Source organism: Helicoverpa zea, chromosome 2, assembly GCF_022581195.2.
Source record: "Helicoverpa zea isolate HzStark_Cry1AcR chromosome 2, ilHelZeax1.1, whole genome shotgun sequence".
Classification (NCBI taxonomy): domain Eukaryota; kingdom Metazoa; phylum Arthropoda; class Insecta; order Lepidoptera; family Noctuidae; genus Helicoverpa; species Helicoverpa zea.
The window spans coordinates 12,499,987-12,788,344 of NC_061453.1; the positions used below are offsets into that span (position 1 = coordinate 12,499,987).

At 37.8% G+C, this 288,358-nt stretch overlaps 12 protein-coding genes across 17 annotated transcripts; 7 read left to right on the forward strand and 5 right to left on the reverse strand.

Annotated features, from left to right (window-relative positions):
• Nucleotides 1–2,009: 2,009 nt before the first annotated feature.
• Nucleotides 2,010–180,218, reverse strand: LOC124640943 (diacylglycerol kinase eta). 2 transcript variants are annotated; one of them, XM_047178924.1, is made up of 22 exons: nt 179,970–180,218; nt 169,801–169,911; nt 64,799–64,879; nt 45,251–45,396; nt 41,145–41,343; nt 31,966–32,057; nt 15,891–16,096; nt 14,748–14,944; nt 14,194–14,339; nt 12,927–13,038; nt 12,433–12,608; nt 12,187–12,274; nt 11,862–11,969; nt 10,717–10,913; nt 9,205–10,635; nt 8,235–8,642; nt 7,831–8,005; nt 5,311–5,540; nt 4,806–4,953; nt 4,323–4,478; nt 3,100–3,231; nt 2,010–2,489 (listed from the first exon to the last, which is right to left on the reverse strand). In XM_047178924.1, the coding sequence occupies exons 1-22, from the start codon at nt 180,105–180,107 to the stop codon at nt 2,211–2,213; spliced, it is 4,956 nt and encodes a 1,651-aa protein (XP_047034880.1). In that variant the 5' UTR covers nt 180,108–180,218; the 3' UTR covers nt 2,010–2,210. The 2 variants fall into 2 exon arrangements, with proteins under 2 accessions (XP_047034880.1, XP_047034872.1); XM_047178916.1 differs by lacking the exons at nt 45,251–45,396; nt 64,799–64,879; nt 169,801–169,911; nt 179,970–180,218 and adding an exon at nt 44,951–45,031 and having other exon boundaries at nt 5,296–5,540.
• Nucleotides 48,336–56,078, forward strand: LOC124640952. The gene is made up of 2 exons (XM_047178937.1): nt 48,336–48,819; nt 54,696–56,078. Exons 1-2 carry the CDS (start codon nt 48,782–48,784, stop codon nt 56,053–56,055), a joined length of 1,398 nt encoding a protein of 465 aa, XP_047034893.1. The 5' UTR covers nt 48,336–48,781; the 3' UTR covers nt 56,056–56,078.
• A 470-nt stretch (nt 180,219–180,688) lies between the features above and the next one.
• LOC124640961 (tubulin beta-4B chain-like) lies at nt 180,689–182,267 on the forward strand. The gene is made up of 2 exons (XM_047178948.1): nt 180,689–180,880; nt 180,984–182,267. The coding sequence occupies exons 1-2, from the start codon at nt 180,824–180,826 to the stop codon at nt 182,265–182,267; spliced, it is 1,341 nt and encodes a 446-aa protein (XP_047034904.1). The 5' UTR covers nt 180,689–180,823.
• An 8,944-nt stretch (nt 182,268–191,211) lies between these two features.
• LOC124643705 (tubulin beta chain) lies at nt 191,212–195,847 on the forward strand. The gene is made up of 3 exons (XM_047182749.1): nt 191,212–191,290; nt 194,206–194,298; nt 194,456–195,847. The coding sequence occupies exons 2-3, from the start codon at nt 194,242–194,244 to the stop codon at nt 195,728–195,730; spliced, it is 1,332 nt and encodes a 443-aa protein (XP_047038705.1). The 5' UTR covers nt 191,212–191,290; nt 194,206–194,241; the 3' UTR covers nt 195,731–195,847.
• A 510-nt stretch (nt 195,848–196,357) lies between these two features.
• On the reverse strand, nt 196,358–198,126 carry LOC124643713 (tubulin beta chain-like). Its single transcript, XM_047182760.1, has 2 exons — nt 198,070–198,126; nt 196,358–197,647 (listed from the first exon to the last, which is right to left on the reverse strand). Exons 1-2 carry the CDS (start codon nt 198,124–198,126, stop codon nt 196,358–196,360), a joined length of 1,347 nt encoding a protein of 448 aa, XP_047038716.1.
• A 358-nt stretch (nt 198,127–198,484) lies between these two features.
• Nucleotides 198,485–206,955, reverse strand: LOC124640724 (alpha-1,2-mannosyltransferase ALG9). Of its 2 annotated transcripts, none has more exons than XM_047178628.1 (9): nt 206,736–206,955; nt 205,372–205,538; nt 204,884–205,070; nt 204,427–204,626; nt 203,800–204,077; nt 203,329–203,486; nt 202,334–202,518; nt 201,643–201,864; nt 198,485–200,399 (listed from the first exon to the last, which is right to left on the reverse strand). In XM_047178628.1, the coding sequence occupies exons 1-9, from the start codon at nt 206,828–206,830 to the stop codon at nt 200,113–200,115; spliced, it is 1,779 nt and encodes a 592-aa protein (XP_047034584.1). In that variant the 5' UTR covers nt 206,831–206,955; the 3' UTR covers nt 198,485–200,112. The 2 variants fall into 2 exon arrangements, with proteins under 2 accessions (XP_047034584.1, XP_047034592.1); XM_047178636.1 differs by lacking the exon at nt 198,485–200,399 and adding an exon at nt 200,777–201,561 and having other exon boundaries at nt 201,686–201,864.
• Nucleotides 206,956–207,415: 460 nt separating this feature from the next.
• On the reverse strand, nt 207,416–211,369 carry LOC124641898. Its single transcript, XM_047180158.1, has 4 exons — nt 211,150–211,369; nt 210,347–210,482; nt 209,776–209,912; nt 207,416–209,376 (listed from the first exon to the last, which is right to left on the reverse strand). The coding sequence occupies exons 1-4, from the start codon at nt 211,252–211,254 to the stop codon at nt 209,188–209,190; spliced, it is 567 nt and encodes a 188-aa protein (XP_047036114.1). The 5' UTR covers nt 211,255–211,369; the 3' UTR covers nt 207,416–209,187.
• A 247-nt stretch (nt 211,370–211,616) lies between these two features.
• Nucleotides 211,617–234,898, forward strand: LOC124638742 (DNA topoisomerase 2-binding protein 1). The gene is made up of 25 exons (XM_047175810.1): nt 211,617–211,869; nt 212,748–212,899; nt 213,202–213,334; nt 213,604–213,711; nt 213,898–214,157; nt 219,122–219,297; nt 219,661–219,758; nt 219,915–220,028; nt 220,410–220,634; nt 221,310–221,499; nt 222,392–222,520; nt 222,991–223,175; nt 224,014–224,183; nt 225,454–225,653; nt 226,687–226,893; nt 227,042–227,158; nt 227,463–227,612; nt 229,864–230,018; nt 230,370–230,471; nt 230,592–230,642; nt 230,781–230,949; nt 231,586–231,725; nt 232,197–232,397; nt 233,005–233,228; nt 233,822–234,898. The coding sequence occupies exons 1-25, from the start codon at nt 211,780–211,782 to the stop codon at nt 234,012–234,014; spliced, it is 3,939 nt and encodes a 1,312-aa protein (XP_047031766.1). The 5' UTR covers nt 211,617–211,779; the 3' UTR covers nt 234,015–234,898.
• Nucleotides 234,899–238,562: 3,664 nt separating this feature from the next.
• On the reverse strand, nt 238,563–251,461 carry LOC124638748. 4 transcript variants are annotated; one of them, XM_047175830.1, is made up of 6 exons: nt 251,327–251,410; nt 250,653–250,658; nt 249,560–249,739; nt 246,869–247,035; nt 246,201–246,367; nt 238,563–239,078 (listed from the first exon to the last, which is right to left on the reverse strand). In XM_047175830.1, the coding sequence occupies exons 3-6, from the start codon at nt 249,726–249,728 to the stop codon at nt 238,880–238,882; spliced, it is 702 nt and encodes a 233-aa protein (XP_047031786.1). In that variant the 5' UTR covers nt 249,729–249,739; nt 250,653–250,658; nt 251,327–251,410; the 3' UTR covers nt 238,563–238,879. The 4 variants fall into 4 exon arrangements, with proteins under 4 accessions (XP_047031786.1, XP_047031794.1, XP_047031776.1 ...); XM_047175838.1 differs by lacking the exon at nt 250,653–250,658 and having other exon boundaries at nt 249,560–249,736; nt 251,340–251,461; XM_047175820.1 differs by lacking the exons at nt 250,653–250,658; nt 251,327–251,410 and adding an exon at nt 250,898–251,049 and having other exon boundaries at nt 249,560–249,736.
• Nucleotides 251,462–256,587: 5,126 nt separating this feature from the next.
• Nucleotides 256,588–258,078, forward strand: LOC124643324 (cytochrome P450 6B5-like). The gene has a single exon (XM_047182267.1). It carries the CDS (start codon nt 256,588–256,590, stop codon nt 258,076–258,078), a length of 1,491 nt encoding a protein of 496 aa, XP_047038223.1.
• Nucleotides 258,079–259,223: 1,145 nt separating this feature from the next.
• On the forward strand, nt 259,224–261,117 carry LOC124643334 (probable cytochrome P450 6a13). The gene has a single exon (XM_047182278.1). The coding sequence runs from the start codon at nt 259,254–259,256 to the stop codon at nt 260,739–260,741; it is 1,488 nt and encodes a 495-aa protein (XP_047038234.1). The 5' UTR covers nt 259,224–259,253; the 3' UTR covers nt 260,742–261,117.
• A 2,523-nt stretch (nt 261,118–263,640) lies between these two features.
• On the forward strand, nt 263,641–265,862 carry LOC124642352. The gene is made up of 3 exons (XM_047180752.1): nt 263,641–263,686; nt 264,347–264,709; nt 264,861–265,862. Exons 1-3 carry the CDS (start codon nt 263,641–263,643, stop codon nt 265,826–265,828), a joined length of 1,377 nt encoding a protein of 458 aa, XP_047036708.1. The 3' UTR covers nt 265,829–265,862.
• Nucleotides 265,863–288,358: the final 22,496 nt, after the last annotated feature.

Below are 288,358 nucleotides of genomic sequence, written 5' to 3' on the forward strand. Positions count from 1 at the left end.
TGTACCTAAATGAATTTTTGAGCTCATTTTCAGCTCTATTCGTATTTCTTGTCACTTGATCGTGGTCATAGCCAGTGTCAATATAATTGACAACATTTATTTTAAATTATTTTGATAGTTATTTCACTCCATTTATATTATGCATTGGCAACATTTTATAAATAAATTATCTTGGAATTTTCCAAATAAGTTTGCTGCTTTCCGACAATTCACTCATCGTAAACATACATATTTTATTTCAATTTGATATTAAACAACATAAGTTTGACTAACAGTATTCCGTTCAGCTGAAAAGCTGCCATATGCATCGCAAACAACTCGATTGCGATCGCGTATCGAGTGTTATCGAGTTAATTACTGCGTCTATTCGAGAGTTCCGAGTGACACTGATCTCTCGATTCACGCTGTCATATCAAAAGGGGTGAAGCTCCACCTTTAAAATCGATGTTCTGATTTTTCTTTCACTTTAGAAAGCCACCATTTCAATCCTATACTATATCTAATTGGGTTCAAGTATAATATATTTTTGGGTTAATACATATTTTAAATATTATTTTATACTTTTATTATTATAGATTATTTAACTACGTATAGACGAAAATATATTTCATTTATTTGATTTTTGTTTAAGTATATATGTTATGGACCATGTGATTAATTCGGGCATTATTTATAATGCCCGAGCATTATGAATAATGTCTAGCTTTATCGGGCCAAGTGATTAATAACTATCTTAACTTCATTATTTATCACATTGCACGGGCATTATTATATTGCTACATGATAGTTGGGCAATTTGATAATAAAGCTATATTTTATGCGGTGCGAGGGTGGCAGTTGTTCTAATAAATAAATCCTGTTACTTGCTACATATTTTATGATTACTGTTTTAACTTATATGTTCTATTTTAATGGGAAATTATAAGTCTAGCCACAAAATTATTAATTGGACAATTGTCATCTAATTTACTAACTCGGCGTCGTTTTTCTTGATTTCATTTTTCTTGGCTCGTTTTTTTTTATGGTAGAATCTAATTTGGATTCAAAACATTGTATTAAAAACTGAACTTAGTGACGAAAACGAATCGCTGCAAAACCGACTCCACATAGTCTTGTCTGCCCTACCCCTAGGGTGCAATTAAAAACCGCGTAGGCGCGGAGGGGCGAGGCGGCCTGCGAGCTGAGGCGCAGGTAGTTGAAGCGCTCGCCGCCGCGGCTGAGGCTGGCCGGCAGAGCCGGTCAGCAAGCCGAAGCTGCGGTGGTGAGTGTGAAAACCATCTGCGACGATAAGCTCGCATGGGACCGCCGGAGCCCCGCAGCGCCGTAGCTGTGACAGAAGCCATGCTTGCTGCATGTTGCATGCTTACTTCCATGCTCTGTCAATTGATATGGGATGTGTTATATTTTAAACGTACTGAGTGAAAAAAATTGAAGCTAAATAAATATATTTTATGATGTCATTTAATAGTTTTTCAGAAGTTTACTTTAGTTTAGCATGCTACAAATTTAATTGTGGCTGACTTAGTAATTTAGAAGGCAACATAAATTTTTGGGGGCGAGTAATGATATTAAAAAGAAGCCTATTTAAATAGCACTCTATTTTAATTATATTTCTATGTGCTAATTATGCCAAATAATGAGTCTGATCGCTTAAACTTTAGTTTATTTTGTTTTATAATAATAAGTCATTCGTATAAAACAAAGATATGTTGTAAATTTTTTGTTTTAAATTTAATTATTTCTTATTTTATAATTTTAATATGACTTTCCTTAACTTTTAAATGCAAAAACTAGTGGATTTTTAAGGCAGAAGTCCGTCATAATTAATCCAAATCATGAGGCTGATTATTTAAGTGGTTTAATATTTAGTTTATTTTAAGTCAAATGTCAATAACAATAACAAAAATGAAATTAAATATGTTTGTATTACTTTGCCCAAAAGGTCACGGGCAATATGTATAGTGCCCGGTCAATTTGATTATTTGAATAATTATTATCAAATTGCACTCTCATATTGGGCATTATTCATAATGACCGGGCATTATGTATACTGCCCAATTTATCACTTGGTCCATAACATATATTTCTCATAGAGCTATTTAGAATAAGAATCTATAACTAGATTAAAAAAAAGTTTTTATATGGAAGAAAAATCAGATTCAATTTGTCAGTTAAGCAAGGCCATCCCCTTCGGAGCGGCCTCGCCGTCGTCACTGGAGTTCCTTGACGGCCTGGAGAATTCTCTTGACGTGGCCTACCTTCGTGACTCCAAGATCTTTGAGATCCCTCCTGGCTAGAGACAGGAGCTCCCTTCCCGTGACGTCATGCTTCGCGAAGGCGTCAGCATACTCGCTCAGTTGGAGCGACTCCAGCCAGCTCTGAACTTCCTTGACGCCCCAGCATCGGACCTGCGCGGCTGTGTAACTAGGCGTGGGTCCTTCGGAAACGCTTCGCCGTCCCCTCAGCCAGCGACTGCCCTTCTTTTGGACCTAAGGACCAGGTGAAAGGGACTAATGAAATGACTGGGGTTACAGTTACGAAGTGTAAGTGCGAGGTTCTGTGTTGGTTATAGATTTTGGTTGGCATGCGTTGTCCTATGAGATCTAGGGATATTTTTATAGTTGGATTATAGAACAGTTGATAATGAATTAAAGAAATTTTATTTGGGCTCTGTATTCATGAATTCTTATAGCCTTGATTTTTGCCCAATAACGCGTATATTTACGAACTAAAAATACGAGTACAGTCGGATTCCATCTAATGATAGTCTACGATACGGCTTAGGGATTCTAACGGGCGAACACTAGGGATATGGGCGTGAAATAAAGCACCGTTAGTTAATACGGCAAAATAACAATTTTTATAGCAAAATAAATAATTTAATGCCAATTTCTTTATGTTAAAATGATACTAAATAAGTTCTTTCGAAAGCCAATGAACCTGAAAAATGATTAAATAAATGGTTCTTAGGGATAAAAAAGTTTATTTCATTGGCCACCAAGACGTGCCATATGATAGTGTTTTCCAGTCTTAATAAAGCTATTTCTTAGTTCTTTAATAGTTTATATTCTATATTTCATGCAAAAGCAATGTATTTACCTCGTCTGTATGCAAGAATGCGTATCCGTCATGTAGCGTGGCGCGAGCGAGGTGCGCGCGCAGTGACGCGGCTGCGCCTGCGCCCGCTCCCGTTATACCTCCACTTTCTACGAGCTCGTGACAGCTTTCCACCTGCACAGGTATTCATTATTTAGAAATAGTACTATAAGATGAATTATCTTCCCGATATTTTGTCTTGCCTTTGTGCCTGCGCTAAACACACACAGGACAGTTTTTATAGTGGCCAAGGTAGACGTAGGCAGCTGTAAGTATACCCATCATGATTAGCCATCTTATCTGGACGAGTTCCTCTGTGGTTTAGAAGGCACGATTTTTTGAATCTCGGCCGCGTTATTGAAACATGTTTGGCAGCCTTAACGAGTAGCTCGACGTCAGAAAGTCTGACAACCGAACTTACCAAAGGGTTGGCCGGGTAGCTGGATGTAGGAGATCAGGTAGGTAGACGCAGCTGCATCTGTTAGATCGGTAGAACCCAATATAGTTTGGGCAAAGGCTAGGCAGATAACGATGGACATTACGACTCATCTCGAAAAACCACTAATAACACATTTATATTATGTACCAGTGTAGCTAGCAGCCTCCGTAGTTGAGGAGCAGGCAGCAGCTTGCCGTCTGCGTCTTGCAGCGTGTCAGCGTGCGCAGACATGCGGCGCGCGAGAGCCACGCCGTGCGACACGCCGCCCTACGCTGACGGTTATACAAGGCTAGGTAGATGTAATTACCAGTGTAGCCAGCGGCCTCCGTAGTTGAGGAGCAGGCAGCAGCTTGCCGTCTGCGTCTTGCAGCGCATCAGCGTGCGCAGACACGCGCCGCGCTAGAGCCACGCCGTGCGACTAGCCACCGCACGCTGACGCTTATACAAGGCTAGGTAGATATAATTACCAGTGTAGCCAGCAGTCTCCGTAGTTGAGGAGCAGGCAGCAGCTTGCCGTCTGCGTCTTGCAGCGTGTCAGCGTGCGCAGACACGCGGCGCGCGAGAGCCACGCCGTGCGACACGCCGCTCCACGCTGACGGTTATACAAGGCTAGGTAGATGTAATTACCAGTGTAGCCAGCAGCCTCCGTAGTTGAGGAGCAGGCAGCAGCTTGCCGTCTGCGTCTTGCAGCGCATCAGCGTGCGCAGACACGCGCCGCGCTAGAGCCACGCCGTGCGACTAGCCACCGCACGCTGACGCTTATACAAGGCTAGGTAGATATAATTACCAGTGTAGCCAGCAGTCTCCGTAATTGAGGAGCAGGCAGCAGCTTGCCGTCTGCGTCTTGCAGCGCGTCTGCGTGCGCAGACACGCGGCGCGCTAGAGCCACGCCGTGTGATACCCCGCCGCACGCTGACGTTTCGCTTATGCATGATAGTTTTACCTGGGTAAACAGTGATTGGATTACAGATAAAACAATTTAAGAAAAGTTATTTTTTAAACTATTTTACCGTTTGCAATTATGAAGTTAGCCATTTGATGCTTCACATATGCGCAGTATTGTTATGATTATAATTTTTCTGACTATGGAAAATCAATAGTGGCCTCCTTCGGAGAAGTAGGTAAAGCTTCTCGTGCTAAGTTTGGTATTTGGCGCGAAGTGTAGCTTTGTGGTCCTTTGATCCACATCACCGAACAAATACTGATTAAACGAAACTCTCGTGCTGTAGGAATGTTCACTTATTTTTTATTCCGTTCTTCATCTACTTACATGTTTAACAAGCGTATTGACATCGTCCAACAAAGCCAGCAGTTGAGCGCTCTCCGTAGGCGACAGCGCCACTCGCGGACTGCTGGGGCCGCCCGTACCGGACCCGGCCAACGCATGCGCTTTCAGTTGCTGCTTCTCGTCCCATGTTCTATACACATTGTTAGTTAGTAACGTCTTCAGAACTTCAAATGAGTATGCTTCAAACAACAATCATATTGAATTTAGAGCGTTACATATTCAACAACAAAATGCGAAGCCAATATGTTCAGACGCCAGCACGTAAAGCTAATGCAATCTGTCAAATTGATTTTCAATTTTATCTCTGAAGCATAAGGTTCAATATTGATTGGGAGAATAAATAGACTGGAGCAGCTTGATGTGCGTGTAGGTAATTAACCAATAAAGCTTGCAATTGAAAATTACTAATGTTTGAAAAATACTCACTACCTTCAACTACTTTATATCAAAAATATAAACGGTCAACACTAACCTAAACTTCACTAACCTAAGACTAGTTTCAAGCGCTCTGGACCGGCAGAGCATCTGTGCTCTGTTCTTATGTATGATCCTGACACACCCTGGCGGTTGGAGCCAGGCCTCGCCATCGACTTGGACTGGCACGCACTCTTCGCCAAGAATGTTGATCTGAACTGCACGACATTGGGCTATCCGATGCTTTTGTAAGTTGATGAGACGGGAGGCCGCCATTTGTGCGGAGCCAAAGACTGCTACCACCTGTGAGAAAAAGTTGGTCCCTTGATCTTTGTGCTGTTGATTTTGAAGAAGTATGTTCAAGGTATTCGTGGTAAAGAAATGTTCATGGGTCTGATTCTACTTGCTGCTGGGCTTATGAAAATGAAAAATGAAAAATATTTATTAGATATAACAAAGTGATCCATATACAAGAATTGTGTTTGGAGCCTCCTTTTAGACAAACAATGCCTGTGTTAGGAGACTCCGTTCTTCCATATCATAGATAAGGTTAATGTTACTTTGTATCTTTGTGGAACATTTCGGTATTGTGAAAAAGAAATAATAGTAATAATAAAAAAAAAACAGTAAGAATAAAATAAGAATTAGTACATACGTGTTTTGAAGAAACTTGATGTACTTTGTTTTGGTTTGTATGTATGGTATGTGTGTGAAATGTAGTGTGGTTCAATATGATAAGATAATGTGTGGTGTGACGAGTGGAGTGTTGTGATGTGGTGTGGAGAGTGGTGTGGTGTTATGTAGTGTGAAGAGGGGTGTGGTATTATGTGGTGTGAAGAGTGGTGTGGTGTGGAGTGCAATGGTGTAGAGAGTGATGTGGTATGGTGATTTGCATACCTAGCTATAGCGTGTGGTTACATTACTCATGAAAAACCAGAAGAGCTTCCGTATCCTCGTAAGAGAGAGACTTAATCCAGTTCACTATCATTTTTTTACAGACATAATAGTTGTGATTGTGTATGTAATTTTTTTTATTAATCCTGTTATATAGCTGAGCTGAGAGATAGTAATATTGTCTACTACTAAATATGGTTTGACATTGGGGAACTATTGCAATTTTATCTTTTCTCCTTTTAGGTTTCTTATTCGCATGTTAAGGGAGGGTTTTATGTTTTTTTAGAACTGTTTGGGTTATGTACAGTTTCCTGACTGAGAGTAAATTACTGATGACGTATAAGGATTTAGTGGAGTATCTTTTATTTTTAAAGTACATGACCTTTATAAGTGCTCGTTGTGCACGTTCCAAATCCATGAATCTAGTTTTGGCTGCCCCACCCCAAATGGGGATACAATACAATAGAACAGACTGTGCTAGGGCAAAGTAGATTTCGTTCAGAAGGTTTCTAGGCTGCTGACCACTCCTCAACAACTTAGTAGGAACCACATGCCTAAGTGTTCTGAAGATCCAGGTAAGCTTTCGAACTCTGGCAGTCACCTGTTCAAGATGAGGGTACCATGAGAGAAGCTGGTCAACCATCACGCCCAAATATTTGGTTTTAGTGACCCTAGTTAAGCATGGACAGTTACAGCTTGATCTGTTTATGTCTCCACATGTATGAACCTTCAAGTCGAGATCCTCATTAGGCTGTGTCCGCGAACTAACACTAAAACATATGTAATTGGTCTTGGAGGTATTTAATGTTAGTAAATTGGTTTTCAGCCATTTGTCTATACAAGCAGTCCCTACCTCTGCATTCATTTTAACGTCTTGCCAAGAACTACCAGAAAACATAACCGCAGTATCATCTGCGTATGTAAAGACCCTGGCATTAGTTAATTTAATATTGCATAAGTCATTAATGTACAGCAAAAATAGGGTAGGGCCTAAAACACTACCCTGAGGTACGCCGTATGTTATTTCTGCTTCATCACTCGTGTATAGCCCTATTTTTACTTTTTGTTTTCTATTGGAAAGGTAGTCCCTGAGCAAGTTGAGTGCAGTACCCCTAATTCCGGCACTATATAACTTGTTCACAACTTGTTATTCCTTAATATACAAAAGTAATAAAATATTCCTTAATAAGTTTGTAAATTGCACACACATGAAAATCATAAGCCCTTAAACATGACAAAACATTTATTCCGATATTATCTAAGACATGTTATATCTGGATGCGGTAATATTATATACGCTTATAATACAGATATGACGCGATGTTTAGACAGGCTGATTACGAAGCGTAAGAGACTCAACTGGATTTTCCGAGCTCCTTTGAGGAATCTTCGGCGTGAATTAATTTATGAGCACGTCATATAATGTAGTATCTAATTGGGAATGTCAAATGTAATTTAAGATGACATGGCGGTTTCATTAGCAGCTTCTATGACACATAGACACGCTGCGGTGGTACTTAAGGTAAATAAATAAGCGACATAAGATACCTGCTCAAAATATACATGAGGCTTGCGCCATTAAACCGACTACATATTATAGTCACAATTGGTTCTGCATCAATAAGTCATATTTTAATATTAACATGTCTTGAAATTGAAACCGAGAAAATGTAACAAGAAAATTGAGACTGCCACTGACCTCAAGTATCCGATCATCAAAAGAAGGTGCAAGGAAGATGTCATCAGCTCTGGTTCCTCCCCAGAAGTTGGTGCCTCCCATGAATGAAGGTATGTTCAGCACAACTATGCCTTGTAGCTCCGGTAAAGGTATCCTTTGGCCATCACATTCTAGCTGCACTCGCTGACCAAGATGCCTGAAAAATAATTCTGTTATAATAAAAGAGACGCAATATTTTTGTGTCAGCCAATATATAGAAAAATCCGAGATGCCGACTTGATTGCTTAAAGTAACTTTTCCATGGCTTTTGACTGATTTTCTTTAGGTAAACCAACTAACCTGCTACAACTAACTTGTTGTTGCGCGAAATATGTACTTGGCAACAAATGAATTTTGACAAGATAAAAAAGTTAATAACAACTTACCTATAAGTCCTATTCACCCACTCCTTAGACCCCAGCACTCCATACCACATATAATTCCGTGCCCTCGAGCGACACTTCTCTGGATGTTCCTCCCTCTTATTATGGAAGTCCAAAGTGATCTTCGCGTCAATCCCGATGCCAAAATAGTTGTTCATTACAGCTCTTTCATAGAAACCTTCTAGAAGAGTCTCGTCAGGGTCCATTAGAGGACTGACGGCTGCACATAGGGCATCAGCGTTGGCTAGAAGACATTGGCTGATGAAACCTTGAGTGACGTGGGGCCAGGCTGGCAGCTGTACCAAGGGGTTGATGATGGGCAGCTTCTTTGTAGTTTCATTACTCTCCTTGGTGCCAAGACTAGCTGAAGCGCCACCCTCTCCCCATATTGATGATACTGATGTTGATAGTCTAGAAATAAATGGAGTAGGTACTAAATATGGAAAAATATATATCTAATTTTAAAATGGAATAGCTGACATTATTTACGGCCACATTATAATAGAATATGCAAATGCTATCATCAAATATGCAAGACTCCCAATACGCGACGGCAAAAGCTCCAAAAAATATTTGGTTAAGTTAGAAGACAATGAAGCTAAATAAATACATAAATGTATGCAAAAATCATGAATGCCTTGTTCCCCGAGGCGAGCTCAAGAAAATACATGAAATGTTACGAAAACATTGTACTCTTTTAAAAGTTTCGGCAAAAGCCTCGCGGCTTTTACATACATTTTCTAGTTGAATACATAACAAAAATAACGCTTGTCTGTCTCTAATAATATTCAAGTTCGTTCGGAAAAATACCAGCGCATATCTTTTTGTATTGTGGCGGTAAAATATGGGTTCAATCGTTGTTTTATTTAAATGTAGAATATATATTTTTATCTAGGACACAAAACGTGACAGGAAAGAAATTCCCCATTGAACTAACTTATTAGAATACATAATTTAAATATTGATCACTTACTTATCTGGTTCTCCAGGCTTGAACAGACTTCCACAAGATATCCTCCTAGTAGCAGCGGGAGAACAACTCAGGAATTTCCCATATTCAGGGTCCGTTTGTCCCAAGAGCCTCGGATTATCTGACTGTCTTCGTTCTCTGGTACTGCCTATACTTGGCTCAGGAGAATTCACGCTTAGAGTATCAGTACCTTGATCAAAGATGTCACTAAGGACTGATGCCATACGGCTTGGGCAAGTCTTTAAACTCTTCTTGTCCTCACTATGTGATGGCGACGGAGGTTCCACAACAACGCTCACTTGTGGAAAAGCTCCCAATTCTGGAACACTGATCTGATCATCACAAATCAATCTTGGCGGTTCCATATAGTTAGGAGTCAAAGGTGTCTCAGCTCCTTTCATACTGAGCGTTTCTTCGTTAGTTTTTGGAAGCAAATGTATTAAACTCACGTCTTCAACGACGCGTTTCTTTAGACTTTTCCTCATCTGCTTCTTAAAAGACTTCCTCGCTATATCGTTACCTTCTTCGAAGTGCGCGAGACTACAATACTTAATTTGCTCCTCTACTTTCGTTGCGTTTTCGATGTAGAATACTCTGTTTTCAAAACCGAACTTCTCTGCATCTGGTTCCTTCGGTTTTTTAATTTTGGTCATGTATTTCAGTTTTGCTTCATTATTTTTCTCGAGACTTGGGTTTCGACTGTCCATTGCGATATCTGATACAGTGTCTGACGTGAAAAGAGTTGTATCATCTGTATACGTTTCGTTTTCACCATTTTTACCCATCATTGCCAATAAGACTTCTTGACCAAGCATTGAACTGATGTCGTCCATGATAGATTCTCCGTGTAAGGTTTCAGAATTTACATAAGTTGTTTCTGATACTTCAGGAGAGTCTATGTGCCCGATGCCAATGCCGCCTGCCTCTTCAAGGTCTTCTGGTTTAGCATCAATAATTTCCGATATTAAACTAAAGTCGTCGCTAATGTTGGACCCCTCGGAACTGCTCGCTTCAATCTCCAGGTCTACGCTCGAGAGCCGCCGGTCCGGCGTACACTCTCCGCTCGCCGGCGTCGCTCTCGCACTCACTTCGAAGTGTTCATCATCAGTATACGGTTTGTCAGTGTCTATAATAGTCAATTGGTCCGATTCATAAGTATCTCCCTGTAATATCGATTTCTTATCGCTATCGTCAGAGACAACTAGGTTAGGTATCGTAAGACTACTACTATTATATGTGCGCTCTAGTTCTGGCCTCAGGAGGTTCTTGCAGGAGCTAGTATCACAGGAGGAGAGGTTTGACAGCGAGAGCCGGTCCTGAGGCGAGGCGGAGCTTGTCTTGCTGCGCTCTGCTTTGTTATCCACGTCTAAGGTGAAGTTTTCCGGTGGGTTCGAACTTATTAATTTAACTATATCTTCATCTACGTCTGGAATGCTGCGAATGAAAATACCAAAGTTGTCATAACAGGATCATTTATGTGGATTAAGATTAAGATTTAAATCTGTAAGTCCTTACTTATCTGGATGCAGGGAAGCAGCAGAAATAGCGCTGGCAGCTGACGAGCGTCGGCTGTCAGCGAAAGCCTTGGGCACAGGCAGCGCCGCCATGTCAGGGGCGCTGGTGGCAGTGGGGAGCTCTGCTCCTTCCACCGCCGGACCTCCAGTGCTGGCACCCTCGCATGTGTCACAAGAATCTCCTTCTTGTGATACACCCTGTTTAAATATGAGGCTACATGAATGGAGGGGTCATCAAGCTTCTTTGGTTTAGTTTAGGCTGTGGGTTTGGTCCTGCAGTAGAAGGGAGTGTCAAAATTTAACAGACTTAAACCCAACTTTCTTCCTTCTGGAGCCGTTTGTGTACCAGGGCTGCGGTACCTCTTTTGAACCAAATCGTAGCTACGATTAAACCCTACTTAGTATTGTATTCAATCTAATAATTTCTAAAATTATTAAACTGGGTCAGGTAAAGTTTGATTCTAGGCCAAGTAACTTTAAAACAAATATTTGTGTAATCCATTTCCTTATATGTTTAGAAACTTTAAAAGCGGATAGACACGATACTTTATTTTGTTTCTCTATCGTTCCGAAGGTAGAGATGTATATCGGGTTCAATTTAGACCCGAGCCATGAATCGAACTATGTACGAGTTTTCTTTTAAAGATAAGAAGATATGTATCGGGATTTGACGTGTCAGGATAAGAACAAAAGTTAGTACATTATCTTGTTTTATATAAACATGTAAGCCAAGTTATTTTGGTGGTTTTTACGTATCGTAACTTGTATGTAATGTAATGTAGCGTACCGAAAACTTTTAGATGTTCAAGTAACTTACTAATTATGTAGGAGTATTCTAATTATTTATCTTAAATTTAATAACGTAAATCTACAAATATTGCTTTAATAAAACAGTTTCTTCCCCTTTCATCATCTCCCGAGCCTTTTCCCAACTATGCTGGGGTCGGCTTCGAGTCTAACCTAACGCGGCAGAGTACCAGTGTTTTACATGGAGCGACTGCCTATCTGACCTCCTCAATCAAGTTACCCGGGCTAATACCCAACCCCAAGGTTAGACTAGTGTCAGATTTACTATATAGCTTCTGACTATCCGTAACGATTGCCAAGGATGTTCAAAATCTTCTTTACGGGTTGTAAATTCGGTACCTGTGGGTAGATCTGCGTGAGCGTGCGCAGTAGCGAGCGCAGCGCGCGTCGCACGCTGTCCGCGCGACCCGCCAGCGCGCATCCGCGCACTGCCCAGTTTAGTTGCTCCTGGAGACAAAAGAATTGTTAAATGTGTCATTCTCTATCGAGGATCAGGTACCTAACAAGATGTGGGCACAAACAGAAAGTATGTAGACGCCAGCGTGCGCACTGCGAACGCAACTAGCATCTACATTCATTTCGAACCTTACTTATCTGCGCCCACCTCCACTCTGTTTGTGCCCTAGTAAGACGTGGTCAAACAAGAAAGTCCGTCGGGAGTTACCTTTTCAGTCTTTTCGATGCTGCCTTTCTCGGCAACTGGTTGTGCTTCAGGTTCACTGTCGCTCGTCGTCTCCACTGGCTCCCACGACCTGAATACATCGTTGTTTTAAATAAAACCCACTTCTAAATTGCACAATAGGTTACGGGTAATAAAAAAAATCGCTCTTGATTTTTGCTATCGTAGAGGAAATCCTTTGTCTTTTTAATTTTTTTACCTTGAGCTACTCTTATAGAAAGCAATACTCACTTGCACCTCGCATGGTCATGCGCAAGATGGGCCCTAGCGTGCAGTAAGAGCGACACAGCGCGACGCAAGCGATGCGCCGCTCGCGCCGCTCCGCCGCCTGTGCGCTCGCCCACCGCGGCCAGGCGAGAGCAACCCGCGCGGAGCGAAGTGCTGGCTGCACAGCTCATTTCACCTGCCTGTTTTGTTGAATAGGGAGAAAAAAGGTGCATTAAAAAGTAGGTTGTTGACGGTTGTTATACCTCAAAAAATATGGTGGTGTTAGCACTTAAAGATAACATAAAATGCAAATAAAGCTTTGGTTTATACAACTAGCGGCAGTGCTGTTGTTTTTGTTGAATTAGTTGGCAAATCAATTGAAGATAATTATCAAATTCTTGAATTGAGTTAAGACTTTGATCCAAACAGAATAAGTTTCACGTTTGGAGAGGTTCCAAAGAGCAACCATCTTTTGTTCGTCTACGTTACCACAATGAAGATCACTTGCAAGATCTTACCTGCATAATATCCTGCAAGTTCCTCAGCAGCGTGGTCTCCTCCAGTAAGTCAGGCGGCACGGGAGGCGGCGGCGGGGCTGTCAGCGCGCGCTCAAACGTCATTATTGACCACCTGGGCACAGAAGAATTAATTTTAGGCTTAGATTTATTTTACAAGACAGAAAAAATAATTCGTTGCAAAAATTAGGTTGGGTTGCACTATGTAACTGTAAATGTTAATAAAACCAGAATCAGCTGCCAAAGTGTTGCTCATTTATCTAAACACGGATTTGATGGCTGGTTATTATGAAACTGGTTATCATTATAATATGTACCTACATGGTGCAGCCCACTCTTTAATATAGCCACGTGAAGACACGGTCATAAAGACTTCAAGTATTCTAATTAGTAAAGAACCACATTGCAGCTCACACTTTGCCAATTAAATATAGCTTTTTTCCGTAAAAAAAGTGCGTGAACCAGAAGCCTCATTTACATGATCCACTTCTATGTACTTTTGAACATTAATAAAACAGGATTTGGCCTCTGAAAAAACTTTAACATAAAAACGTCAAAAAGTTCGGAACAAACCTAAAGAAAGAACATTGATTAAATTGGCATATGGCTACGAAAGTTTCCATAGAGCCTGAATATTCAAGCCAATTTGGCAAGATTCCAGGATGTATCAAAAATTGGCTCATTAAATATTACAGAGCTCGTCGACATCCAATTTTTGGTCTTGATATTTCCTTAGTACTAACATGAATATTTTTGATTTAATTTTAATAGAATCCTGACTTGGAAGTAAGGAAATTATAATATGGAATACGTTCTCTGCCATCTAGAAAATGCCTGCTCTGGAGATGTGATTTATTTTTGTATAAAACCCGATCTTGATCCATACCACAAAATGTGCGACCATGCGTTATTTCTCATGGGACGTAAGACTCCCATAAAACTACATATCACTACATAGTATAAAACAAAGTCGCTTTTTCTGTCCCGTTGTACGCTTAAAGCTTCAAAACCACGCAATCGATTTTCATGCGGTTTTTTTAATACATAGAGTGATTAATTAGTGGGGAAATACTGTTAGAATCATCGGCAAGGATATTAAGCCCTGATCTTCACCTGCGCAGAAGTGATTTATTGGTTTATTGCCATAAGTGTACAGTGCGCAAAGCGATCCCCACTCTTCCGCCGAGAGCTCATTATCCGTGCCGATAACTATATCCCGTGCGACGCCAGTGCGGGTAGCTTGTAATTATTTAAAAAGATTTATAAGTACCTGTCCAGCATCTTAGTGCTCGCTCGCTCGTATCGCTCGATGAGCACCTGCAGGTTGGCTGCGTCATCGCAGGAGGCTCCCCAGCCGAGGACACGAGCCAGGTCGTTGCCAGTCCCCAGGGGCAGTACTGCAGTCTGCACTTGACGCTGGAAGGAGTTTGTAGGTAAGAGGCGAGGAGTAGGTAATGAGGTTCATATAAGAGGCTCTTTAAAACATTTCAGTTTTTGTGATAAGGATATAAAGACCTATTTGTAAGGCCTGTTTGTGAGTTTATGGCCAAAATATTAGAAATTTTAAAAGCGTACTTCAAAAAACGTACTAATTTTGAAAATTATATTATTTAATAGCACAGTCGTTATATTATTGGCTTTTCTGTTTGAAATAAAAGGAGTTATAGTCGTGTAAAAAAGAAAAACAAACGTAGAAAAAGCTGATACCTTTTGAATCTCCATAATTTAATATTAAATTAACACACTCGAGCAGCTCCAATTATTCCAAACTTTCGATGACAATTTCCAAACCATTATTCTTTCTAAGAAAATTCCAAAACTCACGTGCATATCCAACTTATCAACTTCCTGGAGCACCCAGCCAACGGAGCCATCCCCTGAACACACCAACACCCTGAGGGGGGCGAAGTGCCTGAACAGCCGGAGCCCTAAGCGAGGACCCGCCCCGCTCAGCTCGAACACTTGAGCCGGATTCAGAAGCTGCTTGAAGCGACGGAGGAATTTCACGCCTTGGTTATCACCTGGGCAAAAGGAATAAACATCGTCAGATTATTTCAGACAAGCTTCCGCCAACGGCCCAGTTTCTACAAAATACATGAAGTAGTAAAAGACGAATAAGCATCTAAGTATACAAAAAAACTTTCGCGTTAATATCCGTATTATTAGTAGGATACTATCTACACTGTTACTTAAAGGCCTACCATCAAAAATGCCAGATAAAGATGTAAAATCATCATCAGTAAGTACGTCTTCATATTTCGCCTTGAAACGAAGAAATGTTTTGGAAAATTTCAATTCATTTTTATATTTTCAACATTTTCGCATCTTCATTAGTGACTAGCCCTGTCAGATCACAGGAAAATTTAACGTTTTCCCAAAAAAATAAAAAATGTTCCTCAATTTATGCTAAACAAATTGACGAAAGGTTATCTTTTAAATAAGGATAATTAAAACTGGTTCACGACCAGAAAAAATATCGTTTTACATAAAATAACAAAAAAACAGCCGAATCGAGAACATTCGCTCGTTTTAGGGGTTGAAAATCTATCTGCATTTTTAGGGGTTAACCCTATTGATTATATTACCCATACATTTTGTTTCAACAAGAATAATAAAGGTACCGTTTAACTCTTTCTCAGAAAAAATAATAAACTCATATTAGAGTCGTAATCAGTTTTATTGCGATCCAGTTTTTCAAGCAGAGAGCATATTTATATTTATTTATTTTCATCTGCAATTCTTTTGAACGAATGTGCAATTTTTTTATTATCAAGATTCGAGTATCATGATCTGATACATGTAAATAAATTGTATGTGGTGGTGTGCATCTATAACTTCAATATTAACACATCATTTCTAACTACAAACATTTTGTTAAGTATACCTAAGTAGTTTTTTACACATTCAAGTAGATAAGGCTCACTCGCTTTCATGAGATAAAACATCCAAACAACATAATTTCCTCACCTGATCTAGAATTAACGAACACAATAAGAGGACTAGCATTGGGCGGCCTGTCTGGGACCCAGGCGTCGTCGGGCCCCACAGAGTGCAGGCGCGTGGGAGGCACGACGGACGCACGCGCGGGGCCCAGCGAGCACGACGCGCGCCACGTCGGCTTGCACGCGGCGTGCACGCAGCGCCGACACCAAACGCATCTGAAGTCTTGTAATCTGGGGACAAACAAATATCTATAATAAAAGTTTGAAAAGGGTAAGCGAATATAGAAAAAACGTTCTCTAATTTTGTACCTGTCACTGTATTTTACATAATTATAAAAGGAGAATGGGATGTTGGTCTATAGTCTATAACTTTCCCTCTATTAATGAGTCGTATATCATTTGAAAGGTCTTTTTAAGCGCAACATTTCGTAGTAAGATACTAGGTACTCACCAATTTTAAGTACTTTGGATGTTAAAAGTTTTTATCGATATGAGCTTTCAAGACAATATACCCCTCTAATAATATGAACCATATATTATTTAGTTTGAAAAATTCATTAGTTAATAAGAATAATTTGATTAATTTCTAAAACTGTAGATTTGTTTCTTCCGCTTCCAACCTATTGCTGAGACTTTATTGCTAAATGGCCAACTAGTAAATGTGTGAGAAAGTGTTTGTATTTAAATATATCTTCAAACTTAAGATAAAATATGCTTAGGTACCTATTTCCTACCTAGTTCTTATTCGTTTTAGTAAAATCTTACCGTTCAATACCAAATATAGTCCTTCATTTCAATACCGCTTTTTCATTTCATAAGAAATCATTCGTAAGGGACAGATCACGACCCCTCTTATAGCTCACTTCTCTATGGTCAAGGTTATTCAAATCTTTCGAACTATAGCGAACCGACCCCGGTTCTCGGAACGGTAAGGTTTAGTCACTCATTGTGACGTTTTATTCAAATAGCACAAGCCAATTACACCAACTGCCGGGTTTTGTGTTAAGAAACCTTGACACATGTGGCTAGATAAAATTCAATTGTGACAGTTGACTAACAAAATGTAAAGGAAATATCCGAGCGTTATTGTTTACAGTGTGGAAAAGTTGTTCCATAGGTGGTGATCGAGTGTCCATGTGTAGCCATTATTACTTACATTAATAAGCATCATTATTGCAGGTAATTTTGTTACTTAAACTATACGAATATTGAGTAGATTTAATTTAAAGGGTTAATATTCAATGTCCATAAACAAAACAGAAAATGGATTTAGGTAATGATAGTTTAGGAGTTCGCTATTGTTATTTCTTTGCCAATCATATTTGTAGAACAAATAAAATAAAATAAATATGTAATTTCGTAAATAGATTAGGTAGGTACGTGAAAAAAAAATTCTTTTGAAAATAAAATAAATAGACTTATGCATTATTTATACGTTGCAACTACATATACCTAAAACTATTTGAAATTCAGTGACAGCCAACTAGGGAAAACGTGTTAGATCAAACTCGATTCTCGATTCTATCTAGTGCTCCTATCGATACATCAATTCAATTTCGATTCAACGAACTCGATAAAGTGTATCTACAAGCATAGGAATATTGTGCACTATCATATTTGTACATAGAAGCAAATACTGTAACGTTTTAAAACCTTTTGAACATAAAAGGATAACAATATCTTAAAAATGTTGTACAGTGTTCAGTTTTCAAATTGAAATCGAGTACTTAAGTCATTCAATACCAATCAAATCGTAATTGTTACAAAAATAAACTATCCAATAAAAGTTTTGAAATGTAAAAAAAACAAATGTACCTAACAGTAATATGCAATACATATTTTCACATACTGACAAAAAAAAGAAAATAGTTTAATTTTCCCAAACCTTGTACTTTTGGGATAAAGACACAAATACAGATCGTAGTAGCTTGATGAGCTATCTTAACAAAACTGTAGGTAATTCTGTTATAAGCTCTCCAGTTAGTATTTATAGCCAATAAATATCTAGTCTATTTTCAGACAAAAGTTCCAGAGACATTCCTAGATTCAGCACACTCAAAACTTCTAACAACTCATACAGAAGTTTAACTAGATCATACACAAGTAACATTTATTACATCGGTCCCATTTCCTCTTGTTTGGCCACATCAGAACTTGCCTAACGTTGAAATCATTCGGTCTATTGACCGTAAATAGTTCTGCTTGATAAAGTCTTGTAAGGCTAAATTGTTGAGTGATCAGAGTCTGTCTGTTATAGAAATAGTCTGCTACTAAATTGTTACTTAGTCTAGCTTTTTTTTCCAACTATGTTGGGGTCGGTTTCCAGTCTAACCAGATGCTCCTGAGTAGGTACAATTTGTTTCACGTGGAGCGAAGGTTCATCTGATATAACGGTGGCCTCGTGGAATAGTCTACAAGAATTGACTAGCGTTAACATGGACAAAAAAAGAAATAATAAAATATAGAAATAAAATGTTTTATTATGGATTTGCAAATGGCATACTAATATGCAAACCACATACAGTAGAACACATTAAAAAATACACTATTGCATTCACTCGAATTTTACTTAAATCGCAATAATTTATCAATCTGAGCTTTTTGGATATTTATCACTCAAAAACATTTTTCCCTTCACCCTTTTCATACCACAATGTTTCAAAATGGCGCGCTAAGTGTGACGTCATTAGGCCCAGGTGCTAGCACCCTCAGCTTGAGAGGTTCAACAAGAACATCTTAGTATGTAATTACGTGTATAAAAGGAGTAGATATTTATATCATGTTGAGTTGGTTAATATTGGAATAGGCAAATAAATATATTTATTTTTTGGGCGACCTATTCAGGTTGGAGTCTACTGATGACAATGGGTTTGTAAGCCGTGTCACACATTCATATAATAATGTAATAATGTTTATTTCCAGTAAAAAAAAAGATTACATACGTTACAAGTGCAGTAATATGGTACAACAAAAATGTTCAAAGGTATTATCTCCTGGTTCCCAAACTAGGTTTATAGCCTGTGACTTGGGTACCAGTGATTCCACAATGTAAGCATTGGAGTTAAAAAGTTATACAAAAACTGTTTTCACCGGTAACTCATTGAACATAACAAAACAAAAATTATTTATATCAATTTAATGTAGGTAAGTAGAAAGTAATAAATGATAATAAATGTAGTGTGTGTGATTGAGTGAGAGTAAGTTTCGTGGTAGATGTTTAAGTGTAGTGTATGAGTAAGTAATGTGAAAGTACTGAGTGTGTATGACGAGGTGTGTGTTGGTGAGTGTGGTAGTGGTAGATGCGTGAAAGTGAGCAGTGTGTACGAATGTCCGGGTTTCTAGATACTCGAAATAAGAGGAGGCCTGCTTTAAGATTGTGGGAATAGAAGATTTTCGGTCTCATCATATGACTTCTCAAGTAACCATTCTTTAACTATGGTTTTACATTTGTGATAATTCAAACTGTGGATATGGAGAAATTTATTAATTTTATTGTACAGGACAGAGCTGCAGTAGGGGAATTGGTGTTTTGCGAAGGTGGTTTTATGTCTGACTGGTGGAACAGCGATGTCTGCGCGACGTTTAGTACTTTGTTTATACGGCAGCCGATGTTTCCTTAGTACACACTGCAGCACGTATAGTCCTCTCACTGTCAAGACTTTGCTTTCTCTATAAAGTTCGAAAGTGGGGTATCTGTAGGGCTTGCAGAACATTACTTTAAGGACTGCTCGCTGAGCTCTCTCTAATTTCAATAAGTGTGTTTTGCAGGTGCCACCCCAAGCTGGCAAACAATATAGAAGAAGAGACTGACAGAGTGCAAAATAAACCATCATAAGTGTTTGCGTGTCAGCTGAGCAACGGAGTTTCTTAAAGATAGAGATGAGCTTGCGTGTTCGGTTAACGAGATTATTTATGTGACCGTACCAGTTCAGGTGTTTATCAATTTGCACGCCTAAGTATTTTATGCATGAGGTAGAGGCCAGAGTCGGACAGGTACAGCTGGAGTTTGGAAAGCAACTATGTACTTTAACAATAGGTACTACGCTTGGCTGAGTTCTATTACTTAGGGAGAAAGAAATAAGCTTGCTTTTTTCTGCATTCAAAGTCAATAAGTTATTATTAAACCAGTTCATGACAATGTTTAGCACCATCTGAGCATATTTTTCTGTTTCACACCAATCATTCCCATGAACAAGTAAGGCTGTATCATCAGCATAAGTAAATATGAAACAGTTAGTTAAGGGAAGTGAACACAGGTCGTTAATGTAGATGAGGAATAGGGTTGGACCTAGAATGCTGCCTTGCGGCACCCCATATTCTATTCTAGTTTTAACGCTTGTTACCTCGTCTAATTTAACATGTTGGAAACGATTTTCCAGGTAACTTGAGAAGATGTCAAGTGCAAGACCGCGAATTCCCATGCGTTCCAGTTTCGACAGAAGTATGGGCGCAGAGACAGTGTCAAAAGCTTTCGAAATGTCTAGAAATAAGCCCATGCACCGCTGCTTATTATCCATGAGTTGAGTAACTTTTTCAGAAAGTGCAATAACCGCATCCTCTGTTGAAACTCCAGCTCTGAAGCCATATTGGTTTACGGAGAGTAGATGATGTGCATTTAGAAATTTAAGCAAACGATTGTTTAGTATCTTCTCCAGAATCTTCGAAATGGTTGGTAGAATGGATATAGGTCTATAGTTTTTGACACTGCCTCTATCCCCACCCTTATGAATAGGATGTACTAGAGCTATTTTGAAACAGTCTGGGAAGACAGCAGTAGTTATCGCTAGGTTGCAAATATGAGTGATATAGGGGATTAGAATATTGCGAGTTGACTTCAATATATGACCAGAAATTCCGTCAATCCCAGCCGCAGAACTTGATTTCAAGTTGACTATTAATCGTTCTACTTCGAGGTCATCGGTTTCCAGGATACACATTGAGTCACAAGTCGAAACTAAACTTGACGGGTAAACTGGTATATTCGCAACCTGTTGTATATTTGTAGCTAGGTCTTTGCCAACATTTACAAAGTAATGGTTGACTCTGTTTGCTGATGCTAGTTTGTCAGGTTCGAGTTGCTGCAATTCTTTCAGCGGAGGTGATGAAGATTTCGAGTACGTTAGAGTTTTAATTAGATCCCATGTAGCTTTGGAGTTGTTTTTTCTTTTCATAAATTCAGTTTTCTCATAGCGTATTTTCAGCTTCCGGAGCAAAGAATTACAGAAATTGCGATAGCGAGAATACGTTACTTTAAGTATAGGGTTATCCGGATGCGTTTTTAGAGTGAGATGCATTTTATCCCTGTTTCTTATGCAACGAAGTAAGCCCGGCGAGATCCAGGGCTTGATGTTACGGTTCTTACGAGAGACTTTGGAGATTCGGGTGTTCTTGTCAATAATTTGAGTCAATAAAGTTGTTAACATGTCAGCTGCTTCATTAGCGTCATTAGAAAAAAGAATTGGGGAAAAATCAGTACTCTCAATATCATTTTGAATGCTTGAGACATCAACAACTTTGGCCGTGTAGACGGGCTTGGGCTTAGGAACATCCAGGTTAATACTTAGGAATACAGGTAAATGGTCAGTAATAGGTGAGTCAATGACAATGCATGTTCCTGGTTGATTTGTTTTTAGAAGGATATGATCTAAACAGTTATTTACTCGTGTAGGATATAAATGTGCCGGCAGTAAACTATGAGAAGCAGTGAAAGTGAGGTATTCATACGAGTGTCTATCATTATTGTTGGGTTTGATATCAATGTTGATATCACCAACTAAAGCAATATGTTTGAATTTCGCTAGAGGTTTTAAGATAGAATCCAAGCTGTTAAGAAAATTATCCACGTGGACAAAGGAAGGCGATCTATATAATGCTAAGATGCCAACATTATTGTTAATTTTGCAAAGTAGACAATTTGCGTCAGCTATATCAGGTTCAGAAACGATGCAGTGCAATGAAGACCTTATATACATAACCACTCCATCATTCTGGTTTATTGTATTTTTTGAAAAGTGGACGTCGTAACCATTCATTTTGGGAATTACAGCGGACTTTAGCCAGCATTCTGTCAATACAAGGATATCACAATCAATTTTTAAGAGATGTAGGAATGCTATAAAGCTGTCGAAGTTCTTGTTTAAGCTGCGGATATTGAGCTGTAGTATGGATAAGTTTCTTTGTGTCTTGGGTATTTTAGTTATGCATTCATTTAATGGTAATTTATAAGATTTTGATACCTGGTAGTCATCTAATTCTGTATCGAGTGCATTAATGTGGTTAGCCATTTATAGAAAATAATTTATTCCAGATTAAAGAGATGCACATATTTAGGCATGGAAAAAGGCTCGAAGGATGATGATAGATGAAGTGGACATGTATCGTGTAGCGGTTATCACTGTTAACCGAAGCGCTCAAGTTAATATACTCTTTTATAATAATTGTGATATACACATGGGTATGATTTGTTATGAATGGTATTGAGAGCGAGAAATTGTGTATGAGTGAAGACTGTAATGAGAGTTTGAGTGTGAGTGGGTTTACGTGTTCGTATTTGGGAATGTGTGCATGTGGTGGGTGGTTGTAGTGGTGTATAGTTTTTAATACAAAAACAAGGCAAACAGTGTTACTAATAAAGAATATACGGGTAATACAACTCATAACAAAGTAGGAGTTAGCTATTGTGAAACATGTATAATAAAACAATAATGTATAGTAGGTTACTAGTCATTGATTAGTTTGTGCTAGATCATGTAGCGTCTGCTCGGATTTGACCCGTATTGGTCTGACTCCCTCTTTCTTCCGCAACAGTATGTTACCGTTTGCCGTCCAACAATATTTATATTCATTAAGTTTGGCAAATTCGCGTGCAGCAAAAAATAGTTTTCTTGAGCTGGCCGGGAGGTACTCACTAACATACAGCGGACGGTGGTCTCCAAGAACTCCTATGTTTGCAGTGCTGAGTCTGGACTCTTTTGGTTGCTTGTTGTTATAGCTGCGCACCGAACTTAACAATAGGTTCTTAGTTTCCACAGAGGTAAATTCATACACATAGACAATACTTACGTTTTTCTGTGCTACCCAATATGCAAAAACGATTATACTTGACACTAGACTACGGGCAATGGCATGTGCGTGGCGATATTTTGGGTCTATTTAAGTCAATTTATGAATATCTATATTTCTCGAGTTGCCAAGGAGAAGCTTTGTTTGAAGGTATTGTAGGGACAGAAATAATTTATAGTGTTATAAATCCCACAGAAACATAATAAACGCGAAAGTATACATGACCAATCTGTAAGATGCCTTGAAGTTTGAACTGAAGCATCGACGTCTGTAGTAGTAATACTTTATTATCGGAAGAAAGTGTTATTATCCCTTGACATTGTTTAGACTCAAAATAGTTTTATAACACAGCAGTAAACATCTAGTTTCATATAAACCCCGCTAAACCTTTCAACGGGACCGACAACGGGATCTGAAAACTATCCCGCGAAATCCTTCCGTTCAACGTTTGAGAAGTGGCTCAAACAGTGTTGTTTCAATTTCCCGGGGTTTTGCGCGGGATAATGGTCGAGCGTTGGTTATTTCCCGACAATCCCGGGGCTCCGGGACACTCGGTGGCTTAGTAATGGATAGCCATTATTTTTGCTTGTGTGCTCAGCTTGTGAATGCAAAGTTAGGGTGAAATTGATGGCAAATATATTTTTGGTGTTGAAATTTGCAAAAAAAAATATTTGAAGGGTTAATACTTTGAGCTATGCTTGTACTAGGTTACTCCGTTTTAAATATTGTTGCTAGTTTTCATTAAAATAGTTAAGTAGTTACGAACAGAAGCTAAAGGGAAAACGAAAGGTATTTATTCCCATCTGGACAAAATACAGAAGCTGCTTCTAAATTAAACAATACTCATTAGGATAGAGTAAAATATTTTCGAGCAACAAGTGTAAGATACGCTTTCTCTTATTCATTTTATTTGTTTTGAAGTACGTCATTCCTAACAGTTACGATGTCATCCATCGACAAATTGCTCAAACTACTTCGCGTCGCTGATGTGACGAATAAAAGTTTGTTGCTCAAATAAATGAGAAAGTTTGAGCTGGTGGTACTTTTTCTTGATGGCATGACTGATGGAAGATTTTTGAGTTCATTCGGAAAGTCATTTAGATGGAAAGTGTATAATGAAAGGCCAAAATATTAATAGCTCGTGGTAGAATCTCTAAGACAAATATTATGTACTAGCTTCTGCCAGCGACTTCGTCCGCGTTAGAGTCGGACTTTGTGCAAAGAGAGCAAGAAATAATAAACACCAGCCCCTCCAATTATCTAAATCTATGCGTACTTACTGCTACTTTAAGCAATAAAATGTAAACTATTAATAATTTGTAATTTGAACGAATATTTAAACACAAAAATAACTAATAGGTACCAACGTATTTTGTAAAATAACAACAAAAGAAAGTTAAAAATAAATTATTTAAAACCTAAAAGTCGCGCAATAAGGTTGAACGCTCTGAACGTCTATTCGCATCAATCGCACCAACAGCCAAAATTGGCTAGTTAAGAACAGAAGTGATCCAAGTAACATTTTTGACAAAATGGAGCAAAGTCGATTTTTGGGACTTTTGAGTGTGAAGTGAGGTTGTGCAAAAGTAATCCAAGTGCTATTCAGTACTTTTTCAAACAAACTCTTTTATGTTACGTTTCTGTATTTCAACAAATATTGCTATTTTCTACAATTAAATCAATATTTTTTATCAAAATTGCATTTACTAAAGAAAAACAGCTATGAAAGTTTGAGTTATGTTTATATCTATCAAATAACAAACATATTTTAAATCATGTGCTCAACATAATTATGATATTCATAAAAACGCATTTCTATGAATATCTCAACTTTTAAAAAATGTTACTTGGATTACTTCTGTTCTTACCTAGCCAATTGTATGAAGCTCGCGCAGCGACCGCGCCGCGAGTCGCGCCGAGCGCGGCGACCGTTGCACAAAAATGATCCTTATAGCGTGATTCAGTATTCACGCGCGATGGCTTATTACCGTTTTTCATGTATAACTTTGGTGTTTCTTTACCGATTTAAATCATTCTTTTTTTAATGAATAGGAAATACTGTTAACCATTTTTAATTAGTATGAGTGAGAGTGTTATAAACGAAATAGTAGACAAATATAATCAGAAAGCTCCGAACTGCTAGGCTACCGAGAGTTTTACGTGTTATTGTGAGTCAACCATAAAAGATAGACATATGCTGCCACGGGATATTTTTTACATAATTTTATGAAAAACATTTCCGTCGTACATAGTTTCTGTGTAGCTGTAACCATTAGGGCTGCACAAGCGACGGAAGCATAAAAAATGGAGTAACTTCTCCCGTTTTCCCAACATTTACCTTCATTGCTCTGCTCCTATTGATCGTAGCGTGCAAGCATAGCATGAAAAGTATCCTATAACCTGCCCAGGAGTATGAAGAATATTTGTGCCAAGTTTCATTAAAATCCGTCCAGCAGTTTTTGTTTCCATAACGAACATACAGACAGACAGACAGACAGACAGACAGACAAAAATTTTACTGATTGCATTTTTGGCATCAGTACCGATCACTAATCACCCCCCAATAGTTATTTTGGAAATATATTCAATGTACAGATTTGACCTCTCTACAGATTTATTATAAGTATAGATAGATTGTCACTTTGTTCAAAAACTCAATTTACGGTCTTTAAAGTTTGATGTTAAACCCAATTTTGGTCAGAAAATGGTTTTTAAATTGAGAAATGAGGGACTCAACGGTAAACCCAGTAGACCGTAATACCTCTACCTAGTTCCTTTCGGACGCGAGAAAAAAACTTTGAATTTATGTACCTACGTGTGTAACAGCTCTGAACATAACTTCCAAAATGATTGATCGGTCGGCAAAGTAACAAAACATGGCCATGTTCGTACTGAAGGCACATTTATCAATTAACTAGAACTACGTATTGGCACAATGCTAACAATACTATCGGTAATGGATTAATTGGAATCTCAGATGCAGATGATCTAGAATCTAGATTCTAGATAATTAAGCGTATCCGTAGTGTGGCTGTAGTGGTGGCCTAGTATACAACCTCTCAAGTTTAAATGTGTGGGTTCAATTCCAAGTTTGTATGTATTGCATGGAAACTCCATGGAAACTCTTTTAAAGTTTATCATGCTTAGGGCATAGGGTAAAGGCGGGATAGATGCCGCAGTGGGATAGATGCCCCATTTTTAAAAACCTAACTTCCCATGCTCGCCATTAAGAAAAAACCGTTTAACTAGAAGCCACAAGCACCCTGCACCTAAGTTAGCCACGCGCCGTCGAGGAGTGAGGTCGCGTTTCGCTCATGTGTAAATTCATCTCCGCGGCGAACTTAAAGCGAGGATAAATTTTTTAAAGGTGAGTATTTGCTGTTGTATAACTTTGTAAGAAGATATTAATTCCGCCTAATTTTTTATTACGTATGTATATTGTTTCATGAAGTATACATTTTGATGTAAATAGTTGCTCTTTTGTATTTATTTATTTTAAAAAATACTAGGGCATCTATCCCTGTCAAAAAGGATAGTTGCCCTGATTTTTTACGGTATAGGAGCTCCTAGAGGCATCTATTCCTCCATACACCACGTATACCCTCAATGTATTATAAGTGCTTTGAATATATATTTTTAAATATAATTTCGTATTTTTATATGTTTCTATTTTTTTTTATATTTTTCATGTGTTTATGTTTTACAATTTTTATTGATTACGAATGATTTACAGTTCAAACAGTGAAGATGAAGACAATTCACCTAAGAGCAAAGTTAAGGGAAAGAAAACTAAAGGTTTGCGGGTAAGCATAGAATGCTTTGAAAACGATGAACAAACAAAGTTTAAATCCGACTGGATTCAATGTATAATGTGTCAGTACTGGTTACATGAAAACTGTACACTTTTCAGAAATTTTTGCTCGAGATGTGGAAAACTTAAAGCACTGTCCGGTTAAATATTATGATGCTAAGTATATTGTGTTATTTAAGTTTTTAAGAAAGAATGGTTTTTATGATTTTGCATGTTGAAACTTAATATTAAATATTTTATAATAAGGGTTTAAAATTTACAATACATTATTTTTGTTGAACAAATACTTTTAGAATTTTACTGTGTTAATATTAATTAATCTGATAATGAATATAACAAGATTTTAAAAACTGAAAAATACTTTTCATTTCAAATAAATTAAAGTAAAAAAATATATAAATATTATTAATATAATATACTTATACAGTATGAAGGGCATCTATACCACACCGTAGGCATCTATTCTTGCTAGTATTTTCAAGGTGGGGCAACAATCCATAGGGGTAGGCATCTATCCCCAAAAATTGAGTTCTACAAAAAGATAAAATCTGCAAAACGTGTAGTATATAGGTCCAAAAAGACAAATCACAAATAAACATAAAGGATTAAACTAGTTGCATTCATAGGTGTTATTAATGTAGAACCAATATTTATTAAATTAGAAGCATATTTCAAAAAGTGGGGCATCTATCCCGCCTTTACCCTATTATAAGTTTGACGCGATGGAGATAATGTAGCTTCCCAACATTGAAAGAACATTTTCAAATTGGTTCAGAAGTTTTAGAGCATTTACAGACAAACATTTAAAAAATCTCTTTTTAATATTAAATAATATATGGAACATATGTATAAAATATGATATATATGTATATACAGGGTTACTGGTAAGTAGACCGCATCCTTTCAGGAGGTGATAGTATAGGTCAATACGGACAAATTTGACCATGGGATACACTGGACAAAAGTTAACCCGTTTCAAGATAATCGAATTACAAGATCAGTCGTCTAGGTACACGTATAAATTTTCATTTTTAGTCAAAAGTCTCGTTTTTGTGGATTTTTGTGTGTTTTTGGATAGAAGATGAATCACTTCATAGTAACAAACCATAAAACTGTACAAATCGCAGAGAAAATTATAGCGAACAGCAATTACTTTTTAGTAGCAATTTTCTCAAAAATATTACTCTTAATTTTTTTGTGCAGAATACTTAAAAAACATCTACATTTATCTAGCTATCCAAAAAGGCACAAAACACACAAAAATCCGCAAAACCGAGACTTTTAACTAATAATAAAAATTTATACGTGTACCTAGACGACTTGTAAAGAAAAGATCTTGAAATTCGATTATCTTCAAACGGGTTAACTTTTGCCCAGTGTATCCCATGGTCAAATTTGTCCGTATTGACCTATACAATCACCTCATGAAAGGATGCGGTCTACTTACCAGTAACCCTGTATATATGTATGATAATATATGTATAAAAATGTATGGTTTCAATAACCTCCACACAAAATATATTAGATCAATAGAACAAACATCACACTTGGTTTATTCGCAAACGGTATCAGATCGGTGCGTATCTAATCAAGCTTGAGTTCCTCCTACATCACAACGTTACATCTTCGTGTATGATCTTAAAATACACACATACGTTATTGAGTGTACTTGTGATATTAACGTATAGAGTAGGGAACTGCTGCGTATTGTTGAAGTTTGATTTTCGGGGTTAGAAATTGCTGATTTGTGGTAAAGTTTTACAATTTGAGTACCGAGGCTTCGATTCGAGCTTCGACCGAGACTCTTGATGTTCTCCTAGCCGATTATTGGCTACGGCGGCTGTTCTCGTGTAAGGAGATTAACCAACTGCGCAAGACATACCTACACATCCCAGGTGCATTTACTATTCCTTTACTCTTATAGCCCGATGGGACGGAAATAAATAAATGAATATAGGAAATATAGGAAATATATAAAAATAGGTATGTTTATATAAAACAGAGAAGATTTTGTGTAATTTTGCGCTTAAACGGCTGAGGTAATTGAGACGAAATTTACACGGAAATAAGTTTGATAATTCAACCTAATTTGAAGTTACTTATCTGTAGAGTTTTCAATAGATAATATGATACGTAGTATGGTTTCATTTCACAATAGGCATCCATAGTTAAACGTGAAAGCGCTAAGATATCCGCACGCCGGTAATACGCGAATACGCCGCGGATCAACCGGCGGATATGCGGATATAATTCACAGTTATACGGTCGGCTTTGAAAGCTTTGACAGGCATAATTAAAATAATGATTTCACGTCTTTGATGGTGGTGGTGTTATTTTATGAGATATCCTATGGCTTCTTAAAGTAGGTACGAAGAAAGTAGCTTTTAAGCTTATTAGGTTCCACCAGCAGTTCAACCGAATCCCGTGGGAACTACTCCCTGCACCCGGACAAGAAGCCTTCTTCGATAAATGACCTGTCTATGAAAGAAACTATTTTTCAAATTGAGCAAGAAACTTCTTAGTTTTTCAGTTGCTTAATCAAGTAAATTAAGAATATTATTTGTAGAACATATGAAATTACAAAAATTAAATTATAAATTTAAAAAAACCCCCGACCCAAAAAAGTACGCAATAATTATGACAAAAGGTTAAAAACGCTAAACCCTATAAAAAGCAAAAAATAACTTTTAACACTACGTAAACTAAATTTTTTCGTGTCGGGGGACCGCTCTAATTCATTACTTTAGATACGTGTTTTTTTTTTTTAACGAATGTTGTAATTATAGTTCGGCCATTCAGAGAATGCGTTCCTGACACGTCGCGATTGAACTGACGACGTAACTTTGCAATGGCGTTGCAGTTACGATAAAAATATTTTTGCTGGTTGTTTACCGTTTTAACAATTGAGGAGCATTAAAACAACATTATTATATCAATAATCAATGAATGTTATAATTCAGTCAGTTCAATCGCGACGTGTCAGGAACGCATTCTCTGAATGGCCGAACTATAGGTAGGTATCATTTGATTTTTGTAAGTATTTATGAAGGTAAAAAGCGGTCCCCCGACACGTCAAAATTTAGTTTACGTAGTGTTAAAAGTTATTTTTTGCTTTTTATAGGGTTTAGCGTTTTTAACCTTTTGTCATAATTATTGCGTACTTTTTTGGGTCGGGGGTTTTTTTAAATTTATAATTTAATTTTATTTCATGCTTTTTAAAGGAGCTCCTTAATTTTTCCTTCTTTCATTTAATTTATTTTATCTTAAGATGGGGTCGCTATATGCGATCTCGGCCAAAGGAAGTTGTTTAACAATCCTCATGACAAACTGGCTCTGGGAGAATTGCACAGATTGAGAAACATTTGGACATTCTAGATTTTCAGCAAAAATATAAATCGGTTTATCCGTTTCATTCCGGCATTTCAGGGTTTCATCCGCCACATCCCATTTCCAGCATCAGGTTCTCGTCAATCAGAAACATGAAGAGAACTTGTCAAGACAAATTCAACGAGCCCAAACTCGATGGGTTTACTAAAAGGCAGTTCAGGGTTACGTCTCCTACCTTCGTGCCCTAACAGCAGACCAGCTCAGTGATTCCAAAAGACATTAGTGTTTCAAATTTCAGATCCCACATATACTTGCAAGTAAACTGATCGTGTAACATTCCTATCACATCTAGCAAACGAGCTGATGACCTTGAAGACCTGAACCGATTTCCACCAAACATAGCTAAGAACACTCCCGACTGACATACCTTTTAAACAAAAAAAACCGCATTACAATCGGATCATCCGTTTGGGAGCTACGATGCCACATACACACACACACACACACACAGACATGTCAAACTTATAACACCCCGTCGTTTTTGCGTCGGGGGTTAAAAAGAAAATAAATATTCCTCTTAACTCTTTGAAATATAACTCTCATAGAAATAACAAAACAAGGACTATCTTCTCAATAAAGATAGACCGCATCTATCCTTTATAAACAAATTCAGCATATTTGCTAAAGCCCAGTTCACTTAGTTAAGGCTAAGTGCACATTCGGCTATCCCGGACTGGACGCCGCCGCCGCAATGCGGGAAACCGCGAACTACGGATACGCTAATGGCTAATACAAGTAACATACATTATATGAACATAAGCACTATATACACTATATACTTATGTATGTCGTGTGGATATGGGTGAATATCGCAGATACCCGGTTGTCTGTCTATTCATCCTTAATACAAATAAAACACATAGGAAGTGGTGAAGGGTTGGCGTTTTGGGGGCTGTCTTTTGCAAATTCCTGACGTTCAAAAAGTGCTGTCTTGTAGCCAAGTTCGTATACTTAATTTTTGATTTTGATTTTTAATAGGTGTCTAAGTATATATATGTGTAGATGTGATTGGCTAAATCTTACAGGTCTATGAGGTCTATTGATGAATAAGTTTTATATTAAACGCACATTTTGAAATATTGCTCCATTTTGTCACAGGTACTTAGTCGTTGTTTATTTATCGTATTTTAATATCTTTCTATAAAACAGGCTATTCAATTTATCTGCAGTATTTGGCAAATATATATTATTTGCCAAAGCGGATCAGGTATTGGATTCAGAGATCTCTCCTCATAGGAAGCTAAGGCATACAATGAAGTCTGGCTTCCTATATCAGAGGTATCAGAGGTAGGATTGACCTACATTGTACCTACACCAAATAAGATCAAATAAATCAGAGTAAAACAATGGACAATCTTATCGCCACCAGTCAGCCATTCGTGACGGACACACACTAATAATATACTAATATAATCAGTAGCTATAAGTTTAAAATACTCAATACATAGTTTGTCAGATAACCCAAACTGGACACTGTTAATAACAATTCTGCAGTAGTGCAGTTAAGTACCTATCAATACTGTTTAATTGAACATTATTTCCTATCTGTTCTTGGCAGTTTTACCCTCTACCCGAGGGAACTGCTTCTCGTAGCAGGTTATAATATAGCCACATAAACTCACAAATAACTTAGCTTTGCATTCATGCAAGAATTTTCAAAATCTATTTAATAGCTTCAGACATTACCAACTCATAAAACCTGTTCATAATATGAGTACCCCTATTATAGACGTAAACATTCTTAGTATTGTGCAATTCTTACAAAGTTGCCACCTCTCTTCCATATTATAATAGGTCTTAAACCCTGTACCGATAGTGTAACTGGTAGTAAGTCGCTCACCTGAGCACGGAGCCGCAGGTTTTGTCGCAGACGTCACACTTAGCGGCCACGGGAAGGTTGCCCTCCAACCACTGGTGAGGCATTATTATGTTCTGCAACAAAACAAAAATATCATTCAAATATTACTTATTCATTCAGTCAATTAAAATAATCGCAACAATTGGGCTAACCGATGCCAATTCGTTGTCAGACTTTCTGGCTTCTGACAGCTGAGGTTCACAATTTAAAGTGGCTTCCTAAACGCGGAGGAACTCGTCATGAAAAGATGATGATCCATGGACTGACCGTTATTCCACGAGCTTCCTAAAGTGCTGCTAAGAAAATCGACTTATCTTTAGCTAGGTACTTAAAAGATTAAAAAACGGAGTTTCACCTAAGTGTTAATTTAAATAAAGTAGTTTCACCTAACTTTTTTGTTCAGAATAGTGTAGATGCATTACAATTTCTCAGTGATATTGAAAGTTTTCTTCAGTAAAAGCGTTCTAGATAAGGGGATATAATCGTGACGGCTTAGTGGAGCGAGCTTAAGCTAACAGTCTCCACGACTTCGTGAGAACTTACATAAAATCGAAGGAATTTTTGTGCCATTTCTTAAGACTAAGTTATTTTTTTCTGTGATAATATTTAATGTCCTGAGTTAATATCACATTGCAGTGGTGGGATTAATACGCGGAAATGACTTTCCGAATGAATTAATCTTAATGATTAAAATTAAATTCTGATAAAAAATAAACTATTTAAAACATGTTGTGTAAAATTAGAAAAAAACATTTCTTTAAGGAGAGTTTCCGGTAATCAGTTTTACTGACAGTTATCATTCTAACCAAGTACACTAAAGAGTAAACAAGTAAAAATATACAAAGCTTCATTAAAACAAAAACCAATCCTCGAAAACTTAAAGCCAAATTCAACTTTCCTTTTTCAAAAAAGTAAAGTCACGATTCATCACGACTTCAAAAGGAACCCTGTCGTACGGAACCCTATTAAAAAAGTTTGAAACGTTCAGGATCTACTGAAGAAACGCAAATTCCTGAATAGCCGAAAATTAGTGGAATCCGACTTAGTTTTAAAATGGCTGCCGAAAAAGGAATACCTCCTTGGTAAAAAATAAAATACTTTTGTCAGAACTTCTTTTGGCTTTTAGAATGTTTTGAAATTGTTCAGGATTACGAAATTGTTTCTCTCTTTTTTTGGTTAAAGAAAGATGCAACTACGATACAAACGTTTCACTAATGGTGGGTATATTTTAAAAGTCCTCATAAAACCTTCTAGAAGTAAAATTACTAAACTAAAATTACTGAATTGAAACGGTTAAACTAAAACTATTTTATTTTGGTTGAACTAAAATTGACTTCCACGGTTAAACCGTTCAACGGTATGATGATGTATTTTAAATAAAGTAGGCTTGTGGATTCGGAAAATTTTCCCTGAAGACCACTGACCTCTATATTTACCACTGGAACGGCTGTTCCGTACGTTTGACAGCAATTTTTTTGTGCCCAATTGAAGCGCCAATATCGTCTAAGCGAGTGTCTACAGAACTAATTTTGACGTTTAATTTCAAATGGTTGTGAGAGAAGTGTTTGTTCATTGGTTCACTGTAAAATAATTTTAGTACCACGGACAATCGCTACGTCTAACAGCGCCAAAATGGCGATTATCAAACGAGCACAAAAGCACGTTGACAACAGCCTGTCCAGTGGTAAATATAGAGGTCAGTGCTGAGGACGCAAACCAAACTGCGCTAACCAGCTAGAACCAAAATAAAGCCCCAACTACTTCAACTTACTAGTTACTATTCACCACAAACTACATACATACTTATTTATCAAAATAGCCTCAAGCAATAAGTTCTCAAACAAAACCAACAAAAGGAGCAAATAACTTTAAATTAACTGAAATAACTCGAAGCTTATTCTTATTGTTACGAACGAAGTCTGTTTAGCTAAATAAGTTGAGCGAATCAACATTGTTGGACTGTTGGTACCAACATTGTTGTTTGACTGCATCTTGTATTTGATTGTTCAACAGTGGAGATTATTTTAGTAAGAGTTCAAATTGTATTTCGATAACCCTTTGCAGAAAACAATTGAAGATGAGTGTAGAACTATTAATATTTTTGTATGCTTTATTTGTTTAACTAATGAAATATCTGAAGTTAGATTCGGTGAGTAAGGGTCATGGGACATTATAGCGGTACCGCAACAGCACCGCTCCACACCAGCATTTAACTTGTCATTTTTAGAGCTTTAAATCGTGTATAGTATAATATATTTCATAATCAATATTAAAAAGGTTTAGTCTAAGAATGACTGATTCGTTGAAGAATCGGTCATTTATAGAATCGGTCTTTAAAAGAATCGGTCTTTTATAGAATCAGTCATTTGTAGAATCAGTCATTTAAAGAATTGTACATTTCAAGAATTGGTCAATTATAGACCATGTAGTCATTTTGCGAATCAGTCATTCTTAGACTAAACCATTAAAAAGCCAACGGCGGGCAGTCAGCGCGCTTGCCGCTACCACACAACTCGACTCGCAGCCCGCGTGCTGCAAGCGAGCGGACCTCATGCGTACAGCGTGCCGACGGCATGCTTATTACGCGCCGACTCCGAGTCGGCAGCGCAGCAAGTCCTAGGCGTGTTCATTAAAATAATATTGAGTTTGCGGTGACAGCAAGCTTACACCTCGTGGCCGGCGCGCGGACTGCGAGCCTGCAGTAGTTAGCGCGCTGGCAGCTAGCCGTAGTCTAAATTCAAGGCGACGCCGTGCTGCAGCTGTGCTGTTGCGGTGCTGGTATAATATGCCATGACCCTAAATAAATTATTTTGTATATCGTGCAGATTTCACTAGGATTCAATAAGAAGCCAATGAGAGGCCATTTCGTGGCTGGTTATGGTCTGGTTTTAAATATAGTTAAATGATGCAACCCACGTAATCCTTTTAAAATGTGGGTGTTAAACAATATCGCAGTAACTTATATTCATTTAAGTATTTTCGACAAAGGTCTCTTTTATACAAAAAAAATAATGCATTTCAGTACATATATTATGATTGAAAAGTAAAGGTTTCTTTAAGAATTAATTAATTTTGCACCTTTCAATACAAACTCGTTGTGACCTTTTGCTACAGGTGAACAAATCTATAGCAACCACGGAGAAAGGAAAGATGGCGGAGATGCCAAAAGGAAGGTAGGTCCGGTGCCTTCTTGTAGATTGAAGCAACGTATGGTTGATGATCAGTGACTAGAACTATTGAGGCGTGCGGGTTCCTTGTCAAAACCAATCTGCCTTTGTCATAGATGGGTCTTGATTGATTGGTGATTTTATTTTGAAAATAATGGGCGAGTTTCATAGAAGATGTGTAAGGGCGGAGCTAGTAACGTTCGTCATCCTCGGAACACCCGCATTATAGCGCGCTACTTTCTTAGGAGATTTTGCATTATGACATCTCGGAGGTGCTACAACGGAAAATCATAGCGCGCCAAAATGCGAGGAACGCTACTGCTTTAGCCATTTTACGCCTTCTTTACACTCGGCCATTTTTTGTAATAGCACTCGTAACTGATCGCTTTGGTCATACCCACCGCAAGAATTTGGCCTAAGGCCTCTGCCTCGAATTTTACGGGCAGCGGGGCGGCGGCGGCGGCGGCGCGGGAGCGGCAGGATCTTACGCGCATAATCAAATGGACCGGCCCTCGAATACAGCGGCGCGGGAGCGGCGCGGCGGCGGGCAACGAGCGGTGCGCTCCAGTCAAGCGGTGACCGCCCGCGTTGGGCGTCTGCATTGTAGGCATAGTGTTATACATTTTTTTTGTGACGTATCAAAATGTCTTCGGACGTGCAAAAGCTAATTATTTCGGCCATCTTTGAGAGGACACCCATATGGAACAGCAAACACAACAGAACACAACACTACACTGCTATAATGCCGCGCGATCTGCCCGCTAGTTTCGAGAACAGGTATGCGTTGCCCGCCCCGTTCCCGCGCCGCCGCCGCTGCCGCCCCGCTGCCCGCAAAATTTGAGGCCGAGGCCTAAAAGAAGGCGCCTAACCTACCTACATTTTGGGATCTCCGCTCACTCTCACTTACTCCATGGTTCTCCATGATATCAACTATGAGAATCATAGGTAGATATAATAATAGGTATGTAGAAGAGTATTGATCCCCGTTTTTTAATCAAAGATCGGTGGTATCACCCTTTTCATGCTGGTATTAAAACTCCGTTGAGATTAGTAGGGATCAAAATGTATTCAGGACTGAGGATTTTTTTGTTAGGTTAGGATCCTCGAGGTTTCACTGTTGGATACATTACTTTCGGTTTAAATATTTTTTTTTGGAGATAGATATTTTTTGTTTTGTGATAATATATCATAAGCTTTCTAGCTAAATCTATTACATGTACACCTAGTTATAGGAAAAAAACAAATGAAAACTTTATTTTCTTAGAATAAGGTGCATTTACTTAACCATAGCGATGGCCAAGCCATAACCAGCCGTAGTTTTGCCGTCCATTAATTATAATGTGTACTATACAATTTCATACCTTTCTTCAAAACCATAAATTATATGACAGATTCCTCATCTTAATCTATAAGCCCTTCGAATGGTAAAAATCAAAAGTCTTAACTTATACTGCTTAACCATGGGTTCTGGCTTCTAATTCCGTCAAACTAACTAAAACCATTAGGTTATTAATACTGTAACATCGTGATCAACCAGGGACGATCCCCCACTAAAGGAAATTAACCTCAAAACTTTGAGAACCTTCGTCAAATCATGTTCAATTTGCTTAACTTTACGAACACTTCTAGCCCGGTCAAAATAGACATAAAAGTAGTGGTCAAATAACAAAAATTCCCACACAGCTGATTTTTGGTGGAGAGCTAGATTTGATCATTACAAATAAAATACTAAAAGTCCCCATCGATCCCATGTGTGCGTCAAAAGTTATTCGAGGTCAAATGTCAAAATTTTTGTTTTTTTGTGTTTTTTTCGAAAACGGTAAGTTTTATCAAAAAAAGACACCAGACCAAAGTTGTAGATCTTTAAATTTTCTACAAGAATGGCATTAACAGTTTTCTCATAAATCTTACCATTCCTGAGATATCGCGATTCAAAGAGTCACACTACACATGATATGCACATACAAGCCACGTATGTACGACGGCTGCCTTTAAGTTTTGTCGTTTGAAATAAGTATAGACAATCTAATAGGTTAATACCATTTATTGTTTTTCAGAGAATTCTCCGCAATATTTAATGCACTTTTGCATGCATTAAACCCAGTTCTTGAAATATTTATTCCATTCTGAAGTGGGGGTAGTCAAATTGGCCGATTTGTATGAGTCAACAGCTTTTTCAGGTGTGCTGAAACGTTTACCACGAAGACTTTACTTAATTTTGGGGAATGTAAAACAATCGTAAAGCCCACGGATCCATGTCAAGGTATGTTACATGTTGGTCTGCGACAGTTAACTGCCGCATAGCCTCGATATTATCTTGGGTCGCTTGTCGCTAAGGCTAGATTGCCCACTTTTAAATCCTAAATATCAGCGTACTGCAGTCCTAAGGCATGGTTCTGCATTACTAAACACAGAACAAAATTTTTTCAACCGCTGAAGTCGCGCACAATCCGCTTTTACAGTGTAAAAAATTATCGCATGCTAATTTTCCTTCGACATTTCCATTTTTATCCAGAAGCCTTTTTTTGATACATAATATCTGGACCCTATTAAAACTTTACCCCCACCTGCTCCAGAAAAACTCCTGACATTATTTTTTGCAATTGCAAAAATGATTGTAGTATCAAATCATCCTCCGAGCCCTTTTCCCAACTATGTTTTAGGTCGGCTTCCAGTTTAACCGGATGTAGCTAAGTACCAGTCCTTTACAAGGAGCGACTGCCCTATCTGACCCCCTTAACCCAGTTACTCGGGCAACCCAATACCCCTTGGTTAGACTGGTGTCAGACTTACTGGCTTCTAACTACCCATAACGACTGCCAAGAATGTTCAATGACAGCCAGAACCTACAGTTTAACGTGCCATCAGAAACACAGTCATTGGTGTCCAAGATATGCTTAGAAAGTACATACAAACTTAGAAAAGTTGCATTGGTACTTGTCTGACCTGGAATCGAACCCACTCATACTAGAGAGGTTGGTTCTTTACCCACTAGGCCACCACGAGTTTTTGTATGAATCTGATAAATCTAAAACAATCACAATAATAGTTAACCCAATAGTTAATATCAATAATGACATCATATTAGAACTTGACGGCAATTATTCCCTTAAACTATCCTAAAATTGTCATGACAGTTAGTGGAGTAGGTCTACAGGGGAAACCACGATAAAAAAAACGCGCCGAGTATACTATCTCACAGGTGGCGTGGAAATGTGTGCATGTCATGTATGGAATATACTTTGAAGCGCGATATCTCAGGAATGGTAACATTTAGGAGAAAACTGTTAATGCCATTTTTGTATAAAATTTTATAATCTACAATTTTGGTCTGATGTATTTTTTTGATAAAACTTACCGTTTACGAAAAAAACACAAAAAAACAAAAATTTTGACATTTGACCTCGAATAACTTTTGACGCACACATGGGATCGATAGGGACTTTTAGTATTTTATTTATAATGATCAAATCTAGCTCTCCACCAAAAATCAGCTTTGTGGGAATTTTTGTTATTTCAAATGTCTATTTTGACCGGGCTATTCCCGTATTGAGGATGTTTGAGAACATACAAAAGGATGCATTGCTGAACATTTTGAGTAAGATTTGGGAAATTGTATGAAAATTAGATAACAGCGTAAGATAGATAATAGAAATGCCCAGATGAGAGGTTTTTGAAATGGATAAAATTAAATGTGACCATAAACAAACATAACAAAATTAAACAAAAAATAAGTTAAACAATGCTTGCTAATAAATACGGAAGTAACTCTGTCAGCCTGTGTACAGCTTCCACGCCAAGGCTACTACACAGACGGTTGCAGAAAGTGGTTTTCCCGGGACGAGGGTAAAACGGCGGGAACAGCTAGTTTCTTACCAACACTACTATGTCAAAATCTATAACAATGGCTACCTACTATCGACGAATAATATTTTATTCCGGTCTTGTATTTCTCATAAATACAAGTTTTCAATTTCAATATAAACAAAGAAACTGTTCTGTGGAAATACACTGGTACAAATTGAGAATACAAACGCGGAGTAAAATGAGCAACTTTCACTGCGTTATGAAAGCGAAAAGTTTTACAATGCAACCAACTTACTGAACCTACTAGTATGTATAAATAGTAGATTATACACAGAAAATGTAGGAAAATTATGCAGATATTTTTATTGTTACAACAGCTCACCATAATAATCTCACCATCATCATCTTGTTTTGATACCAATTTGATTTGGTAAAAGTATGCGTCGTACATACTCCTTAGGTATTACAAGGCTGAAGAGTTTGTTTACTTACGCGCTAATATGAGTATCTATTAAACCAATTTCATTTTTTTATGGCGAAGGAGGCTGCAGGCTAATGCATAAGCCCGGATAACCGGATGCACCGAAACGCAGTTGAATCCGCTTGCAGAAGCTGTCAACTTATATAATTCATGGCAAAATAACTGACTTGCCCCTTTATTGACTTTAGCAAAAACCTTTTGTTTACACCACTGGACACGAGAGAACGTAAAGTTACCTCATTAAACCACCCACTGAAGCGCGGGTTATTCATAAGCTGATTATGTGCTGTAGTTTGAAAGTAACCTTCACTTTTTATACGGTAACATCGGGTGCTAGAGGCTTATAAGTTGTAGATCACGTTTTTACTATAAAACTTCTACTTATCACAAATCCACATATTTAGATTTGATTGAATTTGGGAAAAGCACAAAAGAGATAATTTATATTGAGCGTTATATTTTATTTTATGGATTTCATAACTTTAGAATGCCTACTTGTAGGTACAAAGTAGCCAGCAAAGATCGACAGTATTTAAGTAAATGGTTATCACCAAAGACTGCTCGCGGGAGGACTTAATGAGCGCATCCGGCCGTGCTCTCGCTGTGGCGGAATATTGGGCTGACATAGTGTAGTCTCATATGACATGTCATCGACTCGAGAGAAGAAGAAGAAGAATCACCAAAGACTGTTCTTCATATGAAATCCATGTTTTCAGCTATGGACCGAAAACTGTTAGGCATAAATATCTACCGTCGTACCATAACAACTTCTAAACGTCTGTTGAACACTTGTCTAAAAAAATGGCAGATTATGACGTTGAAATAAGGTCCGTTTTTCAACCACAATTTTGTAAGACAATTGTTCAACAGATGTTTAAGTTTTTGTAGTAAGACCGCTAATGTTTACGATCTGTATATCCTACCGCTAAACCACTTTAACTTTTATAGAAGTACCTATAAAGTTTCCACCTTCTTCACATATCCAACATTCAAACTCAAAGCTACAAAGTGAGTATTACAAGTTTACTGCTGCTTTACTATGTAAACAAAAGCTCGTAGAAAACTATAAAGTTTGTAATCTCAGCCTCTATACACAGCGCCATTAAACGGTTTAACGGTGTGAGCCGTAAAATGTGTGTACACGCACGAATTGGTATACAAGTTCTGCATGCGGCGACGCTTGCGTTTAATTCGTACAATTGAATAGTGTTGTCTAATAGAAGATAATAGAAGTATTTATTATTATGCCTAGCTTTTGGTCAAATTCAAGTATTATAGTTGCTGCAAACTTTCAGGATGTAGTTGGTTACAGTTTTCTTTAAACTTTTATCGTCATGAAACGTGATGGCACGAGGTGGGAAAGTCACCTGCGCAGACTGAAGCCCGGAATTTAGCTGCGAAGTGCCTTTGAGTTTTGCGAGAACTATACGAGGGTTTAATACAGACCTATAGTATTTCACCGCCACAATCTGGGCTAGACGATACCTCTCAAAACGAGGTTTGGTTATGACCTCAATATAAACATAGACACACAATTACCACAATTGAGTCCTTTTGTTTTTAGTTTTATTTAAACAGAACTTCAATGCTAGTTATGATACTCTTAAGTATGTACGTATTTTTTTTAATGAACGTCGATTGTAATTATAACATGGGTTATCAAGTTAACCTTCGAAGATATTTAACAACAATTTTCGCACACTTACCCCATCAGCATCTTCAACGACATGTGGCCCCAGCGAAGCGAGCGTGCTCCATTTACAAGATGGCGGCGCTCGCGACGCGCATCGCTTGTGCGCTTTGAACTTGCACAGCTCACAGGCCAGCGCGTGCGCCGTGCCGAGCGCGCCTAATGGTTCCCGGCATACGTTGCAGAATGTCGGCCGAGCGTGGGTTGCTGCATACCTGGGGAAGAAGAAGATGGTTATAAAAAGATGATATTGACAATCAAAAGACCAGTGTTGCTTTAAGGTCTTGCTAAGTTTGCGGGATTTTTTGAAAGAGTTATCGAATCCCTGGAACTCCAGAAGGAACAACGTTTTAGACAGTAAAATTCTACCAATCTATCCTGCTGTATCCATAGCGGAAGGAGTCATAACGGAATATGTAAGCAAGGACATATGGGAGAATATAAGAGAAACATAAGGGGTACGTAAGGGCGAACCTACGAAGAAGAAATAAATGTTTCGTCAAGCTACCAAAAACGGTGTGATTAATACCAGATGCTGAACAATTCAGTAGTATAAAAGCAAGAACATCGCGTGACAGTTTTCCCAGTGTTCAGTGAGAAGGAATCATATCAAAGCATTCCTGAAATACAAAGCTTTCGTCTGACATGACATACCTCGTGCGAGAGTTTTCCGTTCGTTTGTTCAGTTTGAAAGTTGTTTAATTGGGCTGCCACGCTCGCTGGACTCTTTGTGTGTGAAATGGTTGCGTGGCTTCTTGACGCCGTTATATACTTTTGATTTAATGAATTACTTGTAAACGTGTAGCTTTTAAATCAATATGATATGGTTCGTCTTTCCCATGGTTTTAATCAAGCCAATTTAACCTATGTGTATGCTGCTTGACGGATTCGGTTATTTAAAAAGATGAAAAGTATGTGAGTTTGGGCGAGTGATAGTTAATCCTGTTCCAAACCACATGGTAACTCATTTCCAAACCTTCAATCCCCCACGTCCGTCACTAGCACAAAACCACGAAAACAATTAAAGTTTCCATTTCTAGGGATTAGCAAAGAGCACGAGGTCTGACGGGGTGCAGTGCGGAGAATAATTGCATTTCTACTGCACTCGCATAACGAATATAATTTGTGAGACCTCTGTAGTGTCGAGGGTAGTCCATGTAATATGCAAATTTTTCAATTCTAATTCATGAGTTTGAACCACGTTTGAATGATCGTGGTTTTTTATGTATGTCAAAAAAGCGATAAACTTGATTGGATAGTTTTTGTCTATTTATTTTTAGCCTTTACATGAAATCAGTACCCTGCTTCTCATATCACAGGTACCTATGTATTTTATTCGCATTGAATATGTAAAATAACCACGCTTTCATATGATCATATTGACAATATCATGATTAATCTATTTCTGTTGGTAAAGAAAGACTGATTTATTTAGGAATCCCAAAAAATAGTTTTACTTTTATCTTATTCTAAAAAAATCTTTAAATATAGACTACAAACACTCTACCTTCTCAGTCTACCGCCAAGATGAGTTATTTCATCAAAATGCGTGAAATTCCTCCGTGTTATATTGTAAGCCCCAAAGGAATGTACTGAACTGTCTCGTAAGTAAAACTGTTTCTATATACTAGGAGTGAAGTTTGGAGAAAATTTTGGCTCATACCACTCTCTTTGAGGAAAGACTACTTAGAGAATTTGTGTTAAGGAATAGTTGAAGTGTTACTAAAAGCTCTGACCTGCAGCTTCACCACAAGGAACTACTCCAAATGTAATCTATTGCTATCTATACTAATTTCAATCATATATCAAAGTATCTTCATACTAATTTCAATCTCAGTAGGTCGACCAATCATTCGTTAAGTTGCATTAAATGTGAACAATTTAACATCACTGAATATACCTCTACTATCTATCACCAGATCATATTACAACGTCCCTAAAAGCAAAATTTACATCTTAAGAGGTGTAATTAGTACTGCTTATTAATTGCATTTCCCCCACTTAAGCTTCAAAGCGATTTGAGACGTACAGAAATATCATCATTCAAAACATGTGCTTTATTTAATTTCAGTAGCCTTAAATAGTTAATTGAAAATCAAGAATAAAATTGTTTTTCATAACAAAAATTGTGATATCAACATCTGCCTTTTTCTACTACTTGTAGTAAGACTGTTTGTCAGATTTCCTGGCTTCTGAGTAACCGTAACGACTGTCAGTGATGTTCAAAAGACAGCCGGGACCAATTAAACATGCCTTCCGGATACGAGGGAACTCGTCAAAACAAAGTGGTTAACGTCCTCGACTTCTCTAAATAAATTATACATAAACATGGCATAAAGTAAATAAAAGTACTCTCAAATGATAACCAACAATGATATTTTACCTGTCAAACAGATAACCAAAGCAGAATTTTGATTTTACGGCGTCCATTAAAAAGGAAGATCAATCAAAGTAAAATAACCGTGAAACGTGATGGATTCCCACAGAGAAAAACCATCAATCAAACACAATATTATGGTCAATTTTATGAAACCGTATCGTGATAAGGAAAAAAAGTTTTGACACGGATGTTTTTGTGTCATATTGCCTTACATCATATTATATATTATTATATCATATTGCATCATCACCTGCATAGTCTTTTCCCAAAGTACATAGTCGGAATCCAGTTCAGCCACATACAGCTAAGTTTCAGTGTTTTACAATAATATAATAATAATAATGTCGGGACACCTTTTCACACACGGTCGGTTAGCCCCATGGAAAGTTATTAATTAACTTGTGTTATGGGTGCTAACACAACTGATAAACTACATATAGCTACACATATACATATTGTAACACCCAGACCACGACCAACAAGCATGCTCATCACACAAATGTCGACCGAACCATGAGCGTCAGCTTAACAAACCCCCTCGACCCGGGTCCCTGGGCAACTCGATACCTCTTGGTGAATCTGGTTGTCCGATATTCTGGCTTTTGATTACCCGTAACGATTGCCAAAGATGTTCAATTGACAGCCCAGACCCAGACAATTTATGGTACAGAAAAAGTATGCAATTCTACGCAATATCACAGAATTATAGAGAACAAAACGTGGTGCGTTTTCATGGCTTCGTTATGAAATTAATTAATTCTCCATAGCTATTAGTCTACGGATTCTCAGGATTATCCCTGATCCATAGTCCATCTATTTAATTACATAAATTAATTTAAGACGTAATTATAGATACGCATCTATTTACAGCATTCATTTTGATATCATCTACGTAAATCGTTGTCCAATTTTCCGAGTGAATTCACGTTTCCATTAAATAGCGAATCCATTTGGGTAAGTACGTTACTGCGTGCAACTTCATGATTTCATTTTAATGAATTGATAGGATGAATAAATCACCTCATCAACTTTTTGCATCATGTTTTCAATTTGCCAATTTGCGAAAATATCAAAGCAATAACTTAAATCGAAGCAATCTATACTTCTATTAAAGCTGAAGAGTTCAAGTTTGTTTGAACGAGCCAATCTTAAGAACTGCTGGACTGATCAAAAACGAACGAACTAGATAGCCCATTTATCGAAGTATGTTATAAGCTACTGTTCATCTGGATGCGCAGAGTTCCTACTTCGATTGGTACACAGATGGAACCGTTGGTGGAAACTAGTCTTACTAGTGATGGTCTCCAGAAGACAGTCTAGCAACTAGATCAGCGACATCAGCACCGCGATGCAAGGCGCCGCGCAGTGCTCCGGCCCACGACTCCATCTCGTTGCGGCTGTCGGCGCACAGGACCAGGCAGCGACTTGCTGTTATGGCTCACCAGTGATGGTCTCCAGAAGACAGTCTAGCAACCAGGTCAGCGACATCAGCACCGCGATGCAAGGCGCCGCGCAGTGCTCCAGCCCACGACTCCATCTCGTTGCGGCTGTCGGCGCACAGGACCAGGCAGCGACTTGCTGTTATGTCTCACCAGTGATGGTCTCCAGAGGACAGTCTAGCAACCAGGTCAGCGACATCAGCACCGCGATGCAAGGCGCTGCGCAGTGCTCCGGCCCACGACTCCATCTCGTTGCGGCTGACGGCGCACAGGACCAGGCAGCGACTTGCTGTTATGTCTCACCAGTGATGGTCTCCAGAAGACAGTCTAGCAACCAGGTCAGCGACATCAGCACCGCGATGCAAGGCGCCGCGCAGTGCTCCGGCCCACGACTCCATCTCGTTGCGGCTGTCGGCGCAGAGGACCAGGCAGCGACTTGCTGTTATGACCTGAAACAATAATTTTGATTAAGGTTGTTGTTTGTCTTACTTCATGTAAAATTGGGTAAAATTAATAACGAATATCATAAAATGGTAAATATCTCTTGTATTGAAAATAAATAGAGGATTTATTGTGTATGTGAAAAGGCGTCTAAACTACGGAATCGATTTGACAATTCTATTGAAAGTTGTTCCTGAGAATTGATAGTTGGGAGGCTACACCATCTTAGTTAAGGTATCAAAATGCATATTTTATCTGTGTACTTTCAGGACAAGTGAAACTGTGAGAAACAGCTAGTATTGTGTAACAATAATAAATAATATTGCATCACGTCAAACGCATACAAAGCACCTCTCATTTCAATACGAGAGAAAATTACAATAACGCCAGGCTGGACACTGGCATTCCTTAGTCCCCCTGTCACATACACTACCTGAATAGCCCTCAAAACGATCCCCTAAGCTTCTATAATAAGACTAATCGATAACCAGGACAAGGCTAGGCTCACTAAAACTATTTCCATGCAATAATACAAGTTCCAAGTAATAAAGTTTGTAAGGAATTTGTTGCTGAACTATTTGACAATGGTCTGTTGATTCCGTCGCTTTCAGTTTGGATGGCATACTTTTTGGAGTTAAGACATAGTTAGGACAAGATTAAGCTTTATAAATGTATAGTTATAGACTGACAACTTCCTTTGAGAAGAAGTTTGATCTATACAATTTTGGTTGAATGAATCTTTGTATGTTATAGTTCGGCCATTCAGAGAATGCGTTCCTGACACGTCGCGATTGAACTGACGACGTAACTACATTCATTGATTATTGATATAATAATGTTGTTTTAATGCTCCTCAATTGTTAAAACGGTAAACAACCAGCAAAAATATTTTTATCGTAACTGCAACGCCATTGCAAAGTTACGTCGTCAGTTCAATCGCGACGTGTCAGGAACGCATTCTCTGAATGGCCGAACTATAGTAGACTGATTTTATTTGAAACTAGCTTGGGTCAGCGATTTTGACCGCATCCTATGTGAACTTCTTCACGCATACGCAAACGCATACGAATAAAAAGTAGCCTATAGCCTTCTCAATAAATGGGCTATCTAACATTTTTTTAAGCGGTCCTGTAGTTTCCGCATGAGGTTGTCTTTATAATATTACCTACTACATAATTATGTACATAATCTATCCAAGAATTGACGATAGCACATTCCCTATCCTCCTATATTATCCTCATCTTTCTAGTTAAAATATTACATATCATAACACCAAATTAACATAACTCCACTAACACTAATCGCATTTACATATATCAACCAAATCAGCTAACATTCGAGCTCTTTCATCAAAACATATCAATGAATTTAAACATTAATTAGTCTACTAATGAATTGTTCGTTCAACCCTAATGAGGTTCGTTTGTAATTAGAACGTTGGCAGTTAAGGCGACGAATTGGTCAACTATAATTCCATAACCGGTACGCGCATCTAAGGCGCCAAAAGGGGTCGGAGCGTCTGAGCGGGGCGAGGATAACAATACGCGCGCTAGCTTATAACTAAAAGTCGTAAGCGACAAAATGGTTTTGTAATTTTATTATTTAGAAATGATAATTTGATAAAAATTCCTTCTACAATTTTAAAGAGTATGTATATACTCAACTACTAAAAAAGTTAAGAGGCTTAAATCGGTCCCGTTGGCCCATAATACGTGAATCTCTTTTTAAAAAGAGGTATGTTTGATATATTTTTCTCTGTTATAAAAGTTACCTAATCATGTTTGAAAATTGAGATCCTTGGCGCCAAAAATTCCAATTCGTCCTCTTAATCATATCGGAAGACCGCAGGCCCTCGCCGCACGCGGAAATCGTATCGAAACAATCGAATCATTGACAGCGTATTTTAGGTATGATATATTTAGATGGGTCGTGGTGGCCGAGTGGGCAAAGAACCAACCTCTCGAGTATGAGGGCGCGGGTTCGATTCCAGGTCAGGCAAGAACCAATGCAACTTTTCTAAGTTTGTATGTACTTTCTAAGTATATCTAAGACACAAATGACTGTGTTACGGATGGCACGTTAAACTGTAGGTCCCGGCTGTCATTGAACATCCTTGGCAGTCGTTACGGGTAGACAGAAGCCAGTAAGTCTGACACCAGTCTAACCAAGGGGTATCGGGTTGCCCGGATAACTGGGTTGAGGAGGTCAGATGGGCAGTCGCTTCTTGTAAAGCACTGGTACTCAGCTGAATCCGGTTAGACTGGAAGCCGACCCCAACATAGTTTGGGAAAAAGGCTCGGAGGATGATATTTAGATGGGTGTACCTACTATTTTATTTACTACTATAAATATGCTTAGAAATATATGTACTAGTTAATTAAAAATATTTGGTTTAGTATGTTTTCTACAGCATAATCAGTTTTTTAGTCAGCTGAATGGTTGTTGCGCTGTTTATTGCGGCGTTATGACTGCTCAATATTTTAAACGTTTCAGTAAACGTAAATAAACAAACATACAGTCGTATTTGTAACCAGTCAAGATGGTCCTTATTTTAATTTTTAATCAATGCATTTTATTTAAAAGGAATAAAAGATTTCTAAAACACATTGCCTTTATTAATATTTGTTTAAGCATACTTAATCAGCCAGAAGTAAAAACAAAAAATAAATCGATATTTTAACAACAAAATTAAACAATTAGCAGCACGTTTCAACGAGCACAAATCATGTCATTTTTAGTGAGTTTATTTTGAAACCACAACACGTGTATTGCAGGATCAAAACAATAATATTTTGGTACGCCAAATACATTCCGTCCGGTTACGCGCGTATCGAACTGTTATACCCTATTTTAATACTGCAACCCCATGTAGAGGGTGCTATGTCAGCAAATTATAATAATATAAATATACGTCGGATTCGCCCGCGCGGGCAGTCTGTTGTCATTCTCGACACATATCGATACTATTTCCAATTACCAATTCGTTACTATTCCTATTTCTAGTTCTACTATTTCTAAGTGTCCAAATATCCTTAAATACTGTCAATTGTGGTGAAAAACCAATATAATCATTTTTGTGTGTAAAATTAGTTTTTTTTAAAAACCGTGTTCGAGGATCCCGTATAACATTTGGTGGCAGCGGTGGGATACCGAAAGTTCAATATATACACAGATATATCCCGAATACGTCTCCAAAGGACAAACCTTACAAATTAAAGTGCCAGTGCTACGTTTTCTTCAATAATCAAAGGCAATAATAAACAACGTTCACCCAAATATGCCTTCAACATCCTAGTGCGCGTGTGTATTGTGTGCTAGTGAATCCTGTGGAATATAAAATAAGTGCTGTGTGGAGTTGTTCCTGAGCCTTGATTATAATCAGGCCTCATCATCATGCTGTGGCAGATCTTCATTGTCGTGACAATACTACAGTGAGTGACGATATACTATATACACTTGTCTCGCATAGAACTCAGAGTCTTCCAATTCCCTAATTGACATCTTGATAATTAATAAATTCTTAACTTACTATCTGTTTTACATAATATTAAGTCGCTACACAAAATTGTAATCCTTGCAACAGCGAGTGATTGTTATTGTAATGCATACCAGACATCACTGATAAGCTCTGAATCTCGAGCCGGCGAACACGGTGTGGAAACAGCTCCTTGTACTATTATACTTGTACTTGTATTTTATAATCTTTTGTGTACTTTCTAGGCTTAACTTTAATATTTTAGCGTTATATTTCTATATTCAATTATTTCAAAATGTCTAAAGACGATTTAAAAGAAGAGGTTCCCAGTGGCTCTAGAGGTGCACAACTCCGTTCTGAAAAGGTTGAAGAAAAGGTCGAACTAAATGTCTTACTAAAGTTTATCAAACCATTCGATGGGTCCCGAGACAAATTAAACCCTTTTATATCCAATTGCCAAAGTGCTTATAATATAGCCAATAAAACTCAAAAACCAATTCTATTCAGATACATATTAAGTCAACTCATAGATAGGGCGGAGACAATATGTAGTATTAAAGAATTTGAATCTTTTGAACAGCTTGTAGAGTTCTTAAAACAACAGTTCGGAGAACGAAAACACTATGCACACTTACTCTCCGAACTCCAAGATTGTAAACAAGGTCAAAATGAAACGGTTAATCAGTTCGCCCTTAAAATTGAAACCTGCTTAGCAAAATTACTTACCGAAATACAAGTATCTATACCTACTAAGAAAAAGTCGGAAATAGCTGGACGCGTAGCAGCCATGGAAGATCTAGCTCTCCATACATTTATTATCGGCCTTCACCCACGACTATCACAAATAGTTAGATGTCGTGATCCCGACTCGCTCAATGCTGCAGTAAACTTCGCAGTCGCGGAAGAAAAGATACTGTCGAATGCGTTTATGAAAAAGCCAACATATTTTCCTAATACAGACAAATCTAAATTTGTTCCAAAACGAGAACAACCCCAATACTATCGTCCTCAGATGCCAAATCAATACCGCGTATCGGATACTTCAAAGAAAGTTCACACAAGTGACCTCGTGTGTCGTTACTGCAAAAACGTAGGTCATACTTTAGAAAATTGTCGCAAACGACAATATAATAACAATAGATTTGCTAATAATTTCCAACCGTCAACATCCGGTCGCCAGACAAATTTCAATAATGAAGGACAGCCCCGATCCGTGCATTTAGTCCAAGATAACGACGGCGGTTATGATACGGTAGACTCGACCGATTTAAACGAATAAGATTTCCCGAGAGGTATCGTTCGGGAAATTACCCTCACCGAATCAAAATCGATGCCATACCTTCTGGCTCATCTACTAAATCGAATCCTCTGAATCCTCTGAATCCTCTGAATCCTCTGAATCCTCTGAATCCTCTGAATCCTCTGAATCCTCTGAATCCTCTGAATCCTCTGAATCCTCTGAATCCTCTGAATCCTCTGAATCCTCCGAATCCATTGAATCTTATAAAAACAAATTCACTGTCTCCTCCGAGTCCTTCGAATCAAACAAAATCAATTATTAAAAATAAAACTCAACCCACTGAATCCAATATATTAAAAATAAAAACTTACGCTGAATCCGTCAAAACCACTCAAAATAAATCGTTATTAGGTTCAAAGAAAATTACTAATTCTTCAATATCAAAAGTCCTAAGCCATTCAAATTCTACTAGTTCACGACCCACGATTGGGCAAACCACCTCTCCTACATCGCAGCACCTGGAAAATAAAAAAAATATTAAAATATATGAAGTAAATAATAATACTGAGAAAAGATACCTACCTCACGTCACTGTCCAAACTCCATTCGCAGATCATCCACTATCATTTCTAGTCGACTCCGGTTCATGTCTAAGTCTCCTAAAACTCGATTCTATGTCCAGAATCCCAAAACTAAGTAATGAGGTTATCACACTTAAAGGTATTGACCCCAACGACGCGGTAACGCCTACTATGGGAAGCCTTCAAATGCAACTATTTCCAAATTCTCCAAAACCTTGCACGCACGAATTTCATGTAGTAAAGAACATAAGTCTTAGCCATGATGGTATAATAGGAAATGACCTAATGCAAAAATTTAAATGCCAAATCGATTATTACAAGAACATACTACGTTTCGATGAAAACTCCATCACACTGCATTTCTCTGAACCTATATATAAAATACCACCTCGTACAGAAGCAGTCATTGAATGTACAGTTAGCAACCCTCTTATTAAAGAAGGCGTTATATTAGACCAACACTTATCTGATTCACTACTCATTGCAAATTGTATAGTCAAAGTAAAACCAAATAGACGAATCAATATCACAGTTGTTAATACATCCGAAGAAACAGTTGTACTCCATCCCAATCTAAATATTACCTTGCAAGCTCTAGACGAACAATCTATACCAGTTCTCACATCAGCAATTCCCTCTAACACTTATACTAGAACTAAAGAAGTCCTAAATCAATTAAGGACCTCCCATCTTAATGACGAAGAAAGGGATGCTCTACTACAAGTATGCTCACAATACTCTGACATTTTCCATCTCCCAAACGAACAATTAACATATACTACATCCACTGAACATAAAATTAGAACAAACTCCGATATACCTATCCAAACTAAATCATATCGTTTTCCCGAATGTCATAAAAAGGAAGTAGAAAACCAAATAAATAAAATGCTAGATCAAAAAATAATTATACCGTCAAACTCACCCTGGTCTTCGCCTATTTGGGTAGTCCCCAAAAAACTAGATGCTTCGGGGCAACGCAAATGGAGAGTCGTTATCGATTACAGAAAATTAAATGACATAACAATAGGGGAAACTTACCCCATTCCACAAATAACTGAAATACTAGATCAATTAGGCAAGAGTCAGTACTTTACAACATTAGACCTGGCTTCAGGATTTCATCAAATTCCTATTGCTGCTGAAGACGCACCCAAAACCGCATTTTCCGTACCCCAAGGACATTTTGAATTTACGAGAATGCCATTTGGCCTTAAAAATGCTCCTTCGACATTCCAAAAACTTATGAACACTTGCCTGTCTGGACTTCAAGGCTCTCGCTGCTTCGTGTATCTCGACGATATTGTCGTTTATTCCCCTGATTTAGCTAGTCACATTCAGAACTTATCCGCTGTATTCGAAAAACTTAGAACTTATAATCTTAAGCTTCAACCAGACAAATGCGAATTCTTATGCAAGGAGGTTGCATACCTAGGTCACTTAATAAATAACGATGGAGTGCAACCGAACCCCGAAAAAATAAAAGCTATCACTGAATTCCCAATACCGAAGTCCCCCAAAGACATAAAATCATTTCTGGGTCTTGTATCTTATTATAGACGATTTATTCCAGATTTTTCCAAACTCGCGAAACCCTTAACATCCCTTCTAAAAAAGGACGCATCTTTCAAATGGCATAACGAACAACAACTCGCTTTTGAAACATTACAAAACAAATTAACCACTTCACCGATATTAGCATATCCCGATTTTTCACAGCCCTTTCTATTAACATGTGACGCCTCTAACTTCGCCATATCCGCAATCCTTTCTCAGGGTCAGATCGGTAAGGATCGGCCTATTGCTTTTGCTTCCCGCACTCTTAACAAAGCTGAATGCAATTATAGCGTCACAGAAAAAGAATGTCTCGCTATTATTTTCGGCACGAAAGCCTTTCGACCATATCTCTATGGCCGTAAATTCACTATCGTAACAGACCACAAACCACTTCAATGGCTTTTTAACTGTAAAGACCCGGGATCTAGACTAGTTCGTTGGCGCCTAAAACTAGAGGAATTCGATTATAATATAATCCATAAGAAAGGAAAAATTAATACCAATGCTGACGCTCTGTCCCGATTCCCAATTAATCCAATAGATGTACCATCTCCCGACTCTTTACCTACAAGCCCTAATGATTTAATCGATAACCCTTTGGAAGACCCCCTCTTAGATCTACCCTCTTATATACCGTTCACATTCGATGATAATGAATTATTAAACAACGACACTAATCGTAAACAGGATACTATTCCCGAGTCTGATACTGCTCATGACGCTATCCCTACTCATACCGAAGACAGTTTACCAGAACTTATAGACCTAGGACCACTTGACCTTAGCCCACAGAGTATTGATATAAACCCCAATTTTGATAACATCGAAATACCTTCGCCAACAGAATCTAACACTAAATCAGAAGCAAACGACGAAGACTATTCCAAATTTTTGAAATCAATATCGCGTAAAGAATTTAAAACAAATACCATTATAACTGAACATAACGAAAACTTACTCAAATGCCCTTATAAAACTATATTAATACCCACTTCAATCGACTTAGACGAATCAAACCCGTACATCTCTGAAATACTCTCTAGTGATAAAGACAAAGACGAAATTCTTAACGCTGAAAAAGAGCTCCATTCCTTCCTGAAAATAAACTTAGAAAATAAAGATATTTACCTAATTTTTACTAAAGTTCACCATTTCGACGAATCATCTTATCCTGATATATACAACACCCTGAAACGAGCGAGAAATGACATCATACTAGACTCATCGATCACAGATATAGCTACCTCTGACTTCAAAAACCCTTTCGACCGACATTCCTACACTAAAATCTACAATATTTTGACTTACCTGTTTCACGACACTCCAATCCGCATACACGTTTACGTAAATAAAATAATTTATCCTACATTGAGTGAAATACCCAAAATACTAAGAGAAAACCACGATATTCCAATCGCCGGGCACTTAGGCTCATCACGAATGTATTCTAGGATTAAAGAACAATTTTATTGGAAGGGAATGAGAAGTGACATAGAAAACTATATCAAGAAATGCAAATCCTGTCAAGAAAATAAAGCCCTTAGGAAACTTAATCGCGCCCCTATGGAAATAACCACTACTTCCACTGCACCATTTCAAAGAATAGCATTAGACATAGTAGGACCCCTACCTGAATCTGGTACAGCAAAGCTGAAATATATACTCACCATACAGGATGATTTATCAAAATATTCTGTCGCTTATCCGCTACGCAGCACAACAGCTGAAGAATCAGCTGATTGTTTAATCCATTTCGTCTCTCTCTTCGGTATTCCTAAATCAATACTTACCGATCAAGGTACTAATTTTACCTCTGACCTTTTTAAAACCACTTGCCAATTCTTAAAGATAAAACTACTCTGGGCATCACCCTATCATCCACAAACGCAAGGAGCTCTCGAACGCAGCCACTCTACACTTAAAGAGTACTTAAAATCATTCATTAATAATAATCAAGACAATTGGCCTACCTACGTATATACCGCTATGCTTACCTACAATACGACAATTCATTCCACCACGAAATTTACACCTTACGAATTAGTCTTTGGCCATAAACCATTCATTCCAAACTCGATATACGAAACTACACCTAATACAACATATTCGGATTACATAAGAATGTTACAACACAAATTCAAATTTACTAGAGAAAAGGCAGTAGAAAATATTCTAAAATCTAAGGAACATTCAAAAGCTTACTACGACAATCACACTAAACCGCCGCCCAACTACAAGGTTGGCGACCTAGTTTATCTTAAGAATCATTTACGACTAAGGAAAGCCTTATCTCCCATTTGGAAAGGACCATATAAAATCATATCGGTTCATAATAATAACACTGTCACTCTTCTTATAAATCGACGTCATGTGACACACCATTTCGATGAAATAAAACCTGCTGAAGTTTCATCCGATGAGCAACACTAATTCATATTTCATTCTATCTTTCAGCATTCCAATCGATGCACGATCGGACTTTGTCAAGCCTTATCCTTCAAACGCTGGTATCTACTTCGATAGCCTGGGAAAACTTAAAATAATTAAGAGTAATTTAAACGTAATTAGTTATGTAGATATATCTTTCATAAAACCTCATCTTACTAATTTGAATGAAATCATAGGTACATTAAGGTTTAACTGTCAAAAATTTAACTTAACTTCTTGTGAAAACACGCTATCTCCTTTAACAGCTCGTTTTACAGACGTTCAACGAGAATATGATTCTATTTATCATCTTATTTCAAAGCGATACAAACGTAATGCATGGTTTGGCGGTATAGGTACAGTATTTAAGCACGTTTTCGGCACGCTTGATGAAGACGACGCTCTTAAATACGATTCTGCTATAGAATCTATACAAAATAATCAAAAGAAAATGGCAACATTAATAAAAGAAAATATCTTAGTTACTACTTCTACCTTAGAGTCCTATAAAAATATTATAAACAAATTAAAAACCAATCAAGAAATCATTAATGAATCATTAATATCATTCCTTAAACAAATAACAAATATCACAGAAATTACAAACAATTTAATCATAGAAACAAAAGTCCATTCCATACTTACCAACCTTGAAAGCTCTTTGCTTACATTATCGTTTCAACTCGAAGACTTGATAAACGCAATTATACTCAGTAGTCAAAACATCCTACATCCTAACATTGTAACGCCTGCCCAACTATACCGTGAACTCGCCGATAACGATAGGCACCTACCACGGGACACTGGGATTCCTATATCATTAAGCCTAGATAATATTCATTTAATTTTAAGTATATCTAATGTTGCATGTTATTATTTTAAGAATAAACTTGTATTTGTTTTGCAAGTGCCCCTCGTTACCAATGAGGAATTCAATTTATATCATACTTTGGCTCTGCCTACTCCTCATAGAGTGGATAACCCAAATAGTTATAGTTTAATCTCTCCTACTAGTTCGTATATTGCTATTTCTAATAGTAAACAATTATATTGTAATTTAGATAGTTTACGTAAGTGTAAGACCATATACTCTGAGTTCTTTTTATGCGAAGTACCGGTAATCTCGACGACAAGTGATAACCCGATATGCGAAAGTGAACTATTAACGAAAACTGTTAATGCTATTCCTAAACGGTGTGTTACCAAAACCATATTCGGCGAGCTAGACATTTGGCAACCACTAATAAACAATCGGTGGATTTTCGTGCAGTCTCGTCCGAATAAAGTGTCTATCGAGTGTGGTGTTTCAGAAATGCGTGAGATTATAGTGTCCGGTACGGGTATTTTAGATACCCCAAAACAGTGCACAATCTATACAAAAGTGTAAGACTGATAACTTCAGATGACTCTTATAATATAAGTATACCTAGCCCTATACTAGATTTTAATATTATCAATGACTCATGTTGTCAAATCAATTATAACTCGATTAATAATAATACGTCCCCTATTCTTTTCCAAAATATCGATTTAGACGATTTAACATCTAATGTAAACAAACATAAAGAAATATTCGCGGAATTAGATAAGATCATAGATGACAAACCATTTATTATTAAATACGGGACGCATTATTCAATACTTACCTTTATAATTTTGTTAATTGTAATTTCTTTTATAATATACATCTTAATTAAAATTATATTAAAATATAAGAATGCATTTGTTATCAATAGAAACAATGTAAACATTGATAACGATACTCACGTCGAGAACGACAACGCTTCGCTGCATTCTATCGCTTCTATCCCATTACCGCGACTTAGGGAAGTAGTATAACCTTTCCGAATTTCGGTAATTAACCCCAAATTTCGGTCTTATGCGGGGGGTTGTTATACCCTATTTTAATACTGCAACCCCATGTAGAGGGTGCTATGTCAGCAAATTATAATAATATAAATATACGTCGGATTCGCCCGCGCGGGCAGTCTGTTGTCATTCTCGACACATATCGATACTATTTCCAATTACCAATTCGTTACTATTCCTATTTCTAGTTCTACTATTTCTAAGTGTCCAAATATCCTTAAATACTGTCAATTGTGGTGAAAAACCAATATAATCATTTTTGTGTGTAAAATTAGTTTTTTTTAAAAACCGTGTTCGAGGATCCCGTATAACAGAACGTAAATGACGCACGGATGCGGTATGCAGTCGAATTGAGAGGTTTGTTTATTTTATTTTACTGTAGAATTTAATTGGTAAAATAATCTAGATGTGATGTGAGGTTTATTTACTACATAATACTCCAATTGGTATCCATTCGGTAGTGTAAATAAAGTAACCCAACACTCTGTGTTAGGCGATCAACACACGGCACCGCGCACCGCCACGGTAGGCGGTGAAGCGGATTTCATGTCGCATTGACCTGTATTAAATCCGTTGTTCCTAATACCTGACCGCCGTTCGAGCGGTGCTCTTTTGTTCGACCGCCACCGCCCTCCGTGGCGGTGCGCGGTACCGTGCGATAATCGCCTTAGTGGCGAATCTATTTTTTTCACAGTTCATCTTGTTATGCCAAGTTTCTCTGTTTATCGGGAGACACTTTAAATTGGTGGGTCTTAGTAGCCGTTTGAACATCTTCTGCAGTCATTACGGGTAGTCAGAAGCCAGGAAGACTGTCAACTCTTAATAAATGACATCGTGTTACCGAAGTAACTGGTTAGGGGAGTTTAGATAGGCAGTCCGCATCCAGTAAGACTAAAAGCCGACCTCACCACAGTTTGAATAAAACCCTAACAATTTTAACAGACATTTAATTTAAGATAGCATCCAAAAATTGTTTCAACTTTCCCACAACATCGCTTGCATACAATTCAATACGGTTATCACAACACAGTTTGAATTCCATACGGGTAACTGTCATACAATATCAGTATACGGGTCCGCACGCTATCTCTTTGTGAAATTGCAACAGAGTGTGAACTAAACGAATATAGAAACTATTGGACAACTGGTTTTGAATATAGAATCGGTTTTTTATAATGTGTGTATTTGTGTGTGACCGTACCAAAAAAGTTGGTTTAAGTATACATCAAATTTCATTAAACACTCATGCTTTATTTCTTCACTAGCTTCTTCCAGTGGCTTCACCCGACGTCCTGTGAGAAAAAATCCTCATTCAGGGGTAAAAAGTAGTCCATAGCTTTGCTCAATAAATGGACTTACACTTATATATTTTTTTAAATATGTGGAAACAGTAGTTCCTGAGATTAGCGCATGCAAACAAACAAGTTCTATAGCTTGTAACTAATACTAGTGTAGATTTTATTCCACCAAGTTTACAGCAATGAAACATGCAAATATACAAAAGGAAACTCCCCATGGGAAACTAACCTAACAAGGATAAAAAACCACTAAACTATTGGTCCTAAGAGACGGACGATGTTCCGTTAACTGGCGTATCTATTGCTTGCTTTGTATGTAAAAGCAATTTGTTTCACAGTAATAAACAGTCGATGGAGAGTGAATGAGTGTAAGTGCCGGCACTTAGCTTGATGTGAATGTGGTTATGTTGGGAAGTTTTACTAAGAATCGTTTAAAGTAGTTCAGGATTAAAGTGATTGATGGTCGGTTTTTGAGGATTAGAACGTTTTAAGGTCTGGTAAAGTATTAAGAGGGTTTTCTCTTGATGTGTTTAAAGGATACTTTAAAATAGGGTTCACGAGGAAGATATTTTAATGGAAGTTTGATAGTCTCAATAGCTTTTATGTACATTTAAGCATACATGCTAATTTAAATACTATATGAAGACGTCATCGTTGGGATGCTACTAATAGCAGTTGTTACTATTCTACGATACACTATTAGTTATGTCCTGTGCACCGGGCTGATCTCCTTAGAGATAACTTATGACATGGCCAACAATTGACCAGGACCTTATTACTTACAACAGAGGCCGTTTTAAGCGGATTTCAGAAAACTGACACTAAGGCTGCCTGTCCACCGGAGCGGAGCCAGGCTGCGGAGTGGAGAAACTAAGAAATATTAACCAATAGGATAGAGGAGCGGAGATTTTGTGCAATCCTATTGGTTAATATTTCTCAGTAGCCTAGCTCCGCTCCGGTGGACAAGCGGCCTAAGTCTTGCCATGTGATCAAACCTGCAGTTCACTTGACAAGACATAAATGTAAAAGAATAAATGAGCTTATTTAGTATAAAAACAGATTAACCTCATTTTACTTTAAAACATCTAACAAGTTCCATAATGTACTACTAAGAAATGTCGCAAAAAGGCGCGTTCTCATTAAAAGCCCCATTCAGTCCGTTCTACATCTCGTGCGGAGTACTCTTAAGAAAACTCTTTGCTAACGAGACCGGCTCGCGACGATTTGTTCCTTTGTCGAGTGAAACTTGACACTTGTTCCGTACATTTGTGGGGCAACCTGGCCAATTTAAGTTGGTGTTTACATGCTATTTAAGTTTGGCAGTTGTTTTGGAGATAAAACGTTGTTAGTTAGAGAAGAAGCTGCTTATAGCGGATAGTTGTTTTAACTTCATGTTAGGCAGAGAAAAAGGTAATATTTCCCATATTTTTTTAGGTGCAATGTGAAATATGCAGCATCTTGCTGTCAGTTATGCTGGAGTACAGATTTTAGGCTGGGAAAACATATTAAATAATAAAAAAATTGCCCAACCTTAAATTGGACCTGGGTCGTCATAAATTTAAGAAGCATAAAAAAAATTGATTAACGGCGAAGAAAAACATGCGTTCAATGACCAATCTGCCTTTAGTACGTAACGTAAGCGAGTACTCCCTTCATCAAAAGTGATATCTGATAAGATTTCAATTTAGAACAATGACAATGTTTACATTACTTCCAAAAAAGGTTTTTAAGTACCCCAATTATAAACAAAGCTTCTAATGTACTTTGACCTACATAGAGCCTTGTCCCTTAACCCAAGTGGCCCTTACTTCAGTATCAATTGATATTAAGGGCTCTGAAAAAGGCGCCATAATTTTGTTCCCCTTAATAATAATTTTGTGGTCGAAATAATTAATGTTTTTACAGGGCTTTTAAAATGAGGCCGCAGTTGATTGGGCCTCATTGAATGATTGGAAATTTGTTTTTTTTTATCGATGTTAATTAACAGGTTTTGTTTTTTATAAGAATAGAATTTGTGAACGTTCCACATCCAAACAAAATTGGCAATTAAACCATAAATCAATTAATATTAAAAAAAAGAACACTAGATAAACACGTTTTTATAAATGCACGTACAAATAAAACACAACTATGATACGATGTTCCATCATGAAGTTCCAGTGTATATCTTACGGCTCCATCATCAGATCAGTTTGACAGTAGGTACCATATTATAGTATTGTCATCAGAACTACATAGGTACAGCTGCCAATTTTCATGACGCTACAATCTTTGGGGGATGACCTATGTTAGATACCATTGCATAGTGACATACAGGTCAACCTAATAAAATAATGTTAAAAAGAAAACGTTTACGGTTTTGAAGTCAGTGAGCAAATAATTTCATTTTCCTAGAGATGAGAGTTTCTGAAAAACTTTTAATTGATGTTGACCGTGTTTCGAAAACAGTTGTTTTTATTGTAAGAAAGTTTCAGCCAGTTCACAATTGCAGTGCCGGTAACTGTGTTGAACGGCGTAATTAAATGAGAACTACATATTTGAAAGTTTAGTTTTAAATTTTTTATGCTGTGTTTATTTTGCTTTAGTATCTTATTTACATCTTTTGTGTTTGCTTCTTCTATATTTTAAAAGATTATATTTTTTTTTCGTTAGGCACAATTTAAATTACATAAATAATATACACAGTTCTTTACTTTTTTGCTTCACGGATTTAAGAATCAAGTAAAAAATTACTTGAAAAATAAATGTGAAGGTACAATCACTAGCTTGTCAGTCTTACCTATCCAATCTTAGTGAAATTAAATATTAAGGGAATGATGCCCAGATACCTCACGTACCTTCAAAATACCGCAAAATATTTCAATACCTTACGGACGCGGTACTAATTCACGTAGCCTCATTTTCTCGAATGTTCCAACTATGTTATGGTCTGTTTAAACTTGTCGCGTGAGCACTAGTGCTCACTAGAACTCACTCGACAAGGACGGAGTGATAAAATATTTATTATTGAATCATGAGATCGACAACTATTGATCTATTTAAATGTGCATTCTAATACCTACGTATGTGCATACGTATAATAATAATGGCCATTGAAGAATAAGTAACTCTTTGATAGGCGCCGTTTTCTTTTGATGGGCTTTTAGATCGACATGTTGCAAAATAAGCAACACCTTTTATTCTCCGATTGTTTTTCTCCTTATGTTTTGTCGAGTCTACAAAAAAATATGAGACGAAGTGTACATAAAGTGTACAAATATTTTATACCGGTTTGACGGTATAAAATATTTATACAATGAAGCCTTAAGACACAAACTTCATGCCAGTAATCTGAACGCAGCACAAAGCACTGTCTTACCTTACAAGCGAGTACTGAACAAGTTCCTCTCAAAGGTATTGTTTTACACTACTTAACGATCGAAGAAGCCGGTCCCGGGAGTATTTACTGATTAAATTATTAATTAGCTACGCTGATGCGGCTTATGGTGAATTATAGAATTATATAAGCGTTTATTGTATTCTGCACTGTATTGTTTACGCATCTGCTTTTTAGAAGTCAACCACACTTAACCCTCCAACCGTCTAATGTGCGGAAATGCGTGTCGTTTTCAACGTGTCTCGCCTAGCGTGACCTAGTGGGCGTGTTCGTGGCTGTTCGTGGAGAATTATAGTTTTAGTATATGGTAAGCGGAAGCGGTTACTGAAGTTTTAGGAATGTAACTGGGTATGTTTTTAAGGTCTTTGTTTTTAAATCGTTTTTAGGTTTTGCTTTGTTTTGTCGGCATAACTAAGGTTCTGTTAACCCACACTGGCGACGCGTATTCTGCTAACATGTAACAAAATTTCCCATTCGCGTATTCGTTTAGCCAACCGACTAATGTGCGGAAATGCGTGTTGCTTTCAACGTGTTTCGCCTAGCGTGACCTAGGCGTGTTCGTGGAAAATTGTAGCTTTGACAAATGGTAAGCGGTTAATTTTTTTAGGAATTGTAATTGGCTGTGTTTTTAAGGTGTTTGCGTATTTTTTTTGGATTTGCTTTGTTTTGTCCGCTATATCCAAGGTTACAAAACGATGTCACCGAAAATTGCAGCTTGTTTGAAATTAAAGAATATTTTATATGAGGCCAAATAATTTGTGAATGTTTTATTACAAAATTCTATTCTAAGTAACGTAAACAAACCCACCATAAAAACAAACTAATTAAATAAATTTTTCATATCACAACACGTAACAAAAAATGCTTAAAAACGAGCAAAACACATTCTTCCTCATTGCCGTGGACAGGTAAAAGACAGCGCTGAATTTAGCAAGCGTGTCACATTTACTCGTATCAAACAACATAGCCATATAAAATTAATTGCGTCATAAATGAAGCGTAAAGCGCTTTTTCGGCTCCATCGTAAAAGGGACGTGATGAAACCCCTCTTTGGGTCAGTATGTTTCGAGCTTAGAGCATTCAAATAACTGGAGGCGCCTTCCCGCCTGTCAAAAGATCTAGATCGCCGGTCATATTTGTAAGTATTTAAGGTGTGTGTGTCAAGTTTAATTGCTTATGTCTGACAATTGTTGTGTTCGTGCGAAACGATTTGTTGCGTCCGTTAAATGCTCCCCCCGTGTAAATTATTTATTTATGTTCTGTAATATGTTTCACTATTCTCAAAGAAGACTTAAGCCACAAACGTAGCTTAGCTTGTCTACAATGATGGACCAGGTAGGGCACAGTAACATAGTTTGAATTAATAACACGTACAACGAAAGAAACAGTTTTTTTTACAATTTGAATTAATAAATTAATGAACATTTCAATTTTATTAAACGGTTTTATTAACATTGAAACTACGCTACACAAATGGCAGTCTTTCTCATAGAGATTTCATAGCGCCTCCAGTTGGCTCAATGCTCTAAGTTCTCAAACAAAAGCCGGTGAAAAATTCAGTTGCTATTTGTTTTGGAACTCCTCGACCGCGGTCCGAAGGAATTTCGCTTCCTCATTGTATTGTAAAAAAGGCTTTTCGGGAGTGACGCAAATGACTGACGAAGTTAGCTGTTCTTGTTTCGAAACAATTCCGAGTTGAGAGATGACTTGTGTTTTAGTTTATTTCGTGTTTCATCTTAGAAACAGTGATTAAGTATTGAAGTAGGTACCTTCAGGTATTATTGGTGATACATTCCTGTTACATAATTATTTATTATTTTTTAAGAATTTGCCCATATGAAGTTCAAGGATTACATATAAATAAGAAAATTGATGTTTTGTAAAAACATCCAGAAAGTTTAAAAGCTTTTCTTTTTATATGGGCAATGTATCTAATATAGCTGTAATGTACGGAGTAAGAGCAAATGAGTACATGAAAATCAATTTATCTACGTCCAACCGCCTAACAAAACAAAAAACCAACCACCATTTTCCCCACCACACTAAATCTTTTAACCCTTTCACCGCCCCATTCATGGGCAATAACTTCATCCCTACGATTCTTTTATTGAGTCTTAGTACACGCTATTAGGGAGCTGCGAGTGACGTCGTGACCCATTTAAACGCGTGTTAAGCTCAGTTTTACGCGCGTGACACGCATACGAGGCTCAGAATGGCCGTGAGCGGCGGAGGGTTATTGTTCGCGGCGTTTTGTAATCAGGGTGTGTGGGGAAATGTGATTTTAGTGTTTTATGGTGTTTGAATCGTGTTGTTTTTAGGGGTTACGTCACGTTATTTCGTTTACCATATGAGAAGCAAAAAAAATTACAATACAGAATTATACTTAAATATGCCAAAACCAAGGAAAACATACATCTGCTTATTTGACGACCACGTAGGCGCAATGGTTATCATGTCGAACTGCCGAATTGATGGTCCCGAGTTCATTTCCCGGCACGGTCAACATTTGTGTGATCAGCATGCCTGATGGCTGTGGTCTGGGTGTTATAATGTGTATATATAAGTATACATATTATTTGTAAAGTATGTAGTTTCTCAGTTGTGTTAGCACGCATAATGTAAGCTAATAAATAGCTTACCATGGGACTAATTGACCGTGTGTGAAGGTGTCGCGATAGTATTATATTATTATCTACCAGCTACAAAAAAGTATGACCCAGATAGCCTGACACAAAAAGCAACAAGTCTATTGACCCCTATCGGGGTTTTGTTTAGCTTTCAGTAATATGAACCTATCGGATAAGTTACACCAAAGATGGTTTGAAGTGCTCCACACACTATTCTAGATTGTTCTATAGTACATAGCAAGTACTAGATATGGCATTGACCCTGTAAAAATGTGAGGTTTCGAATATCTTCTCATCTAGAGAAGTTATGAGTACCTAAATATATAAAGTAAAGGAAGGTTTTACCTACTGAAGTCGTAAAGTTTTGAAGGGACTTTCAATAAATGAACGATGATCTATACTAATATTATAAAGAGGAAAAGTTTGTTTGTAATGGATAAACTCAAAAAACTACTGGACCGATTTTAAATATTCTTTCACCATTAGAAAGCTATATTATCTGCGAGTAACATAGCATATATTTTATCCCGGTGCGGGCAGTAGCTCCCACGGGACGCGGGTAAAACCGCGAGAAAACGGCTATTTTCATATAAAAGTATGACTTATTGATATTTATATTCAGACCACTTATACCTATAAGGTGTATTACGTTACCTATAGAGTTACCGTTGCATAGGTACTAATATAATTAAGAGTTTATTGTGTGTAAATCTTTCACTGTTGGAAACCTACACTCTTCCTGAGTAACATAGGCTACATTTTACTTCGGTACTGTCCGTAGCTCTCACGAGACGCGGGTGAAACCGCGCGAAAACGACTGGTGATAATATATAGATTTAGACACTCGAGAATAATATTAAGCCTATCTACCAAAAATAAATATTGAAACAACCAATTTCTAAAGAAATATGAGCAATACAATTTAAACTCCTGTGCTCTTAATATAAGGTACAAGTTTACCTGAAAGCTGTTGTTGGCGTTGTTGATGCTGCACTCCGCGAAGGTGGCGTCCTCTAGCTCGTACTCGTCCCACAGTTGGCTCTATAACAATAGAAATTAATCTTTTAGTTCTTACTAAAGAAATTCATCATAAAATTATACTTAAAGATAAGAAACACCTCCTATATAACTTTTTAATAGAAACCAAGAATCCTAACCACTTTTTACGAATTTCTGTAACCTACGAGTACCCAACTAATGTAAAAATTCAATCTCTAATGCAACTCGAAAATGAACGGAAAGATCGGTGGTGGAAATCCACTGTTATCCAAAAGAAGACGACATTGAAATCGATCGATGACATAAACTTATGCAGATGCTTACGTCAAACTTTCTAAACCGACAAATATTAATGCATAAAACATTGTACCGAACTGATCTGACTAACAATAAGAAATGCGATTTCTTTCCAAATAAATCGGCATACAGACACAGACTGATGATTCAATAATATACATAAAGTGATCTTACTAAGAGTTGCAATCGTACTTATGTTAAGATCAAGGGTAAGATAATAATGCTCATCTTAAAGCTAACAGATATCAATCACAATTGAATAACAGACTCCAATATGAAGTAAATATTATTCATGAAATTACATTATTTGCAGCGAACGCCAAAGGTAAGTAAAGGTAAGGTAAGTACGAGTAAAGGTAAGATTTCTATCTTTACCTTTTGTTTTCTTTCGGCCCCGAAATGGAGAGAAATTTAATAAAGCATTGTTTGACAACGTTTGTCTTGCTTATTTCTGTCGTGTAAAATTAAATACCTGCGTAGTTAGAAACGGGCTGGTTTTCAGCTTGTTTTAATGTGAATTTTGTGAAATTATTTCAAAGAGCGTTTTCATGCGGACACTTTTTTCAGGCAACCTTTTCCCGAGAGATAAAAATGTGCCTACAAAATTGTTTCTGCTCCCCTGATATTAGGTATGACTTTATGAAAATGAAATTAAGCTACGTTTCATAATTTATAAAGTAGGTATCGATAATAATCGATAGTCACCAGGGGTTGAAAATATTCATGCGATACAAGTTTAATGACAGCTTTCATTACAGAAACAAGAAATACAAAAAATATAAATTCTCCTGTACGTATCCGTCCATACATTTTAAATGTGTTTTCATCCGGAAGAATATAATAAGAGTATTGTAAATCTCGAATGTATTGAGAATACAACTACTAGCTGTGCCCCGCGGGTTCAACTTCTCAGCTCTTTAGCACAACGCATTTTCCACTATGTACATGTGGGGTGTAATAAATAATAGACCACTATCTGTACGGGAGATTACGTTAAGCCGCTAAAAGTGCTTTTATAGTACTACATTTTTGATTTTACTTGATTGCAAAAGCTTTAATTTTTTGGTGGTATGTCGGCTAGGTATCAATAGTCGAAGTATGGAAATGTATAGCGCCGTGTCCGGGGTAACCGCCATACATACATTCTCATAATATATAAGTACGCATTATTGCGCGTCTGTGGTAATCGTAGGCGACACACAGGATTTCAGGTGCGGCCATAACGTGACTATATGAAACATTTCCCTAGAACTGGGTAATAAATGATTAAATAACATTACAAATCTAACCGGTATTTTTAACATACAAACTTTGCTTTATACATTAGTATAGATATAAATTGATTTATTTGCGAGCAATGTGAATCCTTTGTGGCGCTTAATGTAGCAAAACTTAGTTGGAATCTCGGTTGGCTCCGTTGCATGTAATGGCAGAGTTGTGTTTTATGTGCAACAGTACCTCAGTATATCTATGATGTTGGAGGTTTGATATTTCAAGATCATATGGAAGGTTAGCAAGATATATCTTGAGGGGTCATACTAGTACCGATAGAATTACTATCTACCATTATCATGGTAAAAAACTATAGCGCAAAATGTTGGAACATGTGTCTTTCTACCTATTTATATTACACACGTAGGAAGACGGATGAATGAAGTTAAATCTATGTTCTCGCTACTTGCTCATGTAAAATTGCACACTTACTTATCGAGTTCTAGATAGGATAGAAATATGTATATAGAACACGTAGGACCTTCAAAAACTACACCCGGTAGAGTCGACTAAGAACGTTTTTCAAAAATCTAGCATCTCTAAGGTTCACTTTTTTATCGGAGTATAAGGGGAAATTTATTTATTTATTTTATTTATTTATTCTAGGAAGGCTTACAGGCTAATAACACGACAAGATGGTAACAATAGTTTAACACATTGCTAATAACAAGCCCCCACATATAGGCTAGCTAACATACAATAAGACTCAATCGCATACAATAGATAATAACATAATATTTTACGCATCGAAAAAAGATTTGGCCAGTAAACGCCTTGCTGTGCCTGCACTTGTGCTAAACAGATCTATATTCAAATCTAGTGGTATTGCGTTAAAGCTCCGAGCTGCCCTTAGTAGAAAAGTGTTACGTCTGTAGTTTGTCGTTGCAAAACGTGCCTGTAACAGTGGTCGCTGACGGAGTCCACCCAGGTTTGTTTTCAACGACAAGTTCGCTAAAAGTTCAGGACAATCAACTGTACTATTAGCGATATTCAATAACATACATATGTCATTAATATAACGTCTAGTTTCCAACGGAAGAAAATGATACCTTTTACAGCGATGTGAGTAATTTTCAGACCATTGTTTTGCCTTGAAGTCCAGATATCGTAAGAATTTCTTTTGGATACCCTCAATACGAGACGTGTAGATCACGTATTGAGGGTTCCAAACCTGTGAGGCATACTCCAGGTGGCTGCGTACAAAGGAACAGTATAAGATCTTAACAGGTTTAAGAGTACGGAAGTCTGCTGTGTTTCTAATTATGAATCCTAGTGCTTTCGCCGCTTTCTTTACAATAACGTCTATATGTTGATCAAATAAGAGCTTGCTATCTTGTATTATTCCTAAATCTCTTATGCTGCTAACTTTATTAATATTTTGGTGGTAAAGTTTGAATCCCGCATTTACTATTGTTTTTCGCCGAGAGAAGGTTATATGAAAACATTTGGACACGTTAAGTTGTAACCTATTACGTTTACAGTATTCCTCAAATCGTTCAAGATCCGATTGAAGGCATTTGACATCTTCTAGGTCTCGCACAACTTTATGTATTTTCATGTCATCTGCGTACATTAGGACATAGGAGTGTCTGAAGCAGAGTTTAACGTCTGCAATGAATATTGTGAATAGAAGAGGTCCCAAAATGGATCCTTGTGGTACTCCTGAAGGTATAGCAACCCAATCTGAACTATAACCCCGAAGCACCACGGCTTGAGTGCGATTTTCTATATAAGAAGTGAACCAGCGGTATAAACTACCGTGTATACCGGCTCTCATTAGCTTATCCAGAAGTACCCTGTGATCTATGCGATCGAAGCACTTGCTAAAATCGGTATACATTACATCTACCTGTCCCTGCTGCTCCATGCCTTTAGTGATATATTCATGCGAAAGAATTAAGTTAGATGTAGTAGATCGATTTCTGATGAAGCCGTGCTGCTCTTCACCAAATTTGCATTTTAATGCAGTGTATACACTATTATGTACAATCCGCTCGAGCACTTTAGCAATCAAACATATTTTGGAAATAGGGCGATAGTTGGCAATATCTGTCTTGTCGCCTTTTTTAAACGGTTTTATTTAGCTTACCCCGTTTGTTTTATTCATTCTTGGGTCAAATTTAGTAATTCAAATTTCACCCTCTTCCTGTCAACCGATTAATCTGAAATTTTGTATACACCTTTAATTCCGATGACAATACAATATAGTAATATCAATAACATTGTAAATCCAATATGGCCGCCGGCACAAAATGGCGGATAACGTAGATTTTATCAATCCCATCAACATGGGTATCAAATGAAAGGACTCAACAAGTAGAATACAATTTACTATAAAAAATGAAATCCAAGATGGCGGCCGCTACAAAATGGCGGATAACGTAGGTTTTATCAATCCCATCAATATGGGTATCAAATGAAAGTTCTCAACCAGTAGAATACAATGTACTATATAAAATTAAAATCCAAGATGGCGGCCTCTACAAAATGGCGGATAACTTAAGTTTTATAAATCCCATCAACATGGGTATCAAATGAAAGGTCTCAACAAGTAGAATACAATTTACTATGCAAAATTGAAATCTAAGATGGCGGATAACGTAGGTTTTATCAATCCCATCAATATGGGTATCAAATGAAAGGGCTCAACAAACAGAATACAATATACTATAAAAAATTAAATCCAAGATGGCGGCCGCTATAAAATGGCGGATAACGTAGGTTTTATCAATCCCATCAACATGGGTATCAAATGAAAGGTCTCAACAAGTAGAATACAATTTACTATGCAAAATTGAAATCTAAGATGGCCGCCGCTACCAAATGGCTGATAACAATTTTTTATCCATCCCACCAATACGGGTATCAAATAAAAGGGCTTCACAAGTAGAAAACTGTCAGTAACTCCAGCGGGGCCCAACAGGGCCAAGGCCTGCCTGGGCTGCGAGATTGTTCGAAAGAGTTACCGCGGCCCTGGTACATAAAAGGCCTACGACGGAACAAAACGGTTTCTAGTCAAGAGTCTGACACTCCCTCACCGCTACTGATCCACAGCAGGAGAGGTCATGTGATGATTTTTGGGGTTGTTAAAAAAAAAAGTATCTGGAAGGGCTATGTATTGAGGAATTAGATTGTAATAAATTGTCAGGTAAGAGACCGTGTAATAATGATACACTAAATGAATTAGATAGAATGAGGAATATTCGGTACGCATTTTCATTAAATACTAAAAACTAGAAAATAAAAAATCGGTAAAAAAACTTTTAAGTTAAACGGTTTTATCTTATGTGCACTGAAAACTAGAAAATAAAAAAATAGTTACTTACCTGTCAACCTACGTAGGTGGTCCCGGTCGTATTAAACTAAAATAAAAACGTGGGGCCCCTGTGAAATCCTACCTATGGCAAAGCATATCTTTATACTTTGGTAGATCATGAGCTCGGCGTTCGCCGGTGAAGCTGCTACGGCTGATTATTGATTGTCAAAATCTCCAGTTACGATTATAGTAAGTCGATGCAATCCACACCTATTATACCTCTAGAAGAAAGTACTACAGCAATAGTTAATGGGCCCCACGTTTTTATTTTAGTTTAATATGACCGGGACCACCTACGTAGGTTGACAGGTAAGTAACTATTTTTTTATTTTCTAGTTTTCAGTGCACATAAGATAAAACCGTTTAACTTAAAAGTTTTTTAAAAACTGGTGTTACAAAGGCTGACTTCCATATATTAGGGACTATACCTTCCGCAAGCGATCGTTCGAATAGAATGCATATTGGGATGGTAATACTCTTTGCACAGTTTACAATAAAAATAGGAGATAACTGATCAGGCCCGCCCGCCTTGGATAGGTCCAGGGACTTCAGTAGCCTATAAACTTCAGAATTACTTATTTCAACAGTGCTTATGCATGCTGAATCATCATCTGTGGAGAAGTCAGAATGATCCACGGCTGTTAGTGGGTCTGGTTCTTGATAAGTAGAGCAAAAAAACGTAGCGAATAGATTACTAATGCCTTCTCCAGTAGATGCCGTCTCATCACCATACCGCATTACGTTAGGAAAAATGTTGTTATTCTTTTTACTCTTAATGTAAGACCAAAAAGTCTTAGGGTTTTTAATAATAGCTGACTCTATTCTGTCCATATATTTACTAAAGCAAGACCGTTCCAATTCGATTACTCGGTTACGCAATATAGAGAAGGAATGATAGTCTGATATATTTCCATATGTCTTGTATCTGCGGTGATAAATGATGGCTGTTTAGATAACCTAGCCTAAGAGTAAAATAGAACATGAAATCGAATTGCGATATTTTTGAAGTTACCAAAAAATACGTTAAACTAACTCGTGTATAATTTCATTCATATCCTTACCATGAAAATATTTTAAAAGTTACCTACTGATCATCATGGACTTAACAAACAAAAATTTTCATTTAAAACGCATACCTATATATCCCTTTTTCCAACTTCAGTACGTAAAATATTCATCAAAATGGTCCCTCTGTCCTTACTGTTGACTACGCAACAAGCATGTCGTTTGATTACACAACCTCGTATCGGTCTCACGCGTGTTGTAGTAGGCGGCGTACTGTGAACCGAATCTGTCGCCTTGAAAGTGGTCCCTAGAGTGTGTTTAAATATGTCGTAGTTAGGTAATATGTTTGGTTTAAACGATTTCGCTTTCGAATGCGGATTTCAATTTTGTATGACAACTAGTTACTGCTAGCGGCTTGAAAATACCAAGCGCAATGTAATAATGTAAGTTTTAATGCAATGTATCCCACCTGGATACAATTATTCATTTCTGCAGAAATTAGCTATCTAATACTAAACGATTTTTTCCAAACCAGTAGGTAGTTTTTGAGATTGGTGTTTCCAAACAAACAAACTCTTCAGCTTTAAAATATTAGCAAAAATAGGATAGCTGTTAAATAATATTGCAAAAAATTGTTTGTTTGTTAAGCTTTCTCGATAATGGCTGTAAAGATTGACATTTGAGTGTAACTATGGTGAAAAGTGGGGACTAACGTAGGCAAATTTTTATCCGAGTGCGCGAATTGGTCTTTCGAGACGCGGCTAAAATAACAACATTCATACAAATTGCTTTCAAAAACTTTTAGTGGGTATCGTTTACAAAATAATCGTAACATTTCAGTTGAATTTTCTAAAGTTTTGTAAAGTTACAGCGAGTAACTTTAACTAAAATTAAATTTTAATATTTTACATCTTAATAGGATATTTAAGACGTTTGCTTGTTTAAAAATTGTTCGTAATAGTGTAACTTTACTGTGCTTAATTCAAGTTTGGACCAAACAAATTGACATGGTCAATTCTACGAACAAAAATTACAAAAATTTTGGCCAAGCGTAGTTTAATTAATATCTTCTAACGTGTCAATGGCCACTTTAATTAACGAAAACTATATTATTCACGCTTTCTCCCTTTGTACTAAATTACAAAAATACTGTATTTTTCATATCAAAATCTAGCTTTTTGCTTCATAAATCAAAACTCCATTTTCAGTCAAATTATAAAAGCAGACGATATAATATTTTGCGTGTAATGAAACGTAATGGAATACGAGATAATAATATTTTGGTACTAATGGCGTGTTATTTTGTGTTGTGTTTATTTATATTTTAATTCTAGACAGGGGTATCCCGGGGTGCTCGTTATATGAACATCTGAATTTGGCAATGGTAGGAGAGGGTGAAACGGTTATGAATAAATAGAATATGGCCCAAAACAAGCAAACTTATATAGCGAAGTGATTTTAGCCAAATCATAGGTTTAAAGCCGTCAATGATGAGAAATAATAATGGAAATGTCTTTTTAATTGAAAGCCAACCAACAGATAAATAACGTCCCATTATATTCGTAAGTAAATAAGCCTCAAACCATGCGTCCTTTATTTAATTTGGTTACATAAATAATTTAAGCGTACAAATGCAATTTCAGTAGGATTATTCCTTTTATCTCGCTTAACAATTCGAAATAAACGCATACCTACCGATCACCAAACATTCAGAATATGAAGAGGTATTCTCGACTTTTTTAATCCAATTGTTTTTCAGTAGAATTCAATCGGATATTTTGGAATATTTCGCGTTTAATTTATTTAAATGGAGCGATTGTTAACGCGGAGAGCGTGTAAAGAGGAGATACTGGAATTGCACGTGCATTTTGCTCCGCAAATGCGATTATGAATTCAACAGCAGTATTTTTTATTCGATTGTTTTCAGTATTACGAAATGTTTTACATTAGTGACTCAATTCAGGTTTTAATTGAATGAGAAATGAAAATCTAGAACTTATCTGATGATGGAGAGGACCGAGTTGTGAAAACTCTCAACTGTATAAGGAACCTATACTTAGTCTGTTTTTTAATCTCGTAGACTAAATTGACACTTGCAAAATGTCAAACTTACAAATAATGTTGCTAGCTTTTTGTGCAGTGTTGTACTTACGATACCGGTTTGTTGAATCGTAACTTTTTATCTATAATAGACGAATTTAATATTCATTCAAAGTTTTATATTTACAATTCACGTACGTACACACGGCTGCACGACGTGCTACAAACTGCCAGGGATATCTGACCACGCAACGCCATGCGTAATCATCAAGAATAAGCCCATTATTTCAGGACGACTTATTGTAAAAAACGATACTTGATTTTATTAACGCTAAGTTTCGGTCGTGCCACATCACTATTTAAGAATTTGCAACAAACTGACAACACTCGTAATGTCAGTTTAGTCTACGAGATTAAAAAACAGACTATATCTTGAAGAAACCTCGAAACATCGATTTATAAACTATGTAAGCATTGCCTTTCACTTTTAAAACTTCGGAAGTCGGTTATAATTTTATATTTTATTTAGGGATTCTCTGCGGTTCCACTTCCCGCACCGGGACAAATTAGCCGATGTCCTTTAACCAATTCGTTCTATGCCTATTCACTTACAATTCTATACGCCTTACGTTTCCATACATTGATGGCTGGCACCCAATACATGGAATTGAAACAAAACTAACTAACGAACGAGCTACAGTTTCACAGTAACCATGTCCATATTTAAGACGTTAACGAGAACATCTCCATACCTGTACATTGTACAGATTGGACTGTTGGTGATTGGACCAAGATTCTGTATTGTTACGGTAGTTCAATTCAACAATATTGAGAAGTCGTAAAGAAAAGCATCTGAAACTATGTATTAAAATATCTTCAGATATATTTCTATACATAAATAACATCTAAATATTATTCGGTATTAACGTGAAAAATACTCAATACATGACAATTATCTTATGTGTCAAAATAGACAAGACAGTTCAAGATATTTTTTTGAGTCATGAATTCGGGATTCACAAAAGGCTAGAACAGGAGGCTTCGTGTCGTGTGACTTTATCGTGTGAAGTGCTTTCTATAAAACTTTGATACACAGTAGGTTTAACAATAAAGAAAATACATACACTTTCATACACTAAAATATTCCCAAGAACTTCCCAAATATATTCTAAAACTTCAATCTACATGCATACAAACAAGTCAACTATGTATTTCGAAACTTACACCAACTTGTGAGACCTCAAACTTTTTCCCTTGAGCATAAGAGCGCAACGTAAACCATCATAAGTGCAGAGGTGAAGGATGGGTACCATGGAGAACAAAATGACTAGCGGAGGTGCCATAACGGGAAGTCGCCTAAGAAAGTAGCGCGCCAAAATGCGGGTAAGCTGGGGACCAGGAACATTACTATTTTCACCGTAATTCGCCTTCTATGGACCCGACCATTTTTTGTAATACAAAAAATTGTTGACAGAATCAAACAACGTGAACGCCTCGTAACTGATCGTTTTGGTCATGCCTCCCGGACAAATTTGACCTAGAAGAAGGCGCCTGATCTGCATTATGGCAACTCCGCTAACTTTCCTTCATCTTTAAGGGGTACGTTGCAACTGGGGCGCGTTGAATCACTCTGGGACAAATTGTAAGGAAGTCGGTAAAGTTGGGTTTGGCATAACGCCAGAAAGATGAGACGTACAAAAGTGCACGTTTTAATTGTAAAAGGACTGTTTGTTGCAATGAAAAATTGTCTCTTTTTGAGAAAAATTAAATATATTTTTACTGAAAACGTTATATTTAACGCAAATAAAAGTTTGGATCTATTGATTTTGTAATTTTACTTTACAAATTGATTCATAATAATAGTAAAAATACCTGATGTTAAAATAAAACAGGTTGAGAAAAAAAAGCTTTATTATAGGATCATAACAAGTTAACGTGCAGAAATCAACCGCAAATAAATTTGCTTTAGGGCTGATGGATGATAACAATCTTAAGCCATATCCTAGTTGGTATATAAATATACTAGCTGTTGCCCGCGACTTCGTCTGCGTGCGCAATATAGAATTTCGTTTAGTTAATCATTCATTGCTCAACCCCCGTAGGTGATAGCGTGATAATATATAGTCTATGTGTTGAACCGGCCCCCAGGTAATAGTCATGCAAAATTTGATTTAAATCCATGCAGTACTTTTTGAGTTTATCCGGGACAAACATACAGACAAACAGACATACAGACAAAAATTCTAAAAACTACATATTTGGGTTCAGAATCGATTATGGATCACCCCCCAAGTATTCTTTAAAAAAAATATTCAATGTACAGTTTTGACTTTCCTATCATTTTATTATATGTATAGATATTGCTACATTCGCTTGATACATTACTGCAGAATGTTCTCATAAAAGGCTGGTGGCAAAAATGTAGCAATATAATAATATGGAAGTTATGGCAGCTGTGTATAACATAAGTAACGAAACTTTTACTGTCTCGACTTTTCGGTCATCAAGTTGGCATGACACGTCATCTCTGAATGAATTACTTATATGAAACTGGGGAAAGAACGGAAACTATATGGTTCAGAACATTTTCGCAGTGAAACAAACGACCTGTTTTAGGAAAAGGAATGGTGAAATGAAAATATAGAACCTAATCTCTAAAGTGAGTACATAAACAAATAATTAGTAACATTTCTCCTTAAAAAAATATCAATTGAACAAAATTCAGAACGCTTGTCAAACAAACAATAGCGCTACTAACAAGTCCAACTAACGTACAAACAAACTTTACCGTAACGACGACCGTTTCAGGTCACCTGCCACCAAAAAGGTGGAACCATCAATCATAGTTACGACTACCTGACGCCAGTAAACTGGAGCAAAGGAAACTGCATTCAGGTCACCATTACTCACGATTTTAGTCCTTGTAGCTTTAAATTAAGGTCGCTATACAAACAAGGTTTCTCTAATATATTATAATGTCAAACGTTTTTTTGGGGGAACAATGTAGTACATTTTTCAAGTCGGCAGCAAAAGGAAAATTTTTTTGGACCGATATTTGTTGTGTTTGCGCTAAAAGAAACTAAGAGAACTTGGATCGTATGTATAAAATTTAAGTGTAAATATTGTATGAATAATGAACTCTAAAACATTGCACTAAAGACTCAATGCACATTTCCAAATCAAATAATAATTATTATTTGTTATATCATTTTATAGGCTCCACTTTCAAGATTTACTGGCAGTCATTTAAATAAAGCTAACCAAATGCCTACTTAATTCCAAAACACTAAAGAAACATAGTAGTAAGGCCGCATCATCAATCTTTCGTAAAACACTATTCATCACTCGGGTACAGGATTTTCCAACATTTTCCAACTTCGCGAGCACTCGCATGACACATTTTTGAGACATATTCCATATTTCACCACGTCGTTTCTAGTTGAGTGGAATAATATGAAACTGACATACGTTTTATGTAAATTTTAACTGGATATGCCTGTAGTGTATAAGACTAGCTGTTTCCCGCTGTTTCACCCATGTTTCAAAGGACACTACTACCGGGACAGGGATAAAAAGTAGCCTACATTTTATTTGGATATGTAACCTTCATTACTGCCAAGTTTCGTCAAAATCCATCTAGTATTTTTGCTGGAAAGAGGAATCCATCCAAATATAATTATGTACATCATACAATTTTTTATAATATTTGTAATATTTGTATGACGACCTCTGTGGCGCAAAGGTCACCAAGCCGGACTGCCGAATCTGAGGTCCCGGGTTCGATTCCCGGTTCGATCGACATTTGTGTGATGAGCATGCTTGTTGGTCGTGGTCTGGGTGTTACAATATGTATTTATAAATATGTATATATGCAGCTATATGTAGTTTATCAGTTGTGTTAGCACCCATAACACAAGTTAATTAATAACTTAGCGTGGGGCTAACCGACCGTGTGTGAAAAGGTGTCCCGACATTATTTATTTATTATTTGTAGGATCTGTACCTAAGATATTAGGTACGCATGATTTTCTGACGAAACTTTTGTCGTAGAATATTAGGTCCTTACATACGGAGTTTCTCACGATGATACTTTTGTCACAGGATTATAGGACACGGCTGTCTGGTCTTGAAAAGCATGACCTATTATTTTCGAATCAGGTTCGATAAAAATTGCTCTGATATCCGAAAGGAATGCAGTAGAGCGTGACGATGATAAGGTTCTGTTCTTGTCAGCTAAAAAGTCGGTAATAACTTTGTGTCTTAGAAACATTATTGAAAATGTGACTTTTTTCTAAACTGTAATGAAAACGAAACGTTTTTTAAACATAAGTCGAACAGGTTAGTGAGAACATTTTGAAGGCCTGTCACGCAGACTAGGCGCTAGACGAGAAGGATGACTAAAAGTCGGGAAGTCAATCTCACTAGGAAAAATCAAAATTTTTCAAAATTAAATACCCATGGAAGCCAACTACAATCATACCGACGCCTGCCAAACCACAAATAAAGCAATTTGGACGTCAAACCATCCACGAACGTCAATAGCTGTCAGAGCATAGTTTTGAAACAATGAGAGTATTTCTCGCTTCTAACCTGTCACCAGTTCACTACGCTCGGTTAACCGTTGTAATAGCTTTTCTACCATGGAGAACAAATTGACTAGCGAAGGTGCCATAGCGGAAAACCTCCTAAGAAAGTAGCGCGCCAAAATGCTGCTGTGCGGGGGTCGAGGAATGTTACTGTCTTCGCCCACATACGCCTTATTTGGACACTATCAAAATTCATTAAGTTGTCACAAAGAACCCGAACGCCTCGTTAGTTCACTCGTCACTGATCGTTTAGGGTCATGCGTGACGTACGAATTTGACCTAAAAGGAGGCGTCTGATCTACCTGCATCATGGCATCTCCACTACCATTCCTTACTCCGTGTTTTCTACCCAACGAAGTACCGAAGTAGCTTACTTTATTCCTCTTGTTATTATTCCAAATCCTTTTATGTTTAACTGGCGCGGTGAAGGGTTAAATTTATGGCATAAATCTTTAGGTGTCTTGGCGTTTGCATGAGTAATAGTTGAGATTTTGGCTTCGAAAATATTTATGTAAGGAGTTTTGGTATGAGAGAATTTAATATCTGTTTGCTTGCTCCATTTATGGTGAATGAGTTTTTTATCTGCAATCGTTATTTTATGTTTGGTTTGATATTACAGTTGATTTATAAGAATCTCATTTTTGAACATTTTGAACGTATTTTTAATACACTTCAGCGAGTAACGAAAAGCTAGAAGTCAGGAAGTCTGACGACCATTCTTACCAAGATTATCGTGTTGGCTAGGTAAATAAGTTCAGGAGGTTAAATAGGCAGTCGCGCAATATAAAACACTGGTATGGCTGCTACCACTAAAAGTTGGGAAAAGGGTACACTGCAGCCTCGAATACTGTTGATCTATCTGCTAGGCAGATGATGAAAGATAGATCAAGCACTCTACATAATTTGAACCTTTAATTCACGAGCAAAAATTCTACTGAACATCATATTACAAAGGCCTTTACGAACTATTCTGAACTACTAGAACAAGCCAGCAGGCAAAGTTTGTAGGCACTAGTTGCTCGCCTCCATTCATTCGAGAAAATACTTCGCTCATTGCAGTAGAAATTAATTAATGAGGCCTCATAGTTGGCTGTAATCCTAACTAATATTCGAGATTGTAAAAGTAACTCCGTCTGTTCGTTTACACGCCATAACTGCCGAACCACTTTGAATAAAACGACAAATTAAACGATGTATAAAAAATATTACATATACAATTTTACTAATTTATTAATATTACATAGTATTAATAATATTATTTTATGAATATTACATAGCCCGAGAAAAGTTGTCGGTTAGTTTTTATCCGGGTGCGGAAAGTATGAGAACACTCACTTACTCAGGGCACGGTGGGAGTCATAGATAATAGTTTTCAGTTAGTCAGATTACAGTGTAGCTAGCAGTGTGAGTAAGAAGAGCTCTGAACCTGAAACTCTTTTGTCATAGTTGAGGACAAGATTTAAATAATGAAGTACAGGTCCGAAACAATAAAGTACTACATAGTCCTAATCACTTTTCTACAAGATCCTTAATTAAACCTGTTAATAATTAAACCCATAAACACTGATAGCCGTTCCCGGGTTGTTATCATAAACAATATCTTCTTGCTCAGATCTCGTCAAAATAATTGGTTGATCCACAAAGCGAGTGTCACAACAGGGTTTACCGGCCTACCCCATCTATGTACAAAATTGATTAAATGTAATTTTAGTAGCAGATTGTTCACCCTTCCTTGCGTTGCCGTTGTCTCTATTTCACAAAATATCGTTTAGTTGATTGCCATTGAAGAATGACTAATTCTGGCTTTCGCTAGTTGTTTTCAGAGTCTCTTGGGAATCACTCCACGCATCTGGATAAAAAAGTAGCTGATAAATAGACTATCTAACATTGAGAGAATTTTTCTAATCGATTCAGTATTTCCTCGAGTAGCGATAAAATCCGTAAAAGTAGTTTTATTTAATGTCTCATAATAATCGCGTAAGGTGAAGGAAAACATCTCGATGAAACCTGGACTTAGTCTGAAATCACCAACCTGCATTGACCAAGCGTGGTGATTAACACTCAATCCTTCTCCGTGTGAGAGGAGGCCTGCGCCCAGCAGTGGGACGATAAAAAAAAAGGTGTAACAGAACAGACAGAATCGCGTAAGTGTCAGAAATCAAAATATTTGTATGGATCTATTATGCCTATACCTATCACAAATAAATTATGAATATCACCTCTTTATCGTTACATTGACCCTTTCATAACTGTCAGACTAGACGAAGATTCTCATCATGATAATAGGATCGATTAATATCAATGTGAATTATTTCACGCGAGGGACTATCATACTTACTCATAGTTGTCCACTTGGACGATAATTCACTTACGACGACATTATTATTTACGACCAGTCTTTAGACGTCCCTACGTAGACGTTATTTGACCTTTGAATTCGATAGAGACATGTTATGTTTTCTATACTCAAGATATTGGTTGAACGCACTTACGCTACGCTCTTTTACGGAATAACAAACGATAGAATAGTCATTCTATCTTCACTCGCTATTTTTTTAGTGATGCACACACAGTTTCAGCTTTTATACTTACATATAATAACGAAACGCTCATCTTCTAGCTCTTAAAACATTTTCAAATCTAAGCACTTAACAAAAACCCTAGACAAAACACAATGAGTTCAAATACTAAGAAGAAGTAACATATTTGTAATTGATACTACTTCCTAGAATGACATAAAACACTGAATTCCTACCAAAAACACAGGCACGCAGACCAACATTCCTAGCTTCAAAATTAAAAAGGTATGCGTTACAATTAGACTTGTTTGGGCTTCAGACCATTAATTAAACGCCTCGTTTTATATAAAAAAGAAACATGTTACGTAAAGGAGAAGGTAGCAAAGGTACGGCGGACGTTGTTTTATCTTTTTTCAGCCGGCCGTTGCGTAAGGGTGTTTTCTAAATCGGGAGATTTTGTTTACGAATACCCATTCTTTTGAGAAGGTACCTATGTCAAACTGGCTTTTATTTTTTGACAAGTATGTATTCCATAGGCCTCCTTCTTAGATCTCCACAGATACCTGCTGGAGGCGACCACCATCCAGCGTCTTCTGGCGACCTTTATAAGGCCTATGTTGAGCAGTGGACGTCCTGTGGCTGAGATGATGATGATGATGATGAAGTATTCCATGAAAGCCTTTATTCCGTGACAAACTGAAAAACCATTGAACTGACTTTCATGCGTTTCAATACAATATTATACGGGAATTATAAGGAAGGAACGTGTGTAATATGTATAACCCATGCGAGTAGGGGCAGGGAGTAGGTATTTTAGTTTTAAAACTGAACTGAACTGTGCATGATATAAAATTAGAATCTGCAGTGATGATTGTTGATATTTAAAGAAATGCAATGATTATTTGCTTTAGCAACATAATATTTTTTTATAATGAGATTATAATTGGTCTATTTGGCAATGACCCAGCTCTCCTTTCAACCTCAAAGGTGACCTTTTATTTATTATAAATTGTACAAGTCAGTTTCATTCGTTATGCTTGAATAGGTATAATTTCTCTCGTAATTACAAGAATATTTTTGTTTTCATATTAACATTAATTACGCTGTAACTTCGTGGATTAAGTTCGGCGAAGATTTTAAAATAAATTAATGAGTAAGCAAAAGGTATATTATTACTGTTCATTTTTAATACAGCTCAACAATTCAAGTTTAATTTTGAAAAACTATTCAAGCTCTTAATTACATCAAATCGTATAAAAAACATTATTAAAAAAAAATACAAAAGAAGCTATTATTAAATTTATCAAATTAACCTAATAACATACACACAAAGAATAAAATATATAAAAAAAAACAACAGATTTTAAATTAATGGCGTCCGCGGGCGATACGTTTCAACTGCAAAACACTTCTGGCCGCGACAGTATCACAATTACATTGTATTGTCAAAATAATGAGCCCCAGGCTTCCACGTTTTTGTTTGTAGTTATTTCAGTAACATATAACATGTTTTAAATAACTATAAAGGTATAAATATTAAACAAATTTTACCTTAAAACCCTATAGGTAAAGTATACTTTTTAAAATCAGTGAGTGGGATTACAGAGGCAGCTTACAAAAGGGTTGAGTAAAATTTACTCCTACGCTTAATACAGCTTTGTTGGTAGAAAACCTTTGTATATTATACTTTTAAGTAAATCAAAAAACGACCACGTCATAGTCGAATAATAATATGCGTTTAAGTATATATAAGCATACCCGATACAAACATGTAGATAATACATATACAACATGTAACGTAATTAACGCACACCCTCAAACACCCTAATAAGAATATTATGTTATAATCATAATACATACACTGAATTTTTAATTTAACATGTATATGCATTGTTATTTACTAAATTAGTTATACCAATTCTTGGAGAACTTTTTGGTCATACTACTACGCACGCAAATATCGCGCCGCGCGCCGCTCGACTCGACACAACATAACGAAACTACGGAAAAAGCCGACAATACACGAAGTCTTATTACTTTGAGTTACGGTCTATTTGAATTTGTTTTGACTGTACAGGGTTAATATGACAATAATTTCCGTAATTTTAATTATTTTTGGGATAAAAAATTACCTATATTAAAAATGATATGAATCGATTCAGTAAACGATTCTGAACAAACTAATTTCAGGATGTGCGTTAATTAAGTTACATGTTGTATATGCTAGTTAATTTTGGGTGTGCAATCAAACGACCGTAAACCCAAACGAAGAATTTCTATAAGGAATTTTAGGTAAATACCTGATTTTAGTATGGAGCTTAAGATATACCTGTGTCGTTCACATCACGCTATATTAACCGTGAAAAGCTGGGTGTGTGGATGAATAGATGAATATGTCAAAGATTTTCTTCCTTTTATTACAGTAAACATTGCTTTAAATACATTAAAATAACATACTTATAGGTAAAGCTCACCATCCAGGCGCTGTAGGTAGCTCCTTCAAGATGCGAATTAAACTACGAGAAACAGAAACCACCTTTAATAAAAACGTGGTTTTACGAAGTACTTACCCGTTTTAGTAATAGGTTTAGTTCACTAAGGGTCAATCCCCACTGAAAGAGCAGCGGCCGGCAGCGGCCGTAAATGCAAGTGATTGAGCGCGAGCGCGGCGGGCCGCGCGACGCCGCGCTGGGCCGCGCCACGCCGCGCTCTTACATTGTCCGTGCTCTTACGGCCGCTGCCGGCCGCTGCTCTTTCAGTGGGAATTGACCCTAATTTTGTTCGGGACGGTGGTTTAAAGGTGGTACAAAAGCTGGTACCTTTTAAAACCACGTTTTATAATAAAGTGGACAGTGTTTACTTTATTTAATCTTTGTATTGAAGTCACAACTTCAAGTCAAGTCAAGTAAAGTTACTTTCAGTTTCTTTTATATTCATGACTCAAGAACTTTCAGTGGATTAGAACTAGAAGCACCTAGTCAATAAGAATACACCAAATACTAAATCACCAGTACTATTTAATCTTTAATGTTTATCAACATCATCATAATAGTAGGTATCCAACATTTTCACACAACGATTATTGTTTACATTCATTTAACACTAAAGACTGAACATTTCTCAGAAACAGTTCACGGATCCAAGACAGACGTGACTTGGCGTAAATTATATTTCTAAAGTTGAACCGTTGTGAAATCAGTATAAATAGCATTTGTTGTGATTCCAGTCAAATGTTGACTGAAACGTTTTCTGGAAACTCATTATAAGGATAGCTGTTTCTAAGTTAAAATTAAATGTCTCGTCTAGAAGATCTTATGGTTACAAGTACGACTGTAAAGTACCCGTCGTAACTTCGATGCCTGGAATTGACCAATATCTCTTTGTACGTTTAGAAACTTTCACAAAGCACTAACAAACGTTGTTAACATATTACGTCACAGGCCATTGAGCATAAATCCTGAACTCATACATTTTAACGTAAAGGAATAATGACAAAATCTCAAACACCCTTAATATTTTTGCTCCCTGAATCAACTGATAGACGCAAATCAAACTAAAAAGTCTTTCCGGATAGTTCCAGATCATAGATACATCATATTCCGAACTTGACGTTTTCGTTTCAAATCACTTTCAAACTATTTAACCCTATTTTCATTTCATAGTACTCAAACTTTCGTGTAAAACATGTTAACCGAGCCACTGCAGCCAACTTAGCCACGAACACCTGTAATAAGCCAAGTTTTCTAGTAACTTCCTCAGCTATATTTCATGTCGGACGTGGCTTGGTACAAAATATAACTTATGTAATCTAAACTTAGGCTAACTTTAATTGTATTTCAAATTGTGAAATACGACTTCTGGGTGTTTTTGTTTTGTTATGTTAAGTAAAGGGAGAAATGTAGATTTATTTATACTGTTCCTTTTTCTAAGTATAACTTAGACACCAATGGCTGATAAAAAGGTGAAGGAAAACATCTCGAGGAAACCTGGACTATATAGTCTGAAATCACCAACCCGCATTGAGCAAGCGTGGTGATTAATGTTCAATCCTTCTCCCTGTGAGAGGAGGCCTGTGCCCAGCAGTGGGGCGATATAAAGGCTGTAACAGTAACAGTAACAGTTCCTTTTTTAGTAATGAAGTGATTGTTTTTGAGTTGATTGCGAGCTGTGGTTGTGACATCATTGTTTGAGAAAGTTCATCAGAGGAGTCTGTCTAATCTAAAACACCGCACCCCACTACGGCATTTTGCATTCATACTGTAAAGCTTGCGCTATTTCTCGGTTATAAATGCTACAAATTCCTAGTAATCGTAAATAGCTTTCCCCCAATTATTTCGATTCCTCATCTTCTGATAAACCCGTCATTGTCATTCAACATCCCCTTGGACTACTGTCATGGCTATAGGGGCCTTTCAACTCCCGCTCACAGTTTCCACAAACAAAAGACCTGGCCCTTTATCACTCAAACTTGGTCCTTCTGTATAAACGCAATGCTCAACACTTCTCAACAATCAAAGTTTCAGTCAGAATGACGTCGCTGAAGGTTAGACATGAGATAAGGGCGAGCGCACACCGACCTGTCCCAAGCTCGTGTCTGTGCCTTAAGAAGCAAACTGTCAGTATAATTAAGGATTATTCAACTTAACAAAGTTTAGTTTTGAGTTCGTGCGCCGTTGTGTCTACGGCCGTGGAGTTCCAAGCTCTAGATACTTAATATGCGTATTCATGGTAATAAATTTGGTTAAGCGTGAGATGTATAATAAGTAGATAAACTTTTTGAGTGTCGCTGTGATCTATTTCTGTCCCTAATAATGATGATTTCTATAGACATAAGTAGAGTTATAGAGTCCTTTCACTATCCACAGACATCTTTTATTGTGTTTACAAAAGTGGTAAATCCGTTTTTCCCCAACGATATAATATCATTAACAATGGTGCACTTAACACAAACATACGAAAATCCTAACCCTTACATTATCTATGTATATCTCTACATTCTGGGACCATAAATATGGTGTAATCCAACCCTAAGCTTAGAGATAAAAGGACCCCGCATTCACGTCCATAATGTTCATTAAATCACTTTATAAGTAAAGATTTCAAGTGTTCTACCCTCATCCTGTACCCGGTCATTTCTCACTCCAGTTGTCACAAAGCCAACATTCAGAGGTAGTGTATTGTTTAAAACCATAAGGATGTTAACCTAAAGGATAGCGGTATTTCACGTAGACCAACAACTCGTGGTGGCCTGGGAGTTGAAGGACCTGCTTCTCAAATACGAGTGTGAGGGTTCAAATCCACATCAGGCTAAAAAGACCAATGTAACTTTTTTAAGATATTGTATGTACTTTTTAAGTGTACCTAATTTGGACATCAATGACAAGGTAAAATTAAAACCTCTTGGGAAAACCTGGACTTTAAACTTTGAAAATACGAATCCACCTTGAGTAAACATGAAGATTAACGCCTTCTCTGTACCCCAAGGGTAAAACGGAACCCTAAAAAAGGTTGAAGATGACGATCACGTAAGTCATAGGCTACATTTCGTAAAGCTTGTCCGATAAGTTGTAGCCACATGAACCTTTAATGAAATTTCTCGAACATTCCTTGCTTCTGGAAGACAAAAGATACCGCGCTTCAATAGAAAGGTGCCTCGCAGTGTCAAGTTAACCGAGTTTCCTTTACCTTTGCACTCAAATGACAAAAGGTAACATTTGCAGAACTATCACGGTCCATTTATTTTCTTTTGTTTCTGGTCCCAAGGCGTTTTGGTTTTGTGATCTAGTTTTGTAGCGCATCGTATATATATATCCGACCGATTTCGGCCATGGCGACCGCTTAAACTCCTAATTGGTATTTTGGCGCTCATGCGCCCGAAGATGGCTAATGTACCCTATCTTTGCGAGGAAAGTCCGAGCACATTGAGGGCAGGTGAGTTTGCCGTCTTGATAGTGATACGAAATAGCAGCAGGTGGACGGGCCTTTACCCGATCGCGTTTAGCGTCAAGGTCAACTTTACGTTGGTCCTCGAAATCCCGTACATGGTTGGTAACCACTCTGCGCCATTCTGACCTCTGTGCTGCCAAAAGCTCCCACTGTGAAGGCTCTATGTTGCATCTCTTCATATGCCGCTTTAGGACATCTTTGTACCGGAGGAGTTGTCCGCCCTGCTTACGCTTGCCCTCCTCCAGTTCAGAATAAAAGATGCGCTTCGCCACTCTCTCATCCGACATCCGCGATACGTGACCGCACCACCGAAGTTGCCGGCGCATTAAGTAGGCCTCAATGCCACCAACATTGGCTCTCCGCGAGACTTCGGTATTTCGTACTCTATCAGACCATCTGATCTTCATGATGGAACGGAGACATTTTAGGTGGAACCGATCTAGAGCACGTATGTGGCAACGATATAGACACCACGTCTCGGAAGAGTATAAAAGGTTTGGCAGCACAATTGCCATATAAACAGAAACCTTGGTGGCCAACTTAAGGTCATGTGTACTGAAGACCTTGGAACGCAACTTACCGAATGCTGCAGCTGCAGCACCGATCCTGCTGTTAATTTCAGAATCAAGGTCACACTTGGATGTTACAGTGCTCCCCAAGTAGCGAAATTTATCTACCTGCTTCAGCACATCCTGGCCAAGCTTTATGGTCAGTGACTCACGACCGTGAATGTCTACAGACATCACTTCTGTCTTATTGACACTGATCTTTAGGCCGAACTTACGGCAAGCTTGATGGAAACCGGACATCAGCTGCTGCAGGCCATCTGGGGATTCAGCCAAAAAGCACAGATCATCAGCATACATTATCTCGGAGATCAGTGCATGCGAAACCTTGGTACGAGCCTTAAGTCTAGCCAAGTTGAAAAGATTGCCGTCCGTGCGGAATCGAATGCGAACTCCCTGGGGAATTGTTTGTAAGACTTCTCTAACCACCACCGCAAAGTATAAAGCAAACAGAGTAGGTGCTAACACACATCCTTGCTTCACTCCACAGGTAACGGGGAAGAATTCTGTCTGTTCACCGTCTACGGCGACACAACATTGCATGTCATCATGCAGTAGTCTAAGAAGTCTTACAAACTTTTCCGTGCACCCGAGCCTTCCCAACACCACCCAAAGCGCTTCACGAGGCACACTGTCGAAAGCTTTCTCCAGGTCAACGAAGCAGAGGTACAGTTGACGACCTTGTTCTCTGCTCTTTTCCTGTACTTGCCGTACCGCGAAAATTGCTTCACATGTACCTCGGTCAGGTCGGAAGCCAAATTGAGTTTCTGGCAAAATCTTTTCCGATAAGGCCTTTAGGCGATTCAGAAGAATTCTGGCAAAGACCTTCCCAGGGGCCGAAAGGAGTGAAATACCACGGTAAGAGTTGCAGTCAGACCGGTTGCCCTTGTTCTTATACAGAGCACAAATTCGCGACACTTTAAAAGTATCAGGAACGCGCTCTTCCTCCCACATACGTTCAAAGAATCTCCATATTGACGTGTGCAACTCCTCTCCGCCGTACTTAATCAGCTCTCCCGGTATAAGATCAATGCCAGCCGCCCGGTTGTTTTGTTGCTGTCTGATGGCAGAAATAACCTCGTCACGCAGCAGGGGCTCATCCAGTTCAATGGCAGAAGAGAGTTGGGGCATCAAACTAATACTTTGCAGATCAGCTGATCGATCCACATTAAGCAAGGTATTAAAGTGCTCCGCCCAGCGTTTTAACACATCCTCCCTGCTTGTCAATAGGTGCCTACCATCAAGAGACCTTAAAGGAACCTTCGTATGGTAGGATGTGCCAATCAGCTTACGCACCTCACTGTAAAACTCCCCTAGCTGGTTTGTGTCATTGAGCCATTGCATGTGACAAGCCTTGTCCCGCCACCACTTATCTTTAATTTGTCGAGACAGCTTACACACTTCTTGGTCACTAGCTTTGACGTCCGCAACGCTTCCTCTTCGCCTTGTATGCTGTCGTAGAAGGTCCCGATGTTTGTCAAGTGCCGCCCGCAGAACTTCATCATTCTCATCAAACCAGTCTTCATTGCGACAGCATTTATTGCCCAGTGCAGTTGAAGCGGTTTCTAAGATATGAGATGCTAAAGTTCCCCAGGCAACATCAACATTATCTACTTCGGTAGCGGATGACAGCTTTCTTGACAACGAATCAGCATATTTCTCCCTCGCCTCGCGATCTTTCAGCTTTTCCACGTTTAAGTACGCAAGCTTTCTTATCTGAGACCGACGCGGGCGAAGGAGGCGGATTCGCAGCTTAGTGACAATAAGTCGGTGGTCGGACCAACAGTGCGCACCTCGCATAGCGCGGGTTATCTGCACTTGGCTGTAATCTCTTTGCCTCACAATAGCATAGTCGATCAAATGCCAGTGCTTGGATCTTGGGTGCATCCATGTCGTCTTGTACTTGGCGGCAAGTCTAAACATGGTGTTCGTAATTGCCAAGCCGTACTGAGCACAAAGACTAAGCAAAAGTTGACCATTGCTGTTCATGTTGCCAACACCGTGTCTACCCAAAACTCCAGGCCAGGCTTCATAGTCCCGGCCAACCCTGGCATTGAAATCGCCCAGCAAAAGTACCTGCTCTCTGGCGTTTATGCGATCAAGACAAAGAGACACTTCCTCGTAAAATTTGTCCTTGATGTCATCAGATTTGTCTAACGTAGGCGCATAGACACTGATGACATTAAGGTAATTGTCTTTGTCCAAATTAAGTTACATGTTGTATATGCTAGTTAATTTTGGGTGTGCAATCAAACGACCGTAAACCCAAACGAAGAATTTCTATAAGGAATTTTAGGTAAATACCTGATTTTAGTATGGAGCTTAAGATATACCTGTGTCGTTCACATCACGCTATATTAACCGTGAAAAGCTGGGTGTGTGGATGAATAGATGAATATGTCAAAGATTTTCTTCCTTTTATTACAGTAAACATTGCTTTAAATACATTAAAATAACATACTTATAGGTAAAGCTCACCATCCAGGCGCTGTAGGTAGCTCCTTCAAGATGCGAATTAAACTACGAGAAACAGAAACCACCTTTAATAAAAACGTGGTTTTACGAAGTACTTACCCGTTTTAGTAATAGGTTTAGTTCACTAAGGGTCAATCCCCACTGAAAGAGCAGCGGCCGGCAGCGGCCGTAAATGCAAGTGATTGAGCGCGAGCGCGGCGGGCCGCGCGACGCCGCGCTGGGCCGCGCCACGCCGCGCTCTTACATTGTCCGTGCTCTTACGGCCGCTGCCGGCCGCTGCTCTTTCAGTGGGAATTGACCCTAATTTTGTTCGGGACGGTGGTTTAAAGGTGGTACAAAAGCTGGTACCTTTTAAAACCACGTTTTATAATAAAGTGGACAGTGTTTACTTTATTTAATCTTTGTATTGAAGTCACAACTTCAAGTCAAGTCAAGTAAAGTTACTTTCAGTTTCTTTTATATTCATGACTCAAGAACTTTCAGTGGATTAGAACTAGAAGCACCTAGTCAATAAGAATACACCAAATACTAAATCACCAGTACTATTTAATCTTTAATGTTTATCAACATCATCATAATAGTAGGTATCCAACATTTTCACACAACGATTATTGTTTACATTCATTTAACACTAAAGACTGAACATTTCTCAGAAACAGTTCACGGATCCAAGACAGACGTGACTTGGCGTAAATTATATTTCTAAAGTTGAACCGTTGTGAAATCAGTATAAATAGCATTTGTTGTGATTCCAGTCAAATGTTGACTGAAACGTTTTCTGGAAACTCATTATAAGGATAGCTGTTTCTAAGTTAAAATTAAATGTCTCGTCTAGAAGATCTTATGGTTACAAGTACGACTGTAAAGTACCCGTCGTAACTTCGATGCCTGGAATTGACCAATATCTCTTTGTACGTTTAGAAACTTTCACAAAGCACTAACAAACGTTGTTAACATATTACGTCACAGGCCATTGAGCATAAATCCTGAACTCATACATTTTAACGTAAAGGAATAATGACAAAATCTCAAACACCCTTAATATTTTTGCTCCCTGAATCAACTGATAGACGCAAATCAAACTAAAAAGTCTTTCCGGATAGTTCCAGATCATAGATACATCATATTCCGAACTTGACGTTTTCGTTTCAAATCACTTTCAAACTATTTAACCCTATTTTCATTTCATAGTACTCAAACTTTCGTGTAAAACATGTTAACCGAGCCACTGCAGCCAACTTAGCCACGAACACCTGTAATAAGCCAAGTTTTCTAGTAACTTCCTCAGCTATATTTCATGTCGGACGTGGCTTGGTACAAAATATAACTTATGTAATCTAAACTTAGGCTAACTTTAATTGTATTTCAAATTGTGAAATACGACTTCTGGGTGTTTTTGTTTTGTTATGTTAAGTAAAGGGAGAAATGTAGATTTATTTATACTGTTCCTTTTTCTAAGTATAACTTAGACACCAATGGCTGATAAAAAGGTGAAGGAAAACATCTCGAGGAAACCTGGACTATATAGTCTGAAATCACCAACCCGCATTGAGCAAGCGTGGTGATTAATGTTCAATCCTTCTCCCTGTGAGAGGAGGCCTGTGCCCAGCAGTGGGGCGATATAAAGGCTGTAACAGTAACAGTAACAGTTCCTTTTTTAGTAATGAAGTGATTGTTTTTGAGTTGATTGCGAGCTGTGGTTGTGACATCATTGTTTGAGAAAGTTCATCAGAGGAGTCTGTCTAATCTAAAACACCGCACCCCACTACGGCATTTTGCATTCATACTGTAAAGCTTGCGCTATTTCTCGGTTATAAATGCTACAAATTCCTAGTAATCGTAAATAGCTTTCCCCCAATTATTTCGATTCCTCATCTTCTGATAAACCCGTCATTGTCATTCAACATCCCCTTGGACTACTGTCATGGCTATAGGGGCCTTTCAACTCCCGCTCACAGTTTCCACAAACAAAAGACCTGGCCCTTTATCACTCAAACTTGGTCCTTCTGTATAAACGCAATGCTCAACACTTCTCAACAATCAAAGTTTCAGTCAGAATGACGTCGCTGAAGGTTAGACATGAGATAAGGGCGAGCGCACACCGACCTGTCCCAAGCTCGTGTCTGTGCCTTAAGAAGCAAACTGTCAGTATAATTAAGGATTATTCAACTTAACAAAGTTTAGTTTTGAGTTCGTGCGCCGTTGTGTCTACGGCCGTGGAGTTCCAAGCTCTAGATACTTAATATGCGTATTCATGGTAATAAATTTGGTTAAGCGTGAGATGTATAATAAGTAGATAAACTTTTTGAGTGTCGCTGTGATCTATTTCTGTCCCTAATAATGATGATTTCTATAGACATAAGTAGAGTTATAGAGTCCTTTCACTATCCACAGACATCTTTTATTGTGTTTACAAAAGTGGTAAATCCGTTTTTCCCCAACGATATAATATCATTAACAATGGTGCACTTAACACAAACATACGAAAATCCTAACCCTTACATTATCTATGTATATCTCTACATTCTGGGACCATAAATATGGTGTAATCCAACCCTAAGCTTAGAGATAAAAGGACCCCGCATTCACGTCCATAATGTTCATTAAATCACTTTATAAGTAAAGATTTCAAGTGTTCTACCCTCATCCTGTACCCGGTCATTTCTCACTCCAGTTGTCACAAAGCCAACATTCAGAGGTAGTGTATTGTTTAAAACCATAAGGATGTTAACCTAAAGGATAGCGGTATTTCACGTAGACCAACAACTCGTGGTGGCCTGGGAGTTGAAGGACCTGCTTCTCAAATACGAGTGTGAGGGTTCAAATCCACATCAGGCTAAAAAGACCAATGTAACTTTTTTAAGATATTGTATGTACTTTTTAAGTGTACCTAATTTGGACATCAATGACAAGGTAAAATTAAAACCTCTTGGGAAAACCTGGACTTTAAACTTTGAAAATACGAATCCACCTTGAGTAAACATGAAGATTAACGCCTTCTCTGTACCCCAAGGGTAAAACGGAACCCTAAAAAAGGTTGAAGATGACGATCACGTAAGTCATAGGCTACATTTCGTAAAGCTTGTCCGATAAGTTGTAGCCACATGAACCTTTAATGAAATTTCTCGAACATTCCTTGCTTCTGGAAGACAAAAGATACCGCGCTTCAATAGAAAGGTGCCTCGCAGTGTCAAGTTAACCGAGTTTCCTTTACCTTTGCACTCAAATGACAAAAGGTAACATTTGCAGAACTATCACGGTCCATTTATTTTCTTTTGTTTCTGGTCCCAAGGCGTTTTGGTTTTGTGATCTAGTTTTGTAGCGCATCGTATAATGATATTGAAGGTGGGACAAAAGCGTTGAGAATCTACCTATATTAATATTATAAACTTGAAGAGTGTTTTTTATTTGAACGCGATAACCTCAAGAACTACTGGATCTATAATCTTTATTGTTAGATATAGCCCATTCATCGAGGGTGGCTATAAACTACTTTTTTCCTGGGTTCATGAAGTATTTCCCACGGGATATGAGTGTTTCGAATTAAGCTCCACTTCAGAAGATCGGATTATCTCATAAAAGGCACCCTGACTTATAAAATCTAGTACTCAAACTATCACAGAACTCTTCATAAATCTTCAAATCCCTCCACAACCCAAAAAAACTCTTTCGAACCAAACTCCACCAACATAGTGACAAAAACTCAATGAATCAAGTTCTTACTCCATACAATAGTAGTAAGTAGTAAAGTGTTCATTATTCTGTACATGTCACAAGGCCAGGATAGTGACCTTGGCATTACAGTGGTGACCTTGGCGCGCACCCAAGCCTCCAGCGGCGAGAGTTGTGACTCGGTTAAAAGGACCAGACTTGGTATAAGAGTTTCTTGCTATTTATTGAATTTAGACGCGCGGCTAGATTTTTGTTCAAGAACAAAATGTAGTGTAGTTTTTATTTTTCAGTACTTGATTGTTTGTAAATTTATAACAATGCGAGTAGAAAAGGCGTAGTTTCTTTTGCATAATGTTTCAGTTTCAGTTATTTTATATTTTTTTTAACTTGCATGGAGTTTAGGTATTTTCACTGAAAAATGAGTTAACAGTTTGTAAAAAAAACCGGCCAAGTGCGAGTCGGACTCGTGCACGAAGGGTTCCGTAAATTACAGTTAAATCAACCTATCTCAAAAACTATAAGAGATACTTTGATCAAACCAAAAATCGTTGAAAGAGTTAATTAGCATGCATCACCTCTATTTTTTTTAGAATTTTATACCCCGTAGTTATAAAAATAGAGGGGGGGGGACATACTTTTTACGACTTTGAGAGCTGATATCTCAAAAACCGTTCACTTTAAGAAAAATGTTTTTTAGAAAACTTTATATCATTTTAAAAGACCTTTCCATTGATACCCCACACGGGTATGTACATCGAAAAAAAAAATTTCATCCCTCAGTTACATGTATGGGGGGCCCCACCCCCAATTCTTTTTTTTACTATTTAGTGTCATATTTTTGTAGCGGTTCATACAACACATATTCCCATCAAATTTCATCACTGTAGTACTTATAGTTTCCGAGTAAATCGGCTGTGACAGACGGACAGACGGACAGACGGACAGACGGACATGACGAAACTATAAGGGTTCCGTTTTTGCCATTTTGGCTACGGAACCCTAAAAATACTACCATGAATGTTTATTAATTTCACGTCTCCAAAGATATCAAACTTTATTTATAACCGCTGTATCTACGATTTTAGTCGAAACAATATAGATGTCTATAATAAGACAGACTTGTAATAGAATACATAATATACATCGAATCAAACATGCAAACTACAAACATGCTTGTATCAATATACTTAGAGCATATTCCACAGAAATATTATTCACAGAAACGTACCTATTGATACACATACGTACACACACACACAGACATATTTATTGAAACACATTGTGCTGTTATCAAATATTCAGTTCATTCATATTTGCTCGTCGCTACATCTTATAAATTGTTCCATTGTACACACTTTAGGCAAACACCAGGAGTTTCATTTCTACTCCAATAAAGTCAAATTCTCACGAGAATTTACTGCGATATGGTCCTAAATAAATTATATTAAATATCAGCTGTACTGGTATATTACTTTGTATTATTTACCTTTGTTAGTGCAAATTCTCTAATTCTTCTAAATTAAATTCTTTAAGGTTGTCTGGAAGAAATTGCTGATTAGCGATAAGACCGCCATTTGTACTCTTCTTTGTGTATTGTGATGTCCTGTGTTGTAAATTTTCTTTTTACACGCTTTTTATTAGCTTCACCTGTATGTTTGTAGGTTTGTAACCGACTTCTTTGGGCGCGATTTTGACCCACTTTAAACGGCCAGATTTCGTTCAAACTTTGTAGATTTATTGAGGACCGATGACAATACACTAATTTGATAAAATTATTCCATTTTTAACCGACTTCCCAAAAAGGAGGAGGTTACACATACACATCGATTACTCTGAGGTTTATAGACCGATTTACGTGATTCTTTTTTTGTTCGACTCGGAATAGCTGGCAGTTGGTCCCATAGTCATCAGGTCAGGATCTGATGATGGAAACCCTGAGAAATCGAGGGCAACCTTCAAAAGTTGTAGGCATACACAGGGTAAAAACTTGACACTCAGGTGTACGCCTTAAAGCACTATTCAACTGTGAAGATTTGGAGCTGACCTGATGATGGAGACCAGAGAGGGTCGAGGGAACTCGACAACTGAATATGTAAACTACCTCGTGTTTGGGCTTAGATTATTCGTATTGACAAGACCTATGCAACAGTGAAGGTTTGGAGCTGACCTGATGATGGAGACCAGAGAAAGTCGAGGGAACTCAACAACTGAATATGTAAACTACCTCGTGTTTGGGCTTAGATTATTCGTATTGACAAGACCTATGCAACAGTGAAGGTTTGGAGCTGACCTGATGATGGAGACCAGAGAAAGTCGAGGGAACTCGACAACTGAATATGTAAACTACCTCGTGTTTGGGCTTAGATTATTCGTATTGACAAGACCTATGCAACAGTGAAAATTTGGAGCCGACCTGATGATGGAGACCAGAGAAAGTCGAGGGAACTCGACAACTGAACATGTAAAATACCTCGTTTGGACTTATATTCTTTGTATTGATGAGAACTTCCCACTTGTATGGATAGTGACAACTATTCGTATCACTGAAAAGCTTTAAATAAATAACCTTTTTACAAAAAAATTAAACCGACTTCCCAAAACACTAAAAAGCAAAAAAAAAACTAATTTTAGGTGCACCGGCCTAGAAGTCGGTGGCAAAATTAACTTAGTAACATCCATTAGACACCGACTTCTAGGCTTTTCAATTTGCAAAATATGATTTTTGTTAATTTATATAATTTTCATCTATAGTCGATATGGTAAGAAAATTAATTAAAATTTTCTATAATTTTTCTCTACAGTCGATAAGGCAGGACTCGATGTTAATTTTTATTTCCAATAATTATCTTTAGCCGTTTTCTCTAATATTGACAAATTTTTGTATACTAAAGAGAACTAGTAAAGAGTTCTAATTCTACAAAACAAATAATAGTTTTGAAACAAACTAAAAAGTAGAAAATAAATAATAGTTTAAAAAAAACTAAAAAACACGCTTTTTATAGAAAAACGAACTAAAAATTAGAAAATAAATTTTAATGGATTTAAATTAAGAAAACAGTGTTAAAAATTTCAATAAATATAAATTAATAATAGTGTGAATACAAAAAAAAATATTTAAAAAAAGCGTGGGGTGCTTTTTAAGATATTATCGAAATGAAAATCACTGTACTCATATCTGTCAATAAAATATTTAGAACTATTGACACCATGCACCCCACGCTTTTTTTTAAATATATTTTTTTTGTATTCACACTATTATTAATTTATATTCATTGAAATTTTTAACACTGTTTTCTTAATTTAAATCCATTAAAATTTATTTTCTAATTTTTAGTTCGTTTTTCTATAAAAAGCGTGTTTTTTAGTTTTTTTTAAACTATTATTTATTTCTTGGTGTACAATAAAGCATAATCTATCTATCTATCTATCTATTCTCTGGAGTACATAATACACTCGATCTTTTAAAGGTCAAAGTCATGATCAGATTATATTATTGGTACTAAGGTATCTATCTATCTACAGTATCATGAGGTTAGTCTTTTTATCCGGGTAACATGCAGGGAGATCACACCCGCGACTTTTCTTCGATCTTCGAACTCGGAACTTCTTCGGTCAGCCAAAATAAAAGGAACCTTCCTTAATGAATGCTCCTAAAACACTATGTCAGATTAGACCTTATTCTTGATATACGGCGCTCAACCAATTAAACGAACCTCATCTTTATAACATTAAGCATCTTTATTTTTATTTTTAACGACGTCAAAAATCATCAAATGACCCCTCCCGCTGTGGGTTAGCAGAGCAGCGGTGAGGGAGTGTCAGACTCTTGCTGACTAAAAACGGTCGTGTTCTGTCGTAGGCCTTTTATGTACCAGGGCTGCGGTAACTCTTTTAAACAATCCCGCAGCCCAGTTATTTTATACCTTCAGTTGCTATTTCGAACCTACATAAAAAAAAACAGTTGAAAATCCCACTAAAAAAATGTTTCAGGCACATTGCACCTTTGTTCCACCAGCACTATATTTAGAAGTAACAGTTTGCTGTTTTTAAACGCTCGTTACGTCACAGCCAGGTTACCAGGTTGAATTTAAACGAGGTCAGGTTAGCAAAGGGGTTATCGACACGGTTTTTCTGTTACAGAGATCGACCGTAATTAGTTTTTTTTTTGCTTTTTAGTGTTTTGGGAAGTCGGTTTAATTTTTTTGTAAAAAGGTTATTTATTTAAAGCTTTTCAGTGATACGAATAGTTGTCACTATCCATACAAGGAATATAAGTCCAAACGAGGTATTTTACATGTTCAGTTGTCGAGTTCCCTCGACTTTCTCTGGTCTCCATCATCAGGTCGGCTCCAAATTTTCACTGTTGCATAGGTCTTGTCAATACGAATAATCTAAGCCCAAACACGAGGTAGTTTACATATTCAGTTGTCGAGTTCCCTCGACTTTCTCTGGTCTCCATCATCAGGTCAGCTCCAAACCTTCACTGTTGCATAGGTCTTGTCAATACGAATAATCTAAGCCCAAACACGAGGTAGTTTACATATTCAGTTGTTGAGTTCCCTCGACTTTCTCTGGTCTCCATCATCAGGTCAGCTCCAAACCTTCACTGTTGCATAGGTCTTGTCAATACGAATAATCTAAGCCCAAACACGAGGTAGTTTACATATTCAGTTGTCGAGTTCCCTCGACCCTCTCTGGTCTCCATCATCAGGTCAGCTCCAAATCTTCACAGTTGAATAGTGCTTTAAGGCGTACACCTGAGTGTCAAGTTTTTACCCTGTGTATGCCTACAACTTTTGAAGGTTGCCCTCGATTTCTCAGGGTTTCCATCATCAGATCCTGACCTGATGACTATGGGACCAACTGCCAGCTATTCCGAGTCGAACAAAAAAAGAATCACGTAAATCGGTCTATAAACCTCAGAGTAATCGATGTGTATGTGTAACCTCCTCCTTTTTGGGAAGTCGGTTAAAAATGGAATAATTTTATCAAATTAGTGTATTGTCATCGGTCCTCAATAAATCTACAAAGTTTGAACGAAATCTGGCCGTTTAAAGTGGGTCAAAATCGCGCCCAAAGAAGTCGGTTACAAACCTACAAACATACAGGTGAAGCTAATAAAAAGCGTGTAAAAAGAAAATTTACAACACAGGACATCACAATACACAAAGAAGAGTACAAATGGCGGTCTTATCGCTAATCAGCAATTTCTTCCAGACAACCTTAAAGAATTTAATTTAGAAGAATTAGAGAATTTGCACTAACAAAGGTAAATAATACAAAGTAATATACCAGTACAGCTGATATTTAATATAATTTATTTAGGACCATATCGCAGTAAATTCTCGTGAGAATTTGACTTTATTGGAGTAGAAATGAAACTCCTGGTGTTTGCCTAAAGTGTGTACAATGGAACAATTTATAAGATGTAGCGACGAGCAAATATGAATGAACTGAATATTTGATAACAGCACAATGTGTTTCAATAAATATGTCTGTGTGTGTGTGTACGTATGTGTATCAATAGGTACGTTTCTGTGAATAATATTTCTGTGGAATATGCTCTAAGTATATTGATACAAGCATGTTTGTAGTTTGCATGTTTGATTCGATGTATATTATGTATTCTATTACAAGTCTGTCTTATTATAGACATCTATATTGTTTCGACTAAAATCGTAGATACAGCGGTTATAAATAAAGTTTGATATCTTTGGAGACGTGAAATTAATAAACATTCATGGTAGTATTTTTAGGGTTCCGTAGCCAAAATGGCAAAAACGGAACCCTTATAGTTTCGTCATGTCCGTCTGTCCGTCTGTCCGTCTGTCCGTCTGTCACAGCCGATTTACTCGGAAACTATAAGTACTACAGTGATGAAATTTGATGGGAATATGTGTTGTATGAACCGCTACAAAAATATGACACTAAATAGTAAAAAAAAGAATTGGGGGTGTGGCCCCCCATACATGTAACTGAGGGATGAAATTTTTTTTTTCGATGTACATACCCGTGTGGGGTATCAATGGAAAGGTCTTTTAAAATGATATAAAGTTTTCTAAAAAACATTTTTCTTAAAGTGAACGGTTTTTGAGATATCAGCTCTCAAAGTCGTAAAAAGTATGTCCCCCCCCCCTCTATTTTTATAACTACGGGGTATAAAATTCTAAAAAAAATAGAGGTGATGCATGCTAATTAACTCTTTCAACGATTTTTGGTTTGATCAAAGTATCTCTTATAGTTTTTGAGATAGGTTGATTTAACTGTAATTTACGGAACCCTTCGTGCACGAGTCCGACTCGCACTTGGCCGGTTTTTTTTACAAACTGTTAACTCATTTTTCAGTGAAAATACCTAAACTCCATGCAAGTTAAAAAAAATATAAAATAACTGAAACTGAAACATTATGCAAAAGAAACTACGCCTTTTCTACTCGCATTGTTATAAATTTACAAACAATCAAGTACTGAAAAATAAAAACTACACTACATTTTGTTCTTGAACAAAAATCTAGCCGCGCGTCTAAATTCAATAAATAGCAAGAAACTCTTATACCAAGTCTGGTCCTTTTAACCGAGTCACAACTCTCGCCGCTGGAGGCTTGGGTGCGCGCCAAGGTCACCACTGTAATGCCAAGGTCACTATCCTGGCCTTGTGACATGTACAGAATAATGAACACTTTACTACTTACTACTATTGTATGGAGTAAGAACTTGATTCATTGAGTTTTTGTCACAATGTTGGTGGAGTTTGGTTCGAAAGAGTTTTTTTGGGTTGTGGAGGGATTTGAAGATTTATGAAGAGTTCTGTGATAGTTTGAGTACTAGATTTTATAAGTCAGGGTGCCTTTTATGAGATAATCCGATCTTCTGAAGTGGAGCTTAATTCGAAACACTCATATCCCGTGGGAAATACTTCATGAACCCAGGAGAAAAGTAGTTTATAGCCACCCTCGATGAATGGGCTATATCTAACAATAAAGATTATAGATCCAGTAGTTCTTGAGGTTATCGCGTTCAAATAAAAAAGACTCTTCAGGTTTATAATATTAATATAGGTAGATTCTCAACGCTTTTGTCCCACCTTCAATATCATTATACGATGCGCTACAAAACTAGATCACAAAACCAAAACGCCTTGGGACCAGAAACAAAAGAAAATAAATGGACCGTGATAGTTCTGCAAATGTTACCTTTTGTCATTTGAGTGCAAAGGTAAAGGAAACTCGGTTAACTTGACACTGCGAGGCACCTTTCTATTGAAGCGCGGTATCTTTTGTCTTCCAGAAGCAAGGAATGTTCGAGAAATTTCATTAAAGGTTCATGTGGTTACAACTTATCGGACAAGCTTTACGAAATGTAGCCTATGACTTACGTGATCGTCATCTTCAACCTTTTTTAGGGTTCCGTTTTACCCTTGGGGTACAGAGAAGGCGTTAATCTTCATGTTTACTCAATTTCAAAGTTTAAAGTCCAGGTTTTCCCAAGAGGTTTTAATTTTACCTTGTCATTGATGTCCAAATTAGATACACTTGAAAAGTACATACAATATCTTAAAAAAGTTACATTGGTCTTTTTAGCCTGATGTGGATTTGAACCCTCACACTCGTCTTTGAGAAGCAGGTCCTTTAACTCCCAGGCCACCACGAGTTGTTGGTCTACGTGAAATACCGCTATCCTTTAGGTTAACATCCTTATGGTTTTAAACAATATACTACCTCTGAATGTTGGCTTTGTGACAACTGGAGTGAGAAATGACCGGGTACAGGATGAGGGTAGAACACTTGAAATCTTTACTTATAAAGTGATTTAATGAACATTATGGACGTGAATGCGGGGTCCTTTTATCTCTAAGCTTAGGGTTGGATTACACCATATTTATGGTCCCAGAATGTAGGGATATACATAGATAATGTAAGGGTTAGGATTTTCGTACGTTTGTGTTAAGTGCACCATTGTTAATGATATTATATCGTTGGGGAAAAACGGATTTACCACTTTTGTAAACACAATAAAAGATGTCTGTGGATACTGAAAGGACTCTATAACTCTACTTATGTCTATAGAAATCATCATTATTAGGGACAGAAATAGATCACAGCGACACTCAAAAAGTTTATCTACTTATTATACATCTCACGCTTAACCAAATTTATTATCATGAATACGCATATTAAGTATCTAGAGCTTGGAACTCCACGGCCGTAGACACAACGGCGCACGAACTCAAAACTAAACTTTGTTAAGTTGAATAATCCTTAATTATACTGTCAGTTTGCTTCTTAAGGCACAGACACGAGCTTGGGACAGGTCGGTGTGCGCTCGCCCTTATCTCATGTCTAACCTTCAGCGACGTCATTCTGACTGAAACTTTGATTGTTGAGAAGTGTTGAGCATTGCGTTTATACAGAAGGACCAAGTTTGAGTGATAAAGGGCCAGGTCTTTTGTTTGTGGAAACTGTGAGCGGGAGTTGAAAGGCCCCTATAGCCATGACAGTAGTCCAAGGGGATGTTGAATGACAATGACGGGTTTATCAAAAGACGGGGAAGGAATTTAAATAAATGGTTGAAGGCTATTTACGATTACTAGGAATTTGTAGCATTTATAACCGAGAAATACGCAATAATTGTTAGTACTATTTCAAAAATTATCTTTCTTCACACTTCCTTCATACGAACGTTTAGACATAGCAAGGTGTATCAATACTAGCCCACAATATCTGTCAAGCCCGTGCCGTGCAATTGGCAATTTGTGTCACAAACCATTTTGTCTGCGGTTCGGAGGCGAGCGACTATTTCGTTTGTCCCGTGTGTATGACGATTGAACCGTTTTCAAACCGGATTTGATTCGAATACTTTTATGTAGATTTTAAAATCGAAATGGCGATTTAAACGTTTTGGTGGAAAATTTGATGCGCTTTTGTTTTGGAAATGATTTATACCTCCCCACTCAGAGAGTGACGGAATGTCATACAAATCCTTCACTAAGGAATGGCTTAAGTAACCATTAACCCCCTTACTTATAAAATCTCTAATCACCTTCTAAGCAACATTTTAACTAATCACTACTTAAAGTCTTAAGTAGTGATTAAATGTTAGTTAAGACATGCTTAAGCAACGTTTATAAGTAGGAATTATCTTAAACAGCCCTTAAGTATTACTTATATATAATTCACGTTTATAAGTAAGGCTGTTAATGTCTCTGAGTGGGGAGGACAGACTTTAAAGTTGTTCTTATATTGGATGTTTGATTTGGTTGCGTAGTCATTATTTTGTAACAAACTAGATAAAAAACTTGACCATTTAAAGCTATCTGAACGGTTTAAAGTGTTTTATTATCGTTACAAGGACTTCATGGTGAAGAGTTTGATGGAAACATGAAACTTTCTGTAAATAACAATTTGAATAGCTAAATGCTTTAAACAGTGTTTGTAGATTTTTTGCTTCGCTAAAGTCAGGCTCTATTTAACTCCACTCATATTTCTAACTCAATGTTTAAATCTCATAATAAAACTCGCTTGTAGGCGTAAACTAGAAGGAAATCGTAGATGTCTCGTAGCGATTGTAGCAGCTCGACGCTACGGTATCCGATGCAATTTGCTACGTCGTAGCCGATGCGGTGAGCTACGAGAAACGTAGGCGATTAAATGTTTTACTCGGTGGAAATGCCTTGTTAGGCACCATTATTTGTAGCTCGTAGAATTTATGAAAGACGTATAATTTTTGAGGAATAATATTAAATTGAATGGTTTTAGAGAATACTTTTATTAATGTTCCGAGGTTTCTTTTCTTTAAAATTAAATACAGTGTCGTCCTTTTTTTCAAGCTTGCAACTAAAAAGGTTAAAAATAATGAAGTATTTTTATATTGAATTATAATTTATATTGATATCGAATTTATTTTATTTTTAACTAGCTGTTGCCCGCGACTTCGTCTGCGTGAGCAATATAGAATTTCCAATTTCGTTTATTTAATCATTTATTGCTCAACCCCCGTAGGTGACAGCGTGATAATATCGCACACCCAGAACAACACTGTATTATGTCGAAAAATCGCAAAACAGAGTTATCTATGTATTTGAATAGCCAAAAATTTGCTGCATATCCCACGAAGACAGGCATATTTATATTTACAAAAATACTTAAGAGGTGGCGTGCTAACTCTTTATTGGTGCCGACGCGTTGCCAGAATCATACCGCGAACACAAAACTATTTCCTGTTGCAACTTGTCCGCCTAGGGAACAGCACGCAGGTTCTCGACGCAACAGTAAATTAATTTGTGATAGTGAGGTGTTGTTGAATGTAGTGCTAAAACTACTCCGAGTTATTTCGTTTTAATTCAGTATTGGTGACTGTGTTTATACAACGTGTTTGACACTATTTCGAAATAATACCCTGTTGGTGATGAAGGTATGTTAATTTTTTTGTATTATTCGAAAATGGTTCAGTATTGTTCGTAAAAAGTGAAAATCAGTGAAATAATGCAGTATTGATGGTAGATTTAAATGATGACCTAATTTTGTTAAACAAATCATAATAAATATTTTATATACGCAGACTTGTTACTTATATAATAATTTAAAAGTAATATAATTCTAATTTGTTTTGTACCATATTTACAACTTGATAAAATACTTTTTTCGAAATAATGCACTGTTGTTGAATAAATCTAAATTGTCATTGTTATTTCGCAGATAATGAAGGAACGACGACTTTGACGAGGTGAATAGGAGAATTCAGTTGGGTTGGGCTGCATTTGGGAAGCTACGTCGAGTTCTAACATCATGACTTACGGAGCCGAAACGTGGACACTGATGGTACGGCTGGTCCACAAGTTTAAAGTCGCTCAGTGGGCTATGGAAAGAGCTATGCTCGGCATTTCTTTTAGGGATCGCATCAGAAATGAGGTAATCCGTCAGAGAACCAAGGTCATCGACATAGCCCACCGAATCAGCAAGCTGAAGTGGCAGTGGGCTGGCCATATTAGCCGAAGAACCGATAACCGTTGGGGTAAACGAGTCCTAGAGTGGAGACCACGCCTCGGCAAACGTAGTGTAGGACGTTCTCAGGCACGGTGGAGTGATGACTTGCGCAAGACGGCTGGCAGGAGCTGGATGCGAGAAGCCAAAAATCGATCTCAGTGGCGTGCACTTGGAGAGGCCTATGTCCAGCAGTGGACTGCGATAGGTTGATGATGAGATAATGAAGGGCCGATGTCTTTTATTATTGAAGAAGGCAATGGAAGTAACTACAGAAGAAACCACATCTTCTATTCAACAAGGCAGCGGGGAAAAAGAAACCGAAAATAAATCGTGTTCAGAATCGACTGCTGGTACCTACGTCAGCGGTGGCGGCATCAGTCGATGAAGTACACGATAGGGAGGTACCTGCTTCTTTTTTATCTGAACATAGCAAATGAAGAAGATTTTATAGACCTTGTGGTGACAAATGCAAGTTGAAATCATCATCATCATCATCATCTCAGCCATAGGACGTCCACTGCTGAACATAGGCCTCTCCCTTAGATCTCCACAGATACCTGTTGGAGGCGACCTGCATCCAACGTCTTCCGGCGACCTTTATAAGGTCGTCTGTCCACCTTGTTGATGGACGTCCTACGCTGCGCTTGCTAGTCCGTGGTCTCCACTCCAGCACTTTTCGACCCCATCGGCCATCCGCTCTGCGAGCAATATGGCCAGCCCATTGCCACTTCAACTTGCTAATCCGGTGGGCTATATCGGTGACTTTAGTTCGTCTACGGATCTCCTCATTTCGGATTCGATCACGTAGAGAAACACCGAGCATAGTAGAAATGCAAGACTAAAAGAGACAAGTTGGTACGACAAGACATTTTTAAACAGTTTTGGCAGTTGGGTAATTTAGAGAGGCAAAGAGTTTATTGATAATTACTGTCTTGTTTTAATATTTTATATGATTATTTCAGCGAAATTTGCCTTTTTTTTGTTTAATGATTATGAGAAGATTGTTCTGTTGTTTTTTATTTAAGTATTACATGTAACAAGTAATGGTTTATGTTTAAAATATATACCTACTGATTTTGTTAAAATTTCGTGTTTTATTTCATTTTTAATAGATCTTTTCCTGAAAACAAAACAAATATGCCTTTATTGTTCATTGAATCTTTACACAAAAACTGTAGAATAATAGTGCATTATTTCATAATTAATCAGTAAAAAAGACATAACTCGAAATAATACTTTTTCATTTCATTCTGTCAGTCCAAAACAGTGAAGTAAGTAAAAAAAGGCATTATTTTGGTTAATTAACGCATTTAGAATTTACTGCACTGTATAATCCTGACACCCATAGGATTCTTCACAGATAATGTGCAAGACATTCACAAAAACTGCGACGTAAAGTGAGATAACACTTTTTCGTCAATTCTGAAAAATAAGCTATTTTGACTTAGTGCAGTGTTGTTCTGGGCGTGCGATATATAGCCTATGTGTTGAACCGGCTCCCAGGTAATAGTCATGCAAAATTTTATTTAAATCCATGCAGTACTTTTTGAGTTTATCCGGGACAAACATACAGACAAACAGATAAACAGACATACAGACAAAAATTCTAAAAACTACATATTTGGGTTCAGAATTGATTATGGATCACCCCCCAAGTATTCTTTTAAAGAAATATTCAATGTACAGTTTTGACTTTCCTATTATTTTATTATATGTATAGATGTGCAAAAAGATATGCATTATTTTTTGATGTCTTTAAAGATAATACAAAACACTTAAACCTTCTTGGTATTCGAGTAAAAACTTCATCGTCTCAGATTGCCATGCGTTTAGTGTAGTGTAGTATGTAGTTTATATAGTACCTACACTCTTATATCAACAGGTAAACTTCTAAAATTTCCTTCAAAAGATCTTACAAATCTCACTTGCTTGATCCTTCCATTTATCCAGCTATTCTCCCCACGTTTCCTTTATCACATAATAATCTTAGCATTATATGTTCCCGAAACCATTTTACAAAGCCTTCGGCAAGTTCGGGGACTGTATATAACTTCATTTTACGGAAGAACTGGGAGGTCAGTGGATTTTTCTGATCTGGTCCTTTTTTGGTCGTTTAGCACGGCACTTTAATAAGTTATTGAGTATTATGGTGTTGGTTTCTTGAGTCATTTAATTGGCATATTTAATGAAATTTAGGTTTTACTAGATGTTTCCTATCGTTTCACCCACGTTCCGGGGAATCAGCTACTCGAACCCTTATATAGCCTATGTCACCAAGGGATAGTGTAGCTTCCAGACAAAGAAATATTTTTTCAAATGGATTCACTACTTTCGGAGTCTTGTATATCCAAAACTAAAATGAGACGTTTCCTTTTTTATTTTTTAACTTTTTTATGAATAAATATTAAAAACAATGGAAGAATAAAACCCCTTTTTTAAAATTTATGTGTATAATTTTGAGTGGTATTTTTATTTATTTTTTTTTGTATACGGTTCTTCAAACCATACAGACAGACATGTGTTGCTGGGGAGTTTGTTCCACCACTTCTTCTTCCCAGCAAAAACACATAGGAAGTGGTGAAGGGCGGGCGTTTTGGGGGCTGTCTTTTGTAGATTTGACGTTCAAAAAGTGCTGATTTTCCAGCCTACTTTGAATAAATGACTTTTGATTTTGATTTTGTACCTATTGCATTTTTCTTTAAGAAATTCGCTTACATAGTGACACTCATATATAATATTATTTAATTTATAACATGTTTGGACTTTAAAAGAGACTATGAGCCTTGAGTTTGTTTCGGCGTTTCTTCTCAGGGATCAGTCAGTTAGGAAATGCCGACCTCAGGGTTCTTAAAATGACGTGAAACGTCCAACTTGTGTGATGTAATGTCCAACTTGCAAAATAAACGATTTCTTTTCATTCCTCACACATGCATTTTGGCGCGCTACTTTCTTAGATTTTAAGTTATGGCATCTCCGCTGGTCATTTTGTTCTCCATGGAGCGCAGTCATTTATCAGGCGCGTCAAAACCACTGCGTAGAACGGAACGGGGCCGAGGCTGCTAAGTCAGCGGACGGGACGTCACTAGGCTGATATGATACTGGGAATTAAATAGCGTGAGTTGCAGAATGGTACAAAAAAAGTCATTGGTATGACGTAAGAGACAATTAAAAAAGTAGGGTTGGGTTTTTCGTGGGTGTTATTTATTATAGTCTGTTGACATGCTTTTTCGATTTACTGATTCTGTGTTAAAAACCATATGATACACAATGATGATTTTGTCATTTTCAATGAAAGGGTTGGTAATAAGTTCCTTGTCGCATGAATCACATCTGATACTCGCCGATTGTTTAATTATTGTGTCTGTCTGCATTGTCGATACTGAAGTGGTTAGATTCAGATAAACTCCTAAGTTCACCGACAGCATAAATGTCAGACACACAACTGTTTATTACGAATTTTCACGTTCCATTTTCAAAATAACAGCTGTTTTAAGAAAAACGCACGTTTATATAGATGCTAAAAATGGGCCCAACACTACTATTTATATTCATATTAAAAAAACTATATCTTCTACAAGCTTTAGTTATATTATTTACTCATCTCAAATAAACTACATATTTTCATAATCGTTTCCTTAATGGCCCACCGTGTCGTGTATACAATTTTAAGTGGCAGTGCCCGTCAATTTTCCGCAAAGTCGTTATAAATCACTTTGACGACCATTAGATGGCTTAGTATCAAGACGGTACATACATTTTAGTTTACATACAATATACGTCTTTTCTGAAAGATGAGGCGGGTAAAGAAAATACCCATTCTTATTAACTATCCTGAAATCCAGGATACGTGCTTACGAGACTGCCCACTTATGAATTGTCTCTAAAGAAGTATTTAGCAACCAACAATGCAATCAAATAAACCAAGAATATTCAGATGGTTCATCTTTAAACAATAATTTACTTATACCAAATATCAACAAAAAAAAATATTTTTCGTGCACAAAAACTACAAAAATCGTTATATTTTTTTCTAATGATTGTTTAAAATGTGTATGATGCATCATTTACTAATAAACACCAATTCAAGTCACCATTCAATATACGATAGTGAGTTAATACCCATTTAAATAAGTGTGATCTTCCAATGCTATCGACGTAAGCGGCTTAGCGTCTGCATCTGTCGTCAAACGCGCGATGGAATAGAGCCGCGCTTTCACGCGGCTTTCGATGTGACGGCGGAAAATCAATCCTCTTGAGATTGGAGAATTTATTTTCTTAAAGAAAAATGCAATAGGTACAAAATCAAAATCAAAAGTCATTTATTCAAAGTAGGCTGGAAAATCAGCACTTTTTGAACGTCAAATCTACAAAAGACAGCCCCCAAAACGCCCGCCCTTCACCACTTCCTATGTGTTTTTGCTGGGAAGAAGAAGTGGTGGAACAAACTCCCCAGCAACACATGTCTGTCTGTATGGTTTGAAGAACCGTATACAAAAAAAAATAAATAAAAATACCACTCAAAATTATACACATAAATTTTAAAAAAGGGGTTTTATTCTTCCATTGTTTTTAATATTTATTCATAAAAAAGTTAAAAAATAAAAAAGGAAACGTCTCATTTTAGTTTTGGATATACAAGACTCCGAAAGTAGTGAATCCATTTGAAAAAATATTTCTTTGTCTGGAAGCTACACTATCCCTTGGTGACATAGGCTATATAAGGGTTCGAGTAGCTGATTCCCCGGAACGTGGGTGAAACGATAGGAAACATCTAGTAAAACCTAAATTTCATTAAATATGCCAATTAAATGACTCAAGAAACCAACACCATAATACTCAATAACTTATTAAAGTGCCGTGCTAAATGACCAAAAAAGGACCAGATCAGAAAAATCCACTGACCTCCCAGTTCTTCCGTAAAATGAAGTTATATACAGTCCCCGAACTTGCCGGTGGCTTTGTAAAATGGTTTCGGGAACATATAACGCTAAGATTATTATGTGCTAAAGGAAACGTGGGTAGAATAGCTGGATAAATGGAAGGATCAAGCAAGTGAGGTTTGTAAGCTCTTTTGACGGAAATTTTAGAAGTTTACCCGTTGAATATGGGAGTGTAGACTACACCTAATACAGGAGGGTGAGCTTAGACGCCGAGCTTTTTACCCGACTGCCAAAAAAAGTTATGGCTTTTACGGAATATCGCTATATTTTTTACATTAAATATGTAATAATAATTCAATGTTTGTTTTAATTCCTTGTATTATTACAATATTTCTAACCTTATTAGTAACATCGGTATATGGCAAGCTTGAAAAAAAGGACGACAGTATTGAATTTATGTTTTGTTCAAAATAAATAAAAAAGAAACCTCGAAGCGAGATATTCAACTTTTTTCTAAAACCATTCAATTTAATTTTCTGCTATGAAAAATTCACAAGTATTGCATAAATTCTACAAGCTACAAATAATGGTGCCTAACAAGGCATTTCCACCGAGTAAAACATTTAATCGCCTACGTTTCTCGTAGCTCACCGCATCGGCTACGACGTAGCAAATTGCATCGGATACCGTAGCGTCGAGCTGCTACAATCGCTACGAGACATCTACGATTTCCTTCTAGTTTACGCCTACAAGCGAGTTTTATTATGAGATTTAAACATTGAGTTAGAAATATGAGTGGAGTTAAATAGAGCCTGACTTTAGCGAAGCAAAAAATCTACAAACACTGTTTAAAGCATTTAGCTATTCAAATTGTTATTTACAGAAAGTTTCATGTTTCCATCAAACTCTTCACCATGAAGTCATTGTAACGATAATCAAACACTTTAAACCGTTCAGATAGCTTTAAATGGTCAAGTTTTTTATCTTGTTTGTTACAAAATAATGACTACGCAACCAAATCAAACATCCAATATAAGAACAACTTTAAAGTCTGTCCTCCCCACTCGGAGACATTAACAGCCTTACTTATAAACGTGAATTATATATAAGTAATACTTAAGGGCTGTTTAAGATAATTCCTACTTATAAACGTTGCTTAAGCATGTCTTAACTAACATTTAATCACTACTTAAGACTTTAAGTAGTGATTAGTTAAAATGTTGCTTAGAAGGTGATTAGAGATTTTATAAGTAAGGGGGTTAATGGTTACTTAAGCCATTCCTTAGTGAAGGATTTGTATGACATTCCGTCACTCTCTGAGTGGGGAGGTATAAATCATTTCCAAAACAAAAGCGCATCAAATTTTCCACCAAAACGTTTAAATCGCCATTTCGATTTTAAAATCTACATAAAAGTATTCGAATCAAATCCGGTTTGAAAACGGTTCAATCGTCATACACACGGGACAAACGAAATAGTCGCTCGCCTCCGAACCGCAGACAAAATGGTTTGTGACACAAATTGCCAATTGCACGGCACGGGCTTGACAGATATTGTGGGCTAGTATTCATACACCTTGCTATGTCTAAACGTTCGTATGAAGGAAGTGTGAAGAAAGATAATTTTTGAAATAGTACTAACAATTATGAAATCTATATCACTGTGGGAATTAAATAGCATCTAAATAAATATTTTGTTTAAATGGCAGATTTTTTGTCAACCAATCTTGTAAGTCAGTGAAATGGAAGTTATTAGAAAGGGCCCTATTACACTATTCGAAGTTAACGAAATAAATAAATGCATCTAACACTGAATCCATTTTTCTAATCACACCTTGAGTAAATAAACATATTAACTTTTCTGTAAATTAATAAGGATTACTAATCACCTTAATGTTTATGTCTCTTCCGAAACTTTATAAATAACACTTATTTAATCTCTTTAATATTTTCTACTTAAAAAAATCACAACGCAGGTCATTGCCAGCAATTGTGCAATCAGCCATCACCACTCTCGACCATCATAAATACATTTGATGGCCACTAAATCTCTCTGAGGAACTATGACAACAATACCCAAGTACCTTCCACTAGAGCGGCGTTTATTGAAGCTTATAGTCGCCATGGTTTTATGGGGAATCAGTCGCCATAGCATTGATTGAATCGTTCATAGTGACGCTGTGAAGAGAACGAGGATTATTATTTTTGTGGTAAGTTTGGGAGCATTAAAGTGTGTTATATTGTTAGTGCAATTAAATGGAGCTAATCACAATTGTTTTGGCAATATTGTTAATTTAATAAATAAATAGAAAATACTTTTAATTTAATTTGTACTTATAAAAAAACTTTATATTTAATGATTTATTTTAAAAAATTGCCATACGAATGCAACTTGTTTATTTTATATTTGTGAAAACGATGCGGATCAAAGGACCACACGCAATGTTACTGTCAAAACCGAAATACTGAAAACCAATTTATTGAACGTATCACAAAACTGTATTCCATACTGAAGCAATTAAAATCCGATACCAAACACGAGTCACAAAAAACAGTGCGACAATTCTATGTAACTTCACAAAGCGTGCAAATTCATTGGTAAACAAAACCTATGTTTCGGCTATGGCTATTGGCTACTATGGGCGACTATTGGTGGCTATTGAACACAAATTTCCCGGACTGTTGGGCGCCAATCAATTCATGTTACTGAGTTACACGTGAAACTTTGTCGATGTTGAATTTTGTATGTGTTCGTCGGAATTTTGACTTTAGGATGCAAGAGATTATAGTTTAATTTTGAAAGGATAAATAAGCAAAAAAATAATCATAGTAATATTTAGCATAAATGTGAATAAAAACTTTTATAATTTTCGGAATAAAATACACAAGTATCACTTAACTAAAAAACAATAGCGTTTATAGCATCAATATCACCTAGCCTAGCCTTTTCCCAACTATGTTGGGGTTAGCTTCAAGTCTAACTGGATGCAGTTGAGTACCAGTCTTTTACAAGGAACAGCTGCCTATCCGAACTCCTCAGCCGAATTACCCAGGCAACCCAATACCACTAGGTAAGACTGGTTGTCAGATTAACTGGCTTCAAAACTACCTTACACTTCTGGTTGTGTCTCATGGGAAAACAAAATTATAAAATCGAAAACCCTTGTTACCAAAACTATATATGCTTAGGTACATGTAGGTACGTACAGAATAAAACAACAAAACCCTTAGAACATCGAAACTAATTTGCGAGCAATGGAAACACATGAATTTAGCCGGATAAGATCCCAGGTGGCCCCTATCCCGAACAACGTTGGTGTTTAAATACGAGAAACTTTAATTAACAAGGCTGCAGTATTTTCCAATGTTTAAGTTATAACTTTATGACATAACAGTATAAAATGTCAAACAATATAAAATGTAGGTATTGTTATTATCGATTTCTGTACATATTTTTTCCATAAAATTGTCTTCGAATTACTTTGTAAATTATTGTTTCGCTATTCCTTAAGATTAACTACCTTCTAATTTTGGTTTCTTTTTAACTTGTATCGATTAATTAAAAAAAACACATTTATTTAAATATATTTTAACATCTTAATTATATCCAGTATAAACGCTTGTGAACACAAATAAAAACTTAAATTAACAAGACTGCGACTGTTTCTCAATCTTTTCCTTTGCGTTAATTGAGTTTGAGAATAATACCTATCCTATTGGCACGTACAAGCTGAGGTTCTAGTTGGAACTACATCGTTTTTTCAGAACGCTATCACAACTGGGGTGAAAGTATTTTATTGATTTTTACAGTTAAGAGCTGCAGTTGAGAGGTATTTTTTAACTATCCCCGAGCAAACCAGTGAAAATACTGAATAATAATAGTGAGTTAACCCAAGCTGAAGTTCAGGATTCCATTAGTACCGAAACTAGTAGTAGCACCCTAAATATTCTTCACCAAAATATCGCGGGCTTGAGGAGTAAAAAGGAAATGTTAGAAACTACGATTGAAACTTTCCTGAATAAAAGGAAAACTGTAGACGTATTGTGTTTAACAGAAACGTTCATTAAATCAGGTGAGGAGAGTAGTGTATTATTAAATAATTACAAACTAGCGGACTGGTATTCAAGGAAAAATAAAAAGCGTGGTGGAGTTTGTATATTTTGCCTAAACCACATTGAATATAAAATATTAACTCAATTAAAGAAATATGCATCAGAAAATGACTTCGAATGCTGTGGCATTGAGCTCACACAGTATAATATTATTATAATAACCCTTTATCGTACACCAAACTCAAATCCCTTCGTTTTTATAAGGAATCTTGAGGTAATGTTGTGTAACCTCCGTAACAAATCGAAAAAAAAATTAGTTATACTAGGTGACATGAATATAAATATATTGAGCAACAAATACAGTAGAAATAACAAATGCAAGGAAGAATTATTAAGAACGGTGAACCAATTTGATCTAGAAATTCATATAAAACAACCAACAAGACGAAATGCATGCTTAGATCAAATAATAAGTAATTGTAAAAACTCAACATGCGAAGTTATACCACTAGGACTATCGGACCATGAAACAGCACAAATGATATTGATACCAATAGAAAATAAAAATCCGCCTGTACGTTTCCGCACCATTTACAGAAATGATTTCAGCGTAGAAAATAAAGATAAATTTTATGATTGCTTATCAAGTCTTTCGTGGTCAGAAATATATAATGACCAGGAAGCAAACAACGCCTTTAATAACTTTCACGAAACACTCGTATTGTTCTTTGATTTGTGTTTTCCAAAAATTGCGATTAAAATTAATCTCATAAAAAAGTATACGAAATGGATTTCTAGGGGTATTAAAACCTCAACAAGAACAAAGAGAGACTTACGCTTTAAATACTACACCAAACCTAATACAGATAATAAATTAAAATATTTAAAATATAATAAATTACTTAGGAAATGTCTACAAAAAGCTCAAAAACTACATTACACAAAATACATTAACAAAGCTAAAAATAAATGTAAAGCGTCATGGGATCTAATAAAATATAATACAAATAATAATAATCATACTAATGAATCGAATATTAAAGAAATTGAAACAGAAAGTGGACCTCTAAAAAACCCTACTGACATTGCAAATTATATAAATGACTACTTCATTAAAATTACAAACAATGACTTCGACCTAAACAATAACAGCTATAACATAAATTCAATGAATTCCAGTATGTTTCTAATGCCAACTAACTGTAATGAGGTACAAAAAGTAATAAAATCACTAAAGGATACTAATTCCACAGGCTATGATCAAATACCCACAAAAATCATAAAATTCATAAGCCCTATCATTGCGCCTATTCTTGAACACCTTATAAATTTGTCACTATATACGGGAGTGTTTCCTGATAAATTAAAGATATCAGTAATTAAGCCAATTTACAAAAAGGGAAGCAAAAAACTTGTTGATAATTATAGACCAATAGCTCTACTACCTATACTCGCGAAGATCTATGAAAAAATTATGCATTCTAGATTAACCAGTTTTATTGATAAATTCCAAATACTGAAAAAGGAACAAAACGGTTTTCAAAAAAATAAATCAACAACCTTAGCGGCATTTACATTAATGAACCTAGTTTCTCAAAATATTGACAATAAAATTCCAACAACAGTTATATTTTTTGATATGTCAAAGGCCTTTGATTTTGTTTCACATGATTTGCTCCTGAAAAAATGTGAAAAGTTTGGAATACGTGGCAAAGCAAATGCATGGTTAAAAAGCTATCTTACAAATAGATCACAATTTGTTGAAATCACTGTAAATAAAACAAAACAAAGTGAAATGGTATATAAGTCTAGCTTAGGTCACAGTCGCACCGGTGTTCCCCAGGGCAGTATATTAGGCCCCCTACTGTTCCTACTATATATAAATGACTTAATTGACGTTACAAACTATCCTTGCATACTTTTCGCAGATGACGTGTCGGTCATAATCCCAAAAATAAATGAAAATTACAACATAGAAATAAATAACACAGTCAACAAAATTATAAAATGGATGGAGAGTAATAACTTAAAACCTAATATAGGAAAAACTAAATACATTCAATTTACCAACAAGAACTGGAATAAAATAAAATTAAAAATAACCTATGAAGACAAAGTAATTGAAAAAACAGATAATATAACTTTCCTTGGCATAGTGATAGATGAAAAATGTTCCTGGAGTAACCATATTAATAAAGTATGCGAAAAACTTGCTAAGTTTGCTTATGCTCTCTGGCGCCTATCCAATCTTACAACTAAGCAAGCCACGTTACAGGCTTATCATGCGTATGTTGGCTCAGTATTACGCTATGGAATATTGGTATGGGGCAACTCGGTGCACATCGAAAAGGCTTTAATATCCCAAAAACGATGTGTGCGTGCCATATGTAATGTCGACCCACTCACATCCTGTAAGCCATTATTTAAGAAACTTAGGATTTTAACAGTAGCTTGTGTTTATATTGAAGAAATCTGTAAATTTACCAAATCTCACTCTGAGTTGTTTGAAAAAGTGGGAGATAACTGCAATTTTAAAACTAGATTTCCAAACAAATTAACTCTTCCAAAAATGAGAACGGAACTATACAAGCGAAGTTGTTTTCCCATGTGCATTCAAATTTATAATAAACTTCCTGTAAACATTCGGGAACTACCAATGATTCGGTTCAAGAAGGCATTACGTAGATGGCTAATTGATAATCCCTTCTATTCCATTAAAGAATTCCTACAGTATAAGTTCCCGAAATAATTGTATATTTAAGATAAAATGTTTTTTGCATGTCATTATATTATGACTGAATACTGAACTAATTGACATTTTGTAACACCTTGTATATAACTGTATTCATTTGCAAATAAATCCTTTGACTTTGACTTTGACTTTGACTTTTAAGTTTGAACGAGTTTGCATATCGACTTTTTTCAGTTGAACTTATTTAGATTTTTAATTAAAACGTTCCCGATACACAAACACCTATGTGGGAATCAAAGTGACCAATAATAAAAATAGCCAGCAAAATTGTGCTTTATCATGGAATAAGTTGCATTACAAAACGGTAAAACAGTGAAAGGGCGCGATACTTGAATTATTCAAAAAGTTACCCGAAGTTGCAGAAAGTAAATTAGTAGTTAAGCGAGAATTGAGTTTTAGTTTGACACCCCTTCCTGCCTCACCATTTAAAAAGGCGTTAAATTGTAGAGCAACGAATACAAAGAAGGTGCAATAAAAAGGTATTAACAACAAAAGCGTTATTATACTTACACTACATACAGGGGGAGGCAATTTTGGTGCGACCAGTTGTATCGATCGAACGAACCAGGTCACCTGGGCAGCTGCAGCTATCGATCGCTATTCTACAAGCTAATTTGGTACAATTGTGAATTCTATTAGGTCATGTAAAATTCTATTACCTTAAACTACATATCTGTAATAAATAAAAATGGTGAAATGGTCCTTTAGTTGTTTTCCTTATATTGGCTAGGAAACTGAACCTCTTGGAAAGCATCATGACGCCCAAATATTTGCAACAAAAATACTTTTGACCAAAAGTAAAAACACGAATAGGGTCAGAAATCTTGGGTCTAAGAAACATAGACTGAAGTAAATAGACATTAAGACCAAAACAAAAGCTGACCCACACATTTTCAATTTTCATCTTTAAATACGGATATAAATATAAAGCATACAATAAACGTGGTATATAAAGAGTACCACATTTACTATGCAAAACATTGAGAAACATTGAGAAAATTGCCAAAACATACTTTTCTTATTACCAAAACAAAATTGAAGGGCAATGCAAAACACCGTTTCCCCTAAACGAACATAATCACCCAAACACCGGAGTTCTCACATCCGTGTCCTCACATGTTCCCATCTCGTCCGATCTCGGCCGAAGTCGTCCGTATCCCCTGTTAATTTGCACGTTTAAACGATCAGCCGTTCGGTACAACTCGAGTCATTAGGCCGCTATTATCGGTTGTATCGGATAATTAAGGCCTGGTAGCGAGGGAATAATCTCGAATGTTTATGTAACACTGTCTTGGGGAATGGGGAACCCTGATTTTCATAAATTGGTCGTTAATCTCTGCGGTGTACGTGGTAATTAATAATTCTGTATTTTTGTGCGTGAGAAACGGTAATTACATAAATAATTTGGGGTATCAATAAAAAATGAAAGCGAAATATTCAGTTCATTCGGTATTTACATTTTCAGCGGATTTTGTTCGCGTGCAGTAAAACCGAGCGTGTACGAGCCACACATAACGAGAGGCAAAAATCTGTCGCTCAGTTTTAAACAGCATCTTTACATCATTAAACGAGCATGACATCCCGAACTGAGTGGTGTCGTTTGGAAAACCGAGCGGGAAAGTGCTATTAAAAGCTTTCAAATTTATTCTATTAAATTCTGAAATAAAGGTTATAAACCTATAAATATTCAACAAACAAATACAATTAACACCACAACTCAATCACCGAACGTGCTTATTTGCTCAACTACAACTCGCGATTTCAACGTAAACGCTGGTTTATCTGAATACAAACAATATCTAATTATAAGGCACGAAGGTCCATGCCCTGACTAAAATAGCCCTGCTCGACCACCGTGCGAGGTACCACGGACCAGTGCTGCCAATGTAAATATGACTGACAACTGTTGAATAAAGTATTAGGTTACTGTTTTATGTATGGGCTGAATAAAATGGAAGTGGGTGACCGCATTGTTCGGTCGGCTATTGTAGTTGACATTCGGTCGATTCGGGATCGGCGCTAATGTTTTGGTAATGCGAATGTGATGTGGTGATGGGGTAACATTTTGTGGCCGCGTTGTAAAATTTTACGTCGAAGTATTATTTATTTCATGTCTTTACAAACACTACAACTACAACTTTACACACCCTATCTTGATGTTTGTTGCAGGAATTTCATTTACAAAGACTTGCAACTTCCCTAGATCGCACTTTCAAATTAATTAGTGTAATTTGGCTACACTAAATACATAAGCAGATTGAGTAAACTTTAATAACTTCCCTGTTCCATGAGTCATATGTGATACACACCGATTGCTCAACAATTCTGTGTGCATCACAGACACTGAAGTGGTTTACATTAATTTTGAGCGGCGTAAACTGCGCAAACCACCACCGATTGTCTGTTCCCATAAAGTTCAATGAACGGGTAACTCAATACCTGCTGTTAACGACTAATGTGTTTCGTCTAGAGCGGTTCGAGATAATTTCCGCAACGATTTGAAAATAAGAAAGATTTTATTGAAAGGAAATTACTTTGATGTCAATGACATTGGGAAAGTATTCTGTTACATTTGAAAAACAACATGTTTTATTATAATGGGCCCTGAAATAGCCTAAGTTTTGTTCACGAATGATTTCTGTAATTGGTGTCAATTTACCGATGGAATTCACGAAAAATAATTATTAAGAGAATATCTATTGGTGTAAATAGTGCTATGAACTTCAACTGAAGAAACAATGTAATCATCTGATATCCATTAAAAAACACGTAACTTTAAGTACCGTCAATAAAAAAGTTATCTTGCAACAATACACACTAAAGCAAACCCACTTCAAAATCTATTATACCGAAAATCGAATAACCAGCCAATCATCCGCCACTCGTCAAAAAAAGTAAAAAAAAAAGTATTTTCCATTTCACTATGACTCGTTGTAGAAACGTCAAGTTGACGTCCAATAACTTCGTAAGATCCATCTAAGAGTGAAAAACATAGAGAACAAATTGACTAGCGGAGGTGCCATACCGGAAAATCGCCGAAGAAAGTAGCGCGCCAAAATGCGGGTAAGCGGGGGACGTGGAACGACTGTCTTAAGCCCTCCTTTCGATTCGATCATTTTTTGTAATACCAAAAATCGCTGACAGATGTCTCAAAAAACTGGAACACCTCATCAGTTCACTCGTAACTGATAATTTTGGTCATGCCCAACGTACGAATTTGACCTAGAAGAAGGCGCTTGACCTACCTGCATTATGGCATCTCCGCTACTCTTTCCTTACTCAGTGGTAAAGAGGAACGTTTCAAGCTCTCGGGATTAGGGGCCGATCAGAAACAAATTTATTTCCTCCATTAACGTCTCACCAACCGATACAGAAAAGGGATATTTTTCGCTTTCAACGTATTATGAAGGGGTAAGATGTGAAATATAAGTTTATGGTACTTACAACGATTTGGAAGTAGTTCTTTTATTCAAGAAGTCCTGCCTTGTAATTCTTTAATTAAATCATGCTCAAAATATCGTTTTAAATAATTCATTAAGATTGAAGCAAATGAAGAGAGCTTGCTGTGTGTATTTGATTGATGTAATTTTTATTGCGCACCAATTTATGAGACAAGGAAAATACTGCAGAAGTATTTGGTAAAATGACCGTCAAAAGCAATTAACTATATTATTTAAATATTCCAAACTGCTTGAAGTTGTCCTTAACAATTTTATTATATTTTGGATACTCATCATCATCATCATCATCTTCCTGCCCTGTTCCCAAGTCATTTGGGGTCGGCGCAACATGTCTTTTTCTTCCATTCCTCTCTGACAGACGTCATACTTACATTCACTCCCTTCTGCTTCATGTCCTCTTTCAGGCAATCAATCCATCTTTTCCTCGGTCTACATCTGCCTCTCCATCCTTCCACATTCATACTTAGCACACTCTTTGTAGCATGCGTTTCACACCGTCTCATCACATACCCATACCACGACAAACGCTGACCTCAATAGTCAAGAAAAGGGACTACAGTCAAATGTCTATCAAAAAAATCTTCTATCTGATTTGTAGCATGAATACTCTTTGGGACCCGATTTTCCTCTCTGACAGCGTACAAAATCTTCCATTCAGAAAAACGTTTATATGTTGACGTATTTGATCTATTAGCGTGCTTATTACCCACTGGTACAGAAAACACCAGCTGCGTACAGCTGTATCAAACCAAACAGTATGTATTTATGTCCATTACTAAGTATTTATAACTGACCAAACCTATTTCGGTCATCTGACTAGGCTTTTAAGAACATGGTCCCCCGGATTATTTTAAGGATTTAGAAGAGTTTAAGGCTTATTAAGGTATTCCCAAAAGTACGAACATCTAGCCGATGTCCGCCTACCCCAATAAAAATCTTATTTTTTACTCTAGTTATAATTTCACTCACCATGTTCAGGGCATAGAGATTATTTTAATCCAAGAAAGAAAAAAAGGTGGTAGTAGGATATTTACAAAAAAAGTCCCAAAACTCTTTGATGCACTTTTGCAAATCCTTTAAGGTTTGGAATATGCACATGTAACATAATAATGCACAGTCAAATAAACAAAACTAAATATTCAGTGATAGTAACTGTCATCAACCATCAGTTGCACAAAGCTCCATTAAAGCTAAAGCTTCTTTAAATCTATTGCTGACTCTTTCTTTGTCAACAAGATAAAAAGTGTTAGCACTAGATTTAATAAGCTTTAATGTTAATAGAACTTTGTTCAACTGACGGTCTGTTACAGCCTTTTTATCGTCCCACTGCTGGGCACAGGCCTCCTCTCACACGGAGAAGGATTGAGCATTAATCACCACGCTTGCTCAATGCGGGTCGGTGATTTCAGACTATATAGTCCAGGTTTCCTCAAGATGTTTTCCTTCACCTTTTTTATCAGCCATTGGTGTCTAAGATATACTTAGAAAGTACATACAAACTTAGAAAAGTTGCATTGGTACTTGCCTGAACTGGAATCGAACCCACACCCTCATACTCGAGAGGCTGGTTCTTTACCCACTAGGCCACCACGACTTTACTGACTGACGGTTAGTTACAAAAATCTAAAATACATTTATCTCAACGTATAGCGGATTAGTTATACCCAATTCCATTTTCAAATCCGGAACGGGAACAAATTTTTCCCAGTACTGTAATGGTGGCTATCTGTCTCGACCAATTAGAAATGCTCTGACATAGAGTGGGCGTACGGGATTGGTTAATGCACTTATCACGTGTCGGATTGGCTGGAAATAATATTAGATTTGGATTTGGATGGATTACATGGAACATTAGTTTTATATAGGTTTTAACGTTATCAGATTATAGGTAACGGTATTTTATCTATTTTTCACTCTTTTATTCTTTTTGTGACAGAATCTAAAAGAAAATAACGAATATTCAATTCGTGAATACGTAACTTAAGACTGAAGACAAACGACCCATTTTTGGAGGTCGAAGGTAGCCTAACAATGCAAATTCAAAAGTAACCACATAAGTTCCAGTTACATTCAGTCAGAAAAAAGACACACACACGTCTCAATTTAAACACATTACCTCATCTTTCTAATCTAATTACAGATCAAACTCCCAAAACCCATACGCAACACAAATACTACAATCACAGAAACACACACACACACACATTTACACATAGCCATCATTCATACAACCACATTTTGAATACAAGCTGATTAAACAGAGCAAAATTCCCGGTTCTAACCACAGGGTGCTTCATCAAACGTTGACATCGCTTCGGAAGACCGAGTCTCTAATCAATTTACTTCGAGTCACGACCAACCATCAATTGACGTCGTTACCTCCATTACAAGTCTTTGTGACGATGAAAAATTAGGGGAATTCGTTTCACTGGACATTTGAATTAGGTGGTATTTATTTTTGACTGGTTGAAGATGTTAGTTGTGTTTTAGGAAGAATATTTTGAGGACTGGAATAATAAGAAGTATTATGTGTGGTTGTGGGCTCGATTCCAGGTCAGGCAAGTACCCATGCAACTTTTCTAAGATTGTACGTACTTTCTAAGTATATCTTGGACACCGATGGCTGATAAAAAGGTGTAGGAAAACATCTTGAGGAAACCTGGACTATAAAGTCTGAAATCACCAACCCGCATTGAGCAAGCGTGGTGATTAATGCTCAATCCTTCTCCGTGTGAGAGGAGGCCTGTGCCCAGCAGTGGGACGATAAAAAGGCTGTTACATTATGTATGTTGTAAATACCGCTTCCACCTACCATTTTATCGTCATATATATATTCTTCAAACAAAGAGCTATTTACTTATTTATTATTCTATTGGATATTCAAGTAAATATACAAAAAAGAAAAGTCAAAACTCTGCAGCTTTATTATATTTGTATAAGGTTTTCAATACGGTCTCGGGACTATAGAGCATTTCATAAGCTTCAGCTATAATCCCTTATCCATCACCTTTTGACCTTTGAAGAATTTGCAGTTGTCTTACGAATCGGCATTACTTTCATGCAGGTATCCTAAATTAAAGATTCCTAGCAAAGGACCTCAGCAAAAATTCAATAAAAGGTCCAAACGCCAAGATATGAAATAAAACGCGCGAATAAAATTAAAGCAATGACCTCTAAAATCTCCAGCGAACAATTTTATCAATGCGTGACCAAAATGGTATGCGCACTACGAATTGAGGTTCATCATTTCCTATAGAAACGGAGATAGCAGAAGTTCTAGATAGCGTCGTCTTCATGGAGAACGAAATGACTAGCGGAGATGTCATAACGCAATATCTCCTAAGAAAGTAGCGCGCCACAATGCGGATGTTCGGGGGACGAGGAACGTTACTAGCCCCGCCTTTACACACCTTTTATGGAACCCGCAAATTATTATTAACAAGTAACCCGAACGCCTCGCTACTTCTAGGAATTGATCACCCCTAGTCCCCTAAACTACGTTACATTGACCTACAAGAAGGCCTGACCTACCTTCCTATTGCATATATTATCCGCTATCTTTCCTTCCTCCATGTTCGTCTTAGTTTTCCAGGGTTGGTTGGACCCTAACATTTAATAGCCTGGTTGGGGCCATATAAAAGGGAATATTTATAACTCGTATCTTTCCATTTGGGACGGCCATCAATACTAAAGGAGGTTGCCGTTGTTTTATTTAGTTCAGGTTTGGGACTGACCGCAATAAGTCCTGCTCAAGTTTTGAATAAACGTTTCTGCTGAATTATGGACGCGTTATTTTGATGTTACTGATTTTGGTGGTAGATTTAAGACTTTAACAGAATTATTTTTATCATATAGGTCTCTATATCTTATTAGAATTGACCTCGTAACTCTCTCCTTCACAGTTAGGCAATTATCGGCAACTGCATTAAGAGTTTTATTACTGGCAGTGGCTCGCCCCTATCTCCAGTATGAAAGAATAATTAATGACTTTAAACCGCTGCACTGTTAAAACTACTCGATAGCGAAAGCATTTGCATTTGGAAGGATTTTAATATTCTGGTAACAATCACATGAAAGTTAAAATAATTCTGTACTAAGTATCTACTATATAACATTTGACACGAGCTTTCCATGATAGGATAATTTCTGTGATTTATTTTCTTAAAGAAAATATTTCGCGCATCTATACAGCTAACCTATATTTACACTATACGAAGAGAAACCAAAAGAAAAAAACAAACGAACTGAACAAATACCTAATTAATCTTCTATCTATCGTAACTCAATACTCAAGTATATTTCCACCGTGAAACTGAGAAATTTCCAAACTTTGACTCAAAATAAAAAATGAGTTTTGAATATTTGAGACCACAATTAACTTGGAACCAACTTTTTCGTTGAACCGACTTTTGATATTACTTTTAGAAGGTTTTTTTCTCTGGTAAGATAAGTCGAAAAAGGGACTACATACTTTTTTACCAGGTCACATTTATAAATAGCACATACATAATATGTTTTGTGTATCTTTATTGTTTACATGTCTTTCATTACCCAACTGCGCCAGGAGGGTCCTGTTATTTACATGACAAGCATACAGACAGAGTTTGAGATCGAAAGATCTTTTTGTAATAGCAGATAGAAGTCTAAAATTCTATATCCAGAATGGCAAAATCCCCGTCATTATTGGCCTAACCTTTTCCCAACCATAATTTAGGTTCAGCTTCCTATGGAAGCCAAAGTAGCTGAGGCGGTAGCAAGCGACTACCAATCTAAAGAGGACATTAGTATTTATTTCCCGTGAAGACTGAACATTATTGTTAAAGAATTGCTACAAATAATTTCAAAAACGTACAAATCTAGGTCACCTAGCTACCACACCAATATTGTCTCTAGGGAGATCTAATAATGCTACATTACAGCGTTTAGCAGCAGATTCGATCAATCACCAACTTTCCCCAGATAATTCTAAAATAAAGGAAAAAAAAGACTTTGTTCCCAAGCTTCAAAATAGATCGACCTTCAGCATCAAAGAATAAAAAAAACAGATCAGACAATAAGTTTAAAGAATTTTATCTCTTCACAATGTACGATAAAACGAAACAATGCACATTAATTACAATATCAAAGACTAAGCTAACGGCAAACAGATGTGATGCTGCGGTTAACGTGTTCGACAAAATCAGGGTGTAAAATTTTTATGGACTGTTGGTAGAACAATATTTAAGGCTGGTCGTAATTATTTTTACCTACGTCGTAATTTTCAATTTAATCAGGCTTAGAATAGGGAATAGGTAGCAACCATAGGCATAGAATAGGGTTGCTCCATTTTGTCCTTGGATAAGAGAGCATCCTTTCGCTTTTCCGTATCTTAAATGGCTATGAAACGGTTGGTCAAGCACCCATTTGCGGATATTCGATACAACAAATAGTGAGAACATCTAAAAGTGGCCAATGCAGTGATATCGTGTTACCCAGCTCCAAATTGGATTGTGGGGTTTAGATTGCAATCGTTCACTGCAGGATATTATTTGGACCACAAATCGGGAGCTTTGTGCTGGTTTGAAGAGGTTGCCAATTTCAGCACTTCAAGTTTAATCCCTAAACGGCAAATAATTTCTCTTCCATCCAATCTTAGGTATCTGTTTCACGTTTGACTTTAAGCATTAATATCTGACATTTCAAATAACGCCACCTTTTCTAACATGATTCTATCTAATCAGGTTGCACAATTTAATATCAAAAGAATAAATGAAAACGCTGGATCAAGAACACCAGATACAAGTTCGTTTACGCAACCGATAGAACACGTTAAACCCGAAATAAAGTTACAAAAAACTATACAAACAACGCATTGTTTGATCTATAAAGAGATACGACATTGGAGTCAATACTAGTACTAGTTTGAACATTGATAATATCAAAACATGGCTGACAAGACGCAGACGTGAAACGTAAACTGAGATCAACAATAGCGCTGTGGGATTGTTCGAAAGAGTTAATGCGGCCCTAGTACATAAAGAGCTTCAGAAGGAACATGATGGGTTTTAGTCAGTATGAGTCTAACACTCCCTCACGCTGCACCCACAGCGGGAGGGGTCATTTGATAATTTCCCTTAAAAAAACAAGATTAACAATAGCGATGGAGTTGTTACTGAAGACACGTTAGAGGTAGAAGATGATGACGTCGTAGTTACAACTGCGTAAAACTAAGAAAGTTCAAGTCTAAGCGGAGTATAAACTTGGCAACTTATGGCGGAGTAGAAAATTTGTCACGCATTGGCGACTTAAACTTCTTAACCTATATTGATGATTTTTGAAATGTATGCAACATGAGCCATGAAATAGGATATCTGATAATCTTACCTATTTACAGTAGGATGAAGATCCCCGAATACAGCGTTTAAGGAGTTTTTAACTTATGTCACACAAGAACACAAGGTAAACACAAGGTCACACAAGAAAATGTCTACAAACAATACTGGCTGGCTGGAAGGCTGGCAGTACAATGGTGCTGATTAGCTGGAGAGCGCTTGAGTGGTATCAATCATTTAATACTGGTTACTGGTCATTCTGAAACACCGGAGGCTCCGGCGGCCTCTGGCAAGCCGCCTGATAAGTCTTTTCAAGTGACGAATTATTGTATAAAGAATTTCATTTTCATACAAAACCAAAGTAATTGATCTATAATGCTTAGCTAGCTACTGTAAAGCTGGTTGAATCCTATTAATAGGTTGTTCGAATGATTGACATTTAATAGTTTGAGGATAAACGGACAGTTAAAAGCTAGAAACCATACAACGGTGCGTTTAGTGCTCTTCCCAGTATTTATTGTTACAGTTCATAGGAGCTCACGTAGTTATGACTTCAGAAATAGAGTTTCTTAGTTACGATGCATTTCAAATGAGTAGAGTCATCTATAGAGGTTCTAAGCACTACTATACACTTCGGTTGCAAAAATGAGTTAGTGAAGTATACTCGTAGTTAATATTCGTAGGTATTCCTTTTTTTATTTGATGTGGGAAATCATCAGACCTCTTCCAGCTTTGGTTGCAGTGGAACTGAGTGTTAGACTTTTACTAACTGAAACCCACTTTTATAGGTTCAAGAATAAGGAGCTCTTTGTACTATAGACTTTGAAGATGTCTATCCTTGACCATAAGCCAAAATTTTATATATACTATTAAGTCATCATCCTCCGAGCCTTTTCCCAATCATGTTGGGGTCGGCTTCCAGTCTAACCGGATTCAGCTGAGTACCAGTGCTTTACAAGAAGCGACTGCCTATCTGACCTCCTCAACCCAGTTACCCGGGCAACCCGATACCCCTTGGTTAGACTGGTGTCAGACTTACTGGCTTCTGACTACCCGTAACGACTGCCAAGGATGTTCAATGACAGCCGGGACCTACAGTTTAACGTGCCATCTGAAACACAGTCAATGGTGTCTAAGACATACTTAGAAAGTGTGACTGGGATCGAAACCGCGCCCTCATACTTGAGAGGTTGGTCCTTTACCCACTAAGCCACCACGACTTTACTATTAAGTATTGGCATATTATAATACATATTAAGGAATATACAATTTCCATGAAAACAGGCCTAAATAATATTCCATATTAAAAAAAAAAGTGAAAAATAATCACTCAAACCTCCTCTGAATGAAACACGGCTACATTGAGACGTGATGAAGGACCTCCATCTTACGAGAACAATAGCCCACCATTACTCACCGCGAAACGTTCCTCAGTCTGATTCCAAATCAGATAAATGGATCTCTAGACGTGAATTATTTAGAAGAAAAGATGTTATTTAAAATTGGTGGTATTTTACTTTAATTAAAAATCTTACTAAAATTACCTATATGGATTGTGTGAAAGTCGATACAGTAAGGTGATCTTCACACTGCCCCGCATCACGCTGCATCTTGCGTGTCGACGCACCTACGCGCGTTCCTGCGGGAGTGCAGATCTGCATCATCGTGCGGGTTTTTCACGCACTCACGCGCGTAGGTGCGTTTTGTAAATTCACGCACAGCGAGTTCCATTTTCAAATATACACGTCACGCCCATTCAAAATCACGCGCGGCATTGCGGGATTCAGTGTGCCATACCTTGCGTCTCGCCCCGCACCTACGCGCGGGGGTGCGTGTTTCTCCGCATGTATGTGCGTGATCCGCATGAACGCGCGTGGATGCATTTTCAGTGTGTTGGACTATGCGTGTTTTCCATACAAACGGAGATATTTCCATACAACGGAAAAAAACGCATCCACGCACTACGCTGCATCATGCGGGGCAGTGTGATAATCGCCTTAGAAATAATGTTACATTTGAGATGCCGGCAGATAGAAGAAGAAAACATGCTGCGCCGATCCAAAATAAAATTGGGACAAGGGCAGGAGGATAATGATGATTACAAATGCAAAAGCAACCCTGTCTGTCAGTGAACACAATAGTACTGAGCCATTTGGCGTACAGGTATTCTACCTCTAAAGCCTGGGCAAGAACATAGGCTACATTTTACCCAGCTGCAGGAGGTATGCTGATTTACCTAAAGGCGTTTGTGTAACCGCGGTAAACAGCAAAGCCCTCATAATTCCACCAGATGATTTACCCGTCAAAAACAATACCCATATATGCGAAACACATCATCCCACTTTACTCACGCTTCGAGAAGTTTCGAAAGCGGCCAGCTGTGCTTCCATGCGAGTGATGCTATGATGAAGGTTTATGATGGCCAACAAGTCAGTGCAGTCATGTGGGTGGTATCTGTCGTTGGTACGTTTGATGATAACATCACCAAAAGCAGCGGTTGGTAATTAGTGATTTGTTCCAGTGTAAATGAGAGGTCATGTTACAAAATTTTGGTGTTGAACAATATTGCTAGATAAAAATTTTAATGTACTAGCTGTTCCCTACGGTTCCAACTATAAGTCCCGAAGGAAATACAGGCAGGCTCTAGAATATAAAAAATAATCTCAAGCTCTAGATTATTTGCGTACTCATTCGAAATCGGTTCAGTAGTTTGGGCCGAAAGCTCGACAGACAGACTGAGTTGCTTTCGTATTTTTTTTACGTTTTGAGAGATTAATAATAGTTTTGAATGTATCCATCCATTTACACAGCTTACGCTAAGGCACAGTGTTTTAAAAGGAGAAAAATATTTTTCTATAAATTATAAAAAAAAACCCCATTTATTATTCACCTGACGCAGAATCCCCCGACTGTGCTCTCCCGCCAATAAATCTTTGTTTACCACTAGAAAGTATTTTTTACCTTAAAAAGCAAACAAAACCTAGCACAAACACGACCCTAGCAAAATGTCAGCAATAAAATATAAAACAGAACATTGATTTTTCATCCCCCTCTAACCTTTAGCCTACGCGTACACTGAAGACTAAACAGTCGGACAACTGTTGGCACGGTGGTTGAAAAAAATAATAATAATCCTGAATTCAATCAAAGTTTTTAGTCGGTCTGTTACCGGACAAATAACTGATCGTTGTTTCGTCTGTCTTCATCATGCTTTATGAGCGCAAAGCAACTATATGCCGACTAAAAATTTGTAGTGTGTACTTAGTAAAAATAAGGGACAGGTCACTCATCCCTTTGGCTGAAGCCCAAGCTTAGGTCACAAACCCTGGTCGGGGTTATTATAGGTAATCGGATAAAAGATGCGCTTTTTAGGGATCATGATCTGCAATACTGATAGAGAGACATAAATTGAGATGCTTTTGGTGATATGGATGGCTAAAGTGATTATCTTCCGAAGAGAAGTCCTCTTGTAATTTTATTAAAAAAATGTCTGAACAAATTGATATGATATTTGGGATAGATGCCCTTTTTATCCGTGTGGGGGAAGAGGATAGGCGATTAAAGACGCGATATAGACATATACATTTTCGTAAGTAGTTGGCTTAAATTAGATTCTGAGCGCAGTAAATATGACTCAAAAAGAACAACATTATGACTGCTATTGCTATCTGACCTCCATAGTGCAAACGAAATATTCATAAGCACGGCTTCTGTCCAAATAATCTTCACAGTACACTTTAATTTACATAATATATTATTTAAATTAATCGCGAGGCTGAGAAATACAAAATAGGGTCCACAATTTTCGAATATACTTTTTGTGGGCTAGCCCTACATTAGTACAATCACCTTTTGATGTAAATAAATAAGAACCGCAACCCGTAGGTACAGTAGACTGCACATCAGTGGTATGCACCTTAACTCAATAGTAATAAGTATGATTTTCCTATAAAACTGTTACCACTAACCTGAAGTTGACTGTACATTAGAACCCGAATATGTTTTGTTGAATAATCTATTCATTCAATTATTTATATCTTTATTGCGTGGTTTATCACGTTAGATTATACATAGCCCTTCAGTTAGTACTTTATTTATTTCAATGACGGATTACTTATTAGTTTTTATGGTCAATTATAATGGTTTATGACTCTTGAGTGGCAGCTGTTTTAATTGTATGTAAATACGTTAGTGATAAAGGCTTTTGTGAAAGGAATATGTTTATTGAACATAATTTGTCTGCAAGGCAAATAATTATGACAAATGCGCAATCGGATACGTAATAATTGAATCCCAAGTTATAAGCGACTTAATATGAACCAGAATTTAAACTAAAGTCCTTTAACTAGTAACCTCTTAAGTTGCAGATATGAATGAGGTTCACAACCGTTTTTCCTTTTCAGCTAAACCATGTAATTGTTGAAAGCATTTCAGGACGCTGTCATATCACAGTTTAAAAGTGAAAAGCTACTAACATAATTACTCTTAAATCAACAAAACTTTTGTAATTTCATTTTATGAGTACGTAACTAATAACGTACTGGGTTTATTTTCAAAGAATTACCGCAAGCCGTACTCATTGTTTTAAGCGTAGGTAAATCTCATGAATGCTTTACCAGGAAACTATAATCAACAGGTGCTTGACTTTAACAAGTCTTGTATTTCTGAGCTAATTCTCACTTCATGTTAACAATAAGCATTTAGTCTAACTTATACAGTGTAATACCTATGAAGCTACATAGCTGCCTATGTAGGTATGTTACTAGCTGATCCGGGCTGTTCCACCCGCGGAACCCAGGGAACTATTTCCCGCGCTTGCATAAAAACAAGCCTTTTTCTAAAAAAATGTTGAGGAGTTTAGGCGTCAGAGCACGACAGACAGACAGAGTTATTTTCACGTTCATAATATTAGCTAGAATTAGAAAACTAGGTCCAAAAAGGCATAAAAAAAACAATTTCTGTCATGAAAGTAAAAACACCTACACAATATCAACGCCTGAAATTAAGACCAAGATCAACAGAAAGTTAATAAATATAACACAAAGAAAATTCCAACCCTTCGCATGTCATTAACCCTACACCACTCAACTCGAGGCCAAGGCTTTCCAGAGCATTCTTGCATATTTTAACCCTCAAAGGCTCGATGCAAGTTTAATAAATGCACCCATTTTCATTGAAGCATCGTCATTTTATTATTAATTCAGTGTTATGAATGTGGACTATTTTAATATGTGATTAATTGTCATGATAGTCAGAACCTTGAGAATATATTTTGCATTTTATTAGCTTTTGAAGGTCTCTCAGAACACGAGCATTGATCACTATGCTTACATGCGTTTTATTAACTAGCGGTTCCCTGCGGTTCCACCCGCGTCCCGTGGGAATTTCTTCAATCAGAAGTAGCCCGTGTCCTTTTTTAGGCTCTAATCTATCCGTATAGTGAATTACTCTTTAATCGGTTTTCAATAGACAATAATATTTCGTAAGGAATTTCTGGTTAACAAGAAAGATTTGTTACAAGAAGTTCAAATATCTCAAAAACACACTTATTCTTTACGAGAAACAGCAATTAAACAGGAGCAAAAATATTGTCAATCAATGCCCGTACTATTTCTGTCCTATAATAAAAACATCAATCTTCCGAATACCGTTTTCCACGATTGATTCATTTACCATCTTCATTTGTAGCACAGCCCTAGTCTCGTGTTTTCAGAATCAATTCAAAGCCCAGGGTTGTCAAGACGAATAATTATTTATTTACAATCCGAAAGAGGTTGGGAAGTGTTTGTATCAAAGTTATTTTGGGATTTATTTACTTACTTTTGTTGGCAACATTGAATTTTGGTATTTTGCTTCGTATGGATAAGATAATCTGATTTATGTGAGTATTAAAGACAGTTTATCTTTTGAAGAAACTGTCTTTTTGGATATGTTTTGTGTTTAATAGGGAAAAAGCTTTTAGATAACGTGGCAATCAAAGTCAATGTCAAAATCGTTTATTCAATGTAAGCTATTAGATTGGCACTTTTTTAACGTAAATATTTACAGTGGACCGCACCCCCAAAAACCCCCCTCTTACCACTTCCTAGTGTTACGGCTGCAAAGAAGAAGTGGTGATGACCAAACTTCCCAGCAACACAGCTGTCTATTTCAATTTAACATCGGAATTATTCATGTGGATGTGTCGTGGAATTTTCAGTGCCCTCCCAGTCACGGCGTTGCAAGATCGACAACTTTCAGACGCGGGGATGTTTCTTATACACGACCCTATTACTGCCGAGTGAACTTATATAAGCTATATTACCTACCTACTGATAAGTTTCGACAAAAGACATCTAGTGGTTTTTGCTTGAAAGAGGAACAAGCTTTCATGGATGGGATGCCCAGCAATAGATACCTACGTACAAACTTTCGCATTACATATTAAGTAGGAATTAGATAAAATGGCATGCACATTAATTATTTAAATCTTTGAGAGAAATGCAAGAGAGAGTAAGGTTCTATTTGCATCGGTTCAGACCTTAAATTAAATCGGTGCAGAATATTCTAATTCTGGCTGGGGTCCCTAAAATAGAAGCTCTCCGTGACGTCGGCGTCGGTTTAAAACCCCTCATTTCCATTTCTGTTTGTCACATGCATTATTAAATTCAAATATTGGGATAAAAATATATTTTATACTGGCTGCATGGTCCCCTGAGTTGAATTCTCGCCCCAAGGGATTAACTCGCCATACCTAAACTAAAAATAGCCCTTAGACTAGCCCGACCTACCTACCATATCTAATAATAATTATAACTAATCTCACCTTCATCGATTTATCTTTGTTATGGTGAAAGAGTAATAAACAAGTAAACGGACGCATAGTTAGTTTAAGGAATTTACCTTTAACCGACTTCCCAAAAAGGAAGAGGTCCTCAATTCGTCGGAATCTTTGTTTTTTAATGTATGTTCGCCCATTTCTCAAAGACCACTGGACCGATTAGCAAAATACTTTTTTTAGAATTACAAAATATAAAGTAGTTCCCTCTAAACGCGAGCAAAACCGCGTTACAACCAAATACTCTTATAAAGAATGTAGCAAGCCTCGGTTTTAATTTTCAAAGTAGGTCACACGGAGCCGTTTTGCGGTGTTTCAAATCGGAATCGCGGCTCTTATGGCCTGTTAGCTGCCCGTAACGCGACTATTGTATGAAACGTGGCAACTGGGGAAATGAGGCCGAATGTTATGATGCCAGTTTGGAAATATGTTCGTATGAATTTTGGTTTGAATTTAATTTTAATATTTAATAACGGAATATTGGTTCACTATGACTAGTTACAGCTTAAACAGAAGCTTCATAAGAATCACATTAGTTAAATATGAAAAAAAAAACGTAATTTTGTTAGAGAAGACTGGCCACATTAGTGTTATTGGATACCTTAAAAGAAAACTTTTTTCTCAAAAGAAAATGCTGAACGTTCACGATAACAATAGTAAGATAGACAGGCAAACGTTGTTTCAAGACTTTATTGTTTACCTTCATGATACGACAACAATAAAAACCTTTACTTCATAACTCCGTAAAACATTTCAGCAAAAACACCGGCAACAGAAGCGTGAAATTTAATTAATAGCACAATACCAACATTTGAACAATAACAGTACTTATTTAACAGACAAACATATCAAAATATTAAGTGCCAAAAGTTACGAAGCCGACATTTGCATCCAGGTCACAAAAGACGACGACAAAACTTTTTCCATTTTCAATTTGACAGACACAAACCTACAAACTTTGAGTTGAACAAACTCGAATCAACGGAACTCACGCACACAGGCAAAACTGCCTTTACATCAACAAAAGTTCCACTCACACACACTTTCTTACCTACATCTACATCATCTCATACATGAATCTATTAAAAGCCACACTCACACATCGAAGCTAAATTACGTTTTCTTCAAACGGTGCCTAAAAGTTGTTCACTAGGGTACTTTGATTGCCTTTTATTGATGTAAGGGTCCCGTCATTAGATAAGGAGCCCCGATATTGTTAACAGCCCAAAGTTGGGACTAAAGACAAAGGAGGTTCATAGACTTTCAAAGACAAACACAGGTGAATGGCTTGTGAGAGCTCTTAGCTCTTAATGGCCAGTTTTAGCATTAAGAATTTACTCTCAGAAAAAGCTTTTTTTGGGCATTAAAGGAGGCATCAGTTAAGTTAAAGTACAATAAATGAAAAAAACAAGATGTGACGTTGATTAAGTACCTACACTTTACCTAACTGGCAGTATGTAATAACATAAAAAATATTCATACGCAATTCATTCATATTTATTGGCATACATATCGCGAGCTCTGTAACATTTTTTTCCCGCGGAATATCTCTGAATGGCGCCGATTGTCACTGACAGCTGTCAAAGTCACATCGTCACAGTGACACGAATATCGGTAATACGGAAAGTTACAAAATACAGAATTGCGTTAGATTTTGTAGGTATTCGATTTATTGCCAATATTTATTTATCCATACATATAACAAAGCTGTAACGTTCGTTTGCTTGAACGCGCTATTTTCAGGAACTACGGGCCCGATTTGAAAAGTTATTTCGCCCATTTGTTGAGGTAGGCTGTAAGCTGAATTTCATCTGGGTACGTGAAGCATTTCCTGCGGGACACGGGTAAAAGCAGCAGAAGAAGCTAGTTTAAGATCTAAAAATACGAAGCTACATTTTTAAGCGCGGATATCTCTAGTAATTTTTATGTTCATGATATGAGTAATGAGAATTCATTTTCTATTTACTTACCTACCTATTGATATTCCCCCAGCCCTTTAAAAAGAATGCAGACTTACGTAACCTGGTATAATTTTAATTTGATGAAATTCTCTACAATTTAATATCCCTAGATATTAAAAAGTTAATCTTCGTAAGCGCTACAAAGACATCTGGTATTTAGGGTTAATAACCGCGGTGTATGCAGGTAACTATTTTAACCGCAATGCAATAACTCTCCTTTGGTTAACATGCTACCATATATGTTGTATTCTGGCTCTGAATTTAGATTTGCAAAATTGCAAATACTTGAAATACGCACTACTAATGCTAGACTAAAAGTAATTTCAAGAAAAAGGACCACCACGCAAGCTGCCAAAAACTATGGAGACGTATGAATTCTTCAGGCAGTTGAAATGTTACTTATCTTATGACTTCAGATAGAAAACCATAAAAGAAGAAATGTTGCACTGAACTCAACAAAAAATTAGGATAAGGATAGGGAGAAGCTGTGAGGTGGATAAGCACATACACACAAACAGATCTAAAACCGTGTTGAATGGCCAGCTTCGCATAAAATCAAGTAGAATTGTCATCACAATCTGAACATTTGCATATGTAAGGCAAGCCGAATATATCATGTAAATGGCCTAGTGTGAAACCCATTTAAGTTTCAAAGTTATGTTAAGCTGTGCCAACTTAAATGCGACTTGTGCACTTAGATTACCCAACTTAGAATGAACTGAAGTTAAACTTTAATACGGAGTAGATCTAAATGATTGGGATCGTTTATCTTTATTCTATGTTAGTTAAGTTGCAACTTAGATGTAAAGGCGTGGTTCCATCGGTATGCGGTACTCATCATCCTCCGAGCCTTTTTCCCAACTATGTTGGGGTCGGCTTCCAGCCTAACCGGATGTAGCTGAGTACCAGTGCTTTACAAGGAGCGACTGCCCTATCCTCCCTCAACCCAGTTACCGGTATGCCGTACTGTGACACACATAGATATTTATTCTGGTCTACTCGCTTTTGTTGGTCTAGTACAGAAGCTCAGGGTGTCATTCTACAGCAGAGCAGCCCTGAGTACCAACAAAATTGTGTCCTCTGTTTTTCATAACGTCCATCTAACCCGAGAGATGAAAGACTTTTATTAATTTTTAATTACATGTAGGTTAAGTTTTTATTTTTATTTCATTTTGTTATGTTATTTTATTAAGTATTATGTATTTCAAAGTTTAAGTCATGATGTTTGTGTTAGTGTGTCTGTATCTCGTGTATGCTATGGGTAATTACCTGAAATAAACAATATTTAATTTAATTTTAATTTAGCAAACAGTAACAGATTGCGTGCGAACATTATTATCTAAAATGCCCGCGAAATAGCTACCTTTGAGCAAGATCACACGCTAGCAGTGAATTACACTAACGTTACTACACATTTTTTTTTTGCTTAAGTGGAATCTCACCCCAAGAGCAATTTGTAAGAACTTTCTCGAAGAGTGTTGCAGAATAATGTTATATGAATGTGTGCGTCGTAAAAGCCTGAGTACCGATGGCTAAATAATGTAATTATCATGACTCTGCTCCAAATTATATTGTCGATGTAATATGCCTTGTTTTTGCTCCATTAGTATCTTCTAGAACTCATCTCATTATTTATTTATGGTGGGGTGTAATATCAATTAGGCTGACATAATAATCTGCTGAATTTAAGCACTAATTTAGCAGTAAATAAGTACGTGCAGTTATAACAAATATTAACAAACATATTAATTTAAAAAAAAATGTAAATCTTTTATTTTAACGCTGACAAAATACCAATCTTATTTTTAAATAGTATTAATATATTTTATAAATAATACCTATTCAACATCTCATTTCAAACTGCTCAGATACCGACAGAATAAACAAAACAGACACAACCCACATCTATCACAGATCTTCGAATCCGCTTTAATCTCGCAAATCTCGTTTTTGAGTTTCACCTCATTATGTCCAAAACCATTTTCCGGTCAAAAGAGAAACTACACGCCTTTGCCGACACAACTTCAGACAACCGGAGCAAGAAATTGTTTTGGACCTTGCGACTTCGAAGTGAATTTCATTTCGAAGTTCAAAGGACCAAATGGTACCGCTATTGACCGCAATAATAAGCTCCCTTTGTGCCCATTGATTCTTCTGTGAGTTTAAATTTGGAACAGGTGGGTAGCATCTGAAATGTTTAATCTTAGGAAGATTATAAGACGGGTGTAACTATCTGGAAACTCTTAATCTGTGGATTTATGCAGTAATGTTTGTTTACTTTTAGTAGGATAATATTTATATTGTAAATATTTAATACCGATGTAAAGTGAATTATCACGGACTCATTATTACCTTTTTTTTTCTTCTTTAGACCAAAGGAAAAAGGAGAGAAAATTGTGTACATAAAAAGCACGTAGGTAAATATAAATATTGAATATCAAGAAATTCTCACCTGTGTTTACAAATCTTATAAAGCTATAAACGCACGTGTGAATTCGAATCTCAAATACAAAATAAACATACGTTTTTGCAGAGTCTATTTGTCTCAGATATCGTAGTAGGTATCTTTCACATTGTCGTAAGCATAGTACTTTCTTTTTAGGGTTCCGTAAAACGGGACCCTATTGTTTTCGCTTCTCTGTCCGTCCATCAGTCCGTCCGTCCGTCTATCACCAGGCTGTATCTATTGATGTGCTATTGTTGCCACTATAACAACAAATACTGAAAACTAGAATTAAATAAATATTTTGGGGGGCTCCCATACAACAAACGTGATTTTTTGTCCGTTTTATAAATCGGTACGGAACCCTTCGTGCGCGAGTCCGACTCGCACTTGTTTCTTTTCTTGCAGGGAGAAAACCCCTAGTGGACTGTTCTCCACCTGGGGTACATGCAGTCAGATATAATGAGCATTTTAACAAGACTTTATTTATAAAAGAAGTAGGTAATTATAACATGACGATGTAAAAAATAATCAAAATTTCATTTCCTAACCTTGTAACTACCACAAGACAAAAGTTAGTCAATAATCTTACCCATCAAACTTCAGTGGTTACCATATCCTTACTCCCCAAATTCATATGAAACCGTGTAAGATGCAAAATAGATACCGGTCTGTTAGTTTGTAAGCCAAACACGTAGCTAAGGACCAGTTTGATAAGCAAAACTTTAAGGGGACGAAGTGAACAAGGTATGTACAAACAGACGCAAGAATATTGCTAAGTTAGTAGGTAATATACATGGAAGTGAATAATATTATGAATTGATGGAAATAGGTAAATACAAAGGCAATTGGAACTAAGTAACCATATTGAAGGGAGAATTAACAGAAACATTACAATTGATGGGAGAATACAAGAATGATAGCGCGTGACATGTGACGAAAGAAAGGTGCGTACATTATAAATTATAAGCGCCCGTTCATACTTCGTAAAGAAATAAACACCCTGTATTAAAAAACGTCTCATTATTTCAAATAAATGGAAGTAAACACAAGAGTAAAAAAATAATGAAACCATATAGAAAGCGGTGACAGAGTTTTATATACTTCTTAATAGAAGAACCAAGAGCGCATTGCTCATAGTTGCTGTCTCAAAGGACCAAAATTCCGAAACAATATTACGTACCGTTGGTATACATAAACTGAAGTTAGGTCATGAAAACGAAAACGTGCACCCAGCTAAATCCTTAACATTGCACGTGCCAACCAGGATAAACTTATACAGACAAGACACGTGTCCAAATCATTAAATTAAAAATAGTTGTTCAGAAGCACGTGCTCACAAGAGAGCCTTAATGACTGCGGGGCCTCATTAGCTTCGTAATGTGAAACCAAATCAGGTTAGTTCAGACCTTTACGTCTGCAGGAAGCCTGGGTCTAGAATAGACTCATTTAATATTATGGAAGTGAATTTATTTATAGGCTTGTTTAAAGCTATTTAGTGTTGTGAGTTTGTTTTGAACCTATTCAGGAGACTGTCAGTGTTATTTTAGAAATATTGATTTGATTGAGGTTTTTATACACTCGCCAGTTTCTTCATCAAAAGTAAAAAAAAGCCAAAGTAATGTCATAAAGTAAAACTAACGGTCAAATTAGTTTTTTCAAGGCTAAAGTAACAGCAAAAATAATAGATAAAATCGTGAAAAAACGAATTTGACCGTCACTTTTACTTTATGACGATACTTTGGCTGTAAGGGTTAATTATTGCACAATTTAAAGATAACTATAATCAGCCGCTCATTAGTCAAATCGACAATATTAGACTACAGAAAATGGCTCGGTTATCGATATAGTTAAATGACAATCTGGCCGAAAGTTTTATGTTAGATACTAGCTTTTGCCCGCAACTTCGTTCGCGTGGAATAGTGACTACCAGCAGATTTTTGATTTGACCAATAGATGGCGCTATATGTCCGGAATAATTTTATTTTTATTTTATTTTTTTTTTGTAATAAAAACTATCCTATGTCCTTTCTCAAGTTTCAAACTATGTCTGTACCAAATTTCACACAAATCGGTTCAGTAGTTTAGGCGTGAAGAAAAGACAGACAGACAGACAGAGTTACTTTCGCATTTATAATATTAGTTTGGATTTTATCATCTTTCAAGTTAAATAAGACGGAGTACTTGTTCTCTTCTCCTATGTCTGACTGATAACTACTTAAATACAAAATAATAAAATATGTATACGTCAATGGAAGGGTCGCAAATTAAACTTAAACATGTAAGTAAAGCAAATCCAACGATAGTATTGCACTTTCTTCTTCTATACTAATATTATAAAGAGGAAAACTTTGTTTGTTTGTATGTTTGGTTGTAATGAATAGGCTCAAAAACTATTGGACCGTTTTTTTTTAATTCTTTCACCATTCGAAAGCTACATTATCCACGAGTAACATAGGCTATATTCTATCCCGGTACGGGCAGTAGTTACCACGGGACGCGGGTGAAACCGCGGGAAAACGGCTAGTCGCCTATAAAATAAAGAACGAAAAAGAGTTCTATAAAAGAGAACTACATATTATAAAAATCCATTAAGGTCATAGTAGGTATATCGAATAACACTGCATATTTAGGTACGTATGTATAGTATGCGCGGGTCTCGGAGACACTTAATCACTTTGTACATACCGACGCCTTAGAGTGAAAACCTCGTAAGTGCAAGAGATAACTTTTCAGGATAAGGATTGGTATTCGATATTTTTTACGATTATCTTCCAAGAAATGCAATAAAAAAATATTGAGAAAAAATGCATTTTTCAGGATAAGGATTAGTATTCCATATTTTTTACGATTATCTTCCAAGAAATGCAATAAAAAAATATTGAGAAAAAATGCATTTCCGAGGTTTTCATTCTAAGACGACGATACGGAGACAACATCGTATCTTGGCACCTAACGCTACCTATAATAATAGCTAGACTTATAAGTGACGGCAAAATGTGAGGTATCTTGAACACTCACATAGTTGACATGATTAGAATTTTAGCTGAAGTATTAATATTACAATGCACTCAAATAAATAGTTTTTTAGACTGTGATCTCAAAATGATATTGATATTTTCAGTTGAGTAGCAAGGTAAGATGTTCGGACGTAGGACCAGTTAACAGTACCCACTTAAATTGGAATACCCACTGTTGCTTGCTGTCGTATAAAAGTACTAATTGGCTACCGAATCAATAAATTTTAATGTGCATTACAGCTGAGCAATGACCGTTTTTAAATACAATATACCAAGTAAAAACCAAACCTAATGGCGGCTAAGAAAAAGGCCCGAAATGCTGTGTAGAAAATACTTGTAATAATGGCGTCCACGGCCGATTTCGGCCACGGCGGCTATTCTCACTTAAGGAGATCAGCCAGCTGCGCAGGACATATTATAGTGCACGAGCACTTGCGCAGACACAGGTGCACTCACTATTCCTTCACTCTCATAACCCGATGGGACGGCAATCCGACACGACCGGAAAGAGATCAGCCGCAGGACCGACATTTACGTGCTCTCCGATGCACGGGTGAATCAATCACCAACTTCCAGACTACGGGCTGCTTTGTGAAAGTTTAAGAAAACCCATAAAGCGATTTCGGCCCGACCTGGGAATCGAACCCGAGACCTCGAGCATAGCAGCCGCGCTTGTGACCACTAGACCAACGAGGTAGAAAATATTTGTATTTACCATATCACGCTAGATAAATAAAGTGACATAACCAACTCCCAGAGAGTCAACAAGTCAACTTTTACAAATGTTATATAGGTTTAAATAAAATGCAAAAGCTGCACTTGGAAGTTTTCTTATTTGCATCGCGATCTGATATCAAAGTGTATCCGTAAGCTGTAGATTGAGCTTTACAAAAGTCTCTCAGAATCTACTTTATCGGAATCAGTGTAGCGAATATTTGCAATAATATTGTACATTTCTAAGCAAAAAACTGTATTATACTTGTTTTTTTTAGTTCTTGTGACAGGAGTGAAAAGCGTTTATGAAGTTGTTCGCAGTTAAACGGAACATAGTTATGACACTTTTATTATACCTATGCTAGTTTCTGTCACTGCAGTGGTTGTACATAAGTACCGTCGAAATTAGATCCTTCAGGCACCTGGATAAAAAATAGCACAATATAAATTAAGCCAAAAATAAGTAAAGTAGCCTCCCTCGGTAAATGGGCTGATCCTACTCTGAAATATTTTTTCAAGTCAAACCCGAGATTATCGAACTCAAACCAACAAATCAATTCAGATGTATAATCTTAGTAGCTATAGACATGAATTATTGTGTCCTAGCAGAAGTATCTTACTCCAACGCATAAACAAATGACTATTGTGACATTTCGCTTTGAAATTCGCTACATAATATACCTGCCTAGTTATGTAAAAAAAAATTGTACGCCAATTACAGGCAAAACATGTATGGTTCTAACCTACCTAATGTTAAAACCTCATGTTTAACAATACCTATGTTTTGTAAACATATACCCATGTTTTAACAAAATAAATTATCTTTTTGAAAGTTCTCACATATACTTGAATACTACTGCGTATATGTTTAAGTATAAATACTACAATCATCAATACTCTATTTATAAAGTAGCCCAGCACAATGCATTGTTATCGCGTTCTATATCACATTCATACTCCTACCTGTGAAGACACGTTGATAACTTTGTGAACTGCGCACTAACTTTATGTTATCTACACAATGATACATAACGGATATGTCGCCGAAACTCATTTAACTATACACTGGGAAACATCCTTAACCATACCTTATACTTAGGTATTACAAAGCTAAAGAGTTTGTGTGCTTAAACACGCTTAGCTCAGGAACCGATTTGGAAAATTCTTTCAGTGACAGATGCAACATTCCGTTTCTTGAAGACTTCCCTTTAATATTTTTCTAAAAATGATTTTGATAGGTGGAAAAAGAATGTGAGCATTCGCTTGTTTTGTCAAAGGTAACTCGGTACTTGCAATGATGGGGTGATACGACGTTACGGCCGTGCTATGGGGGGTTAAATTTACAACTGTTTACAACATTATGTTGGTATAAACAGGGGTAAAAAAGGGTGGTAAATTAAGTGGTTCTGCTGGTTATGGTTTAGCCGGAATATTTTGGTGGATTTCTAAAGACAATACGGTAGAGAAAAAGCGATATAACATCGCCTAGAAATACCATGCCGTAATAAATGGGAGCTCTGGTCTAGATTACATCGGACTTTCAATATTAGAAGTCCAAAAACTCCTAACAGCCCAGTACTAAACAAAAAGTTGAAAACTAAATCGTTCTATAAGTTTGGAACGTGATTTCAAACGATTCTGCCACCTCCCTTGGAAGTCTCTCATCTAACGACTGCCGACTAATTGTCACAATTACAGGCCACCTCTTGTCTTACAACCTTCTACCTCCCGTCTCTAATGAGGTAGGTAAGGTTCTTAGGTAACGAACCTCATTTGATGACGTTTTCAATAGTACATGTGGCATATTTGTTGTTTGACAGAAGTAGTGCCTGTTATATTTCTGTCCATCTGTCACCAGGCTCATGCACCGAGAAAAGTGTGTGGTTCAAAGTTGAAATTGCCGCAGATAAAATAAACAAATAAATATCGGGAGACAGTCAAACAAATCAAAATTAGCAGTCCCTCACATCAGACACCGAATGCACATCAAAGACCTGACGTTTCATGTTTCAGTTGCAGAAAAGAGACGTGACCGTTTCCCTAAGGCGGCGTTCAAACCAAACTGTCAGCCGCCGAACGTCAGCGTGTATGCATATTAGTAAGATGTGAACGAAAAAGTGAATAATTATGTATGGAAATACAATAAACTGCGTAGGTAACGTTTGCTCATATTCGGCGGCTGGCAGTTTGGTTTGAATGCAGCCTAAAGCTTCGTCTCGTTCTAACAGCGTAACAATTGTACTACGTCCACGTCACGCCTGGGGCCGTTTTCTGAGGTCGTCCTTATGCTCTTGACGCGGCTCCCAGCTCCGTCAACCGCGAAATTAATTTCATCAAAAGCCCCTAATCTAATGCGAGTTTTAGTGTTCTCTAAAGTGCTAGTCTAGTGAATTTTACGTGTTAGATTGTTTTAGTATTTTTCGGGGTTATATTTTAATTATTTTAGGGGTTTTTAATTAGAAAAATTAAACAAGAGAAAAATATAATTTATGTCATTAAAAAAAAATAACATACTTTTGTCACGTATATATAGATACAAAAAAATCCTACTTATATTATAAATGTGAAAGTTTGTGAGAATGTATGGATGTATGTTTGTTATTCAATCACGCAAAAACAGCTGGACCGATTTGATTGAAATTTGGTATGTAGATAGGTGATACCCTGGATTAACACATAGGCTACTTTTTATCAACACACCACGCGGGCGAAGCCGCTGGCGGAAGCTAGTATAAAATAAATTAAACATTTGTTCTAATTTTTCATAATAACACAACAAATCAAAGTTGAATAAAAAATAAAATATAATTTGTTTAGTCAAATACACATTTTCTTGAAGAAGTGAAAATATTCGTATTAAGAATAATTGATTCAGTGAAACTTGAAAGAGCAATGGAAAGGTACGTACTGTTTGCTGAACCAGCAAAGCGCTTCTATATTTCAAATCACAAAATTAATTAGAGTAAGCTTAAACAGGACATTCCAACTTCACCGACCTTGCCAATACGACCGGTTCTCACCGATCCAATTTTCGCCGAAGTCACAAGAAGCCATAATACGAACTGTCAGGAAAGTATGAACAGGGCGGAAAATAGACAGAAAGAGGTCACTTTTCCAGTTTTAGTTTTCTTCTAGCTCACACGTAATCTTAAATATGATTTTAATATCCTGCATTTTAAAATGAAGAATCTTAAAATTATTGGATTATTTCAGTTGGAATTAAAACTTAATTCTAACTTACCTACATTTTTAACTTAACAAAAAAATTAGTTTACCCCGCCATGTTAGTTAAAGACTAAATTAAAAACAAACACGCTTGACGATAGTCTTATCCATAATTAACTAGCGCCACTCGTACAAGTTCACAGAGCTGTTGGACTCAACAGGTGAGGCGAACGTTCTAGAATTATTACAAGCAGCGCCGCGGGGCGGGGTAGGTTACGGTAATTACTTCATTGACTTCTGTAAGACTGGTAGGAAGCAAAGGGGTGAGCAAAAATCCAGGTGTGTGTAGTTACAAACAGTCCATATTTGAATTAATCAGAGGTCTATTGCAGAAGGATCTATCACAGGTTCTTACGAAACGCCAATAGGATCTAAGGATTTTCTCTTATGGAAAAGAACGGGCCAGAACCTCCATAAGTTTTACAATTCTCCATAAGTGGTTCTGAATTAAGGATCACGTCAAATATAATAATACCACAGATTACTATAATAGTTACTATAATACGTAATGTATGTATTGTTCTGCATATTACAGAAAAGGATTACGGAAATAGGCTACTTCAGGCTTGTACCAAAAATGTGAAGATGTATATAATACCTATCAAATATTACGCAAACTGGAGCTCAATGCTGTAGTTTTCCACCAATATAATAACACGGTATAACCGAAAGTTTTACGAGGAAATTAAAAGAAAGCATATCGTGGATACGATCGTAAAACCGCCTTTATTAATAACATGGTAAAACGGCTCATCCATTAACAGTTAATTAAAAAGGCTATTTAATGTACACACTTATCAACATCGGCTTAATGGGATGATTTTAATTTTATACATTTATTTTATCATTATTGTCATCGATGTCAGCCTTTACAAATATTTAGTGTGAATATTGACGAGTTACGTTTCGTCCAAGTCAAAATGTTAAAGGGTGCATCTACACTAAACAAATAAACAACTAAAGCTAGCTAGAACAAGAGTACATCCTTTTGAAGCATTACCTGTAGCATTTTCTCCAAACAAATCATTTTCTTGTAAACAGGCGCAAAGCATTCTATTGATGTTCTCTTTTAAAGAATTCGACAGGTGGAGATAGAATGAGCATCGTTGATGTAGTTTACACGATGCATAAGATTTCTTGTTACATCGAAAAGTTACATATCCATTTGTGACAAATAGAGCTCTAGTCAAGCGTGGAAAAGACTTGGGGAATCAGATACTACTCATCCTCCGAGCCTTTTTCCCAAACTATGTTGGGGTCGGCTTCCAGTCTAACCGGATTCAGCTGAGTACCAGTGCTTTATAAAAAGCGACTGCCTATCTGACCTCCTCAACCCAGTTACCCGGGCAACCCGATACCCCTTGGTTAGACTGGTGTCAGACTTACTGGCTTCTGACTACCCGTAAAGACTGCCAACGATGTTCAATGACAGCCGGGACCTACAGTTTAACGTGCCATCCGAAACACAGTCATTGGTGTCTAAGACTGTGTTTCGGATGGGAATCAGATACTACTGTGATTTAGAAATAAAATCTCGTCCCAGTTGCGGTAGGACAATAAATTATACAATACCTAGTAAAATTAAAAGAAATGTCCATACTAAAACAGACGTTTTAAAACCAAAATAAAATTAATGGCAAAACTAAATTAAAGCCGTTTCAAAGGGCGGTATCTAAAGGGCCCGACGGTGACATCTCGACCGCCATTTAATTTTGCCGCCAAATGAATTTGCGCGCGAAATGATATTACCTCGTGAATATTACGTTCTACCTTTTGGTTTGAGCTGATTTTGGGATTACGTGCTTATTGAATTTTAAGTACTTGTCTGAATTAATAAAGGCTTAAGTTGTTACTTTTTCCCCGCAATTTCAGAGCTGTTCTGAGAAGTCTTGGAACGCTTTCTCAGTAGCGGATATTTGGCTCGGTTTTTCCTCGCAGCAGAGCTTGATCCGCATGTACACGAGAGACGCAATACATTTGTTTTTGACGCATCCGGGTAAAGAGTAGCTTATCTCATGTATTTAGTATATCTGTAAGCCACCTACCACCGATCTCCATACATAACTGCATCTATAACGGATAAGTATACGAAAAAAATTGTTGATAAATTAGAGAGAAACCTATATTTTAGCAAAGCTTTGAGATATACTCATACATCTATATTGATTAGCATAACGAAGCTGCATTACATTATTGAGCACACTTCACTATCGTATGCACACACTTCAACTACTTCATTCGAAATCCAACCCTAACCTCTTAAAAATAAGGTTGAATATTCCTCGACTGGATACGTACAGCTTTGAGTGATCCATATTCAATTAATCCATGTATTAGTGTACTGTTAATATGCAAATTGAATCTTGATTAATTGCACGGTAACCTCTGATCACGTAGCGAGTAACAACAGGTTAAATACACAGTATTATGTGCAAATACGTGTTCTGAACACCTATTAGGTAAGCAACTAGCAAAACTCAAGATAAATACACAGATTAACTAATTAAATAAATTATAGTTGCCAGATTTATACTTGGCCCAAATTCACCGTCATTTTCAATATAAACTGTTGTTTTAAGAAAAAGAACGCTTATGTTATGGGTGAACTTGGACCTCATTAAGCACTTTCTATTTCAGGGTAACCTTTTCGACTAGGCCCGCAGTCCTGTCAGGGGTTAGCAGAATCAATACTAAATTATATGATGTCCTCCTAGCCGATTATCGGCTACGGCGGCTGTTCTCATGTAAGGAGATTAGCCAACTGCGCAGGACATATTATAGTGCACGAGCATTTGCGCAGACACAGGTGCACTCCCTATTCCTTCACTCTCATAGCCCGATGGGACGGCAATCCGACACGACCGGAAAGAGATCAGGCGCAGGACCGACATTTACGTGCTCTCCGATGCACGGGTGAATCAATCACCAACTTCCAGGCTTCGGGCTGCTTTGTGAAAGTCTTCTAAAACCCACAAAGCGATTTCGGCCCGACTCGGGAATCGAACCCGAGACCTCGTGCTCAGCAGCCACACTTGCGACAGCTAGACCAACGAGGCAGTTTAAAGTTTAAGTCTAAATTATATAGATATATCGTCAATACTGAAATCAATCAAATATCTTTATAAGTATGCTAAAGATTTACACATACTCTATACGCAAGGTTGGTTCTATCTAGAATACTTGTTCCTGGCATCTATCAAAAGGAATTCCGTCTGTCAGATCGGACATGTCATTGCTAAGCCGCTGAATCGAAATTGATGAGGTATGGATTAATCACATATACTAAAGGATTAATCAGCTACTAACAACAGACGTATATATCTAACTAAAATCACGTATTAACGAAAATAACTATATGACAAATATAATAAATATTTCGGGATTGAGTAAATTAAAACCATTTAGAAGAAATTTTGCTGCTTGCCGGGAACTGTTACGTTAAATTATTTTATTTTTTTTAAGAAAAGCGAACTTCTGTATCGTCGGTAGAAATTGGCCTCAAAGTTGCGACAAAACCAATACCAACAAAAAATTCTCTCGCCTATCGCTGTAAGCCGAATCAAGAAAGTTTTCGTTTTTATATGGCCTTACAATATAATAATAATAATTTATTTATTAACCAAAAAATCATACATAGATACATGAAAGAGAACTCAATATACATGAATATGGAGCTTAATTCTAGGGTACATAGATCTATGTTCAGAGATTGAAACCCTGCCTCTTACACTAGGTCATCCTGTATTATAAGAGACAGTGATTCGGCCATTAATTATATATTCGTTTTATTTATGTAGACTAGGTCATAAGGCCCAGGACATTAGCGAGTTAAAATTTTATGTACGATAGTATGAGTATATGTGGGAGTATGAAAGAGTGTGTGTTTGTGTGTGTGTGTGTATTTATGTGTGTGTGTGTGTGTGTGTGTGCGTTCGTGTGGTTGTGTGTGTGTGGGTATTACCTCTACGCGATGTAAGTTAATAAAACTTCAGTGTTTGGGCAGTCCTGTTGTAAAAGCCAGCTTGTGAGCTTATATTTAAGTTGGTGACGGTTGAGATCTAGTATGTTGAGAGTTTTGTGGATTGCTTTATAAACGTATGAACTTAAGATGTAGTACTGGTGTTTGGCGAAGGAGGTCTTGTGTTGAGCACCAGAGGGGCGGTTAATGCGTTTATTGGGGTCAGATTTCGGCAGCGTTTGCTTCCTGATATAGTTGTGAACAACTTTTCAGCTCAAGACGAATTTAAACTGTAATTCGAAATGATGTTTATATGTATACGTACAGATATGCTGTAATATTGAGTCAGGGTCCCACAGGCCACAAAGGAAATTCCTTAAAAACAACAAAGAAATATAGGGTTTTGAAAAGTGAAGTAAATGGAATGAGACATTAAAGAGAATAAGGTTCCATTGTATGAAGCTTCAAACTGGTGATTTGGTAAGGATATCAAGATTTTCTTTTTTCAAATGCAACTTTCAAGACATGTTATGGTAAATTACCAAGGTAGTAGTAGCCTAGTCAATTCCTTTTATATACAGGTAGTATTCTTAAACTCATTTTCAGCGACACGATAAACGTAATTTTTTCTTAAAACTAATAATATTTACTTTGAATATTAAACGTGAAAATTCATAGTTAACAGTTGGTTTAAGTAAGCTGAGGTTTTTGTTGTCTGTGTACTTGGGCCTTAGCATTTTCATATTTTTTAAATGAAAAATCTATTATTTCCTTTAAAGTATCGCAACATGAATAGAACCAAAGTTCTTATAAACTACTAGGTACGAGATAAAAAGCTTAAAGTTGTAAATGAGAAACTGAACGTCGAAGTTTCTTAGGGTGCATTTACAACAACGACCAAAGAAATAGTACTAAATTAGGACACTTTCCCTGTAATTTTATTTTAATGTAAACAGACGTAGAACATTATTTCATTGTTATCTCTAAAATAATTTGAAAGGTGGACATAGAATGAAATTCACAGGAATATTCACACTAGTGGATTTTCCACGCGACAAGTTTGTAGCGCTCAGAATTTGTCGCGCGTAAATAAGCCGACCATGAAAGTCCACTAGTGTAATACCGCGGTTACAATTTAAACGCACCCTCAGAGGATCAAAGTAACTTTTTGCTTTCCTCTTTGCCGAGGTGTTAACAAAAAAGAACTTAGAACTTTCAACTATAAAAGAGGATTTGTTCAGACACACGGAGTAAGGAAACATGAGCGGAGATGCCATAATGCATGTAGGTCAGGCACCTTCTCATAGGTCATATACGTACGGTGGGCATGACCAAAACTATCGGTTACGAGTGAACTAATGAGGCATTCGGACTCCTTGAGACATCTTTCAACGATTTTTTGCTATTACAAAAAATGTTCGGGTCTAAAGAAGGCGTATAAGAGCGAAGACAGTAACATTCCTCGTTCACCGCACACTCGCATTTTGGCGCCTTATATTCTTAGGAGATTTTCCACTACGGCACCTCCGCTATTGATTTTGTTCTCTATGTTCAGAGCTGACTTCAACTGAAAGTTCTCTTGTAGTTTATATTAATTTACTTTAAATTCGCGTCAGCGGGGAAAATTATAAGTAACGTTTATTTTGTAAACTCAAAGAAAATGGAGCTATTATAACAAGTTTTGTGTTTTAAAATTTGCTTTACGACTTGTTACGGTAATTTACGAAAAATAAACGGGCTCTATAAATTGCATATTACTTAAGCTCAGTTATGAAAAACTGAGATATTTTTAGGTTTAATTTCTGTAATGGTAATGAAGTATGTCTATGCAAACTTGTTAGTTCTTCAAGCGGCAACGGCTGAACAGATTGTGATAAAACGTCACAGTATATAGCAACATGAAAATAAAATATTATCAGGCTTCTTTTATCCTATTGTATTTATCTTGACGCGGGTTGAACCGCGAACGGAAATTAGAAAATATACATTTTCTTTAAACAAAACATATATTAGGCTATACTAATCATATTTAAATCTCTCGAGATTATTCCGAGTTCGTTCTACGTCATTAAGTCGGAAATTATAAATTAATCCCTACATCTTGCTTAGCAGAACGTAATTAGAACAACAAAGTAAGGAAAATTATTTCAATTATAATTTTTCGTACAGTACAGGATAAAATGACCCAATGAAAAAGAAGTATATTATTATCTCTTACAGACGAACACGGTACCTATAAAAATATAAAATTGTTCCATTTAACAAAAACTATTTTATTGTAACAAAAAAGGTAAACAAACCTGTTTTCTTAAACACGTGTCAAACGTCTGTTTAACTTCAATGTCAAAACACCACTAGAGTCTTCACCGTTTTTTTTTACTAAAAATTCACCTTTTTATGTACAACCTTACCATGACAGGGGAATAATTATAATATAATCTATGTTAAAGAAAATATAATGAGCCTGTATTACCTATAGCTGGGTAAAACCAGAGCTGTGTTGCCCTCCGGCTAGACATGGATTTCCAAGCTTACAAACGGATTTCTGACAATACATGCCTATGTATAACCGGCCTATTTGAGGTAAAACCTCTTTTGTAATGGGATTTACTAACGTAAAGTACAATAGAAGGGTAAAATTATAATATAATTAATAACCATAGGATAATCTTAGGTTAGCTTTTGAATTGATTTGGATGTTAGTTTCAATCTAGCTAGACCGGAGAGAGATAAAGAAAGGGCCAACATTTACGTGCTTTCCGATACACTAATCCTACTTATATCCTACTTATATTATAAATGTGAAAGTTTGTGAGAATGTATGGATGTATGTTTGTTATTCAATCACGAAAAAACGGCTGGACCGATTTGATTGAAATTTGGTATGTAGATAGGTGATACCCTGGATTAACACATAGGCTACTTTTTATCAACACAACACGCGGGCGAAGCCGCTGGCGGAAGCTAGTTTACCTATAATTGGCGACTGTGTAAGTCCATGTAATAACAGAAATTGTACTCTAAGCTTTATCTACACAGAAGCTGTTGGTAAACCTCTTTAAATAAATAAATACACGGGTGCATCACCATCAACATACAGACTTCAGGATGATTCATGAATATTATTTTAAACCCACAAAGTGATTTCAGCCTTTCGTTTTTATGTACTTTTTTTTTGTTATCTTGTGTCTTTCGGCTTTTGTGAGAATAAACTGATTTCCTTTCTTTTTTTTTTTGGTGATCAACAAGACCAGTTTCACATTAAGCCATGTATTCACTGGGAAACAATGTTTCAGATACACAGTTTCTGAAATATCACGTAGATGTTTACAGCAACAATGTTTCGGAAACTCTGCCGTCCACATCGTCCACAGAAACAAAATTATATGTTTCTGAAACAAATAATTTTGTTTCAGAAACACGTAGATATTGTTTCTGAAACAGTGTTTATAAACAATTGTTTCTCAGTGAATACATGGCTTTATTCTCAACGCCCATAATTCTAGCAAAAAATCCGATCACCTAACTAATAGTCCTCAGATCGCTGATGCTATTACTTCGGCCAATTTACTCCGAAGTAGCCATTACGTGGCTCCCCAGTAATGGATGGCCTCTCAAACAGATTCTGTTGAGGAGCCAACCTATCCAGTTTGTGGCGGTCAATCATTCATCTTGGGACTTGGGACTTACAATAGGGTACGTAGGTACGAGGCCGAAGATTGGAGAAAAGGGTTTCTTGCAATTAATTTGGGAAAAAGTCTTGAAACATTTTCTGTGAGAATTGGAGTGGTCCGATTTCGAAAAATATATTAATTTAATTGGACCCAAAATATGGCAATCCTACTTATATTATAAATGAGAAAGTTTGTGAGAATGTATGGATGTATGTTTGTTATTCAATCACGCAAAAATGGCTGGACCGATTTGATTGAAATTTGGTATGTAGATAGGTGATACCCTGGATTAGCACATAGGCTACTTTTCATCAACACACCACGCGGGCGAAGCCACTGGCGGAAGCTAGTATAAAATATTACCTCCTTATATGCTTTTATCGTCCTATCGTGCCTATTAATTTTAGTTGACCCTGGCGAGAATGGATCCTGCAACACGCTACGCAGCAGCCTGACTGCTACCACTACGTCTTATAACGCCATTTTTCAATTCGGAAAAATTCTATAATAATAAATTTTCAGTAGAAGTCGCAAAACTATGTACAATGTTTACCTACTACATACATCTTCACTTTACTTCATTATTCTGTGTTGGTTTAGATTAAGTTACTTACTTACATCAATTCATTTACAAGAACTATATTTACTAAACCAAATTACGGAAAAGAACAACCACAATTCAGAAGCTCCAATATAAAACCAATATTCATTAATTTAATGTTTGTTCCATCAAAACTTTCTATCAAAAACAACCAGTCCTCTAAAAGTGCCAGTTAAGCTATACCACCATTTTAATCAACATTACGGTGACATCTAACATTTTGGAACACGCCTTCAAAAACAAACTTAATTTGCACACCTCATCAAAAAAATTACATTCAAAATTGAACCTTATGTTCTTAAAATTAGGGGTGACCTGATTATTATTTGGGTGTACTATAAATGGGGCAGCATTTGGGCGTTATGGAAGAGATTTCAGGTGGATTATGGAGGTGCGCTTTCAGTAACTTTCCGTACATTATATTAATAAATAGTTGAGCTGTTTGTCAAAAGGGCTGGACTTATAAAGCTTTCTTATAAAAGAAAGTATCATTAAGTAGCTGTAAGTATGTACCCACCCAAAACAAAAATGTGAAAGACTGCCAAGTTCGATAATATGGGAATGCTTCGCCTATAAAAGAAGTGAGATCTGAATAAGTACCAAGTTCCATACACATACCTCAGTTAAAAATAGTTACTTTTTAATGATGTTACTTGGAAAGTTTTCATACACCTTGTTATAAACCTACTAAACGCAATGAATCAAGTATTTAATTTTCTATTAAAACTTGCCAAGTAACATCATTAAAAAGTAACTATTTTTAACTGAGGTATGTGTATGGAACTTGGTACTTATTCAGATCTCACTTCTTTTATAGGCGAAGCATTCCCATATTATCGAACTTGGCAGTCTTTCACATTTTTGTTTTGGGTGGGATTTCATTTATTTTTGTAAGGTTGTTTATTTTATTTTTTTCTTATGATGAAGTTAGTTAAAGGAATGTCTCATTTATACTATCTTTTAGATTTTTTAATATGCACTATGTTTCTTACAAAGAAATGAACTAGATTAACTAAATGGACTAGATTTACCAACTGACTGACATGACATGTTATCATATATTATGTTCGTGGATCAAAGTTACACATTCGTTATTTTCGAAAGTGATTCACACTTGGCCGTTTTCAGATTTTTATTTTACTTCTAACTACACTATTTTACTTCTAACTAAACTAAATACAAACCATTCGAAGATATATTATATAAATATAGATAAATTTAGTTCGTTTTAGTTCCTTAGGGGTATAAATTTACACCGGTATAAAACACCTTCATTATTTTGAAACCGACTCACACTTGGCCATTTTCAGATTTTTCCCTTTACCTTGACATAAAGACCTACCTCCATGCCAAATTTCAAGTCAATACGACCATTGGAAGTCGTCTAGGTTTTTGATGAGTGAGTCAGTGAATCAGTCAGTCAGTGAGTGTATAGTAAAAAATAGCGATTTTCTGACGTCAATATCTCAAGACCTACAATAGGTATATTAATGAAATTTTGTATTTTAGATAAGTGAGGGGGTCTCAATAGATACTAGAAATTTGATATGCGTAAATAAAATAGATTTTGAGTTACAGGGGGTCGAATTTGGCCCGAAATGGTTCGTGTAATATAACCCACGGCCGGTGTGTCGCTTTTTTTGCTCGAACTTGGCGGACACACTGCCGTGTGTCTAGATGTCATGACGTAAAAGCCTAAACGACTGAACCGATTTGGGTCAACAAGATGTCACTCGATTCGTTTTCGGGTTTTTGACAAGTAAGCAGGTAACATTGAGAGGCCAATTGGATGATTGGTGATTTTCAATTTGAACTGTCACAAGTACGAGACTAGGTAGATATTTCCTTGTATACCTATTGAAAGTAATCTTAGGAGTATTTCCAGGATACTGCAAAATCATCTTTTAATATTGCAGGCCAACAAGGGACGAGTGTTTGCAGAATCTATCTTACAAAGTCAATCGGAAGGCCCAAGCCCCTCTCGATATTTAAATCAAACTTCTTTTTTCATATTATAACAGCACTATTACGAAACTACAAAGACGACATAAGTCCAAACTTAACTCTTCCCTTCTCAACAAAGAAAAGAAACAACGAAACATTTCAGTTGCCTAAATCCATTAACAATTCAAGACCCATAATAACAAACGAATAACGACTTTAGGCCATTAAGAACAAGGTCCAATATGCAATCAAAACTAACCCTTGCCCGGAAAGAATAATAGTAGTTTCATATACAGCCGAACCGCAATTTGTTTGAGTCAACAGAGGTCGGACATAGTTGGAAAATGGCCGCGAGGCGATTAATTACCGATGGTCTTTTAACGAAGTGCACCAACTATTGGATATTATGTCATACAGAATATTATGTACGTCTGAAAGAGGAATTTATCGCCAATTTACTGGAATATGGGTTAAAGCTGGTTTAACGTGGTTGTTGCTTTTAATGAATTAGCATCAATTTCATTCGGGAACCTCTCAGGTTCAATAGCTGGTTTTTAGTAAACAGCGAAAAATTCTCGCAGTTTTCTTTGGAAATACGTCACAGTACACTACATATACGAGAATTGCAGTACATTTTGTAGTTCTGAGTAGTCTGTCTAGTTCCTGACATCACGAATATTGCAGTATTTCCAGCGAAAAATCCAAAATGGCGGCAACTGGAGTTAAAATCTAGAAGTTTCCACATGTTGGTGTTGTGACACGTGTCGATGGTGTCGATCTTATCGACAGGTTAAAGGGCTTGTGTTCTATTGTATAATGTTTACTCTGCCAACGATGAGAGATAAATCCACACAATGAAATCTGTGGTAGTAAAATTAATTTTAAATGAGATAACCATATCAATTATTCCATAAATCCAAGATGAATACGTAAACGTTCTGCTGAATCCAAAATTATCCAATTTAAAATTAATTTAGTATATTAACTCCGTTGGTCTGTTTTGTGTCCGAATGTCGTGTTGTCTCCAAAGTAAGTGGGTCAAGGTGCATCTGAGCGTAATCCTGCATGAACGATCGAAAACAAATGCAAGCCAATAATAAACTGGATCAGTGGGGTTTATTCAATTGAACGACTTATTTATCTCAGCTTATGTTGTAAGCTGGGGGTTAAAGTCTTGACTTTCGATGTAGCGTAGGACTGGTATCCTGTTGTTTAGATGAGATTCTTGGAAGATAATTGGAGTTCATGGAAATAATGATATTAAGAAAAATGTACGTGCCCATTGCTTCTTGAGTCAACTATTCAAGTAAGTCTTATGTCTGTTTCTGGATGCTTAAGGATTAAATACTTCTCCATATTTTAATGGTCGCACATGCCTACTTGCTAATTAATTTTATATTCTAACTGGAATGATCGTCTATTCACCACCACGCTACCACCCAGGTAGACTGGTAGAGAACGCCTTGCAAGAAGTATTTTAAATAAATAAATCATCTGTAACTAACTAGCCCAGTCTAAAGTGTTGTATACAGTTTTGTTGGACATTTTGTACTTTTTGGAATATATAATGTACCTTCTAATAAGCAATAAATAAATAATAATAAATGTCAAGTCAAAGGCTATGTAAAGACACAATACAGCTTCAAGAGTACAGCTTCAGAATGAATACAGCTTTCAAAGCCAAACTTTAAGGTAACCATCGACTAACTCGCAACAACCACAGAACACGTCAATCTTGAAACTGATTAAATGAAAATGCAGGCAACGTGCGTAACATCGGTAGTGCAAGCTGTTAGTAGTTTGACAACGTTCGGCTAAAGCAAGTCAGTCGATGTTTACCTTTAGCCTTTAAGTTGACATAGGTCGTGGTTGCGAAGAGTTTTCTCGATGCCTGGAACTTGAATCACCCTTGCTTTGTCAGTGTCGAATTAACGTCCTATTGAACTATGAGTGATATGAAGAGAGTACATCAATGTTTGCGTGGACGTTTGTTCAATTGTTCAATTTGGAGTGAATGGGATTTGGAACGAACTCTAGTTTCATTTTAAAATATCCCTTTTTTTTCGTTCGTGTGGGGTGACCAGTTTCAAACACATGGATGATCAAAATTGGAGTTCTCATCCCTTTTTCATCTAGCTCGTCTGCGATTTTTTACGTACACTACTATAGTGATACTGTATTAAAAAATTCTAAACATTAAATTTATTACTAAATCAAAGCTTACGTAAAATACAAGTACAGTTAACATTAAGGCAAGCATAAAGCAAACAACTAAGGCCAGTATAACGCAACCGTTCACTGTGTTTACGAGTACTACACAGTTATATATCTGCTAGATTCTAGCATATTGATGAACATTTTACGATTATTGCACTACAAAGTGCTCATACTACACTTATTGTTCATAAAGATTACTGCATCACTAATGAAAGTGGGGCTTTCCATTGTTATCTGTATAGGTGAAATGTAGGCGAAAATTGCACTTTATATGAAGATAAGAAATATACGTTATAGACATGTAGGTACTTACCTATCAAAAAACAGTGTGAGTAGGACTAGTTGTTCCCGTGGTACCCGGAAAAAGTAGCTTATATTTTTTTCTAATACCTATATTAATAGCTATACTTATTACGGTAAAGTTTCATAAAAATCCGTTAAATAGATACTTTTTGCATGAATGAGTAGCAAACATCAACACATATATTAACTAATATTAGGCATATGATTGACTGGCTAGCATTATCAATGACTAGCTTCTGCCAGCGGTTTCACCCGCATCCCGTGGGAACTACTTTCCGTACCGGTACCGATAAAAAGTAGCCTATAACCTTCCTCGACAAATGGGCTATCTAACACTGAAAGAAATTTTCAAATCGGACCAGTAGTTCCTGAGATTAGCGCGTTCAAACAAACAAACTCTTCAGCTTTATAATATTAGTATAGATTTTCTCGTATGAATTTAAGTCACTATGGCCGAAGGTAGGACCTGACATTTTTCAATGATACATTGTCAGTTATGACCATTATTTCAACGAATAAAACATTCATTCCCTCTTGAATCCCATGAAAACATATTCCCCTTCCATTTATTGAAGCAATTAAAAGCGCACGTGTCACATCAATATAGGAAAGCGGTTTATTTCAATGCACCGCAAAACACATTTGTTAATTGCACTCACTTAATCCTTTTAGAAACAAATGCATTTCATCATGTACCTTTGCCACGTGCTAACTCCCCGGGGAAAAGGACCAAACCTTGAATTATTAAATTGCTGTAAAAGGAACGCACTTAAACAAAGACACGTACAAAGATAAGTATCTTTATCTTTTGTTAAATTCTAATGTAATTGGAGTTCGGGTATCTTTTCTTATCGGGTTTCATGCGAGTCTGTATTAGATTGTACTTTTACTCGTTTTTTTTTTAAACATTGTCGAGAATGGGGAACAGGATAAAAACAACGTTAAGGAAGATCATTATTTGTGGAAAAAATGTTTTTGTAATGGTATGTAAAATTAATGGGTAGGTAGGTTACGTTATACGCTAAAAATACATGCTCGAAATATTATTAGAATCCGTATACTGTTGGTATCAGTAACATTTTTAGTTAAGATAGTCTTGACATTAAATTATGTTTTCATTCCGATTTCTGTTCAATTAAATGAGTGAATAGATTTTGTGCCATATATACGAGGTAACTTAATAATATTACCAAAATATATAAGAAAAGCAGAACCATAACATGGAAGTTATAGGTATGAAAATACTTTCAAAAACGTGGATTTCTCAGTATTTTTACAAGATTTATCAGGGCAGACCATGACAAGAACAATAAAAGGGAAGATCAAAAGACCGGTTTTTAAAAATCATCACAAAAACGAGTTTTAATAAAAACGACGGGTCCTTTGAAGATTAATGATAAAAACCACCTTGACGCAGTTATATATAGGTCTCAAAGTGATAATGATTAATTATAAAAACCGTCTTTTTAGTACAAAACTTTTCTTTTATAGTCGTTTTCATTAATAGGAAAATAATGGCAGATTTAATTCGTGATTTATATGCTAATTTGGTGGAAAATAATGGTCTTGTTTGTGGTGAGCCATAATTAAGCGATGAGTTATTGCAAATAAGTAAGTTAGCATGCAATAGTGTCTATGTTCATTGTGGTTTCTAGAAAATAAAATTGTTTCTGATCAACCTATTTTTTGAGTCTCCGCAATTTAAACAGTATTAAAAATATGCAAACTAATAAAAAATAACAATTGCTTCTAAAATTTTCAAATAAATAATAATAACTGGTTATAAAGACTTCTAAACTACATATAAAATACAACGAGCGGGCTTCTATTTCACTATGAAAACTAAACTCCATCCAAGATACCAAACATTGATAATATCAGTCGACAAATATGCGAAGCAACAGACAAGCTTTTCAGCGTATACAGCATCTTTCAATTTCAATAAAATGGGTCAAACAAATACTTATTGTTCCTGATGCATTTTAACCTCGAAGGACCAAAAGTGAATTCGTATAAACTGAAAGCGACGTAAGCGTCGAGTACCGAATACTGAGTTTTGAAACTGCTCTGTACATAGCTGGTCATCATAACTCGGCTGAAATAAAGAATACGTACGTTACCCCCACATGGTTTAAATATTACCCTTTCATTGATTTTGCCGGTTAATAAAGTTTACTATCTCAAGTTTATAATGCCACCAAAAACGAATGACAGCTTTATTAAACTAACAGTTCTTAAAGTAAACGCTAAGTAATTAAGGTGTATGAGAATTTAATGGCTGATTTACATTGAGTCAGTAACTGATGTCAGTCCACTGACAAGTCAGTGCTGACCCGGCACTGCCATCGTGTAAATTGATTTGAAGTCAGTACAGTAGGGGAGCGCGGGGCTGGTTTTAACGGAGGTAGGTATTAACAAGCTTATTCCCGCCAAACGCGAAGTGTCAAAAGTATGGGACTGGATTTAGAATACCCTTTATACACAGCCGAACGTGTCCTGACTTGTCAGTTTTCGACCGGCCGTCGCTAGTGATAGTTGTGCACAGGACCCTCGGATTTACAGGTAAACGAACTTTTCGTACTTCGTAATAAATTGATTTAAGATTTATTTATTCGCTTAATTGAATCAAAGTTTATCCTAAATGAATCTCTATTCTATTGACTTTAAAACTATTATAATTGTTTGTAATTATTTTTACTAGATTTTTTTCTGTAATTAATGAAGTATAAAAAGTGGCCTTGGGGCTAAAATTAACAGATTGAGTATTAACATGTTAATACTTACCCCGCTCAATCTGTTAATTTTCATACGTAGGTTTCTGATATTAAACGATTGTTTTGTGCAATAATTGTGTTTTGTTATAGGATGAGAAATTACATAAGGAAGAGCACACGAGGTTCGACGTCTCAAGAAGTATTTGAGCTGGCAGCCGAAGAAATTCTGTCAAAAAATAGAAAATTTAGAGATGTTGCTACGGAATATGATATCTGTCATGTAACACTATTTAAATACGTGAAGAAAAAAAAGGAGGGGATTCCCGTTGAAGTGGGTTACAAAAAAAATCGTCTAGTTTTCAATCCTGAGCAAGAAAAAATGATAGCAGATTATTTAGTGAAATGTTCTAATATCTATTTTGGATTGCTACCAGATGATGTCAAAAAATTAGCTTATGAGCTTGCCATTGCATACAAAATAGATAATATTCCAGATTCTTGGAAAAGAGACGGAAAGGCTGGCAAAGATTGGTTCGCTGGTTTTATGAAGCGCAACGCATCCTTGTCTATTCGGAGTCCTGAGGCGACAAGCTTAAGCAGAGCAACATCATTTAACCGTACAAATGTTCATTCATTTTTTGAAAAATATCGAGAAGTTCTTCAACGATACAATATATCTCCGAGTAGAATCTGGAACGTAGATGAAACGGGAGTGACGACGGTGCAGAAACCCAAGAAAGTGGTAGCTCAACGAGGTTCCAAGCAGGTAGGAGCTGTCACATCTGCAGAACGGGGTACTCTCGTCACAATTGCGGCAGCAGCAAATGCTATTGGTAATTTCATACCATGTATGTTCATTTTTCCACGCATTAGATATAGTGATTTATTCATCCAAAATGGGCCGCCCGGGTGTGTAGGTCTAGGAAATAGTTCCGGCTGGATGTCTGAAAAAGAATTTTCGAAATTTATTGACCACTTTCTGAAACATGTTAAAACATCAGAGCAGGAACCAGTTTTATTGTTGTTGGATAACCATCATTCTCATGTCAATGTGGAGGTCGTCACGAAGGCAAAGAACAACCATATCATTCTTTTGTCTTTCCCTCCACATTGTTCCCATAATCTTCAACCACTGGATGTCGGTGTGTATGGACCGTTTAAGAATTATATTAGCCGACAGCAAACGAACTGGATGGTTAATCATCCTGGGAAGACAATGACGATCTACGATCTCCCTGGAATTGTGAAAGAAGCATTTCCTCTGGCATTCACTCAAAACAATATCATCAACTCATTTAAAAAAGCTGGCATTTGGCCGTGCAATGAAGATGTATTTCAAGACTGTGACTTTGCGCCATCATTTGTAACTGATCGTCCCGATCCAAACACTGCTTTGATGGAAAACCAGGGATCACTTCAGCCAGGAGATAGTTCTGTCAATCTAGAAGAAGTATCACTCAATCTAGAATCTTCAATTCAAAATGAAATTTTAGATAACATGCCTGATATACACATAAGTGTTTCAGAGGTTATTGATCAGCTATCGCAAGTTCCATCGAATGAGCCGGGACCATCAAATGAGCAGCGACTGTTGAGTGAACCAGGGTCGTCAAATGAATCAGCACCGCCAAATGAACCAGGACCGTCAAATGAACCAGCACCGTGGAATGGACCAGAACTGTCAAATGATCCAGGACCATCAAATACGAAGCCTACAGAGAAATTTAATATAGAAACAGTAAGACCTTTTCCAAAAGCTCCTCCACGTGTCGAATCTAAACGAAAGCGTTCAAGGAAATCCACTATTCTCACTGATACTCCCGAAAAAATGGCCTTAGAGGAAGAAGCAAAATTAAAATCATCTAAAAAGATAAAAACCAGTCAGACTGAAACTAAAAATAAGGGTAAAGGGAAAGGGACAGGTAAAGGGAAAGGTAAAGGTAAATCAACCCGGAGAGTAGAAGTAGAAAAGGTGAAGAAGCATATTCTTCAGGATGACAGTGAAGAAGATACCTGCTGTTGTTTAGTTTGCGCCGAGTCTTATAATGACGATACATCTGGACTTGATTGGATACAATGTATTTTATGCAAAGGATGGGCTCACATCACCTGTATTAAGGGTGATATCATAAAATACATATGCCTCAACTGTATCTCAGATGATGAGTATTCTGATTAATTTTTTACAAAAACAAACTAGACAGGTATATATTTTCTGTCTACTTTTAAGTACAAATTAGATAAAGATCATTTAAACTAGTGTAACTTAAAGACTGTCTGATACTAAAAAGTATTAATTAACGCTGTGAGAATTGTTGATAAATGTAGATTTAAATAGTTTATTGTTTAAGGTAACTCATTGTGATTCTTTAAAACTGTTGATACAAAAACTTTATGGGACTGATTACGTAATACTTAATTATTAAGTTTAAACTATTTTAACAAATGTTTGAAGGCTTAAAAGCTCAAATACTCAGTAGATATAGTGGTTAATTAGTATTGATTTATAAAAACTTTAAAGATTGTTGATTATGAAAAGTTTAGTAACTTTAAAACGTTGTTTAAATTGTGTGTTAACTTGTTTAGGCTTAATATATATATATATGTATAACTATACATCTATAATAAAACATTTTTATTCGTGTAAATGATGTTTTATTTAAGTATTTCATAAAAAAATTGTCTCTGTTAATAATTGCCCCTTAAGTTAATACGTACCCCAGCTCCGTTAATATTTGCCCCAAATGCGGGGCATGTATTAACAAATGACTTCTTTGGTTTTCAAGGCTCTCTTTCTGAAAGCACTTACATACCGGATGTATTTTGATACTAATATCGTAGCTGAATAACCAAAGCATGTTGTTAATAAAAAAATAAACAAAAAAGTTCATTATCAAAGAAAATATAAACTATTATACAAAATTTGTTAGTACCAGCCCCGCGTTCCCCTACTGACACAATCAATTTACACGATGGCAGTGCCGGGTCAGCACTGACTTGTCAGTGGACTGACGTTAGTTACTGACTCAATGTAAATCAGCCATAAGTATCGAGGACTTGGAAAAGTCAGTACTGGGGCTCAGATCGTTACACGTTCGGGATGGCAGCATAGTGGGTTATTACCTAGCATCGTCGTTACCTCACTCATTTCCCTTGCAGATAACTCTAGGAGGGAAGGTACTTGAAGAAAATATAATCCACTAGAGTATACCTAGTGCTCGTTAAGCCTTTGATGGTGGAATTGAATGGCTTGTTAGTATGAGTGCAGGATATAATAGACGTCATATTTTGTGGCATATCGTGTCTGCCCAGTTGTTTTTATTTTTGTTCTAATAATCTATACTAATTTAACAAAGAGGAAACATTTTTGTTTTGACAGCCAAGGGCTCCGAAACTCCTGATCTGATTTGGCAAATTCTACCACGGTTAGAATGCTACACTCTTCCCGAGTAAACTGGACTATATTTTATAACTGTTAAGTACAAGTAAAAGTTAAGTATAATATAACAGTTTAGTACTCACGGGACACGGGTGAAACCGCGGAACAATGACTAGTTTTTTTAAATAAAATAATACGACGTAATAATCGTTTATAGTAAAACAAATATTCCAAATAAGTAACAAATTATAGCATTACCAATCTCATAAGAAAGTAACGACATCAATTTCAAAAAATAAAAACAAAACCTCAGGGAGGGCTGAATTTAAAAATTTCTTTATTCTCCTGTCTGTCATTCACAGACCATCTTGTATAGAAAATGGATCATTATTTTCAATACGAATTTACTTATACTTTAGAAAATATCCCATAATGACAGTAAGGCGAAAAAAAATTTAAATCTGAAATTGAATTTGTCTCATTTTGGAAAACAAACCTTGCTATCATATATGTATGTATAGGCAGTCGCTTCTTGTAAATCATTGGTACACAGATACATACGGTAAGCATGGAAGTCGACTCCAACATTTTAGTTGAGAAAAGGCTCGGGAGACCATTTTCAATTTTCACGAACAGACCATTTTCACTTTTCAATAGGACTTAAATGTCTTCATTTTCTACAATTTTAATAAACATGGCATAGAACTACGTATACAACATATTTTTAAACACATTTTGCAAAATGAAGCAACAATTTATAGTTTTGCATACAATTGCTATTGAGTCAATATTTAGTCTATGGTGAGTTGAATCACGTTAATGTCATCGTTCCATTCACAAGCTGTCTTTGACTCAGGATAATATAATTTTCAATAGTTTAACATTTCTTGAAACGGTTCATTAAACATACATTTTTATATCTATAAAAGACGCAGGCTTTCACGTTAATCTTCATGAGATTTCTAAGAAACATGAAAATAGTCTCTCGCATAAAGTATTCATTTAAGTGGAGTATTGTTTTAAGATGGAACAAACTAGCATGTTTTATTTTAAGATATAATATGATTTTTTCTATCTATAAAAACAGTTCAGGTTTAATGTATGCGTATATTAAAATTACGTTTATATTTTAGTATGAGTTCAAAAAGGCAACCCATAATAAATTAATCATCAAAACCTTTGTCAAACAAACTCAAAGTAAACAAAAAAAGGTATAAAACCATAGGGTTATTTCATTACCTTACGCAACCAAAACTTCAGCTATTTAATTTCGAATTTCGAACGTAACTCGTTACGGCACGTTTTTTTAATGAAATTTGATTTACGTTCGCGTTTAGAAATTACTTTGGTTTAGTTTTTGTTTCGTATTCCAATTTCGAAATTATATACAAACACGGCCATGGCTATGGGCTGTTTAATCAAGATATTAAAGGTTGAGGATCAAAGGAGTTTTTGTTACCGTTTGTAATGGCCGCTCGCTTGATTATATTCTGCTTTTTGCTTATTTTGTACATTAGTTTCAGTGTCACGGGATAAATTAATGTAAATAATTTGTTTCGTAATAAAAGCTAAATTGGGAATATTCTTGGTAATTAAATTTGTTTCTTGATTTAGTGAATAAATGTTTTATTAGTAAAGTTTTGGCTTAAAGGAATATTGGTCCTTTGTACTAACGTAATCTTATTTAGGTACCTATACAAAGTTATTCTGGCTCCAAGCCTAAAGGTTACCTCTAAATCCCATTGAGATATTGTTATAAATTACCTGTAGGAAATAACAGATTAAATATATTATAACCTTTTCCTCTTTATTATCATCATATCATTAGGAGGTGTAACGACTTACAAACTTTTTCGATTCCGTTTAGGTACCTACTTATGGAAAATGATAAAGTCTTTGCTGACTCTTTCTAACAAAACAAACATTGGCTTCATGCGAATAAAAGGAGACGGTATAATAACTAATAAAAAATCAGAAGAAAAAAAACTTGTTTAAAATTAAATTCCGAAAAACGTCCAAAAAGAACAACTACGGATTCCCTATGTTACCAACCACAAAAACACTAAATGCAAACAAAGGTACCAACTGTCCAAACATCAAAGTTAATTCAATTAAGGCGCGGCTCCACCGCGGTGCACGGAGAGGCTACGCACGTGTATTAAGCTTCGCTTTGTAAGAAAATGTATGTGGTTGTGTCCACTGCAACCCACGGAGAGGCTACGCATGAATTGACGTCATTGATACACGCGTGGCTTGCTCGAATAGGCGGTTACATAGCTCAACGCTGTCAACGTGGGTCTACGTTTCCACTGGAGTACTCGAATAAGACCCACGACTATGTACAGCTCGGTTATCGCAGAGCAGTTGTTGTAAGCGGTTACGTAGCTCAACGCTGTCAGCGTGGGTTTACCCGTGCGCCGTGCCACGCTATACATAGTCGTGGGTCATATTCGTGTACTTCAGTGGAAACGTAGACCCACGTTGACAAACAAATGAATACACGCAGCTAAAATGCGTCGCGTGTCCGTGCACAGCGTGCACTGCGGTGGAGCCGCGCCTTTACAATTTGCATCAATAATTTTCGAATACCAAATTCCAAATTAAATTGTCACCAGTTGAACAATATTGTCAAGTACGATACTCCGCCATATTTACGTTCCATATTTGAATTTGAAATTTGACGTGCCCATTTGTATTTCTGAGTTCTAATGTCAAATTAATAATTTAGTATTCCATTTATAAATTATTACGGTCCGTGTAAAATAAGTTCTAATAGTATTAAAACTTTCATTTGTTTCGTTCGAAAACTTGTAAAGAGCTTTGTTGATTTATTAGAAAGTTTTTGTTTTGTACAATACGTAGGTATTTCATGTTTGATATCACCTTTTTTGGAGTATTTTTTTTAATGTTAGACTCTATGTTTCTTCTTTTTGGTCCTTTTAACCGTGAAACATATCTTATTGCCCTGCCAAACAGCATGTTTAATACAAGACACATTTTAATGAGGCCAATGTTTTCAGAGCTTAGTTCTTATTATCTTTCATGATAACAAAAGAATGGCTTATTCTTTTGCTATCATGAAAGATAAGACACAAGCCCTATCTTAAGTTTAAAATATGAAACAAAAAGTAATTTCGCAGAGTGTAGTCTATGCTAGCACTTCTGACTCTAGTGTTCCACATTTTTATTATAAAAGCACCTTTGTATTTTTCATTTGTCGCAGTGCAAGTGCTAACATAAATTCTGATAAAAGAAAGACGTGGTTTTCTAGTTTATATAGAACTAAAGAGTTGAACTTACTTGACAAGTTAAAAAATATATTTGAAGTAATAATTCTTGATTGACATGAAAGGCTTATAAAACACCAACTTATAAGTTACAAAAATTGATTCTGAATTGATGTGATCGTATTTGGTCCTTTTTTACGGACCCGGCATTTGCGGTTAATTTGAATGAAACATTTTGTATTTTCCTTTGAGATGAAAGTAAATTATAATTTGACTTACTTCGTAAATCCAGCTGATCGGCACAGCACAGCAAAAAAATTGTGCAAGAGTTATCAAAATAAAAACCAGGTCAGTTTTACGAAGAAACACTCACACCACACACAAAACATTTAGAAAAGGCATACTTAACACGAAGATCACTTTTAAGGCATACTTTATTGCGAAATAGAATTTTTAAGATAGATTTTCATTAAAGATTTTTAGATTTATATATCGCACTGTTTTTCGATGCGACCGACATAGACCGAGCGTGTGTCCGTCGCAGCGCCGAAAGCGCGACTGGCGATGTCTAGGCGGGCGAGGCGCCGAGCAGTCTCGGGAAAGCAGGTGTACGCCGCTGACATACACAATCGTGGATGAGCCAACATAAATAGGGATGACACTGCTGCTATCTCTTCTGCGCTCACTTTCGCAGCTCGTATAGGCGGAGATAGAAAGAGATAGCGATTTAAAGCGTAGCTGTAGTACGCTAGCGTATCTAGTAAATGGTAGGCTTTTGTCTCCGCCCCGCTACGCGCTACGCCGCTACGGCGCTACGCGGCTACAGCCTGCGTATAAATATTTAAGTTGGGAGTGTATTTAAGCACAGTGAACAGGCATTATTTAGGTGCGAGGGTCAACATTATCACTTATTCAAGTGATAAAGAATCATTATAGACTGCTTAGTTTGAATGAGAAAGGTTTTAAGTACATGAAAAGGTCATAAACTAAACAAGTTTATTTTTAGGACCAACAAGGTGTGAAGTCAATTAGTTATAAATACATGCGTGACATTAGTCGCGTGAGGGTTGCTCACAGTTTACCACCCTTCATTCTTGATTAGAATGACATATTTTAGTTAGACTAGAAAAAGGCTGAAAAATACCAAAACCATTTATAATTTATAATAAATGATTTTCGTTATCATAAGACTCCATTTCACTTACCAAAACCTACTAACACAGTGACTCACAACACCCTTACTACTCCGTCCTTAAAACGGGAATTTCCGAACGTAGGCGACGCCGTGGGCAGAACCTACTATAACACAAATAAACTCTAATTCTCGAATTCATCGAAATCAGAACGGAAATAGCGCTAAGTGGACCAAATAAGGTCAAATGTATGCACTAAGTTATCTCCAGACGCTCCCACTTCGTATGTAGGTGAACTGTTGAACTGTCACACTTGACCATGGAGTAAAGAAAGAGAGGAGATGCCATAATGTAGGTAGGTCAGGTACCTTTGCCTAGGTCAAATGCGAACGGTGGGTATGATCAGTTACGTAAGAGTGAACTAACGAAAAATTCGGATTCTTTGAGACGAGACATGTGTCAACTATTTTTGGTATTACAAAAAATGGTCGGGTCCAAGGATATAAGAGCGAGAGCAGTAATGTTCCTCGCCCCCGCTCACCCGCATTTTGGAGCGCTACTTTCTTAGGCGATTTTCAGTTATGGCACCTCTGCTAGTCACTTTCTTCTCCATGGACTTGACTTTTTATATTTGTGAACTGAAACTAGAAAATCTATTTAGAGGCATCAGTTTCAATTTTTAGATTCATTGAAATAGTTTTCTATTTGGGTTTTCTTGAATGGCAGGCACGAGTCGCATTTTGTGGCAGCGGTTGAAAATAGGTTGGGATTCAATTTGTAAATATTTGAGAGTGCTATAGGCCAATGACATTTTTGCCTTTTGAATCAGTTGTATTTTCAATATTCTATTTTTTTATATAATTCAACACGCAATTTTTTTTAAGAATCTTTATACGCGTGTAACAATCCTATTCAATGTTAAGTCAAGTAGTTTTCCCTTCGTATGAAAAACTGGCTCAACTTCTCGTGTTTTTGTATATATTGAAGTCATTATAAACAACCAGACGTATCAAATAATAATTGAATAATAAGCATAATACCCAGTATCACAAAGTTCCGTCCCGCATCAATCATTATTCGTAAAGAATTAAGATTGATCGCCCACTGACATCCCTTGTAAGCGAATAATCCGCAAGCCATGGCCGATGACAGAATAATTATATTGTTATAATAATCTACGTAAACACAGCTGTAAAAAAACATTTTTGGGATTCATGTCACTAAGGGTAAAATGGACCAAAATTTTGATTTAGGAGGATCAAGCTTTAGGACTCTTTATTTGTCTATGCTACGCAATAGATGCAGAAATTATTTATGAATACATTTTTAAATATAACAGTTTAACCAGTTTCAATTAAGTATCCCAATATGTTCATCCGTTTAAGATCTAAAGTATCACAGATAGACAGACACACATAGCGGTCAAACTCATAACACCGTTCTTTTTACATCGGAGACTAAAAATGACTACCTACTACAAGAAGTTTTATGACATAAAATCGATAAAACCATAGTGACATACACTACAATTCAAACACAAATGCAATTAGATTTATAATGAAATTTAATTTAAAATGTTCAATTAGATTTATAATCAGATTTTTATTTATAAAGCTTTATATATTACCTATATGGTTTTATATATCAGCCATATAATTTAAAAGATGAGTAAGCGTGTAGTCACTTGGTCGTAGCACGTAGGCTTTGCTGCGTAGGCCTTGTTGCTACACGCTACGCTTTATTACGCCGTAGTCAACATAAATTAAGAACTTCATAAAAATGAGAATGAATAAATAAATTAAATTAAATTTTAAATCTAATTCAACGAAACCCATTAGTCGAACGAACAGAACGCCACCATACATTTCACTGATATTTGAACTACTAACTATGTACATATTATAGATATTATTTTTTAAATGTATATTATTCATTCTCATTTTTATGAAGTTCTTAATTTATGTTGACTACGGCGTAATAAAGCGTAGTGCGTAGCAACAAGGCCTACGCAGCAAAGCCTACGTGCTACGACCAAGTGACTACACGCTTACTCATCTTTTAAATTATATGGCTGGTATATAAAACCATATAGGTAATATATAAAGCTTTATAAATAAAAATCTCATTATAAATCTAATTGAACGCACGCGTTATCCCGCCGCAGCATCCCTAGCAGCGAGATGTTCCACTTACGTCAATCTCGGAAATTACTATGGCGGCCATCTTGAAAAGTTTGTATACTACAATATTTTGTCGTTGACTATAGAAAAGCTATCTAGATACTGACATGTAAAATTAGAAAGTTTGTTTGTTTGAGCGTGTAAATGCGATACAAAATCAACCAAATTTTTTCAGACCATCTCGAGGGTTTATTCTTCTCCTATTTAAAATCGACTTAGCTATTTTAACTATATACATTTATAAATACTATAATAATGTTTTATTAAGGACCGAATAAAGTAAGGTTGGCCAAGAATTTCGTGCGTGGGCAAGTTACACAGCGGGGCACACCTAGTTATAAAGTATACCTGTATATTTATGTAAAACGAATTCTCCATTATATTATGGTAATAATATATTGTATGAGGAAATTGGTTTGAACAACGAAACAAAATATGGGATAGGGAATAAGAAAAAATTAGCATCTTTTGTTATACTTCTAGTTCGTTGAATACGTTTTAGTTGGAAGATATTATTTTAACAATGGCATTGACAATGTTGGCAATGGGCAGGCCATATCGCTCGCAGAACGGATGGCCGATGGGCTTGAAAAGTGCTGGAGTGGAGACCACGGACTAGCAAGCGCAGCGTAGGACGTCCACAAACAAGGTGGACAGACGACCTTATAAATGTCGCCGGAAGACGCTGGATGCAGGTCGCCTCCAACAGGTATATGTGGAGATCTAAGGGGGAGGCCTATGATCAGCAGTGGACGTCCTATGTTGAGATGATGATGATGATGATATTATATTAATCAAATTAAGACAAGAAGACAAGGAAATACGATATGCAGTACCGAACGTAATAGATATTTTTGACGCGTCTAAGTTAGAATACAATAACAAGTCTTTGTTGGATGATACATATAGATATACTTATGCACACAAGAGTGCTGACATGAAGTAAACAAGTCACATTTTCTAACAAAAGAAAAACAACTTCTCACTAAAATAAACTAAATATAACGTCTCGTCTTAAAATCATTTTTATGCTGCACTATGTCGCACACAAAATGTCGCTTCTGGTCTACTCGCTCTAACAAACATTAGCAAATTGCCTGCGAATATTTCTAGTATGTTTGCGAAACTTCAACCTCCATTTCTTGTTCACACACAAATGTGTGCGTACTTAAAATATGTAAACGAAATAAAACTGCGTACCTAATATATATACTGTATATGGTTTATGTAAAATACGAATTAGGTATCCACATTTTTCCTTTAAACGTCGGCTGACCAAACCCATTTTTCAAAAATAATAGCAACCTTATATCTACACTGACCTCCTTCTCCTTGGCATAGTAGAGCGTGCGCCCGCGCAGCCTGAAGTACCGGCGCTGCCATCGCTGGAAGCTGCGCGTCTGCTTCATCAGGTAACCCTCCTTGACCACCGGCTGGTGACAGACAAACATACTGGCGTTATTTCGAGGTAATAAGAAGAGTGTTATTAATGTTAGATAAGGTAGTATGTGGTAAAGGGTAACTCTGAAGTGGACGTCTTCATGTTTGGTCTCGTAATGGTAATGTCGTATGGTGCACCTTTTTTAATGACATTTACAGCCAGTTTCTTCATCAAAAGTTAAAGCCAAAGTAAAAGTCAAAGTAATGACTAAAGTTAAAGTAACGGTTAAATTCAATTTTTCTATGAATTTTGCTGTCACTTTAGCCTTGAAAAACAAATTTGACCGTTACTTTAACTTTAGACATTACTTTAACTTTAACTTTTGATGAAAAAACTGGCCGTTAGTCATTTAGTATTAATTATTGATTAAATATTACTATCGCCTTTGTAAAACATCTTTTTGGCGTAAATGACATTTATAAAGCCACTTCTTGCCTGTAGAGAACCAGGTAGGTTCTTATTATATTATAATATATTATAATCAGCAAATTACTTGCATTTTCCCAATTAAAGTGCTTTTAAATATACCTCTCAAAATACCGTAGCTAAGCATACTAACAAAGGTACTAAACAAATGAACTTAAAGCAGATTTCAGCAGCGCTGTCTCACAGGATCATCCCGATTGGCGGTAAAGCGCTTAACGTCAACCGCTCAGGGAGATACCAGAGAATATTGTGACGTTTCACGTGAGCATGTCGTTAGTAGTGTGGGTTTTAGGAAAAATAATGAGTATGATAAAAGCAATTATGTGTGCCGTGTTATTAGTTATTATGTACAGCTTTTGTACAGCTTTTTAGTTTGCTACACTTACACTAACTACAAAATGTGCCTATAAATGCCTTGATTTATTTTCCTTTGATATCGCGGTCATAATTAAAGACATCTTGTGTTTTTGAAAGAGAACCTAATTTTCGATAAGTTTTTGAATCCGAGTAAACAAATGCGAAATTCCTTATTTTTTTAAATCTATATCAATTTACTAATTCGACTTTTACATAATTAAAATTTATTAAAATGCTAGTAAATAAAATGAAATTTACATTTCCTCTTCAAAAGTTCAGACGACGTCTTAATACCACGTGAACGCAACCGTGCGGAAAACTTAGCTAGACATGCGGAATTAAAAAGAAAAATGGCGGAATCTGTTTATGACACTTCAATATTAATAACGCGTTTAAAACTGGAATAGATTGAGAGGATATTTTTTATCCAGCGATAGCTAGTTTAACGTTTTTTTATGGGAATTCATCAAATACCGGGTGCAACGTGGGGGAGTGTCAAACTCTTTACTTAACCCACTATGTTTCTTCTTTTAAGTCCTTTATGTACCAGGGCCGCGTTAACTCTTTCGAACAATCACGCAGCCCTGGCGGGCAAACTTAATGACATAAGATTATGTGTATAAAATAGATTAGCTGTTAATTGGAACTATAATACAGGATTTTTCTTCATCCTGCTAGCATATAAAAATGTACTTTAAAAACAATTTATAATATCATCATCTCCTTTACCGAATAATAATAAAGGACAAAGATTCAATCAGTGCAACAGAACTACGTATACTTTGTACGAATAAAGAAAACGTAAATAGAAAATTGCATAAAATAAAAATGCACCGTGCGATATACAATTTCATTTGCGCAATAACTTCAATATGGAGTTCCTCTAATTTTATATTTACCGCGCATAAAATATAGCATCAAAGTTCGATTCATGGAATTGTTCCTTTGATATTTTTGATACGAATCATTTTGTAGAGAAATAGTTATTCCTTATAAATTGTTGATATTATAAATTTTGAGCTTAAAATTACCGAAAAAAATAAAACTATTGGTATGTAAAAAAAAATAATCTAGTGTATCAGGTTAATTCAAAGATAATCGATTCGTCTTTTCACTCGTGAAATATACTAAGTGTCTTTGAAAGACAAAGATTCATGTATAAGAGCTGTCAACGAACTCTCGATATTTACCTGAGACAAAAAAGAAATACGATTCTTAATTTTATTTAACAACGTAAAAACTAAAGAAGAAATAAAACTACTTGAAAATTTCGTCACTATCCAACATTTTTCCTCTTATTAAGCGCTCAATTATTCACAAACCTTTTGCCTAAACAAATAAAACCACGTTCGGAATAAGAAAGTTCTCTTGAAGGTTACTCGTACCGTTTTTAATCTTAACACAAAGGACACGAATACTTAATTAGCTTCACAGAAAGTTGACGATAAAATCATGTCCATGGAGAACAAAATGACTAGCGGAGATGCCATAACGAAAAGTTCCTAAGACAGTAGAGCGTCAAAATGCGGGTGAGTGGGGGACGATGAACGTTACTGTTTTCGCCCTTATATGCCCTTATATCGGGTGTATCGTTCACAATCACATTAAATTCTATCGCATATACTTTATGATATTCTATGGCGAATTGTAAAAAAAATAACCTAATCCATTCAGTGGTTTAGCCACAGGAGTCATTTTTCGTTTTTATAATTTACAACATCATGTGTAAAGCAGAGATAAAGTGAGGAGTATCGAATGTTTTGATCAGTTGACAGCTGTCAGTTTTCAAGGGAGAATTACAGTTGTTTGTAATGACTGACTTTTAAATGGTGTTCTAATTTTCGCACATTTTTATTCTATTTACCTACTTTGTTTGAAAAAATCATTTTTTTTATTTTTACGTATTTTTCTTTGTGTTAATGGACATATATTAACCAGTATATTAACGCATTTCATTTAATGTGATTATGAACGACACACCCGATATATCCGACCATTTTTTTTAATACCAAAAATCATTGACAGATGTCTCAAAGAACCTGAACGCCTCGTTAGTTCACTCGTAACTGGTCACTTTGGTCATGCCCTCCGAATTTGACCCACAAGCAGGCTCTTGACCTACCTGCACCATGGCATCTCCGCTCAACTTTCCTTACTCCGTGATCATGTCTAACACTTTGAGGACATCGAAAGCCAAGGCGTTTGTAAACGGAGAAATCGCGACGCCTATAATTTATTTTGTTGTAACTTTCAACTTTCTATACTGAGATTTAAAGGTGAACAAGGTAAATGAAGTTTTGAGAGAATTATTATAATTAGTTAGTTATAATTATTTTGAGTAAAGTGAGCCGTGCTGCCAATGCAAGTGTGTGTGAGTGCGCACACATAGGTATTTAGGTAATCCATATTTCCACACTCTCATTGTCCGTTTTAAAAATCGGGGGATTCCTATGTACCTATTTAGTTCAGAAAACGATCTACCTATAGGGCGACCAGGCCATAGCAAGACTGAAGAAAGGCAAAAGTGTTCTAAATGGGTACTTCATATTTATTCTACGAAATAAAATAACGTCTAAACGGCTGTTACGTCATAACGATAAAACATTTTAAAATTAAAATTAATAAAACGGGTACAAAGGGCCGCGGTGCCACAATAATTTCTATTCCGACCATAATTCATTTGAAAGCGTAGAATTTTTGCCGCTTAATTAATAAACGAGGAATAAAACCTTCGTGGTGACTGAATACCAACGTCTGGTCGAAACGAACCATGGTGTTTATTTTAATGAACGCGATTTATAGATATATAACGCGATAGCTTAACGACGGGTTATAAAAGTAATAAGAAAAGAAAATTGGTCACGATTAGTTGATTATAATAACTTAATAGCAAAGAATTTGTTTTACAGCAGATTTTTCGCTCGATTTTTTTAAGCCCGACACATTATTAGAAACATAATTAGAATCGGTAGTTGTCCTGAAAATCCTGTAGTATGAAAACGCCTGTCTAAAAAATATTCAAGAGTGGTTTGGACTATGTATTTACTACATAACGTATGATATCAACGGGGATGGGTTTGTGTCACAAGACTGCTACTACAAAAAGGCTTTTAATCTGCAACGGCACAACAACAGACTGGATTCTTTAAAAAAACCTATCTTTTCCACCACTACCTATACAAATAACAACATTGGTAGCTTTTAAATCTCTTACGAAGAAAAAAACTACTCCGTACTTGGTTTCATTTATACGCTAGTTTATTGTTCTGTTCTGTAAAAAACCTTTTGTCTAAAATGTACTCCCACGTACAGTAAGAATGAAAAGTGTTCAAACAAAAGTAGTGGTTTTAATCGTCACAGCCTCGCTTGCAGTAATTAAACATTTGTGCTCATAGTACCGCCTACTCTAGAGGAATATTACCTACATAGGTATATATCTACCAAGGTTGTTTTGCATATCATCCTCCGAGCCCTTTCCCAATCATGTTGGGGTCGGCTTCCAGTCTAACCGGATTCAGCTGAGTACCAGTGCTTTACAAGAAGCGACTACCTATCTGACCTCCTCAACCCAGTTACCCGGGCAACCCGATACCCCTTTGGTTAGACTGGTGTCAGACTTACTGGCTTCTGACTACCCGTAACGACTGCCAAGGATGTTCAATGACAGCCGGGACCTACAGTTTAACGTGCCATCCGAAACACAGTCAATGGTGTCTAAGATATACTTAGAAAGTACATACAAACTTAGAAAAGTTGCATTGGTACTTGCCTGACCTGGGATCGATCCCGCGCCCTCATACTTGAGAGGTTGGTCCTTTACCCACTAGGCCACCACGACTTTACTGCAAACATAATGCATAATGCATAATGCATAATGTAAACTTATTCAGGAATCTCTTCTATAGGTTCTCAACACTTATAAAACATTGATTGTGAGTTACGGACGCTGTGAGGGGTAATCTCAGATGTACTGATCCGATTTCGAAAATTCTTCTACCGAAGCAAAGCTTAGTATATGCATAAGCTATATTTTAAGTGGTATAAGCAGTATAGACGCGTTGTTGTGTTTCGGATGGCACGTTAAACTGTAGGTCCTGGCTGTCATTGGCAGTCGTTACGGGTAGTCAGAAGCCAGTAAGTCTGACGCCAGTCTAACCAAGGGGTATCGGGTTGCCCGGGTAACTGGATTGAGGAGATCAGATAAGCAGACGCTTCTTGTAAAGCACTGGTACTCAGCTGAATCCGGTTAGACTGGAAGCCGACCCCGTTGGGAAAAAGGTTCGGATGATGATGATGAAACAGTACAGACGCAGTTAAAACTGCGGAAAAAGCTAGTAGGATATAAATTGCACTTGTGCGGAGAAAAGGCTCGTTATTTTAATTTATTATTACGCGATGAGAAAACTTTGTACCCCTTTGAAAATTTTCCTAGAACACGGGAAGCTACAATGCTATTAAAGCTTAACATTTTTAAGAATAAAGAGCTTACTTGCTATTTTCCGCATACTAACGGTCTAATTAATCGTCTTTCTCGAGTACTAATTACTAGAACCCTTGAACTATTTTCATTAAAATCTTATCAAGGGTAACAAAATCAAAATCACAAATCAAATAGCCAAATATCAACGACTAACCAAAGCTATATCACACAAAATTGCCCCGCTTGTTGCACCTAACATATTCGCAGTTGTGCATCTAACCGCGGCCGGGTCGTGCACCCACTCGAAACAACGGAGCAACATACAGCCCATTACATCGTGCTCGCGGTCACAAGTGCACTCAGCGCAACGAACAACGTTGTAGGAAATGTGCTCGAGTGTGTTCAACGTGTGACTACATTTGGGTATGTTGAAATACTGTGTTGGGATTCTTTAAAGCTGTGCATTTCTTCTGTTTTCAATAGAGGAAAGTCACCTTCAAACTTTCATTTCTCTAAAACTAGATACTATGCATAAATTGCATGAATTAAAATGAAAGAAAGTACATCTTTGGCAGGTTACGGGTAATCAGAAGTCTAACAACCAGTCTTGACATTGGCTATCGTGGTGGTCAACTGAGTTGATATAAATAGGCAGACAGACCCTCCAAACATTCAACTGTCGACCTGCAGTGTAAATGGAAACCGACTCCAATGCAGTTCGAAAAAGGCTGGGTAGAAAACAAAAGAAAATTTAATCTAGTTTAAAAATAAGATTAGGACGAATGAGTCCAATTTCACAACTGCATTCTTCAACCATTTCAAAATGAGCTAGGCAAAAGGCCAAAGGGTGTGCAAGAATCTAATTATATCCATAAACTACCTTCCCCTTCAATCTCCTACATGGTTTCACATATGAGTGAGGTGCACCAATATCTAATACTATCTATAGGAGAAGCCACAACGACACAACAAGCGTGTGACGTCACTTAATGACATTCCGATCTGACTTCCACGGAACTATGGATATGAGCCTAGTTCCGTTTATGAGAGAAATAATTATTATGGATATTATGCTATGAGATTTCTAGCGAGATTTTCCGTAGCAATATTGAATCTTAAAAGAATATATAGAGGTATTAGAGAAGTCAATTAGAATGTGTGTATCAAAAATCAGTATGTGTGTGACAGTAGCATTGTATGCAGTTCTTTGAGGTTTGAGAAGATTTAAAAGAAAGCTAAGTCATCTTATTTGTTCACTTTCTCGTTGTAAAAGTTGCCACAGTTGGTGTTTCCTATAAAAGCTGTCTATGTGTCTTACGGCCAGTTTTTTCATCAAAAGTTAAAGTTAAAGTAATGTCTAAAGTTAAAGTAACGGTCAAATTTGTTTTTTCAAGGCTAAAGAGACAGCAAAATTCATAGAAAAATTGAATTTAACCGTTACTATAACTTTAGTCATTACTTTGACTTTTACTTTGGCTTTAACTTTTGATGAAGAAACTGGCTGTAAATCTCTGTCTCTGTAAAACACCATATTGTAAGTCATGTAAGCATAAATTTATAGTAACGATATTGGAGTATTTATTCACACTGGTGAATCTAATACATTTTCACCAACCACTCCTGAAATATGAGTAAAAGTGGACGTAAAACTTTACGCTTATAATCCTCAAATAAGAACGAAGACATCGTGAACTCATTTTTATTTAATACCAAAATAAAAGAGCCTTGTTCAACGGAACATATACGTTATAGTAAATCAATTAATGTCACAACGCACTACTTCGCACTTTTGGACGAAAGCCAACGAGTACACGGATACGTAACACGACTTGCGTAGGTGTGTGTGTGCGTGTAAGTGTGTGTGTATACGCGCGGTCATTGCTCTCGCGAATCGTAAAATAAGCATTAAACTTTAAGATTTTATTTAGTCTGTTCAATTTTTGTTTGGATTATAGCTTAATTTTTATGATGTATTTTATGTAATTTTTAATGAGACCTAAATTGGTATTGAATCTTTCTTTTCTCTATGCTACCTTTTACATTTTTTGATCGATTTATGTAACCGTGTAACCGAATCGATAACGGTAACGATAGATTTTTACAATTTGAAAACCAGGCTGTTTTATCAATTACAATGCTGAGCTTCTTGGTTTGTTTTTCCCGAATTTCTTGTAGCCAATGATAGCAAAGAAAAAGGTTTAAGCATTTAGGTAGGACTTGGACAAACTGTGCAAAAATACGACATCACAGCGATGAACAAAATGGCGATGCAATTTGACCCGTCCACAGTCCGTATCTGTCCACAGGTATAATACAGGCATACTACGGAAATACTACTTCATCGTCCCCCCTTTTTCAGAAACCCCCATTCCAATACCTACTCTATTCTCTACAATATAAGGTTGAAATTCCAATGCAATACCAAACTCATTGTCACCACTTCAGATAGAAGACGGATAGTTCCTTTTTTTCTATTTTGTAATTAGATTCCCCGACGTGAATACGTAATTTTAATTGGATTGGGATTACTGATCTCTAATTGGAATACGATGGACTAAGCTTTTAAGTGGTTGTTCCTGGAAATTGGTTCAGGATTTTTTTTAGTAATGGGTTTAAAAGGTTTTCACATAATTAAGCTATGACTACTGTCATACTCGTATGTGTTCTTTCAGGCAGGGTAAACTACAGATCCCTGTTTTCCTATGGACGTGGATTGATAAAACCTGGACCATAGGAGAGCTAGGATAGGATAGCGAGAAACTGCTAGGTGGAATGACTGTTTCTTTTGATTCGATTTCGCGGCCTAGTATAGTACCAAGAACGTAAGGTAAGGTAAGTATAGGTATACAGTAAGAAATCATATACTGACATGCCCTAACCGCAGTTTGTCATAAAAGGTTATCGATCATTTACTAATTACTAAACTGGTGGTTTCTAGTTTAATTAATCAAGCGTAATTGAATACTGCCTGTATATACCTCCCCCGTATTATGAAGTAGGTAAGTATATTTGATAATTTGAAAAAGCACTTATGTAAATTGGTTTCACGTCCAAACCTATTCAGGCGAAGTTAATAGAATTTTTTGAAATAATATTACGTGTTCTTCCGTTCCCAAATAGAACCACAAAAACTAAGACGGAAATTGGCACAAAAAAGTTGGGAAAATATCTCCTTTTCAATTAATTGTGAGCTCAAATAAGTAAGAGTGAAATGGAGTATTTTTTTTAGGTTGAAGAAGATTTTTTAATGGAATTTATATTTTCGTATACCTAATATAAAGAAGCGACTAGATTGGTGATAAATAAACAAAAATACAAGGCTCCCTGTGCCTACCTGTTAATGTTACAAATGCAAAAATAACTCTGTCTGTTCGTCCGGTTTCATGCCTAAACTATTAAACCTATTTAAATGGAATTTGGTAAATAGGTAGTCTAGAGCCTTAGACAGGACATAGGCTACTTTTCATCTTTGTGCGGGAAGTAATTCCCTAGGGAATCGCAGAGAACAGCTAGTATATAAAGGCAATATTGCTATGCTTTACATACAAACAGACCTCTTTACAAATGAGAATCGAACCAGGGATGTGTGTCATGACAGGCACACAAAACCGTAACAGTCAAAAGATTGACAGCTACCGGACATCCGTGGCCGGACGCGGCAAAACGCAGGGTGCCCATAATGCTGACAGTTGAGAGACTGTACTGACAGCTGACATTTCTAACATGTGATAACGTAGTTTGTGTAAGATAGTGGATGTGGCATAGTAGTTTGGAAATTAGGTTACGTCTTATGCAATGTCTTATGTGTAAATATGTGTGAGGTAAATAATAGTACCTCTAATTTGCCTTGAAACGCATCCTACAATAGGTAGACATTTATATGTAATAAAACCTGATTTAAATATTAGCATCTTGCTCATTCTTATATATCATGCAAAATACGACAAATTAACTAATTTAGAACATGGAACGACTCCATGGTAATTCGAGCCGGCGATAAATTGACCCTTTGCATACATAAATTGTAGGTACATACGAAAACGCAATCCATTAGCAGATAAGTAGTTAGTTCGGCAAAACCGCGTTTATATGCAAATATTGGCAACCGCCACGGATCGATACCATCAAATAAGGCCAACCAATAAGTTAAATTATAAAGGTTGCCTATTATTTTCAAATAATGGACATTTCTCACATAAAACACACAAATGCTGCCATTCTAATACCATAATTGTACTACGTCTGTATCAAAATGGGCTAACACAATTTAATTAAATGGACAAAAGAAAAGCTTTTACTAGAAAAGCTCTCGGCAATCAGTCTTCCTAACTGAACAATATTTTACCGCCAAAATCCATGGCGCTCTTATTGGCTCAAGCGATTTATCATCGTGTCGAAAACTAACGCGGACAACAAAAATAGAACGCCCACTCAAACTTGTGAAGATATTTTGACGAAATATTAAATAAACTGGAGTAAATTATTTGTATTTAATAACAAATGCATTGTTTCAAGCATCGCTCAGTTCGTTGAACCACCTGTCGGAGTACGTAAAGAAGATCAATAAATAGGTATGAAGGATCAACTTTATCCTGGGGAAATCATTGTCACCGTACGCTCCCCTCGCTCCACGCTACGCCTCCCCAAATAGGTCAAACTCCACATCTCATTACTTGAGCACACAAAATTTAATACCGTCGCTAAACAAACATTATGACTTGAAAAATTGATCTTCGAAAATTGGGTCTGGGCACATGGAGCCCCCCTTCCCCGCTCGTTTGACAGTTGGCACGCCCAAGCCCAAACAACAGCTCCTTTAATGATTGTGTCAGCAGGATGGTACTCACTAGTCTCCCGACGCACTTGCTTGTTGATATCCTCCGCAGCAGCCTCTTCCTCTCCGTGTCATTGTCGCTGTCCGTGCTATCCTCACAATAACCTGGTTTTTTCTCTTCCGCGCTCGCATTCCCACCGGCCACTGACATCACTCCACGGTCGTTCGCACACCACACACACGGCACTCATTAAACACAACTACATCATACAGGATAAGCTAATAATTTACATTGTATAAACGATTCGCTATCTCGGTGACATTTCACGCGAGCGCCATGACAATAGTGACAGTACGCCGCCGCTGAAAACAAAACAACCCCACTGGACCACTCGGGACATCTGACGGGGGAACGATGAACTTTTCGCTACGTCTTATGTATTCTCGTAAAAAGGACAGTTGACTGAAATGTGTTTCACCGCTTTGTGTTAGTTCGTGAAAATGTTATGAGATGGCAGTTTAGTCTTGTATTGTGAAAATTATGCTATTTATTCTTGTTGGGTAGTTAAGTAAATCTTTGAATATTTCAGGTGCATTAATATAAATGTATAAACTTAGTATTGAAAAAGGCACTTACTGAATATGGGAATCGCACCAGCAGTTACGTTTGTTTCATAAAAACTTTGAATAGCATGGTAATATTCTAGAATTTCATTTCAAAATTCTAGGACGTCAAAAATGCCATTTCTGATTTCACTTTTCTGAAATCCGACGTAAAATGCACACGGTGTAATTTTTGCGTAGAGATTTTTTTTACTTTTTTTTATTAGTTTTTAAGCTAATGTTAAGCATCAATTTTTTGAACAAGTTTCGATAATTTTATACGATAAATTGACAAGTATTTTACCTGCACGATAAATTTCCAAGATGAGGGAGATCATTAACCTTCAGGTTGGTTCGTGCGGGAACCAGATTGGCGGAAAGGTGAGTTGATCTCTCCAGGTTCCACTGTAGATTGTTGTGATGGCGTTTCCAAGATATGGCTCCTTGTTTTTTACATTGTTTCTCAATAAACCCTTTTTCACAGTTCTGGGAGGTGATCTCTGACGAGCACGGGATCGACCCGAGCGGGTGCTACCACGGCGACTCCGATCTCCAACTAGAACGCATCAACGTGTACTACAATGAAGCGTCCGGCGGCAAGTACGTCCCCCGCACCATCCTGGTGGACCTCAAGCCTGCGACTATGGACGCCGTGCGCTCCGGCCCCTTCGGCTGCCTCTACAGGCCGGACAACTTCGTTTATGGACAAAACGGTGCCGCGAACAACTGGGCACGAGGCCATTACACCGAAGGTGTGGAGATCCTAGAGTCCTGCCTCGATGTAGTCCGCAGAGAAGCAGAGGGCTGCGATTGTTTGCAAGGCTTCCAAGTATCACACTCACTTGGCGGCGGCACTGGCTCCGGCCTCGGCACACTCCTTATCAACAGAATACGCGAAGAGTATCCCGACAGAATCATCCTGACATTCTCTGTATTTCCGAGTCCGCGAGTCTCGGACTGCGTAGTGGAGCCGTACAATACGACGCTGGCGGTGAACCAGCTGGTTGAGAACACCGACCACACGTTCTGTCTCGACAACGAAGCGCTGTACGACATCTGCTTCAGGACGCTGAAGCTCACCACACCAACGTATGGCGATTTGAACCATCTTATCTGTGCCACCATGTCCGGCATCACGACTTGCTTGCGCTTCCCGGGTCAGCTCAACGCGGACCTAAGGAAGCTCGCCGTAAACATGGTGCCGTTCCCACGGTTACACTTCTACACCCCCGGCTTCGCGCCGCTAACGTCACGGGGTGCCCAACAATACAGAGCGCTGACCGTACCCGAATTAACACTTCAAATGTTTGACGCTAAGAACATGATGGTCGCCTGCGACCCGAGACACGGCAGATACCTGACCGTGGCCACGATATTCAGAGGGCGAATGTCCATGAAGGAGGTCGATGAGCAACTTGTGAATATCCAGAACAAGAACAGCACATACTTCGTGGAATGGATTCCTAATAACTGCAAGATTGCGGTCTGCGACATCCCGCCACGAGGGCTGAAGATGGCGTCGACTTTCATTGGCAACACAACAGCTATCCAGAGCATATTCAAGAGGATAGCGGAACAGTTCGTGGCCATGTTCAGGAGGAAAGCTTTCCTACACTGGTACACTGGTGAGGGTATGGACGAAATGGAGTTCACGGAAGCTGAGAGCAACATGAACGACCTGGTGTCCGAGTACCAACAGTACCAGGACGCGACAGCAGATGACGAAGGGGAGTTTGACGAAGAAGCGGAAGGAGAGGGTGTAGAATAGCAATTAAGATTTGGTTATGTGTTTGTGTATGTCCTTGTGTATGTCCCGAATAAAACAAAATCTATAATCATAACCTACTTGTTTCATTATAGAGCAGTTATTGCGTTAAAATAATAATGAATCGTTGAATCACTTTCGATGGCAGAGGCGATGTCGATGTCATTGACTTTCAATGACATTCCACGTGCCTCGTTTGGTCTTTTTTTCGACGGTATTGAGGGTCATACCTATTCTAGCTAAACCCTCCTAGGGGTATCTTCTGGTAGTACCACACCTTTCGATGGCATAGAGGGAGACCCTCTCGAGCCTTAGCTCGTTTGTTGCCCGTGGTACTACCAATAGTACTACCAGTATTACCACGGGTAAATTTTTCTTCCCGTAGTACTAACAAGCAGTCTGGTAGTACCACGGGCAAGAAAAAACTACCCGTGGTACTACTGTCAATATTTTTGTTTTTTTCAACCCTTTGTTGTCACAGTTGATATTGTCATCCTAGAAAGAGAATTGAAATATATATTTTTTTTTATGTGGATATTGTATTTTGGTACTATTTCGTAAATCTGGTAGTTGTGAAATTTTTCATTGCTCAAAATTGACAAGAGTCAAAATCACTTAGTTTTTTTTTTTCACAAATAAGAATTGAATACCTTGATCTCGTGGGATTAACTTGATGTATTTTATGCTATCGTTGTACTTGGTGAGTATTTCCGTCGGGAAATTGGAATACTCAGGTAAGTTATGCTGTCCTGGTACACGGGGAGAGCAGTTGCATCGAAATTCCGAGATTGGTAGGTTGACTTCTTAACTCCGGTGATTGATGAAAAGTTATGTGTTGCACTCGAGTGCAAAGATTTTTCACCTTGTGCTCTTTTGATTCCTTCGCTATCGCTCAGGATTCTAAGTTTTGAAACACTCGCTACGCTGCTATAGGCAAACAGTCAAAGTCCAAACTTATTTCAAAATATACATCATCATCCTCCTGCCCTTATCCCATACAAATATTTATTTAAGGCTCATGATTTTTTAAAATTCAAAAATTCAAAAAAAATAAAAATATTATAATAAGTCATACAAAAATAAGAAAAAAAAATATGTAAGAAAGAGTCACCTACTCCAAAATAAATGATAACAAAGCAATTTATTTGAGAAGAGCACCAGTTGCGAAGTGTACCATTTGAGCATGATGTACAAGTTGAGAAGTGCACCAAATGCGTCAAACCCAGTGATTCTTTCACTGTTAGGAAGCTACACTCTCTGCGCTGAACGCAAAGTACGTTTTAGCCGGGTACGGAAAGAAGTTTCCCGGGACGAGGTGATTAGTCAAAAACTAATTTACAGAATACGGCCAAACCAAAAAAGTAAAGTACTAGGACAGCATAAACATGATCATATCAATACTCAATGCGGTCGATAATTTTAATGAATAACACTACCTACTTAATATTTTAATTAAACGAAAAACGTAAGTAGATATTCAATTCTTATTAGAGAAAAAAAACTAAGTGTTTTTGACTCTTGTCGATTTTGGGGTGATTCTTCGAAACACAATTTTTACGTGTTTTTCACAGAAGAACACATGAAGATATCCTTCGATTTGAATGAAAGTTTCAGGTTTTATGTAAAAGGTAAAGGTCTATCGACGCCTCATGTAACTAATTAGAATTTATTAAAAAAAACTATAATTAAGTTAGCAGAAAACAGTAAAAACTAATTAATCTGGTATGTCCCGACGACGGTTTTTGCTGCATTATCTAACTTTCTGCGAGCAACGGTCGCGTTACAATAAAACTAATGAATCCAAATGATCTTTAAATATGTGTTTCTTAATATTTTAATATTAAAATGAAAAAAAAATGGTGTATTTTCATAATTACATAAATTTAAAAATTGTCCCCGACTAAATTCATCATTAAGCTGGCTCGATTTGTTCAAACATTATCTATACGTAATGGTCGCTGCACACAGCGGGCGGGGCGCGACGGGACGGGACGGCGACGCGACGCTGAGCAGTTGTAATGTACTAGATATTACGGACGACGTCACACAGAGCCGTCCCGCTCGGCGCGACGGTAACTGTCGCGCCACGCCGCCGTCGCGCCGAGCGGGAATACAAGTCACGTATACAACGCACACGAATACAGGCGGGGCGGGACGTGATCGCGCCCGCAGTGTGACCGATCCCGTCGCGCCAGCGCCGCGTCGCCGCCCCGCCACGCCGCGTCCCGTCGCGCCGCGCCCGCTGTGTGCAGAGACCTTTAATAAAAAATATTTGAAAGTGTAATATTTACTTGTAAGTGATCGCGCCGGTCAGCACCGAACGGTGACAGTGAGTGCTCGTGAGCGGACGTATTTTTCCAAAAAAATGCGATTGCAAGTTGTCATCTGGTGTTTGTAAGGCAAGTAGTCATATCAATCTGTCTTAATTAACTGATAGTGTGTATCTGCTATCGTTTTATTGCCAAAGCAAAGTGTCTTATGAGATGATTTTGCTGACATTAATTGCATGTTTGATGCTTTACGTTTATAAATAAAGGAGAAGGATTTGATAATCTGCGAATTCCTAATTTTTCTGGCCCCAATTAGTCTGGATTCATCTGGCTCTTAAAGCCAGATGAATTTGAGCGTTACATATGAATTAGATTTCATTCAAATTCGGGCATATGTTACAGGTATGTCTAATGCTTTTTTTCATTGCAGTTTGTATATTTGTTAATTTGTGTTGACTTCTAGTGCATTTTTTTTGTTCAAATACCGTGGAAATAATTATTTACCTCTGGACATAGATCTGTATTAGTATTACTTATTTTTTAATTTCAATAAGATTACTTAAGTAAGTAATACAAAAAATAAAGCAAATGGCCTGTTGGTTTTTATTCCGAAGTTCAAATTCTGTGCTAGAGCTTTTGTTTTTTTTTTTTATCATTGCTAGAATAGCTTTATATTTTTTTAGATCCATATTTTCAAAATGGCATAACGAAAATTACAAACTAGAGAAGAAATACTAAGAAAAAAGACTAGCGGATAAGAGAAGATATGACAGAATAAACAATAATGAAGAATTATGGAAAGAAAAACAAGAAAAGAATAGACAAAACTATATACGCAGGAAAGAAGAAAACAGACAACTACTGATAGGAGAAATGAATCTCATTTTCATAAAAGGTTCCTGAAAAACTCAAATTTAATTATTCAGCGTTCTGCAAGCTTGGAAGATCTAACCTGATTTCGATCAAGAGATACTTTTTCAAGAGATGGAAATAAACATTTTAGTGTCGTTTTAGAAAATATAAATCCATACTTAATAGACTCTGAGGGTGAAAAATTTAATATTTTTTAGTAATTTAGGCAGGATATTAATTAGTTTTCTACTATCTCAAGCTTAGAGTTCCTATTGTACTGAAAAATTAAGTCTTATGGGAGTGGGGTTTCCAATTAAACGCACCGGTTATGATTACTTTTGTATAATGAAGAAAGAACATAACCACACTACACCATTATCAGAAAAGTACAAAAAAGTTATAAGAATTATTACAAAAAAAGAGTTAATCACTAACGAACACAGTTATCGGGAGGATTCGTGGTATACATAGACTTCGTGTATAAAACTAACTAGCCTCGGCTGTTGGCGGGGCTGCGCGGAACGAGCATACATATATATGTGTGTATCACACGCCGGTTGGTGGCGGACTGCGCGGGGTGCGGGCCGGCCAACAGTCGTAGGCGCTTCGACGCCTAAGCGGCGCGAGCCGAAAGAAGCCGAAGCTATCCGAGCGCATCTATGTCCGCGCCGTCAAGGTAGCGCGGGGGGATGCGACCACGGGACGCTCGTACTGGACGAGTATGTTCGGAATGTAAACAAATGGTTTGCTACACACTCCCCCTCCAGTTCTGGAGAACGCCCTCGCTCCTGAACTGGTATGCTAACCGTTGGACGTCCGCGTTTCCTTTTAGGGATGACGGGAAGAGGGAAGGAGTGATCATTACCGTGGTAACGGGTAATGTCTTGCGAATGGTATCTGCCTATGACAACATCAGGTTGCTGCGTGCTGGCTACATTGAATGTTGTGGGACTAACTACTCCCACGATTTTATACGGTCCATCGCGACGTGGGTAAAACTTCGACGTACGGTCTTTCGATGCGCTGCTAAGTAGGTGCGACTTCAACATTACTAAGTCACCTACCTGGAAAGAATCCGACGGTCGGCGCGAAGCGTCAGCATACCGTTTCGCCCTGTCCTGTTGGACCTCCACGCGTTCTCTTACAGCTGAGAACGAGTGGAGGAACTGCCTAAGATAAGGTGTAATTTGCGGCACGAAGTTATGCTTTTCCTCAATGGCACGAAGGTCATGAACGACCTCTGTGGGGGATCGCATTTCTCTGCCAAAGGACAAATAAGCGGGTGATCTTCCTGTAGTGCGGCACTTAGCGCTGTTGAGGGCAAATCGAATCACCGGCAACTTCTTTGGCCAAGAAGTGTGGTCTCCCTCTACGAGATGAGCTAGCATGGCTTTGAGGTCACGATTCTTTCGCTCTGCAGGATTCGACTCTGGATGATAGAGAGGAATGAAGTTTTGTTTGATGTCCAATACTGTCATGCATTGGCGCATGACGGCTGAAACAAATTGGACACCGTTATCTGAAATAATCCTACGAGGTAGACCAAAGCGCATGAAGTATTCTTCAATAAGAATGTGGGCACAAGCTTCTGCTGTGGCTTCTTTAAGAGCATACAGCTCGGTCCATCGTGTAGCCGTATCTTCAACGAGTAAAATCCATCGCTCCCCCTGGTCTCCCTCCGGTAGCGGGCCGAATAAATCTATAGCCAACACCTCGTTACGTTGGTTCATAACGGGTGTCTGGAGTAAGCCTGGTGGTTTGGCGTTGGTGGCCTTATATCGTTGGCAGTGGATGCAGGCTTTGACATAATCAGTGATTATTCTCCGCATTCCTGTAAAATAATACAGCTGTGCTACTTTCTGGTACGTTCTGTCAATGCCTGGATGGCCGGCTGTTGGAGAGTCGTGCAACTCTTTTAAAATATTTGGAACGTGGCTTGCAGAGATGACTAGTTGCGGTGATTCACTCTCAGAGTCCGGATTATATCGGAACAGGACACCTTGATCCATGAGGTAACCCCTTTCTAGCCATCTTTGGGCCGCGACATCATCAGGTCCCTCAAGCTCCTTGACAATCTTTTCCACTTCAGGGTCTGAGAGTTGTTCCGAGCGAAGTTCACTAGGCGTCTTCGTAGGCAAGTCACAGATGACTGAGCAGATACCGCAGCTGTCACGAGAGTCGCTAGAACAGATCGGCCTGCTCAGCGTGTCTGCCACGACGTTCGCTTTCCCTGGTGTGTACTGGAATTGGATGTCAAAAGCTTGAAGCTTGAGCGCCCAACGGACCAACCTACCTGTTGGTGATTTAAGTGAAAGCAACCATCGCAGTGGTTGATGATCGCTGCCGATTACGACCGGTTGGCCGTCTAGGTAAGGCCGGAAACGCTCCACCGCCCACACTACAGCAAGCGCTTCACGCTCGGTGGTAGAGTAGTTGCGTTCTGCTGCGTTGAGGAGTCGGCTGGCGTATTCAATTGGCCTTTCCTGATTACCATCGCCCTGTAATAAAACCGCACCTAAGGCGTAGTTACTTGCGTCTGTACGCAGAATGAAGGGACGATTGAAGTCAGCTTGGATCAGTACAGGAGCTGTGGTTAGTAGACGCTTCAGCTCCTCAAAAGCTTGAGACTGCTCTGAGTCCCAAGACCATATTTGACTTTTCCTAGTCAAGCGTGTAAGTGGTTCAGCTACCTTCGAGAAATTCGGTATGAACTTTCTGAACCACGAACATGTTTGTAGAAAGGTGCGCAGGTGTTTAAGGTTACCTGGTTCCTTCATCTCGAGAACAGCACTCACCTTCCTAGGGTCGGTGGAAACACCTTCTTGTGTAATAACGTGGCCGAGGTAATGAACGCTCCCCCTAGCGAAAGCGCACTTCTCCCTGTTTACATAGAGGTTGAATTCGGCCAGACGTTTAAAAACTGCCTCGAGGTCTTTTAAATGTTGAGTATAACCTTGAGAAATGACTAAAAGATCGTCTAAATATGCTAATAAGGTTACATCCTGTAAAGCTGAACAAGAGCGGACACGATCAATGAGACGCTGGAACGTCGCAGGTGCGTTTCGGAGACCGAACGGCATTCTTTTGAAACGGTAAGTACCGAGAGGGCAGATAAAAGCAGACTTGTCCCTATCGGCTTCCCGAAGACCTACCTGCCAGTATGATGAACGAAGGTCTAACGTGCTCATGTAACAGTCTCGCTTCGTGCTCTGTAGTAGCTCGTCGATGCGTGGCATCGGGTATGTGTCAGGCTTGGTGATTGCGTTGAGACGCCTATAGTCCACGCAGAAGCGGATGCCACCGTTGGACTTCGGCACCATCAACGCCGGTGAACACCAAGCTGACTCGCACTCTTCTATAATGTCATCACGTAACATTTTGTCCAACTCGGCTTTCATCAGCTGTTTCTTCGACGGATTTAATCGATACGGAGGGACAGCAATAGGTGGGTGATCCCCCGTCTCTATGCGGTGCTCAGCATATGGAGTCGGACCTCCCCCTGCTCTAAAAACGTGTGCGTGTCGGTTAAGAACATCAGCGAGCGCCTGTCGCTCAGCTGACGTAAGATGAGTGCCCTCGTCATCTCTTAGTATATCTGTAGAGGCGCATGACACTCTACGCGACGTAGGTTCATAGGACAGGGTGTATTTTATATTGTCATCGCTACTAAAATACCAGATATCTTTATCAAAATCAATAACTATTCCGGCGGCGGTAATAAAATCAATACCCAATAATGTTTCATTATTGGTAGAGTCGGGAAAAACTATAAACGGAACCGTTATCACTTTTGATTCTAAGTGTACTTCTAAGGTGGTAGTGAGTACGTCCATAGTACGAATAATACCATCCGCAAGCTTCACGTTCTGTGAGGAGGAGTTAAAAGAATGTCCCTGACCTAGAAGGAGAGTATATAGCGAATGACCCGCAATGCAACGTTTTGCGGCCGTATCAATTAACGCAGTACCGTTAAAATTCATAATTTTAATTTTAAAAATAGGCCGTAAACTACGTCCAGCAGAGGGTTCCGTAGTAGCATCGCTACATACAACATTTTGTAAATATTTACATGAAAAAAAATCAGTACAATAAAATGAAAATAAATCAGTACAGTAAAATGTTTCACTATCCGCAGAGTTTATATTGGATTGGATACGCTCACCTTGGTTCACCAACTTACGGCACTGGTCCCTAATATGACCGTATCGCTTACAATACGAACAGACGGGTCGTTGCCTGTTGACCGAGGCGGGCCGCTGCGAGTCGCGAGTCGGCGGAGCGGGCGCCGGCGCGAGCGGCGCGGCGGGCCGCGCGGCGACGGCGGCTGGAGCGGCGGCAGGCGCGCGCGCGATCGCGTCGCTCGAAGTCGGCGTGCGCGCGTGCACGACACTTGAGGTCGGCGCGCGCACGGTCGTGCTATGCGACGAAGCGGGCGGCGCGCGCGGAGCGTGATGACTATGATGTGCGGATGTGGATGGCGGTTGCACATTTTGTTGCACTCTGTTATCACTTATCGGCGTCGTGAGCTTTTGATCGTACGCGTCTTCGATATTCCGTGCTAGGCGGAGTAACTCAGTGAAACTTTTAATTTCCTCCCTCCGCAATCTTTTGCGTATACGGCTGTGGAGCAGGGCGTACGTCATGTCGATCTGTGCTGACTCTGATACGTCGCCCTTCGGCAACCTCGCTAATAGGGCGCGAACACGTGCAACGAAAATATCCGTATTTTCGTGTTGTTGTTGCGGAGTGGAAAATATTTCTAAATAAATACGTGGCGGTGGCCGTCGGTCCCCGTAGGCACTAATTAGATTTTCCTTTACTTGGCTCCAGGTGGACACGGAACTCTTAATGCCTTGCCACCATGTTGCGGCTTCGTCCTTGAATAGGTACGCAAGTCCGCGGACGATATTTGAGTCCGTCACTTGTGCGCACTCGCTGTATGCTTCAATGGCGTCAATAAATGCTTCGACCGATTCTTTTGGTCGGCCGGAGAAGGTGGCCTTGCAGCGGGTAAGGGTGCTTTGCCCTAACAATGCGACTGGAGTAGATGCGTTTGCGCGATTCACCGAGTCGAACAGCTCTTTAAACGCTTCCGTCTGCGAACGTTGCAAAGATGCAATTATAGTCGCGACGTTATCGGCGGAAAACGTAGCGTTGTTGTTGTCGGTGCGCGGCGAAGACGCGCCGCCGCCATCTTGGTGATAGGCGGGCGCGGTCGGCGTCGGCGTCGTCGGTCTCGAGGGGTCGGGGAATACTTCGAGGGTATCATCCCTGCGAGTCAGACTAGCGGCTCTGCTCCTTGTTATCGGCATTGTAAAAACTACGTAGGTAACTAAATAGTTCGTCACTACAAGTGTCCACTTATTTATCGCACCACACTTATGTCCGCGTAGGAATAGTTTTATCACACGAAATAAACGTTGGGGCGCCACATATGGGAGTGGGGTTTCCAATTAAACGCACCGGTTATGATTACTTTTGTATAATGAAGAAAGAACATAACCACACTACACCATTATCAGAAAAGTACAAAAAAGTTATAAGAATTATTACAAAAAAAGAGTTAATCACTAACGAACACAGTTATCGGGAGGATTCGTGGTATACATAGACTTCGTGTATAAAACTAACTAGCCTCGGCTGTTGGCGGGGCTGCGCGGAACGAGCATACATATATATGTGTGTATCACACGCCGGTTGGTGGCGGACTGCGCGGGGTGCGGGCCGGCCAACAGTCGTAGGCGCTTCGACGCCTAAGCGGCGCGAGCCGAAAGAAGCCGAAGCTATCCGAGCGCATCTATGTCCGCGCCGTCAAGGTAGCGCGGGGGGATGCGACCACGGGACGCTCGTACTGGACGAGTATGTTCGGAATGTAAATGGTTTGCTACAGTCTGATTTTGATTAGTAAGTTTTATTTCATTCTAATTAAGAGTTTGTTTTCGGTGAAGTTTATTTTTGTTTTAAGCTAAGATTCGTTTTTGTTTTGTGTTATTAAGTTAAGAGGTCTTATTAAGATAAGTTTACCATTTCATATAATTATTATAGCGTTGAAGCTAGTGTGATTTACCAACCGTAAGAGGTTTAATAAATGATTAATTTGAAGGAAAGTGTTACTGTTTACTTAATTCATAATTATTTTCTTGTGTCAACCAAAAAAAAAGTGCAGAGTAATTATTTCAATATTTTGTAAAATCTATACTAATATTATAAAGAGGAAAACTTTGTTTGTTTGTTTGTTTAGTTGTAATGGATAAACTCAAAAACTTCTGGACCGATTTTAAATATTCTTTCACCATTACAAAGCTATATTATCTGCGGGTAACATAGGTAATATTTTATTCCGGTGCGGGCAGTAGCTCCCACGGGACGCGGGTGAAACCGCGGGAAAACGGCTAGTTTTATAACACAGATCATTGGAAAAATAAAGGAAGTATCATTCATCTGCCTCTGTCACAATTAATCTGGCCCAGCAATTAATCAGCACCTTTTGAATCCTAATCTGCGTGATGCGAATCGATGCCTTCGATATATGATATTGAACACAATGCTCTGGGTCAAACTGTTAAGTCAATTTAGGCCTAAGAGCAAAAAAAAATTGAGCCAGATCAATGAGTCAAAAACCCTCGGTTTCAAAGAATCACCCTTTGAGCAATGAAAAATTTCACAACTACCCTGATCTATTTACGAAATAGTACCAAAATATATCCACATTAAAAAAATATATATTTCAATTCTCTTTCTAGGATGACAATATCAACTGTGACAACAAAAGGGTTGAAAAAAACCTAAAATATTGACAGTAGTACCACGGGTAGTTTTTTCTTGCCCGTGCAGCCGTGGTACTACCAGACCACTTGGTAGTACTACGGGAAGAAAAATTTACCCGTGGTACTACTGGTAGTACTATTGGTAGTACCACGGGCAACAAACGTTAAGGCTTAAGGCTACACACAGCGCTTTCGAGCATTCTTAGGGTGCGTCCACATCTGGCGAATGTGTCGCGAATGTGCAGCTCGCGAGCCGTTTGCGACCTGCCCGCGAGCTGCGCGCGTGCATTTTTGTTCGTGCGCCGCTTCTGCGCCGCCCGCGCGCAGTTCGCGCGCTACCTAAGCGCCGTACGCGATCAGCGGCAGCGCGCAGGCGGCGCGCGACGTCTGACATTTTCGATAGTACTGAGCCAGTATACGGAACTGTAAGGGCGAGAACTGAGTGCGCGCAGATCGCGCGCCGCTCGCGCGCTCTATACGAGCCTTGCATGAGTTGCGCTAAAGAGGCACACCAAACTATTGCAGTGACTGCACGCGCGCAGCTCGCAGACGGCTCGCAATCGGCTCGCGTGCTGCGCATTCGCGGCACATTCGCCAGATGTGGACGCACCCTTAGGGTCCGTTCAGCCCTGATCTATTTACGAAATAGTACCAAAATATATCCACATTAAAAAAATATATATTTCAATTCTCTTTCTAGGATGACAATATCAACTGTGACAACAAAAGGGTTGAAAAAAACCTAAAATATTGACAGTAGTACCACGGGTAGTTTTTTCTTGCCCGTGGTACTACCAGACCACTTGTAGTACTACGGGAAGAAAAATTTACCCGTGGTACTACTGGTAGTACTATTGGTAGTACCACGGGCAACAAACGTTAAGGCTACACACAGCGCTTTCGAGCATTCTTAGGGTCCGTTCAGATAGACCGGATCGGAGAGCATCGGCGCGCATTTTTCTTTTCACACAGACCGGAGCCCATCGGCTGCGCGAGCATTAAAGAGCATGCAAACGGAGCCAAACGTCAAGAAAAAATACACGATCGGAGCCGGTCGGCTCCTCTTATTATTTCACACCGAGCGCATTCGAGCATTCTCAATGACAAAATGTGCACTGCACAACCAAAAATAAACCTTACTAGCCGTTTTCCCCGCGTCCCGTGGTAACTATTGCCCGTACCTGGATAAAATAAAAAAAGCCTATGTTACTCGTGGATAATGTAGCTTTCGAATGGTGAAAGAATTTTAAAAAACGGTCCAGTAGTTTTTGAGCCTATTCATTACAACAAAACAAAGTTTTCCTCTTTATTATAATATTAGTATAGATTACAAATATACTCGATTTTCAACGTGTTAAGAATTTGCTCTTCTCTCCGAGCCGGTCTGTCTGAACGGACCTTTACGATGGCATCGATGTTCTAATGATAGTCACATCACATCATTACACTAGCTTTTATACCTACAAAGTAAGCACTGTCGATGGTAGACAACGCAGACGCTACGATAAAGCATCGATAAAGCAACAGCTCATGACTTGCCTACCTTTCAATAGACTATAGCACTGCACTTAAGTTCATCATAGGTACTAATCTGTTTAATTTAATCAATGCCATAGCGTCACACAGTCATGTCATATTATGAAATTCAGGAATGGGGTCCTAGGGACCAGTCGTTTAAACAGATTTTAAATCTTGCGACACAAGTCACATCAGTATGGATGTATAAATACTACCAAAGTTACTTTCTGGCGATTTGCAGCGGAATTTTCGTTACGACACGAATCATCTTGTAGTAAATCCTTTTTAAAGAATTAATTTTGTGGCCAAAAAGGTTTTAATAAAAATGCCTGGCTTCCGAGAATTTTTTGACACAAATAAATTATTTTTAAATAAATTTGAAATTTTCAAACCGTTTGACAAAAGAATTCAATAATCTCATTATACGAGAAAATTTCGTGTCTTATACACATGCAGTGATACGTAACAATTTTTTATAGTTTTTTTTTTTCTAACGTTTGATGATAAATTAAACTGAAGTAAATTCATTACCAGAATTTCGGCACCAAATTTTTTGTGAATTTTACAAAAATGAGGGAAATCGTCCACATCCAGGCCGGGCAATGCGGAAATCAGATCGGAGCCAAGGTAAGGCTCTTTCATGCTTTTACTCCACTACTAACTTACATGTTCGTTACATATCCTACGCCGACTCGAAAAAGACTAGAGTTCCTAGGGACTCTAATAAGTCGTAGTAGGCAATGTATATCGTCCCCGTGCTTATTGCTAACTATTTCTGTTCCAGTTCTGGGAAGTAATCTCCGACGAGCACGGCATCGACTCCACGGGTGCCTACAATGGAGACTCCGATCTGCAATTAGAACGCATCAACGTCTACTACAATGAGGCTTCGGGCGGCAAGTACGTGCCGCGCGCAGTCCTGGTAGACCTTGAGCCCGGCACCATGGACTCCGTGCGCTCCGGACCCTTCGGACAAATCTTCCGCCCTGACAACTTTGTATTCGGACAGTCAGGTGCTGGAAACAACTGGGCCAAGGGTCACTACACAGAGGGCGCTGAACTGGTTGACTCAGTACTCGATGTCGTACGGAAGGAAGCCGAGGGTTGCGACTGCCTCCAAGGCTTCCAGCTAACTCATTCTCTTGGAGGTGGAACAGGCTCTGGAATGGGGACCCTCCTTATTTCGAAAATCAGGGAAGAATACCCTGATAGGATAATGAACACCTTCTCCGTAGTCCCTAGCCCGAAAGTATCGGATACTGTAGTAGAGCCGTACAACGCGACCCTCTCTGTACATCAGTTGGTCGAAAATACCGATGAAACCTACTGTATAGATAACGAGGCGCTATATGACATCTGTTTCCGAACGCTGAAGCTGACGACCCCAACCTACGGTGACTTAAATCACCTGGTATCTGCGACTATGTCAGGCGTGACGACATGTCTCAGGTTCCCTGGGCAACTGAACGCGGACCTGAGGAAGCTCGCCGTGAATATGGTACCTTTCCCACGACTACACTTCTTCATGCCTGGCTTCGCTCCGCTGACGTCACGCGGCAGCCAGCAGTACCGCGCCCTGACTGTGCCGGAGCTCACGCAGCAAATGTTTGACGCAAAGAACATGATGGCGGCTTGTGACCCGCGCCATGGGCGATACTTAACCGTCGCCGCAGTGTTCCGCGGACGCATGTCCATGAAGGAAGTGGACGAGCAGATGCTCAATATCCAGAACAAGAACAGCAGTTACTTTGTCGAATGGATCCCGAACAACGTCAAGACCGCCGTCTGCGATATACCTCCCCGTGGTTTGAAGATGTCTGCTACCTTTATTGGAAATACCACCGCTATACAGGAGCTGTTCAAGAGGATTTCTGAGCAGTTCACTGCTATGTTTAGAAGGAAGGCTTTCTTGCACTGGTACACTGGTGAAGGTATGGATGAGATGGAGTTCACCGAGGCGGAGAGTAACATGAACGACCTGGTGTCGGAGTACCAGCAGTACCAGGACGCGACGGCGGATGACGAGGGCGAGTTCGAGGAGGAAGTGGAGGATGAGTGAATGTTGAATGTTTTGTGCCTGTCCAATGTATTGTATTGTCCATGTGCTTGTTTAGTGTTAGGCGTAACTATTCGTTTTGATGTTATTTTATTTGTTACAATAAATGCTAAGTAACAATATTGACTTTCTATTTTATGATTAAACTAGCTTTCCGCCCGTTGGTTTACCCGCGTTCCGAGATGACTGCTTTCCGTAGCCAGATGATAAACTATATCCTCCTCCCGGCTCTAAGCTATCTCCCTTCTAATTTTCAGCTTAAACGGTTTAGCCATTCTTGAGTTATAAAATGTGTAACTAAAGGTCATGGCACATTATACAGGCACCGCAACAGCACCGCTCCACACCAGCATTTACTTGTCATTCAATTTAGAGCATTAAATCTTGTATAGTATATTTCATAATGTCAATATGAAAAAGCCAACGGCGGGCAGTCAGCGCTACCACACAACTCGACTCGCAGCCTGCGTGCTGCAAGCGAGCGGGCGTATGCATAACCAAACCAGCGTTTGGTACGAGGTGCTGTTATTTGTGGCAGAACACCCAACACAGTTTTTCCCAACTCCTTTCCCCTTCAACAAAACGTCCATTTGAAACCAATAATTTATTAAATACAAAATAAATACATAATCAGGTTTCATCAAAGTCATTGGCCTCTTCATCTTCACCTTCAAACTCCTGGTCATCAGCGCTCGCGTCCTGGTACTGTTGGTACTCCGAGATCAAATCGCAAAGGTTATGATCAGCATCAGCAAAATCTGATTCTTCCATACCCTCGCAGATGTACCAGTGGAGGAACGCTTTCTTCCTGAACATGGACGTGAACTGCTCCGCAATTCGTTTGAACAACTCTTGAATAGCTGTCGTATTCCCTATAAAAGTCGAAGACATTTTCAACCCTCGTGGAGGTATATCGCAAACAGCAGTCTTCACGTTGTTAGGAATCCATTCCACAAAGAAGTCCTTGTTCTTACACTGAATGTTGCACATCTGTTCGTCTACCTCCTTCATTGACATACGACCGCGGAAGATTGCAGCGACTGTCAAATACCTGCCGTGTCGAGGATCGCAAGCGGCCATCATGTTCTTCGCATCAAACATTTGATGGGTCAGCTCTGGCACGGTTAGAGCTCGGTATTTCTGGCTTCCTCTTGCCGTCAGCGGGGCAAACCCAGGCATGAAGAAGTGTAGCCTTGGGAATGGTATCATGTTGACGGCTAGCTTTCTCAAATCTGCGTTCAGTTGTCCAGGGAACCTGAGGCACGTCGTCACTCCTGACATGGTCGTAGATACCAAGTGGTTCAGGTCGCCGTAAGTTGGAGTCCGCAGCTTCAGCGTGCGGAAACAGATGTGATACAAAGCCTCGTTGTCTATACAATATGATTGTGTTGAATTCTCGATCAGCTGATTTATTGCTAACGTTGCATTGTAAGGCTCTACGACTGTGTCAGAGACCCTAGGACTGGGTACCACAGAGTACGTAGCAGAAATCCTATCAGGGTACTCCTCAGTCAAATTCGCTAAAAGCAGCGTTCCTAAGCCAGAGCCAGTACCGCCACCAAGTGAATGCACAACTTGGAACCCTTGCAGACAATCACAACCTTCAGCCTCTTTTCGCACCACATCTAGGACAGATTCAAGCAAATCTGCGCCTTCAGTGTAATAGCCTTTAGCCCAATTATTACCTGCACCGGTAACGCCGTATACGATGTTGTCTGGCCTGAATATTTCTCCATAAACTCCAGCTCTTAAGGTATCCATGGTGCCTGGTTCGAGGTCCACTAATACCGCTCGGGGAACATATTTGCAGCCTGATCCTTCATTGTAGTAAACGTTGATGCGTTCTAACTGAAGGTCGCAGTCACCCCTGTAGCAGCCATTTGGGTCGATCCCGTGTTCATCTGAGATCACCTCCCAGAACTGAAATTGAAGAAATTCTTATACATAATATTAGGAACATTATCAGATAAGACTTACTAGAATAATTTATACTTTAAAGTACCCAATTGGAAAACTATCCTGGGACATGATAAGGAATTCATTGTTCTTAAGATTAGTCATTGAACATCCTTGGCAGTCGTTACGGGTAGTCAGAAGCCAGTAAGTCTGACACCACTCTAACCAAGGGGTATTGGGTTGCCCAGTTAACTGGGTTGAGGAGGTCAAATAGGGCAGTCGCTCCTTGTAAAGCACTGGTACTCAGCTGAATTCGGTTAGACTGGAACCCGACCCCAACACAGTTGGGAAAAAGGCTCGGAGGATGATGTTTGTAAGATTAATTAACGTATAGTTAAAGTAGACAAACTTGGCTATCTTCGTTAAAAATCTACCAAGGTACTTACTTTCGCTCCAATCTGGTTACCACACCTCCCAACTTGAATGTGGACTATTTCTCTCATTGCAACAGCGAATTTATCAACAAAAGAAATATAATCGAAAATGTATCTTAAAAAAACTAATAAAATACACAAAACTTGTTACATACGCCTACATCTAATTAGTAAGAAAATAAAACTAATTATAACTACAAAGGCGTTGTTTCATGGCCGTATAGAATTCATCTATAAACATGACCGTGCATGGTTGTGGCCTACTAGATCTGGCAAATCTAAAAATAAAATCTTATTACTAGCCTGGATTTAATAACGAAAAGGACTTTTTTTTACATGGCTTCATAAGTTCCAATTCTCTACGTCCTATATAAAACTAGAAAGTTACAAAGTTTTGCATAAAAGGGTGGAATTTAAAAACAACAAATTCAGAAATAACTTTAATAATAAAAAAATATAGATAAAATCACAAAACAACAGTTACATCATAATTGCGTCGTGCTTATAAAAATGCAAAATACAAATTAATATTCTAGCTGAATATTATTAATTATATTACATTAATTTACTATAAGTAAGGACTCCTTCGTGCTAAAACTTCTCTTGCAAAGTACAACCTGTGTGGCAAACCATTATTTTCTTAAGTCATATCATTGTGGCTTTCTCTCTCGAATAGATAAGCAGAGGTGCACCTTAAGCACACTTATATTTCACCAGCAGTACAGAAACCGTGCATGCAATTATTTTACTTAGCTGCTGACAAATTGCTGTTACATTGAAAAATGACCCTTATTGTATCGCAGTAAGAGCCATGTTTGAATAAACACGTTGCGATGTAAGTCGATCTTACGTGTTAATTTGTCAGTGTTACAACTGTACAGTCAAGAAGGTAATCAAAGATTCCGTAAACAATTCATCCCTGGATTCTTTTTTTGATTGGATCCCTCCTATTCCTGACAGATATTTCTATGGTCTTTGTATAGCTAAGATAAAATGCCTCTTCCTGGCCTACCTAACTTGATAAAAAGTATTTTATAGCTCCAATATTCAAATTAGTTACACAACCTCAGTATTGTATTTAGTGACTTAAATGACGTTATAAGACTTCTAATTTTGTATGGATATCGTACTTGTCGACTTTCATTTATATTTTAATTCTTTTAGGCGCTTATCAATGCATTTAAATTGCTTAGGATAAACCAGGCAAAATTTTAACCTGTTCTTTGGATTAAAATCATGGAAATACGTCTTCGAGATTTATTATTGTAATATTAAGTACTCGACCATGAAAATTCTTCAATGCTTAAATTTCTTCTGCTCGGAATTTAGCTACGGACCGCCATTGACTTTAACGAGAACTATACCATTATGAATTTACTTTGTAGGTATCAATATCATGTAAGCTGCCGATGCAATTTTGTCCAGACTTTTGCATCGTTTATAAAATTGACATAAAATTATTATTGCACTAAATAGGTACTTACAACTAATTATTTTAATGACATAATTCAAGCATAATATTTGTTAAATTATGACTAGCTCCGTATTTAGGATGGTACTATAGCTATTCAGTGCTGTGAGTCAAACATATTACGTTGATATGTTTTATTTATTGTAGGATTTTACACTGAGATTTGATCAAGTAAGATTCATCCCGATTTAAATTATTCTGGCGTCCATGTTGCCGAAAAGAAATCTTCAAATATTGCGCCCGACTAAACTTGGCGCCTTGTATCACCAGTAAAGGGTAATAAATGTAAATAAACGCATTGCAATAATATCTTACTTGCTATTTAGAAGATGTTTCGAACTGGCAACAGTCTACAGTATCAAGACCAACCTCAGTGTTTATGGTAACATTATTTGAATTGTAGGTATTTAAACATTTTTAGTACCTGTCACTTAAATAGAAGGAGTGCGTAGTATGTTTACGACATAGAGTTTATAAAAATCAATCAATATCATGTGAAAAACTTTGAAATATCAATGTCACAGCATTACAACCATTAAAATATTTATTAAAAATGTATAAATACTTACAAAAACATCCTTAATTTAAACCAGCACCTTATTCTTCAACAAATACAGGTTAGCGTAAACATTTTTTTTACTTGACAACACTGGCACATAGAACGCTCTGAACACTTGATGGGACTTTTGAGCGTCGAGTATGGCAACACTGGATATAATTTCCCATGATGGATCTTTGTGGTATGCTGGTTCGAGGGTTGAAGGTTTTCCGATGGAAGAGTCTACTAAGTAGTGGCATTCACTCGGTTTGATGTACGTTCTATTGTCACCTTTGTTCATGTCGTTGAAGTGAGGATGAATGAGACGAGTTGCTGGAATTGAAAGTTTTTTTTTTGAGTAAATATGGAGACTTTCATGATAGTGGAAAACGTCAGCAGTAACTATTTAATTATTTGTTTTTTTCATGACAATACCCGTTATTTTGAAACTACCGTCTACCAATGTTTAGCATGTTTGGATATATTGATTCTTAAGAAAATTGTTATAGGATAGTTTTTATTTAGATGTGGGAAGCCTCAGAGAGTGAGTGAAACCGGTGTCAGAATTTAGTAGGATAATATACCATTGTGTGTGTTGCTGTAAGGCGCCGGCAGCTGCCCAGTAAACTCGCTGGGTATGAGCCTGACGCTGTAGGCGGGCGGCAGGTGGAAGCTGGAGGCAGGTCATGGAGCATGTAGTGTACATACCATTGTGTGTGTTGCTGTAAGGCGCCGGCAGCTGCCCAGTAAACTCGCTGGGTATGAGCCTGACGCTGTAGGCGGGCGGCAGGTGGAAGCTGGAGGCAGGTCATGGAGCATGTAGTGTACATACCATTGTGTGTGTTGCTGTAAGGCGCCGGCAGCTGCCCAGTAAACTCGCTGGGTATGAGCCTGACGCTGTAGGCGGGCGGCAGGTGGAAGCTGGAGGCAGGTCATGGAGCATGTAGTGTACATACCATTGTGTGTGTTGCTGTAAGGCGCCGGCAGCTGCCCAGTAAACTCGCTGGGTATGAGCCTGACGCTGTAGGCGGGCGGCAGGTGGAAGCTGGAGGCAGGTCATGGAGCATGTAGTGTACATACCATTGTGTGTGTTGCTGTAAGGCGCCGGCAGCTGCCCAGTAAACTCGCTGGGTATGAGCCTGACGCTGTAGGCGGGCGGCAGGTGGAAGCTGGAGGCAGGTCATGGAGCATGTAGTGTACATACCATTGTGTGTGTTGCTGTAAGGCGCCGGCAGCTGCCCAGTAAACTCGCTGGGTATGAGCCTGACGCTGTAGGCGGGCGGCAGGTGGAAGCTGGAGGCAGGTCATGGAGCATGTAGTGTACATACCATTGTGTGTGTTGCTGTAAGGCGCCGGCAGCTGCCCAGTAAACTCGCTGGGTATGAGCCTGACGCTGTAGGCGGGCGGCAGGTGGAAGCTGGAGGCAGGTCATGGAGCATGTAGTGTACATACCATTGTGTGTGTTGCTGTAAGGCGCCGGCAGCTGCCCAGTAAACTCGCTGGGTATGAGCCTGACGCTGTAGGCGGGCGGCAGGTGGAAGCTGGAGGCAGGTCATGGAGCATGTAGTGTACATACCATTGTGTGTGTTGCTGTAAGGCGCCGGCAGCTGCCCAGTAAACTCGCTGGGTATGAGCCTGACGCTGTAGGCGGGCGGCAGGTGGAAGCTGGAGGGCGAGCGGTGCCACTCCTTGCCGAAGCACAGCCGCAGCTCCACTTCTTCAGGAGCTGGGGGTAAGTCACGGAGTATCCGCATGGGGGCGTTGTAGTTCGTATAGAGGGCGGCGATGCGGGATAGACCTGCAATGTAGAGGTTGGAATGTGAAACTGTTCAGAATCGGCTTCCAGGCTTATCAGGTGAGTACCAGTGTTTATATGGAGTGACTGTCTGTCTGACCAACTGTTTCCAGGTACCAGGACCATACCACTTGGTATCATTTGCGATCAAAGTTAATGGCTTCTGATTACTCGTAACAACTGCCAAAGATATTCAAAAGACAACCGGGGCCCACCAATTTGACGTGCCTTCCAAAACACAGACAAATCATCATGACAAAATGGTCACCCATCCACAGAACGACCGCACCAATCTGTGCTTAATCTGAAAATCGATCGAGGCGCGCTCGGCTGCTACTTAACCATCAACAACATTCAATCCTTGAATACAAAAAAATATCATTTTCTTGATTTTTTACAAAATAAAAAACATAATTAATAAAACAAACGGGGTGAGCTAAATAAAACCATTTAATAAACAAATTCTCCTTACCAGCAACGCCCGCTATAAGCACACACATGACCATCAGAGGGCCCGTATAAGCTAGATAGTGTCGCCTCTCTCGCTCCCTTCGCCAGCGAAACAGTTCCGTACCGACAGCGAACGTCATCTTTTGTAAGCAGTCCAGAGCTATGGCGCCGGAGAGGATGATCATACTGTATGCTGGGTACAGGAATCTGTGGAAAAAGATGTTAATGTTGAATTTTTTTTGTGATAAAGTCACACAATTTAAAGAGCAAATATATTTAAAACAATCTTACTACTGTTGTAAAGATTTCTTTTCGTTCTTTTTACCTTGAATTTTAGGTTACAAACAGATCTTTTTAGGCCCAAAATGCTCCGAAACTGCTGAAGCACAGATTTGAAAAGTCCTTTCATTGTTGGGAGGCTACACTATCCCCGAATCACATCTATATAAATAAAAATGAATTGTTGTTCGTTAGTCTGATTAAAACTCGAGAACGGCTGGGCCGATTGAGCTGATTTTGGTTTTAAAATGTTTGTCGTAGTCCAGGGTAGGTCTAAACGGTGAGCAAATAAGAAAAAAAAACGAAAATAAAAAAAGTATTGTGTAAAATATGCCTCCAATAATTAGGCGGTACGAAGTTCGCCGGGTCAGCTAGTAAGCAATATTTTCACGATATGGCACGGTATAATCATCGGCACGAATCTTGAGCGCTGACCTTCACCTGCGCAGAAGTAATTTATTGGGTCCCTTTTGTGGTATGAAGTGAGGCGCGGGGGCGGGCTACAGCGGTGATTGGCCCGCAGTGCATCGCGTCATAGCCGTCACTCGGGATTGGTTCTTTGCTAATCACTTCTGCGCAGATGAAGGTCAACGCTCAAGATTCGTGCCGATAACTATTCGTCTGCATTTGTGAGATCAGACACAGATTCTTGATATTGACTGCTTCCAACTGAGCCATGGACCTTGGAGCACCTAAAGTTGACATGGTGATGATTTCAAACTATATTCCGTTAATCACCTCTCCTCCTTATGCGGCTGCAGCATGAAGACAGCGAGCCACAGTACGAGCGGCAGCAGGTCCAACCAGTAGGGAGCACAGAACATCGCCCGCGCTGTCGACCGGGACGTCATCGCTGTGCATGCTACCAGGTATACTGGGGATGATAGGGCTAGGACCTGCAAGTGGAATGGGATACTTGAAGGTTGTTAAGTCACTCGCAAGTCAGGCGGTCAAGGGTCTCGAAAGCTGGGGTCAATGCGTCGATAGACGGTATCGTATTGTGAGTAAAAGTGAACAAAATCGGGAAGTGTTGGCTACATGCGCACGATATGTTTGTGGTTCGGAAAGGTAGCTTTAGTCTTATTTACTGTAGTGTAGGGTAGAAAAAATAGATATGACAAAACCCAATCAAAATTATTATAAACAACCTTTACTATTCAAACCTACTTATTATAATTGAGCCTAGAGATTAATAGTAAAGTAACTCACCCAAACAATATTAAAGTTCAAGAATCCATTCACAAAGTAATAAGTCCATGGTTCCACTCCATACAAATCGGGTCCATGTTCGGTAAATATATTATAGGCGACAATATTCCATGGGGCCACTACTAGTCTACCGTAATGCCATGAATCCACTAGTACTGTTGGCACCAGGATTACGATAAGGGAAATGATAGACCATTTGAGAAAGTCGACAATTTGTCCCTTCATTAAAACCATGTCGATTGCTATGGGGACGCCTAGGAGTGCTGTGAATGGCCAGCCTGGGGAAGAGAAATATTGTGTTAGAATTATACAAAATTATCCATTATTATAAAAGAGATATAATAGAGAGTTGTTACTGGTATTCGAAAGACAGAAAGTCTGACAACTAGTACAGTTCTTGTAAAACTCGATGTCTTTTCAATACTAAATTCTGAACATTAGTGAACAATAAACGCAATCATCCATGACGAAAAAAAGTTATAGGTGATCTAGAACAGGGTTGAGAAGTTCAGATAGGCAGCCTTTCCATGTAAAACACTGGTACTCAGCTGGATACAGTTAGGACCGGAAGCGGACCGTAAAATAGATTGGGGTCAGCAAGGCAGATGATAATACAAAATAACTTACTAAGCAGTGTAGAGGCGGCAGTCAAGAATATAGCGGTCGGGTAACGTCTGCGCCACCAGCACGCGAGCGCAGCGCTGCACAACGCGCTGCTCCACGCAGATGGAAGCATCGCAGAACTGCTCGCGAACATACCCGCGGCGGGGAGGGTCATGGCTAGCCAGACACGGCCTACGTGAACGCCGAATTCGTGGCATATGGCTCTGGGAAAGAAAAAAAACTTTAGACACCAGGTCATAATGAAAGCTACAATATTTCCCTTTTTTGTATTTGTTCCCTATCTTCTGATTTTAGTTGACATGATGTTACAAACATATTTCTTTCTGCGATTGTTCATTATGAGTTATTTTAGTCACCAATTTCGATTCCAGATATCTGATAGACAGAGAACACCAGGAGTATTTTTTTAAAGGAAAGTAATCACTCGTTTACCATTATATTATTTTCCAATATAACTTACTTATAAAACATAAGCTCAGCACAAGCCGAAAGGACCGCTAGTAGCACTCGTAGGGAGTAGAACACTGAGACAGGAGTCATGAACCAGGCCAGTATCTTGGCAGGCACAGCAAACAACCAGAGTGGCATGTATGAGCGGATTGCGTACACTGGGCTGTACTCCCATGTTTGGAGACCACTGCCATATACTGGAAGTAATATAAATTTTTAAATTACAAATTTTCAGCAAAAATTTAAAAGAAATTTTTTGTTTTTATTTCAAATTTGTTTTTTTATAATGTTTACAAGGACACAGTTGGCAATAAAATTGCAACATTTGTAAAATATACAGTACATATTTTTTTTTTTAATTGCTTACAAAAGTGTTTTATCTTAATTTTATGCAAAAAGTATGAAATTTAATGGAGTATCACTAGTATACACATGTGCCAACAGCACAGCCAGACAGAATACATTATATACTTATTATATTGCAAATTGCTTACTTACCTAAATAATGCAATGGCTCCCAATAGTTATAAGTTTCATCACAGTCAGCTATATGACCCCAGTATGCGGAAACAATACGGGCAGTCAGAAGCAGACCTAGGGCTACTGCCCCACCAGGATACGCTATGCTCCGGAGGTCTGATGGTGCATTGGTTACGAGGAACTCCCTGGAAGCATACATGAGATATATGAACATGATTTAATTCACTGTCTTTATTGTAAGAGTTGATGTTTTTTGAGGTTCCATTGGTGTCTGGAGGGAGTTACTACCGGCACCCAGACAAAAAGTTGCCGATACTCAGGCTCTAGACTGTGTGTTCCAAAGAATTTATTTGGAAAACTAGTTGTTTTAGTGTGGTTTGAATGTGGCAAATATTAATTGTGGCTGGAAAGATATGTAGTGGATTTTTAGTTTCCTTGGTACACAACATTATAGTTCGGCCATTCAGAGAATGCGTTCCTGACACGTCGCGATTGAACTGACGACGTAACTACATTCATTGATTATTGATATAATAATGTTGTTTTAATGCTCCTCAATTGTTAAAACGGTAAACAACCAGCAAAAATATTTTTATCGTAACTGCAACGCCATTGCAAAGTTACGTCGTCAGTTCAATCGCGACGTGTCAGGAACGCATTCTCTGAATGGCCGAACTATAATGCTACCCATTTTAATTATTTTACACCACCGTACTGGAAATAGTGAGTTATGAATGGTAAATTGTGAAAGAATATATGTTAGAACACAAGTAACTTAAAATATTTATGATCATCATTCAAAGTTACTCTCTGACTCAAAAAAGAGAATAATTTCAGATTTATATTGTTTGCTGTCATAGAAACAAAATATTATGGTGGCATAACATATGAATCAATCTTTGATTTATAAAAATAAAATAAATATTGGATCATTCTCACAAGATAAATAGTTTCATTTCAAACTACTTGTTAATCTAGTTAGATTCCAAATAGGACTGGATTTTAATGAAAAGTTAGTATTTATTATTGCAAATACACCGTAAACAAAAACAATGACATAATATTACATTTGACAGTGACTAATGTACCATTTACTAAAAAAAACACTTGGAACTAAAATAGTTTGTTGTTAGTATAGCATCATGCTTAATTAACGTCAGCAGACGGTTTTTACCTTTGTTTGAGTACGGAAACGTCTGGATAAGCGCCAAACTGTAGTACCACCAACAAATTAGAGCATTGAAGAGCCAAAATAAAAATTATAATAACCTATAAATGATGCCAAGTGGTTTAATACCGCAAAACATTGAAGCAAGTTTAGATTTTAATAATAGAAATTAATATAAGCGTGTTTATTTATAGTAAACCGGCTTACTACATACCCTTCGGTAGCTTTTCGCTTCCCTTTGCTAAAGCTGGTCGCCCTTTTGGCTCCATTTTTATTGTGTATACTTCGTTGTCTTGCCGTAAGTGGCATTGTGGTATTAATTAACTCGTCTAATTCATTTAATTCACAATATTAGGCGTATAAAATTAACGTAAATCAGATTTATTTTCAGAAATAGTTTGGTTTACGTGCAATATCTGCGTAAGAAAAATGACACTGACAGATAAGTGACACATACCGTCATCCATCGCCTATTTAACATTTGTGAAGCTAGCTTTGAAAAAGAACTGCTTCGATCCTTTTTTGTGATGTTATTACAAAATGTGCTGTAGTGGTTTTGGATAGTCATAGAATAACTGTGAAAGCAGTATTTTATTCATGGAAGGTATTTCCTGCCTATGAAACGGACTTCAGTTTGCTAGCATGATGATGATGGTAAAAGACATAGATGAAGCTCATACTTCATTTCGGAATATCAGCGACTACAAAACCATTAAGACTGCACTGTCAATCGTGTTCTCGAGTAATGTAATGTGATCGATCAAACGGGTGTGCGGCCCAAATTGATCACAGCAACCGTGTAGTTAATTTAAAATCGCAGTAACTACTGGCTAGACGTGTTCTGCTGGTATTCTGTTCGACAGTTGCAAAAGTTGGTTTCAATAAAACAAGCAATTCAACATTTATATACATATTTATTAGACAAAAATATAAATACAGTGTCGTTACAACGTACATTCGTACATACATTCTAAAATTCTCACTATGTATATGGTGTAGAATTATTAATTTCTACTTTACAGTAAATGTCACAGAGTACACAGTAAATGGAGTACTAACTCGTCGGAATAGGGGCTATTATAAGGAGTCTTTCTCACAGATGGAAGTAACGTGATACACCGTAATGTATTTGATAAATATCGTATATCACATCCATGCATAGATTCCTACACTATACCGCCTATTTTGTGCCGGAGAACTACACAATTTTATTTATAAATTGATGTAAATATTCAACTATTTTATTACGATAGTAACATTATAAACGAAGGAAGTACATAATTAGGCCAGCTAATTGCCACTAAAATATTGCAAGAAAAACTTACACCATAATTTAGTAGGTACCTAAGATTGTGGAAAAGTTCAGGGAAACAGTATATGGGGAATGGGATTTTTGTAACTAGCATAGATACAAGATTTATGATACATTCAAATATCAGGGCCCTACATTTAGTGCTACGTTCACACGCGCGCGTTCAACTCTACATTCAACGAGCACATTCACGTTCACGAGCATGTAAACGGTACGCCCGAGCCCGTGAGCGCGCCTGTGAACGTGAATGCCGCGAATCGGGCAAGTGTCGGTTTTTTGGCAAAGTTCAAAGGATGAATGAGCGCCCGGCGGCTGTTTACACGCGCGCGGGCAGTCAGTCTCTCCTGCACTTTCGCGTTGAATGGATCTTCATTCAACGTTGCTAAGAAAGTCGCTACGATCGGAGATTACAACATGGCGGAATGGTCAACGTCGTTCATCATTTTGTTTCTTTTTCCAATAAAAATAAGTTAAGGCAAAGGATATGGCAGCTACAATACCGAGATCCTCGCTGCTCGCCATTCTTGCACTGACTGACACGTCGCCGTGCGTGCGAACTGTTTGAATGTCCGCCGGCCCGGGACGGGCTGCATGCCGCGCAGCCCGCCAGGCGGCCCGCCGGGCTGCACGGCGCGCGTGTGACCGTAGCATTAGGTTGGGACGATACTAATAAAAAATATCGATATTAGTACTTATAACAGTACTCAAATCAAGGTATTGATATTCACGAAACATTGTAAGCAAGTGACAGTCCTAATATTCTTCATTATAATACTACATTTGCTACCGTTAACACGTTTGCTGTAATGTAACAATTATTTCAGTAAATAACTTGCATCCTTTGTATCGAATCAACCCTTAAAACATTATAATCATATCTCACACTAAATTTTCTTATTTGAGCTGCTCATGAACCATTGAAGTTAATTAGTATAGAGTAGTTAATTTTAACAAAGACTTTGTTTATAGTGACTCCCTAAACCTATTCTATAGTATTGTCATCTAAATTTGACAAGTGAGAATAATTATAGAAATAGGTACACTATTTTAGAGTCTATAATTCAGTATAGATCAACAAGAAACATTCAAATACACAATGGTAGAAATTCTATAGTATACATTTTTATACAGTAAAATCACCGACCAACTATTAGATATGTTTTTTCAGAAACCGAGCAGCTCAAACCAAACAAATTTTACTATCAACTAATGACAGTCCCTTTAAACAAGAAATACTGAAATTGCTTACAGATGGCAGCTTTTTGACCTTTATTGTATGATTTTATTTCCAGAAACCACCATCCAAAAGCAGAACAAATCATTTCTCGTTTATAGAAACCAGGCACATATTGTTTCAATGCTTTCTTCTTGAACGCACCACTGTCCAGCCAGGGTCAACATCTTCGTCCATAGGTTCTGGTGCTGCGTTTGAAGTATTTGATGATGTGGCTGGGGGATTAGAAGTACCGTTGACGTAGGGAGCGTCATCTCTTTCTTCTTCCCCACTACTGGATGTTGAGTCGTCATCCGGATTACCGTGGCACTGGAATTGAGCAAAGATTTGTGAAAAAATTAAGCATGTGGTAATTAAAAAGAAATGTTATAAAGAATACTGCACACAACATTTTATTTATCTATGAAGGGCAGGTGTCACTATGTATTGTAGAGCTTACACATCTAATCATTAGTTGATTGCTTTTTTGAGTACTCCATTTACTTCATACTCTGTGACTTCTACAAAAACTTGAAAAAAAAGTAAACTAGACTATGAGTAGTTTACATAATTTTACGTATTAGTTTATAAATATTGTTATTTACGATAATATGTTAATTTTTATTTTCTATGGACTATATATCAGATTAACTAACTAGGGCCCAGCCTAGTTAGTTAATCTGATATAAAGGTATAAATAAAATAAAAACTACAAGTGATTATACTTACTTGTGGGGGAACAGATTCGTGTATAGGCTGGCTCAGCCATATCTGACATTTAGGCATGGCATCAAGTCTAGCTCGGCACTCGTCATGTCGCCCTTCCCGCAGTAGATTTAAAAACTGGAGGAGTAGTACTGCTATTTCTGAAAGTTATATTAAATGTTTGATTATAATTATCTTTCAATAAATTTTGGTTATGATATCAGTTTTCAGGTGGGGTCTATGGCTGGTGGCAGATGTGCGTGAGGTGTAACAGCCAATGCATGTACTTGTTCTAACAAGCTACAATAGAGATTGATACACAACAACATTGAATTTAAAAAAAAAAAACTATCTTACTGTATTTTTCAGTCACAGTGTCTTCCCAAAAAATTAAAATTTTCAACTCAAAAAAGGGAAAGGGTGAAGAAGGGCTTTTGGGGGGCTACCCTTTGTGAACTTGACCTTTAAATAGTGTTGATTTGTAGCCCACTTTGAATAACTGACTCTTCATCTTTGATGAGTGTTACATTCATCATAACATCTGAGGTTCAGCAGTGTTAATATCACAGTAGTGACCTCTTCATCAAACACATACCTTTAGGCGAGTCATCATGACAGACAGTTTCAAACTCCTCATCCATGAGATCTTCTATAACTTCAGTTAACTCATCCCTGTCCACCACATTCTCAACACAGTATCTTGCTATGTACACTGACATTAACTGTGCAGTCTGTAAAAAAAATAAAAAATTAAAGGTGGTACATTTGGTTTCAATAAAATATGCTGGTCATCATGCCGTAAAAAGCAGGTTATCAATTTGCATGTTTATATTTTTTGTGATTTAATTCAAATTTATTTTTTTATAGCTGTCCTGCCTGCTGCCTGTCATACATCTGATTTTGTATGGAATGGAAAGGGTTGTAACAAAATATATAAAGACTTGTAGCTGGAATCAAAGTTTCTTAACCTTCACACACAGTAATATAATCTTAGCAGACCCAAGTATGACCCTAAGTACAAGTAACTTAAGTAGAAATCATCTAGGGCACACAGATCTTGTTTCAAGTTGACAATATGGCATAATATTGTCTCAGATAGGTACATGTTTATAAAACAAAACTTTCTAGTAATATAAACTATAACTCTCGTGTTAGCCATGTTACTGGTCAACTGAACCCAACAGGGATGCGTATGTTATTTAATTCATGAGGGCTAGAGAAACAATAATGTAGTCCTATTTTTCACTAAGTATAGTATGTGCGTATGTATAATTACCATAGCATTACGCAGGCGTTTTCACAGCAGTTTTAGCAGTAATTAATTAAGAGGACATTCTGTTATTTATAACGTGTATTACTGTTAATTATAAATATAATAACTTCGTTTAATAGTTTTACCTTTTCGCCTCCGGGAGCTCCCATTCCATGTTCGACAGCAAGCTGCAACGCTGTCCAGTTGTTCAATACCAGATCAACAATCGGTTTAAATTCGTCGTACAACATTTTAACGGATTATTTTATTCACTTCACTAGAAAATATTTAGATTATAGACATTCTCACATTTTTATAACCTCTTCACGTTTTTTTATCGATTAGTCACGATTGACAGTTGACAACTAGTCACCGTTCGAAAACTGCAAGAAGGCATCTTGTGAGTTTGTGATTTGCATTTCGGGTGCGTTAGCTGTAACATTAATAAGAAAGCTATACTCTTAACCTCTTCACTCAAGAAAGAGTCTTTATCCCATCTTTGAAATTATCAAAATATAATTATGTTTTTGAACGCTACGTCTATACAGGAAATGGCGGCAAAATTATTTCTTCACTTCATTCAAATATTCAAAATCATTCATTCAACTGTCATGATCTGTCAAACCATTTTATTTTTTCTCTTTGAATTTGTAAACAAATCACGTTGAGGTTAAAATTGATTACCTTAATTTTATTTAAGTAGGGAATGTATGAGATTAACGTATAAACGATAAACATCTAGTGTGTATGAGTGTTGATAGAACAATCACAACAAAATGAGTGAGGATATCAGTGTAACTTTCATTATACCGGAGCATTGCCGATCTGAAAATGACTGCTCCGAAGAAATGCAATTGGCTTTTGTTGTAAGTAAAAAACTATCCTATTCGAATATTTTGTAAACATAAAACATACTATAATTAAGAATTATATAGGTCTTAGTGCCGCATCTCCGTATGAATATTATCAATTGAGTGACCCTGATGATACTTCACTATTTTGATAAAATGAGATCCATGGCAATGAAATTTATCAAGTGTATTGATAAAAAAATCTTGAATAGAATGTAATGTACAACTAACTGAACTTGGTCAGTTGGTATCCTAGGGAAATTGAAAAAGTGACTTGTTCACTTGAATCTTTTAATTTTTTATTCATACACAAATGTTCCTTAAATAATCTACCATACTTATCAGTTTTAAAGACCACACTTAACATAGTCTAACTAACATTCAAGCTTAATTACATACAATACTAATAGAGAACAAATTTAATAAGTAACTAACCAACTAAAAATGCATGTCACTGTCCTCACAAAACATGTCTGAACATGTTTACAAGAACGTCACAAAAAACCCAAACAAATTACCAAAATCACACTGTGTAATTTTAAGTACACAAAAAGTAGTTGTTGTGTAACCATAAACTATGACTCAAGACAAAAAGTTTTAACTATAGTTTCAATTACAAAAACATCAGCAACAAAATCAGCAGCGTAGGACAAATACCAACACTAATGACCATTATGCTACAAATTGTCTCTTGCTTGTAGAAACTGGCTAAATACTTTAGTTCCTTACTGGTTCTTCTCTATGGGAATAACTTCTTGTAATCACCCCACTAATTGGACTCTCCAAGAACTTTACTTAGAACATTGACTTCCATAAACAAAGAAATAAAAAAAGTTGCATACCTATTTGGCCGAATATTAACTTTACTGATGTACATTAAATACTTCTTACAGACATGTGAACAGCACTGTGGTGGTGGTCTGCAAGCAAGATGGGTGCATGAGAATAAGTGGACCAAGTTTGATGGGCTGACCAAGCGGGATGTATTTGTGCTGACTGAGTTTGAAGGAACGCTGTATGAGAGGCTACAGGCTACTAAGTGTTTGTAAGTATCATACAAATCATGGAGTCTTTTTAGTGAAGTAAAATTTGATTTATTGATAATTTTTCAACCCATGCAATTTGGCTGAAGCCCTGTATTTAAAAACTGGCTGCTAGTCACAACTAACTAGCTGGCTAGCTAGTCACAACTCTTTTTTTAATTTTCTGTGTGAATTCATAGCATAACAATTTGATTAACAAAGGTTTCTAGATGATATTTAGTCTAGAATCCCTAGTATAACAATTATATGTAGAAAAGGAATGTAGAGTTTATTAAACATTGACATTCAATTACTCCTTTCTCAGACTAGTTGGCCCACGCTGCTTATCATGCTGTTTGACAGAAGGGACACCCATACCATCAGGTCCAGAGCCTGTCTTCACAATAGCCATGAGAGGGTTGGTAGTCACTGCTAGTGGACTCTCAAAATCACAGAAGGTATGCATAGTAGATATACAGTGTAGAATGTATTTTGAATTCTATTTCACCATTTTAATTTGAATAGTCCTATTTATATTCATTGCAGCTGCTCAGTATGCTCTTCAATTTTACCCATGTATAGGAAGAACGGATTCCCGCATTTGTCTAAAACGAGGCCTATATGTTATACTTGAATATAATCTAGGCTACTGCCATGTTTCATCAGAATTAAAAAACATCACAAACTTTCGCTTGTATAATGTTAGTGTGATTGCTTATTCTTCTAGGAGGAAATAAAGAAGAAAGTGCACTGGATGGGCGGCATATACAGCCCAGTTCTCACAGATGACACAACACACTTAGTATCAGATACTGTGCTCTCTGATAAATATGTCGTAAGTTATACTTATACCTATTTCTAGAGTATTTTTGTTACTTCTTATTTTTGGACTGTGTCGTATTTTTGTGTTCTCGTAATTTTCTCTTAAATAGTAATTCTATTTTCTTTCTTTAAATCAAGATTGAAATTGTCTCTTCTGCCCATAGCTTCCATTCCATTACCATACTAACTTTTATTACAGAAATCAGTAGAAAAAGGCATACCAGTAATGGCAATAACATGGATAGAAGCAGTTTGGGAGACTTCCCTTCGTCTCAACGTCAGTGGTTCATCCCCAGACTTCCTAGTACATAAGTTGCCTCCTTTCATGAACCTACAAGTGACAACCTCAGGAATTACGAAGAAGGATAAGCAGTTGATTATGAAGCTGGTGAATGAACATGGTGGAACGTTCTCCGGAGCCTTCCAGAGTGAAACTACTGATATTGTTGTGTTGACCAAGTTAGTATTTTTGTATAGTTGGTGAAGTTCGAGTTAAATAATTTTGACGCTCTTGTAGGAAGAAATATAAATGGGTTTGGTATTTACATCGATATATTTACATAATATTTACAAGATAAATTGAGACAATAAAAATATACATTTTCTTCCTACCAAAGAGAAAAAACCGACTGCCGACTGGTTTGACAAGTCTTCATTTTTACGAACGTAGCTGCCAAACCAGCCGGCCAGTACCAATAAGTGGCGAAAGAGGTAGGTCACCACATCACCCCCCCCCAGAGACCTTCAAGGGCGATAATAAGCTGGGAAGTGGACGCGACGTCCTGACCGCGTCGTTCTGATGACGCCATCGTCAGCCGAAGGTAAGCCTCGGTTATCCGCGTCAGGTGAGTAGTGATGAGTGTTATTGTCGAGTGGTGACTGTGGTGAGTTATGTGCGATAGTGTTGTGTGGTGAGTGTGCTGTGGTGTCAGGGTCACGCAGTATGAAGGCCGGCTTGATGCGGTCTATCGATACTGTGACCTGTTTACCGTTCACCAGTAGTTTGAACACCTTGTCACCTCGTTCGAGCACCTTGTGAGGTCCAGAGTATGCCGGTTTCAGACCACCACCAGCAGTGCAGTCCCTAAGGAACACGTGCGTGGCTGTAGCCAGCTCCTTGAAGACAAATGTCTTGAAGCGGCTGTTGTGTCTGACTGCTGGTGCTGGCTGCAAACTCCAGACAATACTCCGAAGCCTAGAAAGGTAATCGGTCATGTCGACCGTTTCCTCGACCCGCGGGTCGAAGAACTCGCCTGGAAGGCGCAGTGGCTGGCCGAACACTAACTCGGCAGCGGAAGCCTGTACGTCTTCCTTGAAGGCACTGCGCACTCCTAACAGCACAAGTGGAAGAGATTCCACCCAACTGCCGCCTGCGTGGCAGGTGATTGCAGCCTTCAGTTGACGGTGGAATCGCTCCACCAGTCCGTTGCAGGCTGGATGGTAGGCAGTGGTCCTACGATGCTGAAAGCCAGCAATGCCGGATAGGCACTTAAAGAGGGCCGATTCGAACTGCCTACCTCTATCGGTAACGATATCCGATGGGCAGCCGAATCGGGCAATCCATCCACCCAGTAAGGCCTTTGCCACGGTTTCTGCAGTGATGTCTGCCAGGGGTATTGCCTCAGGCCATCGCGTAAAGCGATCGACGGCGGTGAGACAATACCGGAAACCTTGACACAGCGGCAAAGGTCCTATGAGGTCAATGTGGATGAAGGCAAATCTCGCCTGGGGCAACTTAAAGGTCTGCAGTGGTGCAGAGACGTGCCGTGTGGTTTTAGAGCGCTGGCAAGCCAGACAACTCTGAGCCCAGTTACGACAGTCCTTCCTAACCCCAGGCCACACATAGCGGGCTGCAATCAGCCTGGCAGACGCCTTAGTACCAGGGTGACTCAAGGAGTGCAGGCTGAGAAAAATTGACCTGCGCAGCTCCTTGGGTACAAAAGGTCTAGGCGTGCCGCTGCTGAGGTCGCAGTACAGCTGCTGTTGTGAACCTGGGACGCTAACCAACTGCAGACGCAGTGAGTTGTCCCCGGCGAGCAGCTGCTGCAGCTCCTGGTCATCTTCTTGTGCTGCAGCGATCCTCTCGACGGGCACAGGTTGAGTAATCTCCTCAACCCGCGAAAGGGTATCCGCCACGACATTATCCTTCCCGGAGATGTGCCTGATGTCAGTAGTGAACTGAGCAATCAGGTCCAGGTGACGGAACTGTCGTGGGGAACAGTTTTCTTTACGAGAGGTGAAGGCGAATGTGAGAGGTTTGTGGTCCGTGTAGATCACGAAGTCACGAGCCTCCAGCATATGCCTGAAGTACTTCACGCTCTCGTAAATAGCGAGCAGTTCACGGTCGTAAGGAGAGTACTTAACCTGCGCGTCGCTCAGCTTCCTGGAAAAGAATGCCAGAGGCTCCCATGCTCCTCCGGTACGCTGCTGTAGAACTGCACCTATAGCCTTGTCAGACGCATCCGTGACCAGCGCCATCTTGGCGGTGCAGTCAGGATGCGCCAACAGTGCTGCTCGACACAGACTGTCCTTGCAGCCCTGGAACGCCTCACGTTGGTCCGCTGTGAAATTGACAGGGTGCGAACCCTTCACGGAGTCGGAGAGCAGGCTGTTGAGAGGTGCTTGACAGGCTGCGGCATTCGGGATGAACCTGCGGTAGAAATTTAGCATCCCGAGGAATCTGCGCAGCTCCCTGACCGTTTTTGGCTCAGGAAAATTCTGGACAGCCTCAACTTTGGCAGGCAACGGTCTCGTCCCTTTGGAAGAGATGTGATACCCTAAAAAATTAACCTCCGACGCACCAAAGACGCACTTAGCACTGTTGATGACCATACCATACTCTCGCAGTCTGGTGAACAGCTGACGCAGGTGCAGCTCGTGCGTCTTTTGGTCTTTCGAGAACACCAAAAAATCGTCAAGATATGCGTATGTAAAGTCCAAACCCCTGAGCATCTCATCCACGAAGCGCTGAAACGTCTGTGCGGCATTTCGAAGCCCGAACGTCATGAACGGAAATTCGAAAAGCCCGAACGGAGTCGTGATCGCAGTCTTCGGGATGTCATCCGGATGCACTGGAATCTGGTTATAAGCCTTAACTAGGTCAATCTGCGAGAAGATGGTACAGCCAGACAAGCTGTGCGCGAAGTCCTGGATGTGCCGGATAGGGTATTGATCCGGGACAGTGCGTGCGTTCAGCATCCTGTAGTCGCCACAAGGGCGCCATCTATTGCCCTTTTTAGGAACGAGGTGAAGAGGCGACGACCACGGTGACTCGGATAAACGGCAGATACCGGACCGCAACATGTCATCAAACTCAGCCTTCGCAATTTTTAATTTGTCCGGTGCTAATCTGCGTGGGGATGAAGATACTGGTGGCCCTGGCGTAGTACGAATGTGGTGTACTGTATTGTGTTTGGATGTGTCGTGTATGCCGCGAGGTCGAGTGATGTCGGGATATTCCCGCAGTATGTGTGTAAACGCGGAATCACCGAGACTCACCCTCACCGAAGACACATCATCAGAGCGGCGGACAGGCGACGCCGGGGTGGAGAGCGTAGTATGGTTGTCGATGAGGCGTTGGTTCCTGCAATCGACAACCAAATTATAATAAGACAAAAAATCCACACCTATTATCGCCCTTGTAACGTCTGCAACAATAAATCGCCAGGCGAAGTCGCGGCGCAACCCTAGGTTTAATGTTAAGCTCACAAAACCGTAAGTGTTTATCACAGTGCCGTTTGCTGCACGCAGTTCATACTCTGTTTTTCCTAATCGTCGCGGAATCGCCGACCGGGGGTATACACTGAGGTCGCTGCCGGTGTCAACCAAAAACTGTATCTTCAACCTTTGGTCGGTGACGAAGAGGCGACCAGCGCTCGGACAATCATCGGCCGCCATCACAGATTGCCCCGCGCATTTCCCGACGTTGTGTAGTCGCACGGTTTAATACACTTCTTAGCGTTATCACCGAACCGCTGGTGGTACCAGCACTGCGATCTTCTGGAGCTGGACCGGTGACGTGAGCGACTACGGGAACGGCTTCTGTTGCGGGATAACCTCTCGAGCTTGAGCGCCATCTTCTGCATCTGCCGGTTTAGCGCGGCGATCTCGGCGTGCAGACCGCTGGTGGACGACGACGGTGCAGTGGCGACGGCAGCTGTTGATGCCACCTGCGCGGGACCGGTGATGACGTGGATACGGTCCGCTAACTCGGCCAGCTCGGCCAAGTCCAGCTTGGATTGCGACGCCACTATGGTCTGCGTACCTGCTGGCAGACGGCTCGTCCACATCGTCCGCAGAAACTCCTCGGGAACACCTGGACCGGCGAGGTTGAGGAGGTGCCGGTAAAACTGCGACGGCTTCCGGTCGCCGAGCTCCTCGTGCATGAGAAGCTGCTTCACCTTCTCCTCGCGTGAAGCTGACTGCCTCTTGATGAGCTCGGCCTTGAGCTTTTCATACTTATCGCTGGCGGGCGGGTTGGCGATTATGTCTTCGACGACGTCGGCGTATTTCGGGTCGAGGTGACCCGTGACGTAGAAGTATTTCGTCTCGTCGGTTTTGATGTTCGCCAGCGCGAATTGCGCGTCCATCTGCGCGAACCAAAGCGCCGGCTTCTCAGGGTAAAACGGTGGAACTCGCACGCCCACGCGGCATGCCTCCGCAGCGTCGATGCCGACTTTGCTAGTCTCAGCACCGTCAACGTCGGCTTTGCTGATCGACATTGTTGTCGTGCTCAGACGGGGTCACCAAATGTAGGAAGAAATATAAATGGGTTTGGTATTTACATCGATATATTTACATAATATTTACAAGATAAATTGAGACAATAAAAATATACATTTTCTTCCTACCAAAGAGAAAAAACCGACTGCCGACTGGTTTGACAAGTCTTCATTTTTACGAACGTAGCTGCCAAACCAGCCGGCCAGTACCAATAAGTGGCGAAAGAGGTAGGTCACCACACTCTCAATTTAATCTTGTAATGTCTCGCGCATCCGTATTATTGAAATTTGTATCTATGATTTGATTTGATTATTTAAGTACTTTAAGTGCTTGAGTTTTTTGCAGTGAGTCGTATTCAACTTCAGACCGGTAGAGTAATTTGAAGAAAGCTTCATATGTGTTTTTTTTTATTATTGATGTGAAAAATTTACTGTTGTGTAGTACTGGCATTTATCGCTAAACCTTAGGGTGCGTCAACATCTGGCGAATATGCCGCGAAGCAGCTCGCGAGCCTCGAACGAACTCATGCAAGGCTCGAACGAACTCATGCAAGGGTCGAACAAAAAAGTACGCGCACAGTTAGCAGGCAGCTCGCAAACGGCTCGCGAGCTATGCATTCGCCAGATGTGGATGCACCCTTAGAATTAATGCTAGTTGTCAAACAAATTGTTGGTTTATTTCAAATTGTTGGTCTTTTTCAGAGAAGGCATAGGCAGCGAAAAATACAAAGCTGCCTTAGAGTACGGCAAGGCGGTGGTACTACCGTCGTGGGTGAAGCAGTCGGCGGCGGCGGGCGTGGCGCTGCCGCTGCACAAGTTCACAGTGGCCGGCGCCTCCACGTCCTCGCCGCTCTGTTCCTCACGACTGCCTGATATGAGTGAGTTATAATTATATAATATTATACTATACTGTTAGGCTAGGCAGATGATACAATATAAAGCGCTAGCGCTAGAGCTAGGCAAGGCGGTGGTGTTACCGACATTGTATTTTCTAGGTCTTTATCCGAAAGGCTCCGGAACAACTGAAATAATCTCACCGTTGGGTAGTTACACTATCCCTGGACGAAATAGGCTATTTTTTATTCGAATACGAAAAGTGACGGCCCCGAGACGTGGGTAAAACCGTGGGAAACTAGCATCCACCGGCGGTTTCAATTTTGGTGGGAATTACATAATATTTCCCGCATCCGAATAAAAAGTAGCCTATAGCAATGCTCTATAAATGGGATATATTGTTTCAGGTTTAAACTTCTCTCGCATAACAAACTTGAGACCGCCGAGCAATTTCGTAGACGAAACGAGATCTGCTGAAACTACAATGATGTCTGGTAAAATTAGGGTAAGTTTGCCCTAATTAACATTTTATCGTGATTCATTAAAATCTCTTGCTCTTATCCTGCTCTTATATGTGTTGTTTTGTTCCATACTCTTCTATTTGTCGCTATCTCATAGTTGAATTAAGTATAATTGATTAAAATCCGAAAACTTTTTTCAGTTAACACAAGAGAAGAAGAATGATGTTTCTATTGACAAGGAAATACTGACGGCGTTTGAGAACTTCGATATGAGTCTCATCAAGAAGGCTGGACCTATATTTGATGGTTTTTGTGTATGTATTTTTTTTGTTGAACTCTTTTGAAAAAGTATAGCATATTATGTAGTTTATTTGGTTTCTAACGCGTCATTTTTTATTTCACATGCCAAAATGTCAGATCAACTTGTAGTTTTGAATTGAAATAGATATAAAAATCATTTATTTGCAAAAAATGTATGTTACAGATATGATGATACATTAATTTATATTGTCTCAATAGGTACATTTCGCCTTACGGCATGCAAAGTAGATCTTTGGATCCAATTGAAATAATATAAATTGATTTTCCAGCATATTTGCATAAAAAATATAGTCTTCGTTACATAAAATGTTGCAGACAACTTACATGTTCAATTACGATTAAAAATAATCAAACATTTATTTCACATTCCATAGATCTGGGTGTCCGGCCTGGACGGGACAGGCCGCGAGCGCGCCGCCGCCTGCGTGTCGAGGTGCGGCGGGGTGCGCTACGACGCGCCGCACCCGCGCGTCACGCACGCCGTGGCCGCGCCCGGCGCCGCGCCCGGCGCCGCCGCCGAGCTGCCCGCCGTGCCCGTGCTGTCGCCGCTGTGGCTGCTGAGCAGTGTGGAAGCTGGGAGGGCGTTGGATGAGGCACAGGTAATGTGTCTTGTGACATCCTACTAATATTATAAACGCGAAAGTTTGTATGTATGAATGTATGGATGTTTGTTATTCTTTCACGCAAAAACTACTGAATGGATTTTAATGAAACTTTACAATAATATAGCTTATACATCAGAATAACACATAGGCTACAATTTGTAAACATATAGTTCGAAATACTAAACCTGCGCAGACGAAGTCGCAGGCACCAGCTAGTAATAAATAATATTAATATAGTGGCTATTGGTAGCACCACCCTAAAGTTTCGGAGGAACTACTAACAATTAGGTTGTATGCAAAATATCGCTCTTAGCCATAAGATCACCTATTACTTCATACTTTAGTTCTAAAAGCAATAATGAAAACAATGGTGTACCTAACAAAATATATGTAGTATCTACCTCTATATGTGTGTGGCATAGCAACTTTACATAAAGTATATACTGAACATACCATAAGCGCCTTTTCATCCAACTGCACCATCCAAGGAAGGGTAAAATATTTTTATTATATTCTTTTCATAAAAAGGAGCATTCGTACAAAAATAAACTTTCATTTTTTTAGCGCTATCTATCAACCACAACAGCATATAATTTCACGACTGCCACATGCTTTATGAACCGACACAATACCTTTTATAAACCCACAATTTACTTATCTATATTCCAGTTCTTAATAGACACAAAGCCATCGACCCCAGCTAAATCAGCCCGTAAAGCCCGACTGGAACCCGCGTCTCCTATGAGCAAGCGCAACCTAGCGCTACTGCGCCGCGGACCGCTCGACTTGCCGGCGCCGACACCTGAAGTGAAGGAACCACAGGAACCACAAGATGAACTTGTTAACCATTATTTGAGTCGTAAGTAATATTTTATAATATAAAGAAGTATTTTTTTTTTTTTAAGTCATAAGGTCTTCGCTGTTATGTAGAAGGACTCATGAGAAAGTTTTTATTATACAGTCGACTCTTGTTAATTCAAACCTGCGATATTTCGAACCTCTCGTTAATTCAAAGTTATCACGCGTTCCCTACAAAATCTCTTTATATTTCGAACTAAATCAATACATTTTTATGCACTTGGTAATTCGAACGCAAAAAGCATTGCTATATAGCAAAACGACGCGTTAATTCGAATTCTTAGTCGTCCAACACTCGAGAATTCAAAGTTGCAGAGAGAAAGAGGCGGAAAGATTGTAAGTCAGAGTCAGAGAGCAGTCTGGGTAGCAGCAATCTGTATGACGGAGCTGTTTCGAAAGATTAGCTAATTCGCATTATGAATACATGTATGCACACAAATGTGTCTTTAAACTTTTGACATTGCCATAAAATAGCAGTTAACAAATAATAATTGATCAACACTTAATAATTCGATGTTTTATTTATTTTCTCTCACAAACGATCCATTTAATATTTCAAAAACTCGATAATTCGTAATATTTTAAGAGTCCCTCGAGTTTCGAATTAACGAGAGTCGGCTGTATCTATTTTTGTACATATGCGAAGCCGTTGGTAGTTGCTACCGAGGGCTAAGGGATAGTAACACGTCTTAATGTTGTGTGAACTAATCAATGTCGTGTGTACGTGTAAAAAGCTGCGGTTTCAAGGCCTTTGTTTAGCACAGAAGTATTTAAAAATAGTCCACTTATGTGTGGTACGACAAAATATGTCACTTAAAATTCAAAATTAATATAAATAAAATTGCGTTCGATTTCCCATATTTTTCTACCTACCATTATTCTCATTTATTCAGAACCCATGCCTGCACCAGAGAAAGAGAGAACTCCCGAACCAGCTCCCAACGTAACAGCACGTGAACACCCTGACATCACTGAGGACGCAGCCGAAGACCCCACTGAGGAGATCGAACAAATATTCAGAGGTGAGGTTCCTTTGTGTGCGACTTATTATAGTATGGGTAGACTTATTGTGCCGGTGTCAGATGCTAAAGTTGTGAGGAGTATGCCTATATTATATTTAAGGGAACTGAACTGTTTAAGGGGCTGATTTCGTATGTAGCTGGCAAGATTGAAACCACGAGAAATAGAGAATATAAATGAACATATTTGGTTTGGCTACAGAATCTAAGGTACGAATATATTCTGTGGAAACCCAAGAACAATGGAATTACCTAAACAAATTAGTATTATTATTTTTTTATAGTACCTAGGTAACATCTATTTTTTCCGAATGTCTCCATACTTTTGGTTGTTAAATGAAGCGCCCCATTATAAACTGGCCTCAAAACAAGGAGTATATTTTATTCTTGTCTCCTAGAGTATCTATCAAAAACCAGCAATTTCCCCTCATTTATGACTCCATTTTAACTACATACTATCATAACATCCTCAGGCATCAAAATGGAGGTCCAAGGCCTAGACGATGACGCCATCTGCGAGATAGGAGCAGAGGTCTCGGCCGCGGGCGGGACACTAGCCGCAGCCGGCGCGGGCGGGACACATGTGCTGGTGCCGCTAGATATGGACGTCAAGGAGCTGAGCAATAAGGAGGCCGAACCTGTCACTGTGTTTTGGGTGGTAAGTAGAGTTTAGGGTATAGTCGTGGTGGCCTAGTGGGCAAAGAACCAACCTCTCGAGTATGAGGGCGCAGGTTCGATTCCAGGTCAGGCAAGTACCAATGCAACTTTACTAAGTTTGTATGTACTTTCTAAGTATATCTTAGACACCAACGACTGTGTTTTGGATGGCACGTTAAACTGTAGGTCCCGGCTGTCATTGAACATCGTTGGCAGTCGTTACGGGTAGTCAGAAGCCAGTAAGTATGACACCAGTCTAACCAAGGGGTTTCGGGTTGCCCGGGTAACTGGGTTGAGGAGGTCAGATAGGCAGTCGCTCCTTGTAAAGCACTGGTGAATCTCTGTACTCAGCTTAATCCGGTTAGACTGGAAGCCGACCCCAACTTAGTTGGGAAAAGGCTCGGAGGATGATGAGTAGAGTTTAGGGTATGGGTTTTGAACGTAAGTGTCTGTGTATTGAGAAAAAAAAATCTACAAAGTCATCCGACATTCTCCAAGTTGCATTAATGAGGAGTTCGTGGCTAAGGCACAGCCGCACGGATCAATACTTGGAGCGGTCGGTTCGTGGATGGGTGACCATGGGTCTTGACGAAATCCTCATGTGTTTCGGAAAGCACGATATTTTTTTGGGTCAGGGCTGTCATATGAACATCTTTGGCAATTGCTTCATGTAGTCAGAAGCCAGAAAGTCTAACAAACAGTTTTAATCAGGTGTATAGGGTTGTCTGGGCAACTGGGTCGAAGAAGTCAGATAGACAGTACCTCTATGTAGACGTCCTACCAATACTAAACTTCACTTTCAAGTTTTTTGTTCTATATATATTTTTTTTCTCTTCCAGAAAGACTGTCTCTCCCAACAAGAGCTGGTCCCCATACAATACTACCACCGGCCGGTAGCAGTGCCTCTGTCTGCCCCCGGGCCATTGACCGGCGTGGTGGCCAGTCTCAGCACGTACAGTGGAGTTGAACGAGCCTTCCTCGACGAGCTGGCTAAACTACTAGGAGCCACGTGAGTGATACAAGAAATAGAGATATATTCTTTCTTAAACTCTTTTTTTCCTAAATCATAGGGTTGCATTTCAAATGGCCGATCCGCCATCTTGGGGAGGTCGCCATATTGGATTTATAATGACGTGTCTTAACTAGTCATGTTTTGTTATTAGTACTCAGAGCGTTTGCAAAATTTGATCGTAATCGAAGACCGGGAAGTGGGTCGAATTAAGATTCCAAGATTTTCTTACATGCTTAGTTAGTTACAAGTGAAGCTAATAATATAAGCGTGTCAAAAAGATAAATAGAGCTAGTTCCCATACAATACTACCACCGGCCGGTAGCAGTGCCTCTGTCTGCCCCCGGGCCGCTGACCGGGGTGGTGGCTAGTCTTAGCACATACAGTGGAGTTGAACGAGCCTTCCTCGACGAGCTAGCCAAGCTATTAGGAGCCACGTGAGTGATACAAGAAATAGAGATTCTTTCTTAAGCTATTTAATTTTTACCTAAATCATAGGGTTCCATTTCAAATGGCCAATCCGCCATCTTGGGGAAGTCGCCATATTGGATTTACCATGACGTATCTTAGCTAGTGATGTATTGTCACCAGAAGTCAGAGCGTTTGCAAAAATTTTATCGTAATCGAAGACCGGAGAGTGGGTCACATTAAGATTCCAAGATTTTCTTACATACATAATATAGTTAGTTACAAGTGAAGCTACTATAAGCGTGTTCAAAAGATAAATAAGCATATAAATAGAACTAGTTCCCATATAATACTACCACCGGCCGGTAGCAGTGCCTCTGTCTGCCCCCGGGCCACTGACCGGCGTGGTGGCTAGTCTTAGCACATACAGTGGAGTTGAACGAGCCTTCCTCGACGAGCTGGCTAAACTGCTGGGCGCCACGTGAGTGTAGACAAAGAAACAAATAGTTAAAAAATCGATAAGAAGATGAATGAATCGATAAAATAAATGATGAATCATTCATTTAGATAAAACAGTCGAAAAACCTATTTTATTTATAATCGATACGTCAGTATGCAAATCAAGCGATAAATTCATCGAAAATAAATTGATCAATAATCGACTAATTATCGATATAAAATCGAATAATTATTTTATTAGTCAATCTATCAGATAGTTGATCAATTATTCGATTCATCAAACAATTAATCGATCATTCGAACCCAATTTGGGTAACATTACCATTTTATATATATGTACCTACTTTTGTATATGAAACTATATATTTGCGTGCCCCATTCTAATTAAAAATTCTCCCTACAGTACACAACTACGTTTCTGCCGACGCAACACAGCGAACGCTTTAGCGTCTACCCACCTCATTTGTCCGACGGCGACCGGTGACAAGTACCTCGGCGCCTTGAAGTGGGGCCTGCCCGCCGTGCAGGCGTCTTGGTTACTGCACTGCGCAGAAGAAGGCAGGCGGGTCAGCGAGAGGGGACATCTTGTGGGGGATACCAAAGGTAGGTGTCATTAAGATATGATGGCATTTTAGGGAGGTTTCGTCCATTAAAAGAGAAATCAGAAAAACTGCGTGGAAACCGACTGACATGCTATGGGCATGTGATGCGGAGGAATGAGAATCATGTTGTGAGGACGACGATGAGTATGAATGTGGACGGATATAGTGGAAGAGGAAGACCAAAGAAACGATGGATGGATTGTGTGAAAGTAGATATAGTAAGAAAGAATGTTACTTGTGAGATGACGGCAGATAGAAGAGTATGGAAGGAGAAAACATGCTGCGCCGACCCCAAATAAAATTGGGACAAGGGCAGGAGGATGATGATGATCGTCTTTAAAAGTGTAATTTAAGCGACTTTCCATCAGGCAATCCTCTTAACGTCAGCTTTATCATCAGTGTCTTAATGACAGTGGAACTATAGATAGAGGCTGACTTAGTTTAGTAAAGATTTTGAACTACGAGAACTAGGGGTTTGTTAGCGAAAATTAGTATTGTAGGCTTAGAAGTCAAACTAATGGGTACGGGTGACAAATATCTTGGCGCCTTGAACTAGGGACTGCCGGCCGTGCAGGCGTCTTGGTTACTGCACTGCGCAGAGGAAGGCAGGCGGGTCAGCGAGAGGGGACATCTTGTGGGAGATACTAAAGGTAGGTTTTATCAAAACATTATGGTGTTTTATAGGGGATTCGTCCTCGAGGTTAGCTAGGTCGCCTTAAGGTGATAGTTTCATCTTATTCATCAGTGTCTAAATGACAGTAGAACTATGGAGGATGACTTCATCCGATGTATTTGTCACCCGTACCCATAGGTTTTAGACTTCTAAACCTACAGTGCTCATTTTCGCTGAGAAACCTATAGATTTTGTAGTTCAAAATCTTTGCTAAACTACTTAGTTTACAATGGAACTATGGAGGATGAGTTAGATTAGGTTAATATTTTGATCTACAAAAACTAGTGAAACCTATTGACTACGAGGTCCTCCAGGAAATAATTGATATTATTATAAAAATAACGTCATATTATTGTTTCAGCACCACCTTCACCACAGCCTCAAATCGAAGAGGAACCAGAACCGATGGAAGTACAAGCCCCCGAACCTCCTCCCGAAGCACAAGCCGACGAACAGACAAACACAACTACAGACAAAGACAAAGAGAACGAGATGTTACCGCCGGCTGGCACCGCTATACCCCGGCGCGGGTCTGTGCCCAGTCGGGAACAGACGCCCAAGGCTAAAGGTAAGTGCATATGTGCATGAGAGTAGTACAAAGTTCTGCATTCAAGCGTAGATTTATTGCGTCGCGGAATTAACGCTACATATTTTTCCCAACATTTTATATCATGGATTTCCGCAAAGTCCTGATTACATAGTACATTTCTGTTTAGATGCAGAAGAGATGTCTCCAGCGTCCCGCTACATAGCGATGGCGCGGCAAGGCCTGCTAGGAGGCGACTCGCAGGAGACGCCCAAACGAGTCGCCGACAAAGATGGAGATAAACAAGGTTAGTCGTATTATACAATATATCTTGAGATTAAATTAAATAATGATAACTACTTGAATGAATGTATTTTCTTTCTTTCTTTCTATACCTCCTTGACTGATGGCATAGCCTGTTCTTACTCAGGAAACTTGAGCTTTGCTTCTAGAACATACATATTTAAGCATGAAAATGATATAGTAATAATGCACATTTCAGTTAAGTTTTGCTACCACAAAAATACAAATATATACTGTAATTGTATATATTTGTCAAATTTTTTAAAATGTGTTTTAATCTCAATTTAATAATGTTTATTCTCCAACAGATGCGGAATGTGCAGTAAAAACTCCTCAGTTTGAGGATGCATTATCGACACCAAACTTAGCCGCTCTCAGTCCCACTACAAGACGACGGCTACAGGCTGTGAGGCGCGGGGAAATGCCGTCTGATCCTATACGTACTCCTGTGGATCCATGTGAGTTTAATTCATAATATAAGAATATTATCCCATATCAGGTTAACGGTACGGTACGGGTTGAATTTTATAGTAAAACCTGTGCAACCAGGTTTAGAAAATTGATAAAAAATATATTTAATCTTCTTTGATTCTGAATGACTGTAAAATCTATAAGTATGGTATTACACAAACAAATCCACAAATTTAAATGCAGCGTATTTTACTCACATGTGAAACAGTCACTCAACTGATGTATCATTTTTGGCTTTACTAAAAATCACTCGATTGCCGATCTACTTACTATTCTATCGGGCGAATACTGGAATACCACTCAATTTTAAGGACTGCTCAAACATCATTCTCCGTCACGTTTACGTAATTTTAGCGACGGATATAAGTAGATCTTAATGGGATATTATAAATTGCATATCAAATAAATAATCGCCTATCAATAAATACTCATCATTTATATTCTTTTTTACATCAAATAACTTACTTCACTACAAATAAACTAAATGTTTAACAAAACTCAAACTGCAGATAATTCGAAATTATACATCAATATGACATTGCTTTTTTTATTATAATGCAATACAGTTAAATTTATTCTTGTACAAAAATACTACATACATAGCATTAATACTGACTGCACAGCAAATTTTCCATATTTCATAGCAAAATAACTATCCCAGTCGCATATTAACCAGTAAGTACAACAAAACCTATTCATCATATTTGTCTTAATTTTCGAGAAGCCATGCTCGGCAAATTTAATGATTATTATAACAAAAAAATCCTGTCACATTGCATTATTTCTAAAAACAGAACAAATTAACTGAAAAAGGTTCACGGCTTCGCGCGCTTTTTCGTCACTGGAGTGCAGAGTGGCGCGAGCGAGTAAAAATTGAAGCTAGTAACGAAAACGAATCGCTGCAAAACCGACTCCACGTAGTCTTGTTTGCCCTACCCCTAGAGTGCAATTCAAAACCGCGAAGGCGCGGAGGGGCGAGGCGGCCTGCGAGCTGAGGAGCAGGTAGTTTTAACGCTCGCCGCCGCGGCTGAGGCTGGCCGGCTCTGCCGGCCAGTAAGCCTTTTTAGTTTAAAGCTTTTCAGTGATACGAATAGTTGTCACCATCCATACAAGTGGGAGTTTCTCATCAATACAAAGAATATAAGTCCAAATACGAGGTATTTTACATATTCAGTTGTCGAGTTCCCTCGACTTTCTCTGCGTCTCCATCATCAGGTCAGCTCCAAACCTTCACTGTTGCAAAGGTCTTGTCAATACAAATTATTTAAGCCCAAACACGAGGTAGTTTACATATTCAGTTGTCGAGTTCCTTCGACTTTCTCTGGTCTCCATCATCAGGTCAGCTCCAAACCTTCACTGTTGCAAAGGTCTTGTCAATACAAATTATTTAAGCCCAAACACGAGGTAGTTTACATATTCAGTTGTCGAGTTCCCTCGACCTTCTCTGGTTTCCATCATCAGATCAGCTCCAAATCTTCACTGTTGAATAGTGCTTTTAGGCGTACACCTGAGTGTCAAGTTTTTACCTTATGTATGCCTACAACTTTCGAAGGTTGCCCTCGATTTCTCAGGGTTTCCATCATCAGATCCTGACCTGATGACTATGGGACCAACTGGCAGCTATTCCGAGTCGAACAAAAAAAGAATCACGTAAATCGGTCTATAAACCTCGGAGTAAGCGATGTACATAAATAGAAAAAAAAAAAAAAACATACCGGCCGAATTGATAACCTCCTCCTTTTTGGGAAGTCGGTTAAAAATGCTGCCTATTGGGCAAAAAAGGAAGCGTGGACGCTTATAAATAATTCAATAAATTACAATTTTGTATTTAATTTTATATTTTTTTGCTGATCCCATTATGCCGTAATTAATAAATAATAAGATGACCGTGACTAATAAAAAGCTGTTTTATTCAGAAAAACTGCTGTAAATAATATAAAAATAGAAGCTATATTTAAAATAAAAAGAGTTAACATGTATAATGTGCATTAAGATTATTAGCTGTGCATTGATAAAAAAGCTTTTGCTTTAGGAAAAATCGCTGTACGCTGCGAAAATAAATTGTAGTGTGTTAAGTGATATTTTGAGTTGAATATTTTGCTGTGCAATCAGTAATTTTGATGGGAATTCGGAATCTTATTGCATAGAAAAAGGATATTTTTTGATTTGCGTTTAAATACTACCCGATCTTAATATTAAGGGACGTTCCAGTATTTACACACAAATTCCTGTACACAGTCGACCGTCGTCCGTCCACCCCGGACAGTGCGTTCGGCGCCTCACTGCGTCCCGGCGCCGACCGCATGTCGCCCGACGCCCGCAAGCGACTCTGGCAGTTTGTAGACGGCCTGCCCAGTAAACAGCCTGAACCCGTTGTTAAGGATAAACATACGGTAACTAGATTTTTTGGTTTTATTAGAAAAAAATGTGTTAAAACAATTATCTACAAATACCACCTTTTTTCTACTGCTGGGTAAAGAAAAGAAGGCGTAGAAGAGCGCCTTCTGACAGACTGATTTGTTCAAAGTAGATTGGTCATCATTGGTATTTTAAAGTTTTACAGGAACATAATTTCACAATACATATTTTCCATTGACATAATTTTAAAACTGTTTGCAATAATACTATTTCCTTACTTGCATAGCAGACCAAATCAAAGGGCTACGTAGTAAGTTCGTATTGTTACCATACTTATGAATTTACAATAATATTCTATATTTATTTAACCGTCAATATTTTTCTAGCCATTATCGGAGATCCGAAACAGATTCCTTGCGCAATTCAATGGTGATGCGCCCACGCCGCCCTTTGAACACAACGTAGCTCCCAGGAAATTGCAATTACAGGTAACTATATTCTAGATGAAAATATCTGGCTGTTTAAGAATTTTGAAGTAAATCAGCAATGGCTAACCGAATTTCTACATTGATGTAGCATACGTTTTAATGCGTATTTTTATTTCTCAGGACCAATGTGAGACGCCACCGGCCAAAATAGCCAAAATCACGCCAGATCAGGTAAATACAATATTATGTAGAATTTGTAAAAATAATGTTACGGGTTTAGAAATAAGACGTGACAACCAGATACCAAAGAAGAAAATATAACTATGTAATTAGTTAAATAAATAAATAACTCGGATATGTACCTGTCAGAGTGCAGGCGGGCTGTCGCCGTGTGACGCCAGCGGAGGCGCCGCGTCGCCGCGCATCCCGCCCGCCGTCGACGCTCAGCTGCAGAGACTCAGCGCCGCTCTGACCGGCCGTCTGAGTTCCCAGAGAGCGAGGCGCCAGAGAGACTCTGTGCCGGCTGTGCCTGAACCACGTAAGTATTACGTAGATAGAATTAAATACATCCTCCGAGCCTTTTTCCCAACTATGTTGGGGTCGGCTTCCAGCCTAACCGGATTCAGCTGAGTACCAGTGCTTTACAACTGTCTATCTGACCTCCTCAACCCAGTTACCCGGGCAACCCTAAACCCCCTGGTTAGACTGGCGTCAGACTTACTGGCTTCTGACTACCCGTAACGACCGCCAAGGATGTTCAATGACAGCAGAGGCCTACAGTTTAACGTGCCATCCGAAACACAGCCAATGGTGTCTAAGATATACTCAGAAAGTACATACAAACATCGAAAAGTTGCATTGGTACTTGCCTGACCTGGGATCCCTGGGATCCCTGGGAACCCGCGCGCGATAGATTTAAATACAAATAAAAAAAAATAGCTGTGTTTTTATTTTAGAACGTAAGTTCCGTAAAATATGTTCTTTCATTTTCGATTTGCAAAGCTTTCATTTCTCTGCAGCCCCAGAACACAGAAGATTCTAAAAAGTGTAATGCATCGTTTTTAATGGTTAACTTTTCCCATTAGCAAACTTGCTTCCTACAAGATACTCTTTTATCAAATCCCACAAAACTGAAAACAAGAATATTAAATACAGTGACTCAATGTATTTCTAGCCCCAGACTCGGAACCGGCCCCCGAATCGCAACCCAACACAGTGGGGTGGGACGACACGACGCCTGCGCAACAACCGACAACTGTCGAACAAGAGACCTCTGTGCAAATCAAGAGGTTCATGCTCTCTTCTAATGTTGATGTGAGTATATTGTGTGTCGGAATTTGTTAATTGTATATACATATGATGATACACAGGTGCACTTTGACGGCAAAAATATATAAATAAATAAAGGAATCCTAACTGTGTCATAAGTATGTAGGTACCCGCTTTAAGCTATTTACTACCATGCGTAACAATGTCACTCACACAGTCATGTGCTCCATGCACGAGACTCAGTACTGACAGCACTGGTAACTCCGGTAAAAGCTCGTAGATACACATGCGTGTGTGAGTGTCATTATTACCAACGTTATTAGGTACTTTCATAACTGTACATCTTTATTCTGTGGTATGTACTTTCACCTGTATTATTCATTCATATTTTTTTACTTAAATGGTTTAATTCGAAAATCAGATAAAGTATTGTTTTTCCGACTATGCTACCTGTTACGGGTAATTCGTCGTCAATCCATTTAGAGTAAATAGGATGACATATTTTTTTCCCCACAGAATCGAGACGACATAATCTCCATGATAGTCCATCTAGGCGGCGAGGTCTGTGAAGGTGCTGAATTGGACCCTGAGGCCACTCACCTACTATGTGCGGCCCCGGGCCGAAGCGAGAAGATGTTGGGCTCCATAGCGGCCGGCAGATGGGTGCTACACCCCGTGTATGTCGCCAAGAGCAGAGCCGCTGGCACCTTCCTACCGGTCAGTAGTAGCTATAGAACGTTCTAGAACTTGCTAGATTCTTAGTGAGAAGATGTTAGGCTCCATAGCGGCCGGCAGATGGGTGCTATACCCCGTGTATGTCGCCAATAGTAGAGCCGCTGGCACCTTCCTACCGGTCTTTTTTTTCCGACGTCAAAAATCATAAAAATGACCCCTCCCGCTGTGGGTTAGCAGCGGTGAGGGAGTGTCAGACTCTTACTGACTAAAAACCGTCATGTTCCGTCATAGGCTTTTTATGTACCAGGGCCGCGGTATCTCTTTCGAACAACCCGCAGCCCCGGCAGGCCTTGGCCCTGCTGGGCCCCGCTGGGGACCTTCCTACCGGTCTGTAGTAGCTATAGAACGTTCTAGAACTTGCTAGGTCTTGGGTGCAATGAGAATAATATGTTGTAAAGCTTTTCTTGAACTTTCGGATTTTGCCATTATTTTCTGGTATTCTTTACCAATTCCTGGAATCCGACCCCAACATAGTTGGGAAAGAGGCAAATATTGATTACTCATTACCTGGTGGTTGATTCATCGTGTAAATTGACTTAACATATTTTTTGCTAACAGTTGAAATTATAACCAAACTTTAATATTGTAGGAAGAAGAATACGAATGGGGTAATCCCCTAGCGACGTGCCTCCCTCCCCTGTCGGGCGCGGAGCGCGGCCTCGCGCGGGCGGCGCAGCGCTGGCGCAGCGCGAGAGAGAGCGGAGCCGCCGGGCCCTTCGCCGGCGTCGTGGCGCTGCTGCACGTGCCGCCGCCGCGCCGCCGCCTGCTCGCGCGCCTCGTCACCGCCGGCGGGGGCGCCGCGCCGGGGGACGAGTGAGTACTAGTAGTAGTAGTTCGTAGTTACTACCGCCATCACAAAAACGACTACTTACGGACTAGCAAGCGCAGCGTAGGACGTCCACCAACAAGGTGGACAGACGATCTCATAAAGGTCGCCGCAAGACGCTGCATGCAGGTCGCCTCCAACAGGTATCTGTGGAGATCTAAGGGGGAGGCCTATGTTCAGCAGTTGGCTGAGATGATGATGATGATGACCACCGTCACTCGTTACGAACGTCATTAGTTGATAGTAGCTGGCCAATTCGTTCGTGATATGTTGGAGACGACATAAAGCTCATCATCATCCTCCGAGCCTTTTTCCCAACTATGTTGGGGTCGGCTTCCAGTCTAACCGGATTCAGCTGAGTACCAGTGCTTTACAAAGAGCAACTGCCCTGTCTGACCTCTTCAACCCAGTTACCCGGGCAACCCATACCCCTTGGTTAGACTGGTGTCAGACTTACTGACTTCTGACTACCCGTAACCACTGCCAAGGATGTTCAATGACAGCCGAGACCTACAGTTTAACGTGCGACATGGAACTAAGTATCAAATCCATAATTTTAAACTTCTCTTACCTTTTTCAGACCGCCCTACACAAATGACGACATAACAGTATGCTTTGCTGACATAAAGCGCTACCCGCTATCCGACAGAGACAGTGCTTGGCTTATTTCCAAGCGAATACCTGTATGTGCTCCAGTCTTACTGAGTTCCTATCTCACTGACGATCCGCCGCCGAAGCCTGAAGACCATTGCCTACCTGACTATCGACCTTAAGACTAAGGCTTAGAGCTGAAATTTCCAGGTGTGTATAAAAATGCTGTTGTATTCTTCAAAGTTAATGTCTATCGAAAATTCGACCTTAGTGTCTGAGCTAAAGGGATGATGTTTTAATATCAGCGTTATACCCTTTGTACTCTCACCCTATTGATGATCTTCCTCCGAGGTCTCAAGAACAATTTTACCAGATTTTCGATCGTAATGGCAAAGATATAAAGTCGTTATTTTTATGAACAAAATGTCACATTACCAGTCACGTTTCCTGTATGAAAAGGTAGTGATTTATTCTTTTGAATTTTAGAAATTATTGTTATGTAAATAGAGACTAGATGTAGTTAGTATTGAATAGAATTGATTAAAGTTTGTCGCACAATTTTGTTAATGTTCCAATACACATTTTGAATTGTATTTGTTCAATTTTAGACCTAAATTGTATAAACATAGAGTCTAAAATACACACCATCACACTGTTAATGCTATTTTTTAAATAATTCCCGCCGAAATCACATCATATTATGTACTTATGAATCTGTTAGACCCAGTTTGAATGAATGTAAACTTCGTTGTTCAAACTATTTTCTGCAGGCTGGTCCTGGTAGTTAATAATATACCTTAGCACAATATACTTAAGGGTTGTAATCGGATAGAAGGAAATATGTATCTAATTTTAAAACCTGTTGCAAATTGAATAGACCATATGTAGTGCATACCTGATGAAGTTATATTAATCAGAATAATCTGTTAGAAAACAATAATTGAGAATATTATATCATTTCTGTTGAAGTTGACTGAAGCCTATTATAATTATATGATTGTATGTTATTAGTTAGTTTATCCAGCATTAATTTGTGACAATAATAATTAAAACAAATTATATAAAATATATTTAGTTTTATTTGCAATACAATATCTATTTAAAATTACGAAACATTCATGTTAACTTACAATAATTAAAACTACTTAATTAAATGGACACGTTTTGTTCAGGCCCGCCGTAAGCGGGCGTGCAGCGCGTGCACAGCACGCGGGCGGCACGTCCTAGGGGGCGGCAAATCTAGCGAGTTATCACGTAATATTTAAAAAATACAATATCTTTTTACTAATGATTTGATTTCAATATTTCCGAACACAGCAATAGCGCTAAGAATATTACTTACACTGCCGGTTTCAGTTAGGTACATCTGTTGAAAGGACATTTTCAAAATTAAAGATTCTTAAAAATGATTTAAGATCAACCAGTGGCGTAGCGTGGGGCAAATGCTATTTAGGGGGCGGCAAAATTAAACCAATAAAATTTCAGAAAAAGCCGCCCTAGCTTTGGTCGTCTCCTATCAATTTTGACTGTTTCACCCTTTGCATCCCCAAAAAAATTCGCGCTCGCTGCGCTCGCGGCTCCATGTCAGATGTCGCATTTTGTCTTTGTTTAATTGTTGAGGCATTCAATTCCGAAAAAACATTTTTCGCGCACGTCCGTTATGGCTTTTTATGATAATATGTTTACTTCATGAAAACTCTAAGGAAAAAATCGCGCTCGCTTCGCTCGCGGCTTTTGCACTTCACTTCTGTGCATATCTTACTTTTTGACTTTGCTTTGTTAATTTACAGTGGTTTTTATTTGTTTTGTGTCCTTAGACTAAAAAATTTTCGCGCTCGCTCCGCTCGCGCTTCCTTACATATGACATGTGCCTTATAAGTTTTCAACGGGAAACCCACCAAATAACATATTTTACTGACTATACATTGTTATAGATATTTAAGTGCGTTAGTTTAAGTTAATCACAATCTTTCAATACATAGGGGTAATACACTTGGGTAATGATTGCACTGCATTGATGCCCTAAGCAATTGCTTAGTTTGCTTATGGGCTAACCCAGGACTGCTTAGGTTACTCTGAACATTTCAAGTAAATAAAAAGTTATTTAACAATTTATTTATTTATTTAACAATTTATGTACACACACACAGAATACAGAGAAGAAGAAAAATAGAAAAGATAGTACAAAGGCACAGCTTATTTCATTAGAAATCTCTTCCAGCTGGCCCGTTATGAGAGAGTTAGAATAGAAAGAGATGCAGATAGAGTGCGTAAAAAGAAAAGAAGCTATAACTAACATAAAATAATCACTAACTTAACCTAAATATGTATATATAAAATATATATCAATATATATATATATATGTATAAAAATATATAAATACACTAAATACTATAAGCATCTATGATGACAAGGAAAGATAGTGTTCCTTCAACTTGCGTTTAAATAATGCAACAGTTTGGCAGCTCCTCAGCTCAGGCGGCAACTTATTCCACAGCCATACAGCGTGCACGGTGAAGGAGTAGGAATAGAAATCAGTGGAGTGGGAAGGGATTTTAAGTAGGGATTTGAGATGAGTCCTGCAGGAAGCATCAGGTGAGCGGAGAAAGGAGAAACGTTCCCGCAGGTACGAAGGAGATTTAGGATTGAAGAGGATATTGAATAGAAGACACAAAATGCGAGTGTTCCTGCGAAGACGAATAGGGAGCCACTTCAGATCCTTGCGAAATTGTGAAACATGATCATACTTTTTAAGATTGAAGACAAAACGAATACAAAGATTTTGCAAGCGCTCAAGTTTATTTAAAAGCTCCTCTGTGGCATCCAGATAACAGGCATCGGCGTAATCTATAATAGGTTGGATGAGAGTCTGAGCAAGAGAAATTTTGGTTTTTAAGGGCAAAAAGTGTTGAAGACATTTTAGCGTATGAAAAGTGTAGTGAACTTTGCGACTAACTTCATTGACCTGAGCTGACCACGATAAGTTAGAATCTAGAATAACACCTAGGTTTTTCGCTGTATTAGTGTAGTCGATCTGAACCCCATTTAAACTAAGCGGTGGTAGTGACGCAATATCTAGCCTGCTACGCATGTATCTGCTACCAATAATCATGGCCTGAGACTTCCTGGGATTAATTTGCAGTCCAAAAGACTGCGCCCAATCACCAATCGCATCCAGGTCACGATTCATGGCAGCAATGGCAGCTTCTGCATCAGCACAGGGAAAATGTCTGTAAAGCTGCAAGTCGTCTGCATAGAGATGGAAGTGGGAAGAAATGACCTTTGTGACAGAGTCAATGAAAATAGAAAACAGGAGAGGAGAGAGAACGCCACCTTGAGGTACACCCGCAGTGAGATTGCACCAGCCAGAGGTTAGGTTATCGAGGCGGACATATTGTGAACGGCCTTTTAAATAAGAATCAAACCAACTTAGGGTGGAAGGGGAAATATTGAGAGATTTTAGAATGCCGAGAAGAATATCAAAATCATTATGTGTAATGTATGTTATGTATTGCAATAGTTATTTATCCAAAAGTAGGTGGGTTTTCTACAATCAGAGCGGTGCATGTACATATTTTTTTCTGTTGGACAAGTAAGATGGATATGAATTGGCGGGGGGGGTCCGGACCCCTGGATCCGCTCGCCCCCCCCCCCTTATATACTTTTGTCAAAACGTATGTAGTCGTAGGGCGGCATAATCAGTTTTGCACGCGGGCGAACAAACAGCTAGCGGCGGGCCTGGTTTTGTTTATATTGATTTTATTACATTATTATTATTAGATATTATTTCTTAAAGAATCGTATACAAAGATGAAATTTAAATATAATTATTTTATAAAATATGAATTTGATTTAAAAGTCAACACAAAAAAGGTATAGATAGTTCAACTCAGATTTGCGCGCGGCCCTATGTGTGCGTCGGCTTGTAAATATACAACTTTCATTCGTGTGACAGTGACGTCGTCCGAGCATGACGTGTTCTCATCGCTTTTTGTTATGGGTACAGTCGTTTACGAAAATGTCTAGTTCTTCACGGAGAAAATGTTTTAAGGAGTCAGGCAGCGTTTCAAAAAAATGAAACAACATTCAAAGCTTTTTATTATTACATTTTACAGTTTATCATTATTTTCTCATACGGCTTTTCAAATTGACATTGACAGTATCTAAGAAATAAATGAAGTGAAATATCTAAGATGAATTAAATACTCCTTACATATTTTCTAGCTCGGGGTACGCGGACAATAAATAAATGTGTGGACTAAGAATGTAAAAGACCTATAATTTAGTATAATAATGGAAACAAAATGTGTGGGGAATTTTAAAAAATTATATTGCTTCGCATAATGTCGACCAAAATAAGACGGAAATAATGAAACTCATAAATGAACGTTTAAGTCAAATTGATGAAGGGATGTTGGGTAATACTTGTCGACATGTACAAAAGAAAAAAGAAGAATACTATAGACATTTTGACATGGAGTCAGAATTTATAATTAACATTGGTGAAAGTAGCGAATCCGAAAATTCATCATTTGATTTTTCAAGTACCGATACAGAATCATTATAAATAAATAAACTAAATTACGTAATAACTGTACTTTAAACAGCCGTATACAACCCCTAAATAACTGTATTTGTACCCGACTGTACCTCTTGTCACGCACACAAAGTCACTGTATATGTACAAGGGTTACCCACACATAGGGCCGCGCGCACGACTGAGTTGAACTTACTATACCTTGTATTATTGTTATGAAGAAACTCTGAAGCCATTTTGAGACAAGTTCAATTAAATACACAACCGACCGACGAAACCGACGATAATCCCACTATAGAAATCTGTCCACAGACAATCCGGTTATGTGCTAAATTGTTGCTATCTAAGGAATAAATAACTGTGATAGGTTCTTACAAAGTTATTAAGGGTAAACAACGTTGACTATCGCAATTGCCAATATAACAATGTTAAAAAATACATTGAGAACCCCTCCTTTTCAGTAGTCTGTTAATAAATATACATCAAACTGACAAGGGTTACAATTTTTCTTAATCGTCAAATCTCTTAACCATAAGTTTAATACATCTATTCTCATCCTTGGGGTAGTTGAGGCCTGCTTCAGCTAGTTCCTTCAAAGTGATGCTCGCTATGGTGGTGAAGCCGGCGCGGGCGGCGCTCTTCTGAGACGCGGGGCCCGTGAACAGGGTCGATGTGGCTTTTATACCGTTGTGGAGACTTAGAGGTTTTCTGGAATTGAGAAATAGTGGAGTTAGTTATTATGTACCTACTATAGTTCAGCTAGATACTGAATACTCAGCTGAATCCGGTTAGACTGGAAGCCTACCCCAACATAGTTAGGAAAAGGCTCGGGAGATAGGATATAGTTCAACTAGATACTAATATTATTAAGCTGAAGGACGCTCTAATCTCAGGAAGTAAGTACGGGACCTATTTGAAAAGTAGTTTAAGTTTGTATATATGTATAGTGTGTACATTGTAGAAATAGATTATAAAAATAAACAGCATTAAATTAATATTTGAAAATATGATTTAGTACCTAATATAGGAGTTTTTTTGTCGATTTTGTCCAAGACCCAGGAAAAATATGGGTCGTGCTTTCAGTGGGGCATTGTATTTTTTAGAATGATGGAGTGTTTCTTAAATTAGTACGTTGTAAATGTACAAGACAAACATCAGTTTGTAATACCGAGCGATCTAAGATAATGTCATACATCTAAGTACCTACCTACATATATGTAGGTACTATTTCATAAACATACACTGACGCTTGTAAACAATGCGGCACATGTACCTAAACTAGAAATAGATGTTTGTTTATCAACTCGATGCAAACTGATTTATGCATGCGTTTAATATACAACTGCATTTAAGAAGAATTGCAAGGTCTATCTTCGTGAAGGCGTGATTCCACTGGGCAGCGGCACTATGATGCACACAGTGGCGGATTCACAAATTTGCCGCTAGTAGGCCATTCAATTTTTGCCGCCCCTAATGATTGTGAACTTAATGATATTTCTGTCAGTTACTAGATTATTTTTGCAACCCGCTATGTACCGAAGAGTTTAATGTTGACCTAACAAGTTTATCTGACAGCGACTTTAAAGCGTAAAACCTCTGTAACTTTTAAACGGCTCAATTGATTTTCAGAAACTCGCCCGTAAAACACCTGTAATACAAAAAAAATACTAATTTAAAATCGGTTCATTCGTTCGGGTAGGTACTATATCAGAGGCGCACCCATCGGGTGGCACCCCCCCAAAAAAACGACACAATATAATCACGGACTAAAATTGTAACTGAAGTACTTAAAAATTGTGTAGAAATCATTCATGGTGCTTTTTGCTAGGTTTAACATAAAGAAACCGGAGTCATACCACTGCAAAGTTATAAAGCGCTAACTAGTTTTATAGAAACCAGTGTCAAGTAAAAAAGCCGCGAGCGCAGCGAGCGCAAAATTTTTAAGATTTAGAACAGTAAAGTACCAAAACGAGTTTATAAAACCGGCCTAAAGTGAAAAAGTCGCGAGCGTAGCGAGCGCCAAATTTTTTGAGTTTTGAGGACACAAAAGCGAAATTATTTGGGACACAAAAGTCCTCCACCTCCTGAACAGCTTAGAAATCGTCAGCGTAGAGCGTCAGTTGTTTTTGCTACTTCGGTGCTTTAACTTTTTGTTAGATTGGACTCAAAGAACGCAGAATAAACCAGAAAAGATGAAGAAACCGCGAGCGAAGCGAGCGGATTTTTCAATTTATTTTTATTGAAACGCTATTGGAATATTTTAAAATTCATGATCACATAAACCTAAGCATATATTAAATAAAATAAAAAATAAAATAAAAATAAAAATAGCCTTTATTCAGACCTTGTTTACAGTATACAATCTTAATCTAACAACTCTGACGAGTTGATGACACCAACGACCTGGTCTGTTTTCCCAACTTTGGCAAAGGCCTCCTCCATTTCCTTCCACTCTGCTCTGTATTGGGCTCTTCTAGTCCATATATTCCCTGCTATGCTTTTAATTTCGTCATCCCATCTTCGGTACTGTCTTCCTCGATTTCTTTTCTTGTCCCTAGGGTACCAAGATATTATGTTTTTGTTCCACTTGTCATTGCCTCTGACTATGTGGCCGGACCATTTCCACTTTAGTTTCCTTATTCTAGTTGTGACATTCTCAATTTTCATGCGCCTTCGGATAGTGGTGTTTCTTATTCTATCAGATTTTCTTATATTTAGCATGCTTCTTTGCATTGCCGTCTGACACGTTTCAAGTTTCTTATATTGCGCTTTGGTGAGAGCCCATGTCTCGCAGCCATATGTCAAGACTGGGAGTATACAAGTGTTATACAGTTTTGTTTTCACGTACGTTTTGATTTCTGTATTCTTCATTATTTCCTTAAACCCCCAGTAGCGTTTCCATGCATTTCCAATCCTTGTGTCGATTTCTTTTGTCATTATATCAGTGACCGAGATTTGTTGGCCCAAGTAAGTGTATTCTTTTACAAACTCTACTGGTTCGCCGTTTAAAAGAATATTGTCTTCCAATGCGTTTGTCATAGCTTTGGTTTTTGAAGTGTTCATCGTCAGACCTACCTTGCGGCTTTCTCTATCCAGATCAGTGATCATGTATTGTAGTTGGTCTTTGCTCCTTGCCAGTATTATTATGTCATCAGCGAACCTCAAGTGTGTAAGATTTTCGCCATTTATGTTAAGTCCGTAGTGGTCCCATTCCAGTCTCCGAAAGATATCTTCCAGTACAGCTGTGAATAATTTAGGTGACAGTGGATCTCCCTGGCGTACGCCTCTGTTTATGTTTATTTGTTTCCCTTGTTTCTCTAGTTTTATTCTTGCTGTACTGTTAGTGTATATGCTTTTTTTAAAATCCTAATGTATTTCTGGTCGACTCCTTGTTTCTTCAGACATTGCCAGATACTGTTGTGTTCTATTGAGTCAAATGCCTTGTTGAAATCGATGAAGCAACAGTAGAAGGGCACTTTAAACTCTTTGGCTTTTTCAAAAAGTTGTCTTACCGTTAGTATATGGTCCAATGTTGAATAGCCTGACCGGAAGCCAGCCTGTTCCTTGGGCTGGTTTTCATCAAGAGTTTTGGTTATTCGCCTTAGGACAATTTTTGCAAAAATTTTGTAATGTTCGACATTAGGCTTATTGGTCTGTAGTTGTTAATTTCTCCTTTGTCCCCCTTTTTATGGAGTAGGATTATTGTTGATGTAGTCCACTGTGCAGGAACTTCCTCGGTGTGCAATATGTCGTTGAAAATGTGTTTAAGTAGTGGTACTAGCTCGTTTTTACAATCTGTAAGTAATTCGTTGCTGATATTATCAGGGCCGGGAGCTTTATCCTTCTTCTGTTTCTATTGCCTTGTATTTTCTTCTATTAGTATAGGTGGAACCGCGTCGGTGTTATTTAAGTCGGTGTTTACTATTTGGTTCTTGCTGGAGTAAAGGTTTTCGTAGAATGTAGTTGCTATTGACAGTATATCATATCTTTTTGTTTTCGTTTTCGAAAGTCGGTCTTTCATATTGGGTATCCAGTTTTTCTTTTCTTTTAAAGTTTTTAGAGCTTTTTAATACCTCCGGTTTTGCTTATGTATTTTTCAAAAGTTTCACGCCTAGTGCGTTCTCTGTCTTTTCTTATTTGGTTTTTGATTTCTTTACTTATTTCGCTTATTTTGTTTCTGATAATTTTTGTTTTCTTTGTAGTATTTAACAGTTTTGATCTTGCTTCTAGGAGTGTAATTACTTTCTCTGACAAGTTTTTCTTATCCTTCGTATTATATTTAGTATCAGGTTCTGGTCTCAATGTCAATATTTCATGTAGTATGTTGTACTTCTGCTGAGTATTTATACCCTCAAAGGATGATTCTGTCACTAATTTCAGTTTGTCTTTGATGGTGTTTAACATTTGTTTGTTATTTGGTGTTGGTCTTCTGACTTTGAAGGGTCGACTTTTAATAGTGCCCATTGACCTGCTCAGACGTGCTCTGAGGACTCGGTGGTCGCTATTAAAATTTACATAAATGGTGCCGCAGTCGTCAATTAATTTTGGTCTATTTGTTAAGATGTAATCAATTTCGTTTTTGAAACTGCCGCCTGGCGATTCCCAAGTCCATCTTTTTGAAGTTCTTTTCTTGAATAGGCTGTTCATTATCCTCATGTTATTTTCCATCGCCATTTCTATTAGTTTTTGTCCGTTCCTTGTTCTTTTCCCTCTGATGTAAGGGCCAAGTACAATATCTTCTCCATTTCGTGGACTTCCAATCTGAGCATTGAAATCTCCCATTACTATGCAGTGTTTGTATGTGTACTTTTTTAGGGCGATGTTGAGAGTTGAGTAAAATGCATCGATTTCTAAAGTAGACGACTGCTCTGTTGGTGAGTAAGCTTGCACTATAGACCATATTTCCTGTTTTGGAGGAATTTTAATATTTAATTTGTTGAGTTTTGAGGACACAAAAGCGAAATTATTTGGGACACAAAAGTCCTCCACCTCCTGAACAGCTTAGAAATCGTCAGCGTAGAGCGTCAGTTGTTTTTGCTACTTCGGTGCTTTAACTTTTTGTTAGATTGGACTCAAAGAGCGCAGAATAAACCAGAAAAGATGAACCGCGAGCGAAGCGAGCGGATTTTTCAATTTATTTTTATTGAAACGCTATTGGAATATTTTAAAATTCATGATCACATAAACCTAAGCATATATTACAGTGAGTTTATTAATCGTTTATTTATATATGGATTGTGTACTCGTATAATTATAAAAAAAAAAACTGTAAAAAAATTCGCAAAATTTGCCGCCCTAGGCACTGGCCTACTTGGCCTATTGGTAAATCCGCCACTGGATGCACACATCTTCTGGGTCTACTCGTTCTAGCAAACAGTAGCAGAGTGCGAGTGCGAACATTTCTACAATGTCTGCGGAGTTTGTAACCTTTTCGCGCGAACATATGCTAGCAGTGGACTCGCATCAATCAAGTATCTATCTAAGTATGTAATTACGTTTTTTAACCTTCATATTACACTTAGTTGCAAGTTCATAAAACGTGAATGGAGTTAGCTTATACGCAATAGATAGAATGGCTAGAATAAATAACACATTATCTAGTAGCGTAAGGTCAATATAGAGGTCGAATGATCTCTTTAGAGAGGAAACAAGCGATTTATTTATTATATGACGCGAGTATTTGTATTATAATCCGAGTTGCTCACTAAGTCAATGAATGACTTGCTGTTCCCGCGGTTTCACCCGCGTCCCGAGTGAACTTACGCGCACTCGGATAAAATCACTAACACAGATTTTTTCAAATCGGACTAGTACTTTCGGTATTAGCGTGTTTAACACTTTCGATGCCCAGCACCCGGGATTCGAGTCGAACCATAGTTCATTCCTTATGCCCGCAACCCGAATACCGAGTCGTCGCTATGTGTAGCTATAGATGCATGTGCTCATGCCCAGGACCCGAATAGCGAGTCCATAGCTAAGTAAGCTGTAAGGGTTGTCAAATGTAAATAAATGAAATCAATTGAAAAAACATCGCTTTAGTTTATAACGGATTAGAAAACGTAAATTGGTATTATTCCATCCAGTTATTGCTTCATTCCAGTATTGTATTAATTTGGTACATGCGTACCTAGGTTAGATCTTGTTTGATGTTAGTAATAATGCGCTCACGCGCGCCATCTATTGATGTATGTCCAAATCAAGAGACGTTAAGCAAACAAAAAAAATTACTGCTTCATAAGTAACTAGCTTCCGCCAGCGGTTTCACCCGCGTCCCGTGGAAACAACTTCGCGAGTCTGGAATTTAATGTACCCTTCCTCGATAAATGGTGACTAGACTACCTACTAAATAGTTACTACCAGAGTTCCTGAGATTAGCGCGTTCAATCAAACAATTATTTTATCGCCTGATCATTGTGATTAAAGTGCCGGTTGTAGTTATCATGTCAATTATGCTTATTTAACATTACAAATATATCCAGTTACTATAACAATATAATTTAGCATAGCCTACCTAAGATCATTATGTCAATTTTATTACGCGCGTCAAAAGCTATTTATACCTAGTTAAGCCGCAGTTTTATCAACAATATTGTGTACTATGACGCATTTGCTACACGACTCCTATCATCTTAAAACCAAATGATTTTAATTATCATTTTGAAAAAAGGTCAAAGATCAAAGAACCTAATTATCCTTCTTATGTAATAAATGTCACACTGAGCTATTGTTTTAGTAAGCTTTCACCCAAAAATGGCTGACTCCCCCTATTATTAGGAATTCAGCCCATTTTTTTGTACGGGTAGGTATTGTAAAAAGTTTCCTCGAGACTAGTAGCTAAATCCGTGGGAAACAGCTATCTCAATACAGTTTCGACAAATTAACGTTACATCTGATAAGTTCATAATATTCACAAAAACTACTTTTAGAATTATTCATTGTTGACAGTTGACTTGCACCTAAGTTGTTCTTATGAGGTAAAGTCACCTGTGTATTGTTATCGGTCATTCACCAGTAATATATTCGAATATTTTTATTGCCTCCGCAACTGTTGATATTGTCCGCATTGTCATTATAATGATATTACATAATATTATTACCTATGCAGATAAAGATATGATTATATCAGATTAAGTAATTTGTATTTATAAAGATATGCAGGTCTATTGCTGTATCCCCAACCTCTGATAAATAAAATTGGTTAGGCGTAGCGACTTGCACAATGTTCCGCATCGTCAAAAGGTTAGACGAGCCCTATTTCAATACGCTAGCATCTGCCACTGATTTCCACCGCATCCTGTGGGAACTACTCGAACCCAGATAAAAAATATAGCCTAGCCTTTCTCGATAAATGGGCTATCTAACAGTAAAAGATTTTTTTTTAATTGGACCTGTAGTTTCTGAGAATAGCGCGTTCATGGAAACAAATAAAACTCTTCAGCTTTATGATGTCCTCCTAGCCGATCATCGGTTACGGCGGCTGTTCTCTTGTAAGGAGATTAGCCAACTGCGCAGGACATATTATAGTGCACAAGCATTTGCGCAGACACAGGTGCACTCCCTATTCCTTCACTCTCATAGCCCGATGGGACGGGAATCCGACACGACCGAAAAGAGATCAGGCGCAGGACCGACATTTACGTGCTCTCCGATGCACGGGTGAATCAATCACCAACTTCCAGGCTTCAGGCTGCTTTGTGAAAGTCTTCTAAAACCCGCAAAGCGATTTCGGCCCGACTCGGGAATCGAACCCGAGACCTCGTGCTCAGCAGCCACACTTGCGACAACTAGACCAACGAGGTAGTTCAGCTTTATAATAGGTAACTTGCTCACCGTGCAGCCAATATTCTAGCTCCAAGTCTTGACCCCCTGTACTCCCGTTTGACCACCAAACCGAGAGCATACAGCACCTTGTCCAAACCCAAATACTTGAAGTGGTCTACTCTGTTCTCCGCTACTTTTAAGGCCCCATACACGTTCTTCCAGCTTTCGCCTTCGATCTGAAAAATAAAATTCAAAATATTCTTAGCTGGTTTCTGAAAACCCTACCAGGTACCATTATTGGGCTTATGTATGCATTTTTGGACGATGTTGCTTAAAAATCGGGCGTTAGAAAATAGTGTGGATAACTTATATTTTCCTACATCTTAATTAAAATATTATATCATTAGTGATTCCATTTTGAGATGCGCTTGCAGAAGGTTATCATTTGTTATCACACAATACGTCAATCTTAATGCGATTTACAAAATTCTCTGCAGTGCCATTATTAAGATAACTGTAGATATGTATACTACATATCCTTAAGCATCACCCTTTTCAAATAACTATCCGCACCCACAATTAAATACCTAATGAAGAACTAGCTTATATCCTTCTTCAGTATCATCTTTCCATGCCAACATTTCATCGAAATACTTTACTCACTTTATCCTTTTTAAAAGAACACCCAACAAATTAGCATCTTTCTTTAACGTAATATCAGGAATCAGTCTACATACCACATCATCAGATTCTTCCCCCTGGCACTCAACTAGGCAGACGTTGAGTGCCACCAGCTTGCTCTGTCCGTTCTTCTCCTCATAGCATCCTAGAGACATTCTCTGTGAGAGATAAATTCGCCAGAAGTCTGTCATACTGCGCACGCTTACTGGGTCATTGATGAGATCTAGGACAGAAGTTGGATGGTGAGAGAAAGTTAGGGAAACTGTCATTTGATGAAGATAGAAGATAACATTTACCTAGCCCTCTCCTAGATATTGGGCTTATTGGCTTAACTTCCAGTTTAAAAGAATTAACTGAAAACCAGTGTTTTACATGGAGTGGCTGCCTATCCGGCTTTTTCACCCAAGTTTTCACCTATGCAACCGAGAGGCAAAAGAAGATTTGCTTGCTATCATTCTATTATCGCCTGTGTGGCTTACAGTCTAAAGCGGATGCGTGCAGACGATGATCTTTTTGTAAAAGTACCTACCTATATTTGGAAGGGCTCATTTTTAGGGTTCCGTAGCCAAAATGGCAAAAACGGAACCCTTATAGTTTCGTCATGTCCGTCTGTCCGTCTGTCCGTCTGTCCGTCTGTCACAGCCGATTTACTCGGAAACTATAAGTACTACAGTGATGAAATTTGATGGGAATATGTGTTGTATGAACCGCTACAAAAATATGACACTAAATAGTAAAAAAAAGAATTGGGGGTGGGGCCCCCCATACATGTAACTGAGGGATGAAATTTTTTTTTTCGATGTACATACCCGTGTGGGGTATCAATGGAAAGGTCTTTTAAAATGATATAAAGTTTTCTAAAAAACATTTTTCTTAAAGTGAACGGTTTTTGAGATATCAGCTCTCAAAGTCGTAAAAAGTATGTCCCCCCCCTCTATTTTTATAACTACGGGGTATAAAATTCTAAAAAAAATAGAGGTGATGCATGCTAATTAACTCTTTCAACGATTTTTGGTTTGATCAAAGTATCTCTTATAGTTTTTGAGATAGGTTGATTTAACTGTAATTTACGGAACCCTTCGTGCACGAGTCCGACTCGCACTTGGCCGGTTTTAAATATAAAGCCGCTTAAGGCTCACACCTCTTTGCATCAAAATATGAGCTGCGTGATACACTTTTCCAAATAGAGTGGTTGCATAGGTGAAAACTTGGGTGAAAAAGTCGGTTTAACTGGTTGATAGACTTCAGAAATCAATGAGTGATACTCATGTTCAGCAGTTGATTTTGACGATGCTAAACAAAAACTCTTCACATATCTATATGTAACAAAACCACTAGTTAATAATGTCTGACATCCATATCTTGCATACAAAATCATCCTCCGAGCCTTTTCCCAATCATGTTGGGGTCGGCTTCCAGTCTAACCGGATTCAGCTGAGTACCAGTGCTTTACAAGAAGCGACTGCCTATCTGACCTCCTCAACCCAGTATCCCGGGCAACCCGATACCCCTTGGTTAGACTGGTGTCAGACTTACTGGCTTCTGACTACCCGTAACGACTGCCAAGGATGTTCAATGACAGCCGGGACCTACAGTTTAACGTGCCATCCGAAACACAGCCAATGGTGTCTAAGATATACTTAGAAAGTACATACAAACTTAGAAAAGTTGCATTGGTACTTGCCTGACCTGGGATCGAACCCGCGCCCTCGTACTTGAGGTTGGTCCTTTACCCACTAGGCCACCACGACTCTTCATGCATCATGCATTCCACGTATGCATCTTGCATACAAAATAACCGTACAATATTCTTCTACTTTGATTAGCTCCGGTACCATTTTGCAAAACAACAAAGTAACAAGCTAATGAAAAGGCTACATTTTAATAATAGTGTAGCCACGCTAATTTCAGCACTAATAATACCTACCTTATTACAATACCATATACTTAAACGTTTTACTATGTACGAACGTATTATTTTCTGTTGTAAACAATTGTAAAGTAGATTTATGAGTGTTTTTGTTGTCATTTAAAAAAGATTGTTTAATAGGAGACACTTATGGCCAATTGTATGGTTCTGCCAGTCATTGAATGCTTAAAGTGGCTACTTAAAAGACTATATTTTTGCTACGGTACATACACATGAGATAATCTATCTTTTAAGACATATTAGCATCAGTTGCTAGGTACGGTAGTTCTTGGAGGACAACGCTATCACTTAAGTACTTAGGATGCTTAGAAATTTTTATCTGATACATAATTTCGTAAGCATATGCCCAGCTTTTTCCCAACTATGATGCGGAAAGCCACTAGTATAAAGAAAGAGGAAAAGTGATAAGCCCTCCAATTTCACGTGTCTTCCAAAACACTAATGAACTACATGACCTACATGGTCACGAATTATCGGACCGACCAGATCATGTGTTGATTGTTAACCTTTGATCTGTCCATCCCGAATGAGGTCGATGACCTCACTTTTATTAAACAACTAGATTTCACCAGCGTCCCAAGAAAACTACTTCAAATTACTGACTGATTTTGAAATAACAACAAACTGACTTTCACATTTGTCCTTTTAGTAAGGAAAGATGGACTAACAGATAGTCTTTAGTATGAATGCACCAGCTAACTAGGAAGAAATTGTTAGGTAGGTAAGCTAGATCTGACACAAATGATGACCACGACCACTTTGTAAAGACTGCTACGATGACATGTAGGTATGAAGGATACTTGAGTGACAAACTTACCACTCATAGCACACAAAGCTTCATCAGTACACAGGTTTTCCACCAGTATCTGGATGGCCTCCTCATCGTCCTCCGGCGGGAGGTCGCGAATCACCCACGTGGTGCCGTTGTCCTCCCATTTGTCCCACACGCGGGGGCAGGAGGAATCCCACACTCTTTTGAAACCCATTGGATAGCCTGGGGGAACAAAATTATTGACTGAGAATTTTAAAGAATGGCGTCCACGGCCGATTTCGGCCACGGCGGCTGTTCTCATTTAAGGAGATCAGCCAGCTGCGCAGAACATACTATAGTGCACGAGTATTTGCGCAGACACAGGTGCACTCCCAAATCCTTCAGTCTCATAACCCGATGGGACGGCAATCCGACACGACCGGAAAGAGGTCAGGCGCGGGACCGACATTTACGTTCTTTTACGTTTACTTTGGTACTTGTGATGAGAGATTCGGTATTTAAATACTAGCGTACGCCAGCGGTTTTTTTACTCGTGTCTTGGGGGAACTACTTCGCGCATCCGGATAGAAACTAGCCTGCCTCTATAAATGGGCTATTAACACTACATTTTATTGCAAGTAAACTCTTCAGCTTTATTATATTAGTAGGTACACTTAGATAAGATATACGATTGATTGTTTCAACGGTTAGGTACATATTACAGAGTTAGTACTAGATTTGAATGATGTCTACCTATAAACTGAGCTAAACAAATGCCTAGTAGTAAACACGTGTTAAGTATTCCTAAGTTCACATTTTGTACTAGAGAATCCATAGTCTCAGGTTTTAGTACTCTCTATTTGTGGTACATTATGCATACAAAGTGGTTCTATGAACTTTCTAACAATACCTTCATTGTTCCCGATTGTATATGTTTATCTATGGTTAGTAGTAGGAAATAATAGTACGAAGATTCGCTGTAGGATTCCAAAAGATTCTATCACTTGTGATTAGAGTAATTTAATATTAATTGATATTTATTTGCATATTTGTTTCTGTTTAATTTCCTACACCTTCCTAACTACCATGAAAAAAAAAAAAATTTGATTTTAACAAGTTTGGTAATCTAGATTGCTAGGTAGTGCTTGGAAATTAGAAATCTTTTGTAAACACTAGCTTCAACCGCCGCACCGGTTTCGCCTACGTACCCATGGGAAGTACTCGCGCACAAAAAGTAAATACCCTACAGCCTTTTCTTTTAAATCGTAGGTACCTGAGATTAATGTGTTCAAGCTTTATAATTTTTTGTACAGATGTAGGTCCTACCTCTTTCTATGGTCAAACACATAAAATCTTAAATATTACCACCAAAAACACGACCCAAGAAACTTTTGAAAATAATACCTGAATTTTCAATAAAAATGACCACTGAATTCACAAGTGCGATAAACGAGGGGATAGCTCTATAGTAGACTCAAGACTGTGACAATTCACGCTCGCTTCCTGACAGCGCGCTCGCCTAGACCCACTTGAGATCAAGAGAGCAAGTGCAGAACTAAGTGCCCGCGTACACGGACCAACATAATCGAGCACTTTGGTTTTGATTAATGATTTAAAATCTGATGTAATTTTGTAACAGAATAATTCTATTTACTAACACATTGCTTTTAGCATTAATTATTTACGTTTAGCTAGTTCTACAATTTTGAATGATTATTTTATACGATATGCCACAATAACATATTTATTACGTAGGTAATTGTTGATCAGTTGACTAGCAATCCAAAGAAAAGGTCTAAAAATAATACCTGTAGGTATTTTCAATTAATAAATCAATTAAAATTACCACTGTATTCACTAGTGCGATATACGAGGAGATAGCTTTGTAGTAGAATCACGACTGCGACAATTGACGCTCGTTTCCTGACAGCGCGCTCGCCTAGATGCACTTGAGATCAAGAGAGCAAGTGCAAGATTAGTGCCCGCGTACACGGACCAACACAAGCGAGCAATTTGGTTTTTGACTTTTTATGTAACTAGGTCTTAAGATTGCGTGTTAAGGCGTAGGTGGTTCGGGAATTTTGTTTTTTATTTTTGATGATTTAAAATCTGATGTAATTTTGTATTTACACACAATTTTTTTGTTCAACTATTTTGATGAGTTTGAGAACTGTATTTGATTTTTTACTTCACTAAAAAAAAAATATTTCGTTGGTACCTACGAATTGTATATTTTTGTTGAGCACATGAGTGACTAATTAGAAGAGTTTTAGCATTATCCATATTTTAAATCAATCCAAAAAGCACTTATACGTATTATATCCAATTAAATTCACTGAATTGGTTGCAATTATTTTCACTTATCTGAGCGCATTCAGCAGTCACCCACTAAGTATGACGCCTTTGACACTATCGGGCTAAGAATTATGAATAGTAGGGACGTAAATAATTAAAAAAACTGTAAACTGTGTCAATTAAATAAACCTGTAGTAGTCTATACTAATATTATAAAGAGGAAATCTTTGTTTGTTTGTTTGTTTGGTTGTAATGGATAAACTCAAAAACTACTGGACCGATTTTAAATATTCTTTCACCATTAGAAAGCTATATTATTTACGAGTAACATAGGCTATATTTTATCCCGGTGCGGGCAGTAGCTCCCACGGGACGCGGGTGAAACCGCGGGAAAACGGCTAGTAATTGATAAAAAGTATCACATAAGGTAGGTACTACACTTAACAAAAGTGGGCATGGATACATTTTTTACAATACATTTTTTGCGTCAGTAATTGCGATGATAAAAAGTTTACTTATCGCGATTTATAAGTATTTGATGCGCTGTTTGTACTTAACATTGTTTAAAAATAAAATCATAAAATTATCTGCAGTAGGTACATTGAATAGTCACATGATAATTTGCATCCACAGAAATCGTGGTCCTGTTAAAACAAAATCTTAGGTAGTTTCCGTTTTAGTCATTATGCAAAAATGTTGATGGATGTAGGCAGAGGCTTAAGATATCGCAACTCTTGTTTGTGATGTTTACTGGTCTCAAAACTGCAAATACCTATTTCCTTTAAAGCTTTAATAATTGCAGGTTATCTTGAGACAAAAACTGACAGACGACCTCGATGGCGCAATGGTCATCATGCCGGACCGCCGAACCTGAGGTCCCGGGTTCGATTCCCGGTTCGGTCGACATTTGTGTGATGAGCATGCTTGTTGGCCGTGGTCTGGGTGTTATGATATGTATTTATAAATATGTATATATGTAGTTTATCAGTTGTGTTAGCACCCATAACACAAGTTAATAAATAACTTACCATGGGGCTAACCGACCGTGTGTGATAAAAATATAAAGATCAATTAAGTCGAGATATCATCTAAAATAAAAATCGGTCGTTGTAATATTTATTATTGGAAGCCTGCAACAGTCGACAATGTCCTCAATTTAACTGTATATCACACAATTAGAAGTGGAAATTGATAGTTTGTTTTGTGGTTGTTGGTGGTTGTTAACGTGAATTGTATTGTCACAACAGCAGAATATCAGTGTGGGACCGTGAGCATAGACCTTTATTGCACCATGTAACATCAACAACCGACCTTGAAACCGCGTCGGCTTTTATACCTAGTATTTATTATTAGATACTAAGTTTTTTGTTACCTAAGATTATATTAAGATGTATGATTATAATTATGCAGCAAAAATAATCATAATCTTCTTGAACGAGTTTAGGCTTAGCTTATCATCGCATCAATTTTAACAATAACTTAATTAATTGTTTCTTATTTGTATATTTAATATTTAAAAATGTAAAACAAAATGTTGTTTTTAGGACTGAAGCACTAAGTGATAAGTGCATTTTAGTACGCAGTTTTGCCGATTTATTACACAGATAATAAAAAATGCTTTTGTTTCTAATGAGTTTTTTCAGCCGATTAACACAACAGTAGTCGAAGGCTCCTGGGTTTATCGTGGATATGTAATGGCCTAAATTCCTATAGATATTTCGTTTTAAAGGCTATAGAATTAGGCCAAAGAGAACGAAATGACTACAATTAGGTAAGTGCGGTAGTTATTTAAGATATTATTGCTTTTCCTAATACCTACAATAAATCAAATGGATAATGTGAATGAGTTGAGAGTTTTTCCCAGTTCTTTTCAGAAAAAAACCCGGTAAGTGCGAAAACATGATGAACCTTATGCAGTCGGATAAAAAAAATATATAGGTTTTACTGAAAGAGACATCTACCTTCAGTCACCATAGTCTACTAAGATAAGAGTTACACTTTTCACGTTCTAGCTACTAGTGAGTTTCTTCATACGCGAATAAGTTCATAAGTTCTAACGACAGATGGCGCTTTTGAAACATTTGTACTATATCCACGGAAGCAAGAGCTAAAAGGTAAACAAAGAATGACACTTTTTCAAGATGGCGGTATAACCCGACCGATGACAAAACGTCACATTTTTGTGTAAAATGTTCGCAGTATCTGTGATTTTGTCATCGGTCGGGTTATACCGCCATCTTGAAAAAGTGTCATTCTTTGTTTACCTTTTAGCTCTTGCTTCCGTGGATAGAGTATAGCTGTTTTATCGCTGTTTCACCCGCGTCTTGGTTAAATTCTGGTAGTACCCGGATACGGCGGATACAATGTATATGTTATTGGGGTAGTGTAGCCTCAGTCAACGGTAAACTATTTTTAAATCGGTTTAGTAGTTTCAGAGCATTTAGGGTACAAACAAACAAATAAAAAATGTTTCCTCTTTATTAATTTAGCGAAGTTGTTTTTCTATGCATGCTCATGCATATAAGCATATAATATGCATATACGAGTATTGCGCATTTTGTTAATATGACATGCAATTTTGGTCTGATTAACTTAATTGATAAAAATAACCGTTTTTGAGAAAAATATAAATGATAGTTTTCTAAAAGATCTTTTGTTTTATAATATTGGTGTATGTAGTATGAAAGACCATCTTAAGTATATTAAATATAGTAGGTAAATATGACTTAAAAATTTTAATAAGGAAATGTTTCAGACTTCGTTAAAACCACCTGATTTCCACGAAGCCTAATTAATGTAGGCATCAAGAAGTTGTGAAAGCTCCAAGTTGAAAATACACGTGTTAACAAAGTTATACAGTTTATAATAAAAGTACGTCTTCATTAGTTAAATAATAATATCGTAACTTTAATGGTTTTAAATTGTTTTATTTTTGGTTTAAATCAATTCGTTTTATGGCGCAGTTACGTCATTCAGCACTGCAAATAAAAAAAATATTCAGTGCAGAAAAATATTTTTTCTGCACTGAATATTTGTTTTTTAACAATACCTGTGGAAATCTTTACGGAGCTATAAAATGTGTGGGTCTTATATCTAGGTAGGTAAATACAAACGCAATTAAAGGTAATACTTTAAGGTACCTTTTGTAACATAGATGAACTTGCATATTATTACGGAAAATTACACAATAATGATATTTATTAGCTAAATAATTATAAACAATGACAACTAAATACTATAAGTAGACCATGAGATAATGGCATTACATGGCATCTTAGTTCGAAAAAGAAATAGTTTATTATTAAGTTATTTATCTTCGCCTCTATTTCATTTAATTATGCAATATAAATTTTAGGCACCGTTCACGGTAAACAACCGGCCAAGTGCGAGTCGGACTCGAGCGCGAAGAGTTCTGTATAATAATAACTACCTAACGTTATATCGGACCGCCCTAAAATATTAACTTTATTAAGTTTTCGGTATATGTTGTAATAGCATCAACAGAAATACATCATCTGTAATTTCAATTGTGCAACTACCTATCACTGTTCTTGTGATACAGTCTAGTGACAGACGGACGAATACGGACAGCAAAGTCTCAGTAGTAGGACCCGGTTTTACTTTTGGGTACGGAACCCTAAAAAGGAATCCTTATGAAAATGGTTTGTGTTTCAAAAATAGTTTGACAGCAAAGAAGATAGCTTCAAGATTTCAGTTCCTTGAAAATATACAACCTCACAATCAGTAAAAAAACATTTCATATTGAATTAAGAGACAACGTTGAAAATCTATTAAAAATACTGATAATAGCAGCTTCATGCCGTAGTGTCCCCGTATAATAAGTTATATTAATTAAACGGAAAAGTAAAATATTACCTTACAAAGTAAAACATATTTGCATGACCTTTTGACCTATACAAATCTCTAATCTTCTGTATAAAGATTTCAAGATCAACAAGTTTCTTTTTGTCTGGCTTGCTGTCAGTTTTGGAAAAAAATATGATTAAGGTTTCCTAACGTTTAACTAATAAAAAGGTGAAGTATGTACCTTTATCATTGCTAGTGTTAAAAAGCTGAAGAGTTTGTTTGTTTGAGCACGCTAATCTCAGGAAATACTGATCCGATTAAAAGAAATCTTTCAATGTTAGATACCCGTTAAAAGCTACTTTATATCCAGGTCCATGAAGTTATTTCCTTAAATTAAAAACACTGACGGAAGCTGATCTCAATAATAATTATATCTTGAATGTGGGACTCCATAAAATGTAAAATCTAAGCCAGGAAGTGAGACAGCTGAAACGATGTTGATATCAAACTTGCCTGAAAAAGGTACCTACTAAGCTTTTGATTGACGTTACATGTCGAACCAGGTAAATAGTTTTTTAATCATAAAGGGGTCTACACACCAAAGCCGCTGACCCGGCGGCACAGCCCGGCGGCACGACTGCCGCGGCATGTGGTGTTCTAGTAATTGTCAAATACTCTATGAAAGCCGGCGGCATGATTGTACAAAATACGGCCGGCGGGTTGGGCCGCCGGGCTGTGCCGCCGGCATCAGCGGCTTTGGTGTGTAGACACCTTAACAATCATATACAACTAAATAATTAGTTACACGCAACGTCAATCAAGTCTCTCAAACAAGATGAAGTTTCGTGAGATGAGTACATACACATATTACATTCGTTCGAAGCCAAACGTGGCATTAGTATTAGAAGAAATAACAGCAGATTATTATAAGTAAGGAATTCAGCTTATATTCAATCAGTTACTCCTTGAACCTGAACTAGATACATTGAAACATGTTGACATTCATATTGATTTGTGCAAGTCTAGTACTAGCTTTCACGTATTTAAAAGGCAAATATAACGAATACTATTGGAAGAAACGCGGAGTCGCCTTCTTTGATAAACATAGAACTGGAGGACCTTTGTGGCAATTTGCTGTTGAAGACCGATCATTTTTCCAAATCCTAAGTGATATTTACTGGAGCTATGAAAATGACCCAGCCGTGGGACTCGGATCACTCTTCACCCATGGATTGTACGTCAAAGACCCGACTAATATCCAACACATAACGCAAGTTGACTTCCACTCCTTCAATCACAGGGGCATTGCATTTACTGAAGATGATAAACTAGCGAACAATGTTTTGTTACTCCACGGACCAAAATGGAAGATAATAAGGCAGAAGCTCACTCCAATCTTCACGACAGCAAAACTCAGGAATATGTTCTACATCATTGATAAAAGTGCTCAAGATTTTGTGGAATATCTAAAGCTTAACCCAGAGAAATTGAACGCGGATGCTTTCGAAAGCATGAGCCATTTCTGCTCAGCTGCTATTTCGGCCGCTGTTTTTGGTATCGGAACCAAATCGACTTTCGACTCACCATTCCGTGAAATGGCTAGAGAAGTTCTAGCCCCCACATTCACAACCAACTTAAAGTTTACGATAAGTGGTGCAAGTGAATTTATTTTCAAAAGTTTGAAACTAAAATTGTTTAAGACGACGCAAGAGGACTTTTTTATTGGAGCTATTAAACAAGTACTTAGGCAACGCGAACAAAATAACGTTCCACGACACGACTTTGTAGAAATGTGTGTTAATTTACAAAAGAGTGGCATGATGGAAGATAGTGAGACTGGTTTAAAATTGGAGCCTACAGACGAACTGTTGGCCGCACAAGCTTTCTTCTTCTTCCTAGCCGGTATCGATCCTACTGCAGCAGGTATGTTCGCAGCTTTCATGGAACTAGGAAGACATCCTGAAATATTGAAAAGATTACACAAAGACGTCGACGAGGTTTTTGAGAAATACAACGGCAAACTTAGTTATGACGCAGTGAATGACATGAAGTATTTGAGAAATGTTTTGAACGAAACTCTTCGGATGTATCCTCCGATTGGTTTTTTGACAAGGCAGTGTATTCAGGACACTGTTTTACCTGTAGGAGATGTGCCTGTTGAGAAAGGTGTGAAAATATTTACACCTATTTACGAACTGCATCATGATCCCAAATATTTTCCGGAGCCAGAAAAGTTTGATCCTGATCGTTTTGACAGAGCGGGGGAGGTTAGTGACCTGACTTATATGCCATTTGGGAAAGGTGGTAGGTATTGTATTGGGGCTAGATATGCCCGAATTCAACTGTTAACAGGGATGGTGCATTTGCTTAGAAATTATACCGTACAAACACATGTGAAGAAAGGAGGTATTCAATTCAATAAGGAACAATTTCAAGTAAGGTTGAAAAATGTTAACATTGAATTTATTCCAAGAAAGCTGTGATTGTGTAAATCGAACGAGCAATATTTTGATTAAATTATAAAGTAGTTTAAATTGTTTGTTTTATTTTATTCTTCACTATGTATACTAAGTTTTTCCCTGTAGGTATCTTTAACAAGATGCGATTAATTGTGTTTATTTAACGTAATTATTACAAAGGTTCTATAAAAGAAAGGATATTATAAGATAGATTTGTAGACACACTTGTAATTATAACATGCTTGACTTTCTGGATACACAATGCGTTAAAGTGCCAAATAACATTGTCGGTTGTCCGTTAAGTACAAAATAGTGAGAGGCGATAGCAACTACTTCATCTAATCGTTTTTGTCGCTTGCAAAACTAAGTTGTAACGAACATTGAACATGTCAGACAAATATTACTGACCATAGCAAAACTGAGCCAAGCTAAGGTGAGTTATGTCTCAAAATATGTACAACATACAAGTTACGTAGTTAAAAACATCGGACCTGTTTGTTTGTTTTGTTTGTTATTTTAAAATATTTTTGTAGTGAAAATAATGTGAGGATTATACCTAAAGGTCAATGTATTTATACTACTTAAGAGTAAAACTAATTCACCAAATAGATACACCACAGTAGGAAATGCACTATTCCATTCTCTTACGTAGACTACTTATGCCTTAAGGACACACAGGCATAGTTCAATGTCCAAAAATAACATACGTAACGGAGAGTTTTTGCGAATGCCAAAGCGAGTTTAGATACTTCCAGTATTTCAGTAATGATTATTTAGTCACTATATTGTAAAAAGTCTAGATCCAAAAATAGTACTTATGTTAACAATTTTTTGTTCACCTACGTTAGCACTGCATGCAAATAAGTCTGATGACATGCTGAATAGAATTCCGCAGTCGCTAATGTACTTTTAATTCCTCAAAATATCCTTATTTGAAGTAAGCTTTTGTAATTAACGATAATATCATTAGATTATTTTGTACTATATAAAATAATAAGGCATTGTGTCATACCATTTTATGGAAGAACCCTAAGCTTGCATGAGAAAGCAAAACTAACCACACGGTCAAAACGTTATCTTAACTGCTCATTACTATATAACAATATGCGAGATAGGATTATTGACACGCCTCTATAAATATAGATTACAGTTAATTTTTCATCAGTTGTGTTAAACTTGAACTAGAAGTAACATTCAAAATGTTGACTGTCTTACTAACGTGCGTGATAATTGTGCTGGTCGCCACATATGTAAAAGGAAAATATAATGAGCACTACTGGAAGAAACGCGGAGTCGCCTTCTATGACAAACACAAGTCTGGCGGACCTCTGTGGCAATTTGCCATAGAAAACAAATCATTCTTCAAAATTTTAAAAGAAATCTACTGGCAATATGAAAAGGAACCCGCTGTCGGGCTCGGATCGTTCCATGATATGGGACTCTATGTGAAAGACCCGACAAACATCCAACACGTCACTCAAAAAGACTTCCATTCCTTCAACCACAGAGGGACTCCTATCATCAAACAGGACCTCCTAGCTCAAAATGTTCTGCTGTTGCACGGACCAAAATGGAAGCTCATGCGGCAGAAGTTGACTCCAGTCTTCACTTCAAACAAATTGAGGAACATGTTCTACATTATTGACAAGAGTGCACAAGATTTTGTGGAATACTTAAAGCTGAACCCAGATAAACTGAACGCAGATGCCTTCGAGACTATGAGCCACTTCTGCTCTGCTGCTATCGCCGCCGCTGTATTTGGAATTGGAACAAAATCAACCTTCGATTCTCCATTCCGCAAAATGGCGAAAGACGCACTATCAACCAATTTCTGGACGAATTTGAGGTTTGCGATCGGCGCAGTAAGTAATTCTGTCTTTGAAACTTTACGACTAAAGTTCTTCCATGCACAGGAACCTTTTCTCATTGGAACCATTAAACACGTACTCAGAGAACGTGAAAAAGACACTGCACCCAGACACGACTTCATAGAAATGTGTATAAACCTTCAAAAAAGTGGAGTCATGGAAGATGGTGAGACTGGATTCAAATTGGAACCAACAGACGAATTACTGGCAGCACAAGCTTTCTTCTTTTTCCTCGCCGGTATCGATCCTACAGCTGCGGGTATGTTCGGAGCTTTGATGGAGTTGGGAAGGAACCCTGAGATTTTGAAACGAGTTCACGAAGACGTCGATGCAGTTTTCGAAAAATACGAAGGCAAACTGACCTATGACGCAGTGACTGAAATGAAGTATTTGGACAACGTTTTGAACGAGAGCCTCCGTCTGCACCCGCCGATAGGATTCCTGACGAGGCAGTGTGTGCAAGACTCTGTTTTACCTGTAGGAAATGTGCCTGTTGAGAAAGGTGTGAAAATATTTACACCAATTTTTGAACTACATCACGACCCCAAATATTTCCCTGAGCCAGAAAAGTTTGATCCTGATCGGTTTGAAAGGCAGGGAGAGGTTAGTGACATGACTTATATGCCGTTTGGTAAAGGCGGTAGATTTTGTATCGGCGCCAGGTACGCAAGAATTCAACTGCTGACTGGGATAGTGCATTTGCTAAGGCATTATTCTGTTCAGACGCATGTTTACAAAGGAGGTATCCAGTACAATAAGGAACAAGTCCAAGTGAGGTTGACAAACGTGAATGTTGAATTTATTCCTAGGAAGCCATGATAGTTGCAGGCGACGGTAGTCGCTTAAGAAGGATGGTCAGTGAAATTTTACTCATCGTAAGAAGTGGCGTGCATGTGGTGAAACATCGTGACATAGAAATAATTACATTTGTAAAACAATAATAACTGTTAGGATGTAAAAAAAATGCTTGTGTAGATTAGTTCTATACCACTTTGTAGTGACGTAAATTACTAGTAATCACTGTCAAACAAGATTGAAAACTTATGATACTAGTGTTAGAAAAAAATATAATTACTGTATTTCAGTACCTACATAGTTTTTGTTTCCTAAGAATATCTAAATATAGATCTAACATTTTGTCTGATATATGTTCATCGCGTGTCTAGCTCAGTTACAATACAAAAACTGAAAATAATTATGTTGTCTTATTTTTTGTTTATTTTATTATTTCTCGTTTGCAAGTTTGTATTAAACTCTAGCGTCAAACTCTTGCCATGATGATACTTTAAAGGAATTACATTAAATATGTTTCTATTAAGTTTATCTGAGTAGGTATTTTCCTTCCTGAAACGGTTTATTTAAGCTTATAAGAACGCTTTCCATTGGTCGTGCTTCTTGAAAGTGTTATAAGGAAAAAAAATCCTATCATTACATTCACTCAATTGAAATGAAAATAAGCAATTAATTAAAACATTATATTTATTTATTTAAGGGCAACCAACAAAGCATACACCAAAAATACATTTTTAACCACTATTATTACAATAAACAGTGTAGCTTTAATTAAAGACTAATTAAACACAGGAATAGGAGACCCAGTAACATAACAAATAATTAGGCATATTGACGCATTTAATACAGAAATCTCTTATGATAATGCCCTACGCTGGGCAGACTTGACTGTCAGCCTTACTTACAAACGTGAATTAAATAATAAGTAACAGTTAATGGCTGTTTATGAAAATTCTTACTTATAAACCTTGCTTAAGCATGTCTTAACTAACATTTAATCATTAGTTAAAATGATGCTTAGAAGATGATTAGAGATTTTTATAAGTCAGGCTGAAATGTACAGAATACGACATATCGATATCTACACACATTGGATGAGCTTGACATACGACTAAATTGAACCTATTTATATAGATGATTGAATGGAAAATTAAGTAGGTCAAAAAGTATGTGCATCACGAGTTTGTAACTGACCAGCTGATTATAACCACGTGTTTACAAGTTTAAAGGTTAACATAAGAGATCGGATTACTGTGCAACTATATTATAACGTCACTTAATGATCCTGATAAGTCAGCGGCATTTATGTGAGAGATAACTTCAGCTTTTGTTTATTTATTATTGATAATTAATACATGTGATATTTTGACCTCTGGATTGTGTGTGGATCTGGACAATGTTATATTGTCACACTGCTTATGATTTAAGCTAATTATTTCTACAAATAAATAAATCGTAGAATTGATTCGACTTGAGCAACTTTTGGTAAAGATTTGACTTGCTACTAGATTTAGAAAATGTTTGAACCCATAAACAATCTGACCGAGAAAAGTAGCTTAGATTTTAAGTTTTGCCAAGAAACTACGTTATATTCAATCGTATTAACGACTTAGTAGTTAAAAAAGTTCGTCATGCTTATAGAACTACACAGTAGCTTACTGCTAATTAAAGGCTAAAAAAATAAACACTGTACTCTGACTTTTCGTAACGGCTGTAATGACAGCCAGCTCCACCGATTTTATGTGCTTTCCAAAGTACGGATGATCTCGTCATGACAATATGATTACCTATCCATGGACCAACAGCGCTGGTAAGCATAAGGGTCCGTTCAGATAGACCGGCTCGGAGAGCATCGGCGCGCATTTTTTTTTTCACACAGACCGAAGTCGGCTCCGATCGACTGCGTGAGATGCAATCGGAGCTAAAAGTGCCTTCCAAAGTACGGATGATCTCGTCATGACAATATGATTACCTATCCATGGACCAACAGCGCTGGTAAGCATAAGGGTCCGTTCAGATAGACCGGCTCGGAGAGCATCGGCGCGCATTTTTCTTTTCACACAGACCGAAGTCGGCTCCGATCGACTGCGTGAGATGCAATCGGAGCTAAAAGTCTGCGTGACTCCTCTTATTATTTCACACCAAGCGCCTTCGAGCATTCTTAATGTCAAAAGCAGTGAAACATGACATGAAAAAATAAACCTTACTACAAATACTAAGTACTCGATTTTCAACGTGTTAAGAATTTGCTCTCCTCTCCGAGCCGGTCTGTTTGTACGGACCCTTAAGGTCTATGGACCCGTGCGGATGTTACTTAGCACGAGCTCCTTAACAAACTCACATATTATGGGAAAGAAAACATCATCTGCCTAGCCTTTTCCCAACTATGTTGGGGTCAGCTTCAAGTTTAACCGGATGCAGCTGAGTAACAGGTTTTATTATATTCTTCCTTCTGCCCTGTTCCCAATTTTATTTGGGGTCGGCGCAATATGTCATCCTCTTCCATTTTTCCCTGTCACTCGTCATACTGACACTCACTCCCTTCCTATTTATGTCATCTTTTAATCAATCTATCCATCTTTTCTTAGGTCTTCCTCTTCCTCTCCATCCATCTACATTCATACTTAGCACACACACTTTGTTGCATGCGTATCATATTATATATTTGATTTTATGTTATAGGAGATAAATAAAAATGATTATGGCAGGTCATACATATCGGTCAAAAAACTCAATAAGACTGGACCTCCTAACAACAGTGCTATTATTTATTGACACTAACAGTTTACGAAACATGAGCCCGTTCTTTCTCATTGAATGGTTTGTGCCTAACAGGATATGTCTGTTTATTGACGCTCAGTCGTTCAGCCAGTTCTCACAGTTGCAGGCTGGTCACCAGCTTGGCAGGATACCTTGGTATTAAGTGATGATGAAGACTTTCTATATCATGTTTGTGTTTGGAGTTGTTAAATGTGAGTTTTGTAGCGTTCTTTTGTTTTATTGTACCTTTCATGAGCATTTTACTTGAGACTACCTTCGTTTTTACCTTCGATTCTCTTAAGTGAAACGATTTCAAAATTAAAGAAAATAGAAAACTATTTGACAGCAAATTAAAACACGAGAATCGCAGAAAAAAGTGAGCAACTAAATTAAGAAACTTTAATATAGCTTGTGCTTATTGATAACAATATAAATAATGTTGCTACAGAAATTATTTTAAAAAATCGTGTTGTACTTAAACGCGGTCACTCACCGAAAAGCTGACCGAACCAAAATACAGCTAAAACCTAAAAATAAGACAAAGTATTACAACTAAATTACGAGTGGCAAAGCGCAGCCAAGTTCTTTGCTTCACCATTAAATATAGCCTAAAGAAATGTGACCAGATTCGTGCCAACTAACACTGGGGTTTTTTATTTTTGGCATGTTGAACACTGTTTGAATTATATGCTACAATATGTTTGTGATCTTTATTTCTTTTGTTTTTAATATAACTGCTAGATTAACTACGGGTTAAAGCACGCTTTGTACGAAAATGTGAGAATCTGTTTCCATTTCTTCTAAGTTTGCTTTTGCTTACGGAAAATAGACTTATTGCATTAGAACATAAAATTGCATTTTCTTTGTTTCAGATACCAACAGTCAGTATCTCGCAATGGGAAACAATAGAAAACTTGACACGGCAAAAACAACATGCGATCCGTCAGCCAAATCTTCATTAGTGGAACATTTTTTCAACATAATCTTCACAGAATTTCATGCCACACCCCCGGTTTGCGTCTGTGTTCAAATGTGCCCTGAACAACCGACTTACTGCTACCCAAATGGATGTTTGCGAAGAACGGAGAAGAATAAAAAGGTCGAAGTACCACTCCCCGTCACTAGAATCAGTGAAAATACCAAACCGATCTTCTTTATCGATGAAAAGAATGATTTCATGAATGATTTCCTTACGAAGAATTACATCGATGATAATACACCAGTAAATCCTCCAAGTAAGTGCACTGTAAGACACTAATATAATAATCTTCAAAAAACTAATCAACGGCAACGTCCTATTTGGCTGTCTGCATTTTGATCCTTGTAAACATTCTGACTATTGCATAATTCTAAGTCAAACTTTTAATTTTTCCCATTTTGTTTTAGTACCACCGCCATCTGAAAATACTGCGGTAGCTAATATGCGTCCAGACCCATTTAAAGACAGATACAAGATCCTATTCAAATTTAAGAAAATGCCAAAAGTGGAATTGAAGTACAATCTCGGTGAACAAGTAAAGAATATGAAATCAGATGTGTTGAATATGAAATCTGAAAATGTAGATGTGTCAAGAACAAGATGGCCGATGAACAAAATTGATCGTCGTTTGGGAGGTCAGCGATCTATGCACAGTGAACCACAGGTACAAAAAGGTACAACAAATCCAAGATATTTCATGAATATCTTCCCTGACAAAGACGTCACAAGTTATCCACCAAAATACTTCAAAAGAGAATTAACTAATAACACGCATAGCGAAGATGAAAAAGTCAACATCAAAGCTATCTATGTAGTAGGCAAAACTGAATCAGAAAATAATGCCTTTTCGTTAGAAAAGCTAATTGATAGTTTAATTGAAAGCAGTTTTGATAACAACACCACGACACCCGAAGCTGAGGTAGAATATAAGCCTGTAGTCAATCAAACAGATGTTAATATTGAAGAGCAGAACAAAACCGCGATCAAAGAAGACACTACGAGGCGTTCAATGAAGAATGAGACCACAAACATAATATCGATGAACTTGACAAACGAAAATGTGGACAAGAACAAATATTCAGATGACATTATGAGCTCGCATAATGTGAGTGAAATGATAGCCACGTTATCTAAAAGGATAGATAAGCAGAATAATACGAGTTTAGAAATGATGAGGCGGATAACCGGTGACTTTGAATTTGATACATTGAACACAACAACAGAAAGGCCCATTGAAGGAACTTTACTTACTACAAGTGAACCTTCTACTGTAGAATACACAAGTTCTTCAACGGAATATGAAACTAGAACGACAAGAAAAATACGACTAAGGCAAAGAATTGTAAGACGACTTCAACATAGCAAAAATAATTAACATTAAAGTAATTGTATTCTACCTTTAAGATTCAAATGACTTGTTTTGTAAAGTAAATAGTTCTGCTTTTTAATTAAAAACTATTTTTTTGTAAACTCGTTTGCTCTTGACAATCCTTAAATAATAATTGAGAGTCATTGCCAATTTACTGAAATGTCTATGAAATACATAATTCATAGTGTTTGCGTAAAAGCTAGAGTTAGAAATAATTGGAACTAAATTGGTGGCTTTGTTGTTTATTCAAAGAGAAGCTTTGATTTAGTGTTTTAATAGCAGTTTCAGCTGTTTCTAATAAGACTATTATAATGCAGTTATCAACATGACATTATATTTTTAGCAGAAATAAATGGCTTTCTTGGATGCTATTTAGGAATTAAACATTGAAAAAATTCTACAGTTGCTTTCAGTTTTTTTTTCTCAAAAACTTCTCAAAGGCAAACTTAGTAACAAAATTCCAAGTAGTAAATCGCGCTGAAAATAATCTTACCAACGTAATGGATACTCTTAAGAGGCTCGAGTTAACCTAACCAGGTTACGTTAATATTCTGAGTCAAAATGCAATATGGCTAACGAAATAACATTGCACGTGAATGTGTTTTCCAATTACAGGGTGGAGTCGGCGTAACAGGCACACAAAGGGAATACGTGATGTGTCAAGCATTTCAATACCTTTGCTTACTCTGCAGTTTATTGAAATCTGGTGCACGTATAACACTCTAGCTGTGTGTATGTGTGGGTTTTGTCGTGTGTAGAGTTTGTTTATGTGTGTGTTTTGGTGTTCGGAGGTGTCGTCTTGTTTGGTAGTCCAATGCTTGTTTCAAAGCATATGAATCTATTTGTTTTAGATCCTATGATGGTATGATGGTGTATTCCATTCTTGCCGACTGCACCCGAGTGAGGGTTTAAGTATTTTCTTTGTGAAAGTATACTGGTAAGGTAAAGCTAAAACATGCTAAAATGTTTTTACTAATTCTTTTATTGTTTGGTAAAAAAATAACTTCAAACCAGCCCTAAAAATCTGTTAAGAAAAAATCGACTGACCCAAAATTCTACCCCTATCCCTCAATTGTCAGGGCTCAAAAAATACTCATAACAAGCGACATTGTTCCGATTAATTCACCTTACCGCGTAAATCATTCGCAATGAAAACTGTAATTTTGGACGATACAGTTAGACCTCCCGCACACTGCAAACTTTTAATCGGCCGATAGTTTGTTTGGGCCCGTAAATCATTCTGAAAATAATGGTAGTAAACACTAAACAGAATACAAAGATGAGGTATTTAGCCAGTATCAGACCGACTGAAAGCAACTAAGATTGCTTTCAGTCGGTCTGATACTGGCTAAATTGAAAACTTTCTTTAAAAATTTCCAACTTTCGAGTCTTAGTCTGCCGTTTACGGGTATTCTTATACAGAAATTGTATAGAAAGGGTTGAATGTAATGGTGGAAAGCATCTGTGTCCATCCCATGAAATGTGTCGAACAACGTTAAGCTGGTTCTCAACCTTTCGCTGGACTTTCCCTATGGACGAAATATTTAATCTACATACTTTGTAAAGTATGAATGACCTAGAAATAGCGGTATATAGGTGATCCTTCAAAAAGGTACGTGTCATGTTGGTGCGATGTATGAATGTGGATGAAATAAAACATGTAAAGAGTACGTGGTCATTTATGTGTCCACTTCAATGTTAAATTACATTCATGTAAATATTCTAGTAAAATATGAGAGGGTAACATAAAGTGGATATCTTACTCATGTATGTATGCCTACATATACATATATGTATTTGTAACACACCACTTCACACGCAAAAACTGCTCGAAGGCATTTGATGTATTCTATGTGTGAGCTTAGATATCAAAATGGCACATATGCTATTTTATACTCTTGTGCAGGGAGTAGAAGATTGTCGTGGTATGGGCATGTAATGAGGAGGGATGATACGCATGCAACAAAGTGTGTGCTAGGTATGAATGTAGATGGATGGAGAGGAAGAGGAAGACCTAAGAAAAGATGGATGGATTGCCTGAAAGATGATATGAATAGGAAGGGAGTGAGTGTCAGTATGACGAATGACAGGGGAAAATGGAAGAAAATGACATATTGCGCCGACCCCAAGTAAAATTGGGGCAGGGAGTAATAAAATAAAAAATAAGTAAGTATTTTTCGTTTTAAGTGACAGCAAATTCAGAAGTAATAGGTACATTTAGGTATTTATTTTAGCACACGAAAATCCAAGCGATCCTTTTGATTGCAACATAGCAACTTGCAACATTGAGAACCACAGCCCACGACCTCCATTAGCGCTATTATAGCAATATAAAAGTGGGATATTAACTGTAATAAGCCTTCATTGGCCTGTATAAGATTATTACACGGATATAGATTATTACTAGCTGTGCGCGCCTTTCTGCTGAGATTGTCTTTTTGGATTAACGGGATAAACGGGGAAAGTCGTCTGCATAAGTTTTAGAAAATGCTTCAAAATGTTCACTTGCCTCTATGGCTAGCCTATGTCACAAGGGAAAATGGAGCTTTCTGACAGTGAAAGATTTTTTGAAATTGGTTAGTTCGTTTCAGGGAATTTTCATGTCAAACAAACAATCAAATCTTTATTCTTTATAAAATTAGTGTCGATTTATCTAGTTTAATAATTATTATTTCAAACGATAACCTATTGTTTTGTTATTAAACAGATATCTAGCAACAATGATGGGGTTAACAGATCATTAGACAAATTGTAATAAAATATTGATACAAATACAAAACTGCATCTCATAGTGACTTAGTATTTAAATTATATTAACACATGTTGTGTACACTGTGTTGCAGATAATATGGGTGCTTGTAAATGGTTTGTTTTGCATAGTTTACTTAAATAGGTCATTGCACCAATGTTGTATAATTATAAGCGAAAGCATAATTCATGTGTAATTGGTTTTATTTATCTTCTATGTATTAGGAGGATTTTAACCAAATGAAAGCTTTTAGAACCCTTTACATTGAATTGGAATGTTTAAATATTATTCTTCCTTATTTATCCTAAAGAAAAATGTTTATTTGTGTTACAAAATATATCTAAATCCATTCAGTAAAGGACATTGTTCCGGCTCCATACATGTTCTGCCTAAGAACCGTTCGAATGGAAAGTGACTTCTATAAACTCTTAAAATTATATGGAATCCTATGAAATAAGTTTTCACGAACGGACACTTCAGGAAACTAAAATAATTACGAAAAAAGTTAATATTTTGAGGTTATAAATAAAAAATAACCAAGCTTGCGTGAAATATCAGAGTAGTATTATCAAACTACACTATACAAAAAATCAACAATACTATGTACAGCTCTATATGTTCTCTTCTAGATCTAGGAAAAGACTACTCTACTAGATACTAGGAAAAGAGATAGTAAATAGTCAAGTTTAAGATAATTCTTTGACAATGATCATTTTATAAAGTTGCATTTTCTGTCTGTCCCTTTGAATGCTTTAGATCTTTAAAACTACGCAATGGATTTGGGTGCGATTTTTTTTAATAGATAGAGTAGGTCAAGAGGAAGGTTTACACCAAGGTTTTACATTGCCACCGTGCGAAGACGGGGCGTGTGACTAGTTTTCATAAATGCTTAGAATTTTTATGAAAAACAACTACCTAAACGCTTTTGCTTTCAACGTTACGTTTCTTAATATATAGTGAATCCACTTTGGATTTGTGATAAAACGCATAAGTTTCCAAAATGGAAGAGTTCCATTCACCACAATTCATAAAATATCGATATTATTACGATGGAGAATTATTTATTTAAATGATTGTTACTACTTTTATATTAGACAGTTACCTAGCTATCTACATGCCATAAGGCGGGAATCGAACCCGCGGTCTATTACCAAGAAGGCACAGACCATACTAAAAATGTCATTACCACACAAAATAATTTAACAGTTAAAGTAAGGTTTACCAATAACAATGAAAGAGGTTTTCGAGGATGTGCAATAAAAACAATATTTATATTCAATTAAAGGTTTTTAATCATCAATATTTCTCAATAATATATCTAAGAACTGAGCTTTGGTATCTCGCCCAGCTTAAATACCAGATAATAGTCATTATGTGGGCACAACAGCCCACTGTTCTACGCCCAACGATACAATTGCAACAGTATGCCTGATGGTAGGAGCTTCTTACAAAGTACACAATTGCGTCCAACAGTGCATTGCATCTTATTATGCTCGACTGCTTCAGACCAACACGTCGTACATATAAGGTCATGAGCTTCAACCTGTAATAATAAATACAAAAAATCATTAGTAAATATCAAGTAACTTGCAATTGTGGCAATTGATTTGAAAACCGAGAAATTGTGTGCTTATGAAAACATAAGTAGGTAGTAACATTCTTATCAAAATTAGAAAAACACATTCGTAGACCACTTACCATACGGGGAACAGTCCATTGTTGTATGCAACGAAGTATATCTTCGTTTTCTAATACCAAAGAACCTCCAGCAGATCCACAATTTATACAATATACTATATTCTGCATCCATTGTTGTAATTATAATATAACTAAATTCGATCACAGACAGAGCAATATCCGAAAATGCTAGTAAAATCCAGTCCAGTTCTTTACACAAAGCCGAGTCTACCAAGTACGCAATCTAATCGGAGTCCGTAATCAAGCCAAAGTTGTTAGAATAAAACCATGAAACGCATAGAAAATCACAAAAGAAACGATAGTCGCAAAGCAATCAAACCAATCAAACTGACTTCTAGCAAACTGACTGAAGTACACCAGTGTTGCCAATTACGAAAACTATAATCCTACTCGAATGCCAAGCTAGAAATTCGCGATTCGCTCAAAACCATCTTAAAACATTATACAGAATACTAGCTTTTTTCTAGCTAGTCAGTTTAGGTATTTAAATGAATAAAGTGTTACCAACTAATTTTAATAACCGACTTCGGAAAGTAGGTTCTCATTCGATCCGTATTTACCGAAATCCCGAAAACTTCCGAAACTGGCAGCACTGGCTGACGGAAACATTTTATAAGGCATCAATAATTGTGACCCTACTTTTTATTTGGAATTTATTTATTTGAAGTGTCCGTGGAATACTAAAATATGTTTCAAACAATATAAAAATAAATAAAAATTATAGTATAATTTATATTCACATCGGTTCTTAGGCCAAAATTGAACAATGTCCTTTCATAGACACATTTTCAGGACAGAAGTTTACCGACCATCTAAGACATACTCAGAAATGTTAGCCACGTTTAACTTCAGTTAGTGTTCGTAAAAGAGGTAAATGAATAAAAATAATTAGGCGTTCGTCACGTGTTTAAGAAAAAAAATTACAGAGAGTTTATTAAACACTTGTTTAACTTTTTTGTAGTAAGACCATTTAGTGTCCCTGTTTTTTTTGCAACGCACAACGGCCATAAACGGTCACATGTACTTAAATTGTATGTAAACATTATTAGTATCATTTAAAAGCATGATTATTTACACAAGCAAGATAGTATTGCTTAGTCACCACTATCAATGATGGCGGTTTCCACTATCATCACAGAATAAAGATCTACTACAGTTGTGAAGCTACATACTAACATTCGTAAAAAATGTCACTCACACACGCATGTGCATCGACGAGCTTTTACCGGCGCTATCGGTGCTGTCAGTACTAAGTGTCGTCCTTCGAGCACGTGAGTGTATGAGTGACATTGTTACGAACGTTAGTACTTAGCTTCACAACTGTTTACAAGAGAATATATTCAAACTGTGGGCCAACTAACCTTTGACATTCTGGGTCGTTTTTTTCACGTTGTTTACCTTATTTATGTCACTTCAGACGGATCATCTTTTATAACGAGACAGACTAATGCTTAGTCATAATATCGGAATTGGTTACTATGGGTCTTATCATTGAATTGACCTGATCTCTCTTATCAAAATCATGGCATGTGATTTTTATTATAAACAAGGTTGATAGTTTTTGAAAATCATGCATCATCAGCAAAAAGTGGAGATAACTAGGTTTGTGGAAGATCACGAGGTTGGTGATGTAGAGTGGGTGGTTGTCATGCGATGGACGAGTGAAAATAGGGTATCACGCCTGTTATGGGAAATAGAATAGAAGAAAATGTCCATGAATGTCATGTTTGCATCTGATAGAATAGCAAAGCGCTTGATAAGAAATTAAATAAAAAAGAAAAAAGAATGAATTTTATTTTGCTTTACATTGCTATTACACGGGTAAGGGTGGTGCATATAATTACAGGATCTTTCTAAGTGCAACCCGCTACTGCCTCCCATCATAAACTGAACCTTGATTTATTCAAAAAAGCAAAGAAAAAAATACATCCAATTTGTACAGGAAACAAAGCAGGGCCATTCAGAAGAGTCTTTTCTATTAAGTTGTGCGAGAAAAAGTTTTTCCATCTGATCCATTAAGCTGAGGCAAGACACTCGGTTTGCCCGTATATTCTAATAACGTTTGGACCATGGAGAACAAAATGACTAGCGGAGATGTCGTAACGCAAAATCTCCTAAGAAAGTAGCGCGGCAAAATGCGGGTGTTCGGAGGACGAAGAACATTACTACGCTTTTATTAGAACCAATCCATTATTTTCAAAATTAAATCACCAATCAATCAAGACCAATCTTTGACAGATTGGTTTTGATTTAACAAGGCAGCCATACGTCTCGTTAGATCTAGTAACTGATCACGCCTACCGTATGCTGCTTGACGTACAAGAAGGCGCCTGACCTACCTTCCTTATGGCATCTCCGCTATCTTTCCTTCCTCCGTGATTCGGACTAATACTATTTATTCGCTAATAAAATTACAGCTTGAGTTATATTGCAGTTTATAGGGCTATTTAAGGTGTGTTCCTAAGATGTAATTATTGTACTTCTTTGTAATGGAACCGAAATATCTTCTACTTTACTTTTTTGGCGTAAATGGCAAAATGGTGCGGCTATTTTCTTAAGTTGGTTAGACATTGGTCTCCAATCTAGAGGTAAGTTAGTGTGCCTAAATATGTCATTGTAATACTTATTGATGTGACTTCTATGTACAATTTTGTAATACTGGTACTTTGTAATCTAGGCACACTAAGTTTCGTCTAACTAGTTACGAAGAAGTAACGAGATTGTTATACGATGCTTTAATGGCAAGAATTAAATTAATAAAAAGGCAATTTAAGTAATTCGTGACCAGTTTCAAAATGACAATATATTCTTTCTTTTAGATGCTTAAGATTGCCTTCTTAAGTATGAAAAAACTACACTTTATGGGAGATAAAGTGAAGAAAAAATATGCCGGTGTCACGACCACATAAAAATCCCTTCTAGCCAAAAAACACAAAACACAAGCTGGTATCTAAGCCCCTATATATTCTTATACTTGTAAAACCCATTAAGTTTGTCCGTAAATTGCGAAAGAACTTTTTGCGGCACCGAATTTTTGGCCAAACATCTTGATAACTCTTTTTGGACGACCCAAAATGATTTAGGGTTGTTTCTTACAGTTCTTGCGCTGAGATAAAAACGAATGTCGCTTTTCTAATATTTTTTGAAGCACGAATTTGGCCTGTTTTGTGCAATACGAGTGGTCTTAAAAACACAGTCATCATCATCATTTTTGCAGAGCCTTTTTTCATTCTGAGACATAGTGAGCAAACACCACGGCGTGTTCAAGGCGGATTAGTCATATAAAACATGAAATCTTTGACAATAGGGTTCAAGATTTTTGGACTTTAATATTCCTTGGTTTTCCCATTACCCGAGTAAGTCAATCAAGGCACTCAAATCTATGAAACTACTCTTGCTCTTTTCTCTAGGTTTCAATATCTAAGGTGAAATAAAAATATCTCCCATAGTTTTGTGTACGTTACGGATTAAGCCCGAAGTGCGTCTACCAGAGGTTTATTTCGATCTTGTCATGAAAGCATAACACCCAGATCAAAGCAGTTGAGTAAACGATACACGTTAGTAATCAGCCTATACATGGTAGTAGGTTAGTCCAAGTGGCACTATAGGAATTTCCCAGAACAGCCTTAGGAGACTAACGCATCGGACCATGCATTATTAATTTATTGGAATTCCAAGTAGAGGGAAGTCATCAGGGTAACATTGTAATCCTTCTTCATATCAATACAGCTGTTGCTTCAGGTTTCACTTGCGTCCTGAGATACCTATGTACTATCTGCGTCAGATAACATCTATCTCCGTCTACAGGGTATGACTTATAACCAGGTTTGGCATGTTGACCATGAGAGTTGAAGAAACAAAATCACTTTGGAATTTACACGAGTAATGGCGTAAAAGTTATTTACGCCTACGGATTCACTCGGGCAGTATGGTGTTAAAAAGTCTCCTCATAATCCACGCTGTCGGGTAGATCCATGTCATTTTAGGTTTTTATCTTAACGGTCAAACCGTTTAAGAGTAAAACGTAAAAAAACCTATTTCCTCTTGGTTTTTAAAACCCACGTCATGGGAACCGAACTTCCCGCAACCGAAGGGAAGGAAGGTAGAAGTAACCTACGCCCTTTTTCAGTCAAAAGTATCTTCTTATATAAGTGCGATATATACACAGACAAAGTTACATTTCATCAGTACTAAGGATAAGTTATACCTACGAATAACGTGATTGACAGCTACCTATATCACTGTAAGCGATCAATTGACACATCTTATCCGATAGAGCGTTTAATTGAATATTTGATGGACAGAACCGCCCTGTAATTTCACGGTTGTGATCAATCAATTAATTTCGCATTGCCAAATGGACCGCAAGGCTTGGATTACGGTATTTTTGGGTTAGTTTATGAATTAGACATGGAACATTTAATTTTGACTACGGATTAATAAAATGCCTAGATACTTTTCAATGAATTTTTACGATATATTTTTCATATTTTTCTCAACTTGTAGTTACTAATATGAATGTAAATTATTTTGTTACAATGATTGCAAAAACAAATTGATTAAATGTTTGAGATCTTATTGATCTCCGGTTCTTCTTACCTATATCAAACCAGCTTTTTCTCGTTATGTCTTTGTCTCAAGCTTTATACTGTGTATCAATTTGCATTTGATTTGTTTCATTACCTAGAATTTGAAGAGTATCATCGTGATCTGCTCATAGTTAGAAGCAGGATACGACCGATGTGGATGGTGAAACAGCCAGTACAAGAATAAATATTTTTGTATTTTCGTTTATCTCGGAAAAGACTCAAACAATTTCAATAACGTTTTATATTAAGATAAGATCATGCTTATTAAGCTTATCCATATCTATGAAATCTTTCCTGTGAAAATGTTATTTATAAAAACCTAGAGCTTGGTTGCCCAGCTTTTTGGCTAAAATAAAACGCCTTTGTTTTGTTTATTCTGTAAATTGAAACAGAAAAGCAGAGCTCCAATCTCAAATCTAGAAAAATTAAGACATAAAATTGATTCATATTTTGTTTGTCTACATAGATTCTTTAAAATCTTTCACATTATAAGTTACTGCGGTACTACTATGATAAAAACCATGGCAACAAATTGATTTTCAAATTTTATTTTCCTTTTATAAAAAAGTGTCTCAAAACTAAGTCGTTCATTACCTTTGAATCCTCGAAAAGACCCAGATTTCAACTAAATCTTTTAATTTAAGAGAACAATCAGTCTCGAATTTTCTAACAAAAGTTAGACATGAAGAAAACTCAATTTCTTTAGTAATTTGCGAATAATAAACAAATTGGGGTTTCGTTGATTTTCGGGATTGTTCGGAAATGTTCGGGTGTTAAAGGAAGTAAGTAGGATTAATCCTTTCTTGTAATTTTATTCCCAAGGAACTTCCAAGTTCCCATAAAATGTTTTCCTTTATCTTTACTCAGTCATTGAAAGTCAGTCTTAGGAAAATTGCATTCGTACTTGTTTAACCTGAGCCTTAACCACTAGGCCACTACGACTTTTTGCACTAAAATATCCAAAAATCGCTCAGAATTTAATAATTTTAATTTCAACAACGCAATAACGAAATGAATATGAAAAGTTTTGGCATTACACCGGTGCACCATGGCGTCGTAACAATAAAGCATAAAGCGCTAAAAAGCTGCACCCATTAGGTGTACCTATATATACCAGATTCAGCTGTATCAACAGCAGTCTGAAAGTATTTGGGTTTTGTGTTTTTAAGCGATTTTAACGCTGTTTTACGTAGGTGTTTCTATTTCCGTTTATTTTTTTGTTACTTCTACGTCACCAATATTAAATACCGATCGGTGCTGAAAGTGTAATAGAATTGGTGCTAAAAAAGTTGGTGCTTAACTGGAAATCTCCGTTCTTATTCGCGTGCCCATGTTTTTTGTAAAATCTGAAGATAACTTACAATGATTGATCTTTGATGATGACCGGTAGTATCATCCAACTATACTTGCCTAAACTTCGTTGAGAGAAACTTCTAAAGTGAATATCGGAGGCTACCTTCTCCTACTGGTCAATGGAAAACTTATCAGTCAAGACTCCATAAGACATAAGTATAGTTATGTTAAAACCGGACCACAAATTCGGAGTATGGTCCCTGAAAAAACAAGTAACATCGCTTGACGATGCTTGAGTACAATCGGGCGAGGGAAACCGCGGTATCAACTACCAATAATATCCAAACACAGGTTAACATAACACCATTATACAACCAAATACATAACCTACATTTGAGGGCACTTCAGTAGCGATAATTTCAAACATACTGTACGGAAAGTGCCAATTACCATCACACACACTTAAGTGGAGAATTGACACCTCAATAACAAGGGGATTGTAGCTGCTGAATTATTACACGTATCGGAGCTTAAGATTTGGTGTTAAACGTGTAATTTGAGGAAGGTTTAGTGGTTATGTAGGCGGAGAGCTTGAGTGACTCATATCGACGCCATAGCAGTAAGGCTGAAATAATATTGCATGCATACATGTGTATATAGTGCATGAGTATATAGTGCCAGGTACTATATACTTCATAAAAACGATGAATTCACATTTTTGGAGATTATGACAAAAACAACAATCTTGAAGCACATATTTATTTTTTGCATTGCAAACAATTTGACACATATAGAAATTACATATATCTAGACAGCTTGTGATTGAGAGAAAAATGTAGTAAGTACACCAAAACCTTAATGCAGTTTTGCACATAACTAACTAACATAACATAACATTTTCTTCACATATCTTCCAGAGACCTTAGATTGATGAGTCAATCATTCCTACCAGTAGATCATACCTTTTATAAGAGCTGTATAGCTGTACCACAGATTAAAAAAATACTGCGTACAGTAAACTGCACATTAGATGGTTACTGTCAGGCACCTTAACTCAATAGTAATAAGTACGATTTTCCTATAAAACTATTACTACTGACCTGAAGTTGACTGTACATACATTGTACCCTGTACTATGAGGAATGTCTAAACACCACGGACTCTCTGCCTATTAGTATGGAAGCTCATTATAATATCTACGTGTGGGTTTCAACTAGGGAATTAGCAGGAAAACGTCGATTCAATGCTAGGAATATTCCAGAAACAAGTGTTCTGGGACTGTTTCTACGCAGAATGTGCTTAGCTTTGTCCTAGATTACCAAGTCTATTGGGGATTGTGCTAAATATAAATATAGGTAAGAACTTATTTTGTATTAGGAAGCCGAAAATAGTCCTAGGGAAAAGGTTTCCCTGCTGGGGCTTCGGAATTGTTTCTACTTAATTTACTTAACTTGCTCGTACTTACCTGGAGACCTGATAGATAAAGGGCTATACATAGAACAAATGTGGGTATTAATCTGACACTCATTGACCTACACCGGGAGGGGAACAATCTCCTCAAAAAGATTTCATATTAATAGTATTTAATGTAATTAATAAATAAGCTTAATTTACTTTTGTCAAAATTTTTCCGTGTAAATACAATACCACCAAATATATTTATAATTAAATTACCTACTCATAAAAGTAGGTACCAAAATCAATCCAACACCACAAGGAAACAAGACACAAGAAACAAAAAAAAAAAAACAAAAGAACAAACAACATAATTCTCAAAGTAATCCCAAGTTTTTAGAACACGTACAAACAGAAAATGCGACAGGAATTCGCAATTTAAACTGCGTCCGAACTCATTTACAAATGGTCACCCTAGTCGGACGTAAACTACATTCTTTAGCGCCAAGAAACAGCTTGTTCCAGCTCTGGCACCATGATTTACATAAAAAGCGGACAGTCCACGTCCCGCTCGCTCGTAATTGGACAATTTTGTTACTCCACTTTTTTAATACTATGCGCTTTTGCAGTATTTGCTTGATGTTACTTAGTAGAGGAGCACAGAAGATTTGCTTTCCTGATTTCTTTCAATATTATGACAAGACACGAGCATAAAATGATTCATCTTTATATATAAAAGAAAGTCGTGTTAGTTACACTTACATATTTTATAATTCAAGAATGGCTGAACCGTTTAATCTGAAAATTAGAAGGGAGTTAGCTTAGACCCGGTAAATAGCAGAATAGGAATAATATATAGGATTATTTTTACCGTAAGGCTACGGGAAATATATATTTAGTATATTTGGCACCATTTTATGTTCTGTATTTTTTCCAGTTTTGTGTGTTTTTAGGGTTCCGTACCTCAAAAGGAAAAAACGGAACCCTTATAGGATCACTTTGTTGTCCGTCTGTCTGTCTGTCTGTCTGTCTGTCTGTCAAGACCCTTTATCTCAAGAACGCGTGGACGTATCAAGCTGAAATTCACATGAAATACTCAGGTCTGTTGTTCCTTTATGCTGTGAAAATATCAAACTTCTAAGTAAAGCCAATCAAAAGATACAGCCAATTATGTCGATATTTTCAACAAACTTTCGACACTCGCAAAGGAATCAAAACCTACAGGATACTTCCCGTAAACTCACAATCTTGAAATTTGGCATGAAGCATTGTCATATAATGCAAATATAGGAAAAATTGCGAAAATCACATTTTTTTAGTTATATAATATAATAAAAATATTTTAATAAAATGAAACTTACTACCTTATTTCTCACGAACGAATAAAAGTATCAAATTGAAAATACCAAATACCAAGGTCTATTGTCCCTTTAAGTAGTGAAAAAATCAAACTTCTAAGTTAACGCGATCAAAAGATACAGCAGTTATACCGACACCTTAGACGAATTTCCGTCACACGCTAGGGAATCAAAACCTACAAGGTACTTCCCGTGAACTCAGAATCTTGAAATTCGGCAAGAAGCAACGTTATATAGTACTACAGTAAAATGATAAATTTGAAATTTGAAGTTACATTAAATATTAAAATATTATTTTTGCTTAAGTACATGACATAAAATATTTTTTTTATTATTTGTAAACTTGTTAGTAAGTTTACAAATAATAATAAAAAATTTTTTGCACATGAACGCGTAGAGATATTAAAGTTGAAATTCATATCAAACACTTCTTAAATCTAATTGCCTCTAAACTGTGAAAAATTCTAAATCATTCAAAGGTCATTGGGCACCTTAGTATGGAAACCATACCCACGGCGGACACGAACGAAATATAGCATAGTATAATGATATAAGGCTCTGATGTACTATGGCGTTGGTCGCATCAACGTGAGCCATGGGAATCTAGAGAAAATCATGTTTAAACATCAAATATTTTCCCCACTTCAATGGTGAATTTAAACGATCAAATGGGATGGATACGAGTAATTATTTCCTTATAAGGAAACACGTGGTAGTTGCAGCATACTGTTCAGGAGTTCCCTCGATACTCTTTGGTCTCCATAATCAAATCAGCTCCAAAACTTCACCGTTTCGCAATTCCCTCAAAAATACACCCGCGTTTTTGACTTGATGCGTGCCTAGAATATTCGAGAGTTGCCCTCGATTTCTCGAGGTTTCCAGATCCTCATGAGGTCCTGGTCATCCGAATTGAGATCTTCCTTCTTTTTGAAAAGTATTTTAACAATAAAAACTGTCATTGTGACCTGTACAATCCAAAAAACTGCTTGTTTTTTTATGATCTTCAAACGATCCTGTACATTCTTCTCCATGGAATTTTAATAAAATATTGATATTGAATGAAACGCCTTACTATTCCCCATAATTTAAAACTACTTTCATTCGTGTCCGCCACTTTTTGCAAAGCGGGTCAGAAATGCCCAATGACCAAGACATAATTAGTTATTTTCAATCAGATTTCTTAATGATGACTACAACATGTAAATAAATAACTTTAGTAAAACAACTTTTACAAGGTACTGGCCTACTATTTTAGTTATATAATAAAATAAAAAAATGTTAATTATTTTGACTCTCACAAAATTACCATAACTGTGAATACTGTGATTGTTCTAAACTGAACGGTTTGGCGAGAGTCACTTTTTATCTATACAGGATTTGTACGGAACCCTCGGTGCGCGAGCCCGACTCGCACTTGGCCGGTTTTATTTGGTTTCCTTTTACTTTATCGTTTTTGACCTCAAACTTTTGAAACAAAAGACGTTTACCCAGTTACCTGGAAACTGTATAATAACGAAACATTAGGTTAACATCAGGTTAGACTGGAAGCCGACCCCAACATAGTTGGGAAAAAGGTTCGGAGGATGGAGGTAGTTGTTCAATGGAAAATGGGCTTTCCGAGAATTTGGTTGGGAACTTCGAGTGGTCATTCTGAATATTGCTTCATTGTATTTGGTTGTTAGAGTGTACTTGTTTATGCAACTGTCAGTGTTGTTTTTAGCCAATCATTACTGGGACTGAAAATTGGACAGCTATGTTGCAACTGCGGGATCCCAAATTGGTACTCGTAACAGTTAATATTGTTATAATGATTGGGATTCTTTTGACGCTTATAAAATCAAAGTTGCCATAATAGAAAAATGTAATTTAGTTTTTCATTACGTCCCTAAGTTCGAGTCCAGTTTCTTCCAGAAGTTTTCTTTCACTTTTAGTCATTGGTATCCAAGATATACATGATTATAAAATCCCGTTAGTATATGGCTTAGAAATTGGTACTTGCCTGAACAGTCATACTTGACAACTGAATACTCATACTTATACTTGAAAGGCTGGTGATTGAACCACCAGGTGTACCATTTTGACCACTGCTTACTTACTTATTTTGAAATTAAAGACACCTAATTGTACAAAACTATATTCTACTCAAGTTTTACTAGGTACTTCAAGTTCTTAGAAACTCAATCAAGTAATGATCTGGGTAACTGCAATACATAACATTAAAACTTCGTCATAAATCCTAGCGCCAATCACTGCCTCGATTTAAATCGAATGAAGTTGATTGATCATACTTTAGCACGTTATTTTCATCTTTAAAGTACCAAACTGCAGACGAAATAGTCGGCCAGTTTACAAAATGGTCGACAATTTTTTTATTTACAAAATATTGGTTCTAATCAAAGTTTTCAGTCGGTCCGATAACGGCTTAGTACCTGATCTCTGTAGTGTGTGTACTACCATTCATCTTCATACTCATTTATGAGCCCAAACAAACTATCGGCCGACTAAAAGTTTGCTGTGTGACGGTACTCTTAAAGTCGAAAAACTTTCAACCATCCAAGTCCATGAATAAAAGAATTTCTTTTGAGAAACTTTACGTAGTCTTAGTTTTTCTTTTACGTGTATTTTTATTAAAAGGAATGTTCGGTGATTTTCACTTTTTTCGTGTAGGTACGTTTTTTTGGACTTGTGTAACAAACGTGGTGTGAATGAGTTAGAAAGAAGTAGGTGCGATGTAATTCACTTTAACATTATGTTAGAGTATTTTATTTCATTTTTTAAACTTTTTTTTCTATGCATATATATATTGAAGTTTACAAATGTTTTGTTTGAGATTAAAGTCTTGGTAGGTACAAGTATGGATAGCCACATTTGCCATAACTACCCTTGTTAATATGCCTTGTAAATTTTGTATTGAGATGGATAAAAAAGGCAATCAAAATTTTCTAATTTTTAGGTTTTTCTTTTGTGCGCAAATTACCTCAAATTCACCTATCCAAAGTACCGATTCTTAACCTCTTTCATTTCACTAACCCAACTCAAACTTTTCAAAGTTTGCCAACCTACCTACTTGCTCATTACGTACCGAGCACGTAGAGAGCAGATTGCCTTAATGTCTCTATTGGAACAGTTGACTAGACTTTAACCCGGGTGACGGTAACCCCGGGTGACGGGTTACAGAGATAGTTTATGGACGAAGTTTGTGGTCCGTGTACACAGCCGGTAATGGCTGTGTGAGAGAAAGAGGTGGGTGTTGATTTTTGACATTGAGGTACGGTATTGGGGTGTTATATGGTTTTTGGTTGTGACCTTTAATAGTGGTTTTGATAAACATAAGTCGCTTTGTAAACTGTGCTAAGCAAAACTTCGATACCAAAAAAATTTGTTGCTTAACATTACTTTCACACTCGCGGATTTTCCGTTCTGTTTTTCCGAGCGAATTGTGAGGGCTGAATCATGTGTGTATGTGCTACGGGTGACCGTAAACAATTGACAACCACCCTTTCAAACGATGACAAGTGGAACCACGCGATTGTCGGAATGTGTTGCGCGTAAAAGAACTGAGCGGCAAATCCGCTGGTATGAGAGCGCTGTATATGCGTCTACTTCTATACAAACCTTGAGACAGCGTTAGTTTTTCTTTTCAGTCTTTTTAGACCTCACCTTCCTTTGTAAAAGCTATCAAGCATTATTTTATATTTCTTAGCTATTAGTAATTAATTACTAAAAGTTCAAAACAAACCCTATTACATTAACTATACAAAGTGAAAATATGACGAAGTTTAATGATTGATAGTTTCTTCGACATCTTTCAAAGATATAATCATTAAGCGTTGATAAATTGTCCCGTCATTAATTTCCATTAATAAATGATCAGGTGAAGTAAGAGATTTTCATCAAATCTTTGATTTTCCAAAATACGACGTAATTAATAATAATAATGTCGGGACACCTTTTCACACACGGTTGGTTAGCCCCATGGTAAGTTATTAATTAACTTGTGTTATGGGTGCTAACACAACTGATAAACTACATATAGCTACACATATACATATTTATAAATACATATTGTAACACCCAGACCACGGCCAACAAGCATGCTCATCACACAAATGTCGACCGAACCGGGAATCGAACCCGGGACCTCAGATTCGGCAGTCCTGCTTGGTGACCATTGCGCCATAGAGGTCGTCAAATTGGTTATGATATCTTTATAAAAGTAAAAGTAACTCTGTCTGTCTCGCTTTGACGCAAAAACGATTGGATCGGTTTTAACGTAATTTTGTACACGGTCTAGAACCTGAGAAAGGACTAAATCTATATTTTTTATCCATCTGCTGGAAATAATTTCCCGAGGAAGTGGAAGTCAGTTGTATTTGGACACATTTCACACAAGGTCGGATGGCCAAAAAATAAGTTATTTATAGCTATGGGTGCTAGCTAACACAACTAATAAACCACTATATGTAAAGTTTAATTTAACACCCCAAAAAATAACGTCGTCCATCACAGAAACGCTGGCCGTACCTAGAATCAAACCCGAGCGTCCATTCAGCGGTCAAACACGGCCATTGCGCCTTCCCGGGTCTTCGCAATATACTATTTCTACTAAGAAAAGATTATATTCATTAGTATCCAGCCCGCGCTTGCCACAGCTTGGGTTAATGTCTGCCTTGCTAGAACTATCTGGCGCCAATTTATCGCCCCTCCGCCTCGCCTGTCCGCACGCCAGCTTTGAATAAAACTTTACATTTTATTATCACTTTTTTTAAAGTTATTTTTCGTCTTATTAAAGTTTTTTTGTGGAGTGAGTTTGTGTGAGTTAAGAAGTTTATTAAATTAAGTTGTTGTAAAGTGCTTAATATAACAGGTATGATATGCTAAAAGACATTTTGCAAGTATCATAAAACAACAAAATAATAGCTTCAAAAATGATGTCTGCAATTTTCAATGTAGGACCTTTATAACGTTATGGGCAAAAACCTATGACCATACCTAATAGAATATTGGAAAGTCAGCTTAGCTAGACCACCATACTTCAAAGTCCCAGCCAAAACAAAAAAAAAGCACTAGCACTTATTTAATTTATTTTATTGGAAAGACAATAAATACACGCTTATAACCATTAAAAAGCTCCGGGAATCGACGCGGGAGTTATTTATTCCGTTCCAAATGGATTGAAAGTGATTGATGCGAGCATTTGCGCTGTTCGTATAAAACTTGCTATAAATCACTTTATTGCCTATTGATAGCCGCAGTCGGGTAAGAGAGGTTATGTCAGCCAGTGGTTAGGTATTTTTTGGAAAATTTAAAGAACAATGTCAGACGTCCATAGTAACTTAGGCTCAATAAAAATATTTCATTTACAGTGAAAATTCTTACAGTTTTTTGTGTAGTTTAATGTCAGAAGTTTTTCTATGTTTTCCACTTTTGCATCGAACTTCTCAAAACCAAATTATTCCAAATTATTCAAACGAAAAACCTGAACTCGATAAACAAAATAATTACTTATTAACATGATATTTTTTTTTTTGAAAAGTTCTAGATAACAATTAAATATTTTATAAGAAGTTAGTATTTTATATGTAAATTGTTGTAGTAAAGAACTTTGTGTCCGTGAGAATTCAGTTTTAAAAGTTGATTGTCTTGTTATTGAATTGTCATCATTTTATTTTGGGACAACACAGCATGTCTTCTTCCATGCGTCTGGGCTAGACGTCATGAAAGTCCTTCCCAAAATTCTCATGTGTCCTATTTCATGTATTTTATTTGGTTAAAAAGTTTTATCGTTGATCTATTGTTTATTTTCTCATTAGAATTTACTGAGTGATAAATATTATTTATTTAAATGCAAGTTTGAATAATGTATATCTGCCCCCTCTGAGTAACCCTTCTGAATAAATTCATAACATAAATTATTTGCATAAACCACTGAATCAATGTTACTATTGGAATATTTAAGTATTTTTTTCTAAGCAGAGACATCGGCTCTCTACCATTTATTTAGCTGTATTCTTCCATTTTATTGAAATAAATAAACATGAAACCGACTACCATGTTAATACTCTTCACATCTTAAACTCATCACAAATCTTATGTCTTCATTTGATCCTTCTATCACCAATTAGCTAAGAAACCCAACTAGCCTATCACAAACAAAGTTCTAAGACATCTGAAACTGCAACACATCTAGTACTAAAACAAACACTACTATGCACCCACAACTCAGTATCTAAAACCGTCCCCTGAATGCATCGATCCACAACTTAACATACATTACGATAAGCGACAGTTTCGAAGTATGCACGTGTGCTAGACTGGGTTACAGCTTGAAGTTGGGATATACCATGGAGAACAAAATGACGAACAGAGATGTCATAAATGGAAAATATCCTAAGAAAGCGTCGACTAAATGCGTGTGTTTGGGGGACGAGGAACGTTACTAGCTCCGTCCTTACATGCATTCTATGGAAACCGCACATTTTTGTAAAACCCGAAAAACTTCGATAAATGTGTGAAGAAACCTGAACGGCTTGTTAATTTACAAGTAGCTAGTATTGGTCTGATGGTTAGATAGTATTGGTCTCACCCGGCGTACGATATTTGACCTAGATGAAGGCCTGTCCTACCTGCCCTATGACATCTCCGTTCATCTTTATTTTTCTGTGGGCTACACCCTACAACAGGCTACAACCTGCATTTGCGTTTAGTTATTGTAGTTCTATGTTGAAGTTTACCTATAAAGATGTTATGGTTAAATGTTGGCTATTGTGATAAGGGAAGATAGTTTTGAGCTATTTTGTATGGACGACATGATCGGTTGTATGTGGTTGAAATGAGATGATAGAACTACTGGAGTCAGTATAGTTGTTCAAGAGATAGCATACGACTATTCAAACGTAATTTCAGGACGAAACGAATGTTATTTGAATTACGTAAAACCAGCTGTTACACCCCCCAGTTACACCCATGTGCCGAGAGAACCAGTTTCAGTAATAAATGTATGACCTTTCTCAAGATTTAGACTGCTCTGTTTACCAAAAATTTTTATTGACGCATAGTTTTGGCGTAAGAGACAGGGTTTACTTTTGCATGTAAGTAGCACGTATGGACGTCACTAAAATACGGGTACCTAACATATTACAAGAAAGGGAAGTTAAGAAAATGACGAATACAATTTCGTAATTACGGATACTTATTCAAACCTAACAACGTGAGTGTAATCCTTTATAACAATAATTATAAACTTGTGAAGACTACGTGCGTTTGTAATACGAAGCTATTTGTTTAAGGGCCAATTACACTGAGAAGATAACTACCCGATCAAGGAAAACGGCCGTTTACCTCACGCTATAAATAAAGGTAGACGAAAAGGTATCGGGTTGCCCAGATAACTGAGTCAAAGACTTCAGATCGATGTAAAACACTGGTACTCCACAGTACATAGTACAGTTAGTATACTCCATAGCATATCGTTAGACTGGACATAAACGCCATCATAGTTGGAAAACACAACATAGATTTTGTAGAGACTATAAACGAAATTGAGGTAATTATTTGGGATATTTGTTCTTAAAAAAATTAACTATCAAAGTAAGTTTGGACAAGAAGCGCGTTGTATGAAACTTCCAACTTCGTAGTTTAAAAAAGTTTTCGTATAACCGACCGATTGCGTAATCAACTGTTGGTGAAATCGGTCTTAAGACATTTACAATTTAACGCTCATGAGTTTCTCTTTGTCCTGTTTTTAGATATTCAAGGACTGGAGCTCTGAAGTAATAGAATTTCTAAGAAAATTGTCTGGTTTGAGTAATGTGTTTAATTAAGATGTTTGAAGTGTAATAATCTAAAAAAAAAAGTCGTGGTGGCCTAGTGGGCAAAGAACCAACCTCTCGAGTATGAGGGCGCGGGTTCGATTCCAGGTCAGGCAAGTACCAATGCAACTTTTCTAAGTTTGTATGTACTTTCTAAGTATATCTTAGACACCAATGACTGTGTTTCGGATGGCACGTTAAACTGTAGGTCCCGGCTGTCATTGAACATCGTTGGCAGTCGTTACGGGTAGTCAGAAGCCAGTAAGTCTGACACCAGTCTAACCAAGGAGTATCGGGTTGCCCGGGTAACTGGGTTGAGGAGGTCAGATAGGCAGTCGCTTCTTGTAAAGCACTGGTACTCAGCTGAATCCGGTTAGACTGGAAGCCGAACCCAACATAGTTTGGGAAAAAGGCTCGGAGGATGATGGATGAAGTGTAATAATCTTGGATTCTGGTTTCATTTGGAGAAAGAAATATAGGATTACTGGTAGAAGATGTTGATCTGTACTAATGTCATAAAGTTTGTATACCTAAACATGGTAATCAGAATAACAAAGGTTTAACTTTAAAATTCCTTCAGTATAATCCTTGGACTGCCACTTTTTACGTTCTATCCCATTTCACGAATAGAAGCACGGAGTCTTCAAAAAATGTTCTTCGAACAAAATTCACATTGTACAATTATATTCCTGATTCAAGCCTTATGCGTTACTTACTAGTAAATCAACACCATGCGATCTTACCAGCACTATATAAAAAGTATCTCCCAAGAATTTCCAAGCAAAACATAAATAAAGCTGAAAATATGATACTGGCTGTACACAACTACATTGTATCTCGCTAAGCCTCTTTGCTGCAAAGTTTTTCAATTAAAAAGGTTTCACGGCGACCACGGCCGGCGATGTATGATACTGCTAACAGTTTGTGTTTTATAATAGTGTTAGTGGGCCCAAGTTGTGGGGGGTCTGAGTGTGATCGATGTTTTATGTTAATTTTTAGGGGGCGCGTTTATTGGGATTTTATGTCATAGAGGCAGTCTATGAACGTTCTTGAACTGGGAAATTAAAAAGGAGAGAGCATTTTTGTTAGTTTTTTTCTTTTGTTAATCAGTTCTTGCATATTATTGACTTCTGTCTAGAGTAAAACAAAGTAGCAAATAATTTATATTAACAAAGCTTGTTGCAATAGGTATACTACTCTCGAATTGCAATCACCAATTCGAAAACTCGTATTTTTGTCATTTTCAGTAACACCTCTGTTTCTCATGTTTTTATGCAAAAAATAAATCAAAATATCCACTACTAGAAAAATACACGATTCCTGAATAGCTTGAATGTGACTAAAAACATATCTAGCACCCATTTTCACATGCAGCTGAAAAACAGCGCGCTATAACACCGCTTCAAAAAAATTCTTCAGAATAAAACGAAATCGTCTTCGGCAATTTTCGCGGAACTTCGTCACCGCTCGGCCTCCATCGCTCACCGTCGACATTGTCCCGAACGCATTCCATTTTGAATTGAGAACGTCCATGAATTGCCGTTTTTGTTGTCGCTCGGTTGGACAGGCATGTCCCTCTTCTAAAGGGTAGATTGAAAAATTTTCGCGCGTCCTACGAAAAATGGTGGTCTTATGTACCTTTC

Excerpts from the sequence above, each read along its gene's own strand:
- LOC124640952 (XM_047178937.1), top strand. The coding sequence starts at position 48,782 with ATGCTGTGGCAGATCTTCATTGTCGTGACAATACTACA. Across the intron at positions 48,820-54,695 it reads ATTGTCGTGACAATACTACA|CATTCCAATCGATGCACGAT; the intron begins GTGAGTGACGAT and ends TCTATCTTTCAG.
- LOC124640943 (XM_047178924.1), bottom strand. The coding sequence starts at position 180,107 with ATGTCAGTGGCCGGTGGGAATGCGAGCGCGGAAGAGAAAAAACCAGGT. Across the intron at positions 41,344-45,250 it reads TCTTCTGGAGACCATCACTG|GTATGCAGCAACCCACGCTC; the intron begins GTGAGACATAAC and ends CTTCTTCCCCAG. Across the intron at positions 12,609-12,926 it reads ACTTGCAGGATATTATGCAG|GCAGGTGAAATGAGCTGTGC; the intron begins GTAAGATCTTGC and ends TCAACAAAACAG.
- LOC124640961 (XM_047178948.1), top strand. The coding sequence starts at position 180,824 with ATGAGGGAGATCATTAACCTTCAGGTTGGTTCGTGCGGGAACCAGATT. Across the intron at positions 180,881-180,983 it reads GGAACCAGATTGGCGGAAAG|TTCTGGGAGGTGATCTCTGA; the intron begins GTGAGTTGATCT and ends CCTTTTTCACAG.
- LOC124643705 (XM_047182749.1), top strand. The coding sequence starts at position 194,242 with ATGAGGGAAATCGTCCACATCCAGGCCGGGCAATGCGGAAATCAGATC. Across the intron at positions 194,299-194,455 it reads GAAATCAGATCGGAGCCAAG|TTCTGGGAAGTAATCTCCGA; the intron begins GTAAGGCTCTTT and ends TTTCTGTTCCAG.
- LOC124643713 (XM_047182760.1), bottom strand. The coding sequence starts at position 198,126 with ATGAGAGAAATAGTCCACATTCAAGTTGGGAGGTGTGGTAACCAGATT. Across the intron at positions 197,648-198,069 it reads GTAACCAGATTGGAGCGAAA|TTCTGGGAGGTGATCTCAGA; the intron begins GTAAGTACCTTG and ends CTTCAATTTCAG.
- LOC124640724 (XM_047178628.1), bottom strand. The coding sequence starts at position 206,830 with ATGCCACTTACGGCAAGACAACGAAGTATACACAATAAAAATGGAGCC. Across the intron at positions 205,539-206,735 it reads AAGCGAAAAGCTACCGAAGG|GGAGTTCCTCGTAACCAATG; the intron begins GTATGTAGTAAG and ends GTATGCTTCCAG. Across the intron at positions 200,400-201,642 it reads TTACAGCAACACACACAATG|CAACTCGTCTCATTCATCCT; the intron begins GTATGTACACTA and ends TTTCAATTCCAG.
- LOC124641898 (XM_047180158.1), bottom strand. The coding sequence starts at position 211,254 with ATGTTGTACGACGAATTTAAACCGATTGTTGATCTGGTATTGAACAAC. Across the intron at positions 210,483-211,149 it reads GAGCTCCCGGAGGCGAAAAG|ACTGCACAGTTAATGTCAGT; the intron begins GTAAAACTATTA and ends TTTTTTTTACAG. Across the intron at positions 209,377-209,775 it reads ACGAATCTGTTCCCCCACAA|TGCCACGGTAATCCGGATGA; the intron begins GTAAGTATAATC and ends GCTCAATTCCAG.
- LOC124638742 (XM_047175810.1), top strand. The coding sequence starts at position 211,780 with ATGAGTGAGGATATCAGTGTAACTTTCATTATACCGGAGCATTGCCGA. Across the intron at positions 212,900-213,201 it reads CTACAGGCTACTAAGTGTTT|ACTAGTTGGCCCACGCTGCT; the intron begins GTAAGTATCATA and ends CTCCTTTCTCAG. Across the intron at positions 226,894-227,041 it reads ACAGACGCCCAAGGCTAAAG|ATGCAGAAGAGATGTCTCCA; the intron begins GTAAGTGCATAT and ends ATTTCTGTTTAG.
- LOC124638748 (XM_047175838.1), bottom strand. The coding sequence starts at position 249,728 with ATGGGTTTCAAAAGAGTGTGGGATTCCTCCTGCCCCCGCGTGTGGGAC. Across the intron at positions 247,036-249,559 it reads AGCTTTGTGTGCTATGAGTG|ATCTCATCAATGACCCAGTA; the intron begins GTAAGTTTGTCA and ends CTTCTGTCCTAG. Across the intron at positions 246,368-246,868 it reads GGGAAGAATCTGATGATGTG|ATCGAAGGCGAAAGCTGGAA; the intron begins GTATGTAGACTG and ends TTTATTTTTCAG.
- LOC124643324 (XM_047182267.1), top strand. The coding sequence starts at position 256,588 with ATGTTGACATTCATATTGATTTGTGCAAGTCTAGTACTAGCTTTCACG.
- LOC124643334 (XM_047182278.1), top strand. The coding sequence starts at position 259,254 with ATGTTGACTGTCTTACTAACGTGCGTGATAATTGTGCTGGTCGCCACA.
- LOC124642352 (XM_047180752.1), top strand. The coding sequence starts at position 263,641 with ATGATGAAGACTTTCTATATCATGTTTGTGTTTGGAGTTGTTAAAT. Across the intron at positions 263,687-264,346 it reads TGTGTTTGGAGTTGTTAAAT|ATACCAACAGTCAGTATCTC; the intron begins GTGAGTTTTGTA and ends TCTTTGTTTCAG. Across the intron at positions 264,710-264,860 it reads TACACCAGTAAATCCTCCAA|TACCACCGCCATCTGAAAAT; the intron begins GTAAGTGCACTG and ends ATTTTGTTTTAG.